Source organism: Squalius cephalus, assembly GCF_949319135.1.
Source record: "Squalius cephalus genome assembly, chromosome: 23".
Lineage (NCBI taxonomy): Eukaryota > Metazoa > Chordata > Actinopteri > Cypriniformes > Leuciscidae > Squalius > Squalius cephalus.
In genome coordinates, this window is record NC_137144.1 from 13,835,709 (window position 1) to 14,124,066 (window position 288,358).

The 288,358-nt window shown below is 38.6% G+C and overlaps 11 protein-coding genes across 17 annotated transcripts in view; 5 read left to right on the forward strand and 6 right to left on the reverse strand.

Moving 5' to 3' along the window:
- Positions 1-7,558: 7,558 nt before the first annotated feature.
- Positions 7,559-39,210, reverse strand: LOC307150994 (cysteine repeat modular protein 1). Of its 2 annotated transcripts, XM_079858710.1 has the most exons (16): positions 38,891-39,210; positions 34,669-34,872; positions 34,219-34,287; positions 29,704-29,746; positions 26,337-26,482; positions 24,445-24,639; positions 21,147-21,233; positions 20,776-20,971; positions 17,522-17,745; positions 17,018-17,260; positions 14,450-14,695; positions 13,334-13,532; positions 12,809-13,014; positions 12,140-12,240; positions 10,993-11,164; positions 7,559-9,567 (listed from the first exon to the last, which is right to left on the reverse strand). In XM_079858710.1, exons 1-16 carry the CDS (start codon positions 39,096-39,098, stop codon positions 9,179-9,181), a joined length of 2,928 nt encoding a protein of 975 aa, XP_079714836.1. In that variant the 5' UTR covers positions 39,099-39,210; the 3' UTR covers positions 7,559-9,178. The 2 variants fall into 2 exon arrangements, with proteins under 2 accessions (XP_079714836.1, XP_079714837.1); XM_079858711.1 differs by lacking the exon at positions 21,147-21,233 and having other exon boundaries at positions 38,891-39,175.
- Positions 39,211-42,130: 2,920 nt separating this feature from the next.
- Positions 42,131-119,527, forward strand: otud7a (OTU deubiquitinase 7A). 2 transcript variants are annotated; one of them, XM_079859475.1, is made up of 13 exons: positions 42,131-42,248; positions 75,303-75,424; positions 79,887-80,017; positions 94,828-95,010; positions 95,515-95,733; positions 100,151-100,252; positions 100,423-100,550; positions 103,222-103,334; positions 105,744-105,871; positions 107,195-107,344; positions 115,936-116,050; positions 116,800-116,884; positions 117,201-119,527. In XM_079859475.1, the coding sequence occupies exons 3-13, from the start codon at positions 79,933-79,935 to the stop codon at positions 118,716-118,718; spliced, it is 2,826 nt and encodes a 941-aa protein (XP_079715601.1). In that variant the 5' UTR covers positions 42,131-42,248; positions 75,303-75,424; positions 79,887-79,932; the 3' UTR covers positions 118,719-119,527. The 2 variants fall into 2 exon arrangements, with proteins under 2 accessions (XP_079715601.1, XP_079715602.1); XM_079859476.1 differs by lacking the exon at positions 42,131-42,248 and adding an exon at positions 72,605-72,696.
- A 21,337-nt stretch (positions 119,528-140,864) lies between these two features.
- Positions 140,865-162,882, reverse strand: klf13 (Kruppel like factor 13). Its single transcript, XM_079860071.1, has 2 exons — positions 162,115-162,882; positions 140,865-144,499 (listed from the first exon to the last, which is right to left on the reverse strand). Exons 1-2 carry the CDS (start codon positions 162,563-162,565, stop codon positions 144,174-144,176), a joined length of 777 nt encoding a protein of 258 aa, XP_079716197.1. The 5' UTR covers positions 162,566-162,882; the 3' UTR covers positions 140,865-144,173.
- Positions 162,883-175,518: 12,636 nt separating this feature from the next.
- Positions 175,519-213,301, forward strand: trpm1b (transient receptor potential cation channel, subfamily M, member 1b). Of its 3 annotated transcripts, XM_079859726.1 has the most exons (28): positions 190,858-191,073; positions 192,417-192,641; positions 199,340-199,416; positions 199,844-200,045; positions 200,348-200,561; positions 200,917-201,041; positions 201,186-201,357; positions 201,936-202,110; positions 202,391-202,514; positions 204,092-204,164; positions 204,253-204,353; positions 204,451-204,618; positions 205,426-205,560; positions 205,756-205,806; positions 205,970-206,110; positions 206,195-206,224; positions 206,318-206,610; positions 206,828-207,056; positions 207,661-207,789; positions 208,618-208,749; positions 208,954-209,082; positions 209,207-209,458; positions 209,544-209,718; positions 210,107-210,127; positions 210,277-210,421; positions 210,610-210,812; positions 210,920-211,052; positions 211,156-213,301. In XM_079859726.1, the coding sequence occupies exons 2-28, from the start codon at positions 192,564-192,566 to the stop codon at positions 212,633-212,635; spliced, it is 5,187 nt and encodes a 1,728-aa protein (XP_079715852.1). In that variant the 5' UTR covers positions 190,858-191,073; positions 192,417-192,563; the 3' UTR covers positions 212,636-213,301. The 3 variants fall into 3 exon arrangements, with proteins under 3 accessions (XP_079715854.1, XP_079715852.1, XP_079715853.1); XM_079859727.1 differs by lacking the exons at positions 190,858-191,073; positions 210,107-210,127 and having other exon boundaries at positions 192,311-192,641; positions 209,544-209,736; XM_079859728.1 differs by lacking the exons at positions 190,858-191,073; positions 204,092-204,164; positions 204,253-204,353; ... (15 more) ...; positions 210,920-211,052; positions 211,156-213,301 and adding an exon at positions 175,519-175,643 and having other exon boundaries at positions 202,391-202,796.
- On the reverse strand, positions 213,220-224,982 carry LOC307151621 (ras-related protein Rab-8B). The gene is made up of 7 exons (XM_079859730.1): positions 224,778-224,982; positions 221,363-221,423; positions 219,808-219,868; positions 216,337-216,414; positions 216,006-216,095; positions 215,668-215,784; positions 213,220-215,090 (listed from the first exon to the last, which is right to left on the reverse strand). The coding sequence occupies exons 1-7, from the start codon at positions 224,899-224,901 to the stop codon at positions 214,998-215,000; spliced, it is 624 nt and encodes a 207-aa protein (XP_079715856.1). The 5' UTR covers positions 224,902-224,982; the 3' UTR covers positions 213,220-214,997.
- A 1,204-nt stretch (positions 224,983-226,186) lies between these two features.
- rps27l (ribosomal protein S27 like) lies at positions 226,187-227,859 on the forward strand. The gene is made up of 4 exons (XM_079859731.1): positions 226,187-226,292; positions 227,185-227,293; positions 227,383-227,493; positions 227,649-227,859. Exons 1-4 carry the CDS (start codon positions 226,287-226,289, stop codon positions 227,675-227,677), a joined length of 255 nt encoding a protein of 84 aa, XP_079715857.1. The 5' UTR covers positions 226,187-226,286; the 3' UTR covers positions 227,678-227,859.
- A 594-nt stretch (positions 227,860-228,453) lies between these two features.
- On the reverse strand, positions 228,454-235,418 carry dnaja (DnaJ heat shock protein family (Hsp40) member A). The gene is made up of 8 exons (XM_079859729.1): positions 235,322-235,418; positions 234,844-235,003; positions 232,067-232,241; positions 231,817-231,921; positions 231,477-231,704; positions 231,161-231,391; positions 230,881-230,981; positions 228,454-229,198 (listed from the first exon to the last, which is right to left on the reverse strand). Exons 2-8 carry the CDS (start codon positions 234,973-234,975, stop codon positions 228,983-228,985), a joined length of 1,188 nt encoding a protein of 395 aa, XP_079715855.1. The 5' UTR covers positions 234,976-235,003; positions 235,322-235,418; the 3' UTR covers positions 228,454-228,982.
- Positions 235,419-255,939: 20,521 nt separating this feature from the next.
- On the forward strand, positions 255,940-265,021 carry acsbg1 (acyl-CoA synthetase bubblegum family member 1). 2 transcript variants are annotated; one of them, XM_079859267.1, is made up of 15 exons: positions 255,940-256,122; positions 257,663-257,767; positions 258,507-258,571; positions 258,669-258,940; positions 259,077-259,165; positions 261,507-261,627; positions 261,712-261,792; positions 261,877-262,026; positions 262,117-262,293; positions 262,894-263,072; positions 263,171-263,404; positions 263,499-263,716; positions 263,831-263,970; positions 264,053-264,299; positions 264,441-265,021. In XM_079859267.1, exons 2-15 carry the CDS (start codon positions 257,706-257,708, stop codon positions 264,515-264,517), a joined length of 2,112 nt encoding a protein of 703 aa, XP_079715393.1. In that variant the 5' UTR covers positions 255,940-256,122; positions 257,663-257,705; the 3' UTR covers positions 264,518-265,021. The 2 variants fall into 2 exon arrangements, with proteins under 2 accessions (XP_079715393.1, XP_079715394.1); XM_079859268.1 differs by having other exon boundaries at positions 256,046-256,122; positions 257,672-257,767.
- Positions 265,022-265,401: 380 nt separating this feature from the next.
- Positions 265,402-279,968, reverse strand: idh3a (isocitrate dehydrogenase (NAD(+)) 3 catalytic subunit alpha). 2 transcript variants are annotated; one of them, XM_079859269.1, is made up of 12 exons: positions 279,345-279,413; positions 279,169-279,228; positions 275,657-275,719; positions 274,340-274,423; positions 272,845-272,959; positions 272,575-272,762; positions 269,289-269,422; positions 269,026-269,128; positions 266,254-266,318; positions 266,077-266,161; positions 265,832-265,984; positions 265,402-265,731 (listed from the first exon to the last, which is right to left on the reverse strand). In XM_079859269.1, the coding sequence occupies exons 1-12, from the start codon at positions 279,396-279,398 to the stop codon at positions 265,648-265,650; spliced, it is 1,188 nt and encodes a 395-aa protein (XP_079715395.1). In that variant the 5' UTR covers positions 279,399-279,413; the 3' UTR covers positions 265,402-265,647. The 2 variants fall into 2 exon arrangements, with proteins under 2 accessions (XP_079715395.1, XP_079715396.1); XM_079859270.1 differs by lacking the exons at positions 279,169-279,228; positions 279,345-279,413 and adding an exon at positions 279,839-279,968.
- The window catches only part of cib2 (calcium and integrin binding family member 2), a 37,985-nt gene continuing 28,755 nt past the window's right edge, over positions 279,129-288,358 (forward strand). Inside the window, exon 1 of the mRNA XM_079859273.1 lies at positions 279,129-279,236. The gene's annotated coding sequence lies outside the window, so the exon portion shown is untranslated. The remainder of the gene's footprint in view (positions 279,237-288,358) is intronic.
- The window catches only part of lrrc61 (leucine rich repeat containing 61), a 7,845-nt gene continuing 871 nt past the window's right edge, over positions 281,385-288,358 (reverse strand). The window contains exons 2-9 of the mRNA XM_079859271.1: positions 287,968-288,063; positions 287,740-287,886; positions 286,999-287,059; positions 286,830-286,915; positions 286,684-286,749; positions 286,519-286,587; positions 284,452-284,577; positions 281,385-284,330 (exon numbers count right to left, since the gene is read on the reverse strand). Of these exons, the coding sequence (XP_079715397.1) occupies positions 284,224-284,330; positions 284,452-284,577; positions 286,519-286,587; positions 286,684-286,749; positions 286,830-286,915; positions 286,999-287,059; positions 287,740-287,886; positions 287,968-288,063 (758 nt within the window). The 3' untranslated portion in view covers positions 281,385-284,223. The remainder of the gene's footprint in view (positions 284,331-284,451; positions 284,578-286,518; positions 286,588-286,683; positions 286,750-286,829; positions 286,916-286,998; positions 287,060-287,739; positions 287,887-287,967; positions 288,064-288,358) is intronic.

Sequence of the window (288,358 nt, forward strand, 5' to 3'; positions counted from 1 at the left end):
GGCAGGTGAATGCAAATGGTCTTAGGCTGCTAACACTCTGCGCAGAGCATGACCTCACTATTACCAACACATTGTTTCAGCAGAAAACCAAATATAAAACATCTTGGATGCATCCACGATCTAAGCACTGGCATCTGATTGACTATGTCATAGCAAGACGTGCTGACATTAGTGATGTTCTGTTGACCCGGGCCATGAGAGGTGCAGAGTGTTGGACGGATCACCGCTTGATTATTACCAAGCTCCATTTCAAAGTGCGCCCCCCACAGCGTCTCAGGAAATCCACCAAAAAGCAACTGAATTGTGCTATGCTAAAGTCAGCTTCACCAAGGAATAGGCTCCGCCGTTCAATGGGTATGAGGTCATCAGAGTGCGAGTCCATTCTGTGTTCTGATTACACCATAGATCAGAAATGGGCATCCATTGCCTTAATGTTACATGAAACGGCAGTCGATTCTATAGGCTATAAAACCAGAAAACATCAGGACTGGTTTGATGAGAACTCTGATGCCATCATGTCCATGCTGGAAACTAAGCGCAGAGCATACAGGGCTTTCATCAGCTGCCCTGCATCCACCATCCTTCGGCAGCAATGGCAAACAGCACGCAAGGAGGTACAGACAACTTTACGTACTCTACAGAATTCATGGTGGTTGAACAAGGCTCAAGAAATTCAATCATATGCTGATAGAAACGATATGTATAACTTCTACAACTCTTTAAAAGTAATATATGGACCTAGGAATTGTTCTATTACACCTTTAAAAGCAGCAGATGGACTAACAATCTTAAAAGACAGGAAACAGATCTTGGCACGGTGGGCTGAATATTTTGAAGTTCTCCTTAACCATCAGTCACCAATTGATCATTCCATCTTGGAGGAGCTACCAAATCGACCACCTATCCAAGCCCTTGATCATCTTCCAACATTTCTAGAGGTGCTAGCAGCGATCAACTCCCTCAAAGATAATAAGTCCCCTGGCAATGATGGCATCCCATCGGAGCTCCTTAAACAGGGTGGCTACCTGTGTACCAGGATGATTCATCAATACATCCTGCAGGTCTGGGAACAGGAGTGTGTCCCTCAACAATGGAGAGATGCAAACATTGTCACTTTATATAAAAACAAGGGTGAAAAATCTATTTGTAGCAACAGTCGAGGTATATCGCTGCTAGCGGTCGCAGGTAAGGTCCTGGCAAAAATCATGCTACGTAGGCTGGTGGAAAACCTAACCGAACATTTGTTGCCAGAGTCACAGTGTGGCTTCAGAAAGAATCGGAGTACTGTGGACATGATTTTCACAGTGAGACAGCTCCAAGAAAAATGCCGTGAACAACATCAGGACCTCTTCATGGCATTTGTCGATCTCTCCAAAGCATTCGACACTGTGAATCGAGAGCTGCTCTGGGACATCTTAACAAAATTTGGTTGTCCAAAAAAGTTTTGTAACATCCTGTCACAGTTCCATGAAGGGATGGTAGCTCGTGTGACCACAGGTGGTCAGGAGTCAGAACCTTTTGGAGTACGCACTGGGGTAAGACAAGGATGTGTGCTGGCACCGGTACTTTTTAATATCTACCTCCTTTGTGTCACAAAGCTTCTGTGTGATAAGCTTGAAAGCAGTATTGGGATCACCGTTGACTTCAGGTTGGATGGAAATCTCTTTAATATTCGAAGGTTCCAGGCCGCCACTAAGATCTCAGTAATGCGGGTCCTTGAGTTGCAGTATGCTGACGACTGCGTGTTCGTGGCACATACCCCTGAAGACCTGCAAATTATCCTTGATGCTGCTGTGAAGACCTATAGCAGATTGGGCTTGTCAGTTAATACCACCAAAACTGAAGTGATATGCCAATGGAGGCTTAGCCCTCCACCTACCATGCCTGTTTTTACCATAGAACAACAACCACTTACAATAGTGCCATCCTTTAAGTATCTAGGCAGCATTGTATCAGAGGACTGCAATCTCGATTACGAAATAAATAATCGGATAAGGCAAGCTTCTGCAGCCTTTGGCAAACTTCGACGCAAGGTCTTTCAAAATAAGCACCTTCAATTGGGCACTAAAGTTACCATCTATAAAGCTGTGTGCATCACCACTCTTCTTTACAGCTGTGAAGCCTGGGTCATATACAGCCATCACCTAAGGTTGCTGGAGCGTTTCCATATAAGATGTTTGCAGCGAATCTTGGGGATCACATGCTATGACCATGTACCACATTCTGAAGTGCTTGCTAGAACAAACTGCAAGAGTATGGAGGCAACAGTCACTGAACATCAACTACGCTGGCTTGGGCATGTTATTAGGATGCCTCAAGATCGTCTGCCACGACAAATACTTTATGGTCAGCTGCACCATGGCCGCCGTTCTGCAGGGGGTCAGAAAAAGCGGTACAAAGACCAACTAAAAACATCACTAGGAAAGTGTCAAATTAATCCATCATGCCTTGAAGAATTCGCAGCAAATCGAACCACCTGGAAACAGCTCTGCCACACAGGAATAGTACAGCTGGAATCGGAGAGGAATATAAGGAAACAACAAAAAAGACTACGGAGACATGCAACCATGTCTGCCTCTACAAACTCAGACTTCACATGCCCAATATGTAATAAAATTTGTGGATCAAGGATTGGACTCTACAGTCATAAAAGAGTACACCGCAAATGAAGTGGAATGTCATCATCGGATACGATGGACTACCAAGAGAGAGATATATACATTATTTATTTATTATCTAAAAGGCTTTTAGTCTTACTAAACTCTCTTCTAATTAACAGGTGTGGCTAGTCCGGTAATTCCAGTGAAGACATCCTTATGTCATGACATATAATGACATTATAAAGAATTGTTTGTTTTTGTTTTTCTTTTGTTGACTGTTTTTTAGTCCTACCAGTTTTAGTCCTAACAGTGCTTGTCAACAAATTGAATCTGTGTGTTTTTACATGACATTTTGGAAATATTAACTACTTTACTGGGTTTAGTTCTACTAATTTTGATAAATGTAAAGAGAATGTCCAATATGCCAATTATAATTACACTCACATTTTTTCATGTTTTCTAATCAGATCTGGACAGTTATCAGAGTTCTATGTAATCCATAATATGTATCTTGCTCTACCACCCCTTACTGTAATTTAACAGTTGGTTTAGGAATAATTAATTTGTTCGTAATACCCAGTGACGTCATATTAACTGTAATACAATGTTTGTACATAGAGCAAATTTGACAGAGTGTTTGGCATGTGGGGTGTGAACAATTTCTTAGCATTAACGTCTGTTCAGATTCACGTCAAACATTTTATGACCTTTCATAAAATTCATAATTGATACAGTTTTGTAGCTTGACAGATGACAGTAGTTGTTTGGAATACAATGTTGTTTTTACACTAAATAAATACACTAAAACACACACAAAAAAAAAAATCTTTCCAAAATTGCCAAAAATGAAGCTGTAATGAGCAGGAGAAAGCAGGCAAAGGTGAGGATTGTTTTTAATAAAGTAACACATTGAACCGATCAAGTAAGGAACAAAACCACAAGGATACCAGAACCAGAAGTAACCATTACATGTACAACAACTGACAAAGTAACAAGTGAACCACAGGGGCTATACAGTGCCCTCCACTAATATTGGCACCCTTGGTAAATATGAGCAAAGGTGGCTGAGAAAATAACAAAAACAATTGAAAGTGGGGGAAAACTCAGATTATGAAATAAATGTTTTTCTCCAATGCATGTTGGCCACAATTATTGGCACCTCTAGAAATTATTTTGAGTAAAATATCTCTTATTCATATTCACGTTTTTTAGCACACCAGGGGGACTGTCCAGCTTTGTCCAGCTATGACTTCCTGTTTCACAGGAGTATAAATTTGAGGAAACACAATGGCCAAGTTCCCTTAATCGTTCATCACAATGAGTAAAATATAGTTCTGATGTGCAACAAAAGATTATTGAGCTTCTCAAAATAGAGAGTGGCTGTAAGAAAATAGCTAAAGCATTAGAAATTCCCATTTCCACCATCAGGGCAATAATTAAGAAGTTTCAATCAACTGAAAGTGTCACGGTTTGTAGTTAAGGAGATGAGGTGAGGGCTCAAACGCAGAAGAAATAAAGGCTTTTATTAAGCAAAAAATAAAACAAAATACAAACAAAACTACCCCGAGGGGGGGAACTTCACTTCACTTCACTTCGGTAAACATACAACGTACATATGACAACGAACCAGCACAGCTCACGCTCACACCACACGACAAGACAGAGCACACGAGAACGAGCGAAAGATCATCCTGTGCGCTCACAACAGGACAAACAAAACGGAGCATGAATGAACAGAACCGAAACCAAACTGTAGATAGATGTGCCGGGATCCAAACACCATGCCCCGCACATGTAACAAGGCGTACAGACGAGAGTGCACGGCTCGAGGACGCTCGAAGACACGCGCCAACACAAAGCAATGACAAATCAGGAGTGTCAGAGCTCTGTCACAGAACCAAGAAATACACTAGACAGAAGTGAAAGAACCCTGACAGAAAGATGTTACAAATCTGCCTGTAAAAAGGAGAACATGTGTATGTATATCATCATAATGCAAAGTGAGGAGGATAGTTTGAGTGGAAAGACTCTCTAAGCATCACAGCTGGAGATTTGCAGAGATTAGTTGAGTCTTGGGGTCAGAAAGCCTAAAAACAATAAAAAAAACAGTACCTTCATCACCACAAGTTGTTTGGCAGGGCTACATTTACATTTAATCATTTAGCAGACACTTTTATCCAAAGCAACTTACAAATGAGGAGAACAATAGAAGCAATCAAATCAAAACTAACAATAGGGCAGCAATATGCAAGTGCTGTGACCAGTCCCAGTTAGTCACAGTACACGTAACAAGGTTTTTATTTTATTTTTTATAAATAGATAGTAAGTGTTAGTAATAATGGGTCAAGTGGGTAACACTTTAGAATACTGTTCCTTCATTAATGAATAATTACACAGGAACAAACGAGTAACTAATTATTAACATTTTAGTAATATTAACTAACAAGAAACTCTGATTAACAAATTAGTAAGTAATAGCACTCAGATGAATGTAGTAGTTCACTATTAGCTAATCAAGAACTACTATTTTTTTCATACCTCCCAGAGAACTACTATCTACAGGTTCATAATTAACATGAATAATGCATAATTTATAATAAAAGGTAATGGTAACCCACTAGTAATGACTCAAGTATTACTACATCATTCTAAAGGAACTACTAATTATTTGGATCAGTATTCTAAAGTGAAAAACATGATAACAACCTAATATTGACTGAAGTCATTGTAAGCTTTTGAGATTTTTGTAAGATTTTGAATATTCCTTCCAATGGATTTGGTAACACTTTAGTCATTACTAGTGTGTTCCCATGATCTTAACTTTAGAATACTGATCCAAATAATTAGTAGTTCCTTTAGAAAGATGTAGTAACACTTGATTCATTACTATCCAAAACCTTACAAAAGCCTTAAAAGCTTACAATGACTTCAGTCAATATTAGGTTGTTATCATGTTTTTCACTTTAGAATACTGATCCAAATTATTAGTAGTTCCTTTAGAAGGATGTAGTAACACTTGATTCATTTCTAATGGGCTACCATTACCTTATATTAAACATTGTGCATTATAAATATTTATTAACCTGTATATAGTAGTTCTTATAGTCTTCAGTGAGGTATGAAAAATAGTAGTTATTGATTAGCTAATAGTGAACTACCACATCCGACTGAGTGCTATTACTTACTAATTCGTTAATCAGAGTTTCTTGTTAGTTAATAGTAGTTACTAGAGTGTTACTAATGCATTACTCATTTGTTCCTGTGTAGTTATTCATTAATGAAGGAACAGTATTCTAAAGTGTTACCAAAGTGTTGTTGGAAAAGATGCGTCTTCAGCAGTTTCTTGAAAATGGCAAAAGACTCAGCAGCTCAGTATGGCAGGTCATCCCACCAGGTAGGAACAGTCAAGGTAAAGTCCGGTGAAAGTGATTTGTGCCTGTTTGGGATGGCACTACAAGGCGCCATTCACTTGCAGAACGCAAGCTTCTGGAGGGCACATAGGTCTGAAATAGTGAGTTTAGGCATAGGGGTGCAGAGCCAGTGGTTGTTCTGTAGGCAAACATCAGTGCCTTGAATTTAATGCGAGCAGCGATTGGCAACCATTGCAAGTTTTTTAGGAAAGGTGCGCTCTCTTCGGCTCATTAAAGACCACTCTAGCTGCAGCATCCTGGATCATTTGTAGAGGTTTTACAGGGCATGCTGGAAGGCCTGCCAAGAGAGCATTACAGTCCAGTCTGGATAGAACAAGAGCTTGGACATGGAGTTGTGTAGCATACTCTGATAGGAAGGGCCTAATCCTCCTAATGTTGTATATGGCAAATCTGCAGGACCGGGCAGTTCTAGCATTGTGGTCTGTGAAGTTCAACTGATCATCAATCTCAACTCCAAGGTTCCTGGCTGTCTTGGATGGAGTTATGGTTGACGAACCTAGCTGAATGGAGAAGTTGTGATGGAGTGCTGGGTTGGCTAGGACCACAAGCAGCTCTGTCAGCTCTGTCTGCAGTGATAGGAAAAAACATGTTTCAGAATGACAGATCCTAGTGATGACATGTAGATGGAGAAGAGAAGTGGTCCAAGCACTGAGCCCTGAGGCACCCCAGAAAACTCAAGAAAAAAATCACTTCGCTCAGCCAAACAACAACAAAAAAAAAAAAAAATGTAGTTAGTATTCAGTTGTCAGACACTACTGGAACTTAAAATGGGACCTGGTTCTATTGTCAGATGAAACAAAAATTGCTTTTTGGCAGCACACCCACCAGACTGCTTTGATGCAAACAGGGTTAAAACGTCCATTAAATTTGTATGTTTTCTTCCATTGTCGCCTGCCTGATGTGGTCTGGCAGATGTGGCCACTAAAATGTTAAAGTAGCCTATAGAAAAGAGCTGTGTAAAATTTTAGCTACAAGTCATAAAGTTTTGTAACAACCCAAGGATGAGCACTTTATGACAATTTAAATATATCAGATCTGAACAGTTATCAGAGTTCTATGTAAGAACTCTATGTTCTATGTCTTGTGTATTTATCTTGCTCTGACACTCCTTACTGTGTAATTTAACAGTTGGTTTAGGATTAATTCATTTCCTCACAATACCCACTGCCATCATATAAACTGATACAATGTTTGTACATCAGAGCAAATTAACAGTGTTTGGCATGTGGGGTGTGAACAATTTCTTGGCATTAACGTCTGTTCAGATTCACATCAAACATGTTAAGACTTTTCAAGATACAGTTTTGTAGCGTAGATACAGTTTTGTGTTTGGAATACAATGTTGTTTTCCACTAACAGGTTTTTTTCCCCAGCAGGTAGTTAAGTTAACACACAGATTTGAAGTCGAGTGAGCTGAAAAAAAAATCCAATGTGACATACACTGCTTGGTGACCGCATTACCTCTATTGCCACCACCAAAGCATACCAGAACTCCAAGGGTTTAATTTGTTCATTTGACAAAAGAAAAAAGGTTGTGATTTTTTTTTTTTTTTTTTTTTTACAGTGTATGCAAAGACTTACTGTTCAGCAAAACAGCCAATAAAGAGACAGAAATAATCTTTTTCTGAAATGGATTGAATATTCTTTACTAAGAAAATATAGGATCTCTAAATAAACTGTCACCTTCTAATCACCCCCCCAAAAAAATGTTTGGTACCACTTTTTAGTAACCATCATTAATAACATTAACAAACATTACATTACAGACAGAGTTATATTACAATAACATAACAGTCTACATAACAGCTGGCATCAATATTCTGAAATTCCAGATAAATATATACAGTATATAAGAATAAACATATCAAGAAAGAACATAAAGATGCTATCATGTATCGATTTAGCATTAATTACAGAGTTGTCTGTTGTTACCATCTTCCAGTCCAGTGGGTTTTTAGTGGTCGACCGATACATCAGCCAATATTTGGCGATTTTTAATGATCGCATCACCCAATATTTTTTTCTGTTTGGCTGATAGGTTGGAAGCAGGGCTTTTTTTTTTTTTTTTTGACAGCCAAGACTTTAATTTTATTAGTTTGCTGTCTGTTTAACAGTCCTGTCTAATAAATTATAAACAGAGCTGTTAAACCCAGAAAGTAAACAGTATAAACAAAAAAGTGTTTGCTATTATTAGGCTAATAATTGAAAGACAAACACTATACTTTCTCGTACTGTCAGCATACAGCAATACGCCTTTATATAATTTAAATTGAAGTCTTTGAATCTAAGGCTACGTTTACACGGAAACGATCTGAAGAGAAAACGCAAAAGTGATCACTTTTTATTCTGCGTTTAGACGAGCGTTATGTGGGGGAAATCTGCGTGCATATGGTGACGCAAAAGTGTGTGAAATTCAATGTAGTGTGCACTCCAGGCGGCTAGGTGGCAATGTGAAGCACTGATCGGTGCCTTCACTGTCTAGCAGACTTTTGCGTTTTTACCGTTTAGACGAGAACGCGACGGTGGAGCGTTTTTAAGATTTCCACTCTGGAGGGTGGTTTCACTTTTTTGCGTTTTTAAGCCCCAAAAACGCCGTCGCCGTCTAAACGAAAGGCACATCTGATAAAATATTTTTACGTTTTCACCCGCGAGCGTTCTCGTGTAAACAGGGCCTAAAAAAACATTTTAATTTCATAAACCTTGCAAACTTTGGCAAATCCAGCTGTGAAATCTTGTGGTGTAAATCTATAGCCATTATAAAAACGTGTGAACTCTTATTATTTATATTTTTAACAATTTCTTTATTTGTGAAATATACTATAATGGGATTGCAAAAGCGAGAAATTGCGATCTAAAGTATATATCGGTTTATTTCGCAATTCAAAATATTTCATGCTCATTTTCTAATTATTTATTTCTAATTTAGTAAACATTATGTAAAATACATATAAATTTAATTTGAACCATTAGCATGTGTTCTTACTATCTTTAAATTGAATAATGTGATATATATCGCCCATTGGCCAACCAGCGAAAATATCAGCATTGGCATCAGAGATTTAAAAAAAACAATATCGGTCGACCACTAGTTTTGACCACAGAAGTGTGCGTGTAAAGAATTAGTAGAATTTATTTAGTGACCATATTTTAGGTTCTGTTGAGATGTGTATTCTCAGTAGCGTCCTCCTCATCCTGCTCCTCCTCCGTGTCTGGCTCGTGGATGAAACCGTAGCGACGATAGACAGATCCATCTCGGCTGGTGTAGACCACATCTGCCTCGTCTCCGCTGTCCTCTGGTTCTGGTACTCCATGGGGCATGGGCCGGGAACTGGCCTCCCCGCTCAGCCGTTCATAGCTCTGTCTCCAGCATAACCTTTTTTTGGCCCTTGCCTGTACCAGAGCAAACACAACTAGAGCTAGCACTACAGCTAGCAGCAGAGCAGCAGGTAAGGCTGCAGATGCGTGCTGTACCGCTTGGGACCTTAGAATAACTTCATCCTGAGTTTTACTCGGAACAGGTGCCTCAAGACACAATGCTGTAAAAAAAAAAAAAAAAAAGAATAGCATTAAAGGGACTTTTTCACTGTAAAACCTGTAAAATTAATATTATACACACACATATGTTGATGAGCAAAAACATTATGACCAGTCACCTACTATTGATCATCTTCAATCAAGGCATTTATCTTCAAGGTAAGCAAACAACCAGTTCTTATTATCAATGTGTTGGATGCAGGAGAAAATGAGCAGGAATAAAGATCTGAGTGACTTTGACAAGGGCCAAATTGTTATGGAAAGGCGACTGAGTCAGAGTATCTCTGAAACTGCAAGGCTTGTGGGTTGATCTCGGTCAGCAGTGGTGAGAATTTACCAGCAGGAGGGACAAACCACAAACCGGCGACAGGATGTTGGCCACCCAAGGCTCATTGATGCATGAGGGCAACAAAGGCTATCCCGTCTGGTCCAAGCCAAGTCTACTTGTCTGCACAGGTCACACAAAATATAAATGATGGTTAGGGGAGGAATGTGTCACTCACAACACAAAGTTCATCGCCGCGTATGGGGCTGCGTAGCCGCAGACCAATCAGAGTGCCTGTGATGACCCCTGTCCACTGTCAATAGCAACCACAATGGGCATGCAAAAGTCGGAACTGAACCTTGAAGCAGTGGAAGAAGGTCGTCTGGTCCGATGAGTCCGGTTTTCTTTTACATCATGTGGATGGCTATTTACATGTGTGCCATTTACCTGGGGAAGTGAAGGCACCAGGATGCACTGTGGGACGACAAAAAGCCGGTGGAGGAAGTGTAATGCTCTGGAAAATGTTCTGCTGGGAATCCCTAGGTCCAGCCATTCATGTGGACATAAATTTGTCACGTGCCACCTACTTAAACATGGTTGCAGACCAGGTACACCCCTTCATGAAAATGATGTTCCCTGATAGCAGTGACCTCTCCCAGCAGAATAATGCACCCTGTCACACTGCACACATTGTTAGGAAAGGTTTGAGGAACATGATGAAGTTCAAGGCGTTGCCCTGGCCTCCAAATTCCCAAGATCTCAATCCAATTGAGCAACCGTGGAATCTACTGTCTCAACCTCGCAACCTACAGGACTTGAAGGATCTAATGTCTTGGTGTCAGATACCACAGGACACCTTCAGAATGTTTTGGCTCATCGATGTGTGTGTGTGTGTGTGTGTGTATATTGTGACTGTTAATAGTTACATTTTTTTCAATTAAACAACCACAACAATTTGACAGCTATAGCAGGAAGGAGTATTTTCAGTGAATTATGGCATATGTTTTTCATCTGTTCCTCTGTTGTATGGCTTGCAAGTCATATAGAAAATGGTACTGCAAGTAAAACAGGAAATATATGACTCCCATTGTAAAAATGCATGGCATTGTGTGTCTTTGTGAATAACCCATTAAAAGGATTAAAGTAAAAACTTGAGCAATACCTGAGCCTGTATCGCAGAGACAGCACGTCCTGTCCTTCTGCCCCGACTGGCAGCAGGGCAAACACTGACTGTCAGTGGCATGTAGGGCAAAACCCGAATGACAGGTGAGACAGCTACTGGACCCGGCACTGGAACAATGCCTACAGGACTCATCACAGGGTTCACAAACTCCCTAATGCCATTGAAAGAGATACATGTGGAATGAAATCTTTTGTTCTGTTTGACAGTTGCAGTGTATTGTTGGCTTATTAAAAAAAAACTTACAATGAAAGCAAAAGGGCTTCACAGAAATGTGAAGCATATCATTTTCTAAAAAACATTCATTGTTCTGTTAAAATTTGTATTATTTGATCTGTAAAGCCATTTAAAAAATTACACCTTTTTTGTTTCAGGGTTTATGATGGTGTATGCTGACAAAATTGGACATAACCTTATACATACCTTCACACTTAATTTGTGTTCACGCCTTGTGCCTACACTATTATGGACAGACCTTACTGTAACCTAGATTTTGCTTAAAGAACCAGTTTTGATTATTTGTAAAGACATGGGAATAAAAGATCATTATCTTTTATTATACATTTGATGTATTTTAGGACACATTGTTAATGAGAAACTCAATAAGTGCTTATTACAAATAAGACATAATGACTATTCTGGGAATTTTGTAGTGCCTTTAGATCAAAAGTTTCTTAAGAAACATACTTTCCAGTCACACCTTTTTTTTTAGATGGTTTCATCTTGGTAATGACGGTAAATAAATCTAAAGAGTAACTTCTGTTATAAAGAGTTTTATAGTTCAACATTTACTTTATAGTCTTTAGACTTGTCTAAACTTTTTTAAATTGTGTAAACTTAACACTGCATACTATGCTTCCATGTTTTAGTCACAGATATTGTTGTCTTGTACAATGAACATGACACTATTTTGCAGGCAAGAAGCTGTTATCTTTTAAAATGGCTATAGATTATATTTCCTTCCTAATCAATGACAGATGAACATTTGCTAGCTACAACAGCCACGTGATGATGGCTCACATTTGGATTACAAATTTTTCAAGAATTAGTAATGATAGTTTTCATCTTTTCACATAAATAGCAGTAAATGATGAGGTACTACTATAAAAACTCTGACATAAGCACTTACACCCTGTGAGTAATATCGACTCTCCTCGCAGCGAGGGTAACACACGCCATCCTGAAGGACGCTGCCCCAGTCACACGTCACACATCCCTGAGGAGTGCTATCTGCAAACAACACAGAAACACGCAGATGAGAAAGGGCGAGGCGTATGCGGTTTCCTTCAAAGAGATGCTAATCTGAAGTTATTTTTGAGGTCAGAATTTCACTTCCTTTAAGGGAAAGTAGGCAGGTAGAAATTCATTTTCATTGTAACCAACATTGTGCCATAAGTTCTGTTGATTGAGCTTAAATTGTGAACCCAAAATATTCCTTTTCGAGTGGGAGGTCATTAGTAAGTATGAGTACCTTATAACTACTAGATTTCAAATCTCTTACTATTCAGGGAATCCTGTTCCGGCCTAACTTTCTTAAAGATGGACAGGAATGCTAATAGATTTTTCCAGGAATTATTTACTTCCTTGGTGGGTAAGTCAACAGGTTATATTTCATAGCGTGCACATTTCTATAGCATGCATTTTATCACATTAAAATCAATCAGCAAACTGAATATCTGTTTGCATTGACATTTTGAGATCAAACAAGGGCCACCATATATTGATAAGAATGAAGATTGTAGTAGATACTGGCATTACAGAATCTCATAAAATGTAAGAACAATGATAACAGAAGCACCTGTGCAGGACTTGCAGCTGGTGTGGCACTGTCTGCAGCTGTGCCCGCTCTCAAAAAAGCGCTGTGGACACTGATCCACACACTGTCTGGTGCCCTGCAGGTCCAGCAAAGGAGGTGTGCACACCCTGCAGGCGTCCGGCCCTGGGCCCGTGCACTGCTCACAGGAACGGTCACACTTCTCACAGCGCTCCTCTGAGCTGTAGTACCTGAGGACGGGACATCAAGACATGCATCTCTTGTTATTATATGCAGACAATGAAGAGAAGGCAGGAAGTTACTGCGGAATAAGATCAAAACAGGCCAGAAACACGGCTCTGGTAGCTGTACAAACCTTGCCGATAACAATTTGACCCTTGTCAAAGTCATTCTTTACCTAAAGTCAGTCTTTAACTACTTTAAGTTATGAAAAGTTTTAGGAGCAATCAGTTTAATCTAACTCTGGTACTCATACTAGTTGCTTTCTTAGCTCGTAATTAGCAGTGGATGGATAGCATTTTGTTGTGTGTGTGTGTAAGATGATCTCACCCTGTGGGACAGTGGCTAACACAGAGATGAGAGAGGAGATGAAGGTAGCCTGGTGCACAGCTCAGACAGTCTCTGGGAGACGCCCCGGTGCAGGTGGCACACACATGATCACAGGGCATACAGAAACCCAGATCCACCCCGTCGGCCTCCTCATGGGCACTGTAAGTTCCCACAGGACACGTGCTCACGCACGAACCATCTGGAACACAAACACAGTCTATTTAAACCAGTAACTTTAAGTAGAACTTGTACATTAAAACACCACTTTGCTGTTTCTACTGCACTTTAGATCCAAGAGAGGGATTTAATTCAGTATTACTAATTATAAAGATAAGAAAAAAATATATATTTTTCAAGTGCCCCTATTATGCTATTTTAAAGGTTCCTAATTTTGTTTTGGTCTCCTACAAAAAGGTTTACATGCATCCAAGGTCAAAAAACACATTAATTTCCTCATACATTGCAGCATCACCTAAATTTCTCAATGAGTCTGAAACTATTTGTTTGAAGATTCAGCCTCTCTGAACTCCTCCTTTGCACGAGCCTACTCCGCTCTGATTGGTCAGATGGCCCAGTCTGTTGTGATTGGTCTATAGCTTGATGAAAATGAAACGCTCATTACCATATCTTAATTTCAGCTCCGGAGGCTTCCTCAATCCTCAGCAATTGTACACAGTGTAAGGACAGTAACAATGGCTTCGATTTTAACATATTTCGAACGCAAACATTGGAAGAACTAGTTGATCAACCCAAACATCCGACACAATTTTTATTGACAGAATTTTAGGTAATAGTAGGCCCACATCTGATTAGCAGAACTATTTAAGCTATTTCAACATGAGTTAGCTGGTTAGCAAAGACCTACCTACAGCTGTGCTGGGTGTACACCAAATTAAACACAAACTATGTATTTTGAACCCTCTGTTGAAAATGTATACATTAATAATTCATCATAATTACAGGTTGTGATTCAGATGAGTAATTGGGTCCAAATAAAGTGGGTACTGCCCCATCTTTAAAAGATAAAATTTTGCTAAAGCATAATAGGGGCAGTTTAATAGTAGACCTAAACTTAAGAAATAGAAATGTGTTGACACAAGTTCAAGTCATACGTACTGTGGAGGTAGTTGGGCAGGGCACAGGTCTGGCAGTCAGTGGGTCCCGGCCCCTCGCAGGACTGGCAGAGTCGATGACATGCTTGGCAAGTGAACTGGTTATTTTGGAGGAACGTTCTGGGTGGGCAGTCTGAATCCCCGGTAACCCCACACATCATGGTGTTGGGATCAAGAACGAGACCCTTTTCGCACTGCATACACTGGGTGGGCTCAGGACCCACACAGCGTGCACAGGTCTGGTGACATTCTACGGAGACAAATATGGGACATATAAGAACATTTTTATATTTGTTTGCATATCAGCCACATTTATCTACATATATTCAATTATTGTGATTATAAAATATAACCAGTAATTCATATAACCAGTTTATAACCACTTGTGTAGTTGGTTGATGTTCAATCTCATCCGTTTCTTTTTTGACAACTAATTAGTGCAAAAAAAAAAAAAAATTCAAGATGCATATGAGCTGAACATAGTATTCCATGTTAGAAAAAACACAATGTGAACAGTATGTGCGTTCTATGCTGACGACAAAACTTACATCACGTACGCTGAATTATAGAATTTTGACTGTGAAACAACAGGCCAGGGGCAGTGTTGCCATCTTGTGAAAAAAAATAAAATAATTCAAGGCGCATGTGCAAGGTGAGCGAGTGTACATAACAAAAAATGGGCTGCGCATGCTATGCTGATAATGAAATTTACCTCACGCACACTGTACACATACCTTACCATAAACATTAAGCTCTAAGTATACTTTGGACGTACTTTTAAATTAGAGTTGCCAATATTTCTTAAGTCCTTCACACGTTCATCAACGCGAGCATTAATTTTCCTTGCGTCTCTGGTAGTTTCTTGTTATTTTGTCTCATTTACATTTCACGATGTGTGCAAGCTAAATATACAGAAATGTAAAAAAAAAAAAAGTTTAACCATCTTGGAGTGAAAGTTTATCATTTAGAAGTGTTTTGTCTTGCCAATTTTCATATGCAAACAATTTTAAACGCGGAAGAATCTGAGGCGAAAACCTGGACTCGCGCGCTGTTACCTGTGCACACACAGCTGCACACACACCCGAAGTGCGCGCACGCAGATAGAGAGAGAGAGAGAGAGAGAGAGAGAGAGAGAGAGAGACGCGTTTCAGACAGCGCTCGAACACCAAATCGATTCCTCTTTCGCGTTTACTTGCGCTTGAATGGAACACCCAGGGTGTCAAAACACCCGTCTCAACAATAATTCTCTTTATTTTATGTCATAAGTGAATATTTGAGAAAGAAATCGGATATGTATCGGTATATTCGGTCCTTGCATTTGGTCTTAGGCCTTGTCCACACGAAGCCGGTGCGTTCCCTATCCGATCATTTTTTTTCCTCATTCTAAAAAAAAATTCCGTAAACACGGCGTCGTCTCAAGAAATATCTGCGTACACACGAAACCACTGAAACCGACTGAAAACGGTGTAGTATATATGCCAGACCAGTATGGGGCGCTGTAATTCTGCCACAGAGATACACTATACACGGAGAAGAAGACTTTGAGCATGCGCATAACCTTGCGCGCTGTATTCGAACCAAGAAGAAGAAGACGAAGATTATCGCTTGTTGCTCACCACAGTTGCATAGAAGCAATAGATTCTGCTGTAATAAAGCTAGTAGGCTTAGTAGCTTCTGCAGCACGAACACAATCATGTAAGTCCGCCATTATTGTTGTTGCTGTTACGCGTGACACAGACGGCACGTGATGTGATGACATCATCGTTTCACAAAATATACGGATTGGCTGTACACACGAAACCGCAAGGGTGTCGTTTTCAGATTTATCCACTTTGGGACCCGGTTTCAAAAAATAGCGGTTTCAGTCTCCCAAAACGCCGGATCCGTGTGGACGAAAAGCCAATACGATAAAAAATGTATACGTATACAGCGAAACGCGTCTCCGTGTGGACGGGCCCTTAAAGTGACAGCAGCCTAAAGCAAAGCAGGAATATGTTTTTGTCTGTGTCATTAATGTAAAAAAATAAATAAAAATACAGCTCTAACAAAGATGAACTAAATATAATATTTAATATTACTAATACTAATATTTAAATTGTACAGTGAACAAATAGTGTTATTTTACATATAGGCAGCTTGTAGGATACCTCAGATACCTTGTGGAATCAAATGCCGTGACCCCTCGTGGAAGAAGAAAGCCGTTGTGTTTACAACTGTGACAATGAGCGCTTACCAGGATCAACTAAACGCTGGATTTTCAAAAGTATGTGAAGTTCGCGCCGCGGCTCCATTGTTGCATCTAGCACAATGTTTCTTGAATGAACAATTTATTAGATGCAGGCCGGTGTGTTATTGTAGGGACATCGACATTATATTGTCACGCCCCTAAACATGACGCGGAACAAAAAGAACTGTGATTGGTTGCGTTACATGTCAGTCAAACGTCCTCTTGGGCGGTCCTTGGCTTAGAAAAGCTGCGATAGAGACCCTCTGCCATCAGTCTGAAGGTCTGGCTACGCGAGACTATGTGCACCCCTGCTCATAATACATCACATTACAGATAATACTTCACCCTGGCATTCTTTATCAGAGGTCTGGTAATAAGTGCCCGTTGGGCACACCTCCAAACACGTGCCCTCGTAGAGTTTTGGGGTGAGGGAAGAGCAGGTCTCGCAGTCGTCAGATAGAGGACCAGAGCAGGTGGTACAGGTGGGATGGCAGCTCACACAGACCCCCTTATCCAAATCTTCAAAGTAACCCTTCGGACAGACTGCCTTACATGCCCCGTTTAAGAGCAAATAGAGAAAACTGCACCCTGAAATTAAAGTTAGACAATATATTTGAATTTCAAATACATTTTAATCTAATTTCCACTGAAAGTAATCAAGGAGTGTTAACTGATCTGCAAATGTGAAAATGGATAGATAGCAAACAAGATAATATAACATGGAAAATTAATGTAATATCATTCTACAGAAGTGACACTGACAGGTTTTCAGGGCTCATTTTGGCTGTAACTGTTTCTACTCTTGTTAGTGACGTTTTGCACAGGATCTCAGCGGTAACAATCACTCACTAGTGCAGGTGTAAAAATTGGTGCACACGTCACAGTGAGGAGCACAGCGTCTGCATGTGCCGTCTTCTGCCACGTAGCTCATGGGGGCGCAGTTTTGCTTGCACTGCCCGTTTGCCAGATGAAGGCCTTCTCGACACGAAAGGCACTGCGTGCTTGTGCCATCGCAGGTCAGACAGAGTTCATCACAGGGTTCACATGTCCCCAGCTCAGTCTCAAAATAACCTCTGCAAGAAAAACAACAGATACAAGTTTTTTCAATGCATTGATCAATGTATGCTACTGAGCGACGGTTAGGATTAAAAGGTCATTTGGCTTTCAGTTTAGCTTATTTTCTTAGTGCTACATTTCATTACACTTTATTTTAAGGTGTCCTTGTTTCACTGTAATTATACAGTGAGGAAAATAAGTATTTGAACACCCTGCTATTTTGCAAGTTCTCCCACTTAGAAATCATGGAGGGGTCTGAAATTGTCATCGTAGGTGCATGTCCACTGTGAGAGACATAATCTAAAAAAAAAAAATCCACGAATCACAATAGATGATTTTTTAACTATTTATTTGTATGATACAGCTGCAAATAAGTATTTGAACACCTGAGAAAATCAATGTTAATATTTGGTACAGTAGCCTTTGTTTGCAATTACAGAGGTCAAACGTTTCCTGTAGTTTTTCACCAGGTTTGCACACACTGCAGGAGGGATTTTGGCCCACTCCTCCACACAGATCTTCTCTAGATCAGTCAGGTTTCTGGGCTGTCACTGAGAAACACGGAGTTTGAGCTCCCTCCAAAGATTCTCTATTGGGTTTAGGTCTGGAGACTGGCTAGGCCACGCCAGAACCTTGATATGCTTCTTACAGAGCCACTCCTGGGTTATCCTGGCTGTGTGCTTCGGGTCATTGTCATGTTGGAAGACCCAGCCTCGACCCATCTTCAATGCTCTAACTGAGGGAAGGAGGTTGTTCCCCAAAATCTCGCAATACATGGCCCCGGTCATCCTCTCCTTAATACAGTGCAGTCGCCCTGTCCCATGTGCAGAAAAACACCCCCAAAGCATGATGCTACCACCCCCATGCTTCACAGTAGGGATGGTGTTCTTGGGATGGTACTCATCATTCTTCTTCCTCCAAACACGTTTAGTGGAATTATGACCAAAAAGTTATATTTTGGTCTCATCTGACCACATGACTTTCTCCCATGACACCTCTGGATCATCCAAATGGTCATTGGCAAACTTAAGACGGGCCTTGACATGTGCTGGTTTAAGCAGGGGAACCTTCCGTGCCATGCATGATTTCAAACCATGACGTCTTAGTGTATTACCAACAGTAACCTTGGAAACGGTGGTCCCAGCTCTTTTCAGGTCATTGACCAGCTCCTCCCGTGTAGTTCTGGGCTGATTTCTCACCTTTCTTAGGATCATTGAGACCCCACGAGGTGAGATCTTGCATGGAGCCCCAGTCCGAGGGAGATTGACAGTCATGTTTAGCTTCTTCCATTTTCTAATAATTGCTCCAACAGTGGTCCAACAGTTTTCACCAAGCTGCTTGGCAATTTCCCCGTAGCCCTTTCCAGCCTTGTGGAGGTGTACAATTTTGTCTCTAGTGTCTTTGGACAGCTCTTTGGTCTTGGCCATGTTAGTAGTTGGATTCTTACTGATTGTATGGGGTGGACAGGTGTCTTTATGCAGCTAACGACCTCAAACAGGTGCATCTAATTTAGGATAATAAATGGAGTGGAGGTGGACATTTTAAAGGCAGACTAACAGGTCTTTGAGGGTCAGAATTCTAGCTGATAGACAGGTGTTCAAATACTTATTTGCAGCTGTATCATACAAATAAATAGTTAAAAAATCATATATTGTGATTTCTGGATTTTTTTTTTTTAGATTATGTCTCTCACAGTGGACATGCACCTACGATGACAATTTCAGACCCCTCCATGATTTCCAAGTGGGAGAACTTGCAAAATAGCAGGGTGTTCAAATACTTATTTTCCTCACTGTATATTTAAGTACTGAGTAATAGTAATTAACTACATGTACTTGCTATAGGGTTAGGATTAGGTTTCAGTTTTGGGTCAGATGCATGTAATTATGCATAATCTATAGTTATTACTATAGTAACTAACTACATGTAACGTGTAACAAGGACACTGTAAAATAAAGTGTTGCCCTATATCTTCAAATGATCCAGTCAGCTAAATTTCAACTTTAAGTGTCACAGGAAAAAATATAATATATGCTGTATGTTTTAGAATGTATTTCTAACTGTTTTTCATCTAAGTGATTAGACAGACAGACAGATAGACAGATAGACAGATAGATAGATAGATAGATAGATAGATAGATAGATAGATAGATAGATAGATAGATAGATAGATTTCACATATTTCTCAATATTGCATATAGTGTGGTTTTGCATGCTAAATATTTCAACAATATTGAAGAAGTAAAAATCCTTCAATAGAGTCAAATCACAGTAATATTTAGAGTGTGTAAAAATATGGATATTTATAAAAAAAAAATAAAAAAAAGTTTACATTGACATTTCTAGCTATGTGAGGATTTATTAATGTACATTAATGATGTTATATAAAGCATTTTATATATATTGTTGGGTTCGGTAAGTCTTTTATGCTCACCAAGGCTGCATTTGATCAGCAATACAGTAAAACAGAAATATTGTAAAATATTATTACAATTTAAAATAACTTATTTCTATTTTAATATATATACAGTACATTTACATGTATGATTTGATGTTCAAGAAAAATTTCTTATTATTATCAATGTTGAAAACAGTTAATATATTTTTGGAAACCATGATACAATTATTATTATTATTATTTATGTTTTTAGGATTCTTTGATGAACAAAGTGCAAAGGAACAGCATTTAGTTGAAGTGGAAATCTTTTGTAACTTTATAAATGTCTTTACCATCACTTTTAATTAATTTAAAGCATTAATTATATCGCCTTGCTGTATAAAAGTATTGATTTCTTTAATAAAATAAAAAATAAAAAACTCGGTTACACTTTGTTTTAAGGTATCATTGTTAGAGTGTAATTATATATTTAAGTACTGAGTAATATTAAGCAACTACATGTATAGGGTTAGGGTAGGATTAGGTTGACCTTTAGTTGCATGTAATAATGCATAATTTACTGTTATTACTACTACATGTATACATATGTAACAAAGACACTGTAAAATAAACTGTTAGAATTCCAGAAGTTACAGCCATTGTGACTCACTCTGGGCACTCAGACCAGCAGCTGCCCTGGAACAGATAGAGCTGGTAAGAGTCCGTCTTACAGCTCACACACTCGTCTCTGCTCTCACAGGCCTCACAGTTAGCAGAACACCTCTCACACAACAAACTGGAGCTGTTTCCAAAGAAACCCAGAGGACAGCGGTCTACACACACGGACTCCTGCTCCAACATGTATCCTAGCAAAAAAGACGGCTATTAGAGTGGTTGAAAAAAGCAAACATGCATCTTATCATCAATAAGATGTATCAATATCTTATTTACTCAGCAAGTTCTTATGAAGCAGGAACCCATTAAGAGGAAATGTTTACATTTATCAGGTGGGAGGGAAAGGAAAGCTAACCTATACGTTACCGGTAGCACAGGTGATGCAATTCTGAGCCTTGGGGCCATAACATGTCAGACAGGATCCATCACAGAAACGACAAGTGCGACTTTCCCCTTTGGAGAAGGAAAAAAATACACGGTTATATATAGTTTTCCTTGATTTACCACAGGGATTTTCAAACTTTTTGATGCCAAATAGGATGATTTGATTAAAATCATCATATTTATATGGGTAACGTATAGGTTAGTTTTGCAATTCCTCCCATTAGTGGAGCGGCTAAGTGATATAATCGTTCAGTTTATGATACAAGCGTGAAAATTGGCATGAGCAGTCTCCATGGGTCACTTGACAAGAAAATTGTCCGAGCCACTTGAAATTTCAAGATTTTAAATTTTTCAAGATGGCCGACACCTTAGTGGAGCAGTTAAGTGATATAGTGGTTTATTTGGTGATACAAGCATGAAAATTTGCATGAGCAGTCTCTGATGGTCACTAGACAATAAGCCACCCACAGCTACTTGAAATTTCAAGATGGCGGCCATTTTTCAAGATGGCCACCACCTTAGTGGAGCAATTAGGTTCATGGCAATTTTCATGCTTGTATCACCAACTAAATTATTTCTTAAGCCTAATTGCTCCACTAAGGTGGTGGCCATCTTGAAAAATGGCCGCCATCTTGAAATTTCAAGTAGCTGTAGGTGGCTTATTGTCAAGTGACCCACAGAGACTGCTCATGCCATTTTCATGCTTGTATCACCAAATAAACCACTATATCACTTAACTGCTCCACTAAGGTGTCGGCCATCTTGAAAAATTGCCGCCATCTTGAAATTTCAAGTGGCTCGGACAATTTTCTTGTCAAGTGACCCATGGAGACTGCTCATGCCAATTTTCAAGCTTGTATCATAAACTGAACGATTCTGCCAAACATAAGCACTTAGCCGCTCCACTACATCTGATAAACATAAACATTTCCTTTTAATGGGTTCCTGCTTCATAAGAACTTGCTGAAAAAATAAGTTAGCAGAACACCTCTCACACAACAAACTGAAGCTGTTATAAAGAGTTATAAAGCGCTATGCTGAGTTCTACTCTCCAGGATGCCCGTCTCTATGATCCAGTTTGTGATTGAACTACTGCCATTCTTTGCATTTTTTCCCTATTGGATTTTGTGAGAGACTCTGTTTAGGAAACAGACAGGTTGTTGGCAAGACTAGGTCAGTAAATTTGACCAGGTCAGCCTCCCTGGTGGCATATGGGGTTGACTTTATGTTTCCCTCAGAAAGTGACTAGACGGGACTCCTTTCGGACCCCCTAGCCATATTGCCTTAAAGGAACCCCTTCCATGGAGGCTGTTGGTTCCAAGCCTTTGAGCGGCCTTGGTAGACCTTCCGTTGTTCGGAGGCCACTTTGAGGCTTATAGCTTGGGCAGTGACCGTAGGGAATAATGTCACTGACAGCCTGTATGTAACCCAAAGGGGGAGTGTGTTCTTGGCATTTCAGGATGAAACTGCCAGTTCTGATGTTTTTGTCACGAGCCATAATTGGCATGCACTCCCCTCAGCATGGTGAGATTGTACATCGTTCCCCAATAGCGCCATTGACAGGGAACGTCTAGGTTAGAGAACCTAGAACAGGGAACAAGACACTGCGTCGCTCGCCATGCCTCGGGGATGCCTGCTGAACAGTCCCTTCAGACGAAAGCGGATGACATGTTCTCTAGGCACCCCTTTTATACTTCCGGGTCGCACTAGTAGTAACGTCATAGGCTGTTGCCGGTCAGTATCGATTGCCGTGATTGGATAGCTTTTCAGACACCGGCTCACGTGGAGGGCCTTCCCCAATAGCGTCATCAACGCAGTGTCTCGTTCCCTGTTCTCAGGGAACAGAGGTTACAGTCGTAACCTAGACGTTTTCCTTGATTTACAACAGGGATTTTCAAACTTTTTGGTGACAAATATGATAATTTGATTAAAAACTTGAAAATTGTTACAACTTGAAAACCTGAAACAAGTTAAGTTACTTAAATTACTAAAACTAAAATAGAAATAAAAATATAGAAATGTTAAAAATGATAAAAGCAAACTTAAACTAAAATGAATTAAAAATTAAATATAAAAATAAAAGCTCATTCAAAATATACTATAATACTATAATAATTACACTATAATAATAGAAATACTGTAATAGAATATAAATAATAATAAAATAACATTGATGAGGATCTTCTTAATGTAAAGGCAGCTGTATATTTTCATATTTACAGCATTTTGTCAGACTAAGGTGTTGTCATGAACTGCATGGAAGCAAAGATGGTAGTCGGATCTAAATGCAGCAATAGAATTTAAATTAACAAAGTCTTGGTAAAACTCAGAACTGGAACAGAGAAAACTCACGGAAGATACATACATTCATACATTCAATAACTGACCCCGAAAAAAAGAACACACAGGGTTTAAATACACAGCGGGATGAGGGAACAAGACACAGCTGGGGCAAATGAGCACAATAATCAGGACCATACAAACTGACAAGACCACACACCTGAAACAAGGGAACTAATAATTAACATGACTAGCAGACTAGGACTAACTTAATACAATAAACAGGAACAAGAAACTGAATGTAAAAACCAAAAACAGAGAAAACAAACCAGAAACATGACAAAATAACACACCGTTACAGGTGTATATATGAAAAGCATTTTTCATATAGACCTTTATTCTGTGTTATAAAAAATATAAAGTGTGTCAAAATTAAATAATTGGGTTACAATTTATTTTAAATGTTTAAAATATATATATATATATATATATATATATATATATATATATATATATATATATACACACACACACACACATGTACTTACTATAGGGTTAGGGTTTGGTTTAGGGTTAATTGCATGTGATTATGCATAATTTATAGTTATTACTATATTAACTAACTACATGTAATGTGTATACTGTAAAATAAAGTGTTACCAATAATTGGATATTTATTGTCATTGAATGAAAGCCAAAACAAATTATTAACCCCGTTTTATACTGTAAAAAAATATTAAGGATTTGAATATTTCCAAACTTGAAACATCACAGCATATATTGTTATATAACATCAATTTGATTACAAATTTTAAATTCATATATTAAGTTAAGGTGCAGAACAGTGAGAATCCCTGCTAAATTACAGGACAGCGTTTTAAGTGTAGTACTACCAACAGAGGGCAGTATTACACCAACTGTAACAGGCATGAGCAAATATAAAACTCAGGGCAGACTTATTCTTTTTATTGTTCTTATATTAAATGTCAGAAGTTCTCACCATCAACATATTGGCCTTCGAGGCAGCTGATCACCGGGCACTTCCCGTAAACTGGGCGGCTCCAGCCACTGCATCTGTCACAGTCTCTCACTCCTGGGCCGTGGCAGGTCAGACAGGAGCTGTGACAGGGCTGACAGCGCCACCCTCTGGTGTCTTTAAATGTGTCTGCTGGACAGTCCTTCACACAGGTGCCATCTGAAGGGTTGAATGCAAAAAGATGTAAATGTATGTCCACAGACTGTTTATCCTCTTATTTTCATAGAATGATTTTCATAATATAGTTATACAGGTATGAACAATACGTACTGCATTCAGTTTCTTCACAAAGTGTGACATACATTACCATTCAAAAGTCTGGGGTCAGTACACTGTAAAAAGTGATCAGTTGACTTAACTTAAAAAAAAGTGAGGAAACCGTTGCCTTGAAATTAAGTAATTAATGTGTAATTGAAAAAATTAAGTTATATAGAATTATCAAGCTCACATAACTTAATTTTTTCAATTCCGCATTAATTACTTAATAATTTCAAAGCAACGGGTTTCCTCACTTTTTTTAAGCTAAGTCAACTGATCAATTTTACAGTGAAATAAATTAATACTTTTATTCAGCAAGGATACATTAAATTGATCAAAGTGACAGTAAATAATGTACTGTGTAATGTAAATATTAAGATTTCTATTTCAAATAAATGCTGTTTCATTGAGCTGTCTGATAATCATCAAAGAATCCTGAAAAAATTCCATGAAATGAACAAAAAATTAAATAAAGCATAACAACTGTTTTCAACATTGATAATAATAAGAAATGTTTAAATATTAGAATGATTTCTGAAGGATCATGTGACATGTTTCACAATATTACTGTATTTTTTAACAAATAAATACAGCCTTGGTGAGCTTAAGAGACTTCTTTCAAAAACATAAAATCTTACTGACCCCAAACTTTTGAATGGTAGAGGTTCACAGGTAATAAATACAGTCAGTTGTGTTATTTCATAGAATATAATTGTAGTAATAATTAAGAATAAGCAATGTTTGTGAATTTTGGACTGAGTGATTTGCATGAATGAACCACTCACATTTTGCATTAACCATATTTGCATCCCATTTCTATTTCCTATTCAAATAAGTGAGCAAGACTGAGTGAGTGCTGCAATAAAGAGCACATGCAAGGCTATATAAAGCATTCTCAACCTTTTTTCTTGTTGGACCATATTTACATAATTATTAAATAAAATATAAAGGGGTTTCAGTCATAATAACTTTCGGGATAGTTTATGAAACATTATATTAAATGTAAATGGAAGGTACATAGGTTTCGTCTTGGTGGGCTGCTGGAAGTTACACTGAAACAGCCATTTAGAACGTGAATAGTTTCATGGTTGAATTATTCATGCATGAATGTAAATAATATAAGCAATTTTTTTATCTTTTTTGCAAATCTGTTTGATGTAAGTGTTGCATATATTTATTATTCATTTAAATATTATTAAATATATTTCCATTTCTATAAATATATTTTCATTTCTGCTAAACACAAAAGAAGATATTTTGAAGAATGTTGGTAACCAGACAGTTGACGTAACCTTTGACTTACACTGTATTTTTTTCCTACAATGGAAGTCAATGGGGTCCATCAACTGTCTGGTTAACAACATTCTTCAAAATATCTTCTTTTGGAACAAAGAAACTCATACAGGTTTGGAACAATAAGAGGGTGAGTAAATGATGATTTTGGGGTGAACTATTCATTTAATGTAGTTTAAATTTAAATGAATGATTTCATCTATAAACATTATACAATAATGTTTGCTTGATAGGCTAGACTTAACCAGCTATGGCTATCAGACAGGAAAATGAGAGCGAACGTTCAGAGGAAGTAGAGTACGCACTGTTCAGGAAGTATCCGCTCTGGCAAGTGAGACACAGGGCATCGCTCCAGCAGTCCACACACGGATCTATGCAGCTGATACACAGTCCTCTACCCCGGTCCTCATACGTCCTCTGGGGACAGTGCTGACGACACTGGTGTCTGTATCTGTATGGATAGAGAACAAACAACAAAGGCGTGTCACATTTTGACTGCATTGTTTCAAAAGTGAGCAGGCCTTCAACATAATATTTGAGGGCTGTTTAGTAGAATAAGCATGAGCTTTTTTCAGGTCAGGTAATGCCAAAAACACAGCAATTCACACAGCCTTGCACAATTTTGCAAGTCAGTTCTGAGTGTGGTTGTGGAGAATGCAGCATCTTTTGGTGTAATAACATTGTGTTTACTTCTTTCCATTAGCAGTAATATATTTATGTTAAAATATTATATATATATATAACAACTAGAATTTTTTTTTTAATGACAAAAACTAAAAAGTGAAAAAGAATACAGAAATAAAAATGAATTCAAAATATGAATAAAAACTATACTAGTAGTATCTCAATTATACAAAAAAAAACACTGGTTTGTGCTGAAAATATGCTAATAGTTGGTGTATCCCATCAGGATTTTTATCGAAAAAATAAACCATGAAAATCAAAAAATTTACTGTTTTTACCCTATACATTCAAGGAAGTGCGTCAAAAAAGTCAAATGACTGAATAATCTGCTCAGAGAAAAAACAAAAAACATGCAGCCATTTTGTTTGCGCGCACTAAACCACAGGTGATTTATTGCATTTAATAAAAGTGCCACAGTAGTGTCAATTTGTTAATTTTCTGTTTTGCACCGATTTCTCTAGAATTCTCTAGCAATTTCGGTCTCTTTAAAAACATGCTTTCATCCTCGTTTCATTTGTTTTTCGCAACTTTGGAAAGAAAGCTAATGATTTCATTTAAATTCAGCACAGTGGTAAATTAGTGAATTTAACTGCTGGTTAAATTGTATGGTGTGTAGTTTTCTGCACTCAAATAATGTGCGCAAAAGTGTTGAAAAACTCTTTATATCGCCTCAGTATCGGACAAAATCAATACACTTCTATCACTTGGACCTGTTTGAAAACTTGCTTTCAAAGACTTTGGAACAGCTTCAGAGCAGCAACTGTCTTTCTAGACTTACTTTTGAATCAAAGACACTCTGATTCACAAGCTCCACCTTCAGGGTAAGGGAAATAATGAACTTGAGACTTTGGGGCTGTTTGTTTCAGTGCTTTGACAGAGGGAGTCTGGGTGAAGAGTAACCAGAGAACACTAACCACACCAGAGAAATGAACACCATCCCAAAACCACAACGCACCTGCCCTCGGCAGCATTGCTGGAATTATTAAGCCATCAATCCTTCAAATCAACCTTTCGGCAATAGACCTCTGATAAATGAAAGCATCAGAATGAAAGATCGTCCGAGTGGCTTTTAATTCAAAGTCTTTTGTCATAATAATTCTATCATGATTCTTCCCTGTTGTATAGACCATTTGGGAAGAACAGTATCTTCAAATCGACCAATCAATCTTCTGATTATTGTGTGCACATCAGTGTCTATGCTAAAAATGTGACATTGAAGAATAGAGTAATGATGCTGAAAATCCAGCTATGCATCACAGGGATAAATTATATTGCAAAATGTATTGAAATAGAAAATGTTTTATCGTAATAATATTTCACAATATTACTGTTCAGGTAAATGCAGCCTTGGTGAGAAGAAGAGACTCATTAACATCTTACCAACCCCAAACTTTTGAACAGTATATAGTAAATATTCCCCAAATCCTTTTCCCAATAATTCCAATATCACTTTTCCTATACATCTAGTAAAGCACAACAATCCTGAAAATAAAAGCAATTAATACAGTACAAGTCAAAGGTTTGCATGTTAATTAGCTTATACAAAACTAACATTCATTTTTTTTAAACTTAAAAAAAAAAAATTATTATTCTAAAATGTGGAAAATAGTGATAATAAAGAATAACTGTCTTTTAATGTCTGACTGGTATTGTATGAATTGAAACTATAAAAAGAGTCCGAATTAATCTTGACGTAAAGATAAATTAAATGAAACTACACAAACCATGTGTTTGCAATATGTTAAAGCCCCCTTGTAGTCAATAAATGTATCCCTTAAAACTCATCTTTGATCACCAAAATGACATATTTAAAAACAAATTCCTGTGGAAAAAAATCTTCATGCCTTAAAATAGCTTGAATGTGACACGCTTGCTTCATTTAGTATATGTGGTTCTGAAAATGCTAATTAGCCCCGCCTCCACTCACTCACACCAGCTCAGAATACCTGATCCACTAGGTCAACTTGACAGTAGTAAACGCTGCACAATCGTATCACTCTTTACAACGTCGGACACAATAATTAATTATGATTAGCCTTTTGCTTGACTACGTTATCAAAGAGCTAATAATGTGTTGCTAATGAAAACAGAAAAATATACCAGGATAACCTGGCTTCTCATGAGACTCCTGAGACTCTTGAGAGTCTGAAATGCTAAAGCCCGACTGCACGTTGACGTGATTGGTTACAAGGTAGTTTGTGACGTAAGAAACACCAGAGATTTCAAACTGCGTTTTTAAGACCGACTTTTTTCACTGCAGTTTTTAGGAGAAAATAACTCAGCAATGGAGTTAACTTATGAATTTGCACATGGTTTGTCTTAAAGCATATTAAAACTCCCCTATAGACATATAAACAACATTAAAACCTTGATTTTCCCCACAGGGGTTCTTTAAACACATATCTTACTCTAGTTAAGCAGTTGATAAGCATGGCTGATCAAGTGCTCTGTCTGAGACACAGGTGCCTCACATTGGAACTCAACACTTAAGCAAGATGTTTGAGTGGGACGGCGGACAACAGCAGCCATGGCAACAACGCAAGCACAATGAAAGCATGAGGAATGTTCAGCGGGATTAACATTGCTCTTTTCCTCTCTGAGAGGACATTCATTAGTCAGGACTCTCGTACAAGACACTCCAACTCTCTGAGCAAAGAAAGTCCTTCAGCTTCAACCGAGCGGGGGAAAGATGGGCTCAAGAGAGGAGAGAGAGTGAAGGACAGATTGAGTGAGTTGAGGGAAAAACTCATAAGAGGTGCCTCTATGTCGAGCAGCCTGGATCTCAGGTAACCGCGTGAGACTTAACTGAAAGCGAAATCTGATGCGCACAATAGTTGGAGGCCATAACACAGGGAGAAACACACAATCAAACTTCTGTTCTCTTCAAAGTATCTCCGCAATATGCTCCAGAAGACTTCAACATAGCTTAAATTGCAAAGCAGCAGAAATAAACGGACAAATATTTCTAAATATACAATAGTAACTTACAGGAAGTAGCCGTCTGTGCAGCTGTTGCAAACCTCCGGCTCATCTGTTGTGGACACAAAACAGGCAATGATTACACAGCGCTGAAATTTGCAAAAAAAAAAAAGCCTAGTATTACCTGATTTGATGATGCTGACTTAAAAAATATCAATACAACTTTTGGTAACACTTTACGTATAGCCTTTGTGTATAATGCATTATAAAGGTATTCATAATGTACGTTATAATGCATTATCATAAATTATCATAAATAATTGTAAGCAAATGCATTATGTAAAATGATGCAAAATGTAAGATGTAAAATTGTGTTTGAATTATGTTTTGCACCTATCTCTAGTTCTGTTGATTAATCACCTAGTGTATTTAAGCCCATAGTTCTCTTTTACATGGTTGTGCTATTCTGTTTTCTGTTGATCCCCTGCGTCTTACCTTTTTTAGATTAATGATTCAGTTATTAAATATTATAGTAATTATTACTGATGTTTTTGTTTTTCTCCTTTGTCACTGTGTGCTCACTGCAACCCGTTGTTGACAGAAAAGGGTCCCTTGAGGACCACACAACGGACTTTTTAGATCCGGCGTGCCTCACCTACTATCCGGATTGCTAGTTCGGCATTTTTTTCTACACTAGCCTCAGCGAGTGGTCCAAGGCACGCATGCCTGTGGATGGTCCTTAGGGGAGTTTCGCCGCCTATGTAGAGTGGGTGCTGGTGAGTTGTGGATCTTTATTCACTGTCTGTGCTACAGAAGAAGAAATCACTAGCCCCACTCCGGACCCAGTGCCCAGCCAGCCACCAACCAAGCCCATCAAGGACAGGATGCCAGAGACTGGTTGTTTGACATGTGTTTTAATGAATTATACTTTCTAAAGGTGTAATAATGAATAGATAAGTATTATAATCTATTATAACTATGGTTACAGACCTTGCGATGCATTATAAGGTGCAGACACAGAGCCCGAGCCTGAGCCCGCCTCGATGCCAGCACCAGAGCCGATTACTGACCAGGTGCGTGAGCTGGCAAAATCATCTGTTCCTGTTGGTGTCCTCTTGGAGTTTGAGGGAATGGACTAGAGCCCCACCTATACTCCTGTGAGCTGTGCAGGGTCTCTGTAACTTTGTTTAATGGATTGGAAAATGTGAATCCACAAAGTCTCCAGTTGCCGCTGGTCCCGCCCAGCTCCAAGTCTTCTGTGTCTCCGCTGGTTCCGCACAGCTCCAAGTCTCCTGCATCTCCGCTGATCCCGCACAGCTCCAAGTCTCCTGCGCCTCCGCTGGTTCCGCACAGCTCCAAGTCTCCTGCGCCTCCGCTGATCCCGCACAGCTCCAAGTCTCCTGCATCTCCGCTGGATCCGCACAGCTCCAAGTCTCCTGCATCTCCACTGATCCCGTACAGCTCCAAGTCTCCTGCACCTCCACTGGTCCCGCACAGCTCCAAGTCTCCTGCTTCTCCGCTGATCCCGCACAGCTCCAAGTCTCCTGCATCTCCGCTGATCCTGCACAGCTCCAAGTCTCCTGATTCTCCGCTGGTTCCGCACAGCTCCAAGTCTCCTGCGCCTCCACTGGTCCCGCACAGCTCCAAGTCTCCTGCATCTCCGCTGATCCCGCACAGCTCCAAGTCTCCTGATTCTCCACTGGTTCCGCACAGCTCCAAGTCTCCTGCGCCTCCACTGGTCCCGCACAGCTCCAAGTCTCCTGCATCTCCGCTGATCCCGCACAGCTCCAAGTCTCCTGCATCTCCGCTGATCCCGCACAGCTCCAAGTCTCCTGCTTCTCCGCTGATCCCGCACAGCTCCAAGTCTCCTGCATCTCCACTGATCCCGTACAGCTCCAAGTCTCCTGCGCCTCCACTGGTCTCACACAGCTCCAAGTCTCCTGCTTCTCCGCTGATCCCGCACAGCTCCAAGTCTCCTGCATCTCCGCTGATCCCGCACAGCTCCAAGTCTTCTGCTTCTCCGCTGATCCCGTACAGCTCCAAGTAGAGACCTGCACGGGACACAATTTTCAGTCCCGCTCCCGCCCGCTCCCGCAGTGTTCAGTCCCGCTCCCGCCCGCTCCCGCAAAGATTTGTCATTTTTAGTCCCGCTCCCGCCCGCATCTGTGATATTATGTCCCGCTCCCGCCCGCAAATGCCCGCAAGACGGCAGGCAGGATGTATGTTCACTTTCTGTCTCACGAAAGGTCTTGGAAAAAAAATGCGATTTGTGTCCGTTGTATGTTAACACCTTTTGGAATTTATCGCAGCAGGCAAAAGGTAGTTGATTCCCCTCTCCATCATGCACAACCGAAAAAGACTGCCAAATGTCTGATTTGAGGTTTGGTGATATTTTTTTTGTAGTAGGCCTAAATGTGCCTTTCTTTAGAGAAGTGCTTACATCTGAAGCGCTTAGGCCTATATCTGAAGCACTAGAAGTGCTCTTTACCTCGTCCATGCTGTCTATTTTGAACTTGAAGCTTTCGAATTCGAACACGGAGCAGCGGGAAGGAATTGTCTCTAAACAAGTGTGCGCGAGATTAGGCCCCGCCCTACCCCAAACGACAACATCCAAGTTTAGGCTGCTTAAAACGTTTTTATTGCTGCCAAACAGAATTTCCCTCACTACTACAAATTATGTATGCTACTTTAATCATTTATATATTTTACTTTACACTCATATATTTAATTTGCGGGAGTGCAGCGTATCATCCCCCCCGCCCGCACCCGCAAGTGCACCTTCATCATCCCGCCCGCTCCCGCAATGACCTTTCAAAATTTGTCCCGCGTCGCTCTGTTTTGCGTCGGGTCCCGCGGGTGCAGAACTCTACCTCCAAGTCTCCTGCTTCTCCGCTGGTTCCGCACAGCTCCAAGTCTCCTGCGCCTCCACTGGTCCCGCACAGCTCCAAGTCTCCTGCATCTCCGCTGATCCCGCACAGCTCCAAGTCTCCTGCTTCTCTGTGGTCCCGCACAGCTCCAAGTCTCCTGCTTCTCCGCTGATCCCGCACAGCTCCAAGTCTCCTGCTTCTCTGTGGTCCCGCACAGCTCCAAGTCTCCTGCTTCTCCCCTGGTTCCGCACAGCTCCAAGTCTCCTGCGCCGTTGGTCAATACAACTTTTTGAATCGGTCCCACCAAACCTCCCTCTCCTGCCTCCTCTGCCTATGCCAACCACTACCTCAGCCCCACCTCCGCTGGCTCCCTTTAGTCCCTCGGCTCATCCTCTGTCTTTTGATCTCCAGCTCCACCTTAGCAAATGGATCCCCTGGCTCTGCCTCAGGCTGCTGAGCGCATCACTCCACCTCGGCCCATCGACCAGTCAGCTCCACCTTGGCTCCACTAGGGGTCCCTTGTCATCACTGTGCCTACGCTACGGTCTTCCGGACTTTCGGCTGCGCCTCTTCCCTCCACCCCTTCGGCTCTTTCTGGCTTCTCCTTCCCTTCAGCTCGGCCTTGGTCCTCAGTCCCACTGGCTCTGCCTCAGTCTTCCAGCACCCTGGCTCCACTTCGGCCACTTGTCATCACAGATCCACCTTGGCCTCCATGACCTACGGTGTTGCCCGTTCTCTGTATCTCCTCTGCTCCGCCTGGGTCTCCAACTCTCCTCGTGGTCAGATCTCTGACTCTACCCTGGCTCCTCCCACCTTTGGTTTCAGCATGGGCCTGTGTCATGGCTGTCCTCAGGGTCGTCAGCTCTCCATCGCCTCCTCCATAAGGGTTTCCTCTGTCAGCCCATCCTTGATCACATCCCTCTCTAGCTCCACATCCTCCTCCATAGCTCCCACCGTCTCTCCACGACTGGACTCCATAATCATTGCATAAATTATTAAAGACTGTTTTTGTTTATCTCCTTCATCATTGTGCACTCATTGCAACCCGCTGCAGACAAAAACATCTGGGGCTGCATTTCCGAAAAGCATTGTAAGCTTGAGTAGATCATAGAACTATTGCCTCCAATGGTCTCAACGATCAACTTACCTCACGATGCTTTTGTGAAACACAGTCTAGATCATGTTTGCGTTTTCTTCTGTCACATGCCATAATTCTAACCTTGAAATCAGGATTAGGCATAAAATAATATCATACATGTGAAAATCAGCTGAGAATTGAACAAAGAGTTGAAAACTTGCTCAGAGTAAGACAGGAATCGTGTCTTTGTGGCAGTTTTTCTGGTGATTAAGGGATAATACAAGACTTCTTCACCTTAAAAATGATTGTCAAAAGCAAAAATGCTACAGAATGCAAATCATATTGTGTGAAAGTGTGACATTCTAGAGCAAAACAGACTCTAGAAGACTCTCACACTTTTTTCAGAGCTAGCACCCCAAAAATAGTAAGAAACAATTTGGATTGGATTTCAGCAAATATAATGCAGGTTATTCTGCTAAGCACAAAACTAGTACAGAGAAACAACAGGAAAACAATTGGCTGAAAGAAATGCATATTAATGAATAATTAATCATAATGTTACAGAAATTACATAATACTGCACTATTAATGAAACATAAAATACTATACACATAGCCATTAAAAGTATATGTTACTTACCCGTGGAACATGTTTTACAGCCGATACCGCAGTCTATACATTCTCGCGTATCCGGGTCCTGAACCTGACCTGTTCAAGCAAATGTCTGTGAGTATCAGACTTTTTGTATGTTACATGATTATTTAGAAGTTATTTAATAGCTAGATCTTGTCTTCGAATTTGATTCCAACTCCAGTTTGTTTTCATTTGTTTGATTCGTTTAAACTGATGTTTAAGGCATGACACCACAGGTGAACAGGGTACACGTTTTAACAGTTAATTAATCACAGTGACAGGACATTATTGTTTTGTATGACACAATCTCTGAATTATGTTTAAATATGCAAATCAATTAAAATCAAGTTAGCAAAATCACTTCAAATTGAATTTAGCAAATTCGTTAAGTGACATCTGGAACTGCTACATGTTGTATTAGAATTCACCTTTAGTTTTATTACAGGATAAACTCACCAACTCCACACAGGACTGTCAGACAGATGCCACTTTGAAGCTTGTATCCTTCTCTGCACTTGGCACACACGTTGGCATCAGCACAGATCTCACAATTAGGCATACATGGAAGGCAAGTGTACTGGTCTCGGTCCGGATAAAACTCTCGTGGGCAGTGTAGTCTGCAGTGACCCTGATACAGGAAGCGTTCCTTCCCCTCCTCATCTGCAATAACCCACAAAATCCATTTAACATGACACGGTGACTCATGAACTTATTTAAATAATGATCCAGTTACTGTAATCAGAGGATAGAATAAGATTTGATTTTGGATATAAGAAGCTCAGCTAGTATATATATCAAACCAAGAGTATTATAATGCCAGGAGCTTTTGTAAGACATTTGTTTGTCCTTGGTATGTCCTACCAGTCAAATGGTTCACTAGCTTCCTCTTAATAAATTACTGCATGTTGTTTAATATTATCACATTGGTTAGAGGTCATTCCAACACTAGCAACTAGCAATCTTGGGTGATTGCCATGAAAGCATGAGTAACCATGTGTGATATTTTTAAGATTCAGACTTTTTTTTGTATTTTGACATTATTACCATGACTATTAGGTGCATTTGAACTCCCAATTGTCATTACTATGAGATTTTTTGCAATTCTGTAGTTTCAACAGTAAAAGATAATATTGCAGTAAAACACATCATTATATACTTTCCACAAAAAAATATAAAGCAGTTATTTTCAATAATGATAATAAGAAATGTTTCTTGTGCAGCAAATCAGCATTTGATTTCTGAAGGATCATGTGACACTGAAGACTGGAGTAATGATGCTGAAAATTCAGCTTTACCATCACAGGAATAAATACAAATTTGAAATACACTAAAATAGAGAACAGTTATTTAAAATTGTAATAATATTTTACAACGTTATTGTTTTTGACTGTATTTTTGATCAAATAACTGCAGCCTTGGTGAGTAGAGGAGACTTCTTTCAAAAATATTATAAGGTCTTACCTAACCCAAACTTTTGAAAATATATTTTGAAATAATCATGATTTTATATATATATATATATATATATACAGTAAATACACTCACCTAAAGGATTATTAGGAACACCTGTTCAATTTCTCATTAATGCAATTATCTAATCAACCAATCACATGGCAGTTGCTTCAATGCATTTAGGGGTGTGGTCCTGGTCAAGACAATCTCATGAACTCCAAACTGAATGTCAGAATGGGAAAGAAAGGTGATTTAAGCAATTTTGAGCATGGCATGGTTGTTGGTGCCAGACGGGCCGGTCTGAGTATTTCACAATCTGCTCAGTTACTGGGATTTTTTTACGCACAACCATTTCTAGGGTTTACAAAGAATGGTGTGAAAAGGGAAAAACATCCAGTATGCGGCAGTCCTGTGGGCGAAAATGCCTTGTTGATGCTAGAGGTCAGAGGAGAATGGGCCGACTGATTCAAGCTGATAGAAGAGCAACTTTGACTGAAATAACCACTCGTTACAACCGAGGTATGCAGCAAAGCATTTGTGAAGCCACAACACGCACAACCTTGAGGCGGATGGGCTACAACAGCAGAAGACCCCACCGGGTACCACTCATCTCCACTACAAATAGGAAAAAGAGGCTACAATTTGCACGAGCTCACCAAAATTGGACAGTTGAAGACTTGAAAAATGTTGCCTGGTCTGATGAGTCTCGATTTCTGTTGATACATTCAGATGGTAGAGTCAGAATGTGGCGTAAACAGAATGAGAACATGGATCCATCATGCCTTGTTACCACTGTGCAGGCTGGTGGTGGTGGTATAATGGTGTGGGGGATGTTTTCTTGGCACGCTTTAGGCCCCTTAGTGCCAATTGGGCATCGTTTAAATGCCACGGCCTACCTGAGCATTGTTTCTGACCATGTCCATCCCTTTATGACCACCATGTACCCATCCTCTAATGGCTACTTCCAGCAGGATAATGCACCATGTCACAAAGCTCGAATCATTTCAAATTGGTTTCTTGAACATGACAATGAGTTCACTGTACTAAAATGGCCCCCACAGTCACCAGATCTCAACCCAATAGAGCATCTTTGGGATGTGGTGGAACGGGAGCTTCGTGCCCTGGATGTGCATCCCACAAATCTCCATCAACTGCAAGATGCTATCCTATCAATATGGGCCAACATTTCTAAAGAATGCTTTCAGCACCTTGTTGAATCAATGCCACGTAGAATTAAGGCAGTTCTGAAGGCAAAAGGGGGTCAAACACAGTATTAGTATGGTGTTCCTAATAATCCTTTAGGTGAGTGTATATACTGTATATATCAAATTCTGGCAATGAGATTTGGGGGAAAACATTTAATGCAAATCTTTGCTGTCCTACAACAGATTGCACTTTTTTTATGCACTGATTTGAAAATGATTTTGAAGTGAAGTATTACATGTTCTTGGCAGGTTTTGTGAAATAAATGCACTAAAAGATTAGAAGCCACCCTATATGCTTATTCTTTCTGCAAACAAATTGCTACTGTATGAAACTCAAATATCAACATCTGCTTGTGTCCATCATGAACTCTTCTTTAAATAGAAACAGTAGTAACTATCTGGCTGACAGATTTTGCCAAGACCAGGACACATAAACAAGGGCTATGGAGAGTGAATTGGCACTTTTGGCAATGTTGTTGTCACACAATGATGGATGCAAGGCCTCCCCCCTCAACCGGCCCGGGCTGCAGGGAGCGAGATTAAGAGTTACAGCACTCTTCTTTGAGATGCTTGAAAAGGAGAGATGGCAACCATGAACGCCTACTAACAGAATTCAAAAGAGTGGCTTGGTTTGCTAAAGACAAGAGTTTGCGTATTCATTCTGTACTATTAAAGGAATGGTTCAACCAAACATTTAAATTCTGCCATTATTTACTCACACTCATGTCGTTCCAAATCTGAATTATATGCCTCACAATGTACTGTATTTGATTTGAAAGCTATAGTGCATGGTACGATTATTGAACAATGATTTAAATTTCGAACTGTTCCTCCACTGAAAAAGAAGTGCCATGACAAAAACATAGAGATAGGTGTTTTCCAATTCGCACCTAATTCTGCACTTTTCTATGCCATTTTGTAGTATAAACAATGTGAGTTAGTGTGTTAACACTGAAAATTGCAAACGACAACGGTCCAATCAATTCCCGATGGGCAAAATCAAGTCCGGCCCTACATTTTTTTTTGTTTTTGTTTGAGAAGCCTTTTCACTCGGACATATGTCACAATGGGGAAGAAAAGACTATATATTTATAACAAATTAACCATTTAAAATGTAGATGGTAGAGTACATAGTGCATAGTATAAGTGCATGTACAGTACATCACATGGGACACAAACAGAAAAATTTTTACACTTTAGTAAAGGCCTACTTCTATACCAAAAGGCTGGCTTTAAGGCACAGTGAATCTGAAATTGCTGGGACCTGAGGCTAAAGAAAACGCCAGGAGCTACTGTCAGAAGTATCAGACAACTTGAGGAATTTTTTACTATGTCCAAACATTAACAGAAACATTATCAGCTTTCCCGATAGTGAAAAGGAAGTGGTCTCAGTTTTTCCCACTCCCATGTTTGGCAGTTAAAAGAATACTGTCAAACTTAGGTTGATAAGGCCTACTGTTTAAAAGCATAGTCGATTAATTTGTGTTTAAAATTACCTTCATTTCAACTCTTCCTGTAATTAAAAGTGGGCACGACACTTTCATGTTTGAGGTCACTAAAACAAACTCTCTTTTGAGGTAAAGCACTCTTTGTCACTTTGATAAATAGGGAGAGCGGCTTCATTGTTTTTCCGCAGCAGCTGTGCAGGGAGGACTGGGAGGTTTGCCTTCCCAATTGTCTCTTGGAAAACCCTTTTGTGAACCTGCACAATGCTGCCACAGATTCGTACCACAATGGCCAAAACAACCCAAAAATGATTTTGAGTTCAATTTTAACTAGCACACTACCGATTTACAAACAGCATCACATAAGTTTTTCCAGGTTATAACTTGCTTTTAATTATATAATAAGCTAATGTAACCACAAAGTAACGAGACATCGCTGTGATAGAAAAAAAAATAAATAAATAAAGTTGCGCATGCGCGATGTCAGCAGGGATATGCACGGTCCAAATGGAGGCACCTGTTTTATTCAATACTTCAGTGTTAAACTAAAGAATATTTTAGTGAACTATCACTTACCTAAACCACAAGCGATGCACTCGTATAGCTCATGGCCCTCACACTCCGTGCAGGTGGGGTGACAGAGAACGCACTGATTTTTTAGTAAGAACTGTCCGCTGGGACAGGACCGCATCGGGGATTTGGCTTGAATAAAAGCGAGACAACATAATGATAAAGTAAACAGTGTCAGACCGGCGTTCATCGTTCGCGATGTTCTGCAGCGCATCTATTCGCCATACACACACTCACACACTCAGTGAAGTGGGTCAGTCCTGCACTGCCAAATGACAACGAGCGTCTAAATAACAAAACTTGCTCAACAAGTTGCTTTCAAGGGGATTGGTCTACGGGCCTTTGGGGTCCACCCATTCCTCTAGTCCTTTTCGCATTTGATATAGGCTATAAAGGACAAAAACAATATTATGCACAAACGGAAAACACTGAATTAGTCAGTGCTTCAACCTCCAACATTTTGTTAAAGCATAATTTATCTAACTGAGAATATTTAACAGTAGGCTAATACACAGTTCATAAGCTACCCCATTATATACACTGTAAAAAAATCCAACTTACGTTTTGTATGACAAATTCAGTTTTTAAAGTTTATTCAACTATTTAACATGAAAAAAGTTGAGAAAAGTTGAGATAACTCAAACATGTAAGTTGAGAAAACTCAAAAATGTCCTGCAGCTGGTTGCCTTAAACTTTTAAGTTTTCTCAACTTTTTTTTTTTTTTTACAGTGTAGCCTACAGTACTTGAATGTATCACAATAATATAGTATTCTTAATATTTAAACAATAATGTATTAATAGTAATAATTATAATATTGTTGTAGCCTATAATACCGTAATCTATACATTTAATTTAATTTTATGTGGTAGCCCACAATAAAAAAAGGTAAAAAAGGTAACACTTTACAATAAGGTCTCATTTTTGTTTTAACACTGTAAGAACGTTGCTGCCTTACATTTTTAAGTACAATCAACTTGGATGTTTGAGTCATTTCAACTTAAACTGACCTAAATAGTTGAATCTTGTATAACATAAAAAAGTTTCAAATAGCTTATTTTGATAAGTTAAAGCAATGTAAAAACATTGCAAACAAATGTATTTTTTATAGTGAATACATTTTGAAATGAACATTAACTAAGATTAAGAAATGCTTCACTGTAAGTTCATGTAGTTAACAAATGAAACCTTATTAGAAAGTTTTACCATAAAAACTTTAAACTATAAAGATAAACTAATTCATCTGAGATTATTTAACAGTAATCAGTATAGAGTATTTCATAATGTACAGTGGTAGTCATTTTATTAATATGACTAAATTATATACAGTAAATGGTGGCAGCCTATACTGTACATTTTACCATATGGTAAAACATTATATTTTAAAAGGCACTGCATTTTATTTTACGTTAAAATGTGTGTTTGTAGATGTAAATAAATAAGTATCATTTATTTAAATAAATAATGGACCAACAAATTATTTAACAAGGCAATATTCAATATTTTGGGTCACTTTCCAGTTGAAGGAAGTCTGCAAGTTTCAGGGCTTATTGGGTTTTTAGCACAAACTATATGATCTCACTTTATTTTCTTCTTTTACACACATGAGATGTGATTTTTCCTTGACTTCATATTCCAGATTTATGAAATGCACATGCTGCATGATATTGTTATCTAATGCCTTTCTCTTATTTCTGTCCCAGAGGACTTCAGCTCTTGTGAAGCTGTCTTGGCTTCATTGGTAAACAGATTGTGTGCGCTAACTAGCCTAAGGTATAAAACAATATATTCTCTGTGGATCATTTTGATATCTTGCCATAGTTTGACATATAACATTCCTAAATGTCGACACTATTTTAGTTTAAATGGGTTTATAAATAAAAATGTTATAGACAGCTGCAATATTTCATATTTCTTGTCTTATATCCATTATAAGGGCTTTCAAAGAAGAGAAACATTATGTTTTAGAGGACCCTGATTCATAACCTGTAAATCCTAGAGTATGTACTGACCTCTGAGCAAATCTATGAAGACAAATGACCAGTAGAGGGCGTCAGAGTGTACAGTATTGGGGATTTATCAGTTCAAAATACAGGGCCTCCTTTGCTTTAGCAGAAAGCCTTAGTGGATTTGTAAATATTTTCTGTTCTTTACTTGCTAAACCATGGCAATATACTTAACAAAATAATTCATATATTTAGAGAAACAAAGAGGGTTTTTTTCTAGGGATATTATTATTATTGTTATTAATATTATTATTAGGCTTATAAAATATAATACTCACATGACAGAAGACAGATTGTGGCAAAATACCAAAATGCTTCAATTTAATTCAATGCCGTGGCATTATAATCAATGGCCATATTATTGTCCTTACATATCAGCTTATTTAATTACAATCAAAGTTTGGTTATTTCTACTTAAATTGTATTAAACTGACTTAAAAAATGTGTTGAATCTTGTATAACTTATAAAAAAAGTTGGAAATGGCTTAACTTATTTTGATGAGTTAAAGCAATGTAAAAACGTATGTTGTCATAACTTATTGATCATATTATTGTTTACAGTGCTATATTTTGCGTTTAAAAAAAACCATCAAATTGGTACATAACTAACAAATATTGCAATGTAAATGAATAGCCAATCAACGCCAAGTACCACCCTCTTTCTGTTGATTGACATTTGAGAAAGGTTTTCCATTAAAATGAAATCCAATTTTGAGGAATAAATAATTCAGAGAAATGTAATTTAAAAATGTCCAAAAAATGTTTTTAAAACGACAATGGAAACAATATTTTTATTATTTGTTTTATTTTTCTATTCTACTTTTCTGTTTTATAAAAGAAAAAAAAAATGAAAGATTGTTTCAAGCCATTACTAGTTGTGCAAAATGTTCTTTGAATATAAATACGTTGGCTAATAATTCACAAAAATACAACAAAATCTATCAACATTATAATATTTTAATATAAATAATAGTACATGTTCTAATAGTCTTTTGCTTTTATACCAAACAGTATTGTTATTCAATATATATATATATATATATATATAAAAGTAGGCTTCCACAAACTGAACCAGCAGTCCTGCAGGCAGCTGTTTTCCAGAGGTGGGCGGGGTCTGCAGCTCATTTCTTACGTCAATCAATAGGCATGAAAGGGGACGTGGGCGGAGTCTGTTGCTTCTTTACGTCATTCAAGTGGGGGTAAGAGATGAGGTGGGCGTGTCTTCGCTGGCACTGCTGCATCAGTGAATGACATGAGGATGTGAAAGAATACAGCGGGTTGGGCATATGATTTTAAAGCCATTCTCGAGCGGACCTATATATGGACGATGAGGAATACACTAAGGACTGACTGAGGAACGGTAAGACGCGTCTTAAATAATAGCCTACTGGCATAAGGAGCATCTGTGTGTGCAATAAGAGGCTGTATGGATCCTTGCGCAGGTGCACCTGTCTTCTGTACGTGGCCGGACCGCTATAAGACGCATCTTGCGGGTATACAGTGTTTTTATTTATTTATTTTCTCAATCGAGGCCGGTTTCAACAAAGGAACTTGTGTGGCATAATAAATAGCCGATTATTTGCTGGATGTGAGGTAAGGGCGTCTTTCCAGCGCATCATCATCAAATGCATATGATTGGGGATTGAATTTTCTTTGTCTGTACACACATTATATGACTATATATCAGTATGGGTTGGGACTGTTGCGTAACAGGCTGACTGGGAAAAAAAGCCGTTTGTGGATTACAAAATAATAATCAAATATATCCTATTAGGTATTTGATGTAAGAGGAGGATGATAGGTGGATGCATTCATGTTCATTGCCTCTGTATGCACAAATCCCTGGCAGAAATCAGCATGTCTGTGTGTGTGTCAAGAAGGCTCTTTGGTGATTCGACCTATAGATGCTTTTAATTTACTGTCTACTTTAGGTGCTATGGGCTGAAGGTACCTGTAAACAACCTACTAGCTATCCAATGGTGCGTTTAGGCCCTGAGCCGGGCTGTTGAGCTCAGTATTTATTTTTTTCTTTTATTTGAGCTTAAAGGTGCACTCAGTCATTTTTTTCTCAAGCAAAGTTTTAGAAATGCACAACAGTTTTGGAAAACATCTATAAAATGCTGAGATGAATTTTAGGCTACACTAGACTGGTGGTTCTCAACCAAGTGGTTGCATTAAATTTCTAGGGAGCTTCAAGATTACTTATTTATAATTATTAAAAATAAATTAATATACATAAAGTGTAATGTACAGGTAGTTGGGCTTTTTTGCTGGTCACAAAGTGGCTAGTTACTAAAAAAATAAATACTTTGAAAAAATATTATATTGTTTACAGTATTGTATTATCTTGTAGAGACCATCTGCGCAGGACTGCTTCCCGAAATTGTACTCCTTAAATTGTAACTTTAATGGAGCACATTTGTCATCATTCCAGAAGTAAATATGCTGTCTATATTGTTGAATTGTTCAAAATATTGTTTAATCATATAAGTTTGAGAATCACTGCTCTAGGCAGATCAGTTTCCAAAAAATAAACTATTGCAGTTAGTAAACAAAAATCATACATCCAGGCCAGTAGGTGTCAGTATAGAGTCCAACACTACGTGTGCTTTTATAACAAAAAATTACTGACTGCACATTTAAGCCGCATTTGATTTATGAAATATTGTTGCATTGCCTTAGTTAAAAAAATATTGGGAATTTCGTAGCTGGCCAAAAGAGTATGTTTGTAAAATCAGATACCATATCTTAGGCTACATTTACTCTGTTACTTTGTTTGTGCAGCGCAGAGCAGTTCTCTAACACTGTATGACATGACCGACAACTAGTTGTCCAGACCAGTTGCGTTCACACAGAGTCCTTAAAATAACTGAACTGTGTGTGAACATAGCGTATTAAGGAGTCAAATAGTGGACTGACAACCGTATTCTGCTGCTGTCTGAACATGGCCTTTCCTGATGTTGACTCCTGAATGATTCTAACATATATAACAGTGTTAACATTGTGTGCTTGTGGTTTTTTTAATAATGGAAGTCATTCGGGAAGTTATTGGAGGCCTGAATTCAAGCTTGGCCTCTAACGCTCTTGTCAGTTTGTTTTAGCATCAAACAGCACTCACAAGAACGCATTGAATACCTTGAAAAATATTTTCTTTTCTTATTAACAGCTTTCTGTAACAGAAGACTTTGTTTCATCCACTGAAGTTAGACATTTCTGGCAATGTGCAGACATGCTTTATAATGGTATGTGTCAAGCGACCCTTTGTTTTGTCTTTGAGTTTTTCGTAATGGCGATTTAAAAAAAATATACAGTATATTTATGTGCATTTTAGTATATATATACACACACACTCACCGGCCACTTTGTTAGGTACACCTTGCTATTACCGGGTTGAACCCCCTTTTGCCTACAGAACTGCCTTAATTCCTCGATTAAAAGATTCAACAAGGTGCTGGAAACATTCCTCAGAGGTTTTGGTCCAAATTGACATGAAATCATGACGCAGTTGCTGCAGATTTGTCGGCTGCACATCCATGATGCGAATCTCCTGTTTCTCCACATCCCAAAGCTGTGGAGGCCATTTGAGTTTAGTGAACTCATTGTCAATGTCAAACCAGTTTGAGAGGATTTGAGCTTTGAGACATGGTGTGTTATCCTGCTGGAAGTATCCATCAGAAGATGATACACTGTGATTATAAAGAGATGGACATGGTCAGCAACAATACTCAGGTAGGCTCTGGTGTTTAAACGATGCTCAATTGGTACTAAAGCGCACAAAGTGTGCCAAGAAAATATCCAACACACCATTACACCACCAGCAGCCTGAACCGTTGATACAAGTTAGGATGGATCCATGCTTTCATGTTGTTCATGCCAAATTCTGACCCTCCATCTGAATGTACCAGCAGAAATCGAGACTCATCAGACCAGGCACGTTTTTCCTATCTTCTACTGTGCTCTATTTTGGTGAGCTCGTGTGAACTGAAGCCTCGGTTTCCTGTCCTCATCTGACAGGAGTGTCACCTGTGTGTGTTCTGCTGCTGTAGCTCTTCTGCTTCAAGGTTCGACGTGTTGTGAGTTCAGAGATGCTCTTCTGCAGACCTCGGTTATAACCAGTGGTTATTTGAGTCACTGTTGTCTTTCTATCAGCTGAACCAGTCTGATAGAGATTGGCTGATTAGATATTTGCATTAACGAGCAGTGTTCCTGATAAAGTGGCCGGTGAGTGTATATATAATATTTTTTAAACCACCTGAATTATCCAGCGATATTAATCTCTGATATTGTAATATAACTAGGCCCTTGCAAACTGGATTACAATCTGAGTTGACAGCCATTAATCCTACTAGGGACGGAAGGTTAAACTCAAAGCATTACAAAATAGCAAAAAGATAAAGAGATATTTTCTTGATCCCATAGGGAAATTTTGAAAAGGCCAAACAGGTGAATCGGTGAAAACAAGCTCCGACAGGAGTAACACACTGATCTGACAAAACTCGACGAAGTGTCTGTTGCCATCTGTCTGTGTCTGTGCAGACCTTCACCCAAGTAGGTGGCACGCAAGAATACGTATGACCTTGACCTGATTGTTTCAGATGCTGCCATACAATCCAGCATGCCCCTATTGACCCAGTCTGCAAGACTCCAGCAAACATTGATGATTTGGAGACAGATGGAACGATAAGGGCAAGGCACCAAAGTGGACACCCCGGGCCGATGCAGCCACTGAGGGCCTGTGTGCAACGCGACACCAGGGGACAATGTTTGGCAACTGATCAGTTACTACATGTAATTCTGTCCATGTCGCAAACACTTTACTAGCAGAGCTGAGGTCGCTGAGATCGGTCCGGTGTTCGGCTCCACAGTCTGACATAAAATTCATTCATTTGTTACAAGAGATCACAGACTTGGGACGTGGCCAGAGAGAACAAACAATGCTAATTAAATTAATAAAAATAATAATAATAAAAAAAAATCTCTAATTTGAAAATATTTATTGATCTGTTGGAATGCCACTTGATGTACCATATTTATTCTCGGGTTTGAAGCTAAACCAGTTAATTTTATCCACTGTTTTGCACTCTATGGCTAAAATATTGTTAGCAAGATTGTGAAATACTTGATATTCCAATTCTTAAATGTGCAAGTAAATGATTTTGTGTTTTAAATACTCTAATAATGATTATGTTAGTTGATTGGTAAGTTATACCGAGCAAGGGCACCAATGTAGGCCTATACTCCATTTAATAGTGTATGCGAACACAGGCACTCAACACACGCGCACAAGAAAGTTTCCCACTTGTCCAGTGTCTCCAAAAGTTATGAGCGATATAATGTCTTTGATATCTTTTAAACTAGAGTTGTGTGTAACTCTTAAAGGACAAGTTCGGTATTTTACACTTAAAGCCCTGTTTACAGATCGTTTCTGATGAAATAGAATGGTTGAGATAAAAATGTGGACACATGCTGCTGTCCCGAGAATTTTAGGTTTATTTCGCTTCTCCCCCCCACCTACAGAATGGCAGCCTATGGGCACTGGAACAATCCTTCCTAAAACGCATTAAACTTTCGATTACAAAGAGATGAAACTCACCGAGTGGTCAGGGGTGTTCACTGATATGCTCACACAAAAATCGCTGCAAAAGATGCTTTCCAACAGGTTTTATCGTAGTTTTTGTCCAACTCCATTGACTTGAATTGGATGGGCTGTGTGCGGTACGGTATTACTCCGCCGCTTCTTCTTCTGCTTCTTCTGTGTATTCAATTAAATGCCAGTGGTTTGCTTGCAATTGGCAAAGGTGCATTATCGCCACCAACTGGGCTGGAGTGTTTATTATTCAAGCTCTCAACGGAAGAATCTACGGGTGTGAGACGTTTGGAAAAATAGGTCCACAGTTTTACAACGAATGGTAAAACACCTGTTGGAAAGCATCTTTTGCAGCGATTTTTGTGTGAGCATATCAGTGGACACCCCTGACCACTCGGTGAGTTTCATGTCTTTGTAAACGAAAGTTTCATGCGTTTTATGAAGGATTGTTCCAGTGCCCATAGGCTGCCATTCTGTAGGTGGGGGGGAAAGCGAAATAAACCTAAAATTCTCGGGACAGCAGCATGTGACCAAATTTTAATCTTAACCGTTCTATTTCATCAGAAACGATCTGTAAACAGGGCTTTAAGTGTAAAATACCGAACTTGTCCTTTAACCCCTTCATACAAGTTCTCATCAACACATGTATTTGCTTCTCCAGTAGTTTGTTGTTGTTCCGTCTCATCGGTTTCATTTTCGACTGTGAAACAACAGCCTGGGCGAGTGTTGCTAGCTTGTGGACAAACTAAATGTAAGGCGCATGTGCAAGGAAGTTGAACTGGTTAGAAAGATTGAATTGCATGCTTATAATAGAGTGGTGCAGGGATGATGTATTTTTGTATGCCAAAATTTGGAAACGAGTTAGCATTTTAGCACTTCCGGTTCCGTCGTCTTGTAGTCAATGGGGTTTTTTTAAAAATGATTTTTGGTTAAATGCTTGAAATAAGGTCTGTGGTAAACACAAGCTCAAGTTATTTTTATGTTTTATTCTACAATACAAAATACCCTCTTGTGATTTAAAAAAAAAAAAGTTTTTACTTGTAAAAGGAGGTTGCTAGCAAGAGGCTAAATGGGACTACAGAGCTTGTCGGGACATTGAACGTCATCTCATCTACTCACTAGTCCACTTTCACAGCCTCGTTGTGTTTGTTATCGTGCTCTTGCAAACTAATATAACTCGAACTTTCAGGGAAAATGTTTTTAAAAAAAGACTGAAATAGTTGTTGGAAGCTTAATGATGGTGAGGTTGAAGTCATGTGACCGTGGTGTAGTTCATTTATAACCTACGTTTAGCTTTTGACTTCTGCTGATTGTATTTTAAACTTCAAAATTGATAAAAGCTGTGTTCATTTGTGAAGATTATAATGATGAGCTAGAACAAAACACGCAAGAAGAACCACAAGCTTTTGTTAGTCACAGACCTTAATTTCTGCAAAAATCCAAAAGCCAAAACAAATCCTATTTTAAGCGCCAAATAGCACCATAAAAGTTAGTCCGTACATATTTGTCTGCTATATTCCAGGTCTTCTTAAACCAAATGATTTTTTTTATTTCAATTCTGGTCCATTGGAATTTTCCATCATTGTTCTCTGTCTATTCGTATGCAAACTTGGCACATCAAGAGAAATTTAACTACCAATTGCCATAAACACATTGTATGCACTTTATTGTCAGTCCCTGTAGGAAAGTATATGCCAAGAACAAATGCAAATGTTACCAAGAGTGAGGGAAAATTGAGTATACCACCTTTTCCCTAAGACGTAACTCTATAAAGCATAACATCCTCCACATTTTTAGACTAGGCTATATTTAGTGTGTCAACATGAAAGTGGTTTAAATATAGGAAAAAACTGTTGTATTTTGCATTTAACTTTTGGAAACGTGTAATGTATTGTCCTTTTTGATTGTTTGGCTTGGTAAAAGTTGTCAAGACCATTTCAGTGTTGCTCAAATGGGCTTACAAAGGAAGCTCATCCCATCAAAGGCAGAAGCTGCTTGTTTTTCCACAGCATTCCATCTGCCTCCCACCTCATTCTCCAGAAGTTTTAGTCCTTGAGATGAGATGAAATGAGTCAAGTGGCCCACAGCAATCAGTGCTCAATCACTGCACGGGGCTTTTGAAGTGCTCCCCGCTCCCTCCTCGGCTCCACAGGTGGGGAAGCAATGTTAAGTGGTCTGTCCACAAGAAGGGAGAGGTCATCCAGAGGGCAAAAGGGATTGTCGGGAGGAGCGGTCCAGAGAGAGAAAGTAGGGAATGAAGGGATTGAAAAGACAGCGGGAGAAAATCAGGAAGGGTTGCACAGGTCAGAGAGTGGGACGGGGTCATTCTGTGATGACTTTTAATTTCCTGAAATCTCTCTCGTTCACGATCTCTGTCTCTAATCTCGGTGTTAACGTTCTTACTGATTGTCGGGCCATGCATACAGACACTCAGATAGATCAAGTAAAAGCTTGTCAGTATAGTTTCATGGCCAAATCAGGCCACAAAGGAAGATAGATAGATAGATAGATAGATAGATAGATAGATAGATAGATAGATAGATAGATAGATAGATAGATAGATAGATAGATAGATAGATAGATAGATTTGCATTACACAGAGGAAGGAAAGTCATGCGGGTTTGAGCGAAGGTGAGTAAATGATGACAGAACTACCATTTTGAGTGAACTATCCCTTTAAATAATCTGCATAACATCAAGTAAGTCAAATTTTAAAGCCAGCATTAAGTTATTGTGACATATGAAACTGCTTCTCAAACAAGAACAAATGTAGGGCGGGACGTGATATACTTCATGGGGAATTAACTGGATGGTTGTGGCCAGGAAACGAACTGCATTATTCCCTTCTGTTAAAGTGATGTGATGGTGGATGTTCTCTGTGCACAGACCTGATTAATGGATAATGTCGATTTTCATTATCGATTTTTATCGATTAAATGTTGTAGACCAAGTTTAATATAACTCTTACACTTAGTTTGAACTTATAGCTTTACCTGAAGACGTTCAATATAACTTTGACATGGTTTTTTAGAGTTGTAGTATGTGTAGGTGTCGACCTTTGTGATAATGTTCTTATCTTGAATTAAAAGTGACGACTGACCAGATGTGTGCTGATGAGGTTAAGATTGTGTGAAGCAGAGTGCAGAGGTTTATAGAGGAGAATATGGCAGCTTGTTGTGGGATGTGACCGTGTCTGAGGAATTGTAATGAATTTGCCGCTTCTGAAACAGTTCATTCTTTCGTTAAAGTTTATGCTGACCTGAGATTAGGGATGTACTGAATTTTGGCAGATAAAATAAACTGGTTATTTTTATATTATGGCCAAGAACTGATAAATAGCATAAACTAAAATCTATACTATTTGTTCTAAATAAATGATAAATATATATAAATACTGTATTTATTAAAATATATATATATATATATAATTTTAAAAAATAGTAAATATTTTAAATACTACAAGTGAATTTAGGCATTACAACATTATAATTTTCAGTATGTGCAGTTTAAATAATGAATATTAACTTAAAGATTACATTTAAAAGTGATATTAAATGAGTGTTTTTATAGATTAACTTAAATTTTAGAAACTTCCCCAGTTAAAATTTTTGATTTTGTTAATATTTTTTCTGAAGAAAGACAAACATAAATAGTGATGAAAGCCAAATTGTAAATGCCACAGACAAATATATTAAAGAGTAATTCATTATTATGATTATTTTTAATACCCCTCTACAAAATAGTGTATTACACAGTTAATATTAATAAAAGATCTGGGCTGTCTTTTTCTTTTGTGTATTTCTTTTACAGTATGTGCAGTATGAAATATGGATATTCATTTTTGAGATTTGCTAAATATAACATTTAACAACATTATTAGTGTTTTTAAAAATTAACTTTAAGGCAGTGTTAAATGATAGCAAAGGTAATCTAAGTGTAAAAATAGGAGAAATGAGCAGTACAATTAAATATCCAATATTGAACCAAATACAGATAAAAAAAAAAATAAACAAATGATGTAATCATACCACAGTTCAAATTTTGACAACTCATAGCTTTTCTAGAAATAGTTCACCCAACAATTTAAGGTCACAATTCGCTTAATTAAGTTCTTGAGTGTTTTGTAACCAAACGTCATGACGTCACGGAACTGAAACAAGTCACTTGCTGTATTACCTAGTAGAGATGTCCTCAAGAAAGATCAGCTTGTCCTCATGAGCCGAAGTGCGTGTCAAACTTCAGATGTGACTGACAGTCTGTGGAGAAACTCAAAGTGTGGTGAGGAATCAAGCTGACAGCTCAGAGACTGGGCCAGGAACAGAGGCCATGGGACAGAGGACCTGACAGGTTAAATATGCCCCTCAATCCGACAGATGTTGGGTCAGGTCAGGACTCGCTGGTGTGAGGCTGAAGAACATATTAGAGATGGACAGGGTGAGAAGTTCTTATGATGGAGGTATGAGGACAGGGTTACTGAAGGTCACAGTTCTGAGGCCAGCCGTGTGTTCTGACCTTTGAAGGTAGAGGTTATGAATTTTAATTTGTTTGTTGATCTAGATGCTTCTTGATGGATCTACAGAAATCACACTCATATAAGGGTCTGATTGGATTTATAATTAAACCAATCAAACCTTCATTGGTGCATCGTTAAAAATAAGTTGGCTGTAATGTATAGTTTGTTTTGGGTTCACGTTTCATGTTACAGTCATGTTTCCTGTATTGTCATGTGATTACCTTGCCCTCATGTGATCCTGCCATGTTCTTCCCTAGTCTCTTGTGTCAAGTTGTCATCGGCTAATTGTCTTGATTATGTTCACAGGTGTGTCTTGTTTAGTCACTAGTCCTTGTGTATTTAAGCCTCATGTTTGCCATGTGTCTTGCGCTAGTATTGTTTGTGTAACCACTGTTTGGTGAGTTTTCTGTTAATGTTTAAGTGTATAGTTCATGTCAAGCCAAGTCTTTGTTGATTTTTGAGTTTGTTCATGTTTGTATTTAATAAATCCTGCACTTGGGTTCTTCAAACTTGCCATCAGTGGAATCATTACATAGGCAAGCACTGATGATATTCACATTGTTTAATGCACAAGCTGATTGGTTCATGTCACATCTGGAGCCAATGAGCTTGTTTCTCAGCATTTGAATGGCTGGTTAGCATTCACCATAGCGGTTTCCAGCGCGTTTCTGAAACCTTCCATCATCCCCAGCTCCACCTGTATAGATCTGCTATAGGTAATTTTATATATGCTATTTGTGCAGCAGCAGTATGTCTTACATGCTCACAGCATCGTATTGGCAGAAGAATGTTCCTGTACTTGTTCTGCAGCAGCAATCTACTACAACAGCAATAATCAACAGCAGCGTAGCAGATCTATTCCACCAAGACCAAATACATTAACATTCTTCCAAGAGTTGTCATGATAGAAATAGACATAAATCCCGTAGCAGATCTAGGGAGGTGGAGGGTTTCAGAGGAACTCTGATAGCGTGCTGCTGGACTAGCCTACAGAAACAAATGAACCAGACTATTTAAATATTGAGTAAGCAATCTCATTGGCTGCAGTATCATCAGAGGCCAATCAGCTTGTGCCATGTGGTAATGATGTGATTGCTTACAGAGCCTGTGCCCTCTAGAGTCTCATGACTAGATATTTCATTATAATTGTATTTTGAAAGGGTTTTTGACAGAAGCTCCTTAAATAACATTTGAAATTTTTTTTTTTCATTTTATTAAAATGTTCAATTAAATGTAAATATTGTTGGTTAATTTGCAAGTGTGCCATTCCATGTATAATTTACCAAATTTATGAAATGCCCCTGGCTAATTTTTTTTAATTTGTTACTATTTTTTTTTTTTCGAAGAAAGACACAATTTTAAATGCCATGGGTGAATATTTACTGATTTTCCTTGTCAGTTTTTCCCTTCTATAAAATAGTGGATTACTCGGTAAATATCAATCCATGGCATTTAATATTTTGGCATTTATCATTTATGTATTTCTTTCACCAGGAAAAAATAAAAGGATCAAAAAAAAAGTTTTCTTAATGTTTTTATTACCATATTTAAGTACATTCTGTAAAATTGTATGGGTGTTTCCCCTGATTTTCCCTCAGAATGAGCTCAGAAAATCTGAAAACAATTGTATTCTGTGTGGGCCTGGAAATTTAATTAGCTGACGTTTTGATTTTTAACAGGTTACGCACATTAGACCCATGTGTGACTCAAACACTGGTGCATTTACAGGAATCTACAAGATGTTTGAGTAGGATGTGGAAACGAGATTGGCATTGATTCCATTGTTGTTCAAGAACAGCTGCAGGAATAAAAATCTGAATGGGACTTTTAGTATACACTTGTAATATTGAACCTACTTGATGTCACAAGTGGACCCAGTGTTTTACAGGATGTTGCAGTAATACTGTTGATAGCACATGTCATCTTATCACCATGAACTTAAGTATTTCATTCCCTCCCAATGTATTCAGAAGTAAATAGTTCAGAAGTTGCCTAAGAGGTTCAATAGTGGTATGTCTTTATGCTGTTTTGTCTCCTATACATTTTCACACACAGTTAGCATGCTAGTGTTGTGCTTTAGCTCTTAGACAGCACAGTAAAATCCACATTGAGAAGCTGTTTTCAATTTTGTTGACTTTGCTGTTACAGCTAAACATATTTAAGCCCATGTGTCAACATTTAGTCAACATGCACTGTATCTTGAGCATCTTGTGGCATGAACACTACGTTTTTACAGAAAGTATTTCTCTTTTCTTTTCAATATTAAGTAATGGCCCCATTAAAATGGACATGTTAGTGTTAACAATGCTAACGTTATCAATTGTTTATCTTCTAATTGAAGAGGTGTTTGGACATTTTGAGGCTGCTTTTTTGCTTCCTGTTTTTATTTGACACCAGTTCATCTGTTTTGTGAACAATAGCTCTAATTTGTGGAGGGTGGTGTTGGATTAGCTCAAATAAGGAAGCTAAAATGTGCCCTTTCTGCCTTTTCTTCACTGTTGCTGCACGTTATTCCAAATGCAGAAATCTTTCATTGAAATCTCTTCCATCCTTTAAATTACTTTCCTTTTGAGGGGTCGTTTACGTGACAGATTTTTTAACTAAAAAGGAAAACTTTTAATCCATTTTGGCCGTACATTTACACGACAACGGCATGTCGGGGGCCTGAAAATGCAAAGACCTTTGGGAATAGGTTTCAAAGTGCAAGTTTTTGAAAACTATAACGTTATTGTCAAGTTTTCAAGATTCAAGATTGAAAATGGTGGTGTCATGCGCATGCATATTACGTGTTCAGTCTATAGATGCGTAGTCTTTCTTTACAAAGTGACATCGCCACCTACTGGCCTGGCATTAATAAGACAGCGTTTTTAGTCGTTCTCGCGGGTCTTTGTGAACGGGGATCGTTTTGACATCATTGTCGTCTGTACAAGAAAAACGAAAAGGAAAAACGTTTCAGTTTTTTGTACATTGTTGTCATGTAAACATGCCCTGAGTTAAGGTCACCTTATTTTACCTCTTTCCAAAGGGGCTTTTGCACTGAAGGAACGTTTTCATAGTTCCTGTAACTATTGGCGGAACTACCCCTTTTTGCCGCGTTTGCATTGGCCGCTATGTGCACTCAGTGTACACTTGTTTCTGTACTATTACCCAACAGTCCATGGCAAATAGTGGACTGCAAATGCTGATGCTCCAAAACTTGAAGCTCCATATATATATACGGGGGGTGTACAGCTGGGTGAACAAGTAAACTTCATGTTCTTTCTATATAGACGTAAGTAGGCCATTCTACTACATTTGGAGAATTTCTGCATACTTCAACTAGGCAGAAGTAGGACATGAATTAAAACAATCCAAAGAGACCGAAAGCATCTCTCAGTAGCGTAAGAGAACGGAAAGAGAAGAATGAAGGAGGGGTGAAGGATACGGATGTTTGGGCTCTTCTCTAAAGGAAGAGAGGGGGCAATGTCAATCGTATCTGGAAGAAAGCCATTTCGAGACATAAGTGAGACAGTGAAAATTCAATTAAGAGGGACGCTGGGTGTTTTGGCACAAACAAACGCACCCTCGCTGGACAAACGCAGGCACATGATGAAGGGCTGGTGGCCAGCGGTGACATTCGTACTGTGGCGTTTACTCTCTCATGGGGGATGGGTGCAAGAAAATGACAGGCCAGACACAAACTGACATGCAGCAGGCAAAACAAGCTCAACAGACACGTCACCTCCACCCAATGTCCCTCTGAGCCATTGTTTCCCATCAGCACTGTCTCAGGAGGCAACAACGAGCTGTTGTGTACCAACACTACTACATAATTTCAAAGTCAAGTATTCAAGCAATCGAGAACCAACAAAGTTGAGAAATGATCAACCCTCACCCACACTGTCTGTAAATGCGGTGTAATGTCATCAGTCAGATATGCTTGATCGACCTTTAAGGATGTTTTAGTTTTTGCTGTTTTACAGTGTTAGTTTGTCATGTTTGACAAAATCTAACAAGCTAGCATTGTTTATGTATACTGTGCGTCCCTCAAACGTGGACAAGCACGTTATTAAGATAGTAGGTCCCTATAAAATAAATTTTATTTTCCGTTTTGATTGTTCTGGATTCTGTTTAATGGTTAAATTAGATATTAGAAATCAAAAAGCATGTCTGTTTGATTGAAATTATGAAACGTAATTTAACAACAACAAAAAAGGACCCTATGAAATCCGTTTTATTTTTCCCAAATTCTGTTCTATTTTTCCCAAATTCCATTAAACATTTTCTAGATTCCATTTTAATGGCTTAATTAAATTGGTAATAATCAAAAAGCATGTCTAACCAATTCAGTTTATATACATTTAACAATTTAATAGTTTATTACAATTTTTACAGTAATAGGGCCGTAATGATTTTGTCAGTTTTTCATGAATTATGATACAAATGTATTATCAAAAATGGTGGAAATAAAATGAAGGTCTCAAACATTAACAATTTAAATATCTTCTAAAATGCAATCAAAAGCAATTTTAACATGCGACACAATAAAGGTTTACTTTTAAAACTAAAACATGGAGGGAAAATTCTAATTCTACTTTACAATAGTAAAAATATATCGGTCACAATTTTTATTTAGGTTTAACCAAACTTTTATTTTGACAGGTTGTCATGAAGATCTTTAAGTTTTTATGTGTATAATATATGATATGACGAGTTTTTCTCAAATGAAATGGCGAAATGCTGGTGAAGTGGTTCTCAGAACAGCTTTGCAGATGAAGTTCATGTGTTCATGTCCTCATATAGTGAGACGGCATCATTTGTGCTTCAGTATGTGTGTAGTAGACGAAACTGTGGTGCTCATTCACACAGAGACATACAGAACATGCAAACCTCATATTTAAATAGTCTTTTGTATTGTAATATTCTAAGACACTTGTCCATATCATGATTTGATTTATTGTACAGCCCTGCTTTTGATTCATCACAGCAAAATGTCTTTACAGGTTTAGCTAAAATCTCATTTGCACTTTGAGACATTTTCCGCTCCAGACAACCTGCCACCTCAGTGTCGACATTCAGCTGTGAAAAATTGCACCTTGCTCCATATGTCACTCTATAACAAATTACATTTCATTTAGGGAAATCTTTGGAATTGTCTTCATGTAAATCACCTGATGGACCCCTCTAGATTTGGGTCAACTGATGTTGCATTAGCTGAGCTCTTGTTCAGATGGCTGAAAAGTAGGGCAGAAACAAGAGAGAGACACAATGAGAGAAAAGGAGAGGCCCGGTTCTGGCTCAGCTGGCCCAACCTACCGCTGCGTTCAAAGCCATGTTGGTTCTGTCTGTTCCCATGCCAATCCGTAGAGAGTCCAGGCCTAAACACAGAGCCTTTACTAGAAAAGGATTGGACCAGAGCCATGCATACAGAGAATGCTAAAGCTAGCAAGCTAAGTCTGTTTTCTGCCTTTACTTCTATGTGGACAGTTGTTTTTTTTGTTTTTTTTTTATGTGGGAAAAAGTCACCATTTACAGGCATTAGCTGGCGATTTTATTTTGGACTAAATCAGAAAAGATCATGTGTTTCTCCCATTATTCAGAAACAAACCACCAACTCAGTTCAGTTACTGATTTTTGACAAATGTAGTAATTGGTCATTAAATTCCATACAAATCAACACCTCTGAGTTTACAAGAAGAAATTGGCCCTTTTAATTTTAGGAAAATATTTTTGGACATTTTTTATTGTTGTAGGGCAACTGCTGTGCACGAAAAAAAGGTGCATAATAAAAGTCTCCAGCCTATTTCTAACCAATTAGCCTTTTACCAAAAAACTTGTGTGTGTATTGATGTCTTCCTATATAAAATAACTGTCACATTTCTATACATAATTTTGTGTATATTGCAAATTCTGCACATCCAAGATATCCACAAATCTACACTCACCTAAAGGATTATTAGGAACACCTGTTCAATTTCTCATTAATGCAATTATCTAATCAACCAATCACATGGCAGTTGCTTCAATGCATTTAGGGGTGTGGTCCTGGTCAAGACAATCTCCTGAACTCCAAACTGAATGTCAGAATGGGAAAGAAAGGTGATTTAAGCAATTTTGAGCGTGGCATGGTTGTTGGTGCCAGACGGGCCGGTCTGAGTATTTCACAATCTGCTCAGTTACTGGGATTTTCACGCACAACCATTTCTAGGGTTTACAAAGAATGGTATGAAAAGGGAAAAACATCCAGTATGTGGCAGTCCTGTGGGCGAAAATGCCTTGTTGATGCTATAGGTCAGAGGAGAATGGGCCGACTGATTCAAGCTGATAGAAGAGCAACTTTGACTGAAATAACCACTCGTTACAACCGAGGTATGCAGCAAAGCATTTGTGAAGCCACATCACGCACAACCTTGAGGCGGATGGGCTACAACAGCAGAAGACCCCACCGGGTACCACTCATCTCCACTACAAATAGGAAAAAGAGGCTACAATTTGCACGAGCTCACCATAATTGGACAGTTGAAGACTGGAAAAATGTTGCCTGGTCTAATGAGACTCGATTTCTGTTTAGGCCCCTTAGTGCCAATTGGGCATCGTTTAAATGCCACGGCCTACCTGAGCATTGTTTCTGACCATGTCCATCCCTTTATGACCACCATGTACCCATCCTCTGATGGCTACTTCCAGCAGGATAATGCACCATGTCACAAAGCTCGAATCATTTCAAATTGGTTTCTTGAACATGACAATGAGTTCACTGTACTAAAATGGCGCCCACAGTCACCAGATCTCAACCCAATAGAGCATCTTTGGGATGTGGTGGAACGGGAGCTTCGTGCCCTGGATGTGCATCCCACAAATCTCCATCAACTGCAAGATGCTATCCTATCAATATGGGCCAACATTTCTAAAGAATGCTTTCAGCACCTTGTTGAATCAATGCCACGTAGAATTAAGGCAGTTCTGAAGGCGAAAGGGGGTCAAACACAGTATTAGTATGGTGTTCCTAATAATCCTTTAGGTGAGTGTATGTAAAATGGAGAGACTAATGAGACCACTGAAATTAGCCAGTTTACGGCTTACTAATTCTACAAGTAATTTAATATTATTAAGAAACAACGCTGAACGGTTGTTTGTCTGATAGGACTGCTTGTAACTGCCTTTATGCAACAATTTTGATATTTTTAATCAACTTTTGAGATTATTGATATCATACTGATTTAGAGTGAGAAAATCCAATTAACATCTTGCCAAACAGTTGCTTGTAGCCGGTGACTTCCATAGTTTTTTTTTTTTTTTTTTTTTCATACTATGGAAATCAATGGCTTTCCAACATTCTTCAAAATATCTTCTTTTGTGTTCAACAGAAGAAAGAAACTCATACAGGTTTGGAACAACATGAAGGCGAGTAAATGATGAAATAATTTTCATTTTTGGGTGAACTATCCCTTTAAAGGGATTTGTAAAAACAAAAACAAAACAAAAATCATGGCTCCTCAGTGATAAAACTCATGCATTCAAATGATGATTTATTCGCATTGGAGGAGTTTTGTTTGTGATCTTACAAACCCGGAAATGTGCTTCTCACATTGTCAGTCACGTTCAACATTTATTTAAATGTCCTATTTACTAATAGGGAAACGTATGCTTTATGTTTTAAATGTTTTTTCTTATCTCTCAAAATGATGGTGAATGTTGACATTTTAAAAATGTGGAAATGAGCAAAAATAATCTAACACAACCTCTTATTTACAAGGAAAACATTTGACCCAGTTACTTGTTTGACTAGTAAAATGATTTGTCGTGCAAGCCATATATGTATATAACACGTTATAATTTTAATTTTTTTTTTTTTTTTTTAGGTTTTTATAGGTTTTATGAACTTCACCAATATGTATTTATCAGTGTGATGAATATCAGGTGAAAAATACATGCACTTTTGCACTTTCAGTGCCAATCTCTCTCCGTCAGGTTTGTTTAGACGCCTGTTGCTGGCTGTGAGAACTGGATTTTTGAGTTTTCCGTCAGCTGTTGGAACAAACACTTGCACGGTCTGACTGGCGGCTGCAGATGCAGATCCAGATCACGAGTCGAGGCGTCAGGGACGAAGTTAGAAAGGGAAGGAGGGGGTGCTGAAAAGCGCTTTCCTCACGACACTTAACCCTCGTTGTTTCCATGCGAAAAGACTTGACCTGAACAAGCAGAAGTTAGCCCTCTTAGTCCTCATGCAAGAGATGAGGCTGAACCACCGTGGCCGACCTCATTGATCTTTGGGAATATCTGTGCAGAAATGAAGTTAATGTGTCGGACGAACTAGCATTAATAAACCCGTCTAAAATTAATGAAGCCATTTCCTCAAATGCCATAGATGTGAAAAGGAATCAAATATGCAGATAGATGTTTTCTCAGCTAAGAACTAATCACTCATTTCAAAGTGGTTCTTAGTCATTCTCACACAATGCTCAGTCATGATGCTTGGTTCTCATTTAATTAAATATATAATTAAAATTTGTCATCATTCTCACTGTTCCGAATCTTTCTTTTGTTGAACACAAAAGGTGAATTTCTGAGGAATATCCTGAACGCTCTATTTAGTTTCATTGAAGTAAATGAGGATTAGGGCTGTCAAGCTTCAAAATGATAAAAGCACCATAAAAGTAGTCCATATGACTACTTTACGCACTATATGCAAGTCTTTTGACGTGATATGATACACTGTAAAAAAAAAAAAAGTTGCTGCCTTAAATGTTTTAAGTACAATCAACTTGGATGTTTATGTCATTTCAACTTAAATTACAATAAACTGACTTTAAAAAATATTGTATAACATAAAAAAGTTGAAAATTGCTTAATTTATTTTGATGAGGTAAAGCAATGTAAAAACATGTTGTCATAACATATTGATCATATCATTTTTACAGTGAACTTTGTGTGAGCAAATGCTGTTATTAAAGCGCCACTTCCCATTGTATTGGAAAAGAGCAACCTAGCACATAACTTAAAATATCTCCTTTTGTGTTCCACAGAAAAAGAAAGCCATAAGGTTTTTAATCGAAATAAATGATGAACTATCCATTTAAAAATTCCCAATATAAAAATAATGAACACAGTTGTTTGGTTGTACCTTGTACGACTGGAGTTATTACCGAACGCATTGACATGCTCTTGATAATGACTTGAGTCTTCAGCAGATCCGGTACATATGCTCTTTCCCGTACTTCCGTCCGGCTTTTAACACACACACACACACACACACACACACACACACACACACACACACACACACACACACACACACACACACACACACACACACACACAAGCTAACCATTGTGGCTGGAGGAGGAGAGATTGGAAGTGAGTGATTGATTCAGAGGCTGAATAGCCTTTTCTATCCTGCATTGAAATTCAGTCATTGAATCTGCTGGTTTCGAGCAGGTTCCAACAGCAGAAGCACTTCCCGTGACTTAGTGTCCACTGTAACAATATCCCTTCACAAACTCCATGGTGTGGATAACATTTTGGAACACGTTTATAATAATAAGGCATGTGTTTATGGTTGATATCAGTTTCATTTCTTTAACAATATCTTTTCACAGTAAATAAGGAACTATACTGGAATTATTCAAAACAGAGGACCTTAAAAATGTTCCATTATGGTTTTTAAATAAGTGCATCTTGTAATAAAGCAGCTGTAAGAGATTTTTACTCATATACTGTAATATGAAATATATTCACTGAAAATCTTGACAGTCTAGTTTATTGGAGAAGTTGTCCGAATTGTAAATTTATTATTATTATTATTTTAGTCAAATCTTTTCAATGAATCAGTTGATTCAGTTTACAAAACCTGTCTAAAAAAATGCATTCATAAATCTGACTGATCCGGCTCTAAAGTCAATCACTGAATACATTTAAAAAAAAAAATATAATATAATATAATATAATATAATATAATATAATATAATATAATATAATTATTATCCCACAATGCAGTATATTTAGCTTGACCTTCCTTTCCAGTCTGATGAATGAACCTGAAACAAACATTTGTGGCCAGACTACAAAAAAAAAAAAAAAAAAAATCAGTTTTACACAACATTTTATTAAAACACAAAATAAAAATGCATTTCTGAATGCCACTTACAACATACAATCTAGTGAGGCCACTTTAGCATCTGTTCATATTGCATAGTTTCAGGTTTTTAACTGTGAAATTATCTTTTAGATATTTTATATTTATGGTATCCATGAAACCGATGCCATTATGATGATATCTATGATTATTCTTATCCCATTCATACATTTTTATTTACAGCTGAACCATCAGAACTCTCTAAGTGATCTAAGTGCATTTACGGCTGTGATTAATTGTTTTTAAAATCTATTTTATCGTGAGCTAAGACTTTCGTTGACCTTTCAGCCATTTAGACTCACAGTTTATTGCAGCTTTGTCTTTGTCAGGAAATTCAAAAGAGGTTTTCAGTTCACAGCTGAGCACATTATCATAAAATGTCTGGTTTGGCAAATGTACCGTAGACTCAATGTACTGAATAAGCCTCTTACCTCATCAGTCATGTGTAGACCAGACATCATGATATTAGGCTGGAACAAGATGTCACATCTAAATTTCCATCTCTCTGTGTCTATTTACCACAGACGTGAAGCACAACTTATCCAGAACTTGATTTCAAGTCCACACAAAGATAAATGCGTGTTTCGTCGTCCATTAAAAACCAGATACCTCGTTTTACAAGCATGTCTTTTGGCTGAATTTTTACTATGTGGGTCTCTACATGCTTGAATTTACTGATAATTGCATTAATAAATGTCTCTGTGTTGAGGTCTTTTCTTTTGAAACAGTAAGGTTGGATGTAACACATCGAGGAGCACTTTTAAACCAAAACAAAACGAAAGACCCAGCCTGTAGGTTTTAGGGGGCGGGGCATTCTCATTCTGGAGAGCATTTGATTGGACAACAGTCTGTGCAGTGCAGGATGAGTCATCAATATTTTTTATCCATTTTCCCAGGGAAGAGAAATTAATAAGCAGAAATCTTAAATCTGTAAATCTTGTTAGAGTTAATTTTGTCAATTTTTTGGAGTACACCAAAATATGGAATTTACTGACACAGACTATAAAGGCCACAAAACTGTAACTTAGATATCAAGGGATCTTTAAATCGTTTTTTAATAGATCTTTGTATTGACAAAAGCATATGGGTTCTCTGTATTGAGGCCATAAAAAGAACCCCTTTTTTGTCATGGCACATGAAGTGTTTAACCACATGACAGATGTGTAAACTGAAGTGCGAATGAGTCTGGTATCTGTGAAGATCTGTATCGGTGAAGAATCTGTTCCTGAGAATGCAAAGGCACGCAAAACACGATCACAGAGACAATTTATTCATAACTGTCTTTAATGTTGCGTGGCTTGTCGTTTCCTCCCACATTTTTTTGCTGCAGTGACACACAGGTTTTGTTTTAATTTTATTTGAAAAAATGGCATGTTTAATGCTTGTCTTGTTGGTGAATATTTGATGAAAAGGAGACTGACCCTCATTCACTACACTTAGTTATTTCTATTCGATCAAAATAAGAACTCAAAACGTGCTAAGATTATTATTATTAAGATCATGTAAAGATATTATTGTAACATTGTCATAATGTGATATAAATGTATCATTAAATATATCATTTTAATAATAAGTATATAATTATAAATAATAAAATACTTTGCCAGAGTATATAAAAATATAAATGTATCAAATATATAGCTACAAATATAATAGATCATATTATTATTTAATTTATTTTCTGGCGATTTTTTTTATGATCATTTTTGATAAAATATATAGCAAGAATCAACTGTAAATATAAATATCATTATATATATAATTAAATAAAAACATATCTATATTTATATTATATATTAGAATTATCATTATGTAATGATATATGATATTTTAATTTGTTTTATTGTTATTCTGGAAATTTTGCATTATATTTGTATTATTTATTATTTAATTCATAATAAAATGATTTAAGATTTTTTTTTTAAAGTGTTACAAAAAAATAAAGAGGATTTTTTTTTTTACATCTAAATCCTACAGTCCACAGTGGTTTCATAAATACCATGGTTTTTGTTTATATTTATGCTTGGAAAAAGTTGATGTCATGATGCCATGCTTAGTGGTGTTTTGTTTTGAATTTGTTTTCCGAAACCAAGAGTAGCGGTAGCTAATGAAAATATTATGTCATCATCACCCTTCTTAGATTGCACATTAGAGTCTAACTTGAAAAGCTGGCATTAAACTGAGCCCAGCAGAGGGGTGTGGAGACTCCATCTGGTGTTCCTGGCATCCAGTGGGCACAGTGTTGCCCTGCCCAGCCTCACTGATCTCCAGAAACACAGAACACATGCTTCTGCGAGTACTTAAAGTCACCATGAAGTTGACCCTTTTTTAAAAATTTTCTGGGATATTGCAGTAATTATTGTAAATGATTAATCAGTGCACATGTTTTTTAAATGCATGTGCCTTCTTAATCTTTAATCAAATTAACCCTCTTGCAGCATCATCTCTTCTCTAAAAAATGTGTTTACTGGCCCGAGGGCTGGACAACCTGTCAATCACATGAGACTGAACAATAGCAAACCACAACCATTCCCTATGAACATAATCAAAATCACCCCAATTTTTTGTAGTTCAACAATTTCATTCGGATATATGTCACAATAGGGAAGAAAAAGCTATCGTAACTTCCATTTCATGGCAACTTTAATGACGAGTTGTTGTATTGGGGGCCTTGAGGGGACTGTTTATATGATGAACAGATTGAATTTAGGCTATTATTCACATATTAACATTGATCAGCGAACATAAACGGAAGCTCAACTGAATTTACTTGACCTCATTGGTTCTTGCTGAAGCTCAAACATGCTGTGTAACACAAGAATGAACCTCATTGGTTCTTGCGGAATATCAAACGTGCTGCGTAACACGAGAATGAACCTCATTGGTTCTTGCGGAAGCTCAAACATGCTGTGTAACACGAGAATGAACCTCACTGGTTCTTGCTGAAGCTCAAACGTGCTACGTAACACAAGAATGAACCTCATTGGTTCTTGCAGAAGCTCAAACGTGCTGCGTAACATGAGAATGAACCTCATTGGTTCTTGCTGAAGCTCAAACGTGCTGCGTAACACAAGAATGAACCTCATTGGTTCTTGCTGAAGCTCAAACGAGCTGCGTAACACAAGAATGAACCTCATTGGTTCTTGCTGAAGCTCAAACGAGCTGCGTAACACGAGAATGAACCTCATTGGTTCTCGCAGAAGCTCAAACGAGCTGCGTAACACGAGAATGAACCTCATTGGTTCTCGCAGAAGCTCAAACGTGCTGCGTAACACGAGAATGAACCTCATTGGTTCTTGCTGAAGCTCAAACGAGCTGCGTAACACGAGAATGAACCTCATTGGTTCTCGCAGAAGCTCAAACGAGCTGCGTAACACGAGAATGAACCTCATTGGTTCTTGCTGAAGCTCAAACGTGCTGCGTAACACAAGAATGAACCTCATTGGTTCTCGCTGAAGCTCAAATGTGCTGCGTAACATGAGAATGAACCTCATTGGTTCTTGCTGAAGCTCAAATGTGCTGCGTAACACAAGAATGAACCTCATTGGTTCTTGCTGAAGCTCAAACGTGCTGCGTAACATGAGAATGAACCTCATTGGTTCTTGCTGAAGCTCAAACGTGCTGCGTAACATGAGAATGAACCTCATTGGTTCTTGCTGAAGCTCAAACGAGCTGCGTAACACGAGAATGAACCTCATTGGTTCTCGCAGAAGCTCAAACGAGCTGCGTAACACGAGAATGAACCTCATTGGTTCTTGCTGAAGCTCAAACGTGCTGCGTAACATGAGAATGAACCTCATTGGTTCTTGCTGAAGCTCAAACGTGCTGCGTAACACAAGAATGAACCTCATTGGTTCTTGCTGAAGCTCAAACGAGCTGCGTAACACGAGAATGAACCTCATTGGTTCTCGCAGAAGCTCAAACGTGCTGCGTAACATGAGAATGAACCTCATTGGTTCTTGCTGAAGCTCAAACGTGCTGCGTAACACAAGAATGAACCTCATTGGTTCTTGCACTTCAAGCAAGCATGCCTGAGCTTCCATTTACCTTAACTGATGAGATGATGAATGTTTGTATGTGAATAAATCATACAATTTGAATGTTATGTATTGATTCTGAACATGTAGGAAGTGAAGAAACAGCTTACAGTTTCTATGAACAAAAAAACAACAACATCTGTAATATAGTGGAGAATACTGAGAATTTACGGTAGTGTTTGTTTTGGGCTTGTTGACTCATCGAGATGCCTCGAGCAGCTGGGTTGTTGGCCGATTTTAGTCAGCAAAACACAAAACCCCATACCTCCCTTGTGCAGGTGCAGGTTACGTGGGTGAGGCGAACCCATGAGGCCGTGCGGCCCATAGAGACAAACCATTCACGTCTGAGACAAGAGACTTAGAGGTTTAACAACATATCAAGTACTTGTGTTTTAGACCTGCTTTGTTTGCAAATCAGATTTACATTGAAAATTAGACTTGTACTTTAGTGTTGAGCTCAACCTCAAACATGTTGATAATAGTGAGGAACACAGCAGATGATTTATGAGCCTGGGTTTCAGTGGATTTTATGCTCACCCAGGCTGAATTTATTTAATCAAAATACAGTAATATTATGATATATTATTACAATTTAAAATAACTGTATTCTACTTTAATATATTTTAAAAAGTAATTTATTTCTGTGATGGCAAAGCTGAATTTTTAGCATCATTACTCCAGTCTTCAGTGTCACATGATCCTTCAGAAATCATTCTCATATGCTGATTTGGTGCTCAAGAAACATTTCTTATAACAGTGTTGAATATAGTTCTGGTGCTTAATATTTTATAAACAACATCAATCGGAAATAGAAACTTTGGTTACACTTTAGATTAGGTTCCAATTCTCACTATTAACTAACTATTACGACTTTTGCCTCAATAAACTTCTGATTACTGCATATTAATAATTAGTATGGTAGTTGTTAAGTTTAGGTATTGGGTAGGCTAAAGGGATGTACTGTAGAATATGGTCTTGAAGAATAAGGCATTAATATGTGCTTTATTAGTTCTAATAAACAGCCAATATACTGGTAATATGCATGCTAATAAGCAACTAGTTAATAGTAAGATTTGGACCCTAAACTAAAGTGTTACTGAAACTTTTTTGTAATATTATACATGTTTACTGGGACACTTCTGTATGATATTCAACAGCATTTTTTTTTTTTTTTTTTTTTTTTGTATTACCCTGATACTTTTTATTTCACGTTCCCGAAAATGTCAAAATGTATATTAATACAGAAATTAAATTTGCTCATCATAGAGGTATTCAAGTCACTGTATGTATGAATTGCATTTTTTTTTTTTTTTTTACATATTTTTGAATAAATTACCAGATATAGACAAAGAACCTTGTTTGTTCAAGTAGTTGCGATTTTGAATGTTATTGCGAAGTGTTTTGGTAAAATCTCACATTGTGACTTGCCTTTTTCCCTTTTTGTTTCCTCGAGTCCTTGTTAGCATGCCTTCACTTGAACAGAGGAGTGTTTCTCTCTAACTAGGTCTGAGAGACCGAATCTTCTCCGGCTTGTTGCTAAATATAAAGGAGGCGCCGTTTCACAGGAGGGTGCTGGTTCTTCTTTTAAATCCCTGTACACTTTAGTGTATTCTGATTTGTCTCACAGCAGCAATGAACATGGATAAATTAGGTGCTTGAAATTAGCCGTCAGCTGGGATCTGTAACCTACAGTAACAGCTAGCGATGACAACAGGCTTCTGAACGTTAGCATGCTAACAATCTGAGCAACAGATTGCATACTATCCACTCTATATTATGGCAATTTGGATTTATAATTTTTATATTTAGGACTGATTATTGGTTATTAGATAGTTTAATAAAAGACCATCTGTTTTGCATAGTTAGCATAGTTATCCTGTGTGTTTTTGCTGACTCACATCCTCATCCTCTGGAGAAATGCTTCTGGATACAAATCAGGCCATGTCCTTTTTTACGTGTCTCCGTGAGGATGTTTTGGTATGTTATGAGTCCATACTTTCATCATCGGTCATCATCCACAGACATAGTATTGTTCGTTAACTGCTGTCCTCCGACACATTGATTATTAGGCCACACCTTTTGCTGTATGAATATTTATAAGTAGGCACCAGATGGGAAATCAGTGTTAATGTTAAGAGGTGATGTTTGACGGAAATAGTGCAGTGCGAGCACCTTAGTCTCAGTGAAATTCTCACTTGTCAGCAGCGCAAACAAACGCTACACTGCCACAAGCAACGTGCAGCCAGAACCTCACAGCCTATAAGCATGTCTACAGGGATTCAAGCTGAGAATTGGAATTTAGCCTCAATTAACGACTAGCAATTAACAACAGTTTAATTGTAACAGAACTAGATTCTTACATTTTCTGTAGAAAATGAGAGTTGGTTGTCGCTTTAACCACTGCATTGTAAAAAAAAATAACTACATGATTTGTTATCACAACTTTTTTCTTTTGTCAAATCAACTTAGATAATTAACGTGGTGTAGATAACATATTTTGTGTTTCTGTTGAATAAATCAGTGTCTCGCATTGTATTAACTCAAATTTTTTATTTCAACGAACTAAAATCTTTAATGCAACCAGGTAACTTAGTTTTTTAAGTTAAACCAACAATCATTTTTACAGTGTGGTTATGTAGAAACTTATTTTGCTATTGTTGGGATGTTTTGAATGTTTTTTAGGTGGTTACATACTGACCTAAAGTGTTCACCACGAAAGTCGATATGATATTTGATTCACTTAATGTTTGTTTCTAGTTTTCACTCGAGTATTGAGCATTAAATTATCACTCATTTGATCTTTGGACTAGTTTCTCAGTATTGTCAAACAGTAAACAGGCTACTGTGTGGTTTTACTGTGGTCTATTTTTCTCTTCTCTCTACTCTCGCCTGATGCTTTGTCTTGTGGTGACACAAGCTTCAGCACAGAAGCAAGTTCTTCTGGTCGTGAGAAGCTTCTGCACGACATGCAGTAGACCTACAACAGACCCCCAACATTATGCAAAAACACACTGTATCAGAGACTGAGCCAAATGAGCCAGTGCTGGAGCCATAATTACACTCATCTATTTGTTCTATCTTCATAATCGTCTTATGCTGTAACTGCACAAGTGATTTATGAGGAAAATGTTTGTGTTTAATGTGTGTTCAGTAGTGTACAAGGCACATGGGAACATCGGGGAACAAGTTGTTTTCTCACATGATACATTAGAGTTGTGGTTATATTATTATCTATATAACAATTTAAAATAGTATATTATATTATTAATAAACAGATGACATTAAGTTTGAGATTTGAAATATTATATTATATACTTATTTTAAATTTCATTTTATTATATCATTACATAATACGTATGTAAATACATATTAATTTATAGTATGTTCAATTTTACATTACATTATACATCATTATATTATTATATAGATTATTATCTATATATTTTTTTACAAATATTATTATATTATATTAAAGTAATGTATAATGTTATAATGTTTTAAAACAAATTTTTTAATTTTATTTTATGTCTGTTTTTTAATACAATGAAAATTAATTATTATTTTAAAAGATGATGATTATTATTATTGTATCTACTGTATGTATGACAGGCTGTTGTTGACATCATATTAAAAATGTGTGAAAATTATTACATAATTATTATTTCTGCTTATATACACTCACCTAAAGGATTATTAGGAACACCTGTTCAATTTCTCATTAATGCAATTATCTAATCAACCAATCACATGGCAGTTGCTTCAATGCATTTAGGGGTGTGGTCCTGGTCAAGACAATCTCCTGAACTCCAAACTGAATGTCAGAATGGGAAAGAAAGGTGATTTAAGCAATTTTGAGCGTGGCATGGTTGTTGGTGCCAGACGGGCCGGTCTGAGTATTTCACAATCTGCTCAGTTACTGGGATTTTCACGCACAACCATTTCTAGGGTTTACAAAGAATGGTGTGAAAAGGGAAAAACATCCAGTATGCGGCAGTCCTGTGGGTGAAAATGCCTTGTTGATGCTAGAGGTCAGAGGAGAATGGGCCGACTGATTCAAGCTGATAGAAGAGCAACTTTGACTGAAATAACCACTCGTTACAACCGAGGTATGCAGCAAAGCATTTGTGAAGCCACATCACGCACAACCTTGAGGCGGATGGGCTACAACAGCAGAAGACCCCACCGGGTACCACTCATCTCCACTACAAATAGGAAAAAGAGGCTACAATTTGCACGAGCTCACCAAAATTGGACAGTTGAAGACTGGAAAAATGTTGCCTGGTCTGATGAGTCTCGATTTCTGTTGAGACATTCAGATGGTAGAGTCAGAATTTGGCGTAAACAGAATGAGAACATGGATCCATCATGCCTTGTTACCACTGTGCAGGCTGGTGGTGGTGGTGTAATGGTGTGGGGGATGTTTTCTTGGCACACTTTAGGCCCCTTAGTGCCAATTGGGCATCGTTTAAATGCCACGGCCTACCTGAGCATTGTTTCTGACCATGTCCATCCCTTTATGACCACCATGTACCCATCCTCTGATGGCTACTTCCATCAGGATAATGCACCATGTCACAAAGCTCGAATCATTTCAAATTGGTTTCTTGAACATGACAATGAGTTCACTGTACTAAACAGATCTCAACCCAATAGAGCATCTTTGGGATGTGGTGGAACAGGAGCTTCGTGCCCTGGATGTGCATCCCACAAATCTCCATCAACTGCAAGATGCTATCCTATCAATATGGGCCAACATTTCTAAAGAATGCTTTCAGCACCTTGTTGAATCAATGCCACGTAGAATTAAGGCACTTCTGAAGGCGAAAGGGGGTCAAACACAGTATTAGTATGGTGTTCCTAATAATCCTTTAGGTGAGTGTATATAGTAGTATTGATGATGCAGATGGTAATACCATGTTACTTTGTTACTAAATGATTACCATATTCCACCTATCATTTTTACGTTACTCCAAGTTATTCAAATTATAGCATTTCCATAGTACATATCCCAAAAACATAATTGCCACAGTGTAGTAGGAAATGACAGATGCTACGAGAACAGAATGAAGATTTGTTGCTTTGAATTGAAAAAGGAAAATAATAATAATAAATTGATTATGATTCTATCGAGACCTCTAAAAACAAAAAAAGATGGATGAATCAAAATGAATTCCTACAATCAACGTTACCCCACAAATGCTGTCAATAGAGCTTAATCTGCAATTTAATGACTCGATTAATATGAAAAACAACTTTGACTGAATTAGAAAGCGAGTCATGAGAAGGTTTGAATGGCTCCTTGTATGCAGTCAGTGTGCGAGTCATAGAGAAGGCAGCACACACTTTTGTAAACTCTGAGTCTGGCCTTGTTAAAGCACACATGGATGAATGAGCACTGCATGACATGTCCTGAGTCTTATTTTCATCGCTGGGCTTGCATCCCAGAATTCTTTGGGGTTGCTAGACCTGCAGCTGTGTCTCTTTGGCTTTGCAGGTCTATGAGGTAATCGGCTGCATGTTGAAGGCTCAGAGTCAGGGAACGCAGCCAGGCGTGTGTGTGTGTGTGTGTGTGTGTGTGTAATGCGTATGTACCTGAAGAGCACCTGTGGAAGCGGTAGTAAGGAACGCTTGAATAATGCAACACACACAGATGTTGTGTGAATGCTGTGTCTCTATTGGCAGGTGTGATCGATGTTGCTCATTATGTCCAGGAGTGTCAGCAGAGCTCTTTAACATGTCTTTACCAAAGCTTCATAGATCAGCGATGGATTCATTTGAGTATGTGCATTCATCAAGTTTTACAGACATGACAGGAGTGTCGGTTCCATGTCTCTAGACAAAATAAAATATGTTGGGCATATATTGTTAGGGTGTTAGCCACACACGCACAACAACAGTGGTTAAACTCAAGACACAGTAGATCGCTGGAGGTAATTAGTAGAAATCACAAACCACATCAAGTACAAAATGAGAACTGACAAAGAACAACTGAAACACTAGCCTGGTAATACCAAACTCTGCTACTTCGCTTTGCTTCGTAGACAGTCTGGAAAAGCGTTTAAAATCATTGGTTACCCGTAAGCCAATCACATAACGTTTGGTTATGGCGTGTGTTATGCGCATGCTCAGCCGCATCTAACTTCCACTGTAAACACATGTATGATGCGAAAACAAAACCATCGAGCGAAATACCGGAGTGAACATGGCTGTGAACGACTTTTGCAGATTATGTGAAGTAAATCTACGCATCCACGGTACAATCAGTGTCTATGTCGTCACGGCTCTCAGCCCGCCCTCTGTTCGTTGATTGGCCGGCTGTTTTCAGGCCGGAGGAAAACGGAAAGCTATCACGCTATCGCAGACTGAGTACAGAAGCAAAATGAAATTGAGCGGAAGTACGAAGTCTGACGTAGTCAGGCTACTGAAACACAGGGGTATAAAAAAAACAGTGCTGAACAAAGGCAACTAAACCAGATACAGATGAAACTAATGGGTGGATATAGAAACAAACCAGGGAATAATAGTAACCAAGGAACCTAAACAGAACAGGGAAAGAGGAACTAAAGGAAACAGGACAGAAAATTAAAAATAAAATTCAACATGAACTGAACAGAACCCACAAATAAATATATGAACTAATAATATAATATAATATCATGTTCATTTCTGTGATTATGTTATTTTGTTATATAATATATTAAATTACATTATACTATATCATTACATATATTTGTACATATTAAGTTATAGTATGTTACATTTTACATTACGTTATACATAATTATATTATTATATGGATTATAATCTATGTAACAATATATATATATATTAAATATTATATTATATTATTAATAAACAGATGATTCATTGACATTAAGTTTGAGATTTGAACTTAGATTATATTATATTATTATCTAGTCAAATTTAATTTCATAGTGCTTAATAATAATTTAATATTAATAAGAAATATTCCATTTATAAATAATAATACAATAATATGATAATTAAATATTAATTAACACAAAATAATAATTTATGAACATATAACATTATATTTTATAATGATTAGGATACATATTGTATTGAGTTTTTATGCTTTTATTTAATTTAATTTTTAACTATAATTATATTACGTTTGTACATAACATTGCTACAGTATACCATTGCAATACTGTATATTATGTTGCATTTGTACAAAAATATATTTAATATATGTCTATATACATTTAAGTTCACCTTAAAAAATTGCGCTCGCACACACATGCACACACCTACTCAATGTACATATTATGTAGAAATTGTGAGTAATTGCTTCCCATAATTCTCACACTTGCTTTGCATATCAGTTGGGTGCGATGGCACATTTTTCCACCGCTGCCAGACGTCTGACACTCTGAAAATAAACCTCGCAGCCTCTGAGCGCAATTCTGAAGGTTACTGTGTTAAATTTAGCCGTGGAAACATTGATGATCAGCGGGAGAACAAGGAAATGTGATGAATGAGAAATGTTGTTGATGGTGACAACGGCTTCTCTGTCGACGGTGAACTGTGGCAGAGGTGAGCCCCGTGTGGAAAGTGTTTTATATCGGAGATGGAGGTGAGAGCGAGGGTCTTTCTCGCGCTCACACTTTTACTGTGATTGTTTTCTAGCTTGTTAACGTGGACTCATAAATACTAGAAGGCTTCCTTCAGGTCCTTGTGCTCCCAGGTCGATGCGGCATGATGATGTGTCAACAAACTGGTTCATGTTTTCTGTGAATGCACGTGTGGGTGGAAGTTATATTTGTTTGATGGTTTTTTTTCGGTTTTTCTAATTACCTCCATTTATATACTTTTAAAAGCTTTCTTCGGAAACCGTGGATGTCCATTAGAGGTGGTATATCTGTACTTTATTCCTCATTTCTTACTAAAATTCAGCAGTAGCTACAAGTTTGGCTTATTAAATTTGGTGTCAATGAATGGATAAACCTGTGAAGAATTCATGTTCTCCAGTGTTAGATATCTTTATTTTTATAAGTTGTATATACAGTAGTCAACATTTGAAGTGGATCAAAAAAGTTAATCAAAGTTGTCCTTAAACAAGAAAGGGTATTGGTTAAAAATTCATGTATAACTTTGATGAAAGGTTTTGATCCACTTCAAATGTTGACTAAAAATAGTTTTGTCAGTTTTTAGGAGTAGATTCGGTAACACTTTATTTTACAGTGTCCTTGTTACATATGTTACATGTACTTACCGTAGTAATAACAGTAAATTATGCATATTTACATGCAATTAACCCTCAACCAAATCCTAACCCTGACTGTTACTAACCCTATAGTAAGTACATGTACTTTCTTAATATGACTTAATACTTAATTATATAATTACACTGTAACAATGACACCTTAAAATAAAGTGTAACCGTACATTCATATATAGAGGGCCTTAAATGGGGTAGAATTTCCTATTAGTCGTCTTTCCTCTCTTCTTCTCTCAACCTCTTTTCCTCCCCTGACCTTTGACCCTTTGTCTAATGTAGATGTCCATCTCTTCCCCAGTCTAATGCTGTAAAACCAGACTCAGCCATTCTATAAATGTCTTGTCAGAGCTGTGAGCCGTTCTTCGGTGCGCTGGATGAAATGACAGGGAGGAGAGGGAAATGTACAGCATGCATAGCTGTGAATTATGTCTTGTGATTCTTGCTTGTCGAGGTTACAGCAGCTCAAAGGACTCTTGCTGTAGAAACTGCTGCCGTCTGAGACTTTTGGGCCTGCTGAGGCATCAAATATGTATTGTGTATGCATAATGTTTCTGTGCCTGTAGAATGACCTCATCGCTGATAGTACACACAAACACACACACATCGCTTATAAAAAAATGCCATAGTTTCCACAAAATTACGTTAGTTGCTACAGTTACTACTGAAAAACGATCATAAATTATTATGGCATCTCTTTTCTACGGTTTTATTTCTTATTTTATATGACACTGGCTAATAATTTGCACAATTATTAACCAACCTACGTAACCTAATTAAAAAATGAGTTTATCTCAAAATGATCAAATCAAATCAAATAAAACGTAAGTAAAGATATTCTTTACTCTTTTCAATGCAAGTCTTGATTTTGAAGATTTTTACTGACAAACATAATGTAAATGACTGTAAATGACGGTGGTGTAAATTTAAATTGATTATATTATGTTATATTTTAAATAAACACGTTTCATTGATATTAAGTCCAAGATTTGTGTCCTCTCACAAGAAATAGTCTTATAAGCAACCACTACTCAATTTTCGGTATATTGAAATCCTAGAACTGGTCCTGTGGTTTGTTCAAAAACGTTAATGTGAGCAAATTTATCTAACACACACACACACACACACACACACACACACACACACACACACACACACACACACACACACACACACACACACACACACACACATTCTCTCACTACACTTGCTCCGTCATCTCAGAAATACCTTAATAAATTCTCTGTGATTCATGTCTGTTATTAGATGGTTGACAGGCTTTGTCAAATGTCATGAAGGAGAATGATGTTCCTCTCTCATGGGACACGAGGACTAGTTCATGTAAAGCATTACATCACTGTGATCAGTGAATACTCACTTGGTTCTCACATTCCTCATCTCTACTACTTCAATTCTGATCTAATCAAATGGTCCATCTATCAAACATGGATCTCATTTTATACATGCTTTCCTCCCTGAACGTTATGAACATTTTCCCCACAGTATCACTTTCAACACTTGAGCACCAAACTTTGGAACACATATTTGAACATGTATAATATTTATTAAATAATATATATATACATATTCCAACACTGAAACAGGGGGTAAACAAAAAAACTATGCTTTTAAATAAATGAAGGCAAAGTTTTTGACACAATTTGAACATTCAACAGCGTTCACTCTCTGTTTAGTGATGTTAGTGACTGTAAAAATGTTACTTTTCATTAGCCATGACCACTGCTGTGTTTGAACAAAAACAGCAATATAAAATTGCAGGGTTTTTTAAGAGGGTCAGTGGGATATTGGGTCACACTTGCATAATGTGCCTAAAGTCAGACAACATTACTGTGGTTTATAGGGCACAAGAGTTTATGTGAGATTTTGTGCGCTAATCGTTTTCTCTCTCGCTCTCTTTTTCTAGGCCTGCGTTTGAGCCCGAGTCTTCCTCACCTGCCAGCCATGGACTAGACAAGAGGAGTGTGTGACCTCAGACATAACCATGGTGGTGAGATGGCTGCTCAACTCCCATTGAGAACACAGAACGTAAGAACGCCTTTATTCATGTGCTCGTCTTTTATTTAGATGGTTTCAGAGGAACATCACGAGGCCCACGCGGAATCTGTTTCCGTGGAAGCTCGAGAAAAGCTCAGCGAATTTACATAGGATTTTAATACCGGTCATTGCATAATTTCATTGACATTTTTCTGCACTGTATGTGTTGATTTACCTGTAAAAAACAAGTCTTTAGTTGTGTAAATGTTAAAAACTCGATTTGTTTGATTGTAAAAAAAAAATTGCATCACAATAAGTGTATTGTGATTGTCACTAACACTAACACTAACATTCAAAACTGAATTTTATTAGATTTAGTGACATGTTACAATGTTACATGGTACAATTTCTGGTATGCTACGCTTTTTTATTATTTCAATTCAATTCAATTATTGTGATTTGATTTAATATTGACTCATTTGGATAAATATTATGTAGGCTACACAAGATAGGCATTAATTTGTCTAAAAAAAACAAAAAAACAACTCACCTAATGCTGTAAACATACAGAGAGCCCTATCAGCTGGTAGTAGGCTATTATTTAAGGTTAAAAATAATTAAATATAATGCATTTTTTTATTATAATAACAACTTTATTTAATGATATAAGTAAAAATATATATAATATGTAATATAGAACACATAGCAAAATACTCTCTATAGCTATTCTTTTTCTTGCCAACTATGTGCTATACTCTATGTTATGGTCATTAAATGGCTTTCCTGAGGTAAATGTGACATAATTGTTCTCCAGCTATGATATTGACCTCTTCACGCTGATGAAAAACACTGATTGATCGATATTATATTTGAGGAATATACATTTCGGAAGTTGTACTGTATCTTTCAACAGTGTTCGTGTTTTTTTTTTTTACTATTAGCGTGAACCGATCATCTCTACTAGCTAATAGAGATGATCGGTTCACGTGCGCTAGGGATCTGTCACGTAACATTTACAAGCGCCAAAACGGTATTTATTGTTTGAATTTCGTGAGAGTTGCAGCTCTGACTCGCAGCACTTCAACACGTGTTTTTTTGTTTTTGTTTTTTTTTCGCTTGGCAAGCCGAGCTGACGTGACACGGGGGCGTGACAGCATCGACGATTCCATTTTTTGATTCGATAATCGAGATTGAGCATTAATTTCGATCGATTTCGATTTATAATCGAAATCGTGACACCCTTAGTTATAGTATGACGAACTCTAATATTTCAACTGCTAGAAACTGCTCTTTGTACAATCTTGTACAAAAACGTTTTGTAATTTTTACTAATAATTATTTTAAATAAATGTTTGTTAATCATATACAACTGGAACTCATTGTTTCAAATGGAATTCATTGGTCAAAATATACAAAGAAAACGTTTTTTATTTTAATAAATTATGCTTCAATACAATTATATTATATTATATTATATTATATTATATTATATTATATTATATTATATTATATTATATTATAATGGTGGATGTCGATGCCAACACTGTTCATTTTTTTTATTTGGCTGATTCTTACAGCAACTGTCATTTCATGCTGTAGAGATCTCAGAAATGAAAGTTAGCATGTTCACTGAAGATCTAGAGGGCTATTTCTGTTATCAGAACCCAGATGGGCACAAACCATTTTTAAAATGCGCTTTGAAACGGTTTGAATTTATTATTATTTTTTAAATAAATTGGCTGTGGCCACTTGATAGGATAAACTCACATAAATCACACTCAATCCAGATCGTAAACACATGCTAGCAAGGACAAAGACACAGTTTTTTTGGGCTGTGGCTTTTGACATATTCATGTTTGAGTTTTATGGGATGAAGATCATTGTGATGGTATTTGCCTTACGGAACGGGTCATTCGGTGGGCAGTGGTTCCGTAATTGAAATTCATGTGAGGTGTTTTATAAACGGTTATACCCAAATACATTCCAGTGGTTTAAATATGGAACCGCTGGATATTTTGAGCTAATGGTTTGAGTGCTGTACTGAACTGGTTTTGCTTACGGTTAGGCCCAACGCAGCCTCACACGTACCTCACAAAGCAAAGAGCAGGATGTAAGTGGGTCAGCTAAACTGCTGCTAAAGTGCTGGGCTTTCTGATGAATAATGCAAGGCATATGACAAGAGAAAAGTTTCCTTATCTTGACATGATGGAGACATATATGTTTTTGGTGTTTAAACACAAAATATTTTATTAAAATTGTATTTTATTTTAAATCCATAAAAAATACAATCATATTTCAAAAGCAAATTTTTTTACAACTGAATATTGAGTTAATATATATTTTTATGTATATATGTTATATTTATATTATGTTATATATTTGTATATTTGAAATGTATTTTTTATTTTCACACATGTATTAACCACACAAGTTGAGTAAAGGTCATCAGGCTTTCTGCGATTATGTCATTCTGCCATCTGTTGGAACCTGACAAGATCTGGCAGCACAGATGTGACCTATCAAAAAGCACAAAAAGAAACCAGCCGCCGGTATTGTTAATGTGCTCTGTCTCTTAGAGGGTGAATGATCTAATCTTGCGTTTAATTCTGCAGGGTTAGTCAGGCTTCTCTAATGGCTGTAGCAGAATGTTATTACAGGTATTGTAGTCTCACTCAAAGTGCAGTGGATTTGAATCGTTTGGAAATTCGCTCTCGGCTGTTCAGTTTAGATTAGTGGCTGAAAACATGCTTCATGCCAGTGTGCAAAAATTAGGTACAAATTAGACTGGAAGTGTTTCTGTGGGACCTAGCTATTCTGTGATAGCTAGCTATTAGCATGCTAAATACAGCACTGCTGCTAATAATTTAACTAGTGGGAAGTTAAGCCTTTTCTCCACTATGGGCAGCTCCACATTCCTCTAATTTTTGTGTCATGCATGGTGCGGAAGCTGCTGGCCATCGGTCCGGTCATCTTACACACGGCACACGCGCGCGGATAAACAGTCCTCTGTTATTGCAGCTAACCTGTAGGTGTTGCCCCCTCCCGCCAGCATAGTTGGTTTGGACTGATCTCACCAGCATCAAACAATGGCGCATTTCATAAGCCACTGACAAAAATGGCCTTGAGCAGAATGTCACAGCCAATGTAGCCCAGCATAAAAATTCCACACGGCATAATGTCATCACAGTGTTGAAACATCACACCAGTCTGTCCAGTGGTATGACTCACTCACATGGCCATGTGACACTGCAAACACACCAAAACACACACACAACTGGTTATTGACTCACCACAACTTAGGGCCAGATTTACTAAACAGGGCAAATTAGTGTAAGAGCGCTATTCCATAAAAGCGCCGATGGGAGTGGAAAGTTCTGCGACTAACGACAAATTAAAGATCACAGACGCAGCCGGATCATTTCCATAATGACCAACGCAATCTACCAAAGCAGTGCAAATTAGCGTCTGGTTTAAGACATGCTTTTTTGGGGGCGGTAAATAATGGCGCAAATACCAGTAAATTGAAAAGCGCAAACCTTAGTAAATCACCATGCATGATTCATTTAAATATTCTCCTCCTATAAATTTTGCGTCTTAAAGGGAAACTCTTACAAATGCATATGCAATAAGGTCAGCCGCAAAAAAGAACTGTCCACGCCTTTTCAGCACTTATTTTACACTGTGTGTCTTTAGTAAATCCTTACAGTAGTTTTTTAATGCCAAAAGAGGGTTTGCGCTGGCGCAAGCTTTTAGTAAATCTGGCCCATTATGTCTTAAGGCCTGTTCACTCCAAGAATGACTATAGATAACTATCCATGTCTATAAGAACTATTTGTGTCCTCACCGATGCATGATATTAATCTGTTTATTATAAGCACGTGCTGCAGTTTTGCTGTCTGTCGCTTTAAATGCTCGAGCACTTTAAAGTCGGGTGGATTCTGATTGGCTGTCAATGTTTTTATCAGTTTTCAGCTGGAAAAAAATAATTTTGAAAGTGATTCCAAAGATATCGTTCCTCTGTGTCGTTATCGTTATAGTTTGGACTCTGCTATTATTTTACATTTAGAAGGATATTTTAAACTATATCATTATCATTATTGATATTAAAGTAACATTCTTTAGCAACACTGTGACCTTAGTAAAGCACAATATATCTCACTCTTCCTTTTGTCTAATTAAGCCACATTATGCCCAACAGCTGCGTCCCACATTGTCTTTGGGAGTCTGGGAGTTTGTTAGTATTCCTAGCAGTACAGTGGGTTAATCATACCCAGGTGTCTCTCCATCAGCTGTTGTGAGATCAGTTTTTAGACACTCTTCATAGTCGTATCACTCATTCCTCAGGCCCTATTCATCTCTGATTAATCTGAATGTGATCAACGGTGCAAATACTAGCTTGATGTACTGGCAATACTTCATTTTGTGCTCGGCCCATGTTGTTTTGTTGATGTTTTGTCTTTAATATGATGTTTTACATTGATGTATATGATTTTTGTATGTTATTTCTGTGTAGATGAGAGTGTGAAGCTGCAGGGCAGGCAGCACAGCCACATGATCCCATGACTCTGGACATGGATGCGGTCCTGTCAGACTTTGTTCGGTCCACAGGGGCAGAACCGGGTCTGGCACGAGACCTGCTAGAAGGTAAGAGACCTGATCTGTACCTTTTTTTCTTTTTTTTGGAATGATGCTTAAGTATTGGATGATAATTTTGCTCAGATGTCTTATTTTTAATATTTTATTGGTTATTAGTTGTAGATACCTAATGTTACATTTAATTGTAAAGTTACCCCATTTAAGGGCCCTAAAAATATTTAGGGTTAGGGTTACTTAACGTATGAACAACCAATCCAAATATGTTTGGTCTTAATTTTAAACCTTAAATCTATTGTTCCTTGTTCCTTCAAGCCCTTTGAGTTGTAACATACTTTCTAAAGCATGCTGTGGGTTTGGTGGGGGGTAATTGAGAATGAATGGGGGAAAGTCTTGTGAGAATTGTCAGTGCCTCCATCGTGGCATGACTGGCCATTCACGCAATGAATCCCTCCCATGGTTTTTATGTGGGTTCTGCATCCACAAATCAGTTTGAACAAATATTGGTGTTAATGGGGAGAGTAATTAAAAAGTGAAGAACTCACCAACTTTATGCCTTTACACTTTACAACTGCTTTATGCCACCTTAAATTACTTAAATGTAACCATGGTTCCTTGAGAAGGGAATGAGATACTGCGTCTGATGTTGACACTATGGGGATGCCTCAACTATTCAAATCCTGATTGGCGCAATGCCACTCATGACACATGATGGCATACCACGGAAGCTATAAAGGAAACCCTGACTAGTCTCAGCCTCAGATGTCACACCCACGGACCGTTGACTGAACGTCTGATGCATATGGCACACATAACTGGATTTTCGAAGTCATCATCTGGTAGGTTGAGTTCTACAGAATGTCCGGGAGACGTTTGTGTCACTGTCTCTGTGACAATATATTTAATGGTCTGCCTGGAAACGAATGGCGTGACGCCAAACCCCCTCCTGGAAGAAGAACACCATCGTGTTTAAAACTGTGACAATGAGCGCTTAGCAGGATCAACTAAATGTTGGATTTTCAAAAGAATGTAAAGTTCGTAGCTCCATTGTTGCAATAAACTTGCACAATGTTCTTGAATTAATAATATATAGATGCACACCGTTTGTTATTGTAGGGACATCGACTTTACATTTTACATGATGCGGGACAAAATTAACTGTGATTGGTTGCATTACACGTCACTCAAATGTCCTCTTGGGCGGTCCTTGTCCAATGAAAGCTGCGATAGAGTCCAGACCTTCGGCTACGCGAGACTAGCTTCTGACTGGCTAAAGAAAGCTGCTCATGGGCATGCAGGAAGAATGGCAAGGTGACGCAGTGTCTCTTTCCCTTCTCAGGGAACCATGGTTACAGTTGTAACCTGAGACGTTCCTTTTGAGGGAACTCCATGCTGTGTCTGAACATTGATGCTATGGGGAACGAAATACCCAATTGCGCTATACTGACAAATGTCTGTCTTAGTGTGAAGCTCTCTGGGCACAACTTAGGACAAGAGCATTTGAGACCCCGGTGTAGTCCAGGCCCAGGCTGTAAAAATGTATAAATGTGTGTGGGGAAGACCAGCCCTGAGCCTCAGCCCCTGCCTCGACAGGATGTCTGCTCCCTGATTCAGGAACCCAGGGATATAGACTGCTCTAAGCAAGAGCAGCTTGCCCTGAGCCCACAGGAGGTCTGATGTGCCAGTTTGCAAAGAGGTTTCAATCTCAGACCCGCCTGATGATTTATGTACGAGACTACAGATGTGTCGTCTGTACAGACAAGAACATGATAGCCTCTGAGATCTGGGTAGAAGTTCCTCAGAGCTAGACATAAAGCCATTATCTCCAGTCAGTTTATTTGCAATGAGAGATGATGCCATCTCCACAGACCTCGAGTTGAGCGGCCGTCTAGGATCGCCCCCCAGCCTATGAGGGAAGCGTCTGTCGTTAGCATTTTGCAATGACACGAAACCCCCAGCACAGGTCACAAGGACAGAAACCAATGTTTCTTCCACATCGCCAGGGAATGAAGGAATCTACGCTTAACCTTGATCACATGAAATGGGTTACCCCTCGGGGAAACCCCTTGGTTTTGAGCCACCACTGCAGTGGTATCATTTACCGAAGGCGAAAAGGAATCACATTGGACACAGCTGCCATGAGTCCCAACAGCTTTTGAAACTGTTTCACAGGTATGGCCTGACCTAGCCTGATTCTCTTGGGGCTGGAGATGCAAGAGGAGAATGGCTTATTCCAGGACACCTCTGTCTGGAGGCCCGGAAAGAATGGTAGGCCCAGACGTGGAGGTTGTGTTTTACAGGGCAGGAAGCGCTCATCTAGCTTGCTTTTACAACACGCCTCTTGCTTCTCGACTGGCCAATCAGTGTTCAATTTGGCCACGGCACAAGCAACAACTTCCACCAGTTCCTCATAAGCAGAGGATAGAGGTGGCAAATACTCCAAATCCCCTGCCTCGATGCTAGCGATATCCACCTCCTCAGAGCTGGATAACGCTAACATCGGGTTCTTACTCAGAGCGGAAGAGTGGGCTTCAGGATTCTGAGTGAAAGCGTTGGAACCTGCAGGTGAGAGCTAAGAAAGAGAGAGCTGGGCCCGTCTCAAACTCCTCTGCGAGCTCCATCTGCGACCCCCATGATCCCAAACTACAAGGGGTGCAAACCTGGCCACTCTCATCAAAGAGGGCCTGGCGGGAGCGTCCTCAGAGGAAGATGCTCACAGTGAGCTCAGTGCATCTCTGTGTCTGTGACCATCATGATACCTGCAGTGTTTACCGAGCTTTGATGACTGATGATCTAAAAATATGTTGACTAATTAAAAAGAACAGCTAAACATCTGTTCACAAATAAAACAGAGGTAATCTGAAATTTTTAACTGCGTTTTTTTAAAGTTACTTTTTTAGAATAAATAAAAACTTGTTTTAATAAATAGAACATTTATTACATTGCTCATGTAAAAATACAAAAACTGTATTTTGTGATAATGTAAGTAATAATGTTTATTTATTTAACCTGAAAATATGTCACCAGTAAGTTTAACTGGAACATTATATTGGATTAGAAAAGATAAAAAGCAGTGAGGACTTTGCCTCATCATTTCAGAAAATCACTATGTGCCACTAAAATATATAGCCTATGTTGCTGAGAATGTAATTTTCAGTGTGTGAACGGTGCTTTTGATTTACAGTCCTCATGCTGAGTTTGCTTTTATTTCTTTAATGGCTATATTAACTGCAAGAAACGTGTAATAGTATGTCAGCTACATTATGTGCAATGATTTCTTGCAGCTCAACACTTTTTTAAAGAAAGTATGCATCTTTTAAGATTTGTACCTCATCTAATATCTGAAATAAGGCATCATGTCATAGATTATATATGTATGTATGTATGTTATATGTATGTATGTATGTATGTATGTGTGTGTGTGTGTGTGTGTGTGTGTGTGTGTGTGTATACGTTTGGGGTTGGTCATGATTTTTGCCCCAAGTGTGCTTGTGTGGAGTTTATAGTTCAGTCAAGCGCAAAATGCACCGTCAAATCTACAGTGGCACTGTGCTTGAGATTTCATTCAAGCTAAGTTATTTTATCTAGTGTAATATGTTGATGTGCAACTTCTCTTTTCATGATGTCTATTGTAATAACCTTTGTCTAGGCCAGCGCTCAGGACCTGTGTTTCAACTGCCTGGTCCCTTTAGGCTTGTTGGTGACGCTTTCAACTCATTACAGACTCACTTTAAGGTCCCAAGGCTTCTGCTTTTCTGCTGTGATAAGGGTTTTGTGGTGGTCCACTTTCTGCTCTGATTGGCAGCAAGGAGGGCCTGCCACGATGGGCGGCGGGGCAGATTTAGGGCCCGGTGTGATGGCTTTACGACCAGGCTCCCCCAGGAGACCTTTGTGCCCATTGAGTGGAACTCATTGAGGAGAGGAGGGCCGCAGACACTGGCACACAAGTGCTGTCTGTCCTGAAGAGACGGGCCAGAGAGAGAGAGAGAGAGAGAGAGAGAGACATAGAGAGAGACATATCCACAAACCAAAAGGCAAGGCCAAGGAGAGAGAAATATTCCGTCTTTAGAAAAGATCAGGGCGGAGAATAGAGCCAGCAAAAGAAAAGAAGTGTAGCCTTTTGAGAAACGGTGTTCAAAGAAAAACAAGAGAACATGAAGGTGGACAAGTATGAACTATATGGCTATGTTCCAGTCCTACAGCATCAGAGACAGAATTACATGTTAGAAAGTCATTGTAAATGTCTTATGATGGCAGACTTGACTTAGGATGCTGCTTTAGAAGGTAGCACCCTATGTAGACGGCACAGTGAGGCAGCTCATTGGATTTTGCAAAGCCAAAAGAAAAGGGGATACAACAACAAGAAAGTAGAAAAATAAGAGAACAGACTCCAGTAGGCCTATGACTTTCAGTTTTTTTAAGGCTCTCAGATTATAATGGCTGAATAAGTCTACACACATGTATGTACGTAAAAACACCTGCTTTCAGCTAGGCCCTCACTCAGCATCAGCTATAGGTTATAATGGCTGAATAAGTGTACATGTACGTAAACACACACCTGCTTCAGCGAGGGCCTCACTCAGCATCAGCTACAGTTGGCTGTTCAGCTGCAAGTGTTGTCCTCACCTGCCTGGCCAAAGCCACCTCAATCTGAGGCCCACACCTTAGACCATCACACATCATCACGTAATGTTATACCTGTCTGTTTGGAGCCTGACACAGATAGAGCTGGACTGTTTTTAACTGGAGTAAGGAGAAACCAACCCGATCTCACTGCAATTCGTACGTATTTTACGAGGTGGCTAATTCGTACGAATTCATACGACCTCACTCGTACAAATTTGTACGTTTTTTGCTAAATTGTACATATTTTAGGAGTTTAGGAATTAATAACCTACCCATAAATGGGGTTTAGACAAATCGTACAAATTCGTACGAGTGAGGTCGTACGAATTCGTATGAATTAGCCGCCTCGTACTCACTCGTACGAATTCGTACTATTATTTGATATTATTTATAAATTATAAAAACACTAGTTCAGATTCATTTAAGCAGTATTATTTATTTATATCTCAAATGTTATATACTGTACTATACTATTATTTATTTATGTAACACATTTTATGCATTACACTCATTAATTATTATAGTTTATTATGTACTGTAATTTATAATATAATGTATATTATTTGTATTATTTGTAAATTATTTATTTACTTATTATTATAACATTTTCAGATTTTAGCAATTAAGCATTATTTATTTAATTTATTTAATTCTATTTTCTATCCCCAACCTTAAACCTACAAATCACAGAAAACATTCTGCATTTTCAAAAAACATCACTTATTATAATTTACAAGCTGTTTTCCTCATGAGGACCCCCCAAAAAAAGTCCCCACAAGCATTATGGATAATGCCATCTTTGTGGGGTAACGTACATACATCCCCATGACGTAGGGTATACCTGAACCACACACACACACACACACACGATGCAACCACTACTTCATTTCCGTAGATTAAGCAGGTTGCTGAGTGTTTTGTCTGATCCAGCATTTATTCTCTATAAATCATGTCATAGAGTGAATGCACTGAACCAGCTATTTTAGATGTTGCATAAGCAATCCTACTATCTAATGTGCATTTAAGGCCCTCTCTGAGAACTGTGTTGATAGATAGCTGTTGAATGCTTATAGCAAGCATGTTCCTCAGAAAATAGATCTAGGATCAGCACCTTCCTGCCCCAATCTATCATAGCAATTGCAAAAAACCCACAAGACTGTTCTCAGATCAGTACTAACTGCTCTACTGTGAGGCACTTCTGTAAAAACAGTGAGGCTGAGGCTTGTTATTCAGAATTAGCAATTTGTTAATGCTCTTTTAATGGCCCCACCGCTGACATTTCACTGAAACCGAAAACAATCCTGCCTCTAACAAGCCGTAGTTGTGAATGAAAAGGTTATGAAGTGCCTTCAGTCCTCCCCCTAGATCCCAAATAAATGGCTCCGCTGCAGTCAAGCAAAACATGCTTTGTATCCGAAAAAGCTTGGGGAAAACACCTCTTTCCACATGTTTATGGCTTATTAGGTCTAAAAACAAAATGGTGATTTTCTCCCAATGTGCTGTTATGTAATCCGTATCATGCAAAGCTTATAAATGCGAGACGGTTCCCAGAAAGTGAACAGCAGGAAGTCCTCATCATCCTGCACATGCGCTTGAACAGATCAAATGTCGAGAACCTTTCACCTCCATCTCCTTCATACGTGCAGGAAGAAGTGGATCTATTGAACAGGAGCATGTCCGCCATCACGCACACTCCAAGTGTTCACAAAGCACTGCACGGACCGTGATAATTATGTAACTTGCACTCAACAACCTCTGCATATGTCTGCAATGCCCTGTTTGTGCCGCCATGTTGCTATTATTACTAGTAGGCGTTTTTGCCGCTGGACGTTTTATTTGTGGCCTGTGGAATTGTTCATAGCTTCTGAAAGTCTGATCACAGATTATTTGGAAACACCCACAACACGCCACTAATGGTTTCTGTTGCTCATGCCACTTGATGCCAGCGGTTTGTTCACTTCAAGTCACTGTGAGTGTGAACAGCCCTTTATTGGTCCATACTAGAGATCCAGGCACTCTGTTTAAAGCTGACTGGAGTGCATCCTAGCAAACACAGAACGTTCTCTTAAGTCTAGTCCCAGGCTAAAATGCATGTTTGAGCTGTTTTAACTGAAAGCAACTTGCACTGACAGATCTTAAAATACTGTTTTGTTTTGTCTCAAGATGCACACCAGTAATGTTTTTTCTAAGACACGTTTATAAAAGCTGCTTAAATGCCCTAATTGAACTAAGGCCTAATCCTGGCTTAATCTAAGCCTTGTCTGTGAAACAGGGCCAACGTGTGCAAAAAAAATACAGGAATCATAAATCCATGGGTTTGATTCCATTTCCTTTCCTGCCGCCTCCGATCTTGTCTTCCTCAAAAAAGACAGGTTTTGGTTTTACAGACGACTTTTTGAACGTCTGCTTGTTGAACTTCATCTTGTTGTGCAATCCATCTGGATAAAGTACTATGTTCCTGTTATCAGGATTATTGTGCTGGTATGCTTCTGAGTAAACTGAATTTTTTTTTCGATAGAAATGAAAACTAGGTTAAAAGAGGGTCACCGTGATTTTGCCAAGTAGGACACGCAATGGTTCCCTCACTGTCTGTGTGACATAATTTTCGTCATCAGGAGGAAGGTGCCCATGCGTGAGTAACTTGAGCGCTTGAAAACAAAGTCCACTAGATAGTGTGCACGGTCCAAACGCGTCTAAAATCAAAATGAAATGATAGGTGAATAACACTGATGTAGAAGCACCTTACCCTGGTTGTAAGCCTTAACTCAACATAAACTGTAAACTTGTCCCTCAAATCTAATTGGTTGATTGAAATGTTGTTGCAGGATCAGGAACATACTTAGTGAATTTCACGTACTTGGTGAAATCACGTTCACCGTTAAACGAGACAAGAATGCAGTCGTACAATGTCTGTTTCAGTTCAACCAATTAAGACGGACACTGCATTTCCATTAATATCCTCGGGACAAATCCAGTTGCAACATATTGGACCTCATTCATGAAACACAAGCAGAAGTTTCTGTAAAAACAATAAATTCATTGCAAGAATTTACATAAGAATGGTTTTACACACAGTTTAAACAGAAAAATACCTTGCGAACTAACTATCAGGAGTAATAGCATACAAGCAGGGATGTTAGCTAGGCTATTTTTTTCAGTAGCATGACTAGCCTAGCCTAGCTGTTTTCAAAATAACGTTTACAGTAATAAACTTTTTTTTGCTAGTAATTTGCCTTTTTATGCTAAAAAGAAGTGTATTTTCTGTGCCCAAGTGAGCTGAGGAAATAATCAAACTGGAAAAACAGCTGGGCTTGTCATGCCACTGAAAAATTTATAGCTAGCATAACTGCTTTTATGCTAGTTACTCCTGATCAGCAGTTTGTATGTCAGGTGTTTTTTCTTTTTCAGATCTCTTAAGACAAACTCTAGAGATTCACTCTCATAAAAATGTCTCTCTTTCCCAAGTAGCATTGGGAAGTCTGATCTTTTTGATGTGCTGTCACCCTTTCTGACATGCTTTTTGATTTTTTAACCAAAAACATACAGCTGTTTTTTCAAGTAAATTCTTAAGATATATAAAATATCTGTATACGGTATACAATATCTGATATTTATATAATTGAATACACATTGCCCCCTATGTGAAAAAGAAGTGCACATAATTGTATTGAGTGTGCACTTGTAGTGCACTTCTAATCCTAAAAGTACTTGTAGATATTATAATATTAATTAAATGAAAGACCACTTAAAGGGAGTACACTCATGGCTGTTTATGAAATAGGCCTATTTTTTCACAAGGGAAGCTAACATACCTAGCTACTTTTTGTTAGCAACTTGTAGTGTTGTCTAGCTACATACCAAATATGAGCTTAACTACTGTAAAAGTGCACTTAGTAATACATTGGTCTTGGATTTCGCACTGACACCTGCTGGCGTGGATGGTTGGCAGTATTGCTGTGCGTTTGCTAATGGTGCACACCAATCCATGTACTTATGCACTATTCTATGCTGTTTTGTAGTATAAATAGTGAGAGTAGTGTGTTCACATACACTATCTCAAAAGAAAAGTTGCACTTTAAAATACCTGGAAGATGCACTTAAAGGTGCTCTAAGCAATGTCACGCGTTTTTTAGGCCAAAACATTTTTGTCACATCCAGCTAACATCTCCTCACCATCCGCTAGCTGCCTGTCCCCCGAACACACTGTCAAAAAAATGCGGTCTCTGTAGACAGCCCAGGCTCCACAAATGGCAAGAAAAACAAACTGGCCCAGGCTTGGCCACGAAACATAACAAACAGTGTTCCAGCCAATAACCGACAAGAATGATTTGGGGGTGGGGGTTGGGGGGTTAGTGCTCGTGCACATGAAGGGGGGTGTGGGGAGTGGAGGAGAGAGAAGCATGAAGAGTTGAAGTTAGCTAGAGAGATGTTCTAGACAACGACTAACATTAAAATTGTATATTCTTGCGAATTTTGATATGGCCGACACACGACCAAAGAGACGACGTTCCGATGAACAAATAAAGAATAGGGAAAAGGAGAAGGAACGCAAAGTCCCGAATTTACATTGGAAAAGTGTTCAAAAGGTGGCGAGAATTCCGCCGGCAGAAGGGCTTCTTCCGACATTCAGGTGGCTCTGTTTTTGCTGGACAGGTGGGTAAATCCAGTTTGTTTTTTCTAAATGGTTCATGACTGTTTCAGGAAACACGGAAGGGAGGGGGAGGGGACAGGATGTGGGGAGGGAGGGTCGAGCTAGCCTCCGTTATGTTTGACAATACTTCGAACGTCAACAAGAAGTGACGTCACCCAATATCGCTTAGAGCACCTTTAATTAACCGGAAAAAAACTAAGTATGGAATGTTGGACACTTCATGCACTCGACTGTCGCAGCTTTAAATACATCAGACTCCAAAGGCAAAATAACCTTATCCAATTCACACATTGTACATACTAGCGCATAAGTACATAGTTTGGAATGTCATTTGTCGCAATGTCGCAACTTAAGTGTTTTTAGCATGTCCCGAGCATGCTGGGAAATTCCGGCGGGTGTTGCTTCTCTAATACTGTTATAAAGCTAATATATTCACAACAGAAATCGTACTCTTTCACCTTGACAAGACAAATAGTTGGAGCTCTTTGATAACTAAATTTCTACCAAACCTCACAAAACAGCTCTCAGATCAGATCAAAGATCTGCCACAAGGCTCAAATGATCCTTGGCTGTGTGTGTTTAGGTCGGATTGACTGATTGATTGTGGCAGTGGAATGATTTGTCCCTGGTTGTTAGCGCCACTCATCATTAACACGTCATCCCACCTGGCTGTCGTTGCCCTCCAACGGCTCCCTGCGGAACCACCGTCACAGAAGCTGTTGTGGAAAGCTGAGTGGGAAGGGCCTCGGCGTTTCATCTCAGGCACAGGCCCTTTGTGTGGTTGTTCTGGGAAAAATGACTCAGTCGACACTGGCAGACATTTTGGTATGAGAGTCACTATTGAGATAGAGATTACATTTCATGATGGCAATTCAACAAGACCCATTAGAAATATTTAAATTGAAAATTCTTTAGTTGTGTCACCAATGAATCTACATTTGTGGTTTGTGAGGGGTGTATTGTATCACCCTCTAAAGGACTGATAAGGTATCACAACTGCTTGTTTTATTTCTGCAGTATGTACTGTATACAGAGCATAGTATGCAAATATTTCTATATTTCTGTAGTACGCTACTGTTTGAAACATTTGTTGTTAAATAATGGGTTTTACATACTATACTAGTTGAATACAGTGTATAGTATGCAGTATGTAGTCCGCTTAAAGATTTTCATAGTGATCGTCGCTGTGAGATATTCGGTGTGTCGTCCCTTCACATCACATGGGTGACTGACCATTCGCACGTGTCACTGTATTAACAAAGTCTCCCCAACGTAGATAAAGCGGAGTAGCAGATTAATGGGAAAAGAAAAGGTTAATTACTGAAGGAACATCTTGCAGAAGGACTGCGAATGTCCTCATTCATTAGCGAAGACACAGACGAGCACCAAATTAGAGTTGTTCAGTTGTCCAGTTCCATTCTTTACCTGCTCATTTTGTCTTGTTTGAACAAGGAAATTAGCACTGAAAGTTGGTTGTACTGCTTTAACTTTGAATTACAGCCAGGCCCTTGCAGAATATATAATGTAATATAATATAGTGCTATAATTAGTGCTGTCTAATCGTGATAAATCACATCTAACATAAAAGTTTGTAAATATATATATAGACACATATATTATATATTTACAAACTTTTACTTTAGATGAGACAAATAATCAATTTGACAGCACCAAATATAATATACTATAATATATAATATAATAACAATAACTAAATATAACATGAATATTATATTTTTATTATATTCATATTTACTAAAGCAGTACAGTAAACAGTGCAAAATATTATTAGAAATAAATAGTATTATCTGAAATATATATATATGAAAATATAAATTAATTTTATTTATATTTTTTTTATATGTGTATATATATTTAATTAAGTAAATAAGTAAATGTAAATAAAAGTAAATTGTTAAAAGATACACACACACACACACACATATATATATATATATAAACTCAATACTCAAGTCTCAAGCTCACATATAAGGATAAGTTCAATATCATTATTGAATATTATTGAACAGAATTGAACAGGATGTTTTCCTTTAAAACCCTGCAAACCTTTTGCTGTCAAAGCTCCCAAGGGTACTTGTTTAATTAAATTGTGTGCTTGACCATGTTTGGAACCGGAAAACTTTCAGCTCTAGAATTTAAAAGCACTGATTATTGACATATTTTATATATTTATGTGGTCTGATTGTACCCGCAATAAGTGATAATGTCTACAAAATCAAATTGTACACCTAAAGGACAGACAGAGGAGTGATAGTCAACAGGAAGCTTCCATCCACCGCCTTCAGCACATTGATTGAGACACATAATGCTTAGTAAACCGCAAAACGCATGTATCAGAGGTGCTGAGTGGTCATTCGATTAAACCTTAAAATGTCTTTTAAAATTTCAGGCTGGTCAGAGGATGTACAAATCCATAAACTACAATGAGATTTGTATTGATTGATGTGGGTTCTGGTGCTACTAAGATTACAGTGAGAATGTAATAACCCTGTTCAGACTGCCAGATAGAAATCTAGCCAGTTAGCAGGAAAATGTATGCTAGGCTTCAAATTATAAAAGATTTGAGTTTTAGTAAGATTTTATTTATTTATTATATTATACTTGTTTTTTAATATTATTTATTATATAAAATACATCGTAAATTATACATATTTCATGTAATTAAATTAGTGCTGTCAAATCGATTAATCACGATTAATCGCATCTAACATAAAAGTTTTTAAATGTACAGTATATACAGTACTGTGCAAAAGTCTTAGGCATGTTAATATCCCCACCCCAAAAATGTCTCCAAAAATGGTTTTAAGTCAGTTATTTATATCTTTTGCTGTAGTGTGTCAGTAGGAAATATCAGTTTACATTTCCAAACATTCTTTTTGCCATTAATTGTAATAATCCAGTGAGATTTGTGTATGCACAAGGAGTCTGACAATAGCCGGTATGATCTGATCTCACCATCATCGAGTCCGTCTGTGATTACATGAAGAAACAGAAAAAACTGAGACAGACTAAATCTAGAAGAACTGCGGGAACGTCTCCGAGACGCTTGAAGAAACCTTCCTGCAAAGCTACAGTACTGTGAAAAGTACTGGCACTTGTGTTAAAATGCTGTAAAGTGAGAATGCTTTCAAAAATAAAATCATAAATTGAATTTATTTATGATTTAACTTCTAATAACAAATCCAAATCAATATTTGGTTTAACGACCCTTTGCGTTTAAAACAGCTTTTGTCCAGGTACACTTGCGCATAGTTTTTCAGGAAGCTTTGCAGGAAGGTTTCTTCAAGCATCTTGGAGACGTTCCCACAGTTCTTCTGGATTTAGTCTGTCTCAGTTTTTTCTGTTTCTTCATGTAATCACAGACGGACTCGATGATGGTGATCATACCGGCTGTTGTCAGACTCCTTGTGCATACAGAAATCTCACTGGATTATTACAATTAATGGCAAAAAGAATGTTTGGAAATGTAAACTGAAATTTCCTACTGACACACTACAGCAAAAGATATAAATAACTGACTTAAAACCATTTTTGGGGTGGGGATATTAACATGCCTAAGACTTTTGCACAGTACTGTATATATATATACTATATATATATATATGATTAATCGATTTGACAGCACTAAATTCAATCCATACAAATTGGGGTCACTGGTCATTAACTTTGATGTATTTAAATATATTTTTAATATTTACATGAAAAATTACATTTAAGCAACTTTAGCATTATAAATGTGCAGTTAAAAATATATAGACATTTAAATATATTGGACCTGTACAGTGGGTATATAAAAGATTGTGTAGTATATTATATAGTATAAATTATATAAAAAGTTTACATTTTTCATTATCTAGGAATATAGGTTTTGCTATCCTTGCAGGGACATTTGGTTTCCACAAATCCTGAAACACACACACACACACAGGCTCTCGACGGTTAGAAGGACCTGTTTCTTTGGTCCCTGCAAGGCCTTTGGGTTACGGAGATAAGACAGTAGCTGGAGGACATGGAGGCAGCTGTGTTTGTGCGTAGGAGTCTTGAGGTGACTGTCATTTCACATTAGAGGTTTTGGCTTCTGTGTCTTTCCTGTGATCTTACTCCAGTTTTCCTTGGTATGAACTTTCTCTATTTCTGAACACAAAACGAACTGAACAAAAACACATCTTTATTGTCATTTCATCAAGTTGTCTTTACTCAGAGCATGCTGGAGAAAAAACACAAGCGTTTTGTCTCCCTTTATTATCAGGCTTGATGTGAAGCTGAGCATCATTGTTTAGGGTTTGTGGCACTCGTGTTGGCAGATGATGTAATTGGGATTAAACTGAAAAGCCTTATGGGAGTTGGCAGGAGTACACAAACAATGGCTTGGGGAAATGAAAGAGGAAGACCAGGCAACGTTCATTAACAATGACCTCCCATTTAGTGGGCATGAAAACATTGTTCTTGATTTTCGATCCAGGCAAGACAAGTCTTGTAATATATTTGCATATTTATATTGTTGACAGCATTGCTTTACTTATATGTATGTATATATATATATATATATATATATATATATGTGTGTGTGTGTGTGTGTGTGTGTGTGTGTGTGTGTGTAATACTTAAATGTATTATAAGCATTATAGTTTTATAGTACCTTACATTATTATAATGTTCTGATGTCTGATTCCACTTCCTTTTTCCTTGTAAATTGGTGTAGATTAAAAATCATATTTTTTATCAGTGTTAACAAAGGACTAATTTTGGGATATTTGGTGCACAGCATGGTTTGGAGTGTGTGTGTACTATTATCTCATCAGTTTTATTGCAGATTAATGTGGCGCTAACAAACTACGGCCCTCAAGGGGGCGATATTCTTAATTTGTCTGAATTAATAAACAGGGTGTGCTGTTGTTGAGTTAGCTAACTATGGCTGCGTCTTGATTGAGGTGCTTTTTTTTTAATAAGTATCTACTTAGTGGCCTCTAAAAAATGTACGTTCTATATAGTATGAATGTAATCTGGATGTACTACATTCGGCATGTTTTCATTATCATGTATCCTACCAGTGTGTCAGTTGCGTTGCTTCACTGTCATTCACAAATCCTCTCCAGTGGCCTCATGGGATAGTAAAGTGTATATGCACACTTCAGAATCTCACCGGAAGTAGTAGGTCATCCAGGTACTTTTTGCCTACTCTTTTATACTGTGAATTCTTTCGGACATACTTCTTGTCACATGTTTTTTCACGGTCTTTGGTGTTTTATGCCCCCAACGTCGCCTTCCAGGCAGCGAGGGGATGGGTAGGTTTAAGGTTGAGGGTAGGGTTAGCTGCCTCTAAGGAGCCATTGGGGGCATAAAACACCATCAAGCTTTTTTCACCTACTATATAGTAGGGAAGTATGTGATTTAGGATGCAGCCTTTAACTTTTTCTGCAAGATTATTTTCTTTGCTGCTCTGCCATGACAGTTTTCAGTTTGACCTGCAAGAGAAAATGAAAAGTAAGACCTTTTACGCTTAAGTATTACTATATGCCCACCATGTAGTCATGAATTCTGTTGTTTGTCTGTGGTGGATCAGGTAAAAACTGGGACCTGAGCGCCGCTCTCAATGACTATGAGCAGCTCCGGCAGGTCCACACGGCCAACCTGCCCCACGTCTTCAATGAGGGCCGTTTCTACAAGCAGCCGGAACGTAGCGGCACCCCGCAGCACATCAGCAAGCCTGAGCAATGCCCTCAAAAACAAGAAGACAACACTCAGGGTTAGCAGAGCTCTCTATCAGATCCTCCTGTTTTTACTTATTGGTGTGTTTTCTCCGTATTTTCTCTTGTACCAGTTTAATGTCGTCATGAAATGAAAAGTCACCTCATCTATTTTCTAAATACGTTATTTATCTGATTGTGAACAATTCATCTATGCATGTGTAGCGCCCCCTACCTGTCTTTCTTGTAAGTAGGACAGCGCTCCAGATTCCTTAACAATATGCCTACAGATGTTGAAGTTAGGCCCATCTGGTGTCACTAAATGACAATTTCCTGTAGAATATTATAATAAAAATCTATACTCACATATGCTTAAACTGTCTGGTATAAACTCTTGGGAAAGAATAAAACTCTTTGAAAGTACCAAAATGTAAATTTTTATAAAATAAATAAAGTCAGATTAGTTCATATAAACAAATTAATACTATGTGATTCATTCACAGGAACATTTATTAAGCAAGTGAATCTTTATTTCTAATCTCTTGCCCCTCTCTCTCTTCTAGAGAAGCGTCTGTCTCGGGGCATTTCCCATGCCAGCTCTGCCATCATGTCTCTGGCGCGGCTGCAGGTTTCAGGGGATTGTGGCAGGGAGCAGTTCCCCCTAGAGATGCCCATCTACACATTCCAGCTGCCCGACCTGAGCGTGTACAGCGAGGACTTCCGCAGCTTCATCGAGCGCGACCTCATCGAGCAATCCACCATGGTGGCCCTGGAGCAAGCCGGTGAGCCACAAACACTGCGCTCAGATCAGTGACGGAGCGAATACAAAGCCTAGCCTTTCATTACAGTGATGATAAACACAGGTTTATGATCAGTACTAATGTCAGCTTGGATTGCACAAGATTAACTAGATTGTTAGAGTGAACGCAACACAGCAGCAACAGAATTAAACTAATCCCTGATCTTGGATCAACTGCAAAGCCAAGCGGACCAATGAACAAAAACATGCACTTACCAAATAACATAGCTCATGCCAACACCAAAATTTAAGATTTAAACAGATAGTTCACCCAAAAATTCATCACTTTTTCTTCAGTGAAACATAAAAGGAGAAATTCTAAAGATTGTACTTACAAGGATGGGTCAATGACATGTCTCTTATTTAAATGTATTAATTTATCTATTTTAACTTTGTCTATTAGGCATGTAGTACAATCAACATGCACAAAAAATAATAATAATCATAAAACAGGAAATTATATCATAGAAGACCCCATACGGACCCCAAAGTCAATAAGTCTCTTAAAATATAGGATAGTTTTATGAAAAGGAAAGGTTAGTTCAGTTCAGTAATTATTTTTTATTATAATTATAATTGGGGATATTTTGGGGATATTTTGGGAATATTTAATTTAATTTTATCAATCAATAAATTTCACTAGAAACAAACCTTGTTGTATTATTTTAATTTAATACTGTGAAGCTGCTTTGATACAATCTGTATTGTGAAAAGCGCTATACAAATATACTTGACTTGACTTGACTTGACTTATAATTTAAATGTAATATTAAATTAAATATTTTAAAAAATTACTTTGGAATAGATAGGCTAACTTTTTTTTTTTTTTTTTTTAATGATTAAGATGCACTTATGAAAAATATGTTTCATTTCCCTAAATAATTACACCACTTTGCATTTTTAGAGTCATTATACTGAATCCTTTCTTGAAAATGGTACAAAACCATTATGAAACCAACAAAGTTTCTAAGAAATTGGCACATGTGTTTTAAACTAGATTTAAACTACAACCCCAAATCCAGAAATGTTGTGACATTTTGTAAAATGCAATAAAATCAAGAATTATTTAATTTTTATTTAACTGACAAAAGTACAAAGAAAAGATTTAAAAAATGTTCACTGCCTATCTTAATTGTATTTTGTAAATATAAACAAACTTTTGATTTTGATGGCTGCAACACACTCCAAAAAAGTTGGGACAGATGCAAAATAAAAGTGAAAAGCTTATAGAATATCCAAGTTAAACTCTTTTTACACAGTCCACAATAAGTAGCAATAGGTGAGGGTATTGTGATTGAGTGTAAAAGTGTTCAAGCATCTCAGTCTTTGCAAGCAAAGATGGGTCATGGCTCATGGGTCCCAACTTTTCTAGATTTGGGGTTGTATATAGTTAATTAGCTAAAGATCAAATATTACAAGGATGCAATTCCAGTCTGAGCAAGCAAAATAATACTATAGCAATATGTTAACTGTTTGGAAATGGCCTCGGGACTTTGGAAATGCTTTTGGACTGTGGGAGGAAGACCCTGTCCCAAGGGAGGGCAGAAGGGCTGAGGGTAGAGGCACTGACGTTCCCTCGCGGTGAGCTTTACCAGCTTCAGAGAAAAGAGTGGGTGATAGGTCAATGCCCAGTGCAAACCGCCTCAGGGCCGAGAGCTTGCAGAGGACTATTTACTCTGCTACTGCTTGCCATGAAAAAAAAAAAAAAAAATTCTTGGTGAGCTATATGTAAAAAGTAATAAATACCTTTTCAGCTGTATAATGTTAGCGTACCTAAAGACGCCACCCACACTGCTGAGAGTGACTGTTAGATGTGTACATTTGTACTGCACACTTTCCTCTCAATGACTAAATAAACACAGAGCAAAAACACAGCGGTGAGAAAGCAGCAGTTAAGAAAGCATCTGATCATAGTGAAGAGGATATGTTTGCACAAGCTCTGCAATTCGGCACTCCAATAAAGTCACGTTGAGTTTATTTAGAGACCACTTGATTACAATAGTATGCTTTAAAGCAGGGATGGGCAACTTCGGTCCTGGAGGGCCACTGTCCTACAGAGTTTAGCTTCAACCCTAATCAAACACACCTGAACAAGCTAATCAAGGTCCTCAGGATTACTAGAAAGTTACAGGCAGGTGATTTTTTCAGGGTTGGAGCTAAATGTCAGGTTGGGGGTGAAGGAAGAAGCGAGGACTCAGGTGCAGAATTGATGGGCTTTATTTTAAAAATAAAATAAAACAGGAACAAACAAAAACTACCCCGAAGGGGAAAACAAGACAGACTTGACTTTGACTCGGCTTGACTTGACTTGACGGCAGGGAAACACACAGTGTAGATACGACAACGAACCAGCACAGGACTGCAAACACAAGGAGAATAAATAGAGAGAGCAAACAAAGCAGGTAACGAGGGAGGACAGGTGGGGAAAATGAATCAATAATCAGGTAACAAGGTGGGCGGGGTTAGACAATTGACAGGAGAGCACATGGCACAAGGAAACACATGACAAGCCATGTGCTCACAACAAACAGGACTAGAACACAAAACGAGACATGAACACGCAGCTAGTGAAAACTCATAAGCCACGTGTTCACACAAAACATAACATGAAAGCACACAGCCAGTGAAAAACTAGCTGTGTGCTACACAGCACAAGACAAGAAAAAACACATGCAGACAGAAGAGCGCGCGGCTCGAGCGAACTCGAAACCGCGCGCGCTCACGTGACAAGACAGAGCGCACGAGAACGAGCGAAAGCTCATTCCGTGCGCTCACAAAAGAAAACAAACACGCGGAGCATTGATGTCCGAATCCCGACACAGAACCGAAATCTAACTAGACAGACATGTCGGGATCCAAACACCATGCCCCGCACATATAACAAGGCACATAGACAAGTGAGTGCACGGCCCGAGCGCGCTCGGAACCGCACACTCACACAGAGACGAGACAAAACAGGGAGTGTCAGAGCTCTGTCACAAAACCAAGAAATTAACTAGACCGAAGTGACAGAACCCTGACACTAAACTCTGTAGGACAGTTGGACCGAAGTTGCCCATCCCTGCTTTAAAGCAAGCAGCTATATATTGTATTGTATTATATAACATTATATAACATGTCTCTTTCAATTAGAATTCCAACCTAAATTTCTACTATAAAGCGCACTCTAGTGTGTTCATGTTTTTACTCATGTCTGACCTTGATGGACAAAATAATGCTTCGCAAAAAATAAAGCACAAGGAAGCACAAAAAAATGAACATACAGTACACAAGAGTAAATACAAGCAATAGTTGGTTGTTAGTCGCACACACTAAAAAACAATGTTACTCACATGGAGCAGAAACAACCCAATCTCAGCGTCCGTTTTCAGGCCTTCCCGCTGAGGTCTCTCCAGTGCTGGAAAGTTTTTCTAAATTTAACCCAGGTCCTAAAGCTCTTGCCTGATCACGACCCTTCTTTTTCCAGTGATATTCCTCTGAGCTTTTCTCTTTTGTAATGTCTCTCAGCAATCTCTCTTTCTACAGTCTTCAAATCTCCCAAATCTCTTGCTCAGCTCACTTTCATCTCCCATTATGAGTAGACACGCCCCCTACTGCTGATTGGCTACAAGTTTGTTGTGGCTCTCGGTCCAATCCACTTTCAACAGTTTCTTGCAAAAATCGCTTACTGCACATTTAAAGGTAGGATAGGCAATTTCCGGAGCGGCTACCAATAGCAAATTAGCTTTGAAAGCAAGAGATCCCTTCAGAGCGTCTCCAAAGCCATGCCTCCTTTAAAGCACATGAACGCACACAGCAAAGTCTGCAAAGCGATACGAGATGAGAGACAGCGTTAAACTACCACATGTTTCAAAGCACATAACATTTCAAATAATAATGAACATAAACAACTTAAAGATCTCTATCCTGTATCATCTGACTGCTGCAGATTCATTTCAGCATTGATAGTGTTGATATAGAAACGCAGTCGAGTCACAAACCGCTCTGAGTATAATGTCATGGGTTTCCATATCTTCAGATGACAGTAGTTATGGGGTGAATGCAACTTAAGCTTGTTGTTTTGGTTCAGGAGGAACTATAAAAGGTGTAAAAAGGTGGCTAACAAAAATTCGGACCGAATGCAATGATTGGACAAACTTTTATGGTCCTACGTCTTCCACAGATAATATATACACATATAAATACATTTAGACCTCTTAACCTAGTGATTGCTATCAGGGTGTGAAGAGACTTTCAACTAGCATAACAAAAAAGTTTTTTTGAACAAATTGCCTACCCTGCCTTTAACTAAAGAAAATTGCCAGTAGGCCTATGACAAGTAACTTTATAAAGTTTAAGACTTGAATGGTGTTTATTAATCCATGTTTAAGTAATTTCAGTGTGTTTAAACCGTTCCGTAGGTCGTTTGAACTGGTGGTCCACCATGTGCTCCAGCTGTAAGAAGCTATTACCGTTAGCAACAACAGGAGACGGCAACTGCCTTCTGCATGCAGCTTCTTTAGGTGAGACTTTCACAATTCACTTTCATACTCACATGTCACATGTATTACATGAACACATGTAACATCTGGAAAGAAGAGAAGTGTTCAGTCTCAGATTTTATGTGATGTTCCTTTAATTAGAAATACAAGATACATATGGAGTTGTATGTCTGACTTTCCATGTGTTCCAGGAATGTGGGGCTTCCATGACCGGGATCTGGTGCTGCGGAAGAGTCTGTATGCCATGATGAAGAGCGGAGCAGAGAGAGAAGCTCTGAAGAGGAGGTGGAGGTGGCAGCAGACTCAACAGAACAAAGAGGTTGGCAACTATCCAGCTAACAAGAATATGTTCTAAGAAGTTTTGAAAATGTTACTTTGACTTTTCTTTGAACGTTCAAAAAGTCCATTGTTTCTTGGTTATGCGAACGTTCGGGCGAACATTACATTTTATAATTTTGGAAACATTATGAGAACATTACTTTTGAATGTTCTCTGAACATTCTGAAACAAGTAGTAATATACATTTTTAAAAAGTTATATAAATATATATTTTTTAAAAAGTTCAAAAGACGAACTATGTATAAATAATGTTTTTGTGCTAACGTTTTGAGAACATTATTAAAGACCAGATAACTTCTTATGAACATTTAAGTTACTGGAAGAAAGTTTGTTCATAAATCTCTCTCCAAAAGTTATGAGCAATTAAAAATATCTCTTAAATCCCTCACACAAGGGCTCAGCTATGCAGTACTTTGTTGTTGGTCTGTCTCATTCATTTATTTTTTTTATTTTTTTAACAACGGGCGCCAGTGTTGCCACCTTGTGGACAAAATAATTGTTGCAAAAAAAATGATAATCAAGGTGTATGTGCGAGAAAACGCTGGCTGCGCACATGTTATGCCAATGTAGCCTAATATATGTGTGAAAACTGAGGTGTACTTTGGGAAATTTTGCTTTTTTTTAGATAGTAGGCTATAGCTGAGAGAGGACAGGAAGCGAAGTGGCAGAGAGAGGGGGGCGGGGTTAAGAAAGGACCACAAACCGAGACTTGAACTTGGGTCACCCGAAGCGCAACATCGCTACATGTCGGAGTATTGCCTTTCCCTGTCAACATTTTTTAATTAATATAATAAGCATCACCATTATAATTTTATTTCTGTTCTAAATGACTTCTTCTGTTATAGATATCGACAGTTATAAGAGAACAAAATCAAGTCTTTCCTTGACCCAAATTTCTTGCGCCTACCCATTTTGCACCTAGCCAATTACAAGTTTTTGCTATTTTAACATCTGTTAAACAAGGCCTCAGACACACAAATAATACTTTTAACATTCAAAACATATGCTAACCACAAAGGATTTAAAAAAACCTTTTGTGTAGATAAACTGCCACTTCCCTATACTGTACCAAATAGCAGCACTGCATGTTATGCTATTACTGTGTTCGTGATGGTTTTTGTCGACGTTTACATTCCTTTTAGTTCTCGATTTGTTTCCTTAGCTGCCTACTTAGATAATACAAACTCAATAAATGCACTTCTTGCAAGTACTTTGGTAAGAAGCTGCCTGCCAAGTGAGTAGCGTAAACATTAGCCTGCAGTTCATAATGGCTTTCCCCATAAACACCCCTGCTGATTAGCTTGTGCGTTTCCTCCACAGCTTTTAGCGTAAGAGCTTATTGCTGTAACAGCATACCGGAGGACAGACAATCAGCAGTGTGATCGATAGCAGATCCTTGAATTTTTTATTAGCGGTACTGTTTTCATTGTTCTGAAGGCCCAGAGCTCTTGAATCAGCTTTTGCTGAATGAGGATCACTGATTAAAGTCGTATGAAATGAGTGGGTGTGGATGGAGTGGAAATGTTTGTGCGCATATGGGAGTGTGAGAGGTGGATGAGTGTGAACGAGTGGGTGTGTTTCCTTTAGAACTTGTGCATATTGATGCCACTGAGATAACACAGGGTAGAAAACTGAAGAATTAAAAGTGCATGTGCAGAGGAATTATTTTAAATTTTTTGAATACGTTCAGAGGTGTTTTCTTATGTTTACACAACCTTCTGCTTTTCTATTCAGTGACAATTTTTTTTCTTGCTGTAACTCAAGCGTGTAAGTGTCAGTGTATACAATAATTATGTGTACTGACAAATAAAGGGACGTTTAGCAAATAATTGAGACTATAGACAGCTCTCAAACTGATTTTCAGCCCAATTTATTGAATTGCCATCACTGTCAGAGTGATAATGTATAGCAAATGCAATCGATTTAATCACGCATGAATTGTAGAGCAGCCATTTAGGGACTGGTGTCCCTAATAGGACGTACTTAGAATAAGAAATTATGTTTGAAATCATCTAAAAATCCCATTTTTTTACAGTTGTTGTGACAAAAGTGATTGTTTGAAAATTTTCGGCTTTCTGTGTTTTCACTGTTATACGGAAGGGGGCGCTATTACGCACCTTCTGAAAGAGTACCAAATCTCCTGAGCAAAACACAGGCGAAAAAGATGCAGAAACATGCAATGTAAGCAGATGCATATGCAAAAAAAAAAAAAAGGAAAATAGGAAAGATGTCAGTCAATAAACGGGAAAACAAAGTAAATTGCATTACTTATTTGAAAAAGTAAATTAAAAGTAATGCGTTATAAAAAAAAATATAAATATATAATAAATTATATAAAATATTATATAAATATTATATAAAAAATAAAAGAAATATAATAAAGTAAAATAAAACAATGCAGCCAAAGAATATCTAGAAAATGTATTAAATTATAAACAGATTTAATAGATTAAATTATAAAATTCAATATATCAATTTTTTTGTTGAATGTTTCTTTTTTAATAAGTATAAAGTATTAATTTATGGTATAAGGACAGGTGGTTTTGACAGGTGTGATGGATATAAATGGAGCATCTCCAGTAATATCAAGAGGAAATGTTGCAAGTGATATTGTGGGACGTTGTATATGAGAAATCTCTTTCTCTCTGTAGTCGGGGCTGGTGTACACTGAGGAGGAATGGGAGAGAGAGTGGAACGAATTGCTGAAGCTGGCCTCCAGTGAGCCACGCACACACTTCAGCAAGAACGGCAACTCCAGTGGAGGGTAATGCTCACCCACACACCCTCACACATTTACATATTATGTTGTTATGTCACTTTCAGTTGTCTTTCCATTCCCACCTGCTGTATAGATATTCCGTTTCACTACAAACATGTAGTCTTATGCCAATAACCATTTACAACAATACAACATCAAATGCTTCGGAATAAAAAAATCATATCAGCCTCCAACACACATTTACCCATCATAATATACACATACACACATTACATTTTGTAAGACATGAGTATGTCAGAGATAATGTGCAATGATTTCCACTCAAACTGTGGGCGAGCTATGGGCTGTCCCAGCATGCCCATCTTCAGATCCCATAGATCACTCACACTGCACTCAGACTGCTATTAGAGGCCACTAGAGATTAACTCCACCCAGCAGCTACACTTAACACATGACTTTTAGACACTATGTCATTTTTAAAACACAAAGAACCCATCAAGAACCTTCTTTAGCAATTTGAGGGACTGTTATAATGCATGGAGAATAATGCAGTGCATGGTATTGAGCTTATTATGTGATTGAAAAACCACTTTATGCTCATTTAAAGGTGTGCCACTGCCACCTGGTGGCACTAATTGGAGTGTTACATTGTATTTGGCTTCATTCAGAATTGCATATTGCTAATACTCTTTCTGCAATATGTATACTGTGCACAATATGTACAATATTTTGTGCACAATATTTTCTGAAAGGCTATACCCTACTGAATTTGCCAAATTGTACACTGTGTGGAACATTGTATCCCACAATAATTTGTGCTTGAAATGAATTTCCATTTCCAATGGGACACATGAATCAGAAGTAATGTCAGCCTTAAAGGGAAAGTTCACCCATATTTGAAATGTCTTTCATCAATTACTAACCCTCATGTCATTCCAAACCCGTAAGACTTTCGTTCATCTTCGGAACACAAATGAAGATCTTTTTGATGAAATCTAAGAGCTTTCTGTCCCTCCGTTGACAGTTACGCAACTACTACATAGGCTAATTCTCTAGGCTAATTCTTCTCAAAAATGTAGTTCTGTGTCTCTGTGGTGTTTTCAAAACATTTTTCTGTTGTTTGAGAATTCTGACCAGCCCAGCATAGCAACAGTGGCTCAACCAATCGCATGCATTTGGGGTGGAGCTATCTATTTGTTCGACCAATGGCAGAAAATGCGAGTGTTAGGGTAACCTGTTTGAAAACAGTCAATATTTGTGTTGTTCCATTTGGTGACGCTAGTGCTGCAGAATAAAAACCAGAACAGTTGATCTCAGGTCACAGATCAGCGAGGTGGAAACTCTTCGCTGGAAGTCAACAGGTTTCTCCTCAGTAGTGTCAACTGAAGCGCTGCGGTTGAATTCAAGTTTCGACCGCAAATTCAAGAATCTTGCTTCAGAAGGAAACGTACCCCTTACCTTTAATCTGCCTTCTGAAGTCACCCTGACTGGAAAGTGAAAGCATCAACCGCCAGGTCTCTGGTCATGCTTCTGTCTTCTGGCTTGGAAAATGCAGCTTCCTGTTTTTCTCACAGAGATCAGGGTTATGTGTGCTCTCACAATAGTGAGCTAAATTTGAACGGCATCCTTTTTACTTGTATACAAGGACTAAAAGATTGAAACATCAGTCACTTTATTCAGCTATAAACAACGACATAAACAGCTATATACAATGTTTTGTAAGTCTGGTAGAGTATTTTAAAAGTCTAATACAGTTTCTATACAATACTATACAACACTTAAGGGAAGTGTTTATAAGTGGCATGAAGGTTATTAATTGGAATGGTTTGCCTATTAAAAAGCTTTTAATGAGTTTTGGCAGCATTTCCACAATGGAAAGAGGAAAGTTTTACATCAATACTGTAGATGATCCATTTAAATTTGAATCCTTATTAATTCTGAAATGTTTTAGTGAGATTTTATGAACAATTAAGTACGAGATGTTATAGTATATACTGTGAATATAGTCACATGGTCATTTTCTGTGCTATTTAGCTGCTACACGTACTTTGCATACATTTTTTTTAAATTAGTCGAGATTATTCAGTATATACTGTACAGTATGCAGTAACAGTGTGCAAGAAGTCCATTCTGAGCGCAGCCATATTTCTAAGTGCTTTACAATGCATTTAGAAAATATGATGATCCAAAATTCTTCTTCAGATTCTTATGTAGGCATTAAGTATCTGCTGTCTGAGTCTAAAGCTAAAGCTCACTCAAATTTGTTGTAGATCATTAGACGTGACATTGTGGTGAATTGGAAGCTGCACACATTGTTAACAAAATGCTGCTTTAATTAGAAAGTATTGTCTGTATTTCCTTACTTTCACCATTATACAACCGCTCTTATGTCATGCGAATTATATTGTACATCAAATATTCTACTATATGTGTCTGTGTGTGCTTCTCCTAAAGTGTGGACAACTCAGAAGACCCGGTTTACGAGAGTTTAGAGGAGTTCCATGTGTTTGTATTGGCCCATGTTCTGAGAAGACCTATCGTGGTGATAGCTGACACCATGCTCAGAGACTCCGGAGGGGAAGGTAAGATTCACAACCACAGTCACTTTTCCAGCCAGAATATGTGCATTTATTTATTCAGACCACTAGAGGGCTTTATCATTTTCTTTTTAACCCTGTTTAAATAGAAAACAACTTTATTTCCAATTAAAGCTGTTATCAAGAGTTATTAAATACCTCACCTTTATGTGACTGTAATTACATGCTTGAATGCTTTTAAGGGATTAGTATGAACCAAACCATGACTTTCTTATGGAAGCTTGTTTCCGCCACTGAATAAAACATAAAAAGGGTAATTGCGACTTTTTATCTCACAATTCAGAATTTTTTTATATAAACTCGCAATTCTCACTTTTTTTTCTCAGAATTGTGATATAACTCACAATTGCGAGTTATTAAGTCAGAATTGTGTAATATAAAGTTGCAACTGCAAGTTATAAAGTCAGAATTGTGAGATAGAAACGTGCAATTCTTTTCCCCTCAGAATTGGACTTTATAACTCTTAATTGTGAGTTTATATCTCGCAATTCTGACGTAACCTGCAATTGCGAGTTTATATCTCGCAATTGGGAAAAAAAAGTCAGAATTTTGAGGTAAAAAGTATCTTTTAAATTGTTTTATTTCATGGTGAAAACAAGCTACCATACTTTCTTTTGTGAAGAAAAAAAAAACACCTTTAAAACTTCAAAAAGGAAACAAAACCTTGATATTTACATATGACTTGAGCACTAGCACCAGTCTTTATATGAAAAATTTGTTAGAAATTTTTTACAATTATTTCATTTTTCACTGAAAATATTGTCTTCTGCCCTAGTTTTCCATGTTACATTAATGAGAGTAGTTTCATGAACAAACTATTCTTTTGAATCAAACGTTTTCAGTTCAACAACTATGTAAAGTTCATTCATTATGAGACAACTTAAATTCAGTGATAAAGCAGCTCTACAGAAAACAGTAGTGTCATTATTCAGCTCAATTCAGTTCAAGTTTTGTTCTCATCCGATAGTGTAGTGCAGTTGGATCAAGAATATTGCAGAACATTAATTGTCCACAATTAAGCAAGCCAAAGGCAACAATGGCAAGGAACCCAAACTCCATCAGGTTCCATTCATTTACAAATTCGGACTAATTCGTTCAACTCGCTGTTTCAATGATCCAAAGATGATCCAATGGAGCAGAAGATTCGCCTTTATTTTATTTTTGTATGACCTTATTCCTTTAAGATTCAGTTCCACCAGTGTCAACGAAACATTTTAGTATGAATTTAGTCTTTAAATTAAAAGTAGATGAATTGAAGTTTCATATAGACAAATGAACTATACCATTTTTGTTGTGCTTACCTTGCAGCTTTTGCCCCCATTCCCTTTGGAGGGTTGTACCTGCCGCTGGAGGTTCCTCCCAACCGTTGTCACTGTTCCCCGCTGGTACTGGCCTACGATCAGGCCCACTTCTCCGCCCTGGTGTCCATGGAGCAGAGAGACCAGCAGAGAGAGCAAGGTAGACACCAAAACCATCAACCGATCTCAGCAGATTGAATTAAACAATGACACAATGAGATGATACAGCAGTGGTTAAGTAGGTATGTCTAATTGATATTAACCCTTAAATGCATGAATGTTTCGCCAATCATTATTACATATTCGGCTCTTTAGCGACCCGGATCTATATCTAACACGGATGGATCTCTACCTGTCGCGATTATATCGATTATATTGGAAGGATTCAGTTTAAGCAGATGTTTTATTCAATCATCACTGTCCTCATCAGAGCTCATTTCCCTGTACATTCAGCATCTGCCTCATCTTCTCGAACTCAAACATATTCACAAAACTATTATTTTCAACATCTTCAAAATCAATATTTTGATCGCTGACAGCTTCTTCACCAGATCCACCATCAAGTGACAGTGACACTAATATTAGTCTGCGTTCAGTACTTGGCTCTGCAGTAAATCACTGAGCCATTTCAAGTTTTGCTGATGATACTTCCTATTCTTTTGTTGTCTCTCTGCCGCAAAAATAACTGTCCATGCCTATTTTTTCACTGCGTCTTTAGTAAATCCTGACAGTAGTTTTTTAACGCCAAAAGAGGGTTTGCGCTGGCTCAAGTTAGTAAATCTGGCCCAAAATGTTAAAAATCTCAGTGCACATTTTGTATACTGCAGACTGTAGAAATGGTATGAAAAACCTGTTAGTATGCAATACTAAATGTGTGTGAACTTGAAGTCAGTGAGGTTTAATTATTTGATTTGCTGATTCATTCATCCAATTCAAGCTAGTAGTTTTAGCAAAGAACCGACTCGAATCCATCTCATGCTGAATGAATAATGCAGACCTGAAATCTAATTACCTTTGATCAATTATTAAACGCACATTTCGTAGACTCCAGTCGATCAGAGACTGAAACAGAAAAAAAAAAAGGAACTATATTGTTTAATACTGTTTCAGACTCTCTCAAGGAGTCTGGCTGCCAGTTAAGTACTTAATTCGCTGTCTGTCTGAAATAGAGCCTCCATTCTAGACCATTATGGTTTATCTTGTAATCTGTATAGTATAGTGTAATGTGCAATACAAAGTGCCCCCTCAGAAGTATAGTCTGTACACTGCAGTGTTTCCAGTGTGAGGTAAAAAACAACACACAACAGGCTGATGTTGTCTAGGGCTGAATGGGAATGCAGGCAGGGATCCACTCATGCTTCTCTCTCTCTCTCTCTCTCTCTCTTTCTCTCTGTCTCTCTCTCTCTCTCTCTCTCTCTCTCTCTCTCTCTCCCCCTCAAACCCCCATTTCACGGACACACTGAGGCTGTCAATACAGTAAAAGCTGTTCTCCTCTCACACACACACACACACACACACACACAATCCTTTAAATCAGAATATGAATTTTTGTGAAAATTTTACTTTTTTAATGGAGGGAGTAGTCACATGTTGAATGCCTTATAGAAAAAATGCCAATTTAACCTCTGTAGTCCCATTTAGCCACTTGTTAGCAACCGCTAAAAGCTTTAAAACATGACAAGAGGGTATTACTGGTGTATTGTATGTTGTAGAATAAAACATGAAAATATCTTGAGCTTGTGCTTACCACAGACCTTATTTCAAGCATTTAACCCTTTCAAAAAGCCCATTCAGGACAATGGAACCAGAAGAGCTAAAATGCTAACTCATTTCTGGGTTTTGGCCTACAAAAATACCTGCAAATTTCAATTGCTTTTCAGTAAACCCTGATTAGAAAAAAGTAAAAGTTTGACAACTAGCCCCCAAATGTAAGTTTGCCAAGTTAACTCTGATTTGTTTCATTAAAGAACATATTAGATGAAGTTTTGTGCCATAAAAATGGATAGAGACAGCATTGTCTGTAGTTTATGTAAATAACATGTCTGGGTGATGTTTTTTTTTTTTTATAAGACAACGGCTTGGTTGAGTGTTTATCCCACTAGATGGCGCTCTCTCCTTCCGTTAACCGCAAGAAACCTCCTTGCACGTACCCGATGACCCCAAAAGCATGTGGTCGGTTTGAAGCAGCGGGTTGTTGACAGATTAGAGGTCTTCGCTGTAGTCCCATTTCTCCAGGATATGAATGACTGACTCCTCTGAAAATAAAATAAAAACACCTTGCTCACTCCCGTCTGGAATACAGGAAATTGGTGGGTTGCCAATCTTTTTCTTTTTTAAACGTGTCATACTGGATATCATTTAACATTCATTCATATATTATATTTTATATTATATTACAGTTATAACTTTTAAACTAAACACAATTGATTAAATAACTCACCAAGTAGTTTCCTCTTGCACAATTGATGAACACAATTGATTAAATAACTCACTAAGTAGTTTCCTCTTGCTTTATGAGACACCTGAGCTACTTTATCTGATAAAGTTTTGAAAGGGTTAGAAACTTTCCTCAAGAATGACCTAATAGCAAATTAATGTATAAATGAAATCCAGATGGGAAAGTCATTTGCAGTTGTATGTGGTGGAATTAAATTATCTCAACAAGTATGGAAAATCACACAGAAGTCCCATCCACACAAATTGACAACATACACTATTTTCGTTTCTTTCCTTTAATGGAAAAAAAAGGCATTGAAGAAAAATCATGAGATTGCAATTTTTTTTTTTTTAACTATCAACAACCCTAAAATTGAACTCTAATTTATGTTTTTAATGATCTAAAAAAAAATTCAAAGTAACCCTAGTTGATAATTACTGCTTGTGCTGTGCAGAGAGGTGAAGAAGCGTTTGCCTCGGTTTCTTCTGAGCCAAATTAGGTCAAATGATGCAGCGTGTCTGGAGACAGTTAGTACCATGAGGCTCCACATACACATTTACCAGTCCTTTACACAAATGTACACACACAACAGGGCATCTCCCTCTGACTCATTTCCCCTGATTCTATTCTTACCCGATCCCTCTCCCTCTTTCGCTCTCTGTCCCTAAAGAACCACTTGGTCTATGCCGTTTAGGGCAGATCAGTCCAGGCCAACCCCTCATGTGGTTTAGGCCCTAATCTGCTCCTCCCAAACCCCTACCTCCCTTCTTCCACTTCCCGACCGAGAGTCTGTCTCTGTGTGGCTGTCTTGGTGGGTGATACCCCCCTCCCCCCTCCCCCCTCCCGGATCTTCCGCTCGGGTCTGCCAGGGAGTGCCCGTCTGCCCAGTGTGTGTACAGGTGCCAGCGGTTTCCCGAGAACACTGAGACTCTTTTGTGTATATGTGTGTGTGTGTATGTAAAAGAGAGAGAGAGTGAGAGAAGAGAGAGAGTCAGAGTTGTGTGTCAAAGACTCTGTGACATTTTTCACGAGTTTTGTGGCTTTTGGTGTTTGCTATCTTTGAAAATCTATAATGTTAGTCTGAAAGTTTATAAAACAATTTGCATTTGGCATTAAAAAATTACACTCTTTCTCTTGCAGAAAAGCAGAGCATAAATTTGGATGTCTCATTCTGCACTCGTGGGCGGGTCAATTTTTTGTCCAATCAAATTCTTTAGAATGAAAATGCTTCACCCAAAAATGAAAATTCTGTCATTAATTACTCACCCTCATGTCGTTCAAATTAAGACCTTTTTGATATTTTTTTCTGTCCCTCCATTGACCAGCTACGCAACCAGCACTTTGACGCTTCAAAAAGTTCATAAAGAGATCATAAAACGAATCCATATGAATTCAGTGGTTTAGTCCAAATTTTCTGAAGAGACTCGATCGCTTTATATGATGAACAGATTCAATTTAGGCTTTTATTCATATAAACAGAAGCTCAACCAAACCTCATTGGTTCTTGATGAAGCTCAAACGTGCTGCATAACACGAGAATGAACCTCATTGGTTCTTGATGAAGCTCAAACGTGCTGCATAACACGAGAATGAACCTCATTGGTTCTTGCTAAAGCTCAAACGTGCTGCGTAACATGAGAATGAACCTCATTGTTCTCGCACATCAAGCAAACATGCTTGAGCTTCCGTTTACCACAACTGATGTGAGTTGATGAATGTTTAAATGTGAATAAAAGCATAAATTCAATCTGTTCATCATATAAAGCGATCGTATCTCTTCAGAAAATTACTAAACCGCTCTATTCATATGGATTAGTTTTACGATCTCTTTAGCTGTCTTGGAGCTGTCAATGGAGGGACAGAAAGGTCTCCGATTTCTTCAAAAAGATCTTCATTTGTGTTCTGAAGATGAACGAAAGTCTTACGTTTTGGAACGACATGAGGGTGAGTAATTATTGACCGAATTTTCATTTTTGGGTGAACTATCCCTTTAATACCACATTCCTCTGACTAGCAATACAGAGTAGCATAGTTAACAGCTGTGATGTAAATTAAAGCTGTTTGTAAAAAAAGAAAAGGGACAAGCCTGTCAGTATGTGTATAGCTCAAACTTCCTGTTTTAAAATGCGTCACCAAAAAGAAGAAAATTGTGTCAAGTCAATTCATGGGGTTTTTACATTAGTAGTCTACTTTTGGCTCTCTTTGCTGTCGTCATTCTTCCTAAAAATAAAAACAAATCCTCAGACTCTTATTCACCCATGCACACACACGCACACACATTTGTTATTTTATCATGGTGAGGACTTCCCATTGACTACGTTAAGCTAATTGTAGTAGCTATACCTCAACATGTGTGTCCTTTAATTTTGTAAATAAGATGTTATTTAGTAATTTTATTAAGATGTTTTCATGAAATCATCATTTGCACTATACAGATAGCAGAACCTTTACCTATTCCTTATGGTTAGACATAAGCTACAAAATAATAGTCAAGGTGAACAAAATGTGGTCCTATACGTTTCATCCAATTTTCTCTTTTTACTCGTGTGATCATTCTTTAACCACAGGGCAGTTGCTCTCACTGATTTTAGTCATTGATTTAAAGTCAATTAATTTAAGCTGTTTTTGTGTTTTAAGGCCCTTTAGAATCTTTTTTTTTTTTTTGTGTGTAATAGAGGCACTTTTCCTGCGGGTTGCAGACATACTAAATGGCTTCCCTGTAACGTGCCATGCTAGTACTGCTTTAATGCACCTTCATTTTTCTGTGGTTACACTTTATATGACACCAGTCAACCAATAGGAAACTTGTGTTGCTATTTTGAGTCATGCCTCTCCAGTTTTATGAAGACCTCTATTTTCTTTGGCATCTGGCGGGCAGCTTTTAAAGTTTCATCTTGTAAGAATGAAAAACCTTCTTGTGCCATGACCAGCTCACACCATGCTTGGGTTAAAAACATCCAAACTGCAGATTCCATCAACAGTAATTATCAGGAGTCTTTCGGATATTTCTGTAAACAGTTTGCGTGGTTTATGTGGCCCTGGAAAATATGTTAGGCAATCAGATTCCCTCTCAGAATCTCCCTCTGAGATTCATGTCGAAGCTTTGTTTAGCTGCATGATTATTGTTTACAATGGCTGTAAAATACACAGCTGCGAACGAAACTCCTGAATTCACACCTCATCAAGCACAAGCACGGTTTGCGTGACTAAAGAGGACTAATTGTTTTCCTTAGTGGGCGCAACTGCAGTGATTGATATCACCCACCAGAGGGGGGAGAGTCAAGAAAACCTCAACGATCCTAGGAAATAATGCCTTGGGATCATTCTCAAAAGGATTATATCACACATGCCGCACATGACAGATATTCCCGCTCATTGCCTGTCTAACTTTCCTCAGGCGGTGCCATGTCGTGCAGCCAGACCCACTCGGCATACATCAACCTCCACATCCTGCCAACAGAATAAACTCTGCATGTAATGCACTTGTAATGTAGCATGTCAGACTCCATGAGCAATGTTGTCTGTCAACAACTTCTGTTTGTATTATCACGGCAGCGCTCAGCAAAAGACCTTATTTACAGTCTCGTCATCTTCTGGTTACTTGTCTATTATCACTCGCACTGATGTCTCCTGTTTATTCAGTCAATGTATTTGGGTTATAATAATAGTACCGAATACAAACAAATATTCCAGGAATCAACGGCCCTTGTTCCTTGAGAGCGGCCCTCGACGTCACAGTTTTCGAACGTATGCGTTTGAAGTGGGTCAGTCAAGGACAGGTCTGCATGACTGCCAGAAGGGATACAAAATACATTATGCTCCAGTCCCTCAGGGTAGAACTGGCAGTGGTGGTGTTTGGACCTGGAATAAGCCCAACTGGTAACAACAGTGAAGCGTGTGAGTGTGTATGCTAGGCCAGAGAAAGGAGGACAGCTGCAGTGTAGGAGTGGGGACACAACCCCACATAGCTCCAGCGTTCACCGTCTGACCCTACTCTGGTGGGAAACTGTATCTATGTGTGTGCAACGGGGAACACAATGGGGTACTTGTTGGCCCATGTGTATGAATTGTATGTTATTCCGAACAGTGTGTGCTCTACTTTGGGAATTCCACCTACATTTCTTTCAGTTTGGACTTTGGATGCTCTTTCTTGTCCTGGTGTGACTCCCCAAGAATTTGACCCACAAAATGCTGGAAGAAACATCATAGCCTCACATGCGCCAGCAGTTTGTGTTTCAATAATATTGAACAGAACGTGATGGTTGGGGTAAATGATTTTGGCAGCTTTGATGTTTTCTTGGATCAGAATGTTTTGTTGATCTTGGAACTACATTCCTATCAAAGAAACATAGTTGTATATGAGCTTTGAGATTGTGTAGCAATGATGTATGTTTCTGTTAGTCAGTGTTATTCTGACATTATTTTCAAAGTTTTTTGTTTAATTGACAAATTTCTGTTGTATAACTACACTACTCATAATCCCAAGAGATCCGACTTTAATCCACCAATCAGAGAAGTTCATGTTACTATGAAAACTAGAACCACGTCATAACAGCTCAACAGTGACCTTCCACTCCCATGAAATAGTGTGAATGGCAGTCTCTCTATACTCTGAAGCAACATATTTCTATCAGAATAATTTTGCAATAAACTTTTTTACTTTTTACTTTATAATCAACAAGTACAAATCAGTAGTTTAATAGTAGGCATGTTTGGACATTCAAGACAAAATTTCTTGCTGAAGTGAAAAAGTTGGGAATTCTTAGAGGGTGGACTGAGATTTTGGATTATATGAATGTTCAGTAGACCAGCTGGACATTTTTGGCGCTTGTTGTTGCCAGGATTGTGAACTAAAAGACGTGAGTGGGAGGCAAAGTCGTGTGCTGATTGAAAATTTAACAAGGAGGAAGGGAGGAAGAAAATTTAACAGGGAGGACTTCTCTACACACTATAATTTGTGCTACAGTTTCTCTACAGTTTCATAATTTGGCTAAAAATTTGACATATTGTGATTTGAACTGCTCTAAGATAAACTGGGTTTTTTTTGTTTTTGTTTTTTTTAATAATTGGGTTTAAATGTTCCTCAGTCCATGTCTTGTGAAATACTGGTGTATTTTTCTCCTTTTGTGATCTTGTGTCATATTATTAGATTTGTATAATAACTTGTTAGAAATTGTTAGAAATTTGTATTATGAACTTAAGCGCAAATCTTGAGTGTAAATTTTGTGGTAAAATAATCCTATATGGACTTATCATGAACTGATTTTTTTGGTACTTTTTTTCTGCCTTACTACACAAAATGTATCTCTCCTTGACCTTTTCTTTCACACACACACGTTCATTCAGTACTGTGACTCGATGTCTCTCACTCCTACTCTGCATAGTGTCATTTAAATGAGTCACTGAAGAGCATTATGTTCACTGTGAGTTCTACCCAGCAGTCACCTGGCAAATGGCAGGCCGTTCATGAGGAGAGGAGACAGTTTGTTCTATCAGTGAGAGCATGTTTGTGAGAGGATGGTCACAACCAGAAGGGGCTGGAATGTCCTCTGTTTAAACATGCTGTATTTTCGAACAGTCACGAGAACTGAATCTCTCTCTTTATCTATTTTGCTTCAACCCATTCTTTCTTTTCAATTCCATGCCTGTGGTCTGAAAAGACTAGTCAGGTACAGTGATGAATAGAGTGACGTGAAAGGGGGGAAAATGGAAGTAGTTAGAACGGATGGAAGGCTGTGTTATTTTCTTTTTAGGAAACAGTGCCGCACCCAGGCCTGTTCACGTATGTCTCACGTACCCCTTGATTAATGTTGAAATGTTTTTCCTGTCAAATGGGTGTTGGAAGCATTGAAATATGATTTTTGTTTCTCTTACAAGTTTTGTTTTTGTTTTTTCATACCTAGTAGTGAAGGAGTAATGGATGATTCTTTGTGAGGAGCAGCCCAATGAGTCAGTTTTTAGGAATAATTCCCCTGAAAATAAAAAATCTTACATTATTTATTCACTTTTTGTGAAAGTGAAAGAGCATTATGCACTGATAATCTCCACCTGTTAAATTAAATATTGTGCCTACGATACAGGTTGGACGTCAGTTTAATCAAACATAATGACAAAACCTTAAGTTTTGGGTGAACTATCCCGTTAAGAGAAGCTAAGCAGTGTAGTCATTAATCTGAGCAAGAACACTCTTTCCCTAGTCGTAATATCTACCTATTTGCCTTAAAAATTGAAACTAGTTTGTTTTGAAACTTGTTGCAACCTGGTTTGCATCCCATCTAAATCTTTCATGTTTTCTATATGTCCCTCCCTTTCAGCCGTCATCCCACTGACTGACTCTGAGCACAAGCTGCTAGCGCTGCACTTCGCGGTGGACCCTGGGAGGGACTGGGAGTGGGGGAGAGATGACAATGACAATGCTAAGCTGGCAAAGTAAGAACCCACTTTTTCTCTCTCTCATCCTCCATCCACCACTACAGCAAGTTTAGCTAAATTAAGTTAATAACTTGTGAGCATGCTCTAGCTTGAATGAGAGGTAATTGAGACAAAGGTCAGGTAGGGCCAAATTATGGCATCTATCTATATGTTATCTTTAACATATGAGGGATTTAGAAGGGTTAAATCTGTCCAGAATGGCACCAGGCCACATTATTCTCACAGAGGTCGATCTGAACTTGAATGACTTATCTTAAAGCCTCATTCAACAATTAAAGCCTGTGCATGTTCCAAACTTTTATCAGTTGCATATTCTTGCATTTTGTCTTATGGTTGAAAAGATTTATGCAGGATCTTTCCAGTGACTTTCCAGAGGTCAGCCAATTAAAGCATATAAATAAATTGCAGCAGCACCACCCCAGCTATGATTTACAGAAGGAAGAACTGAGACACAAAACACACATCTGCGATAAAGCAACTGTAATGAGTTGGCCCCCACTCCATTGGCTCCATAATGGACTGATGAATACAAACTAATTGCTGTCATTCTCTGGAAACAAGATTTATGCACTGATTGAGTTCCTAGTTGCATGCCTCAAATGGTTTGTAATTTCTACCATTCCTTCACTGGCACGTAAGAGATGACAAGAAATTGCAGCAGGCCTCATTCGAGCTGATAAAAACCATTTGTGCTACAAATCAGGTTTTTAGAAAAGATGTTTGACTATGTTCTCCTCTCACTCTAGTCTTATTCTATCACTGGAAGCTAAACTAAACCTTCTGCACAACTACATGAATGTAACATGGATTCGAATTCCTTCTGAAACAAGGGTAAGTGATCATCCATTTATTAGTTGACAAAAATTCTCCTGGAGGCAGGGCCATGCACATATATTTTGAGGGGCATTTCAGGCCACCCCCTGAAGTTCCAACCCTGCTCCAACACACTTGACTGTTTTTTTCACATATTCCTAAAGACCTTGGTTAGGTGGTTCAGGTCTGTTTGGTTAGGGTTGGCACTAAAATCTGCAGGATGGTAGCCCTCCAGGAGAAGTTTTTTTCCCCCATGTTTTGTAATATTTGACAACATTACTTTGCTAAAGGTATCCTCAGTTTTGAGTCCTTATGACCGATCTGTGTATTACAGGCTCCCTTGGCTCAGCCCGAGTCGCCAACTGCCTCTGCAGGTGAGGATGTACAGTCTCTGGCAGAATCCATGGACTCGGACCGGGAGTCTGTTTGCAGTAACTCCAACCTCAATAATGGAAAGTCAATGAAGGAGAAAGACAAGGACAAGCAGCGAAAGGACAAAGACAAAACACGGGCAGACTCAGTGGCCAACAAACTGGGCAGCTTCAGCAAAACTCTGGGTATCAAACTTAAGAAGAATATGGGTGGACTTGGAGGACTTGTCCATGGCAAGATCAGCAAGTCCACCTCAACAAATGGTAGAACGGTAGAGAACGGAGAGCAGAAATCTAAGAAAAAGGACTCAAAAACACGAAAAGGGAGCAAAGAGGAGTCAGGCCAGTCAGCCAGCACATCCTCCTCAGAGAAGACAACCAGTCCCTCACCTACAGACCGCGCTTCTGGTAGCTCACCTGTTGAGAGACCGCCAGGATCAGGCAAAATCTCGGGTGATCGGACACTGGACAACTGGAAGTACAGCACAGATGTCAAACTCAGCCTGAACATCCTTCGAGCAGCCATGCAGGGTGAGCGCAAATTCATCTTTGCTGGGTTGCTGCTCACCAGCCATCGACACCAATTTCATGAAGAGATGATCAGCTTCTACCTAAGCAGCGCCCAAGAACGCTTCAGTGCTGAGCAGGAACAGAAGAGAAAGGCTGAGGCTGAGAAGAAGCCTCAGACCAATGGGGTGGCGCTAAAGAAGCCTGAGCAGGAGAGTGTTTTCCAAAGGGAGCGTTCAGATAGCTCTCCACCTGAGAGTTGCTCACCGGTGTTGCACCCTAGCCATAATCTTTCCCAGGCTGTGAAGGTCCAAGAAAGGGGAAGCCCAAAGCTTGCTGCTTCTCCCATCCCGATACCCATCCCAGTCTCCATCCCAGGATCCTCCATGTCCCCTGTCCCTTTCTCCTCCCCTAGTAACGGTGCTAAGAGACCTGGACCAGTCCCTGTTTCAGCTCACTATAGCCATACACCACCTATCCAGAGGCACAGTGTCATCCACCTGAGGGATGTCAATGTGCAATCATCCAGCTATCAAGATGAGTCCTACAAGCCAATGATAGGCACTCTCAAAACTTGTGCCACCTACCCCCAGCAAAACCGCTCACTGTCCTCTCAGAGCTACAGCCCAGCCCGCATGTCTGGCATCCGTACTGTCAATGCCGTAGACACCCTACCATACAACATGCCTGGGGAACATAAATCCCACACTTATACCAACGGCTTCAACACTGGCGACATCCGGGACTGTCTGGAGTTCGCAGATGAGGACCCGATGCCCCATGCCTGGCTGGGGCAAGACAAAACCAAAGGGCAGAGTGGTGTTTGCCCAATGTACTGTTTTCAGCAGAAACGCTGCAGGAGGGAGAACTGCACCTTCTATGGCCGACCCGAGACAGAGAACTTTTGCTCCTACTGTTATAGAGAGGAGCTGAAACGCAGGGAACGAGAGTTGAAGGTGCACCGACCTGGATAGCCCTGCAAACATGCACACATATATAGCCACCCCCCAATGTGTGTGAAAAGAACAGCAACACCACCACCTTTTTTGCACTTTGCAAGTGATACAAAGAACTGGCATAACATTTTCCTACTATATTTAAGATCGGCCTCCTTGTATTCTTGTTACTTTACTCTCAATAGCGAACAGACATTGCTTTACAATGACAGGAAGTGCAACCAGAATCAGTTTACAGCTTTGGCCAGAGATTGTGTTATTGTTTGTTCTATGTCCAATTGAATTCAGTCTTTTACTTGTTCTAGAGTAAAAGCTCTTGTCTGTGCATTTTGCTCAATCTGTGTTGTAAAACTCCTTGTACATGCAGAAAGAGATGTAAAAGCATATGTCAGTCTCTAATGGAGTTTCCCAAATCATAGAAAGGAAAACTCAGTTTAGAGGTCATTATAATGCAATACTTCACAGCATAGCTCTTTGGAATCTTAATACTGAATAACATTGATTTTGCTGTGCATTGCAAATAATTACAAGGGAGGGAGGTCCACTGTTCAGCACTCTGATTTTTTTGAAAGCAATAAGTTTGTTAACAACCGCCACCCCTCCCCCCTTTTATCTATGCATTCATGACGTCAGCCATATTCTACTTTTCACCATATGATTCTAAGGGATATCGATATGATTGTAAAAGGTCTGCTGTACAAGGATTATTATGGTGGAAAATATTCAATATGTGTGCTCTCAAATTGATCTTGTGACTTTCCATCATGCACTATATTGTAATATAAAGCCTTTTCATAGGAGGGTTTGCATTCCATCATGATGATATCAAATGAAACCTCACTATTGTGTGCTACTTGACATCCGATACAGTAAGCATTTGACTTCCACTCACTGCTGTCTGTATTTGCAATATATAACAGTCATGCTAGCGAATGCTAAGTTACAAGAACCACCTTACCTGAGGATATAAGTATGAAATGCAAACCCTAACAGTATATACTTCAGCAGTGGACTGAAGGTGGAAAGCTTATGAAACTGTGTATGTGTAAACTGTTTAATACCTGTTGGCACAGCTTGGCTACAAGCAACTGGCAACTGCTCATCAACATTCTGTAGCTAACTCATGCTAACACTGCCATGCTTGCCTCTCATGTGCCAAAAAGGTCCCTCACCTCCATTTAATTTGTCCTCAGGTATATTAGTCTTAACCACACAATTTTGATGATCATATACATAGAAGTAACTAAATCTATAAATGTAAAATTGGTTATTTAAAGGTTCAAATCTACCTCTGAAAAGCATTTTAGATTTTTGACTCGTATATTACACAGCAGCGTAAAATCATGTTCTGACAAGGCAGTGTGGAATATATATATATATATATATATAACTTCAATTTTCATGTCTACAATGGAAATGAAAAATGTGGTGACACAACAAATTCATAGCCAATCAGAACATGTTTTATGTTTAATAGACCAATTAGATTGCACTTTGGGTGGAGCTGCCCAGTTAAACCAAGCTATGGACAACATTTTCATATGTTGCTTGGTGCAGTAATATTTAGTTTGGACATAAGCTCATATTATTTTACTCTTTGTCAATTTGTAGGATACGTTGTTTAACCAAATCTCTACATGTAAAAACTGGACATTTAATGGTACAAGCCTACCTTTTTCTTTTCTTTAAAAAAAAAAAAATCATTTCAGATTTTGCTCACGGCAGTGCAAAAACAGTCACATACAACAACATGCTAAGCTACTGACTGACTAACTGGCTAACAAACATACAAATGTACCACAGCTCACAGTGCTAGTTCTCATTGTGTGCTAGAAAATCAGGATGTTACAGGTAGCTGCACCAATCAAGTTAACTAGCATGACTAGCGTGTTAGCCACTTTGTGTGCCTCTGCTAAGCAAAGGCCCCACCAAGTGCTTTTCTACTCAATGGACAAGATTATCATAAGAGCAGCGCTTGTTGTGTTTTGTTGTGTGGCAGTGTCCAGGTAACCAACTCCGTGTCTCTGTGAGTGTTTTGTCTTTCCTGGCCAAGGATGTCCACTGCTTTGTTCTCTTCCCACATTTCTACACCTCCACAATTATGTGTCTTTTGCCTCCCATCCTCCTGCTTTTCCTCTCCCTCCTTTATATTGGACAAGCTCATGGACTCTCACTGTCTTAGAATTGTAAAATATGATTTTGTATTCATTTGAGAGTTTTACACTACTTTAAATTATTAATTTGCACATTAGGTACTGATGTAAATAGCAGGAGAAAAAGAGACAAAATAAGATTAGTTGTTAACTATGGTGTCCGTGTGGTTCTTTTAATAGTTCTTGTGGAAGAAAGGTGTGTGCTTGAGTGCTAGCAGACTTGCGTGCCTGCGTGTGTGTTTTTCCTCAACGTTCTGTAATTTGAGCAGCGCCCTAGGCTGTTGTTTCAGGCTACAGCATACAACACCCATATTAGACTGTCTGCCTTCTCATAGGATTGAGCCTTGAAACTGGAATAAAATCCAGTATAAAAACTGCAGGTCTTGTGGTGGTCAGCTTCCATATCCCTGCAGTATTTGCTGTCAGTCGTGGAACATGGCATTAGCATGAAACACAGCACCAAACAGCTGCCCCTCAGGTCACCTGTCTAACATCTGCCAGAAAAGCCTCGCCCTGACAGTGAACTCTCTATGTTGTACGTTCATTTAAGATGAACATTTTTCGCATACTGTACATAGAAGGATTTTAATGGCCTGGGATTTAAAGCACAAATCAGGTCACTCTAAAGAACGGGAGGTAAATAGCTTAATAATTTGGGTCACCCCTAAAATTTGAATCATGCATATTTTAAGCCCCTTTACCTTTGAGACTCTGAGATATTATGAATTGCGAAATACACCTGTGGCTTATCTGTTATTGACAAATGTCATCTGCATCATGCGTGAGTGATTTTACAACTGTCTGAAATAAGATACTCTCAAGTTTTTGCAAAAGTATCACAGACACACCCACACGTTTTACTGAGAGCTGATCCAATGGCACATGGAAGGGAAGATATAATTCTGCTGATGTAGAAGCTAGGTCACTCTGCCAAGAACTGAACTGTTCCAGCTGTCATAAAGATGTAAAAATGACTTTGCATTCAGCAAACCTGTTCACTGTAGTTTTATCAGTGGATTTCAAATTTAAAAAGAGGTACTTAGTATCAAGTAGTCGAGGTTTTTCATTTTGTTTATATACTTTTATGATGATAAAATAAACAATACAAATTTAAATTTAGTAATAATGGAAATCTCATTTATGTTTTATTTAAGCATTGTGGTCTTTGTGTGGGTGGACTGTCAGGGTTTTTTACCTTATAATCGTACAGAAGCACTGCACACAACTGTACAACTATACATTATCTCTGACATTCACATAAAAGTCAACCTTCGCCTGGAGTTTTATTGACAGGAAATGGCCGAATCCGCCATTTTGTTTGACAAAGCAGTCAGGAGAGTTAAGCCCTATTCGGGCGGGACTAGACTGTCCATTTTAATATCAGTGTCAGGTAAAATACTTATCTAGATTTCTCTGCTCACGTATGTAGGTTTACTATAAACAGCCAAAACAGAATATAACTCATACATTGTTTAGAAAACTAGTCCTATCCGAATAGGGCTTTAGTAGATTAACGTCGGTGGGCTTGAACTTGAAAAACGGTGTGTTCCGCGGTTGAAACAACATTCCTTCTGATGTTTATTTGATGCTATAAATGAACTATTATCTAAATTCATATCAAAAGTAACCTTCTCTGTCCTGTCTGTCGGCGCGTTGTCCACTCTGATGTGTTTTTCACTGCGTGAGAACATGATGTGTGGCGTGAGAGCTTGAGATGGCTTGTCGGTAACTAAAGAGGGTGGGTCTTTGCAAAGTCAATTGTCGCATCAAACCTTAATGATGTTTTATTAACAAAGTTAAGGAGGAGCACATTCAGATTATCTCCCCAATCAGTGCGAGAGCAGGCATATATATATATATATATATATATATATATATACAGTATAGAGCCGACTTACCTCGTGAATTTGTGAAATGGCAGTCGACGTTTTGATTAGAATACACCACATCTGGACTGCCGGTCTCATACAGTTTAGCCTCAAAATATAAAATGTTTCAATGCACCCGGAAAAAAATTCCATTTACGCAGATCGGAACTTTATGCAGCTTCCGTACTACTCCATTGTATATGTATTACTTCTGGTCTGTCAGTCGTCGGAGAAAAGAAAAGGCAGCTTAACTAGAGCTTTTGGTCTTTCTTTGCCTGTTTCGACAATTGCGACAATTCATGGGATTGCTGCCGGAACTCGCCAGGTCATCTATCACTGCTTCTGTGGATATCAAATAAAATGACGCATAACGTGTGTTCCTACCTCCCGATTGTTGGAACTTGCACTGTAAAAAATGCTGAAATCGTGATTCAAGTTAATTAAATTTAAGTATTTGAGTTCATATTAAAACCTCTGACTTGGTGGCGTGCACAGACCGCGATACGACTGAAAAGGCACTTTACTATTAGCGATTAAAGGGGCAGGGGCTCAAGGTCCCCCTGTGCACACCACTGCTCTGACTTTTGATCAGAAACTTGGCACATTCAAGCAGTGTGAGATGTTATCTCTTCTGAACCTCTCAAAGAGGCATGTGAGTTTACTTAGATCTTTTTCTTAGAAAACTCTGAGACCTTTCCTGAATGCGAAAACCAAAATACTACTGACATACAGTACGTGTAGCGCCCTGACCTCTCGAGGGGTAAGCAGAAGGGGAAAGATGTTTTTCTTTTCAAGCAGGCCACATGATCTCGGCTCTCCCATGACCTAGTTTGCGTTTGTGCGCAGCTCTCTTCAAAACATCACCCAGCCTGTGATTTTTTTTTCTCTCAGAAGTCTCTTGTCAATAATCCAACTTTCTCTTCAACGGCTTAGTTTTTCAAAACAAATGTGAAAAATTTCTGAAGAAAAACAGGAGAGACAGTATAAGGTCATGCAGTTCTTTGCTAAAATGTTGTTTGTGATCCATGTCTTTCCTGCATTGGTGGAGAGGAAGACGGTGAATGTGCTCAACTTGGGCATGGCATGCCGTCATGTGTTTATTGGACTGAATGTTAAGAGGTCTTGTGACACGGCAGCCAATGCTTTATTGTGCCTTACAGTACTTGCAGCACGAGGCAGCGATAGTGTACCATTGTACGCGGCCCCCGGCGGAAACACTTTACAATCGTGACTCTCCTGACTGTTGATACCACAAATAGATTTCATACTGTTAAAGCAATAAGCCATTCTTTAACATGGGTAAAGAGGGGTTCTTAGGCATTATGTGAAGCGGAGTACTTACTGTAAAACAAGCTTGCCTGTGGTCATTTTATGGTGACATGCAGCCTTGAATGGCTTATTGTTTTTAAAAATAGTAATAAATCATAAAAACAACAACAGCAATAAAATAAGTGTTCATTATTTTCAATAAATAAAAAAATGTGGATAAATATTATAATTAAGAAATGTATAAAATGGTACATTATGCAACGCAGTATAGGTCTAACAGATGTTCGGTCTTTTATTCTTATCATTTAAATTAATAATTATAATTATTTGTTAAATAAATGTTCAATAAATAATTAAAATGATTCATTTAAATAATCAGAATGAAAAACAAAATGTCTGTTATGTATGTGCTGTGTTGGATAATGTCAAATTGAAAAACAAGAAAAGGAGTGCGGATAATTCAGTCATTTTGAAAAATATTCAGCATAAACAATTAATTTAGTTCAATTGTGTCAAATAATATAGTTTGCCTATAGTGTCCTAAACAGGCTCTGTTCTAAATTACAGTGCGCAAAAGCTAAAGTATCTCTACCATGTAAATCGTCCTCATGTTTTTAAACCAAAAAAAAAGTTGTTTTTTTCTGTAGACTGTTTGTTTACAGCAAGGTTTAGCAGGTTAGCATGGCTATTTTAGCCCCGTTAATGCACTAAAAGCTAAAACATCTCCTCCATGTAATTCTGTGTCCATCCATTTTCCCAAGTATTTTCTTGTGTGTGTGTTTTTTTCTCTCTCCTTTCTGTGGGTTGTTTACAGCAAGTGGTAAAGTTTAGAAGGTTAGCATAGCTACTGTACATTAGCCTGGTGGGCATGCTAAAAAGCTAAAGGATCTTCCATATAAATCTATTTTTGTACTGACTTTTCCCCCATGTGTATTCTTTTTCTGTAGTCTGTTTATCCACCTTATTTTAACGTTATTTCCCTATAGCCAGGCTTGACATTAACACCTGCCAAATGCGGGTGGATTTCAACAGTGGTGTGTAACACAGTCACTCCTACTTGCCACTTTGGCAGCTTGAATTATATAATATATACATTTTACAATAGTAGTCTTTTAAAAAGGCATCTGAAATAATAAACTAAGTGCAATGTAGTATTGTCAAAAATTCGGTACGTATCAATATATATCGAATATCTGAAACGCTTCCAATACTCGATTTACACAGAATAGATACGTGATACCAGCTGCGCGTTCTCGCTCTCTTATCTCTCCGACAGCAAGTTGACACACAAACCATCCTCACCTCACTCACTCGTTTAATTTGCTCCGGATGAATATTGTTACTGTTACAGGGCTTGAATTTCAGCGTGGGATTGCGGTGCAGATTTTGTGCTCACACCCTTAAGTGTGTGTTATGTTATGTTTTAAGTGAACGGTTGAGAAAGAAAACGCATGTGTAACAGTATATTGGATCCGTACGTCAGATCTTAAAGCTACACTGTGTAACTTTTTTAGTTGATTCTTAGCAAAAAACACTTAGTTCTTTCAAAAATATATGTGCTCATTAATATATATTTACTTCTTTCAAGTAATAAAGTATTCTCTTAAGTTTATAATCTGCCATTGAAAGTACATACGGGTGAGGGGTTCGAATGCCGGTCGCCATGTTGCCCCTCCATCTTGAAACTACATTAGCCAAAGAGGGACATGCCTGTAAATTCAAGCTTCGCCTTTTGCGTTTTTCACTCAGTGACACCGTGACGAATGCGAGGGGGAGATTACTCGCGAGCTCGCGAGTGCCGGCAGATTTGAAAGATAGTGTGGTGTGTGTGTGTGTGCGTGCGCGTGCGTGCGTACTCACATTTGAAAGAGAGAATTAAAACGTCAACGCGACAGACAAATCAGCAAGACCATAGTCAATATTGGAGTAACTTTTCCCAGATGGAAAGAGCTCATGAGGAGAAAAGATTTTAAAACGGACGCCGAGGTTGCCTGCTTTCTTCTCGACAGGTAATTCAGCCTGTTGTAATTCATTTGTGTAAATTCGAAGTTTTATAGTTGCTTGTCTAACCATAGCATGGTTGTGCATAACGCCAGAACGACCTCTAGTATAACTTCATCCTCGCGTCAATGGTGAAAAAGTTTTGTTTACCTTGTAATATAAATCTGTGCTGCGACGGATCACAGGTGATGAATAGTTTTAAAGGCGCAATTTTTTAAGCTATATAAAAAAAAGGACACTGTAAATTTTTGTTATTTTTAATTGCTTTTACTTTGTACACATTGTAACGTTAGCCTAATCTGATTATGCTGGGATAGCCGATTCCAAGGGTGACGTTTACGTCCTGACATCTGTCCTGTAGTTTTATTCATTTTAGACGTATTGTTTATTATTGTCATGGACAAAGTGATAACTGGAAGCCATGTTAATCTTGGAATAATACGGCCACCGTAGGAGTTTAAACGCCCTCGGAATTGAGAGGAACAGAAACTAATTTTCACTGGGTAGTCATATACAATTTCACCGCTAGATGGGGGTAAAAATCACACAGTGTAGCTTTAAAATGACACCAGCCTAATATACCTGCTGCCAAATTATGAGATAATATTAAAAATATCTATATGGCCGTTTTTCCCCATGTTATCGATGTCAAAATTGTGACCAGTGAAAATTCTGAGTGGCTAGTAACTTTAGAAAACCACTAGCCACAGTGCCTGGTTAGCAAAAAAGTTAATGTCTAGCCATGTAGCAGTAAATCAATCTGAAGTCTTGCACATTCACAAAAAATAGCTTAATTCCGCATTGCAAAATAAGGTGGATAACAAGGGGGCAAGGCTAGCAGGTTAGTCTGTCGTATTCCTCATTTGTAAGTCGCATTGAATAAAAGCTTATGCTAAATTAATAAATGTAAATGTACATGTGTGCTAAAAGCTCATCTCTTCCATGAAATATATGCTTTTGTCCTAGCCATGTCCCCAACCATTTTATTTTCCTATAGGCTGTTTACAGCAAAGGGTCAAGGTTTAGCAGGTTAGCATGGCTATATTAGCCCGATTAGCGCACTAAAATCTAAAGTATCTCTTCCATCAAAAACATGTTCTAAAGCATTTTCTTGTCATTTTTCTGTAGACTATTTACAGCAAGGAGTCAAAGTTTAGCAGGTTTGCATGGCCTCATTAGCCTGTAAGCTGATGCCATAACTATGCTTCTTATTAATTTCTTTCTCTGTTGATGGCCTTTTTTGCACACTAATTGTCTATGTGTAGCCAATCAAAAAAAAAAGATCAAGATGTTAGAAAGATTGGAGGAGAACATAAAGGTCTTTGTGCAGGTGAATCAGCCCAGCCTGTGTAGGCGGTGTATGAGCAGAGAAAGGAAACAACCAAAATACTCACTGGTGGGAGTGTCTTTTCACTGGTTATTCTGAAAGAGACAGTGAGACAGAGAAAGACTTTTCTTCATGTGTGTGTGTCCACAAGATTTATGGTTGCAATTGAAACCATCAACAGCTTTTGCTCTTTTGGCAGAGACCGGAGAAGCCCTGAGATGGAGACACACCCTGTGATCTGTGTTGCCACTTGTATGGAAACAATTTTCCAACAAAAACCCTGATCAGAAATGCTAATTATCATTTTTATGTTGGTAACAGCGGTGTCTGTTTTGGCTCTGACATGATGAGACCAGAGGAAATTAAGCTTCTAATAAATATGTATGCTTATTTTTTGCCAAGATCGACAAGTTTTTAAATTAAAACAAGAGGACTGACTGTAACAGCATGGATCATCTCTGTTTTAGCAATGCTTTTACCTCTACATCTTGAAAAAAGCTGCAGTTTTTCACTGATTAGGTATATGTATGGTTTTTTTTTAATGGACACAAATATTCAGATTGGTCTAGACCATTTTAAATGGACAGAAGATGAAGAAATTACCTTGATTCTGGCCAAAAAGTACAATTTTAGCTACATATGGTAGTTTTTCTTGTTTGATTTGTGCAGTCGTAGAAGAACAGTGTGCGCCAGGCTTTAGCCGCCCTGCTAGGCAATGATTTATAAGGCAATGAAAAATAATTTACAGCACCTTAAATGAAAAACCTTCACATGTAAGTCTGCTTTGATGCAGAAGTCTGAAGTGTTAATTGGTTTCAGAACTGTGTCCACCTACTGTACAAGCCAGACGGTTCATATACACAAGCCTTTTTAGCTTGTAGATGCTAAATGAGGTGTGTCTGTGATCTATGTGTCCCCAGAGACAGATGTTCCCTCTCACTGTGAGAGAGAAAGAGAATGTGATAACATTTTAACCATACTAATAAATAAATAATGAATAAATAATAAAATTCATAATATCTAGTAAAATGGAATGCATGAGTGTTATTTGTTTTACTGTTTTTGCATTTATTAATATATCCAGGCCACATCTGGTACATGCGGATTCCACAGGGTGGAATGGGGTATTGTCATTAAATGTTTTGTTTAGGTTTTAGTTTTGTTATGTGCTGTTGTCATTTCTATTAATTTATTTAGCTTTAATTTATTTTATTTAAGTTTTACTTATTTAACTTAGTAAAGGCAACATTTCTAGTTTCAAAGTTTATTCAAGTTTTTTTTTTAAGTTTAAGTTTTTCATCTGATAAATATATTACATTTTTTTTAGCTTATAATTTCAATTATCAAAAAACATTTTAATAGTTTTAATTCCCTTTCAGTCGCTCACGTTCAACGTCGACGTGACAACGTAATTGGGATCACATCAGGGAGCCCTATCATCTTCGAGTGTCTACAGAACGAGCCAATGACTGTTGGCCTGTGTGAATCACGTCATGCGCCCCGCCCCACAGCGCGGGTATAAACAGGAAGCGGGCGACCGCACACATTGTCTTTCACTTCGGAGCCGAGAGGTTATTTGACTTCATGAGTGCTGCAAGAAGAGACTACAGTTGGAAATTCATCTTCAACTCTGTTCCAGCGTTGGCGTGACGGTGCGATCAGCCGTGGTCGCGAGCATTACAGCTCACAACTGCAGTTTTCACAGCACTACACTGTGTGTGTGAGTCGGTTCGGTGGGCGTTTCCTGAGTTATACTCATTACAGCCGTGGCTACCCCTGGGTGCCTCAGCGCGGAAAGAGTTTTATTTTCTCTTTTTTGTTTTCAACTAAAAGAGCAACACAAACGTGACCCTGCGTCCTTTTCAGGATGTCATTCCGCTTGTGCGTTTCTGGATGCGGTCGTTCTCTGGCGCAAGCAGACGGCCACAATAAAAAAAAAAAAGTTTGTGTTCCCACAGCGAGAATATGACTATGGCTGCGTTGAGATCGAGACTTACTTACCTCAAGGGAGGTGCAGTCCCCTCGCCTATGCCCCGATCTAGCGTCTATTCTGCCCCGCAGAATAGGCCTACTTCGGCGCTTAGCCAGGGTGATCTAAGGATTACCGTGAGGGCTTCACCGCTGAGGCAATCTCGGTGGGCCCCTCACGTCTCACAAACCCGGCCGCCACTGGAGCTTCCAAAAGAACGTGCTGGTCCTTCTCATGAACAACCAGCCGTGTCTTTTGGGGCTCCTCTTGACGACCAGATGTCAATCGCAGCATCAGAGGGGGAGGTTCACTCCTCTGGAAATGAAGATTCGCCTGCGTTGCCCCCTTCCGGGAGTGTAGCGATGCCTGAGTTCAATCCAGAGTGGGCAGCTATGCTTTCCCAGGCCGTCGGGAAGGTCGGGCTTAAGTGGAACCCTCCATCACATCCCAAACCTTCTCGGCTGTACGATTGGTTTCTCGGGGCGGGTTGTGCTGGTTCTCAGCAAGAAGGGTTAGTTCTCAGTTAGTTGGGGGTCTGAGAGTCTTGCGTAGGGTGCTGGATGTGGCAGCAACCATAGCGTTTTCCAAGGGATCCCAATTACTTCGTCACGTCGATGTTACGTTGAATGTGAGCGACTGAAAGGTAATATCTCGGTTACTAATGTAACCCTCATTCCCTGAAGGAGGGAACGGGAGACGTAACGTCCCGTCGCCACCATTGCTGACCATCGTTGTATGGCCGTCACTATCTCGGCTCCTCAGCAAAAAACAATGTGTGCGTGCGCACACTTCCTGTTTATACCCACGCTGCGGGGCGGGACGCATGACGCGATTAATGCACGCCACCGGTCATTGGCTTGTTCTCTAGACACTCGAAGATGATAGGGCTCCCTAAAGTGATCCCAATTACGTCGTCACGTTGACGGTACGTCTCCCCTTCTCTCCTTCAGGGAACAAGGGTTACATTAGTAACCAAGACGTTTTATATAATAATAACTACACAGTAATGCGCATTGGAAACTACTGACAGTTTTTATTTCTTCTCTTTTTTTCTTCTACTCTTCCACTTTTTTTTTTTGCTTGGTCCTTTGAAGCTATAGCAAGCTGTTAAAAAATCAGTGTTTCTGTTTCGAGTAACAGTCCACCGTAAAAATATATATTTTTTGTCATCATTTACTTTCTTCTGTGGAACACAAAAGGAGAAATCCTGAAGAATGTGCTGGTCATTCTTTTTCCATGCAATGCAAGAGCGTTCTTCTAAAAGGATGTAAATCAACATAAAAGCATCATAAAATTCTCAGACAGTGTACCAGATGTGGGCCAGATCTGGGCCGACACTGTTGCTGTCTGGGTTAATTCATATGACTAATGTGACTAATATTACTTAATCTTTAGGTGTTCTGTTTAAGTAAAGAGTTCTGAAAGAGCCTCAAAATATTGCTTCCAAATTCCTGCACAACTGTAGCCTATATTCTGCTTTGTTTCAGTGTTTTGTCTCTGAAATATTCAGAACTGCATCTGAATGGCGTGTAAAAAAGTCTATTGGTTGTTGTCAGCAGAACAGAATATGGGGTCATATTATGAAGGATTCCAGCTTAATAGGCTAAAGGATCCAGAGTAAGCCAATAGACAGTGCAACTTTATGCCTGAAATTCATAAGTCTTGCAAGATTACATCTTTTTAGCCTACATTGAAAGGAGAGAAAAGCTAGACAGGAAGTGTGTAAGCGAGAGGGTGATCGGGATCAGCAGTATAATTTCCTGGACGGGCGTACAGTAAGCGCCAGTGCCACCCGGTGCCATCCCTTTGCCATGTTGGAGTACGTGAGGGACAGAAGAGCATCACACCACGACGGCACCCACAGAGACGCCCACTCACAGTCTGAGCTCATGAAGCTCGAATCCTGATCATAAAGTACACGATTTCACCCACTCTTTTATCTCACTGCCTTTCTCTCTCTCTCTCTCTCACACCCACACACACCTTCTTTTCTTTTATCTTTGCAGTTTATCTGTTTTAAACTCACACTCGCACTGATGCTCTAAAGCCACCGTGCCACAAAACTGAATGAAATGCTTGTCAAATGATTGCCGACCTCACATCAATTGACCACAAGCTGCCGTTTAGCATCCCAGCTGGCGAAAACCAAAAGCAGATAGACAGAGAAATAAAAGGAAAAGATTCAGCTATCTTCTCTCCTTCTCCTTACCCCTCCACCCACCAGCAGTCATTGTATACACACACACACATACACACTCACACACAGTCAGCAGAGGAACAGTTCGTTCTCTGGGCTCACATGGTCTGTCTGTCTCTCTCTCACTGCAGTTTGATTATTCACTGAGGGTGAGAGAACTAAATGATGCGTATTCCTGTCTCTCTGTCTGTCTGGACATTCAAGGTAGAAGTGGTGCAAAACTTCCACCCGGATCTATTGATTAATAAAAAATAAAAAATATATATTAAAGAGGACCTTTTATGCCCTTTTTTCAATGCCATGTCTTAATTTTGTTTTTGGAGTCTTCAAGGTTTTCATGCTTGAATGTTCAAAAAATGTATTTTTCACATTATTGCAGCACCTCTCTTCCCAGTCTGTCAGTAACGCTCTGTTTAGTACCTGTCTCTATGAAGCCCCTTCTTCCGAAAAGCACAATGTGCTCTGATTGGTCAGCTGGATCATGGCGTGATTGGTTGACCGCTTTGAGCGTGTTTACCACGCCCCTTACCATAACCGTGAGTTTCAACACACTATTAACTCATCTCAACCAGGCCTCATCCCTTTTGTTCTGTGTATGCCTTGAGCGGGAATTATTTAAACGAGGGATATTGTGAAGTGTTCATTCTCAGAAGAAAACTCAAGACAACAATCGAAGCGTTTCAGGGAGTTCAGAAACAGTGTGCACTGATATTGAAAATAGCTCCCTTTTATGTGACTTTGTGCTTCATAACTTTGCAGACTTTTTTTTTCATGCTCAAACAGCAACATTAATCAATATCAACATTAGCAACATTAATACTGAAGCTTTTATAAAATAACGCAGTTCTACTGCATAGCCATGCAGTGCTGAGGCTTACTCGCACGCTATTGGCTGGTCAGTGGGAACTGCACGAACCAATGGGAGAGCGGCGTAACAGCGCAAACCAATCGAATTGCCGTGGATTCAGATTTATCTCCTTCAGCGACGATCTTCGGACCTCGCTGATCTTCTCTCGAAGCCTACACCTTCTCGCCGAGTCAAGCAGAGCCTGCATGCCGGCCTGATCCAGCAGCGAGCCAGCGGCCTGACTGATTAGCGCTCAATCGCCAGCGATCCCTTGCACTATCCGGTGAAACACTGCCGTATCCTTATTTCTTCTCTGCTTATCGTAAAAGAGCAGTGGCGTTGTTTCAAATGCCGCGCCACACATGTGGCAAATGCAGAGCCCGAGTGTGTTGTCTGCCTGGGTAAGGCCCACGCTGACGCCGTTTCCTACATAAACCGCCAAGGCGGACTCAGGTCAAGACGGCAATACAAACTGGCCAGAGACCTCATCCTATGGGCGAGTGGCAACCTGCGTTCTCTGAGAGCAACGCATGTGTCAGGCAGACTGAACCAGGGAGCAGACATGCTGTCCAGGGGCCAGGTGTCCCCCGGAGAATGGACTCTCCACCCTCAAACGGTTCAATTGATATGGAGTGTTTTCGGGAGGGCAGAGGTCGACCTCTTCGCCTCTGAAGACAACTGTCAATTCCCAATATTTTTCTCGAAGAGCAGAGATGCACTGGCCCACGATTGGCCCAGCCGTCTACTTATGCTTTTCCTCTGGTCTTGCTCCTTCCCCAGGTCTTAAAGAGGATCAGGGAAGGCAGACATGTAGTCCTACTAGTGGCCCCTCTTTGGCGGACCCAGCCTTGGTTCCCCAAGATGATTCAGCTGCTCGTAGCAGCCTCGTGGCCAATTCCCCTGAGGAAAGACCTCCTTTCCCAGGCGAAAAGGACGATCTGGCACCCCCGTTCCAAACTATGGGCGCTAAATGTGTGGCCCCTCGAAGGGAGCTCGGGGACATTCCAGTGAGTGTCATGAGAACTATCAGCGAGGCTAGAGCTCCATCTACCTGGCGCCTCTATGCTCTTAAGTGGTCTGTGTTCTCTAGCTGGTGCGCAGCCAGAAACCAGGACCCAGTCTCGTGTGAGGTATCGCAGATACTCTCATTTCTTCAAGAGATGTTGGATGCAGGCCATTCTCCATCCACACTTAAAGTCTATGTGGCAGCCATCGCAGCCTTTCACGTACCGACAGCTGGCCAGTCAGTGGGCAGGGACGACATGATTTTCCGTTTCCTGAAGTAGAGCCAGGAGGCTTAACCCCACACGCCCCCCTACGGTGCCCTCCTGGGACCTGTCAATGGTCCTTCGAGCACTGAAGGGGCCCCTGTTTAAACCATTGCAAACGGTTGAACTAAAGCCACTCTCACTGAAAACTGCGCTGCTGCTAGCTTTAGCATCAGTCAAGCGAGTTGGTGACCTGCAAGCGCTCTCTGTGAGTGCTTCCTGTCTGGAGTTTGGCCCGGGTGACTCTAAAGTCATACTCAAACCAAGACACCGCTATGTGCCCAAAGTGCTTTCAACCCCGTTCAAAGTTTAAAATATTAAACTAGCTTAAGATTGACACCATTGCAGAGTTATGCCTGGCTCACACTACAGGAGTTTTAGGCCGATTTATGCCCGATGTACCCCTCCCGAGAATCGTAGAAAAAAATCTTGTCGATGACCTCGATCGGTTCCGATGTTCGGCGCAGATTATCTGGTAATGTGAGGCGTTCACAGATCGAATCTTGCACCTCCCGATCTGCTCTCACACAAATCGGGCTCGCCCCGATCATATCAAACATGTTTGATATTTAAGATTTTAAATCGGGATGAGCAAGACTGTGATTACGTCAGTGCTGTCAAAATAGCCAAGAAACAAGTAGGGCGGTCGTGCTGAAGAAATTTCCCTTGAGGTAATTTTGAGTGACTCAACTCGATATGCGTTTTTATCTCCATTTATTTATTGCTAAATAAATAAGTGTTACGCTGTGGTCAGCAGGCACAAAGACGAGTACATGTTCAGTAATGAAACCGAAACTAAAAAGCGTGTTAAAACGAAGTGGATTAAAATGAAGATACAATGTCAAAATAAGAGTCGGGTCCACATAATATAAACACAACATAAACCTGACAATGAGCTTGTTAGACCATTGTTATATAACAGTTAATTCCTTGAATCTCACTTTACGAGAGGCTTTCTGCTGATATTTCACCAGTTAGCATTAAAAGTCTGCGCATTCTAGACAGGCTGTCACTCAGTCATTCAACTGTTCATTCAACGGAAATGTAAAAATGCGGATGCATTCACAGATAGATTATAAAATATTTCATTTAAACTTTGAGCATGAGCTTTATGCATATCCCATGTGTTTCCATGCTTTTCCACTTCAGATCTGCTGCGTGAGATCACGTGAGGCGCTTCCTCTGGCACGATAATCTTAATAACATTTTGTAGTGTGTGGTGTACCGCGATTTTCAAATCTTGTAGTGTGAGCATGTTTAAGATTTGAGGGAAGAAAATCTGCAAAGATTCTCCTTAAGTGTGTGCTGCAGCCAGATTTCAAAATCGGTTAGGATTTTAAAACTCCTGTAGTGTGAGCCAGGCATTAGGGTTAGGGTTGCATACTATGCAGCCCCTCGCAAATTCCCTTTCTTGCTTTCTTGCGAGTGCACTACTGGCGGAACCTTTGAAATGTGTTTACATGGAATCTTTAATCTAAGATCTTCATAAAGACATCACTGTCTGTTTCACTGCTTTTTGCTTCATAGAAAATTGAACTGAGTCAATATAAAACTCAATTTCTTTCTTTCTTTCTTACAGGAAAATTTACATTTGTGAACATGGAATTCTGCCATTAAAAGAAAAACATAAATGGAAGTTTGCGAGCGTAGTTAAACGCAGTCCTGCTCTCGCGTCCTCACAACACACATGCGTCGTGGTGCTCTCGTGAACGCGCGCACACACACACATACACTACCGTTCAAAAGTTTTAGATCAAAAACTGTTTTAATACACAGAAGAAGGAGAGTGTGAAACTATTGTGTCTCTGATATAGAAAGAGGGATAAAGTAGGAGAAATCACTCATGGACAGACAGAGCGACAGAGGTGAGCAGATGTAAAAACACACGTGCCTTCTCTCAGCATATTTTTAGCATTTTCATTCTTCTTAAGAAGCTTGGAAATTAGAATAACCAGAAAAGGAATGGCCACTCAGTGTGGGTGGTTGTGAATTTTGAAACTGTTGCTTCATTACATAACTGAGTGGGACAAAATGTGTGCCACTCACTCTCTAGTTTTGAATCAGCCCATATTTGATATTGCAATGGTCCAGATTTTCAGTTGTGAGAAATATATGACTTTACACACATGGCGTATGATGCAGCGCACATATTCCAGGCACATTGCTCCTTGGATGTCTCACCACCATCTTGACCCTCTATATATTCAACACCGGCCTTGTTCAGCGTTGCAAATGACAAGACAGAAAACACAAAAGCCACCTGTTTTGTAGTCTCTGTTGACAAGTCCCTGCATCAGTTACAGTAAATATTTGCATGAGTGCACAAATGTCAAAAACAAGCTGTACTTCCTGCAGACGAACGTATCTGAGCGCATCGTTTTACACAACAGGCGTCTCTCTGTTCTTGGTTCTTATTGGCATCCTGCTGAGCAACAAGTGCAGCCATTGGCTGTGCACTAAAGGGTTCTGTGAATATGTGATGCAAAGTCTGCCTAGAATTGTGGTCTTCATGCCAGAGCTTTTGAAATTCAGAGCCAAGGACTGCAGTGCGCTCAGAGCTGCCAAATACTGTGTATGTCAAGGGTATCTTTAAGGAGTACAGCCTGTATTGAAGTTAGGCCTACTGAGCATACAAATAAGCAAGTCATTATAGTTTGATGGATTTTTCTATACTTAATTCGGATAACTTTGATAAATCTGTTTGACAACTTTTACTTAAAAAACGAATTTTATATATGATAGTGTAAAATCAGTTGGTCATTATTGCGATGTAAACCCCTTATATCATCCTGTCCGGGTTTATATGCGATAATAACAGGCTGACTGTAAAATATCCAGTTTATTATATGGGTAATAAAATAAATAAATGCACATAAACATGAAAGATACATTTATTTAAAATTATAAAATCATTTACATTTTATTTTTAAATGTATTTAAAAATATGACATTTTATAGATTTTATATATTTAAATATGAGCTGAAAATAATCTATAAAATTATATATATATATATATATATATATATATATATATATATATATATATATATATATATATATATATATAATTTATTCAAATTAATGTAATGCTTGCATTAAATTAAAGATTTTTGTATTACTATTTTTTTTTTAATATGTAAATATTATATTTATTTTAACATTTTAAATAGCTGTGCACACCTATGCTTAAACATTAAAATTAAATATATATTGTACAAAATAAAAAAATACAATTGGTAAACAAAAAAATGAGACAATCCTAGTGATGCTTCTTATTTATGAATTTATTCTCAAATGTAAACTTCACTATTTCATGCATACAAGTTAAGACAGACAACATACATTATTTGACAAATTCTTGTTAATTCTCATATTTGCATAGGACATAGTCACAATATTGTCTAACATGTAAAAAAAAAAAAAAGGTCATAAAAAGATACAGCAGAGCAACCATAGACCAGCAACAATAATATAATCTGAATAATTCAAGGAACTGTACAACTGTAATACTTCACTGTAGTGATTTGGTTGATTGCAAATCAAAATAAAATCAAAAATAGTTTCATTATGCGGCAGTTGTCTTGAATGAGGTTATGGAGAACAGAACTGGCCATTGCTAAAGAAGAGCTATTGTACAAAGTACAGAGGTGCTGGGACATAGAAACCCAGCGCAATGTAGTCACTGGAGCAGGCATCACACGGTGTCGTTAAAAGAGATTGTTAAAATACAGACGAATACGTACAATAGGAAGGCAAGTCGAGTTCACGCGGCGAACGTCTACAGGACAGCATGAGGCCGCTAGTGCCTCATTACGATTCAATATACAACATTTATTGAAATCTCTACAATAGGAGAGTGTTAGCACACAATGTGCTTATCTGGTATGTATGAAGAGGGAGGAATTAGAAATAATTTCGTTCCCATATCCGGAACATCGAACACATGATTTCACAGGTGTCGGAGAGAAAAGTCATATGGAAGCGAGGATGCGTTCAGTCTTTCAGATGGCTCTTTCACAGTGTCTTATTTTCAGACTGGGGTTTAATCATATGGGAAATGTTGGCGTATTACTTTGAAATGAGTTTCGCTGTTCGTTAGGGGGTCGTCTGCGCCTTTCTCCCAAAATTAGGGGAGTTAGGTCACCACACCTGGGGATCAGAGACAAATGGGCTCCCTTCACTTTTTACAGGCGTGAGGTTGTGCGAACCCAACCACACGATTTGGCAGACGACCAGAATAACAGAAATGACCACAGCCCTCAAAAGCAGTTAGTGTCTCCTGTGCGGAGCAAGAGACGAAACATAAACAACAGTCGAAACTAAGCCACGGCTAAGACTTCAATCCACATCCACCATTAGAGGTTACCATTACACAGACCAAAACTTTTTAGGCCATGACATCTTAAATATCCATTTCTGAAGTTACGCTCACTGTCTAGTGATTCCCGAAGCGTTAACCTGGATACACAATCACTGAATAGCATTTAAACATCCATAGGTTCTTTGGAGAAACATCTAACTGCAAAAACACAGTGTAACTTTCACCAGTACGGGATCTTTGACTGCACGGTGGGACTATAAAGACAATGCTGTACAGTTGTTTTGTATGTGGATTTATTCCCAGATATGAATTCCTTGGGACTATATTAAATAAAAAAAAGCCTTTCCAATGGCTTAGAATGTGTGAATAGTGGTTAACCAAGTCAAATATAGCTGATTTTGCATATCCATGTTGAAAACAGCCTAGTTTGATTGATCCCACTAAAAATGAGTTTAGGGTGCATTAATCTTTTGTTTAAAATCTTTCAGTAAAACAAATATTCTTCTGAAACTTTCCAACTAACGCGGCATGAACATTCATTATTTCGATCCTGAAGCCTTTGGTAACATCTTTAAAATAAGAATTCAATAAGAGACTTCCAATGCACCCAATGCCAGAAGTGAGGGCGAAATTACATGTCGTGGCACTACAGCATCCTTGGCAATCGCATCCTACAGCTCTTTAAACTAAAACGTCATCCTCCTTCACCACTGAGAACATCAGTTATTCAAACTGACCTTATTTTGCATGGGAAGACAATATTGGAACTGATTGCTGCACACTTGTATGGAAGCCATCTTGTCTGTTCTCTATTCTGAGAGGGTCAAGGGTTCTGTTTATTGTATCAGAACATGGCTGTTTCTTTAGGTAAAGAGAGTATGTAGCAGTTTACAGACAAATAAATGTCAGAAGGACAGCAAAGAGGAAAAAAAGTTAAGTACCAAATTGAACTATAGTAACAAAAGTCATGTAATACATATATCACAGTCAAAAAGAGTAATTGCAAAATAAATACATAAAGAAATTAAGCTTTGATGCATTGGTTGGATATAAGCAGCATATTTATAGCAAATGCAATTGCAATCCTTTGGAATGGTAGAGCTTTCACGTAGGATGGTGGACAGGTTAATATCTGAGTTTTCACTTTTACTAATATGTGCATTTGTTCTGTACAACATTGACATATTAAGAAAAACAACTAAAGGAAACAAAAACTACATCGAGAACACAGCAAAGGGGGAAAATTAGAAATACTTGCGAATCTAAAAACATCATTCACCCGGCTACATACACATAAAAACATACATCACTCATAGAAAACTGTACAAGGTCATTTTTATCTTGACTATCACTGTATATGATCAAAAAAAAAAATCACCCTTCTAATGCCTTTGGCACGTTTTATTGAACTAACATGCAGTTTGTTGAATGTAGGATTCAAATGCAATCAAAATCATTTTTTGGATTTTGTGAACAAATAGCCTTATACAAAACTAATCGTTTCTGGATGAGTCGGGAGTGTGGGTTTATGCAATCCACTGGTAGAATGAGTTTCACGAAAGATGATTCGCTTTCAATATGATGCTCTGTGGCTCATAAGACCCTGATAATTCATAAAAGTATTGTTTTAAATTGACAATTCTTTCAGATATGAATTCCCCTACCCCACCCCATCAAAAAAAAAAAAAAAAAAATAATAATCATTTTCATAACCTTCTTGATTTCTTTAGAGGTATGAGTTTGAAAAGATACATGACAGAAAAAAATTAACACATAGGTGGAATTCTAATGTTAAATAACAAAGAAAACAATAAAACACGAATGTGACTATCTACTCACAATGCTGTGGTCTCTATGGTAATGCGATATCGAACTTGATTGTGCGAATCGCACTCAGTCTCACGCAATGCTTTTGAGAAGTCAGGATATTTCCTTTTTTTTTTCCAACTAAAACCACCTTTTACCCTCCATGTTTCTGAACTTGGTGGTTGTACACCTATATCCTGCTCCTGACAAAGAGCTTTCAGTGTCAGTCAAGTGTCCAATTTTACTAGCATCGTTGCAGCAGACCGAAAAGAAAGCCTTATGAAACACTAACAAACTTCGCAAGAAATATCAGTAATAATAATAATAACAGCTAAGATCTGAACACAAAGAAAATAATCAGAAAAATTACACCACAATGCAGAAATATAACAAGTAAAGAGAAATGAGTACATCCATGGGTTGTAAGCCGAGAAACGTAGCAGGTACAGTTTGACTTGTCATGACCTAGACATGTTTCCACCTGTGTTCAATGGTCTTGCTTCGCATTCAAGTAGTATCGGTACAGTGAAAAATACAGAAACATAAGTACACGTGTTCGGTTTTACATGTAATTCACACTAACCCGGGCTGAGTGAATTTCCATTGAGAAAATACATTTTTTCAGTAAATATTATAAGGAAAAAAATATATATTTAGTCGTGTATACTCTATCTAACCAGTACCCAAATGCGAGAGACTTCTGTTGCCTGCAGGTTTCGGGTTTTCAAGGTTCACTGAACGATACCCAACATGTTTTACCGGGTTTGAGAAGTACTAATGAAGAGGAGGTTGGTTCAGACCGGCCTTATTCCGCCCTTGTATTCCCTGAAATACCCTCTCCTAACCAGCAGTTGGGGGAATTTGCAGATACAATCAAGAGCGGTTGAACAGATACTAATATAAAATGTCTACAAATGAGTAAAGATTCTTGCACACAGTGAACATATGTGTCCAGCTTGCTTTGGAGGTAAAGCTGACATTAAATTCTGGAGGAGAAATACGCTAAAGTTGGCAACGTCGCAATGGCGATGGTTAACGTCGCATCTGAAATGACTGTCGGGGCGAGGGGAGTGTGCAACCACAGCTAGACGGCTTTACGGGTGGGTTTATTGCAGAAATAATGCTGCCGTGGCACTGTTTATTTTGATTAGGGCTGTTTTCTTTAGCTGAAAGCCGTGATTATGTGGATTTTTTTTTTTTTTTTTGAGGGCTATGAGAGAGGCCCTGGGAGGGGGATGGGGGACTGTTAGGAAGGATAAAGGGGGGACAAGGCCTGGCATTCACAGGCCTCCCCACCTGCTCCTCAAACCCCGGAGCGCTCGTCCAGCTGGGTGGCTCTGATGCTGGTCTCCCTGCACTGGGCATGGAGGGTGTGCAAGGAAAACGTGCAAGATCATATGAGACAAGACAAGATGGCTGGTTTTGACTAATGAGCTTATGAATATAAAGAGAAAAAATGTTACAGAAAAGTTGCTAAACGAATAATAAAGTGTCACTTTAGGAACATTGCGTGTGTGGGAAAGTGAGACCGTGAATGAGGCGGCACCACAACAGTTTTGATAGCGGTGCCTCCGTTCCTGGAGGGTCTTGTATGCCTTTCGCCTGAGCGAGTAAGGCCCGGTCGACAGTTTCTCATGGTGTCCCTTCATCCTCGGAGGCTGAAGCGACAAAGGACGGCAAATTCATTGTTCACTTGATATGTATGAATATGTACAAATCGAGTAGTAATGCCTAAAGCCCCGTTTTTAATGAGTTAAGTTTGAAAGCAGCTGTTCATTGAGGTAATGAGTGGTCACACTGATGTATCAGTGCTCCGTAACAGTAAAAAAAAAGGATGTGCGATTGTTTCCCTGTGCTTGTGAAAAAGTACAGTCATTTAAGGAAAGTATGACTGATCTCGTCTGAGAAGTCGACAGTGCCGAACTGGAGGAAAAAAACACTGATAACATCTCATTTGAAAATTCCCAACATGCTCAACTCTGATAGCATATCATGCCCATTGTCTGTGAGACATTATGATTTGGGCCTCAACTTCCTCTATTACAACCCCCCCACCCCCCTGCCGGCTGCTTGGATGCTATCCAATCAGACGAAGCCATTTTCCCTCTTTAAGCTCCTGCAATGCATTGTGGGATGCTGTTGGCGGGTGAGAGGGGAGTAGTGCAGAAGGGAGGGAGGTTTCTCTGTGAGAGAGAGAGGGAGCTGACTGGGTGTTTCTTCTGCTGGAGTGCTCAGCTCCTGATAAAGCTTCAGTCTTTATCTGTCTCGCTATGGGTCAACCCCCTCTTTCCTGCCTCCTGCAGATAGCACTCTTTGTTCTCATGGAGGCCTGTTGCTCTCCTCACCATAAAGTGAGTAGGCCCTGATCATACACACTCTGACAATCTAATTCACATTGAGCTGTATTATCTGTGTCCTAACTAGTGATCGACTGATATATCCGGTTAATCTGCTGATAACTGGCCATTCTGCCGATAACAGTGTCTGACAGATGAATATATATATAAATATATATTGGCCAGGCCGATTAATCAGCCAATATTTGTTAACTTTGATATTATCGGTATCGGATGATAACCTAAGTAGATTTTAGAAATCATTGGCACCAATGGACTCTACGATCTACTTAGGCTCACAATATTTTTGGAAAATGCAACCAAGGCCAATTATTCAGTCAACATTTCTCCATTTTGTGATTACCAGCATCATCCAATAACCACGTCAGACAGACCAATATATATCAACCAGACTGATTAATAAGCCGATTTTTGGCATTTGACATATCAATTACATGGTTTTGATTTTCATATGGTTTGCTGGATAGCTCTGCCCACAGTGCAATATCATTGGCCAAAATTCCAGATTCACATAGCTGTATATTAATCTTCAAATATGGCAGCAATATTGTCATTTCACAAATTTTTGCATGCCACCTGGTTGTGAACCTGATATCTTTCTTTTAAACTTTTGCTTTGGCCCTCCATCCATCTCTCTCATACGCCCACTCCTTCTCATCAGCTAGAGTGAGCGAGACAGAGTGCGTAAAGCTCCACTGTAATGCTCTCGTCTCCCTGGCTAGTGTGCTATGAATAGCCCTGTGTAGGATGATGCAGTTTCCTAAGTGGAAGGCCTCTGCAGATGGACTTCTGCTGCCAGGACTTCTGCTGTTACCTGAGAGGATGCCAACATCCCTCCCTCCCTTCCTTCTTCCTCTGGGTGGAATAAAAAAAACTCTGTTCTCTCGTTCACACCTTGGTCTTTGGTGGATTCTGCTCATGTGCTTTTTGTCTTTATTTGTATCTGAAGTAGGCGTACATCCAGACGAGTCCCTTTGAATGTGTCGTACTGTAGTGAAAAACCCTGAAGTTGATGAATGTGCTGTTTTTATTGAGGAAACAGCTGCTTTGAAACTTCAGCCTCCAAAATTTCAAGGGGAGTTTAGTTTAGTCCACTGAGAAAAGTGGTGCTGTCTGTTCTCTTCATTGGGTGGCTCAAGCATGTAAAAGTGGATTGATCACGACATTCATGCTATATTGAGAGGATTCCCTTTGAAACATGGACCCAGGCCAGCACAGCTCTTTGTGAGTACAGGGTTATCGGGAGATAGAGATGTTGAAAATAAAGTCATTTCCAGTCTCAAGACAGAATTACCCCCTGACCCTTCGTATCTAGCGAGTGGTTCTGCTACTCTCTTTAAAAGACTAATTTACAAACATCAAAGAGTATGAATGACTGTTAAAACCCAGAATTTGCTTCCCCTGATGTGAAAACCAACCAACCAACCAACTCAACAAACAAAAAAAAAAGAGTGCAAAAGTTCCTTTTGTCCAAGTGTAAGGCTGTTTCTTAACGTATGTTTATCTTCATCATGTTCATTCTTTCAAGCTAACGAGGCCATCCCTGAGCAGGGCGCAAAATTCAACCTCTGTTGAATTTCGGAGTAAAGTGATGCTTGTATTGTGCAGTCAATGTGAGTATTAAAGGAGAAAAAAACTGTTCTGAATCCTGAGGTGTGTGTGTGCCCCTCTCCCTCACCCGTTTTAAATAAAAAAGAAACATCTTTACCTGTCAAACCTTTCAACTTTTTAGTTCACTTGAACAGAGCGGTTGTATATGAAAGAATCAGCAAAAAAAAAAAAAAAAAAACATAATAGAAAGAGGCTGTGGCCAGAAGCTATAAAAATACAGACATATGGTACATCATGTAAATATTGCCATGTGGAAAAGGCATTTTCTTTTTTGTGTTTTTTTCTCTTTTAGGGGTTGCACAAGAAAATTGCACTACAAGAAGCAGTTATGTACAGTACAGTACACCACAGCAAGCGGCGGGGTTTAGCATGGGCGCTTATTACACCGGTTATTTTTTGGGGGAAAGAAAAACAATGGATAGAGAAGAAAAAAATCAGCCTGGAGACCCAGGCGCTGTGGGCAGAAAGTGCGGCCAGGTTAAGGCGAGTTGGCTGGGCTGAGGGCGGGGCTAAGGGTGGGGCTTGAGGCATCAGATCGACTGTAATCGCTGAGGGAGCCGGGACGCGTGTTGCTAGAAATGGTGGCGTTGCCACCACCATGCTGCCTCTTCAGCATGGCCGGCTGGAAGTCGGAGTGACGGCGTGCATGTTTCATCAGGTGGTCGCTCCGCATGAATCGCTTGTCGCAGAGGGGGCAGCCGAACTTCTTCTCGCCTGTATGGGTGCGATAGTGCCGTGCCAGCTCATCAGAGCGAGCAAACTTCTTACTGCAGTCGGGCCAGGTGCAAGGAAAGGGGCGCTCTCCTGTGACAAACACAAAAAGAAAGCAGAGCACACAGCTGTTAGAGTTATTACATACATTCATGGTAAGTCAGACATATGTGATACTTTCAAAACAGAAGAATCAGTAAAGATATACAAGCATCTACAAATAAGAAGTTGCAGCTGTGCTTCAGAAATTTGATTGTTGAGACTTCGCTTTGAATCCGTTTTTGAAAAAGTAAAAAACAAGGTGTTAAGGAGGCCACATCATAAACACCACCAAGCGTCGCTAACAGTGATAAATAGGGCCAACGGTGCCAACTGATGTGAACCCATTTCTTTTTTTTTTCAGTCCTTATGTGGACAATGAACTCTTTCAGTAAAGAAAGTCCTACTGCGGCCTTTTTATTCTACATAGCCCCTGTTAAGCCCGTGCCGACATGCCTCATTGGTATAATATGCTCTTTTACACTGATGTTGAAGCAGTTTTGTGGTTTCTCTTGGTATGCTAACGTGTAGCATTCACTGAAGAAAAGGCAAACCTAGAACAGAGCACAAAAGCCATACAGGTCCCATACAACCCAAGTTCACACACTAGAACAGCTAAACCACCACAGAATCGAGATCAGTTCACACTAAAAACAACGGTGAATGACCCAGACCATTCAGGTCCAGGTCATGCAGGGGTTTACCTTCCATGGATGGCTTTTAAATCCCAAAATGAACAGTCTTTAACCAGATGTGAAAGACCTGATGTGGCAGAACTATTTAGAAGCGGCTCGTGTGAGTGTGCTAATCCTCTCCTATAGAAGCAAAAGTCTGCAAAAAAAAATTTTTTTTCTTTTACAATCGCTAAGCTGAGTGAAAAGCCCACACATTAAACCAGGAATGCACTGCATTAAAAATGAACCATATGTTCCAGTCCAGTAAGCATTGCATCATGCTAATTGGAGAATCATGAGTATACTAGAGGGACATGTATCATTTTGACTGCTCCAAAGAGGCATATAGGATTTACTGACTCATTATTGAGATAACTGATGGACACACAAACACATACTCACTGGTTTATGTGGAACTGGCACACATCTCGAAACGGCCTAGCAAAGTATTTTTTCTTCCCCCCATTACCGCCACATGTTGCAAAGCCAGACAGTGAGTTTAATTAGGCAGGTTAACAGTCTCTACTCTGGTACCCTGCCCCAACTTGTACTCAAACATGAAACTAGCAATGAGCCAAAAGCATGGGAAATTATACCCTACCCCTTCCCCTTCCCCTTCAGGCAATAAAAGTGGGCTTTGACACAAATCTACCCAAAGCCAGATGGGACCATATATCTCGGTGCGGTATCCTCAGAGTTTCATGTAAGGCGAGTAGATGTGGTACCAACGCCCTATTTCTTTGTGCACAAAAGGGCCCACATGTCAGATACAGCATGCATTTTAGTTCCATTTCATTTGTTGTCTTCCCCCATGAATGTGCAAACTGCTTTACTTATTTTACCAGCTTTTCAACAGCCGTTTCACTCCCTGAGCAGTGCCACCACAAAGGTCTGGAAACCACCGTTGAAAAACATATGGGTTCTGTATCTGCACTTTGCATAATTTTTGAAAAGCAAAGAACAGGAAAAATATCCAGACATCTCAGTCATTACTTGGTTAAATTAGACGGAGTACACAGTGATCCAGACAGCTTGTTGCTGCTGCCTTTGTTTTGTGGTTTCCCCTTAAGGCCCCAATGAAAAACAACTTCAAACGAAACATATACGTGATACCAAATTTATGTGTGGGACGACAGCTTTGCTGGGGTCCCTTCCCCCTACTATAAAACACTGAGAAAGTGAGAGAAACAGCAGGCAGAGTGAGACTAGACTGTCTTATCTATGATCTATCACTCACTTTCAGACAGATTTGCTCCCACCATTTGCTCATACCCTTTCAACATTGTCAACAAATAAAACCTTCACACACACACACGAGAATAAAATCTGTGTGAAGCTTTATGTCCATAACAATGTCTGTGCAGGTTCACTTGTATCGGCCATATATTATATCCTCCCACACACCCATGCGACAAAATGCACAAAAATACAGTTACGCACACACAAACACTCACTCCCACTCTAAGTAAAGCAAATAACTTCTCAGCACTCTCATTGCTTCAAAAACACATCATCTGATACTCATTTGCCACACACATATTCAAGCCCATCCAAACATACCATGAGTATACAAAACCACAATTTAAATCCTCTAACCTTCAAATGTGCCACACCGACGAGAACTAATTTGAGCCTTTTTTAAACATCCTGGATCTAGTCATGATTGTGGCATATAAACATAAATACACAAGATCTAACATTAGCGTAGTAGGAATGGGACAGAGAGTTGGGCGGTTTAAGATTCTTCCTTCAGTGACGACAGGAGCCAACCTGTAATTTACGGTCTAATTAATTCAAGAAAGTGTCTGTGAGAACTCAAGGTTGTAAAGTGTGTGTTATGAGTCAGGGAAAAAAATGGAGGAGCTTCACAGAGTTGCAATATGAAATTGAATATTTTACAGGTTAAAACAGAGATGAGCAGGACTAGGCCATGTAATGGTGTGAATGGTGACATCAATAGAATGCACAGGTGTTAGTAAGTCTAATCCTCATGCGAGCAAAGCAGTTGAATAGGGCAGGTTTAAAAAAAATCTCAAATTCTAATCTTTGCTGTCAGTATTTTAAAATTATTTATATCCTATTATAGTATTTATGAATATTTTAAAATTCGTTTTTGTCATTTTATCAGTTTGTTTTGTTATTTATATAGCTTTATATAGCTATTCTTTTTTATTTCAGTTTTAGTTTAATAATTTTGGTACTTCAACTTGAACATATCTATTTCAGTTCAAAAGTTTTTTAAGTTTAAGCTTTTCATCTATTTTAATCTTAATTTTCTGCTTGCATGGTGCGACCATAACTTTCAACTGGGACACATTTCCGGGAATATTATTATCACCAATGAGGACACTCTTGACGTGGCTCAGAAGTAGGCTTATGTAAAAAGATCGCACTGTCCAGCGTGGGGCAGTTTCATAACAGATGGAAGTTGCTGCGGCACTATCCAGCACATCAAGAACCATGCAAAAGGGACAATGAGGACGCTTCTGCTTTTTGTCCCTCTGGGAAAACAATAGTGAGTCCGCAACCCATGGTGAAACTGTGTCATGCTGTTCATGCAAATGTCCATGCCAAAATTGATGTAAACTTTACTTTATTGACCCCTTGCCCGTGGTCTTTTTTTTTTTAACTGCAGCATTGCAACGTGTCAATTAATAATAATAATGGTTTGTATGCCATAGGCACTGGCATGTCATCATACTGATGGGCTATAGCCTCTCTGGTGTGGTGCAACTAGCTCTGCATGTGTTTTCGCAACTGGGGAAGGTAATTAGGAGAGATTAAGATTTGACCTCCATGTTAACGAACACAGTGACCCAGTTACCCTTTGCAGCAGTTACGTCACACCTGCTAGTACGGACATCCCATAGCGAAGGTAACTGAGCAACAGTGTTTCCCTTCAGAGGCGATACCATTATGTCACAGACAGCAGCCTTACATAAATGTTCCCTTTCAGGGCCACTGGGTCAGTAAATAAACTCATACTTATGTCTTCTCTCATGTACAAAAACACATCGCAAATGCTCGATTGCACAGAGGCCCGAATAAAGAACAACTTCAGACTCCCTTGAATCTGTAGGAAACAGGAGAAAAGGGGCTTTTGAGGTGAACAGTCTGTGGCACAGACATCTGATCAGGCCACTATCTGAGCAACACAAGTGCAGACTGAATGTCGATCCAGGAGACTTGGTGTCGCTCACCTGTTCCAACAAGAGCTACCAGCATCTCTGTGTGGGTGAGATAAAATTCCTCAGGTTTATTCAACCGTGAGGCCACTTACGCAGGCAGAGACGTAGGTAGGAATGGAGACAGCCAGACACTATGTGAGAAAGGCAGGCAGACATTAAGACAGGCAGGGAGGACCTCCAGTGGGAGGTCTTACAAATCCTTTATAACCATGAGCTCAAAGTGCACTCTAGGCTTGCTCTAGGGCAGCACACACTTGATGCCCTAGAACGTGCTCTGAAAAGATGTATTCCAGAGATCAAACTCTGCAAGTCCCACGTCAGCTGCTGTCATTCGGAAAACTGAGAAAATGTTTATACTAAGGTAATTAGACAAAGATTTTACATTAATCCCAAGAATTGCCAATTCTTTATTGCCAAGAATTTTACAGACAGTACACATGTGCCTTCAGTTACCTTTAGCCAGAGGCAAAGCAAAAACAATACAACGAATACAGATGTAAACTTGAACAAGACAGGATGCTTTCAATATCATATGTATTAGATCCCAATGTTGCAGATGGTTATCCCAATTAGATCAAAAGTTCTGTATCAGGGGCCCAGTCCTAGCCTCTGGTGGTCCTCTGGATTCATTATCTGTGGAAAACCATAAGAAGCTCCAAAATGGCACCACAAATGTAGTAGCAGCACTTACACAGCAGGTTGTAATTTGTTCCTGGTGGGTCATACAGGAATCTGCCAGCTCAAGCCCTCAATGTTAATGATAAGACTGCTTTGGGACACTGACAATCTAGACAGGCCTCTTTGCAATCCCATAGCTTCCTAAACTGTCTGCAAGTAAGTTCTCAGCTTGTCTCAGCACAGCAAACTGGGGAATTTTTGCCAACTACCCAGCTTCCCCTTTCTGCTAAGGCTAAGATGTTTGCCAAGATGACCTCATTACTACCCCATAGGAACAGGGAATTTTGGAAGTGGATGTAATCCCATCAGAAACCAAGTTGGGAGAGAGCATGGGTCACGCCCTCCATCACACAGAGGTTGCCAAGAAGTGAGTTCACAGAGACCGCAACACACCATGGAGACCAAAAACCACAAAGTTGGGCACAAAGATAGTTTTTACTTACACTATAATTGTGGGTAATTTAGCAAATTATCGTCATATCTGCATTAGACACAACTTCATATTAATCTCGTGAAGGTCTAGTGAGAAGATTGCTGACTGAGCGAAAATTTAAGTGTTGGAATGAAACAAAAAACAGAAGTACAACACACATATGTATGTGCTAATGGAGGGAGGGGGCGCAGGGTTGACTAACCACATTGAGACTTGGTGAGTCACATCAGGCTCTCAGTACTCTGTTCGTGCCAGTGTCTTTGAGAAACTGAGGATTAATGCTAATGGATGTGGGTGTAACAAAGACATTATGGCTAGGTCAGGTGCAACGATTAGGACTGGAACAGACTTGTCCAGAGACATTGTGACAAAGGCAACTATGTTTAATTTATCACCTCTATTGTCTTTGATGAAAAAACGCCAAAAACCACTTGCTTTTCAATTGCACATTCTCCTCCCAGGATTTTAATGCTGTTGAGAAACAATAGTGCTGGCCTTGTGTCTGGCAAGAGAGCCTTCACCATCAGGCATTTCAATCAAGCCTAGTAGACATAACTCACTCCTCCCAGTCTCTACAGCACATGTGCACACACGGTCTATGACACATTGTATGAGAAAGCAGCCACAACTGCTGCAGATTTACGTCCCCTCCTCTCTCTTTTCCCACCTTGTGAGGAGCACATCTCACAGCATTGCCCTACTCATGATTACAGCCTTGGAATAGACCTTTCTGCGGGTCCTGGCCTAACTGGGCCACTAGGATTGTTTTGCAACACAGCTTAATTATTTTAACTCCATTTAATGAGGGACATTAAGACAGCTGTAGCCATAAGCCTACAAATGGTAACAGGCAAGAGCAGGTGGGTGGGGTCACCCATTGCTCTGACACTCATGTATAGACACAAAGCCTGCTAAATGTCAGGACACTGAGCTAAAATTATATTTTTATATCTACAGCTAATAACAGAAATTGCTTATGAAGGCTGATCTTGAACAAGCGTCCTCTTTTCAAATCCCAATTTTTATGGACAAACGTTCCTGTCCAGCTGGATCATTTATTTTGTCAACCATGAAATCGTCCAAACATTAATCAAAGCTGTTTGAGGTTCTGTTAACATCCTTGAATGATGCAAAACTTAAAAGGGATAGTTCCATCCAAAATGAAAATTCAGTTCTCACCTTCATGTTTATGGAATATCCCCATAAAACATGAAAACCCAACGCGCGTGTGTGTGTGTGTGTGTGTGTGTGTGTGTGTGTGTGTGTGTGTGTGTGTGTGTGTGTGTGTGTGTCTGTATGTCTGTATGACTGTATGAGTGAGTGAAGAACAACGCAGTGCTTACATCAAACGTGTTTACGTGAATAGCCACCAACGTGGGCATTTTGACATATTTCTGTGCGTATTTGACCATTAAGGCGCGCAACCGAAGACAAAGGCTACTATGCTTGAGCTCACACAGAAAACAACCTGTCAGTAGCGGATTCAGTTCTCTTTCACGGCTTATTGCGCTTTTAATATTTCTTTTTAATATCAAGCACATCCCGCCCTTTACTTTCTCATTCATCCATGTGTCTTTTTTAATATCTTCAAACAGTCCCACCCACTGAAAGCTGCACAGATTATCATACGGACATAAATACGACACCCAGTGAAATATTTTGAAATGTCTCTTGGCACAGCAGAGCACCATTTTCAATAAAAGGATGCGTTTTAGTCCAGTCACTTTTTTATGTACTTTTAAATTTTCACTACTGTTCTAAAAATCTATTTCTTTTCACCATTACCTCAAATAAGTTACGTAGCTGCTTGAATCGGAGTGCAGGAGCTCTAGGTTACCACAGAAATGTAAGTGGTTTGCCGCTGATTGCTGTCGCGACACTCACGAACAGCACTGAACACAAACTTTGGCCGGTACAACTTGAAATATATTATTATTATAAACTTTTCATTAACTTCGGTAGGCAGTAGTGTACAACCAAAGGAATTGTAATTAGCTGATTTTTCGGGAAAGAGACCTGGGGTCTCATTTATAAAACTGTGCGTAGGAACCTTACTAAAAGTGTACGTGCGCCCGAAAGCCAAAAATGGCGTACGCAAAAAAATATTCAGATTTATAAAACCGTTTGTACGCCAGAACCTGCGCAGAATTCACTTTATAAATCCCAGTCAGCGGAAGATTGTGTGCACATGTGTCTCCTCCCCGAATTAACCATATATGGAGCTTACAACGCCTAGTTTTACTATGCAGATCATCATTTGCATATGATTATTCATCCACGTGATAACGTTTAACGGTACAAGACACATTCCATTAATAAAAATCAAGTAGTTGCCTATTCCTTGCCTTGTTTTTGAATACATAAATCAAATAGTGTAAAATACATTTCAGAGAAAGTTTTTCTCAATCTTTTCCACTGGCCGAATTGTATTTTTAATTGATTTATATTTTTAATGGAAACAGATAGGCCTTGGGCATTATTTGCACGAAACTATTTTCTCAGACAATCTGGTATTATCATGATAAGCAATTATCTCTGTGGTTAAAACATTAAAACACAGCATGCCAGAGGAAAAATGTTCAAAAACATCGCATCCACAACAAATATTTCTATTGACTGAATTTGAATATAAAAATGTTGTAACTTCTCAGTAATGATTTCATGTTTAAGTGCTTAACTCCATTAATTTGAATGGCATATTTAATCTAAATGTTTATATCAGAAGTAAAACATAGTTTAAATCATTATTTTATTTATTTAAACTGTTATTTGCGTCAGTTTCACTAAACGGCCCAACGCGCTCGCTGGCGCGGACATTTAAGAAGGGATGGATATTTGCTTCAAGTGACAGGCTTGGTGAGTGAAATTATATTTGTATTATATATTTGTATTATCTTTCTGTATATGTTTAATTTTCTTTAGATTTTCTGTCTAAAAGTGACCAAAAAGACACTTAACTCCAGCTCACCATCGGTGTCGCCAATTCCCTTTGTCTCCAGAATGTGCGTACGCACGGCTCAAAGTTTGCTTAAAGGTGCGCACATTCTCCCGTCAAGTTTGTTTTTTATAGATCACAACCTTTGCGTGGGAACTGGCGTACGTACGTTTCCAGCCCCGTTTTGTGCGTACGCACGCTTTATAAATGAGACCCCTGATCTTTAGTGATGCGTCTAATTTTGAATCGATCATTTGTTGGTAAAGGGTGAGAGACCTGGCTAGCCACATGATTTTTGTCAAAGAGCCAGGTGTGGCTTGCGAGCCATAGGTTCCCGACCACTGCTTTAGACTATTATTTATTTATTTGTTTTCTGCAAAAGAAAACAAAAGTTATTCATTTTTTGAACAAAATGTAACAAGGTTAAGTAAATAGAGTAAATGTTCATTTTTGGGTGAACTACACCTTGAGCATATTTAGTTCCTGAAGATTTACCTTGAGTAGACACCACTGACAGTGAGATCTTCTCTATGCAAAACCACCAAGCCAACCCTTCCCCCATGAGTGTCCACTGAATGATCCTTTTCATCCCACAGCCACGCCTGGCAGAGCACACAGGCCCGGGTCCTCCACATACAGATTTATTAGACAGTAAAGGGGTCAAACATCTAACTGGAAAGAGCTAATGTCAATATAAAAGCCTAGGAGGCAACCAAGGTTCTGGCACAGAGCAGAGAACAACATCTCTCCTTTTCTTTTTTGGCTCCCCTCAATTTTCATTTCAAAAACCCAAATGCATGCATTGCTTCTGCAACTGCAGAGAATCATCAAATCAGATTGCCAGCAGATGAAGCTGACCTACATCAATGGAGGGCTTTGACAACGGATTCCACCCTGTACCCACCCCCACACTTCTGCCTTTCCGTACAGTACATCCCCACCCACAAATTGCAGGGTTAGCGCCCCACGTTGAGTTTGCGTGAGACTCCAAGTCAGCGGCTCGTGCTTTAGCAAGCTGAAAATACAGCTCCACTCTAGCTCCAGATCCCCTTCTTCCTGCACAGAGAAATCGACACCCATACATAGTAAATGTATGAAAGAAAAATAGCTCAAACTATACAACGCTTCAGCAGTTCTTTCACCTTACACCCTCATGGGTGGGTGGAGAGGACACAGGGCATTGGGGGATGGTTGAGTAGGAACAGACTGGCTTTTATATGACGCTGCCAAAGCTAACTTAAATAACCATAAGTTCAGCAGAGTACGTAAGGTACTTATAGGAAGCTGAGGCCTAATACCAACTCTATGGTGAAATATGGCTGAGTTGGTCTAATGTATGGTGAATTCTGAGTTGTTTTTTGGTTTTTATAGTTGCTAAAGACTGTATGCTTTTCTTCATATGAAAGAAAAATAAGAGAGCTGTATTCCCGTCAGTGAGGGCTGCTTCAGGAGAGATGGATGACTGCAAAAGGGCGGATAAGCGCATGATGAAACACCCAGGGGGCTTTAGCACTTCAGCCAATCATATTTGAGTGAGAGAGAGAGATGCACCAAAGCATGGTTTCTACCATTCACACAGGAGACTGACTGTAAAAATCTGACACAAAGAGACTTTATCTTCACAGAAATGAGAAATGCTAAGTGGACAGAACCGGTGTGTGTAGTTAACTGGGTCAGTAGCTATGTTTCCATCCAAAGTTGCGAATTTAACTTATGTGCAAAATGGGAATATTGCATAAAACATACGCGAATAAAGCAGCATTTCCATTCAGAGAGTCGAAGAGAACAACTGATGCTAAATATCACTAAGAAAAGTAGGAGAAGCCATTGTAATAATTTTCATATATAATAAATTACGTCTCAGAGCGCACAGACGAAACGCAATAAACGCATTTCGGAGGAAGATGCCTGCTGTTTAGGAATGTAGTAGTCTAACTGTGTAAAGATCTAGTTATGCCATCCAATCGTGCAGTCACATGATTTTTTGATGCGCATCAAGGACTTTATTCTGTAAATGTGTTTCCATCGTTGTTTATGCCCATGGTTTCTTATCGGCTAAAAAATTACCAGATTCAACATTTTTTTAATTTATGTGCATCTTGGCGTTTCCATTCAGCAGTTTTTATGCAATATCCCAAAATATGCATAAAAATAGGTGGATGGAAACAGCTAATGTCATGAAGAGTATCCATGATAAATAAAAGCAAAAATCTTTCAAATAAAATAAAAATTTAGTAAAGCACATCTGCCAAGTTCTTAGAAATGTACTTTTGACATTCATGTTTGTTTAATATGGATTTAAAAAAACTATCCATTTTATCCATATAAAATGCTAATATTATGCTCTAAAAAATGCCATGTGGTGAAACATTTGGTAACACTTTATTTTAATGTAACCTTGTTACACGTTACATGTATTTACTATAATAATAACTATAAATCAGGCATAATTACATGCAACTAACCCTAAACCAAACCATAATCCTACCCTAACCCTATAATAAGTACATTTAATCACTATTATTCAGTACTTCAATGTATAATTACACTGTAACAGGGACACATTAAAATAAAGTGTAACATTTTTTAAACAAATATAAAAGTTTTGGGGAGTAGCAACATAAGACATTTTACAACAGAGGTCTTCAATCCTGCTCCTGGAGGGCCACTGTCCTGCAAAGTTTAGTTCTAACCCTAATCAAACACACCTGAATCATCTTATCAATCTCTTCAGAATCGCTTGAATATTCAAAGGCAGGTGTGCTGAAGCAGGTTGGAACTAAACTCTGCAGGACAGTGGCCCTCCAGGAGCAGGATTGAAGACCTCTGTTTTACAACCTTAACTAAACTTCTGATATTTTTAAAGGCTAATTGACCTAGTATCACTAATTTCTTTTAACTTCTCTTTGTTCTAATCTTCTCTCAAACATAAACACAAGTACACACATAAAACTCATGTGACCCCTGCTTAACATCATTCCCAATTAACAAGCATTGCGTGTATCCTGAATGACAAGTGGGTCAGCCAAGCCCATGCACTCTTGGGCATCTAACATATATTCTGGTTACAAGTTTTCAGGCCAGGGGTGTGGAACGGAAAATAGTTTTAGTCAGAGAGAGCAGATTCCTTGTTGTGAAGCAATCACCCTCACACTGCGCCCAGACCCACCCCAGCCATGGCACTGCGCCCAGCACAGGGCAAAAGTGCCCAGGTCCAGCCCATCCTCTAAACCCTCCACCTGAACCACGGGCAGGATGACTGCACAGGATGTCATGTCTGTAAATAACCCAGTGCAGAGGAAAGAAAAATGGCTGACGAGTCAGTTTAATTTTGCACGTATTTGCTATTTACGTGGGAGGATGGTGTGCTTTAATGTGCACTTTAACCAATGGTCCGATCTATTGTTCGAGTGAAAACATTTGACTACGTACACTGTTTTTATCCATACGCTGAATTTTGTAGCAAAACAATGTCATCTATACATTGTGCACACTACTGTATCTCCTGGGACTCTTGAAAACAATATAAAGGATCACGTAACGAACATAATGGTTCACCGGCCGAACAAAAAATCTAACCAACTGTGAAATATGTGAATGGGCTTTGTTTATGTGTATGTTAAAGAGGGGTGCTACTGGTGATTGAAGCTAATGCGTACTAGCCACACACAGAGGCAGCATGACCTTTCCTAATGACCCTATAATCACGTAATTCATAACAGTCAAGGCAAGTGGTGGACAACAGAACTACATCATGCCGAGTTGTGATTCCAAATTAAACATGTTTTAATTTGAACAATCTTGTTCAAATTAGTTAAGGATAAGTGTGAGGTTATCAGTTTGTAAAAAGCCAATCCTGTCTTTGGTGGCACAATGTACTTGTTAGCATCCTTCTCCCAACAAAGCTGCTTTAGCCAATCTTGCTCATCAATTTGTGACCAATTCTGTCCTCTTATTCTCTTTCAGTCTGAAGAGGAACCCCGCCTCCTCATATTCACAGGAGATCAGACAAAGCTGTCTGGTAACCTTAGACCCTCAACCTGCTGAGTTCCCCTTCTCTTCCCCAAACCACTCAGCAGAATGAGCAATTTGTGTACCGCGTTTGCACTCATCTTCTATGTCTCACCACTCTGCTCACTCAAACTTACCATCTCAATGCTACGGAGGATTACAAAAAAACCTCTGAGGCCTTGGAGGTGATCTCATTTAATCTCCCTCGCACAGCACATCATGCAACAGTGTGATCTGAGGCGTGCTATCAATATTCAAGACTCTCTCAAGTACTTAGTGGCTTGATGTGGTAACATGCCCCTCCACTTCCTTGGAGATATTCCCATGAGTACAAGGACTAGTGATTCAGGTCCTGAGTATCCCAATCAGAATAATGAGTCTAGGATCTGGGCTCAGATGACATTATAGAGTTGTACCGGGAGAAGATTAAATTATGGGGTGAGGGAGATTAACCAAGAACACAGGGGCCACATGTACCCATTCTGATCACGAGGGTCTGTCATGGGTTTGCCACTGAAAGCAATTTGTGAACCTAATGAACTTTTTCATTTAACCTTGACTTTCAGAAAGCATCAGAAGAGAATGCTAACAAACACAATTATGGTGAATACCTTTGGACAGGATTATATTGGAAAGTGACTTAATTGAATGCAAGCCAAAGGAATATTTCGGGTACAATTTCTGTAAAGTTCAATTGACCGCATCTGTGACATAAAGGTTTTCAAATTTTTCAAGTGAATTATGCATATTCAGGGACATTAAAATACTCACTGTTTTAATAGTACAGCCACAAGAAAAACAAAACACATGGAAACCTGCAAAAAAAATCTGCTTTTAAATTCTCTAAAAATTGGCCCCATTGTAAGTACCTCAACGTTTTAGTTTTTTTTTTTTTTTTTTTTTGACTAGTTGAAATTATATTTTGAAGTAATCAGTATTATTGAACCCAACAAATTTCATATTTCAACATATTTAATGCTGAAAGGAAAATAATGTTGTTGTTTTTTTGCATTGCATTGCATTAAATCTTTAAATGTGTAGAAACCGAACACTGTAGAGGTAAAATACTAATCCAACGGTTTCACTTTGAAAGTCAGGTGTCACTGTCGCATGCAGAATACTTTCAGAGGAACTACATTTACGAGAAAAGTCACATGCACTGAAAGGACACCATGTCTTTTTTTGCATACTGAACCGCCAGAATACGTCACAGTCATGGCCTTGGCTTTCTTCTCAAGCCATGTCACTTCCTCTTACTGAAGCGAAACTTGCAGGTTTCGTGAAAATCTCTTTTTTTTTTTTTGCTCCCGGATGGCCCCACACCCATTTCATCTGCATATGCCTACCACAAGTTCCTTTTCTCATCACAAGTCAACTGCAGTCTAATAAAGTAATGATAATGTTATAAATTATCATCTGCAAGCACATTGTGCACCATTACAGTTAACAACTCATCGAATGCAAACCAAGCATCTCTCTGAATCTGTCCATCTGTGTTTATTAGGATGATTAATGAGCCCTTCCTTATTCAGCCACATGCTGGTTGGAATCTTTTCCTTTCTTTCTACCCTCTCCAACTTTTCCTGTGTGTCCTCCTTTCTTGCCTTGAGACTCTGCACACCCATAAAACATCTGTCAAATATTACGCTTGATGCTCTCCTAGGCCAAGATCTAATCTTAACTTGACTATAACATTTTAGATAAAAGTTCATAATGCACCCAGACAACAGAAGCAGGGCTAGTACAGACTAAACTGAAACCATCCTCTCAAAAGGTCACAAGAAGGTTATTTTACCAGACTTATCTAAGTAAGGGACACTCTGTAACCACAGGTTACCACAGAATTACTGAGGGCAAGAACTTACAATACATAGTCTTTCTTTAAAAAGAAAACAAAGCTACAAATAGATCCTGAACCTAAAATTGTTGGCTTGGCAAACGTATGTGGTTTGAGACAGTTAGCGAGATGGAAAGGGTCTTTTCAGTCTGCAAACAAGTGCTTTACAAAGTTATGTGAGCTAGTAACAAATTCCTGGGAAGAAAAAAAGACTCCTGACGCTGACATAGTTATCTCTATTAATGCAATAGTGTCTTCAAAAGTACAAAGTCAAAGGTTCCTTCCATTTAAGAACATTACAGTTTAAAAAACTGCATTTGCGGCATTGCATTTCAAAGCATTAAGTTGAGCCCTTTGCAATATTTCAATGTTGTATAATCATGAGAGTACATCTGCTCCAGCTCTATCATAAAACGCCTTCTTTTTCCAGCAAGCTTGCACTTGTGATGGTTGGGCCCTCCCCCCTTTACCCAAGATTTACTCATTCAACCGTATAGCACAAGAACACTGCCAAGGTCCTGCAAACAAATGAAATATTTACACTTTATTACGAAGTTGCCATGACAGAAACATGCAACAAAGAAACATATCAAGACCTGTTGCACTAGTCAGAAATTACTAATCGTTTTTATGAAAGCAGTTTGACTAGAGTGACTGCATCTCTGCGCATGAAAGAAAGCCTCTATCCTACCACTGTACTATATGACTCCATCGACCACACTATGCTCTGAATAGAAAACTGGATGCAACCCTGTGCCCAATCCTTCTGGATTAAAACAAATGATCCAAAGCAGGGTTCAAACCAGAACCAGCAGGGAATTCAGGGCGTTTGCTGCAGTCAAATGAGGACTTCAGTACTTTTGGCTCCCCCAAGTTTGTTTTTATAACTCTGTGTTCCCCCTTCAGTTCAAAAAGCAGCGTGTTGCTGGGAGAAAGATCCATTCTCTCTTTGCTCCATTGGTAGAGACTGATGGAAAATCTGCTGAGTACTTAAGAAAGGCTTCCATAACAGAGCAGGTTGGCTGAGCCTGAACTCAAATGACCCACATTCTCTGATTACCAAAACAAATGAGATGGAACACTCATTGTTTAACCGAATCATGGTCCGATCGCAGCCCGGTGACTACAGTGAAACCCAATCTAAAGTCTGGAACTTAGAGAATAACCCAACTGAAAGACAGGAAGTGAGGGAGGTCTTAAATGCACACCATAAACAAAAATCACCACAAATTATGAATTGTGCTGTTTATCTGCTCTAGATGACTTACTCTGTCAACACAAAACTAGACACATATAACCAACACCATACACTGGACCACAACTGGAGCTAGAGTTTTACAGAACAATATGCCTGAATGCAGGGTGGTATGTGGTGTGTTTCGACATAAACATGTCATTATATATACTGTAAAAGGCCAAACCTATTATCAAGCAAAGTAAAACTAAAAGAAACAGCAACAGTGTAGATGACACGCCCTCAAGTACTTCAAAGCTAAGTTACAGTATTATATACAAGGCGTGTGCTGAAAATCTGGTCAATCCACACTATATAATTATTTTAATGTATCTAATCGTTTAAACTATAAACATTCTTTTAATGTTAAGGTAAGGTTTTGGGGGTAGTCTTGCCAGCCTCACAAGATATGATTTTTGTGGTGGCAGCAAATCCTGATAAGCATGCAAGACAAGATGTGCAACAAGATTTTCAACACATTTATTGTTGCTAGCACATCCTGGTTGTTGTTTTTTATATCTGATGAGACGTTCTGCCTTTGTTGAAGTTTCAAAGATGACAGTTTAAAGTCATTGTAAGCAGATATGTCAGATTTTCAGAACACCAGAACCACATGAGATGAGTCATTATGGTTGATTAGTTAGGTTCTGGATTAGTAAGAATGACTAGTTTACTCACATTTGTGTTATACATTGTTTTACTTTTTATAGCCTATGTTTAACTGTAGTGCTTTAATTAGAATGCTAACAATGTGCTGTGATTTACTTGTTCAGTTTGCACAATAGCTTTACTTCAAAAAATGTGTATGGACTACCTTAAGATCGATTAATTAATGAGCAGAACTGCATGTTTTCAGTCAGTGGATTGCCCAAATCAACTAGTTTGAAAATAAGTAGGCTACACTGTAAAAAAAATTGATTGTAAAAAATTTAAGGCAGCAACTTTTTTTCTAGTGATGTCTCCTCCCCCAATATTCAGATAAGTGATCAACCAACAATTACAATTACACATTCTTAAACTTCTACATCTGGTAAATCAGGCAAAGAATATGATAAAGAATGGTTTCACGGACAAGGCTTAAGCTAGTCACAGACTTAAATGAATGTTTGAGTTGTCAGTGCTAGTTGATTTCAGTTAAGACATCTCTCAAAACATGTTACTGCCATTGTTTTGTGTCAAGATGCAAATCAGTCATGTTTTTTTTTTTTAAGGCACATTTATAAAAGCTACTTAAATGTCCTAATTGAGCTAAAGTCTAATCTTGGCTTAATCTAAACCCTGTCTGTGAAACCAGGCCTGAGTGTATCAAAATTGAACCATCACACATTGACACCACATAGTTGACAGAAACAGTTGCTGCGTCTGAACATTCATCATTTTAAGTAACTAGGTTGTGTTTCGGGAAACCCAGACACAATTTTCACACTTATTTATCTCTGATCAGAGGCCATAATGCCTTAGGTGTCAAGAACGTTTATTTAGCACAGGGTATTACAGGAAGTCTATCTATTGTCTGACATGAAGACAGCAACACATGAAATGATAATGCGGCTTTGCACGCCACGACGCGTGAAAACGTGGTACCGAACGTGTAATTACTCTCCTAAATGTATTTTACATCCTAACGGTCAATTATAAAGGCTTGAGGTGTGCGCGCCGGGGGCGGGCACTCTGTCTGCGCGAGTCAGCGCGAATCCGCGCTCGGCTGGTCGAGTCTGTTGCTGGCCAGATCAGCTGGCAGTCTGTCTGACGGGGGTGTGGCACATCACAACAAAGAGCTTAACAGTCAAACAAGCAACCGCAGAAGTCTCACCAACCCCCATCTTTTATTCAGTTTTCATTTTAACCCCCTTGAATATATCTAACGGACTAACGCAAAGAACAAAACCGAAGTATACGCGAATCTGCTGTTTTTGAACCGTTGCTGTCTGCACCGCGAGCTAGTGCACTTTTCGCAAACCAACCACCACCATCGACTCCTGAAACTATAGAATACAAGACTTTTATGAGTGATTACATCATGGGGTTCCTGGCTTCTTTGCTGCAGTGTTACATTTAATTGCGTGCAGATTTTGTTTATGCCAAGGTATTCATATAGTAGCCTACAATAGGCTACGTCTGTATGCACGAGCGCATATGTTGTAAATGGTTTGTTATGCAATAATGTCTTGTTGAATGTTTCTTTTATAGTATTCTTTAATCGTATTTCTTTAATATTATAAAATATAATATTTCTTTAATTTAATATACTATTATTTTATTGTTTTCTGTGCTGTCACCGTTCTTGTTGTGTGTATTATTGCTTTGGGAATATTGTTCGCAGAATAATCATGCCAATAAAGTGCTTTTTGAAACTCCAAACTGGTGGGCTTGTGTGCGCGTGTGTGTGTGTGTTGAGGTGGCTCATATAGGCGAGGCTCTGATGGAGAAGAACTGTTGCTGTTTACCATATTCCTCATGGTGGGCGTGACAATATTTACGAGGCTACATCGAATAATATACTATTCCCTTCAAACAACAAGTTAGAGTAAATGCACGTTTTATAAAAGATACCATAGTATTCAGTGCGACAACAGTTGTCCCGTCAAGTAAAACTGAGCTTGTGCGGAACATAATGTGCCGCGATGTTTACATTGGATCTGCGAAACGGCAATACACTTGGCAGGAATGGAAACTGACCTGTATGTGTCCTTAGGTGGGCTTTGAGATGGGACGATTTGCCATAAACTTTTTCACAACCTGAATAGTGGCATTTGTGCTTTTTCTGTGGGGGTTCTTGTTCAATTCGCCCCCTGAATCGTTTGTTTCTTTGTTTAAGAGCAGGGTCGCCGGTGATGGTGGTAGGTGTGGCAGAGTTCCCATCATCTCTGGTCGGGGTTGCTGTTGGTGGCGTGCTCTCCTCTTTTACTTTTGCCTGCTCGGCAAAATTGGTGGGGGTCTGTTGATTAAAATCCGCCAGAATTCTCGCTACCACAAAAAGAGATGAGTTGTCTTTCAAAGGCTCCTTGGTTTCTTCTCCATTCCTCTGTGCAGACGCAGTTTCGGGCTTGATCTCTCTATTCCCTTTTGGACCGTGGACAATTGCTTGGCTGGACATTGACACAAGGCACTCTGCTGCGAAGTGATCCATTTCGTTTTAAGAGTAGAAATTCTTTATGACATTCAAACCCAATGACAGCAGACCACTGAACTCAGTAGATCCCTTTTGTGTGGTGCTGAATAGGCAGCTCTCATAAGCAAACTCACTTTGCACTATCTTACCGGCTTTTCAGCAACACTGACATCCTGCATGTAAATCATGCGAGATCAAGCCGTGAGCGCGCGACACCGACTGCTTTCTTCCTTTAGAGAGAAGTTTCCGTTGATGAGAGCTCTGAAAACTTGTCTTGATTGAGTATCAAAACTCCCATCGTGGCTGTAGTCCTCACAACGTTAAAGTGACAGTATGCCGTGCGCCGATTAGTGCTGATTGTATCCATGCTGGGGGCGTGTCGCCGGTAGCGTTTGGCAACGTCATCCGAGCCACGCGCACTCATTGGATGGCGACGTGTCCCGGAGTTCGCTACCTTACTTGCCCCCACCAAACTTTTACAAAGTATAAAAAGGAACTCCACTCAGGAAGGAGATTATTTTAAAGCATTATATTTTTATCCATAGCCTAATTTAAATGGCAAAGTAATTGGTGGTTATCATATAGTGAAAAATGGTCTAGACAGAATATGTGAATGGAGCAAAGCAATAAAGATTTCCCCTCACCCTCTCAAAGCATTCTGATCAAGATTAGTAATGTAAAAAAAAAAGCAGGATTAGGGCCAACACTATATCAAATGATCTACTGAATGACGAAACAGTACTGCTATAATAGCTATAATATGCTACCCCTCCCTCTCCCTCCCTCTCCCCCTCCAACTGAATCCCAGACTGGAAAATATATTCATATTCCTGCATTACACAAGCAGACTGTGGGGGTGAAAATGGAGATCAGTGTTTCAAAAGTTACTTAATCTTTTATTTCATATGAAAGCATGCAGGAGAGGAGAAAATAAAGGGCTGAAGCCCTACACTTCAGCTCTAACGATGCACTGTTCTCCTGTGGGAAAGCAATGTACTCTCTTTCAGTCCTATTCACAGTACTTCTCTGGAAAGTTCTAAGTGTTCATTGAGAGCAAGGCTACATGGCATTCAGAGAGCCATCTGGTTGTATTACTTTACATATTCTTTCACCACCACAAGAACTGGCTGTTCTTGCATTTCATGCAGTGTTTCTGAAGCAAATCACAGGATAACGACAAGACGGCAGTTCAAATTTCACAAGATGGCTGCCTCAGGTCTCAAATGGAAGAAAATGACCCCTAAAAAGATAAATGATATAAAAATATGTATTCATAATTGTAATTAATTCTATTTTGTGTTATTATTTTATATTAAATTGCTATATTTTACAGAATTAATTTAGCTCTTTATATAATATTCTGTAAATGATATTCTGCACCTAAATGAGCATTGCATATTAGAATGCATTTAAATTAACATGTCTGTGATTCAATAATAAGTGTAAGATTCTCCAAGAACACACCACAGGATGAATAAGTGCACCTCACCATACAATTTGACTTTTACCATTTAGCTAAATGCATTTTTGATGCCAGTGAGAAAATTTAAATGAAACTCAATGTTCCACACGTTGAATATTTGTGTTCTTCTCTCAACAATCAATAAAACGTTTCAGGAGTGTTGAATCACATCCTCAATTTCACCATGCGAGTGAGATGACTCAGCCATTCTTCTATACTATCAAAAAATATTGTATTCCCCTGGGGCTCTGCATCATTAGGCTACTGATGATTGTTACACTTGTCCTCTCTGGCTTTTGAGATGTAATCCCATTGGACTTACAAACAGTTTGTGAGGACAGCCTGACCGTACGAACAGGTGGAACTGCCCATTCAAGGCCATGCTGTCCTAGAACACAAGGCCCATATAGCCACATGGGCTGATTAGACTTTTTAGATTAGTTTCCTTGTATGACACATGGAAAATTTAATATAACCTTTTTATTGTTTATATAGAACTTGACTTAATGAGGCTCTTTCTGCCTTTGTCAATATAGGAAAAAAGAAAAAGTGGTTAGGACAGAGAGACATATGACATACAGACAGATAGACAAACAGGCAGATAGATAGATAGATAGATAGATAGATAGATAGATAGATAGATAGATAGATAGATAGATAGATAGATAGATAGATAGATAGATAGATAGATAGATAGATAGATAGATAGATAGATAGATAGATAGATAGATTTAAACTCCCTCAAAGCCCTGTCAGCTTTACCTAAGCAAGTTGATACGTTTTACGCAGTCATTATAGGTGGAAACTGATACTTTCCAGTCATGACTCATGTGGGTTGTGCATGTGATTCCTTTCCCTCACTAAACAAGCAAAGAAGGACTATAATGTGGCAGCTCTTACAGTGTCTATCATAATCACCACTTGACTGCACGCTTCCTAACAACGTGTCATCGTGATCTGAGAGTCTGATTGGCAAACACACCTCAAAGGACTGAAGGTCACATAATACAGTTCAGTTTGTCTCCTTTCTGTGGAAGCCATAAATTAGAAATGACCTGCACTCTCATCACGGCCTGACTCTGATAACCATGGGCTTGATTGCTGCAGAGGATTTTGTGTGGCTGTTTCTTTTTCTCTTTTCGCTCTTTCTCTCGGTCATGTTTTTGTGTGTTTTTTACATTGACCTTACTGTAGCATTTAAATGTCAATTCAGCAGCTCTGGCACATGTGAAACTCAGAGGCTGTTTACTACTTGTGGTTAAGCTTTGTACTTTTGATCTAGAGTTGGGAAACATATAATTTCCCATCATGCATGTAACAACTCTTCCTGTTCGTCTTTAGACAGTGTCTTTATATGTTGATCTTGGACCAGCTTTGTCTCAGACCAATTCTGATTTTAACCATCAAAAGACAAACCACAGATCTGGTCTCAGATCAGCACCCAAAGACAACTTCAACAACACCCCTCTGTAGACTTCAGCAGCACACGACATATAACAAATGTGCTTATACCTACAAAACAAACCCGATCATGAGAATAACAACCTGCATGAACTTCCCGGATAACATCAACAGTGCTCTTGCATAATATACTGACTGGTCAATCATTTCACATGGTGAAATTTCCTCCCTTGTCCTTGGCATGATTTCTGACCTCAATGACTACTGTGGATCATGCTGTTCTGCACTGTCCCAAACACTCCAGAACAAACATCCAACAAAAAGGTACAAGAGCTGAGCTTCAACCAGATGCTGCGCTATTGTTTTGTCTGTTCAAGGAGACTAAAGCACAATATAAAACATTACGCTGTAAAAACGGACAGCTTGTCCAAAATATTAAGCCGTTTCTAGATAAACTGAGAACAATGAGATGTATCATAGATGTTAAAGGGATAGTTGACCTAAAATTAAAAATTCATAAGTGTCTCTGATTTATGTGTGCATAAGTTAAGGATTTAATGCTTCTGAGAGACAAACACAAGTCCAAACTGCAGTTTATTCAATCAGTGTCCAAAACTTGGCTTTGGTCCAGCTGGATATTTAGGTTACACATGCCACAAAGTTATTTTGTCTATCTCAGCAATAAAGTAGCGAATTGTCATTTACAATTCAAGTTGTAACAATTAAGTCACTTTAAAGCTACACTGTGTAATTTTTTAAGTTGATTCTTAGCAAAAAACACTTTGTTCTTTCAAAATGATATGTGCTCATTAATGTGTAATTACTTCTACCAACTAATCAAGTATTCTCGTAAGTGTAGAATCTGCCATTTAGAATACATACGAGCGAGTCGCTCGAATGGCGGCAGCCATGTTGCGCCTCCATCTTGAAAATACATTAGCCAAAGAGGGACATACCTGGAAATTCAAGCTTCACCTTTCGCGTTTTGACACTCAGTGGCACCGTGACGAATGCGAGGGGGAGATTACTCGCGACTGCCGGCAGATTTGAAATAATACGGCCACCGTATGAGTTAAAACGCCCTCGGAATGGGAGGGGCTAGAAAGTAATATTCAGTTGGTAGTAATAAACAATTTCACCGCTAGATGAGAGAAAATCCTACACAGTGTAGCTTTAATGACTCCATGAAATCAAAATTGCCTTATTCCTTGTGCTGTACTCACATAAATGTGTATTTGAAATACATTGTCTGTGTCATCTGGGAAAACATACCAAAAATCAGACTTATCCTGCACCACACAGATTTTTGGCCAATCAAATGCTCTCTAGAATTAGAAAGTCTGGCCCCTAAATGAGTAGCAAGTAGAACATTTCTTGAGTTGGTACTAATTTTGAATAAGTGATTACTAAAAAAGTACGTTCTATGTATATGAATGTGTGTGAATGTGAATCGGATATACTAGATTCATCATGTTGTCATTATCACGTGACCTACTAGTTGCGTCACTTCACTGCCATTCATTAATCCGCTCCCGTGGCCTCATGTGTCCATATGCACACTTCAGAATCTCACCGGAAGATGTAGGTCACCCAGGTACTTTTTGCCTACTTTTTTTTTTTTAAGTACTGTGAATTCAGAAACACTTTTTTTGTGACCTACTGTTTTTCACCTACTATACTGTAGGGAAGTATGCGATTTCAGATGCAGCATTTTCTTTTTCTTTTTTTCAACACTTGAATGTCGTGTTTTTGTCAAAATCATCGTCCAAATCAGATTCAGAACAATGATCAATACATATATTGCAGTCCTATACCTCTTCCTGGGTTCGACATTTCATTTGGTAATGTTAAGGGCCGTACACACCGGGACGAATATCGGCGCGCGTTATTCGCCAGCATTTTTCAAAGCGTTTTTGTGTTCACACCCAAGCGATTTTGCTGACGATGAGCCGAGTGAACATGCAAATTCATTCCCTGACATTAGATGGCGCTTAATGTAAAACAGAAATACCCCGGTGGCCGGTACACAAGGTGCAATACCACTCCATAATAACAGTTCTCTTTTATCAAGATTTTTGTAGTCGCTGTCGCGTTTGTCATATAGTTCTTTATGTTCCAACACCAACGAGACCAGCAGCTCTACATTCATCTTGCCTTGCATCTTCCTCGTCTTATTTCTTCCCGGCAGTGTAGATGCTTGGCGTATATCTTCTTCGCCGTTACATATGTGTGCTCGGCAAGACCGTTTTGTGTTTGAGCGCCCCCAAGTTGTGTTTTACTGTAACTTCAGAAGCTCCAGACACGTGAGCAAAAGCGCCAATCTCATTGGTCGGATAGTTTTTGACGCGGCGCGTCAAACCAAAAAAACTAACCCAAGGCGTTTTTTAAAAATTGACTCTTTTACGCGTGGCGTTTTTTGCGTCGGTGTGCTCACTCACATTGGTGCTCTTTGTTTAGTCACGAGGCGTTAAACGTCGGCGAATATCGCGCGCGAAATTCGTCCCGGTGTGAACAGGCCTTTAAGGGCCCTACACACCGGGACGAATATCGGCGCGCGTTATTCGCCAGCGTTTATCAACGCGTTTTTTGTGTTCACACCCAAGCGATTTTCGCTGACGATGAGCCGAGTGAACATGCAAATTCATTCCCTGACATTAGATGGCGCTTAATGTAAAACAGAAATACCTATTTTTGTAGTCGCTGTTGCGTTTGTCATATAGTTCTTTATGTTCCGACACCAACGAGACCAGCAGCTCTACATTCATCTTGCCTTGCATCTTCCTCGTCTTATTTCTTCCCTGCAGTGTAGGCGCTACTTGGCGTATATCTTCTTCGCCGTTACGTATGTGTGCTCGGCAAAACCGTTTTGTGTTTGAGCGCCCCCAAGTTGTGTTTTACTGTAACTTCAGAAGCTCCAGACACGTGAGCAAAAGCAGCAATCTCATTGGTCGGATAGTTTTTAACGTGGCGCGTCAAACCAAAAAAACGAACCAGAGGCGTTCTTTTTAAAAATGACGCTTTTACGCGTGGCTGTACTATTTCATATAACATATAACAGTGAACAGCACGGATTGGGGTGGTGGGTGGTGGTCGTCAATGGTGGGGAAAGAGTTAATAGCTTTGAAAGGGTATTCAACCCCCATTGCAAATCAGGTTTATGGGCAAAATGTACAGACTTTCAGCTGTTTGAAATGAACAAATCAAACAAAAAATGAAATAGCTCAAAACAACAAATGTTTCAAGTGGTTTCCCCAAATTCAAATGAAAATGCAACTTTTAATGACTTCTGCAGTCTCAAAATTACTCAACCCCTTCATGGCAAGCATCTTCAGTACTTAGTAGAACACCCTTTTGATGTTATGACCTGCTGCAAACAAGATGTATAACCAGACACCAGCTTCTGGCAGCATTTCTGAGGAATCTTAGCCCATTCTTCTTGAGCAATGGCCTCCAGTTCAGAAATATTCTTTGGTTTGCGTGCTGCAACCGCCTTCTTCAAATTCCACAGAGACTTTCTATGAGGTTCAAGTCAGGTGACTATGATGGCCACTGTAGAATCTTCCAGGACTTCTTCTGCAACCAAGCCTTGGTGGAATTTGAGGTATGCTTGGGATCATTGTCCTGTTGGAAGGTCCAACGACGCCCAAGCTTTCTCACTGAAGGTATGACGTTTTCTCCTAGGATTTCCTGATACTTCAATAAATCCATCTTGCCTTCCACACGCTGCAGGTCTCCAGTGCCAGAGGATGCAAAGCAGCCCCAGAGCATCACTGAGCCCCACTAATGCTTAACGTTTTCACATGTAAGTTTAAAATATTCTGGCTGACCCCCCAGCGTGAGTTTATCAAGGCGACCATTATTTACAACGTGTCACTTTATTGTTTCCATGGTGACGCATCATTGCTTGTCACGGACACACCGCTACCACAACAGCGCTGAATGAATGATGATCTACATAGTTCTGGCATGAAATTCTGAATGGTGCAGGCTGATAGGTCTTTAATTTATCAGTTGCAATCATGTAGTTATCTACATAGCACAAGCTGATTGGTTGCTGTTTAATCAGTGGCCAATGAGCTTCCTGCTCAAACTTTCAAATACTTGGCATTGTTTGCTGTTTCAGTCTGCAGTACTCTTTCAGAACGCACCTTGAATCAACATCTAAGTAAAAATGGTCTTTTTATTACACATCTCTGCGCATATTGTTTGGTCCGGTTATGGAGCAATCTTTACAAGTTTTAAACTAGTTTCATGTTAGAAATGTTTTAAACTAGAGTCATGTCAACAGTGCACTGCATACTGCATGTGTATATGCAGCAATGGTCTGTTGTATATCATTGCTGCTTTACATGCTGTTGGATATGAAAACAGTTAAAGTGAAACATTATACTTCAAATGGCGTTCACCATATATTCAACGGTTGATTAAAATGCTTGTTGTGTTTGAGTCACGCTAAAAGAAGAATCAATACAGTTAAACTAGTTTCATGTTTATAGTCTGGCGAGTATTTACTAAGCATAAACTGAGTGTTATGTAGTTGTATGCAACAGAGAAAAGAAAAAAAGTTCATTAGCTATGCTTAACATATTTACACCACGACAGAGTACGCTTCTGTCATTCATTATCGCTTCTGATGGCTTTTCATTTATCAAATAAGAGTATAGGGTTATGTAATTATTATCAAATGGTTTAATTGATGATTATTGCTCAGGTGGTTGCTGGGTTCCTATATCTATCAGCTTGCAACATTATATATTGCTGCTTAAGAAGACACATAGAGAACACATAGCATGCATTTCTAGTGCTAAGCCGGTCAGCAAGGTAGCCAAGTACACCTTTCCATGTACTCCGTCTTGTCGATGTTGAGCCGTAGGCCATAGCATGAAATATCTGATATTCCGATTGTCAAATATGTGCAAGTGGATGTGTTTTGTTGTTGAAACACCTTTATAACTATCACATTAGTTGAGCTATGCCCGATGGGTGGCACCATGTTAGTTTGTGCCACAGTTCTGCACAAAAACCGGATCTGATTTTTTAGTTGAATTTGGGAAAACCACTTGAAACATTGTTGAGCTATTTCAATTAATATGGTTTGACTTGTTCATTGCAAACAGCTGGAAGTCTGTACATTTTGCCAATAAACCAAATTTGCAATGGAGGTTGAATCATTTTGATTACAACTTTATTTTTTTAAAGAAAGTCATTAATATGGCTCCAACTTCCTGTTCCAACAGGAAATACATTGGCATAAGAATTAAATCTGCTGTGTTTTCAATGCTAACATTTTGATTGTTCAAATTCAATAACCAATGTAGTTATGTTCATTAGCAAAAGTCAGTGACAGGCTAAGTGAAGCGTAGACTGATTTTATTTGGCTACTGTAGATGCCAGTGAGGAGCAGCTCTATTCATGAGGCATCAGTCAGTGGGCTGGTGGGACATGTCTGATGGAGGAAACCCTCATATATGTCTCTCTTGCCCTCTCTCCATTCAACCGCACAGTTTGACCCCAGGCTCTGCATTAGCATGCCTTGATGATGGCATGTGTAGAGGGCCTTTTCCTACCCCTATTCAAACTCAGCAGTGATATGTAATCTACATGCACACTATGTGCACTATGCTCGTGTAACCTACATCACACAATGACATGGCCTTAGGGCACATGTATTGTACTCAAGGTAGAACTTTGAACAGTGTTGTTCCTGTTCTTTAGCAAAAGACCTTTGGCTTTCATTAAACTACTTTTTCCATAATGGAGTTCCACAGTGACCACCCACTTTTTTAGCAGCCTTTGTTACAGAATTTTCCCCATTCATTTTCTTCATAGTGATTTGAAGTCGAGTAAAAGGTGCAAGGTGTAATTATTCTTTGAGGTAATTAACTTTTAACCATTACATGCCGAAATGTTTCGCTAATCATTATTACATATTCGGGTCTTTAGCGACCCGGATCTATATCTAACACTGATGGATCTCTACAGAAGATCTCTCTCTATCGCTGACAGCTTCTTCACCAGATCCGCCATCAAGTGACAGTGACACTAATATTAGATTGCGTTCTGTACTTGCTCTGCAGTAAATCGCTGAGCCATTTCAAGTTTTGCTGATGATACTTCCTATTCTTTTGTTTTCTACCTGTGGTAATTATGAGTGAAACATCACGTCATCATTGTGTAACAGATATTGCTACCTTGTGGAATAACGGTGAATTGCACTTATTCAGTCATCAATGATTCAATTATTGTTGTGCAGAAAAAATATATACTCACACAATTTGTAGAAAAAATGAATGGGAAAACAGGCATTTTATATATATAAAAAATTGTTTATTATTTATAATGAATAGATTGAGGAATACTAAGAAGGTTGATGTCTAACTTTAAAAAATGAATGAGGAGGAGGGTAGCGAATGATAGACAAGACAATTTATTTAAAAAGAAAAAAATGCATTGATTTGTGGCTTGTGACACTTATTTGTGATACAAACCAAATTGACACTTATGGTCCAGTAAATCTTCAAAGGTTTTGTAATTCTAATGGTTAAAATCTATTGAATGAATGGGCTTTTTTCTTACTTCCGGTACCCTACTGTTGCACTCTATTGGGGCACAATCAATAATCACATACAACATCCATCCCACCCCAACTTTGTCATTCAGGATAAACTATGGAAATTGACAGAGCATCAATATTCCAACATCCACACCTCACAGCAGATGTCAATAGGGTGAACATATGAAGAGCCAAACAGGCCATGCCCTCTAGCAGCTAATAAGAGAACAGATTAACAAAGCTCTCATGAGAACAAATCCTTCTGAAACACAAAGAGGTCACAGGCTGGATTTGAAGTCAACTGCCAAACTGAAAAACACCAAGATCATTGTTAAAACCATTAAATGGTATTTTGAACACATACGATTTAGATCAGTATTTATTTAATAATGTCCTCATTCAATATTGTTTCAAAAACAAAACAGAAATTTGGATTGTTTTTATTGATATTTTTTTTCTCGGGGGATTTGTGCTTGAAGGAAATGTTCTCAGGGCAGTCAAACCGACCACAATAAAAACAAGGCTAAACACAAACATAAAATGACCACTGACTCTTTATGGAAACTTTAACTCTATAGGTCTGCATAGTAAACATCTATATTTTTAATTATATTACTCGAAGCCAGTGTAGTGGGTGTGCATTTCTGCTTTCAAACTTGATTTTTGTCAGGAAATCTTATGAAACCAAAATGAGAATTGCAGCTGGCAGCGCATGAATGTAATTTTCCAGTGCCTGTGATTTTTGTGGCTTGTTCTTTTGGTGCTCAACAATGACTCCAAAGGACTGTGATATACAGTCTATAGGTATCCATGTGAAATGTGGATGTAATTATAGCTAACACAAGACATACCCACATACAAGAATGCATTTTTTCAATAAAAAAACAAATCCAGTACATTGGCTTAAATAACACCATTTATCTGCTGACCTCACCCTTGTTGAGTAATGTATGGATTTTATGGCATATTTTTATTGCGTGCAGGAGGTATATGTATTATTGCATGTTCTCACATGCTGAGGTTGTAATGTATTTGTTATTATCGCCTTGAATGGAATTCATTAGTCACATCTGACACATGCTCTTTGCATTCAAAATTGGACTTTGGAAACATAAACAATTGAGCACTGTACACAGAAACACTGTTATTGAGTTGCACAACATAGTGTGGATAAATCACAGGCAATAATGTGAATTATCTTAAACAAAATCTCTGAGAGTTAGGGAATAAGCAGAGATGATTGTAACACTTTTTTGGTTTGTTTATTTACTCAGAAAATGTATAGCCTAAAGCTTTTAAATTTTGCCTAAAATATACTGGCAATTCAAATTAGGTTACACTTTATTTCGATAGTCTACAGCAACTACATGTTAACTAACTCTCATTAGAGTATTATACTGTAGTAGACTGTCAGAAGACTGTTAGGTTATGGTTAGGTGTTAGGGTTCGGGTTAGTAGAATAAGTTGACTTGTAGTTACCAAGTTACTAGTCAGTAGAATATATGTTGGGGAACCATCAAAATAAAGAGTTAGCAGATATTAAGCATACAGTCTACTAATACTCTAATGACAGTAGGCTGACATGTAGTTCCAAAGTTACTTATAGTTAGCATGTCTAAAGTGGACTATCGAAATAAAGTGTTACCTAAAATTATAACTAAAATGGGTCAGATACAATAAGACACGATGCATTGGAAGTAGCGAACACCTTTGAAATGGATTATAGAAATTAAAAAATGTAGGGTGGGGACTTTGTTCAATCCACTGGTTGTTGATTGGATGGAGTCAGATGAACGCAAGCTTATATAGTCAATTGTAAGAAAGGGGCGGGGTTTATGCGGATGGAATGATTGGGTCCAGCATACGCCACCAGAGAGAAGTCTACAATTTCAAGAAGTCTACAAATATTTTGATGAAAAATTACAATGTAAATATAAAACATATATGGATGAGTCATTCACAATGAGATCAATAAAATGCATTTCTGTCATGACAACTCTCTAAGTGTTTGGCATGGTAATGGATATGACAATGTTGATATGTTTGGTCTTGACTAATGGCGGAATTGATCTGCTAAACTGCTGCTACTGCTGTTGGTTTTTGCTGCTGCAGAGCAAACACGAGACTTGCTACTGCCGACAAGCTGCTGTGAGCAAGTAAGATATGCTGCTGCGGCTGTACAAAATAGCGTACATTAATTACCTGTAGCAGATCTATACAGGTGGAGCTGGGGAAGGTGGAGGGTTAAAGGAGAACTCCGGTCAATTTTAACATTGAGCTAATTTTTTTGTACATTTGGAGTGCTGTCAGTACAGAGAACAACGACAAAAATCGGTGTTGCCTACACAGTGTTATCCTCTTTTTAAAATTTGCACCCTGTTGACTTCAATGGGGCAAGTTTTAAACCTGCTTTTAGCCTCTTAACATCCTTGATGTGTCATTACAAGTGCACAGCCAATGTGAGTGATTCCTTCAGAGTGAACACAGTGAATCTGACTGCAGTAGATGTGAAAGATATGAATAAAAATTATGTTTATTCAGCCAGCGCTCATACCTGTATTTACATCCTGTTTTCGGTCAAAAGTCCATAGTAATCGATTGTCGAGTTCACGCGCGTGATCATAGGTACTAAACCTATGCGCGTGAACTCGACAATCGATTACTATGGACTTTCGACCGAAAACAGGATGTAAATACAGGTATGAGCGCTGGCTGAATTATTATCATTTTTATTCATATCTTTCACATCTACTGCAGTCAGATTCACCGTAAAAGCAAACTGCAACAGCAAATGCTGGCCAAGTATTTGAAGGTTGAGCTGCGAGCTCATTGGCTACGGATACAGTAGGAACTAATAAGCTGTGCCCTATAGAGAATGATGTGATTGCAAGCAGATTGAGTTGAGGGCCGCTCTCAAAAATATATACTTTTTTTTTCCTTCACAAAAAGAGACATGCTTTATGCTGTAGTGTATAGGCGAATGGGGTTGCAGCAATTCACTGATTTTGTGACCTGAACCAACCGATTCATTGAAAAAAAACTGACTCAAAAAACGATAGGTCTACATTTATGAATAAGTCATCTCATCACTCTTACAAACACCAATCATATGGACAACTTTTATGATAGTTTTATGGTGTTTTGGGATAATTTGGAGCAGAACTGCTTCAGTACCCCTTTAATTTTCAATTTATTAAGAATAACATACATCAGAAGGGGGGGGAAAGGTCATGTTTGGCACAAGAGTAAATGATTTTCATTTTGTGTTGAATTATCACTTTAATTTCAGAGGCATTTTAAAAATGATTTATAGCTACTATTAAAATAGATTTTTAATGCACCATCTATGAATACTTCAGTTCATGTATCATAATGGTAGCTTCAATAAGATGTATCCTACCCCTCAGACCGAAAACAAAACCCTCCCCCGTTGAGTGCACATTCTTTGTATGGTTGTTTTCATCGGAGTGCAGCGAGTCAACGGGTTCAAAAGTGGGCGAGGCTCAGAGGCTGCGTAGCCTTCAACTCGTTTTCCCCAAACCCAGTGTGCTCTCTGACACGACAGAGCGTGTGTTATTCCAGCGATAAAACTTAAATATCTTTTTTCTCGCAGCCTTACCAAAAGTGCAGCGCTCAAGAAATACTGTTCACTGTTTGTCCTCAAGTGACCCGCTGCAGAAGTGAGTACATCCCGTTCCAGTGATATTAATAGCTCCCTTGCGTCACCAAATTGTGCTAGACTGCTCTGCTAGACACGCGATGCTAGGCAGCTTCGCATTCACACTCCAAACAAACATCGTTATAAAACAGATATCTATCATGCACCAGATGACTGTCTAGGTCGGATGTGGGAACGTGTGCACAAACATCATACGTGGTGTATTGATTACACCGGAGGGCTCAACAGGAAGTGGTTATGCTAATTTTCTAATTTCAAGAGTATTAGCCTACTTAACAGTAATCTCTCAAGATCACATGCATTTGGAAATGCAATTTTAAATTAAAGTTGCTTAAACTTAAGTTAGTTTAGTCATGAAACCTGTCAGGCAGAGAACTGAAACTGTAACATAGTTCTTGAAATCAGAATGATTGCAGGCTATATAGGCTACAATAGTAAACCGTCAATTGTATTGACTAAATATGTTGCACTCTTAGAATTGGCACAAAACGTAATAGCAGTGTAGAGTCATCTTCATTGATCATATTTGACTTTTTGATACATAACACACTGGATACGTTACAGGCATAATGTTAGGCTATGTTAGTTTGGTTGGGTAATGTTAAGTGTACTTTCTAATGGCGACTGTAGCCTAAAGCTCCATCACAGTACTGTAACATTTTTCATTCAGCACTTCTAAAGGCATTGCTATATATTAGAGTTTTTATTTTTTTAAAGTATCAGTATTTTTCATGCTCATTTCATATAGTTTTTACATTTAGATTACCTATGCTGTTATCTAACACTCACTTAAAGTAAGATAACACTGTTAAACGTAATCTTTATCAAATCACACATTTTTCATACTGTACATTATAATGTTGCAAGCATGCATTGACTTGTAGCATGTAAAATTATTTTATTTTAGTGTTTTAGTTTAAATGTATTTAGACAAAATAGTGTGACATTTTAATAACGGCCATTTGGTTTATCATATCGGCCAGAGTTATAATATTACTTTCCAAATTCACACAGGTAAGTATTCCATTCTTCCATTCTTTCTTCATGCGTCTCCTCTGGTGAAAGCCAACATTTAAATCCACACTTGATGCTTTGAAATCCCCATGTAAAAACGTATGATTTTGTAAGCCTATTTTGTCATTGCTCTTGATCTTTGTAAACATACTGTATTTGCATGATTCACATCCACACCTGTTGTTTTCAGGAAACTATTTAACCATCATGCCACACGCAGTTTGCAATGACTTAGTAACATGCCCTGCAGTTGCAGTGATGCATAATGTGTACAGTATCTGGTTACATTATTAGAGCAACCGCTGATATCTTAATATAACAATGTGATTAAAAGCAAAGTAAAACGGACGCGATCGGCTTTGACCAGCTTCTGCTGGAGTTTAACGCTCGGGTGCAGTGGGATCTTGGCCCGGCCCCATGAAAGGGGATAGCAGACAGAGAGGAGGAGGGAGAAAGAGACAGACAGAGGAGGGAGGTGGATCTTTCAATTGCTGGGTTCAGTGCTGTAGCCTGTGGGGAGATGAGGGTGTTGATGCATAGAGACAAACCTGACCGAGCTCCCCTGTGTGTACTGCATACAGACAAACCTATCCAGTCACAAACAACTCACCTAGATATTTTTTTATTTGACTTATTTGACTTTATTTGATCTGTGTTACCTGATGGTGTTTACTTTGTGCGTGTATGATCCTGTGCTCCATCTAGCTGTTGTCACCAGCTTTTTACCGTACATTTAACTGGATATTATTTTACAGTTTAATTCTGTTTAAAGAAGACCTATTATGCTTTTCAACTTTCTATAGTGTGTAAGGTTGTTAAATATGTGAAAACAAGTACTAGTTGACCACAAAATCAAGAATTTGTAAAAGGGCATAATAGGTCGCAATCTGTTTCAGGCAGTACAATGATAAAGCATGACAACAGTCATTATGTTTTTACTTTTATTTAGATTTATAAATCACAAAAAACTTTTAGTATTTATTTTACGGCTACTGTTTTATCTTTGAGATAATTGAAAATTAGCTAACTATGGAAGCTTGTTTCCGCCAAAGAAAAAAACATTTTAAAAGATAATTGCGACTTTTTTCTCACAATTGCGAGTTTACATTTCGCAATTCTGACAATTTATCAGAATTGTGTGAAATAAAGTCGCAATTGCGTGTTATAAAGTCCAATTCTAAGGAAAAAAGACATCAGTTTACATCTCACAATTCTGACTTTATAACACGCAATTGCGCCTTTATATCATGCAATTCTGACTTTGTATCTCCCAATTGCATGTTATAAAGTCAGTATTGCGAGATATAAACATGCAATTGAATTGCACATTTATTTCTCGCATTTGCGAGTTTATATCTCACAAATCTGACTTTATAACACCCAATTGTGACTTTGTCACACAATTCTGACTTTATAACACACAATTGTGACTTTATGTGATACAATTCTGACTTTTAATCCCACAATTGCGACTTTATATCACGCAATTGTGAGGAAAAAGTCAGAATTGTGAGAGAAATAACTTTTTTTATTTTTTATTCTGTGGCGGAAACAAGCTTCCATAGCTAACTGTGCTATAGCACAGTATACTGTATACAGTATACTGGCATGTGTAAAATAAGTGGAGGAGATCCTCCAGATCATCACAACCTCCTGTCTACCTAAAGACACATCCCATCTTGGTCCACTTCTAGCAAACCAGCAATTACAGGACCCGTGCATGAGACCAACATCCCGGGTCTCGGTTCAGTCAGTTCAGTCAGAGCCTCACCCAGACAGCAGGCACCATGCAAATTACAGCACAACCCCAAACACACCCACTTACAATTACCAGTGAGACAGCAGCCCCTACGGAAGGAGCACGTCCCTCTGAAGCAGACCCAGACAGATAGTAGAACAGGACTGACAACTCAATGATCAACCATTTGAGTCATGAAAAGCAGAGGCCCTGCCTATAGGCCTCACATTTTATTACCCATGAGGGTGATTTGTACTGCCATTAGATACTCAGGATCGTAGCTGTGCAATGTTTTGTCATGTCTAAACACAAACCTACTCAGGCTGAATGTGTTGGATGAACAAGCAAACCGTTGTATGGTTATAATGATGTTTGAAACTATTGAGCTCTGAAACTGCTGCTATCTCATATAGATGTGCAGTGCTAGTTGTGTCACTTGTTTACTCAATACTGCTTAGATTGCTTTTTGTTTTCACATGGAAACTGAACACTTTCAGTTCCTGTCCTTACACATGAGTGTTAGGAGATTGTGCTGCACAAGAAGTCTGTGGAAATATGATGAAATTACATTGGTACTTAATGTTTAGAACCTGCAGTCGTGATTCTGGAGAGTTGCGGGTGGCTGCCAGGGTGTTGTTAAGGTGTTCTGTTAAGGTGTTTTTTAGCATGTTGCTAGGGTTCTGGGGTTTTGTCCTGGCCCTAATTAAAAGAGCCCACTCAGAGTTTCTAGATATGTCACTGTGTGAAGAAACATTAAATGCCTATAGACTGAACACGAATTCCGCATACGCATGATGTCACCGTTTTCACAAATTCAAGTTTTTGTTGTTTACATGGAGGCAATAACGGTATCGTTTTCAAAAACTTGGGATTTGAAACCCGATTACAAAAGCTTGCATTTGTAGGCCGCCAAAACACCATTGTCATGTAGGCTAACTGAATGGCCAAAATGCATAAAAAGTGTAAACGTTGAACTAAAATAACTCAAAATAAGTTAAAACTTAATAAAAACTATATAGGCATCAAAAATAATAATGATAATGACAAAAACTCGTAACACACAACAAAATTACTAAAACGGACTAAAATCAAAATGAAAAAAGAAATCTAATTAAAAATGTAACAATTTATACTAAAATATTTAAATTATACTAAAATAACACTGGTATTTGCCAGATTTTTTTATTTGGTGCATCCCTATAGTTAGGTGTTCATTCAGATCACTAACCCCAAGTATTATGCATAACATATTTTAACTATATACAATTTAGAGTAAAAGAGTAATACATAGTAATGAGAATAACAAAATGTTATTAGGAAATTCTTGTTCCCTTTATGCCGCTTAGCAACTAAATACTGTGTAAATACTGGGCAAATGTTGTCCCTGGGAATTCCTCTTTCTAAAATATGCTGCTGCTAGTTCTAGGTTCTTCTTAAGAGCACAATGTTCAGGACATTATGAATGTGGGTCACATATTTGTAAACAGGGAGAGCTTTTGGTCGTCCAAATGGACACAACAAAATCTCATGGTGTTATTTTGTGTGAATATACAGTGTATATATATATATATATATATATATATATATATATATATATATATATATATATATATATTAGATAATATGAATGTAAGCTTTAGGGTTCATTTAAAGGCTAAAGCGTTCAAGTATATTGGGTCCCCTTACAGATACCACATGGCACACACTAATCTCATTTAGCCTTTGCCCACAGTCAACTTGAGCAGGTATATTCTGTCCACTCTGCTGAAGCATAGCCAATTACGACATTTCCTTCCCATTTGCTGTGACCCCCCTCCCCACACACACCATCTGTTCTTCAGATAATACATCCACAGATAAGGTCCCATAAATACAAGGCAAGACAGCTATCATCAGCAAGATTAAACCGATGCTAATAGGCTGACTCCAATCCATGGCTTCGATGAAATGTTATTTTTGAAATGCAGAATCAAGTCTAAGCATTAACGATGGACATGTTTTATGAATGCCCCTAGTTGCACTGTGTTTTTCACTACAGAGTTACATTGGCCTTTGATCCACCTCTTTATTTGATGAGTACGTTTTATCTGACTGGATATCGATACAAATTTCCTGTTTCGGTTGGATTCTGAGTCACAATGTTTCGATTCTAATAGGCCATGATTTGATTTCAAGTTCATTTGAGTATATTTCATTTGTAATGTCGAGTTTGCTTACATATGAAAGAAATCCTCTCTCTGCTGACTCTGTAAAATATAGACAGCAGTGTTTTTTAGACTAAATCAAACCAGTAACTCTTCTTTTTGAACTATTCATTTAAAGAATAGCCTCAAAAAAGTAATTTGGTTTTGAATTAGCCTAAATTATAATCATGAATCACTAAAAAGAATGAGTTCATAAGAGTCTTTTTTTTTTTTTTTGATGAATTGGACCACACACGCTGTTTGGTTTCGATACACTTAAAATAATTGATTCATAAGAGTCAGTTGTTCATGAATTGGACAGTCCACATATGTTTTTGATTCTCTATAGAGGTGCACTAGTCATGCTGTATGTTTATGATTCACCAAAGTGAACCTGTTCATATAGGCCTATGTTTCATGCAGCCCATGAGGACCTCCCAAATGAAAGTTTCTTATCATTATTTTGCTGTACACTTTCTTTTTTTCCCATACCATTCAAAATCAGCTGTAAATATGAAATATTAATTTTTACCTATAGCCCGTTCATCTGTAAATACTAGTGTCAAACCCAAGCAAGTACAATATTGCCAACAATGAAATGGGATGACGGTTCAGTCCTCATCAGACCAAAGATCTTCTATGCACGTTCATTTGATTATTTTGTTCATGTCCCTCATTTCTTATCGTTTCATCTCAACTGTTGCTTGACGAGTCGGTGCTGGTGCTCGAACGATAAACAACAATTGTCTTCACTGTCTTCTCCACCCAAAATGTTCTGTTGAGAACTAGATAATAACCCTCCTGCATCACTCTTGACAGCAGGCATATTTGTTTTGTGTCTCGGGCTTTCCAGCGGACCCACAATTACGTGCGCTTTTATGCATTCACAATCTGTTCACATCAACCTTTAAAGTTCAATTGCAGGTCACATCTTTGTTGAAAACTGTGGGACATCACAAGCGCCGAAATATAAAATGGCGAGTAAACAAGAGTGTGTGGGTGAAATAAAGCACAAGACTACATTTCAGATTTGTTCTGTTAACATGCAGTGTAATCTGCCGAGTGGCGCTGAGGCTCGCCACAAATCACCCTGAATTCCAGCTGAGCTATGTGGTTTACATACTCAACACACTGACCCACATTCGTCTCCTCCATTTAGCAAATAGGATCCTTGGCACAACTAGAAACATCTTAATTGATGATTTGTGTATGCCATATACAATGTTTCAAGGTATCATACTTCAATTGGATTACAGTTCTGTAATATTTATGGGACTTTGAGATGTCTTGTTGAGAATGATTAAGCTTCTGTAACCCAACGACAAAGCCTAATTTGGCTAGTGCTGAGTAGCTGACAACATCCTTTGGCTTAGGTGGAACAAATATTGACCATCCATGCTTGTTATACACAATAATCCCAGTCTACACTCTTAAACCAGCAGCTAGCAGCTATCACCCTGTAGCCCAAGACTGGCTGCGCACTGAAGCTAAGCAGGGTTGAGCCTGGTCACTATCTGGATGGGAGACCTCCTGGGAAAAGTAGATTGCTGCTGGAAGAGGTGTTAGTGAGGTGCTCAGTGCTCACCCTCTGGTCTGAGTGGGTCCTAACGCCCCATTAAAGTGGGGATACTATACTGTCAAAAAGCGCCATCCTTCTGATGAGACGTTAAACCGAGGCCCTGACTCTCTGTGGTCATTAAAATCCTTAGAAAAAGGAGTGTTATTGGCCTCTGTCCATCATCATGGCCTCCTAATCATCCCCATATATACCGATTGGCTTTATCACTCCGTCTCCTCTCCAACAATAAGCTGGTGCACATCATCCATGTGGATGCTGCACATTGGTGGTGGTTGCGGAGATTCCCCCCTTCCATATGTAAAGCGCTTTAGGTCACACTTTATATTAGGTGTCCTTAACTACTATGTACGGGCATCAAATATTAAGTACAATGTACTTATTGTGGTCATATTGTATTGCAAAACACATTTATTGAGGTGGGATATGGGTATGGTTAGAGACAGGTTTGGTGGTATGGGTCGGTTTAAGGGTTATGGTGTAAGAGAAGGGTCAACAGTGTAATTATAGATATAGTTTAAAAAATACCTGCATGTAATTACAAGTACAATGTATGTAAATAAATATAAATGTAACACATTATTATTATTATTAAAAATGAAAGGTCAAAAAGGTTCAAAATAAAGGTCCATGAAGAACCTTTAACGTCCATGGAACCTTTCACACAAATGGTTCTTTGTAGTGGAAGAAAGTTCTTTTGATTATTATGTTTTTCATACTATTTAAAAAAATTGGTTCCTTTAAGAGCTGTTCACTGAAAGGTTCTTTGCGGAACCAAAAAGGTTTCTTCTATGGCATCACTGTGAAACCTCCTTTTGGAACCTTTATTTTTTAGAGTGATAGTCAGTCTTTGTCTTGTGAGTCAGTCAAGCATTATCGAGACTGAGACAGATCTTTGGTGATCTTGTTCATTTACATTATGGCTGTATGATGGAGAGTTTGTTACTGTAAAATGCATGTGTGATGGGCCGTGGTTTGAGATGGGGTTTGCCTCACTGTAATTTAGGTTAGTTATAGGATACTATATGCTGGTTAATGTAAACATGTGCAATGTAGACATGTGTAGTAATGCCATATGCCTGTTTCGTGAGTAGCAGACAGCAGACATGTCTATTTTTGTCTCTTGTTGTCTTGCAGTCTTGGAAATTACCCAAACAGCAGATTTGTTGTTCCTCACAACAGTTCGCTGGTGACACAAACATCACACTAGTAGTTCGCTCTGGTGCGAATGCAACAAGGTATAGTTCAACCAGAAATGGAAATTCTGTCATCATTTACTCACTTCCAAATCTGAATGACTTTCTAGAATCTGCCTAGAACACAAGAAGTGGATTTTGGAAGAATATTGTGGTCAGTCATTTTCTATAAGTGAATGAGGACTGGGGCTTTCAAGCATTAGTTTTCGTAGGTCATACAATATTGCTGTGTGTGGAACAGACTGACATTTCATGAGCCTCCATGAGAGAAGTACCGATGTCTGATTCATAAACAGACTGTTGTTAGTCAGAATATGTCAGTAAATCAGTTGATTTATTTAACAAGCAGTCTGAATGAGTCAATCACAAATCGGACTGACCTGGTTCTCGAGTTCAACTCACTGACTCAGTTCATTTGCTGCAGTCACCAGCTCACTGGAAAGGTAGTTTATTAGTGAATAACTTTGTAAATTCTGGTTTGTTCATCATGCAAATATAGCATATGACTTCAAAAGACTTTGATTATAGTGCACATGTTTTATAAACTACTTTTGCACCACTTTTCAGTTCTTGTTGAGTGTTAAATCTTCAGTCCTTATTTATTATAATTACTGGAAAAGAGCAACCAGTGCAATCTTGTTTGACAGAAGAAAGTAAGTCATACAGATATAGAACAAAAGAATACAAATTTGATGACCGAAGTTTCCCCCCTATTTTTGCATAAAAATGTCCCTTTAGCAGAACATTTGAGAGATCTTGAAATGGTAGTTTTCTCCTCCTATTTTGTAAAGGCACATCAACTCCAATTGAACCTTGGAAGTTGACTTAGTTTTCATAAGAGGCCACTGCTGAAAGAAAACAGAGGGGCTTAACCTAAGCCTTCACTCTGAGGAGAGAAGCCACTTTTTTCCGCTAGACAGATTTTTAAGTTAAATCGGACACAGTGCTGACAGGTGACAGGTCAAAGTGACTTGATAGCCAATCTGACATTAGTTTTGTTTACTTAAATAACTAACAGGGTTGCACAAGTTGCTTTCAGTTACGAGTTTAAGGGCACCCACAACTCACTGGCCTTCAAAATCCATCACAACTCATCAATTCCAAGCTAGTGAGCAAGAGGAAGCCCCTTCAGAGGGATTTCCCCTCACTCACCCGAGTGTCCTGTTTGGGGGCATGACCTTTTGTCCAACTTTGTTCTCCGAGAGAAAGGGATTGGAACATACAATTACACGGCTCACTGTTCCCCATCACCGTTTCTAGTACTCGAAGAGGGGGATTCATGGAATGCGGTATCCCTCAGGGAGAGTTTCTAAGTAGTGTTTACCCTATAAACGTGAGCCCTGTGTTGAAGAGAGAAGAGAAACTGGTCCTGAAGAGAAACACTGAGGTTGTTCCACCCATGAGGCCTCATGATTTCAGGGGCAGATTCGCTCTTTCCCAAGACCCAGAGACAGACGTTGCACTGGATTGCTCCTTCTCCACCAGCCCCCATCCAATCTGGGGCATGACACGTAGACGGCTACACCTTAGAAGCAGCACAAAACGGACACCACCTATTCCTATGTTTCCCATCAATGCAGAACACCTGCTCTATTTGGATGGTTCAGCCCCCTCGGCAAGGTTTGGGAATAGAGAACTGTCGTTAAAATACTTACATAACATCTAAAGAATATGATTTTTTTTTTTCCTCCTTCTCATGACTCAGGAGTAAGATTAACTCATTAATGGGCATTGCTTATGCCTGAGTTACTATTTTGATTGCTCATACTTAAGGTTACGGATTTTAACAAATTGTGGCACATAGCCTGTACTGCTACGAACATGAATTATACTTCAAATCATGCGAATTGTTGTGATTAGACTTGTTTTTTTGTTTATTTTTACCTGGTAAGCAATAAAGGATTGCTTGGAGGTGGTTGTTTTCTTCAGAAAATATAAATATCTAGCATCTGAGAAGTTGAATCAAAAGTAAATGATTTACATGGCAAGATTTCATAAGTTTTATAAAGCTCTTTATTGCCAAATGTATATTTATGAATAATTTAAATGATAGTAATGTGCTGTCTTTGCCATGAGTGTATAAGCAATGGCGTCAACATAAATCATATTGAACATCTTTAGTTTCATTGGAAGGGACATTGTGCTTTGAATATTCATTGACACAGAGTGTATCAGAAGAAAGTCTTTTAATAAAAGCAGGAAAACCTCAGAATCAGCATGGAAACTGCACCACTCGAATGTTTACCTAAAACATCCAGTGTAATTACAGTAGGTCTCTCATGAGAGTGATATGACACCTCTCCCTGTCTGTCTCTCGTGTTCCTTCCCTCCCACCCGTCCCAACCCCCACAATTCCACACAGGAAACAAGCTGTAAACCTCATTACTCTTGTTGTTTTTTACTGCTTTGTTAGGGCTTGCTGAGTAGCAGTCAGTCAAGACGAAAACGTTTTTGAACATCTGACACTTAAAAATGGACCTCACACTAATATTACAAACATAATTATGTGGAAAGACTGGTTTAATTTGGGTAAAATGGGTAATTATGACTCCTAGCAATAACAAAGGTTGCATATGTACTACAGAAAGAGAGATCTAAAAGTGTGAAACGCCTTTTCTTCTAAGGAAAATATAGTACAGGCATCTTGGTGTCTGTGGCCAACTTATAAACCAGTATCTGATTCATGTTAAAGGTATCTTAAAAGCATGGGACTTATATCTTTCCTCACAGCTGAAGATAGTCACTAGTGAATGGTTTAGGCTGTAAACCAGACAAGCACCTTCCATTGAGATGAATGGAAATGCTAACAGGTAACTCTCCAGGTATTATAAACCTTCCTGATTTCACATGTTCTGCTGGGCATGAATTGGTACAATATTAAATGAGCCAATTATTAATTAAATAGCATGACTCTTTTTGTATTTTCTTTTTAGCTCACAGTAAGGCTGTCTGTAAGGTTTTATCATTAAAGTTAATAAGTTAACATTAAAAATAAACTTCCCTATGGAGAAAATGACTGGAGGTTTTACTTCTGGAACTCGACTGTTTCACTCTATTCGTATAAAGTGTACACACGTTTTTTTTGTTTTTTTTTTGTATGTTTTGGTATGCTGAAACTTAAAGGTAAAATAATTTACATAGTTTTAGAAATGCAAATAATCTTTAAAAATTCTTTATAACTGTACATTTATTTGTAGCAAAATGTTTATACATATGTTTAAGCCCATAACTCCATCCCTACCCTAAACCTGAGCACTTCTTGATAATATAAAAATCTCAATAGGGTAGATAAATGTACAGCAATAATAATTTAAGTGATGTTTAAATGTTCACAAGATTTTCTTACATTTTAAAGCCTTGGGTAAATTTCAGAGTATTATAATGTCAAATTATGTAAATACGTTCAGGCATAAAACTCTAATCGAGCACTGATTGGTTCTTCCAACTGTTCTTCAGTACTTCCTAATTGGTTCTAATTGGTTCTTCAGTACTTCCTAACCCACGTAACCATATACAGTGGGGAGAACAAGTATTTGATACACTGCCGATTTTGCAGGTTTTCCCACTTACAAAGCATGTAGAAGTCTGTAATTTTTATCATAGGTACTCTAAAACTGTGAATGACGGAATCTAAAACAAAAATCTAGAAAATCACAATTTATGATTTTTAAGCAATTAATTTGCGTTTTATTGCATGAAATAAGTATTTGATACATCAGAAAAGCAGAACTTAATATTTGGTACAGAAACCTTTGTTTGCAATTACAGAGATCATACGTTTCCTGTATTTCTTGACCAGGTTTGCACACACTGCAGCAGGGATTTTGGCCCACTCCTCCACATAGACCTTCTCCAGATCCTTCAGGTTTCAGGGCTGTCGCTGGGCAATATGGACTTTCAGCTCCCTCCAAAGATTTTCTATTGGGTTCAGGTCTGGAGACTGGCTAGGCCACTCCAGGACCTTGATATGCTTCTTACAGAGCCACTCCTTAGTTGCTCTGGCTGTGTGTTTCGGGTCGTTGTCATGCTGGAAGACCCAGCCATCTTCAATGCTCTTACTGAGGGAAGGAGGTTGTTGGCCAAGATCTCGCGATACATGGCCCCATCCATCCTCCCCTCAATACGGTGCAGTTGTCCTGTCCCCTTTGCAGAAAAGCATCCCCAAAGAATGATGTTTCCACCTCCATGCTTCACGGTTGGGATGGTGTTCTTGGGGCCTTCAGACGGGCCTGGACATGCACTGGCTTGAGCAGGGGGACCTTGCGTCCATGACGGTGTAGTGTGTTACTAATGGTTTTCTTTGAGACTGTGGTCCCAGCTCTCTTCAGGTCATTGACCAGGTCCTGCCGTGTAGTTCTGGGCTGATCCCTCACCTTCCTCATGATCATTGATGCCCCACGAGGTAAGATCTTACATGGTGCCCTAGACCGAGGGAGATTGACCTTCATCTTGAACTTCTTCCATTTTCTAATAATTGCGCCAACAGTTGTTGCCTTCTCACCAAGCTGCTTGCCTATTGTCCTGTAGCCCATCCCAGCCTTGTGCAGGTCTACAATTTTATCCCTGATGTCCTTACACAGCTCTCTGGTCTTGGCCATTGTGGAGAGGTTGGAGTCTGTTTGATTGAGTGTGTGGACAGGTGTATTTTATACAGGTAACGAGTTCAAACAGGTGCAGTTAATACAGGTAATGAGTGGAGAACAGGAGGGCTTCTTAAAGAAAGACTAACAGGTCTGTGAGAGCCGGAATTCTTACTGGTTGGTAGGTGATCAAATACTTATGTCATGCAATAAAATGCTAATTAATTATTTAAAAACCATACAATGTGATTTTCTGGATTTTTGTTTTAGATTATGTCTCTCACAGTTGAAGTGTACCCATGATAAAAATTACAGACCTCTACATGCTTTGTAAGTAGGAAAATATCAAATACTTGTTCTCCCCACTGTATCTTGTACCCTAGCCTGTAATCTCCATGCTGTGCGATTATGAAAACTTCTGTCCATCCCTCCTCCTCCCCAGCACCACCTGTAGAGATCTACTATGAAGGTTTTACCATTTTCTTGCAGCAGCTTCTTGCTTGTACGCCAAAATCAAGCCTATGTATATTCCATGCCCCATGCCAATAAATGCTAGTTGAAATAATCCACTCCGAGAGTTGTCATGACTGAAATGCATTTAATAAATGTGAAAAATGGCATGGAGTATATTTAATGTAATTAAATCTAAGCAGCCTTTTAATTCCAGGTCTCAAGAAAGCCAACTAGAGGCCACTGGCCTCCATTTCAACAAATGTGAGTGATGTTTACCTGAAGGTGAGGATGATTAGGAGAGGCGCGTGCCTGTGATGGTCTCACACTCAAAGTATGCAGTGATGTGGTAATCAACGGGTGCGTCCCTCACTGCATGCGATACTGGGCCTTTGTTATGACTGCCAGTAAAAAAGACCAATTGTGCACTTAAGTTCACAGTTTTTTTTTGTTTGTTTTTTGAGTATGAGGAAATGAAAAGAAAAACAAACAAAGTGAAATGAACAAGATTAGTGATTCTAAAGTTCATAACAGTCTCTCCAGTGTCTGTTTTGACATATCCAGTACGTTCTGCTGTACTTCATACAAGATTGACTAGTTGAGCTAGAGCCACAGGTTCAAATCCTCCTGTCTCAAAGCCCTGCTGGGAGAAATTCACATGCCGTGGCATGCCCTGATATGAGCTCTGTGTAAAGGTTTCCTTTCTCTCTGATGCTTGTCCAGCCTGTGTTTCCTTTTATCGGGATGACATGAATTTTGAAAGACCCAAACGTCCACCTTTTGTACCTTCTCTGAGATGATTCTCTCAGAGCATGAGAGTCTGTGGTGTACGTGATCCACCATTCGTGTCCATCAAGTTACCACTTTCCCGACCCCCACCTCTCATTAAAACACACGTTCAGAGGGTAAGGAGCGGAAACGTATACTTTATGCCTGCTGGGGCTGTTGTCTGTGGCCATAGTAACCAGGTGGGGCTGTCAGCTTCCAGGTAGGACAGACACCTGCTGCATTATTCATCTCTGTAATGCGTAGCTGCCTGTAATCTGACTACGCAGGAACAAATATCTCTTTACGCTGGTAATATATTGTCTGTAAGGTTACTTTTCCACATTTACTTTGAACCCACTTCTTTTATTCTGTGACTTTGCTTTGTTTTTGACATAAAGGAGGTTGAAAAATGGCCTTGTTATACATTTCTAAGAAGTGTTTTCCATAGATTGCCACATATGGAACTAATTTTGGGGGGTTTAACCTACCAGCCAGCTGTTTACTATGTTTTCATTCTTTTTGGAAACATGTCAGGGTGAAAACATTTGGAAATTAACAAGTAGAAAACAAAACAATGATTTCATGACAGCTGTTGATCTACAACACAATGAACTTTGTGTCTGTATGTGTTTGTTTAGTCGGCTTGATGGTTCGGGTGACTGGTTGGATTCATTTTTCTGATGTGGACCAAGCGGTGATTCAGATTTTCTGAAAGGTTATTGGACCTAAATGTGAGCTTTAGGGTGAATCTGATGGGTCCATATACAGACTTTGTACATGGCCCACTGCAGTTTGCCTTGACACTGACTCATGGACATGACCACCGGCAAGGTGCTTGTGATAACTGGTTCTGCAAAGATACCTGACATAATTGCCTGAAAACATATGAGTCATTTTCAAACTGTTGACAAGGAGTACAACAGGAGGAGACGTTCAAACATAAAGCAAATTAGTATCTTCAGTAGCCTGGACTGTTGACCTAAAACTTATGCAAATCAGCCAGACAAAGAGATCAGGAAGTGCAAGTTCATGCCAGCAAGTGAAATATGTGAGAAACAATGCTGTGTGAGCGCAATCTAGTGGTAAGAAATATATCACAACCCCAATGTAATGGGTACAAAGACACCTGATAGACAGTGATAATAACCTAAATATTATATATATACAAAATCAAAAGTATTTTACATATTTAATATTTACAAATTATTTTATTGTACTTAACAGTGCCTGTCTGTGTCTGGTAGGCTGTTTCTAAAATAAGGCAATCTTGTACATTAGCTTTATATAAAACAACTCATTCTGGATGTGAAATTGGACTTGGATGTGTCCCTACCAGCACAGATGAAATGTTCATGTTCTTAATCCTGCATTGTCAGTTAAGGTCTCTGGTCAATGTTAGTGTATGGAAATCCAGATTAAGATGATGGATTGGGTGTCAGCACATTCCTGAGAGGGGAGATCATGTGATTTCTCTTCACATATTAAATAAAATAAATAAAAGCATTCTAATATTTCTTTTTTCAGGACAGGTCAAAGGTGTAGGGTAAATACATTTACTGTTTCAAATTACAACCCTGTGGTTTCAGGGGGCAACATGCATTTTTACATTTTTCATGCTAAAAAGCCATATAGTTTGGTTTCAGCAACTACACTCTGTACATGGGAAGCCTCAGTGATTTTTGGAGAGCTCTGGTGAGCACAACAGGCTCAGGAGTTGTAGGGAATTAGAATGTGCGCCTGAGCCATCTGCGCCCATAAAGCTCATTTGTGTCTGCTTACGAGGAGAAATTATGCATTATCTGTTCTTAAAGCAATGGAAACACTTTGAGTATTGTTTCATGGAGGGAAGGCACTTCTGTTTGAGGAGAAACTTCATTGTTTAGACCACAATATAATCTGATGTGAAGTTCACAGAATTCAGCACAGGTAAGAGCTACAATGACTGCTATAGACTCAGCTCATCTTTAGGCACTTCAGATTTTATTGTTGTGAGTTTATTGTAGGCCTATGTCCAAGATTCAATTAGCAAATGTACTCATCTGTGGCATTTAATCAAAAGTGTTGGAGGAATTAGTAGATGTTTTCATTTTAGCCTGTAAACATATCAGTGTTTGTCCTGGCTTGTTTTAAATCCCCTCGTGCATGAAGCCATTTTTTGGATTGATTTTTATATTAATTATGATATTTGTCATTTTAGTAAGCACAAAGCCTCACAAATACAAAATCAAGCTATCAACAAATCACTACTCTTATGTAATTTTAGAAACTTGTTTATTGCTAACGAGCTGACAGGTTCCAAATTTTACCTCTACATAATGCTGTGTTTTTATGCATAGATGAGGCATCTTATAAACTCATATTATACATATATACACTCATAAATATTCTAATATGCATAATATTCTATATGCATTCTGATATTTATTTGTTCTGGGCAGTCAAGATTGGTCAAAGGAAACAAGGAGCATTTTATAGTGAAACGAGGTAGGGTAATCGAAATAATGTTTATAATACAATATAAAGTGTGTGTAACATGGACACTTTAATAAAAAGTGACCCTGAACACACATGGAATAACAACAATAAGCACAAGGGGGCAGTATTCTATTTTACTTTTTCAAATGTTCACACTGCATTTACAGAAAGGTTCCTCTCAATGTAATTTATTTGAAAGGTTTGGAAGGTGCACATCTGTTTCAGGTTTCATTTGTTTGATTCTTTTATTTCTGTGTGCATGTATTTAGAAAATGAAAAATGAAATTCATTTAATACTTATTTATTTTAAATAATCCCTTGGTTGTAGAGTGCTAGACTCTTGTTTTGGACTATTAAGATGGTTCGCTTAACTTTAACACAAAAAATACCAGGACATTTGTAATAAGATCATCATGATCTAAGCAGGTAAATATTGTTATACGGTTTACAATCCTTTCCGTCCTCACAGACTTTCTCTTCACTTTACAACTATACCACAGTCATTCTGACATATCACAGGTAGTGTACCTGTTATCTTCCTGCAACTCAAGTCTTCAGTCCAGGAGACGTATCCTCACAAAGTTCTTCATAACCTTTTTGGGCCACAGTGTCCCAAAGTAGATTTACCTTCAATAACCATTTATTAAATCTCTCCCCCATTAAAGTCACAAGCTCCCAAGAGCTGGCTGCATTAATCCTGATTACAGGCTGTCAAGCGGAGGAAACGGGGTCTATGTGTCAAGCGTGTCATCGAGAGATGTTTTATCCTCATCTGCATCTTTCTGTCTTGTCAGTTAAGGGCGGGAGAACCCAAAGAGTGAACATCAGGAGATGAGCTTTTGCACTGCTAGTGCTGGGACCGCTTTAGAGACAGAGCAAAAGAGGGTCTTAGAGGGTCCGACGCGGTCATGAGTCTTTGAGGTGCAGCGTGAACCGGACACATGGAGAGGGGCGGCAGGAGAGCCAGTGGATCCATCACACGGGCCTCCATCAAACGCACACCATCAGGGTCACAGAAGGTGAGAGTGTCCACTGGTTTTAGTGATGTTTAGGGCTGTTTCCAATAATATGATTCAATGATCTAGAGGTGATTGAAAAGAGTGAAAGTATGTTTTTCTTTAAGAGTGAAGTCAGGAGCTACCATAAAAATAAATTTTCAAGTAAAAAAACTAAAACTAAACACTAAAACTTAAAAATGATTTAGCAAGTATTTAGACATAAACTTGAAGGGTTTAGTCTTCGTCCAATCAGTTTGTAAGAATGGGGCAGAGTGTAGAAGACAGTCCAATCAGCTTGGGCTACATATTGTTTACAATTCTTTTCATGACATTCCTTTTTAACTTAGATGTAGAATCATTCTGCTTGTTATTATTTCTGTGCATATGCTTCCTAACTTGTTTTTGAATTGTTAGTGAGGCTTGGTAAACTATTATCATATTATATTCATACTCAATTTGTACAGTTGAAGCAGTTTAGATCAAAGCCTTGGTGAATCAGTACTGGTGTTCCACAGGGGTCTGTTTTGGGTCCTCTTTTATTTATTATTTATCTTCTGCCCCTTGGTAATATTTTAGGAAATTTGGTATTCAATTCCACTACTATACCAATAATACCCAACTTTACCTGTTCTCCAAACCTACCTCTACTTTTCCTCCATCTATCATCGCAGATTGTATAGCTGAGATTAAAGAGAGGTTTACATCAAATCCCGGTAAACTTAACAGCAGTAAAACTGAAATTCTTCTTGTTGGTTCAAAAACCAATCTGACCAAATCAAAATTTTCTCCTTTGAATATTGATAATTTGCTTCTAAACAGGTTAAAAGTTTGGGTGTCATCTTTGACAGTACTTTTTCATTCGAAGCACATATACAGTAAACGGTGTCATTCACTTTGCATATTTCCACATACGTAATATTAATTGACTTAATCCGGCTCTCTCACTAAAGAGCACTGCGATTCTTGTTCATGCTTTAGTTACTTCCCGTAGTGATAACTGTAACACTCTCTCTTTTTTATGGCATGCCTTCAAAAGCTTCTCTACAAACTCCAGCTAGTACAGAATTCAGCTGCTCGTATTATTTGCAGAACTCCTCTAACTGAACACATTACTCCCATATTACAACACTTGCATTGGCTCCCGGTTAAATATTGTATTGATTTTAAAATCCTTCTTCTTACTTACAAGGAACTCAGTAATCTTGCCCCTTTATACTTATCTGACCTTCTTCATATCTACACTCCTAGTCGCACTTTAAGATCATCTTCTGCACTCACTCTTGTTCTCCCTCAAACGCGCACAGCTTCTAAGGTTCCGAGCCTTTAGTCATGGAGCTTATTTATGGAACTTGTTGCCACAGGATGTGTGAAACAGTGAAAGTCTTCTTGTTTTTAAATCTTGCCTTAAGACCCATCTTTTTAGGCAGGCTTTTATGTGATTGCTTTGATGCTTTTGTCCAGTCTCGCTGTAATAATGATTATTTGTTGTTTAATGTTGATTGTTTTATTGTGTTTGTGAGGTGTCTTTGAGTGTCATGTAAGGCACCTATAAATAAAATGTATAATATAATATAATATGCAAAGGGGTAATGTGAAAAATTAATTTGTAAATTGAAAAAACTGATTTCCCTCTTTAAAACTTGCAGATTATCTCTACAGTTGCACCACTAACCACGGCTGCTCCCATGAAGCTAAAAAGCAAATTCAACTTGTTGCTATGTTGCGAAACGTGAAGTTAGAGATACATTATATAAAACAGATTTGCATCTTTTAAATCTCTTACTAATCCAAATCCTAATCTTAACGATCGCATGAGAAACCAAAAGGGCGGCTCTAAGCCCGAACAAGCAACGCAACTTTCTCCAGCAGCACCAGAATGAGCGGCACCTCTGTGGTTTGATGCTCCTCTGCTGCCTCTAATCCCCCATAATGCCCAGTATGAGCACCAGCAGCTAGGCAAGATTAAGCACTTTAACTCCCTACTTTCAAATGTCCAATTTCATGTGATTAACAATGAAGTTATAGCCTTCAGAAGGAATTGAATATATCTTTACAGCAGTAGACTCTTGTGCCAATGCCAAGAGGCACATTTCATGTAAAACATGTAGGAGTTGTCAAAGTAAAATCTACTCAGTATCTTCTAGTAGAGGGTAAATGAGTCAGAATACATCAATCAAATTCCTGTGAATGCTTATGAATGTGTGATTAGTGAATAAATGTAATACTGCTATTATTGTTTAGCAGTACAGTGAAAAACAAATTTCACAAAGAAAAGTAACTAAAATAATTGGGAAAAGATGACAGCACCTGCAAATAGACTCATGCAGAAAGTTTTTAAGGGGTTGTGTCCAGTCCAAGGATATGGTTATTTAAACACCTCCTTTGACATTTGCATGCATCCTCCATAAATTCACAATTTCTCTTTTCGGTCTCTGTCCCTTCCCCCATCGCAGACAGAGAAAAACACTCTCACACAAACATAGTTGTCTAAAAAATGTGTCTTATGACTAAGAAATCTCAAGGCTAATCAGTGACATGTTGGTCTCATGTGATGATGGCTAACTGGATTTTCAAGCCCACAGAGACAATGAGTCTTTTTAGAGACAGAGTAAGAGGGGAAAAGTACTGTTTTAAAAAGGTTAAGCATGTTAAACTTGCCCAGAACTCTACAGACCATTGTCTTCGAACTTGGTATAACCTCAATAATACTGCATTGGCAACCATCAGAACAAATTACGGCAAACAAAAAACATATAGCTTTTCAGTTTAAGATCTTAAAATGACATAAACAGTTCTTTACAATCAAGATCTCAATCTCCATTTATTTATAAAGCACAATAAAACAACAGTAGTTGACCATTGAGTATACATTGAACGTAGTCCACTTCACTTATTCAACTAATGCTTCATTACTTAAAAAATGTAAGGCAACGAGTTACCTTGGTTTTTTTAAGTAGATTCTACTTATCCGGGTTTACAGTGTACAGCGTACAACAGTATGATAGTAAAATGCAACATAAACACATAAATGAAACTTAGACTAGCCCCATTTAACTCTTTTAAACCTTCTCAAAGAGAGGTTTTGCGTTTTTCTTACTCTCCTTGAGATTTAAGAAATTTAGGGACCTCCATGCTTTAATACCTGACAAAAAAGAGATTAAAGCACTCAAACCATGGTTGTCATTTTGCTTAAAAGGCACATCGATTTGCATAGAGAAAACAAAATAGGGGATAGGATAGATCCTTGGGGAACCTCACAGGTCAAGACTGATTTAGAGGATGAACACCCATCCACAAAGACCGAGAAAGTTCTACTGTAGTTTTCAAATAGGATTTAGGGCACAAAATTAAATACTCACACAGTGTTCAAAGATATTTGTCTTTCTCTTGCTAGATGTTCACAAATATACAGTATAGATAGATAGATAGATAGATAGATAGATAGATAGATAGATAGATAGATAGATAGATAGATAGATAGATAGATAGATAGATAGATAGATAGATAGATAGTGTGTTTTTTTTTTTACAAAGTTGTGAGTTGAACTGTGAGCACAAATCAAATCCCACACTGCTCATTAGTTCTAAGGAATGGGTCCCCGGACCGTTGCCCTCTCATGTGATCATCAGTGTCTGGTTTTGAAGAAACTCAAACAATGCATGAAGTGTGTTAACAGGCTATGTGTCAAATTTTAGAAAGTATGCATTTATTTACCATGTCTTTGTGGGTTTTGCCTTTACAATGTGAAAATGCAATCTTGACCACAAACTGTGGGAAAGTTTTGCATAAACTTTTAATCTGATTTCCCCTTTTCAGCTCTCACAAATCGCAGCTGCAATCCTATTTATGAACAAATGCCTTTTTAGTTGAGCAACAATGTGCGAGATGTCTGACTATGTGGAAAGACTCAATGGTGTTGATTGTTGCCAGGTTTGCTATAGGCCTTGTTAATTTGAGCAAGAAAATCTGGTTTTTCCTTCCAGAGAGCTTTTGTCCGTTTTCCGAGGAAAACTCTAACAAAGCTGATGAGTGCTCAGCAGATTTGAGTTTTAATTGCTGTGGATAATGAGTTTAAACAAGCCGAAATAAGTGCGTCATACTGGCTGAACTACTGCAGTGGCAAGAGCCCTTTGTCTTCAAGAGCTTTAATTACCAGTAGTCCATGTGGGTTTTGAGGACAGTATCAGACTGCTGAAAGAGTGAGATGGTTGAGGAAATAACCCATTGAAAAGCACTTTAAACCAATGATCTCAGCACATCTATTTGACCCATGAAGGGCTAAATGGACATCTTCATTTTGGGTGTAATCTCCCCATGTTTGCAATGGTTGACCAAGCAACCCTGCTGAATAATATAATATGTAACCAGCCCAGTGTCGTTAAATAATCTCCCTGCATGGCCAAATTGGTCAGACTAGTCTGTTTTGAGGGCATTTTAAGCTGGCCATGCTAGTAGACCAGCTAAACACCAACTTAACCAGGTTGGGAGACCAGCCAAAACCACCTTAAAATGATTTACTGATATTCTTTTATCAACTACTGATAGCTTCATAAAACCAAACCACTAGTTTATTTCACAATGTATTATTAATATTTTCACAAGTGGATCTTCTTAAATCAACAGATGAAACATCTTCTACTGAGTAGTGTTCCTCACTATGGTTGGTGGTTAAAGACTTCTCTCTTTTTTTTTGTATAAAAGATTCTTCCCTAAAAGAATAAAGTCAGTAGAGTCATCAATGCTTAGGCGTGATTGTTAGTCCGTCAGAACCATTTTCCCTCCACAATATGGTTGGTGAAAATAGAGATTAACAACAATTAGTGTTGGATGACCTTGCCCCCAACTGGAGTCCTGTCATGTTTTAACTAGGCCTCTTTTCAAAAGAATGCCCAATTCTCTCAATTATGCAAATTGGGCTTGAAATCAAAGTGGTCAAAGGAGGGTGACACTTTCAAATGAAAGGCTTGGTGAGTTCCCATTCCTGTTCATTTCTAGATACAAACCTGACTCTCATCAACTTGTGAAGAGTGTTTGAGGTAGAAAAGCCGTCGCAAAAGGTTTTCTGAGCTTATGGAGTGCGTTTCATGGGGGTTGTGAAGCTATCAAAGTAGATTTGTTGTGCTTTGCTCCAGCGAGGGATGAAAATACCCTGTGGGCAAGGAGAGAGGGGTCATGGGACTCCCAAAAGGATTACCTTGAACTGGAGTCATGGGACGTGCCCCGAACAAAGAGCCTGCTCACATGCTCATCATATGAACAGCCCCTCATAAAGTGATGAAGTTTCATGTCCTGTGGGATTCATTGAGCGCTGGCGCTCTGGGAAAGAGCACCCCTCGCCAGCAGAGCTCCAGGAGGGACACGGATGCAGAAAGTTTCTCGTTGGCACTTTCTTAACGTCGACTAGAGGCTCCACAGGTAGGACCCCTGCTAGCTAACGCTAGTTGAACAGAAGGAACCCATGGATCCATGGTCTACTGATGCTACTGTGAGGATGGGATAGGAATGATCAGGACTGGGTTTAGAAGATCGTAGTATTGAAATATAAAACTTGAGAATAATTTACCAATATTTTCTTGTGTTTTCTCCCTGCAACAGCAATGAGCAATTTCCAAAAAAAACATCTTTGTTAACAATGTTTACATATATATTAGATTTCATTGCTTTACATTTTTAATTGTGCAATGGAAAGTCATGGTTTGGTGGGTTTCTAACATGTTCTGTCTTTCTTATCTTGACTACTGCCTTGTGACTGATTTTTCGGAGGAGATTTGCCTCAAAAGTTTTCGTCTTAATTAGGGCTGAACCAACAACAAAAGCCCAGACAGATATTGCTTTGAACCAAAGGTTCATTTCTTCCAGAGCAAGAGGACAATCACAAAGCTGGCACGAAAAAATCTGACATGGTCTTTTGCAAAAGCTAAAAATGTTGGTGGGTTTCCATGGCACTGAACAGAAAAAAAAGAGATGAATATCTCTGGTCTGGAACAGGGTTTGAACTCTAATTTGCTATGCACTAATAATTACAAGCAAAACAGGCCACAGGCTAGACTCTCTGGATGGTCTTTCATTCAACTGATCTACACATCCTGACCACAAGCAACAGTTGATTTGCAGTGTTATAACTATGGGAACTGTAAATGACCAGCATTATCTGTGTATTAGTATATTACTAAAAGCACATTGATCTGTGATAATGGTGAACAAATGCATTTCACAAGAAGTGCCCATAGTTATTCATTTTTATGCATTTGCCATGTACATATTTTCTCTTCGATATTTTCTGTATATCTACAGCTTGCGCGTACTGTAGCACTCATACTTTAGTAAGGATTATCATTGCAAAGAGGATTTACTCCATTCACTCTAGGCAAACTCAAGGGACTAAAAGCAGTTCTTGCTGTAACTGATGTTGAAATATGAGGTCTGATGGTAAAAATTTATGGTACATTAAATACTGTATATGTGTAATGTTGAAGGTTTGTGCTTGTATAATTGTTTTTAGAACCAAACTACTATTTATTTTATTTTAATTTCATAATAACTTTAAAACCTAAATACGAAGACTCTTCCACTTTATTTACTGCCTTCTCTGCTTCTGAGGGTCAGAAAGGTGTTTTATTTTATTATTTTATTTTTATAATCTGAATTGTGAAACATTAAATTATATTTTCAGATAATTTTACACCATATTTATTACTTTTTCTTCTCTGTTTCCTAGTGCCAGAAAGCTTGGATTGAGAGAACCTTTTACAAAAGAGAATGTATCAATATATTTCCAGCCAAGGATCCAACCCGGTGAGCTAAAGAACACGCAACCAAGTACATATAATGACACCATTGTGCAAGACAAATTACCTCTATGACTCATTTTGTTTAGAGCCTTTTTAGTCTCTTATGTAATGAGGGGTGATTGTGTGACATCATAAGCCCTTTTACAGATCACTGTGTGGGCATGTTTCAGGGCTGAATATGAAGGGATCGGTGTAGTTTAGTCCACCACACTTCCTGTAGGTGGAGGGATGCCAGGATGTGCGCTGATGCGTGTACCAACACCAACCACGGTTTAGACACAGCCCTGATAGGTGGTTTATATGTGTAGAAAGAATAGACAGTACCCTCCAAACAAATTATTTCAATGATGAAATGTCAGCTAATTGAGCCACATCTTGTTGCATGCAATAAAACAAACTTCCAACATTACTTCTGCTGTGATTTTCCTCAGGTGCGCCTGTGGTTATCTAGTGACTCAACACACGGGCATTGCAGCAGGCGCCGCCACCAACAAGCCATCAGAAGAGAACCATCTTGTGCAAGTGGACCCTCCTCAAGAAAAATGGTCGGTGGTCAGACATACCCACACCACCCCTACTGACGCTTACGGCACCATTGAATTTCAAGGAGGAGGATTTGTCAACAAAGCCATGGTATCTATTCTGAACATTATTGGGTGAATTCACTTAGTTGCGCTACTTTTGCACCTGGTATTTCAATGGAAAACATATTCGTTAACTACCTGTAAGTGCATGCCAATAAACAAACTAACTCTCAATAAATTCCCCCTTGAGAGTTGAATTTTACATCCGACAAAGTCTAAATAACCAAGCAAACCGCTTTTGTGGTTACATAATTGCAGGAAAAGATTCATGAACCTGCTAACATAGTTAGAAAATAAACAAGAACGACAGTTAAATTTGCCTTTAATCTTAAAATGCAATCTTTCCTACAGTATATTCGGGTGTCGCATGATACTAAGCCGGACAGCTTGCTGCATCTCATGGTGAAGGAATGGCAGCTGGAGTTGCCCACGCTGCTCATATCAGTTCACGGTGGTCTCCAGAACTTTGACCTGCAGCCCAAACTAAAGCAAGTCTTTGGGAAAGGCCTGATCAAGGCTGCCGTGACTACCGGAGCATGGATCTTCACTGGTGGAGTAAGCACCGGTGGGTATTTATGGTCTACAACAGGGATAAGCAAATCCAGTCCTAAAGGGCCACTGTCTTGCAGAGGTTAGCTCCATCCCCAGTCAAACATACCTGAAAAATCTAACCAAAATCTTCAGGATTACTAGAAAATAAAAGTAGGTGCGCTTAATTAGGGATAGAGACAAACTCTGCATGACAGGATCAGAGGTGCCCACTCCTGGTCTACAAGTACAAATTCAATCCACACAGTTGAAATCATCCAACATTTGGATCCATCTTCAATCTGGTTCTCTTAGGAATGTGTGATTTGTTTGATATCAGATGTGCTTAAGAGTGTTTCCTTAATCTGTTTTATGTTACTCTCACAATGTAGGAGTAATCCGGCACGTTGGAGATGCTTTGAAGGACCACTCTTCTAAATCCAGATGGAAGGTCTGCGCTATAGGCATCGCTCCATGGGGAATCCTGGAGAGCAAAGAGGATTTAATTGGAAAAGATGTAAGCAAGGCATATAATACAAATCATGATGGTGCTCATATACTTGTACCTTAAACTAATATTCTGAGGTGTTATGCTACGTCAACTAATAGTAGAAGCTTCATACTTGTCTACTGACATCCGCAATGTTTTGTTCCTCTTCAGGTGAACAAACCGTACCAGGCCATCTCCAACCCTCTGAGCAAACTTGCCGTTCTCAACAATAGCCACTCGCACTTCATACTATCCGATAATGGCACATGTGGGAAATATGGGGCGGAGGTCAAACTACGCAGGCAGTTGGAGAAACACATTTCACTCCAGAAGATTAACACGCGTAAGTGCAGTAACATCAGAGAATCTTATCTGCTTTAGGCCTAATGTACCTCTGATCTCCTAAGAGGGTGCATTTGAAAGCTCGCTAAGGGTTTGAATGACACAAGATATATCCTGATTATTAGTGATGGGGTCGGAGACCAATGGAGATATGCTCCATGCCATTACAGGTTTGATCAAAGCTTTGCTGTCTGTGACCTGTGGGTTTCCCTTTGTCATCCTATGCCTGGAGCTTGTGATAAGGCAGGGACAGCAAAGGGAGGCTCAGCTGTCACCACTCACATCGTCATCGGCTGATCTAGGATCAGACCCGGGAGCAGCAAATTAAAATGATTGTACTCCCCACATTTCTGACTTTTAAATACCACTCCTTTTGTTAATCACAAAAGGGCTTTTTGATTTTTTTATGTGCATGCATTTGGAGTAATTGAAAATAAGATTTAAAAAACAACACCCAAAAGGCTCAAACATTCAGGCTAATGTTTTGTAATAGTATTATATTGATATGTGCACAATCCCTGTACTAAGAAAATCAAAACGTTTAGGTAAGTGAATTGCTTTTTTGTGTATGTGTGTTAGGATTGGGCCAGGGTGTACCGGTGGTGTGTCTGATTGTGGAGGGGGGTCCCAATGTCATCTCCATTGCCCTGGAAAGCCTGCGTGAGGAACCGCCTGTGCCTGTAGTGGTTTGTGATGGCAGTGGTCGAGCCTCTGATATTATTTCCTTCGCCCACAAATACTCAGAGATTGAAGGGTGAGTGTTAATAATCATTAATAAACAGATCTCTGGAATACGTTACATGATTCTGATTTTTCAGTCGCAAAATCCCATAATTTTTTTTTTATTTATTGATGCATAGATGTAACCTTTTGCTTCACCCTGAAAGGGTCCCGGTTGGCCTTTAGGGGTTTATGTTCCAACAATGACCAGCTACCTGAACATAATCCCTTAAATTTCTAGTACAGACCCATCATTAATAGGAACACTGATAATCAGTTGCCCAATCTGTTCATTATCAAAACTGTATTTTCAGACTGGTAAACGAGGACGCAAAAGAGCAACTGCTGGTCACCATCCAGAAAACCTTTAACTACAACAAAATGCAGTCGGGGCAGATTCTGTTAATGGTCATTGAATGCATGAAGAAGAGGGAGTTGGTAAGTATTTACAATGGCTTAAGATCATGTAACAAATGTAGACCAACATTCATTAAAACAAAACCATTCATTTTCTTTCTTGATGAAATAAAAACTTTAACCAGTCTAAGATGCTCTTAGGTTGTCTCTCAGTCTGGTCAGGTTTTCTGGTTTTAGATTGGCTTTTCAGCTTGTTCTAGAGAGACCAGTTTGGCCAGGCTGGGAGACCAGCTTGATCAGACTAAATATTGAGTGAATATGTTTTGTGCAAACTTTCATCAATAAACATTCCCATTCATTATTCATTTTGTCATGTGTTTTTATTCATGTGTCTGTCTCATGCATTCATCTACATCTGCTCCCTAGTTGTATTAATCAGGTACATCACATCACATCTTTACTTTTACATGTAAAGTATTTAGCAGACACTCTTATCAGAAGCGACTAATGATTTTGCTTCACATATGAGACCGTTGTGATTAACAGATGACAAGCATGCAATTTACAACATTATCTGGTAGAAAAGAAGTGCTTTCTGAGTCCATTAGTTAGAATGGACTTCACAATCACCAGATATTTACCCAGTGACCCAGTGCTCGGCTAATGGTAATATTTGTGCCGCTGCAGCTTTAACTGAGGGTAAGTGATATGTTAAGTATTTAGTAATACTGCTTCAGGACAGGAGATAATCTGTAGCTCTATACATCTGGACTAGGATCAGTGAAGTGCCACCTGTTCTTGCTTACCAGCTACGCTCATTCACCCTGTTCCTGAATATGAGCAGATGGGGGAGGGAGGGAGGGAGGGTGGATCCATTTCTCTCTAATCCACACTGTACATCTCCTGCTTATTATAGTGATATCACATCACGTTGTCTGGCATTAGATAGGCTAATGGCTTCCACAACAGTGTTTTACATAAAATGGGATGCTAATGTGTGTTAAGAGCTCAAGTCCATGTACATACATAAAACCTTTGGTGTATATGGATATTAGGGACATAAATGTACTTAAAAATTTCAAGCACACTATTAAAAGTGACTATTGATAGCTTAGCTGATGCTAGTATGAAAACAAGCATGCTAATGTTTCCCCAAGCAATTTGTGTAAAAAATGGTTTGCTTAAACAGAGATTTTTAACATGAAATTGACATACATTCATTCTCAAAATATTAAGTGTTTAGGTTTAGGTGTTGCAACCCAATGTAGCCATGAGATCTAACTGCAGACTCAACCATAAGTTTCTTATTAGCAATGAATGCTAACACTCAGGAGTGTCTTGAAATTAGGCCACTCATCCACGTCAGCGTGATTACATTGAATATTACCGTGCATGTGACTGCAGCTCCGAGGTAATTTAATTTGATACCAGACATCTTAAACAAGGAGAGCAGTATTACTTAATTTGAGAGCTATGAAGTTATGCAGAGTTAATACTTAATTCTGATCAAATTAAGCCAAACATTCATCCATGAAAACAGATCTTCCATTAATTTTCATCACCCTCATTCTGAATGAGCTCACATCCTTGCCCAAAATAAAGGTATTAAAAAGTGTCAAGTGTTAGTTTTGCTGCCCCATTTAACTTGTTATGTGTAGATAACAGTCTTTCGAATGGGCGCTGAGGGACAAGATGACATTGAAATGGCTATCCTCACTGCATTACTGAAAGGTATTGTGAGAATGCTGACCTTCTAAAATTTCACCACAGTTTTGGTCCATGGTTAAAAATGAGCTCAAATGTGTTCATTGTAATTCAGGAACAAACGCATCAGCTCCAGATCAACTAAGCTTGGCTTTGGCTTGGAATAGAGTTGACATAGCACGCAACCAAATCTTTGTGTATGGGCACAACCTACCAGTGAGTGAAATATGTGACTTTTCAAAATATACCCAAGAAATGAGACAATAATGATTTCCCAGAGACTTTTCTTAAGTTGTAAAATGTGTTTTCATAGCCGGCGAGTGCCCTTGCTAGCATCTCCACCAGCACAGCACCAAAAGAAAAGCAGAAAGGAGCAACTCAGAAGAAAGGAAAGGCCAGAGGAAAAAAGGGCAAAGGAGGCAAAGCCAAACCAGAACAACCAGAGGAAACTGACCCCAGAAAGTTAGAACTACTCAACTGGGTAAGACAGTGTGGTCCCTCTGCACCATAATTTCCACCATTATTAAAGTATTTTGTATATAATATAATATAATATAATATAACCCATTTTTATATGAAGTCTTGCTGGTTTTCCTCATGAACATTAAGTACACAAAACTTGAAATGAAAGATTTGTCAGACTGATTCAATCCAGAAACTCCAGAGTTATTGAGTCTGTTGGCTGCGTCCGAAATCGCATACTCTCTTGAGTGGGTACTTATTTTGAATTTGAGTGATTACTTCAGGGCTGCTAAAAAAGTACAGTATGTTCTATATTATTATATGCACACCAGAATCTCGCTGGAAGTATAAGGTCATCCAGGTATTTTTTTGCCTACTCTTTTATTACTGTGAATTTGGAAATACTGCTTTTGTCACATACTGTTTTTCGTCTACTATATTAGGTAAGTATGCGATTTCGGACGCAGCTTAGGTTACCAGTTAATTAAAAGAACCAGATTATAATCAGAGTCATTTGATTGTGAATCAGACTTCACTGTTTGTTCTGTAGGTTTTTGATTCACTAAACAGAAGTGGCTCATAAGAGTAATTTGTTCATGAATCGAATGCAGCTTGCTTAACAGACATTTTTTCTTGCCATTATTTTGTCGTACACTATCTGCAGTAATCACTGGCCCTTAAGTGAGACATTTGGAACAGGGTTTATACTCCACCATTACCAAACTAGATAATCTCGCATATACGACATACTTAGCTTTAAGTTTAGTGCTTCAGAGTGTTTAGCTTTTCCTCACTGTAAATTCTTGCTCACTGTCGCCCTCTTCAGGTGAACTCCCTCGAGCAGGCCATGATGGATGCTTTGGTTCTGGACAGAGTGGATTTCGTCAAGCTCCTGATAGAAAACGGTGTAAACATTCACCATTTTCTAACCATCCCTCGATTAGAGGAGTTATACAACACTGTAAGCACCGTAACCATTATCATTTAGGAGCTTATCACAAAAGAAGCACAATAGAGGATGAGAGCAATTCAATAATCCACTGGAGGAAAAAATGCAAGCCCTGCTGTCATATTTTTTAATATTGCTCATTTTATTACTCAATCATACGCAATCTTGAGTGTGTGTGTTTTGTTTTTGTTTGTTTGTTTTTATCAGAAACTTGGTCCTGCCAACACTCTACATATTGTAGTAAGAGATGTTAAAAAGGTAAAGCTATCTGACTTTAATTCTATATTCTCATTAATTCAACTCGACTGCTTATGTTTTCTGAAGAAAATGTAAAAATATAATATTTTGTGCATGTGTTTTCAGTAAACTTAATATGACGAACATCTCAGGAGAAATAACATTTGTTCTTTTGATTTCAAAGGGGAATCTCCCACCGGATTACCAAATCACATTGATTGACATTGGACTAGTGGTGGAGTACCTGATGGGTGGAGCCTATCGATGTAACTACACAAGGAAAAACTTCAGAGCTCTTTACAACAATCTTTATGGACTGAAGAGGGTGAGACGTTGAGGTTAATAAAACTAGTTAATGTTTCAATCATGTACAAATAGTCTAAATAATTTAATGTCCATTTATTTGTAGCCTAAAGCCTTGAAGCTACTTGGAATGGAGGTACACGTCAAATATTTGACCTTCTTTTAATTATATTCTCTGACAGATCACACAAAATCTTTATTAATATAAATATCCTGCTCACCTCATTAGGATGATGAGCCAAGGTCAAAAGGCAAGAAGAAGCAAAAGAAGAAGAAAGAAGAGGAAGAGGACATTGACGTGGATGACCCAGAGGTCTGTCGCTTCCATTACCCATTTCATGAGCTGATGGTCTGGGCAGTGCTGATGAAACGGCAGAAGATGTCTCTGTTTCTGTGGCAGAGGGGCGAGGAGGCTATGGCTAAAGCTTTGGTGGCCTGTAAGCTCCTCAAAGCTATGGCTCACGAGTCGTCTCAGAGTGAGATGGTGGATGACATATCTCAAGACCTCGATAACAACTCCAAGTGAGTTAATGCAAAGTCCCTTTCAAGTAAGGTTCACTACTATGTAGACAATAGGCATGCAAGTGCAACTGCTAAATGTATGCTAAGTTAAATGCTAAGTGTTATTTTTCCTAAATTGTTTTACAGTGTTACAGTAAATCAAAACAATTGTATTTGTTACTTAAATACTGCAAAATTGTATTTCTACACTGTAAAATTATTCTTCTGACAATTTTAGGGAGTTTGGAACCTTGGCCTATGAGTTGCTGGATCAGTCCTACAAACATGATGAACAGCTAGCCATGAAACTGTTGACTTACGAGTTAAAGAACTGGAGTAACTCCACCTGTCTGAAGCTGGCAGTGGCTGCCAAGCACAGAGACTTCATAGCCCACACCTGCTGCCAGATGCTCCTCACTGACATGTGGATGGGCAGCCTGAGGATGGGTAAAAACCCAGGACTGAAGGTGAGGCATTTCAAGATAATGTGCAGAGTTCTTCATTTGGAAATGTACATATTCATAATAATTTATTTTACTTGTAAATACAAAGCTCTGTCTTGAAACTCTAGATGGCGCAGGCTAAACTCAATCTGCTTGCAATCACATCATTCTCTATAGGGCACAGCTGATTGGTTCCTGCTTTATCAGTAGCCAATGAGCTCTCTGCTCAGCTTTCAAATACTGAAAAATACATGAATGCTGAAATACATAATACAGCTCATAGTGAACAAACATGTGTATTCTATTATATAAAAAAAAAGACTGTTTCAGTCACTCAGTATTTATTTTAATCGTGCTAAAATGGTGTAAGATTTAAGAATTGATAATATAGCCTATCCATTTTATTGTGAATGCATTGAGTGCGCTTACAGAGAACGTCTTCGGTCTGTTTAGGACACGGAGAATTCACAGAAAAATAAAAGTAAACAAAATGTAAAATAAACATATGCACACCAAAGAATGAAACAAAATAGTTATAAGTTTGATATAATATAAAATATACATTTATAATTGGTAGTAAGCTATTTCTTGTTTGTAATATGCATTTTGCTTCTGTCAACTCTTCCAGGTGATCTTCAACCTCTTTTTCCCGCCTTTTATCCTGCTGTTGGATTTCCGTCTGGGTGATGAAATGTCTCATCAAGTCACTGTGGATAATGAGGACAAGAACACCAAAGATCATGATAAGTCCAGCCGGGTAAACTGCACCACTCCTTCTGTTCAAACAAACCCCTCCTCTATTAGATCAGTGTAGTGTACATAAATGAAAGCACTTGGCCTGACATAATACGAGCCTAACCCATCAGTAAAACACACAGGTATTACGTGACACATCCACACATGATGTAGATAGAAAGCGGAAGGAAAAAAATCAATTAGTTATAGAAAGCATTTGTGACCCTGGATCACAAAACCAGTCGCATGTCGCACAGGTGTATTTGTGGCAATAGCCATTAATACATTGTATGGGTCAAAATTATCGATTTATCTTTTATGCCAAAAATCATTAGGATATTAAGTAAAGATCACGTTCCATGAAGATATTTTGGAAATTTCCTACTTTTGTGAGTGAATGCAGCACAATTACAAACATAAATGGACAACTTTAAAGGAGATTTTCTCAATGTTTCGATTTTTAGACACTCAGATTCCAGATTTTCAAATAGTTGTATCTCAGCCAAATATTGTCCTATCCTGACAAACCATACATCTATGGAAAGCTTATTTATTCAGCTGATGTATAAATCTCAATTTCAAAAAATTTACCCATGTGACTGGTTTTGTGGTCCAGGGTCACATATAGTGTGCAGATACGTTTACAATCTATTACAAACCGAGTAATTACGGTTAATCTGGTGGGAGCAGTCAGGGAACTCTAGATGAGAGGTTAATGCTGCATCAAACGGCTTCTTAATCTTAAGTTTGGTCTGGTTAAAACAAATCCAGGATGATTTAGTTTTTGGATTTTAGCAACTGCTGTTTCTATGAATCCTAAATGTTGTGAAAATTCCTCATGTTTATCTAGGATGCCAACGCAGATGCAGCCTCTAAGAAAGGAGATGAGGAGGAAGGCGATAAGAAAATGAGGCAGATTCCAATTGGGAGAAAAATCTTTGAGTTCTACAATGCCCCTTTCACCAAATTTTGGTTCAATACTGTGAGTAGAATATTCATTTATCCATTTTCCAAACCGCTTGTCCTAAGGTCGCAAGGATGCCTATACCCAGAACAGATTGGGTAGTATATATTTTTAAATATATTATTTTATGTTGTAAAATAAAATAAATAGTGTATATTTTTGTTATATTATTAATAAAGTAATTTTTTTTTCTAAAATGCAAAATTGCCTTGCATTGGGCAGATTTCCTACCTTGGCTATCTCATGCTGTACAATTACATAGTACTGGTGAAGATGGAGCGTTGGCCATGTTTACAAGAGTGGATCGTCATTTCATACATCATCACTTTGGGGCTAGAGAAAGTCAGACAGGTAAAGATGTAACTATCTCTCCTTAAATCACCAGCTCTAGAAATCGATGCAATCAAGTTAAATCAACTAAGACCCAGTTGTAAAGAGTCAGTTTGTAGCCTATTTCTGGTACTCTCTCTTCCAGATCTTGATGTCTGAACCAGGCAAGCTCAAGCAAAAGATAAACGTGTGGTTGGAGGAGTACTGGAACATCACAGATATGGTGGCCATCGCCACTTTCTTGTTCGGTGTATTACTTAGGCTACAGAATGAACCCTACATGGGCTACGGTCGTGTGATCTACTGCGTGGACATTATCTTCTGGTATATCCGCGTGCTGGACATATTCGGGGTCAACAAGTACCTAGGACCCTATGTCATGATGATAGGGAAAATGGTAACGTAATTCATTGTACTAAAGTTATTATACTTTTAGACCTTGTACACTTGATTATCAACTATATGGACTTTTTGACTTGCAGATGATTGACATGCTGTATTTTGTGGTGATCATGTTGGTGGTCCTGATGAGTTTCGGTGTGGCACGACAGGCCATCCTCCACCCAGATGAGGAGCCCACATGGCGCTTGGCCCGCAACATCTTCTACATGCCTTATTGGATGATTTATGGAGAGGTGTTTGCAGATTCGATAGACCGTAAGACTAGAATTTATAGTAAGATTTTGTTTCCTGCCTCCAGGGTAGATAGATAACAGTCTGATCCACCATTCTAACACCTCACTAATATCTTCATTACCTCTGTGATCCTGTTGTTTGTTGTAGTTTCCCCTATAACTTCATGCTTAGTGGCTTTCAAACTTATGAATGTTTAGTTATTTCAAACTTGGAGACAGAAAAATGTGTTAGTCAAATTGTTGTTATTTCAGTTTTTCAGGCTGTACACACTGCTGCAGTTTTCTAGTTGATTATCCTGCCTGTCTCTTGATTGATATTGTGTTTGATTAATTCTTGTTGCATACATTGGTTTTCAATTGCACTAACTCACTTGTTCGTCTCTATTTTGCCCTTCTGGAATGGCCTGAAGTTTACGCAATGGAAATAAATCGTAAGCACAACGATGAACATTTGACACAATGACAAACACTGTTTTCAAAAATAACACTACTAATGGTATAATGGCATTGGAATTGTTGTGAATGCAAAACAAATTAATCACTGGTACTATAATGTAACAAGAAAGCTTTTTCTAAACAGCCCCCTGTGGAGATAATTTATATGATGAGGATGGGAAAAAGCTTCCACCATGCATCCCTGGAGCATGGCTGACTCCAGCCATCATGGCCTGTTATTTGTTAGTGGCCAACATCCTGCTTGTGAACTTGCTCATTGCTGTCTTCAAGTAAGAATGCTACCATTACAATGTTTTGATGACTTATTTGCATGTAAAAACAAACAGTGTAAGATCGGCTGCAACATAAAGAATAAGTTGTGGCTATTTGTCTTTACCAAAATGTCTTCATTGGTGTATCTATAGTAACATTTCAATGATTTTGATTTGCTAGTTGTATGTGTTTCCTCCCAATAAAGCAACACGTTCTTTGAGGTTAAGTCCATCTCCAACCAGGTGTGGAAATTTCAGAGATATCAGCTCATCATGACCTTCCATGACAGGCCTGTGCTACCTCCACCACTCATTATATTTAGCCACCTCTACATCCTATTCCGCAAACTCTGCTGTCGCTGTAACAAGAAAAAGGAGGGAGAACTGGATGAGAAGGATAAAGGATTAAGTGAGTTTCAGCAAATAATTAGACCAAATTATAAAGAATCAAGATGCAGGTGGTCAAACTGAACATGAGATGAATTTTTGTTTGTATTCTCTGTTTTCATCATAAAGAGCTTATTCTTACCCCGGAAGAGCTGAAGATGCTGTATGAGTTTGAGGAGCAATGTGTGGAGGAATATTTCAGGGAGAGAGAAGACGAGCAACTGTCTTCAAATGATGAGCGTATCAGGGTTACAAATGAAAGGTAAATGAAATACACTAATACAGGTAAACATCTTAAATACCCTTTTGCAAACTTCTTTTTTATGTGATAATCACATTAACATACTCTTCTTGTTCCTGCACAGGGTAGAGAACATGTCCATGCGCCTTGAGGAGGTGAATGAGAGGGAGAACACAATGAAGGCCTCCCTTCAGACAGTGGACCTTCGTTTGGCCCAGCTGGAAGACATTAATGGGCGAATGGTGAATGCCTTGGAACGACTGGTGGGAATCGACCACGCTGAATTGACCCGGACACGCTCAACGGCCTCCTCTATTTGTGACCCCTCTAATCTTCAACGTCACAGTAGCATCAACAGTGCTGATGGGTACAGCCTCTACCGTTATTACCTGGGTGTTGATGAACGTCCACCTGAGGAAAAAGAGGCAGATCAGAGTAAAACAATAAGCACTACAAACCTCAACACAAAGGAATATGGCCAGAATCTAGAGGTAGATGTTCCAGGGGCAAGAAGACGTCTTGGCTCATGTGTGGACATCCGAATCTTCCCTTGTGAGAAGGGTGTTGAGGTTGATGGGACAAAGCCAGAATCACCAAAATCTTCAGTTCCTGACAACCAGACTTCTTCGGATAGTGCCACACAGAAAGAAGTCTTGATGACTGAGAGAAAGAAACTTCAGGCGACTACCTCCTACCCTCTAGAAAAGGTGAAAGCTTTCAGATACTATCCCACAGAAATACAAAGCACATCCCCGCCCACTGTGCGAAAGTATAGGAGCACAATCTCATTTGATCAAGCAAGTGAAAGGGAAGCAAATCAAGAAGGGGAAGGAATGGATGTGTCTCCAGCTACAAGACGTTGGAGTGCTGGTTATGAGTATAAGGTACACCCTAGTCTTTTTGGTCAGATGCCAAAGGTATCAATGGTAAGACCCTTGGTAGACCAGATTGACAAGTTTAGCAACAGTTTCAAGGTAGATCAACATTCTGACCAGCCTGAACAACAGAGGCTGATAGTTTCTACTATAGACAGTAAAGAGGAGATGGGAATGCATGAAGGAGAGAAGACCCTGGACAGTTCGGATGGACCAATGAATCACGAAAGAGTTCAGCTGATAATAGAAGATGGGATGACAAAGGGTGGAGAGCTACTCCCAACAGGGGCGACTGGTATAGAGCCATTGCTGGATGTAGATCAGGTAAACCAGGAAGAAAGAAGTGACGAAGTGGACAAACACCTGAAAGATACTCAACAGAAGATGGAAAAGGATCCAGATGATCCTGAAGGAAGTCTGGGAGAGGAAAAAAGTTCAGAGAAGCAAGATGGAGAGCAAACAGAGGAGAAAACTACAGGTGCCGTTTCCAGTGATTCTGAAGTCCAAGTTGATGGTAGCCACCTGCCTCTGCCAGAGGAAACAATGTTCCTCCCTGGAAGATCCAAAAGCTGGTCCACAAAACCTTGCAAGTCCTTAGGAAACAGTTTGAAAAGAGCCCATGAATCAAGCAGTGAAAGAGACCTCACTGGAGCTTGTGGAGACTCTCCTGATGATCCAGGGAAACCAGCACAGAAGACAACAGATGATGTACCTTCAAACGAGCCGTAGCCATACACAAAGAGGACACTCTTGAAGGAGTCCAATAAGAAGATACATTCCTCAGATAAGAACGATGCACACATTCAATTCCTTTTATGCACCTGTAACACTAGATACTTACATTAGAATTATGTACTCAGGTGTCATAATCAAGTTAAATGAGTAGCAAATCTCTGAAACCATATCATCAACTGTTCATTAATTGTGTGCTTGCACTAAAAGTATTTTCATCATTATATATATTTAAGGTAAAAAAAACCCCATTATATTACAGTATGTAACCTTGCTCACTGTTCTGGTCTTCATTATGCCATTTATGTGTTATGGTTTAGAAGTTTTGGATTGGTAAACAGTATGCAGTATTAGCAACAGTATCCAGTATAATGACAATTAGTGTAAGGCTATGCAAACTGAACTAATCAAGAGACAAAATTAGTCTACCTCAATGCAAAATGTTTGAAGTTAGCAGGTTGCATGCAAGGTGCATTCTGTTTATTGTTGTGATAAGACTGTCTAATAGCGCCATCTACTGTTCTGTATGATATATTGCTGACAAAAATATGATGAAAGTACAGTCTTGGAAAAAATAAGCTGAAAAGTATAAAGATATGTTTATACAGTATTTACTTTGGTTATATGTAGAATAAAAATCTAGAATTAATAAAACCACACTTCAAATTCTTGTTCACATTTTCTTTGTTAAGGTTTTAACATGTTTAAACAAGTATATTAGCTTTTCAGGTAACTAGTTGCGTTATATGTCTCTTTAAAAAGATTGGTCATACAGTCACAAATATGAAAGAAAATACATGCATAACAATGGTCCCATCTGAATATCAGTGGTCATGATATATGCTACATTTGTCAAAGTAAAATGAAAATCATCAAAACATTCTTTCAAAATACTACGGCAGTATCTGTCTAACTCAGATTAATGGACACAGATCCAAGGCTTTAAGGTCCCTAATATCAGCACTAGTAGTCGGAAGTAATTCCCAAATAGGGACATTTTATTGCTGTAATCTGTACTACTTCTTCTGACACAGCCTTTAGTGCAGTTTCAATAGGAGACCAAAATGTCTCACATTTGAAACATAAGTGCTGATTTAACCAGTTGAATTCACCCTGGATCCTTTGACTAAAACAACTTACACACATTGACAGTCAAGCATGAAAATCACATAATACCACTTTTTGGCAACTTTATGTTTCTTTTAAGAGCCTATGGTGAAAAAAAAAAGTAAACCGTAACTAAAAGTTGTTTGTACAGTACTAATATATCATGCACTGGATATTTTCAATCAAAAAATGAAAAAGAGCTAAAAATGTGAGAAATATCAAATTGAAATACAAAAAAGCTCAGTTTCCGTTAATGAATTTACATAAACATGCATCAGTGAATTTCTTTTTTATCATGTTACAAAACATTATACTGTAGCATTAACACAAGGACCCTAGCATTCATTTTAAATGCTAATTAAATAGTTAATGATCATCCTCATATTCAAAGAAATGTCACATAATTTTCACAAATCAGTGCTGGACTGAACTTGAACATAAACCCTATGCTTATAACCCTAAAGCTAAGGATCTACAACACAGGCACAATTTTTCTTATTCCCTTAATACTGATGGTTCTCAGGTTTGACTGGCTGTGTCAGACACTCACTTCCAATGGGTGATTGTGATTTTGCCAAGTAAGACGTGTTTCCCTTTGATACCCTATTCCTTTACCCATCATGCTCTGCAGCCATCATGTTCTATCTTTGCAACCTTCCAGCGGGTGGATTGATGTCCGTCTGTGCTATACATGGACATGTGCCTGTGAGAAGAGCTCATTGAAAACACATGTAAAGTGCTTTTAACCCACTAGTGTTCCAAAAATTGCTTACCTATTACATTTTTTTGAACCAGTGCAAGAACAGTGTATATGCAGTATAAAAGACACTCAGGAACATATTACAACAAAACAGACTCGCTCACTACTTCATAAATATTGTACGCGATACATTTAAGCCTTCAGCAGCAAAAGTTTTAAGCCAGCCAGTGCTGTGTCTATATAGAATATTTTACAAAAACATATCAAAGCCAAACATTCATATTTGATCCATTATCTTTTGACACAATCATCACGATTATCACCACACAACAAAGGAGACGTTTCCTATTGTGACTCTAGCACAGAGTGAACCATGTAAATCTCTCAAAACGGCATTATTCCTCTGTTCCATCTTGAATTTAAGGGCTTGGAAACACGAACCTTCTTGAGCCTGATGGTCCAGCTCTTTTGCAGGGGCTCATGTGATATGTTATACCAGCTGAGCTGCCGCAGAGACACAGCAAGTGAACGTATCCACGCGCTGCAAATGAGTTACAGCAGAGCACACTTAAAGATGCTGTGCTTTTTGGTGCGCTTCTCTGAAATCTTCACCGGCCCCCCACCATCTGCTTGACCACCATCATTCTAGTCAATAGAAAGACAGACACATTTTAATTTTGCTTTGTAAAACCTATAAAAAAAGAAAATAAGTTAATAATATCAGGGTTGTAAAACAAGTAATCCTGAGACTTTTTGTACTTAATTGCTGAACTGACATCAAACTAGATGTAGTAATAAAATAATGGGCCTGTTTTTTTACCCCATGATGTGATATGATTCATTGTAACAGTTATACATGTTTTAAATGATTTAAAGTCCCTCTGTAGTCAATAATTTTATCCCTTAAAACTCATCTTTGATCACCAAAATTACATATTTAAGCGTTTTTTCCTTAAGAAAGATTAATGAATGCTTTAAAAATATATTGTCAGTTCATGTTAGCTAATGCATTAACTAATGTTAACAACTGAGACCTTATTGTAAAGTGTTACCGTTTTTTAACCCACAGTAGTGATTGTTTTAAAATGATTCATAGTAACAATGATTGATGTTTACAATTATTTGAAATCTTTTTTTTTAATAACTATAAGACAATTAATCATATATGATATCCAGTATAATGCATTTGTGTTTTGTTTTGGAAGATTTAGAAAAAACACACCATTTTTCTGTTGAGTCGAGCCATAATGTCTCTGCCAAGGGTGAAAAAGGCCTCTTCGACATTTACACTGGTTTTTGCACTTGTTTCCAAAAACTTAATCCCGTAATCAATAGCAAGCTGGGGGAAAAAAAAAGGCAAAAATTACAACAGTTATTAACAAATATCCAGTATCACACAAACAAGCTCATTCCAAATAATACACCTATAAATACTGTAGGTAGTATTACAATAATGTTACAATAAATACAATATATATTTTTTATTAATTTTAAATGATTTTTTTATACATATATTTGTGTGAAATATTGTAAAAGCGTATAAGATGTGAGATATCTCACTTTCTCTCCTCTCTCTTTGGACACCTGTCTCCTGTCGTTCATGTCACATTTGTTTCCGAGTATCATCTTCTCTACGTCAGATGATGCATGCTGAAATGAGTGATTGAGAAGTTCAGCAGTCAAAAGAAATGTAATTCTCCAACAAACCTATCAAATACTTGAAAATTTATATTTGATATGAATTTACAGAGTGGGTAACAAGCCTATTATACAATGGCCTCCAATTAATTAGACAAGCAGTGTACTGATCAATAAAAAATAAGGACCGGATCTGTTTTATAATGTAAATAATTTTTTACTTTATCAATTGAACATATGTAATGTCAGTAACCTCCTCAATGTTGCGGATCCAGTTTTTAATGTTCTCAAATGACTTTTCGCTGGTGATGTCATATACCAACATAATGCCCTGAAAAGAAAGCCAGCAGAAATATGAAACATCCATCTTCAGCAAACAAAACTTAGACATATATATATATATATATGTGTACACTGCAAATATATTCTTGTTTAGTATTTTTGTCTTGTTTTCCAGTACAATTATCTAATCATTCAAATCAAGATGCATTTAATTAAATAGCTAAATTAATTTAGATATTAAGGTTGAGTTCACACTTGGCAGGTTTGGTTTGATTAAAGTAAACTCTGGTGCGATTGCTCTAGTGCGGTCATTTGAAGAACTCTTAACTTGTAAAAATACAGTATCTATTAGTTAAGATGTAATACATCTATTAGTTTAGATGTTCGTAAGTTCTGTCACAAAATATACGTAAGAAAAGCCCTTTTTTGTACAGTACCTTTCATGAATTTGGTTGCCTATAAGCTATTAAAGGGTAACTCTCGCCATAATTGAACCTAGGCTCTTTTTGTTAATCTACCCGAGTCAAACTTTCATAATAAATATTAAATTAGAATTAGAATGGAAACGCCACTTTTAAGATTGACTGTATTTTCGTTTTAGATCAAAATGCCTTTTGAATGGGAGTGCATGGGGCACTTCTATGAAAGCACCAAAATCGCTATTTTTAAAACACTAAGGAGGCTTGATACAACATAAAACTGTGCTCGAAGTATCACCAGGGGCTCTACACATGAACTTGAGCATTGACCACATTGTTTGTGTACACAAAGTTTACTAAAAAGAAAGGTTTTGTACGACTTACTTTATCAGTTAGTGTTTCCGGTGGCTGGAGTTTTGTCAGTCAAAAGTAGTCGATCTCCGAATGCAACGTAATTAACTGACTCCATATGAGGAAATGTCATGAACTTGTAATTTCGATGAAAGCATGATAACTTAGATAAAAAATTATCCGTTAATTCATATGGAAACAAGCTTTAGGAGCTTTCCATCTTTACTCTCCTCATGTTACGTTGCATTCGGAGATCGACTACTTTTGACTGGGAACAGAAATAGACTCTGTGTCAATGAAAGCGCGGCTTACATCACAGCACACGCTCTCCATCCAGCGCCTAGCGGCGTCATTCAAAGTTGGCAACGTCACTCCTCTCAAAATGTTTCAGAGGATTCTGGGCCACATGGCATCGGCTTCAGCAGTACTTCAGCTGGGTCTGCTACAAATGCGCCTCCTCCAGCACTGGCTAAAGCCCAGAGTCCCGTCTCGTGCGTGGACATCGGGTCATTTTCGTCTCAGGGTAACTCAGGGCTGTATCGAAGCCCTGAAACCTTGGAAGTCAGCCGACTGGTACCAGTCAGGCGTCGACATGGGGATGGTCTCAAAGCTAAAAGCAGTCTTGACAGATGCTTCCAACCTCGGTTGGGGCGCCCTCTACTAGGCGGCTTTACGCCTTGAAATGGTCAGTGTTCTCTAGCTGGTGCTCAGCACGGAACATAGAACCACAATGCTGTGGAGTATCGGAGGTACTCTCCTTCCTCCAAGAGCTCTTGGACGCGGGTAGATCCCCTCCACGCTCAAAGTATATGTGTCGGCCATAGCGGCTTTTCTAACGCCAGCGTCTGGTCAATCACTGGGGAGAAACGACCTAGTCATCCTAGAGGCCATGAAAGGTGACCCATTTGAACCAATGCAGACCATAGATTTGAAATATCTCTCACTCAAAACCGTCTTCCTGATGGCTCTCGCCTCAGTCAAGCGTGTAGGTGACCTGCACGCGCTCTCCGTGAGCGCTACCTGTCTTGAGTTTGGGCCTAATGATTGTAAAGTCATCCTCAAACCAAGACACGGTTATGTTCCTAAGATACTTGCCACTCCGTTCAGAGCGCAAGTTATTTCTCTGTCAGCTCTCCCTATATCTGATGACGAGAGGGACGCAAATGTTCTCTGCCCTTTTAGGGCTCTTAGGATTTATGTGGAGCGTTTTGCTGTTTTCAGACAATCAGAACAGCTCTTTGTATCCTTTGGTGGCCGCACTAAAGGTTTGGCTGCCACTAAACAGAGCCTTTCACGTTGGATAGTCGACGCTATTTCATTGGCTTACGCATCCAAGGGCCTCTGTTGCCCCCTGGGCGTCAGAGCTCACTCTACTAGAGGCATGGCCTCGTCCAAGGCTTGGTCCAGTGGGATTTCACTTCAGGATATCTGTATGGCGGCAGGCTGGTCCTCTCCGTCTACATTTATCAGGTTTTACAACCTAGAAGTTCCCGCTTTACAGGCTAGACTGTTAACGGTTTAACCATGCTGCTGCAGTTACTTGCCTGACTTAGATCTGGCATGACTGTAGTATAATGTCTCAAGCATTATTCATTCAAGTTAGTTTCTCGTCTTATGAGCCCCGGGCACTTGCCCTGGGACACTGACTGACAAAGTTTTTTCTTGAGCATGCACAGCGTTTTACACGGGGTTCCCGTAGCGTAAGCTAAGGCTTACGCAACACGAGAGTACTCTCGAAAGGGAACGTCTCTGTTACTAACGTAACCTCGGTTCCCTGAGATGAGGGAACGAGTGTTGCGTAACCTTGCCGTGCTTGTGCTATGTTATGGTATCGCATCAGTTGATGAAACCAAGGCAACTATGGACGGCGCGGGTTATATAGCCATAGCCAAGCCCATTTTGGCGGCCCGTGGCGCGCGAAGTGCCCTCATTGGTTCGTGCACCACAGCTACCTCTCCATAGGTTGCAGCAGTTGCCGCAGAGCAGCCAATAAGCGTGCTAAGTCGTCTCGCTTAGGTCTGTTTGCTGCAGCAACTGCGTTTTAAATTATGAAAATTATAGGATAATTTTGGCTACAATCTTCTCGAGAAAAGGGGCTTTCCCACAGCGTAAGCTAAGGCTACGCAACACTTGTTCCCTCATCTCAGGGAACCGAGGTTACGTTAGTAACCGAGACGATTTCCAGTAATGAAATTTGAATTGGATTTCAAACCACATTTGAATGTAGCTTGAAACGGATTTGTACAAATTTCATGTGACTTTTTTGCCATTCACACTTGGTAAATCTGCTCGGATTTCAATCAGATATGCACAAAAATCGGATTTGGACTGACAGTCGGAACAAGGCTTTAATCCGGACCAAAAGAACCAAGAGAAACGAACTACAAGTGTGAACACACCCTTGTCTTGTATACAAAAAACTAGATCAAAATTTAGTTTATACTTAATTATACTTAAAATATTTGATAAAATATAGAATTTAAAATTATACTTAATTTTTATTTTATTTACTTTTTTTCAGAAAACAGTAATTTTGCTTCTCATGTAAATGTATCTTGGTTTAAGAATTTTAGATATTTGTACTGGAAATCAAGACGAAAGTACTGAGTAAGATTTTTTTTTTGCAGTAATGTCAAATAATATCAGTAATGTCACTCCCAGTAGTGTCTTACCATAGCGCCTCTGTAATACGCCGTGGTGATCGTCCTAAATCTTTCCTGCCCTGCAGTGTCCCTGTAAAACAACCAGACAGTCACACGCAAATACGCATCCTCACCTCGTTCCTTCCGTCTTTTGTCACCTCGCTCAACCTCAACACTTCACATTGGTTTGCGGTGAATCCCACCCTGTTCTTTCCTATATTTTTATATAAACATCCTGTAGAATGTGCAGATAGAGGGCACGGATGTCCATGACACTATTGTCTGCACGTCTCATCCTTCATTAGTCTGCTTGACAGGGTGTGTGAGCATTATGACTGTTACCAGGAAGAATAGCCACAGTGTGTGATGTCATTTCCTTCTTACTTATCAAGTACACTCAAGGACCATTATAATATCAGCACTTAAGGATCCCAAAAACCTTCGTATAGTGCCTAGATATTAACTAGCATATTGCTAGCACATGAACTGGTTTCTTTAACTGTTTTATCTTTTGTTTTGACATATTTCCAGTTTAAAATGTATGAGTGTTAGTGAAACCAAAAATAACAAACCATGATTAGCTACTTGCTATTGGTAATCATAGGCAAGTTAGTTGTAATAAAAAGAAAGTACACTTCATTGTATTGAATGTGCACTTTGTAGTGTTCTTCAAATCTTAAAAGTGTTTTTAAAAGACAGTACTTGCAGATAATATAATATTAATTAAATAAAAGGCCACTTAAGTGTACTTAACACACTTATTTGATGTACACTTTTCGAAAAGTGCACTTTGTAATAATGTCACATTCAAAGTTTTACTTTAAAGTACATTTTAAATCATTTAGATGTGTTGCCTAACATGCTAAAGCACACATATATTTTAAATGTACTAAATTGCAACTACATAATTACAAATGTATAATTACAAATATATTTCAATACAAGTTTCAAAAGAAATTACATTAAAGTTTATTTTAGTACATTCAGAAGTACACTTTAACCATATTTCAAAGGCAACGTGTAATTATGAAATTACATATAAAATGTACTTAAGTGGGCCAAATAAGCAGTCTTAAGTTTTACTAATTGCATTTAATAAAAACTATATAATACAATTCATTTAATTGCAAATTACATTTAGTTAAGTGTCTGAAAACATATTCAGTTCGCACTTAAGTATATTATTTTTAAATATATATTTTTTGTAATAAGTACTCCTTTTAAAAGTATGCTAAAGTGTACTTCTATTTTCACAAGTGCATTGTCATTCTAGAGAGCATTTTATTGGACAAAAAATGTGAATATTTGTGTGCAAGATGAATAAAATGTTGGTATGTGCTTTTTTAGCATAATAGCTTCAAAATTAACTGGTATAATGTTTAAAAGCAACAAAACTCCAATTAGGCTAAGTGTAGAATCTGTTCCCTATATTCAAAAGTCTGTTTAGGGTGTGAGTATCTCTTTAAAACAAACCAAGAGTTTACACAGCTTTAAATATCTCTAAAGACGAAGTGTAAATGATGACATAACAGGATATATAAAACACAACTTGGCACTGCATATTAATGACAAACAAATGGCTCACCATATCTGCAGCTTGATTTTCTTGCCGTTCAGCTCGATAGTTCTGATTTTGAAATCAATTCCTGGCAACAGAGAAAAAGAGAAACATCGTCAGATCTTCAGTGACTGGCACCACATGGAATCAATGGTACAATCAATGTTACACTGCAGTGGTGAAGATATAATGAGCTATTTCCAGTTCCTGGGGTTAAACTGCTCCTCTTGCCTTTTTTTTTTTTTTGTCCTGCTGGTTAGTGGAAAATTGCTTGTTGCTTGTATCAGGCAACAAGTTGTGTTTTTTAAAAAACATTTTAGGTTGTTCTCTGAATCTCTGTATATCTGACATCTTAAACCTACTGACGCTGTAGAAAGATGGTTTCCATTCAAGAAATAAACAAGATTTCTAAGCTTATTTATGAAACAAATTCAATAGCAATTCAAAAAGATGCCTTACACTCTTTTTTTTTTTTTTTTTTGCCTTACACTCAATATAACTAGTCAAACGGGAGGCTTTGTGATGTGGTTTTCCTGTGGAAAAATGTCTAATGCTACAACAATATAGTAGTTCAACTTCAAGATCTGGGCTGGTAACTAAGAGGTTTATACTAAAGAACAGTTCTTGTTTTACACATAAAACAATCTTTATCTTATGTCATTTTGGCATACAAATACATTTATCTTGTTAGATATGTATACTGGAAAACAAGACCATAATACTGACTAAAGGCCAATTCACCTTAAAAACCATTACTATGAAGCTAGCTATAACAATTCGCGTCGACACCAACACGCACAATAACGTTCTGTTTATTATAAGAACACGCTACAGTTTTGTCATCTGACGCTTCAAATGCTCGAGCTCTCTCGGGATGGATTCTGATTGGCTGTCAATGTTTTTATCGTTCATCAGCTGGAAAAGAATCGTGAAAGTGATTCCAACGATATTGTGGTCGTTATTGTTGTGGTGTGGACTCTGCTATTCTTTTAAATATATATATTTTTTAACTATATCGTTATCATTATCATTATAGTTATCGTCCTTGGTGTGAACGGTACTTAAAGAAACACGGGATACGGGATATTCACCGTATCCCCCAGAGTTAGATAAGTCCACCCTTTTCATCTCCGTGTGTGCCGTGACTCTGTCTGACGCACCCACCGCTAGCCTAGCTTAGCACAAAGACTGGAGGTAAACGGCTCTAGCTAGCATACTGCTCCCAATAAGTGACAAAATAACGCCAACATTTTCCTATTTACATGCTGTGATTTGCTTCGCCTTCTGAGAATATAGTTCCCAGTATGTATACGGTTAGAAGATGGCTGGTATCTCATGTGACTTTGTTATTTGTACACGCTGTGACTATACAAATCACAACATGTAAATAGGAAAATGTTGGCGTTATTTTGTCACTTATTGGGAGCAGTATGCAGTTGGGAGTCGTTTACCTCCAGTCTTTGTGCTAAGCTAGGCTAGCGGTGGGTGCGTCAGACAGAGTCACGGCACACACGGAGATGAAAAGGATATGTTTGGACTAATCTAACTCTGGGGATACGGTGAATAAGCTAAAGTCCCAAAAAGTTGGCGTATTCCTTTAAGAATTTTTTTTTTCTTTTTTTTTTTTTTGATGTTTAGAGACCAGAATATCATATTTGGAGACTTGGGTGTTGTCTGAGAACACCCAAACACCACTCAAACATTTTGTAGTTCATTGGCATTTCAGTCAATGTATATTATGTATATGTATATAGTTTGTATATTACATTTACATTCAGTAATTTACCAGATGCTAAACTACAGTTAAAATAAGGGCCATGACAAGCAATTTATCAAGCAATTAAGCAATATCACAACCCTGAGAGAAACACACACACACACACAGTCACAGGAAGTGGAGGTGGACAGCTCAGAGAAGTGTGGGGAAGTATGCAGAGTGGCCACAACTGGGGTCATGGACGTCCTGGCACAAGAAAGCAGATGCCAGTCAAATGCTCCACTGCATTGGCGGAAGAATGCTGAGATGGGCTGAGTGAATATCACGAGAACATGATGGGGATTCAAACAGTACAGCTCTCTGTTCACGGTCAAGTCTACTATGACCCCGCACAAAGGAACCATACTTTCCCCAGCACTCCGTCCTGACGTTGTCATCAAAATATTGTTTATGCAGAGTGGCCGTGATGATTTCTAACATCTAAAAAAAAAAAAAAAGCTACTTTTTTTCAGGGAAATTGCTGATTTGCAGATAAATGGGATGTAAATACAAATGAAGTCTGAAAGAAAGTCGAGGCTCTGAGACCCCATTGCAAGACAGCATTGCAAACAAAGGCAGAGGGGGGCGGTGACGTTTTAATCAGATGGAAAAACTGACAAAGGAAATGACTAAACTCTCTGTGCAGGCAGACGAAAGACAACTGTGCAGCTTTCACACACACAATGCAAAAAGTATCCTTTAAGCAAGATAAATGTGCATGAGAAGTTCAATTGTATAAGAAATTAACACCTGTTATCAATTTCTTTTTTTTTATCGTATATGTAACAAAATGATATGAGGTTTATGCTGACAGGGAAAAACAATTATAGAAAATCTATTTGAGAAAAGCTGATAAGGTTATTTAAGCATTTGCAATTCATCCTGTACGCATTTGAACATTATTTTAGGTTTTCTGCGTCAAGAGGAAGCATGTTCCTTGTTTGTCATCATATGGAAAACAGCATATGGTTTTAAACCTGAACAGTGAACACTACAGCAAAACATCTAACAGCAACTTACTAAGTAGCGTGAACTCAATAATACAGTTAATGTTTCTCTTGTGTAGACTCCTGTATGAACTTGTAAGGCCATTAGTGAGCAGGGTTTGACAGGTTAAAAGTAGATACAGCTGTGGTCAGCAAAATATGACTCTCACACCTTCACCGACAGCATTGTTTTCAGAGTATCTCTGTGGATCTGTATCAGATATAGATAGACTCTATCCATCTACCTATTTATTCATCTATCTATCTATGATTATTTACCTACATATTTTATTAGTTAATACTAGTTTTTAATATTAATACTGATTTGTATAGAAATAAAACCACATAATACATGTAAATTATATAAAATTTTAAAATAAAAACAATTTATACTACACACACACACATATATATATATATATATATATATATTAAACAAAACATTATGAGAAATATATATTTTAATTTGTATACATGAGCTATGAAATCAAAGGCCTATGCATGTCTAAATAAATCTAGATGTTTTAAACAGAATCATTTAATTAACTGAAAAAACCACATGTGCTTTTCAAACCTACTTTATCAATGCAAATTAAACTAGAAACTTAATTATTACAGTTTTACTGTATCTGAACACTATATCCCTGCATATAACGGGACACCGTCCAATACCTTCTACCCAGATCACCGGTGAACTGACCGATTGTGGAGATGAAGGTGGTGTTAAACGCGTCCTCGCTGAATCTGAACAGCAGACATGTCTTTCCCACTCCACTGTCTCCAATTAGCAAGAGTTTGAAAAGGTAATCGTAAGTCTTCGCCATTTACCAAGCCAGTATTTCCTTAATGAATGACAGTGCACAGTTTCCCTTGTTCATGGCATTGACACAAAAATCATAGGGTCTCGAGCGAGGGCGGGGCCTCGTTGTGTGACGTCAGCGCGACGGCACGTACGCGATTGGTCAATGTAGTTTCTAGGAGGACAGTTTTTTCCTTTTAGGAGGCCAGTGACACGGTACTCTAGGAGCCCATAGACATAATTATGTCTACGTAGGAGCCCCCTAGATACATCACGGGTGGTTATAGAGAAAGCACTGCATATATGACAAAAAATAATTAATCTATTGTGTGGCTTAACACATTTTTGTAAGAAGGATTTTTTTGTCTTTAGAAAGTCTTTGGACATCAAGGTTCACTTTTCAGAAGAAAAAAATCAACATCTGTCATTTGGTATTCAATAGACCTATGATATCTATCTATCTATCTATCTATCTATCTATCTATCTATCTATCTATCTATCTATCTATCTATCTATCTATCTATCTATCTATCTATCTATCTATCTATCCTTAAAGGATGTTCCTGGTCGTATTGTTAGGGTTAGAAAAACCCTGGTCTAGAAAAGAATTGTATACAGTGGTAAAAAAACAAAAACAAAAAAAAAGTATAATCCTGCCATTTAACAGCCACTAGGGGGCATAGTCACTCGACCAGATTACTGTAAACAGATTGTACATAACAGATAGATTAAATAGTAGATGTACGTCTAGTCAACGTTCGTTATTACGCTTCAATCAAAGAAGAATAAAGAAGAACAACAAGTAAACTAAATCAATGAAATGTGTTTTGTAGTGGAGGAAGCTGCTAAGAATAAAGAAATGAACTGCATCTTAGGAGCTCTGAGAAATGTCAGGGTTGCCAGTACGGGAAATATCAACCCAAAGGGTCTATTTGTTTTGTTTTGTTTTATTGCAATAGGAAATTATACAGCTTTATCATTTTTTGATAGATAGATAGATAGATAGATAGATAGATAGATAGATAGATAGATAGATAGATAGATAGATAGATAGATAGATAGATAGATAGAATCTGATACAGATCCACAGACTCTGGAAATTGATAGATGGACTGACGGACGGATAGATAGACAGACAGACAGATAGATAGACAGACAGTTAAGGTACGAAAAGACGCATACGAAAATTTCGGTTCAGACTCAATGTTCAAGAACCTTTAGACAGACAGATAGTTTTACAGGGGTCACATGTACAAAGGAGTGTTTTATTGTTGAGCATGCCTGGGCATGTCTGATCAGATTTACTTTATGAAGCTGCGCGTGGCAACCCTGCAGTTACCCGAGCGAGGAGGAAAGCAGCAGACACACATACACATCCACACGAATGCGAAAATCAGCAGCTCCCGACAATGCCTGTAAGTGGACTCAGCTAGACAACGAATCTTGCATTTGACAGTTGTTAATATAGATTATATCGTCTGCCGTTTTAATATTAACCCAGCTGTTTATTTTAACCGTGCGATAGACATGGGGAAAGTTTTTGACCTCACATGGCGCTGGTTCAGTTAGGCCTAATGTTTCACTTTACACGAGGAACATTTCAACTGTTACATTGCACCGAGCAAAACGATAGATTGAATCAGATTGATGTTTCATTTTTTTTTTAAAAGTAAGCCATTATAGTTTTCAGACTGACAAAGAGGGAAATTATCTATATGGCTGTTGAACAATGTTGTTTTTGTGTGCTGAAGAATAGATTGCAGATTTTCTAATTAAAAGATTAAAGTAACTGTCATATTGTTGAAGGTAATGTATAGTAACATTGTGTGTGTGTGTGTGTGTGTGTGTGTTTGTGTTTGTTTATGTATACGTGTGTGTGTGTGTGTGTGTGTGCCTTTTTTTTATAGTGTCCAAAATTAGCATTGACTACATCATAATCAGTTATTAATATTTTGTTGGTTCTCTGTTGTTTTTTTGCATGTTTATAATTTCTCTATATTATAGCTTGGCCAAAAATCATGACAACTCAATTTGGCATGTTTCACAGCTTATCACAAATAAAACAATTGACTCTAAGCACAACTACGCAATATGCTTACACAACCTTTAATACATTTTTAATATTAATAATGTTTAAATAAAAGGTGAAAATGTCAAAGTCCAAGGCCGGACATTACTTTTGGCCACTACTGTGTTTGTGTGTATAATATATATATATATATATATATATATATATATATATATATATATATATATATATATATATATATATATATATATTTTCTTAATATATTCTTATTGTAACAGCTGGCCAAAGATCTACTCAACCCGTCCTTTGATTTTGAACGAAGGCAGCATAAGAAGAAAAGGCTTGTGCAGAGTCCCAACTCGTACTTCATGGATGTAAAATGTCCAGGTTTGAGATCTATAGAAGAAACTTTGTTTGCCTTATGTGTAATATTTCACTTGTAGAAAATGTCATCTTTTCTGCTTATTTCCATGTAGGTTGTTATAAGATCACAACTGTGTTTAGTCATGCGCAGACGGTTGTGTTGTGTGTTGGGTGTTCAACCGTTCTCTGCCAGCCAACAGGAGGAAAAGCTAGGCTGACTGAGGGTGTGTATTTATTTACTGTATGATTGTAATATGTCCAGGGTTACTGTTGATTTTGTATTTTTGCATCAGAAGTTACTGAATATAATGTTATCTGATGATACAGCATCTCATATTGAAATATGATATGAAGCTACATGTTTTCTTTTTCCAAATAGGTTGCTCTTTCAGAAGAAAGCAACACTGAGAAGGATGAAAAAGGAATGATGCTTTGAATACAAAGAAATTGTGCAACTTCTTAATGCCTTACTTTTTCATTGATTACAATGATTGAACTTTAAATGTGATTATGAATGGTGCATGGCAGGTTCTTTCTACCATGTTTATCAGTTCAGTGGTTCTGAATAAAGATTCTTCTGCATGATACAACTGCATCCTGCAATTTAATTCTGTGTGATGTTTTACGTTTAATTTCTCATCTTGTGCAATAATCAGCTTGTTCATGTTATGTCGTTTTTACCCTCAAAGCTTTCAAAGTTGTTGAGGATATTGTTATCCTCGCCGTTAATTAAAGTTTGGGGTTAGAAGATTTTAAAAATGTTTTTATGTTATGAATTCTTATGTTTGTTTATTTGACCAAAATATAGTAAAAACTTAAATTGTCAAAAGATCCTTCAGAAATCATTCTAATATGATGGTGCTCCAGAAACATTTGTTGAAAACAGTTTTTTGTGGAAACTGATACATTTCTCAGGATTATTTGATGAATAGAAAGTTCATGCTAAATAAATGTATGCATTTCTTTAAAGACACAAATCTTACTGATCCTAAACTTTTGATTGGTACATGTGTGGGTCTTGTACACCAAAAAAATCAGCTAGAACACCAAAAAACTAAATGTTTCACCTTAGATTCTTAGGTATCTTCATCTAGAACTTTTTGCTTAAAGAAATTAAAAATATACCATTCCTAAATCGCTTCCATTCAGTTGCGATTATATATATACTCAAGTAAACAAAGGAGGAAATGTAATGAAATGTTTTATTTGTGAAAAATAGAACAACACATTCAAGGGAAGAAACTTGACAAGTAAAACATACAGAGTCACATTCTTAGAAAATGTACAAATACCGATTCTTTTTTAACTGGCAAAAAAGTGCACTAGCTCGACCAAAGCACATCTAACAGATAAACATAAAAGTGAACATACTCACACAGGATGAATAATTTACATGCAAAAATGAAGTTACTATTAAATCCCACATGGATGATATTTTATATATTATTTATTTTTTATTTTTATTCAAAATAATTCCTTTGTTAATACTTACTTGTGGTGGATGTTACAAAACATTCCTGGTTCCTCCTCATCAGACTCTCAAGAATTAAGAATTCCAATGGTGAAAAGAAAATTATCAATTTTGTAAGGCTTTGGTAGGGGGAAATCCTTGCTGTACGCATTGAAGAACTAAATTTAATCACCCTAATATTCAGTGTAGACTTGCAGTCATATTTCACGAAGTATTGCACAAATGTTCCTGATCTATGACATTTATTGAGTTTGGCATTGGACGCCACTCTGCCTGGGGCCTTCATCTTCATCATAGGCTTCACTGCTGTAGTTTTTCTTTTGTCTTTCATAATCTACTTCACAGAGGTCAACCTCTTCCATATCATCTGACATCATGACGTAATCTCTGTCGGGAAGCAACCTCTCCAGGTCAGGCAGCATGTGCTCAGGTAGCCAGTGTTTATCTGGGAATTCAATCTGAGGGAACAGAAATGATTCTGTGAGATGTGACCATCCCAACACAAGATAAAGATAACAATTGTTTGAAAGAAAGAAAAAAAAAAAAAAAAAAAAAAAAAAAAAATATATATATATATATATATATATATAGTTTTGTTAATTCTGACCCATGTTTTAGTTCAATCAAACTCATTCCCATTTTAGGGGCCGTTTACACAACGCTGTTTTCAACTAAAAATGGAAACCTTTTTATGCGTTTTGGCCGTTCATTTACACAACAGCGTTTTTGGGGCCCTAAAAAAGCAATTTCTTTTAAACTACAGAAATGTAAATTTGTGAAAACGGTGACCTTATACGCAGACATATTACGTGCTCGATGCTTTCACCATCTTGACTGTTTGTATTCATATCTCTGTACTCATACATAATATATTTTTTGTCATTTTCACGGATCCATGTGAACGGGGAGCGTTTTGAAAACGTTGTCGGCTGTACGCAAAACTTTTCAAAAACGCGAAGGAAAATCTTTTCAGTTTTTAGTACATCATTGCCATGTGGACGTACCCTCAGTTAAGTCGAAACGAGGTAACGTAACATAGCCACGATTTACTAAAATAATGAAAACATTTAATAAGCTATGGGAATGAATTCTTAAAGGGTTTAGTTAACCCAAAAATGAAAATTTTGTCATCAATTACTAACCCTCATGTCTTTCCAAACCCTTAAAGGTGCCATATGTAACTTTATCACTCTACTAAAGCATAAAAAATACCATAATATGTTTGCATATATTGAGGAAACACGCTAAGTTCACATACTTGTTTCTCTGAAAAACACTTCTACAGCCAGTTATTTTACTTTATTTTTCCAGGCTGGAATATTTGTTATTGGTTTGGTCTGTGATAGCTTACTGCACATTGCCAATTTGCATTGTCCATTGCGCTCGTTCCTGTTGCGTGAGCTCAAACTGGCAACCCGTGTGAGTGCCGTCCAGTCTAAGGAGCAGGTGGCGGGAGAAATGACGATCTTCGAACGAGGTTCAGTCTTGTGTTACGCAGTGCGTTTGAGCTTCCTCAAGAACCAGTGAGGTTTGTTCTTGCGCGTCAAGCAAGTACAATTGAGCTTCTGTTTATGTCCGCTGATCAATGTTTATTTGTGAATAAAAGCCAAAATCCAATCTGTTCATGATATAAAACGATTGAGTCTCTTCAGAAAATTTGGACTAAACCTCTTGATTCATGTGGATTAGTTTTACAATCTGTGTATAAACCTTTTGAACCGACAAAGTGGTAGTTGATTGGACTGTCAATGGAGGGACAATTCATTTAAAAAATCTTTATTTGTGTTTCAAAGATGAGCACAGGTCTTGCATGTTTTGAACGACATGAGGCAAAGTAATTAATGGAAAAAAATTATAATTTTCTGCAAACTAACTCTTCAATTTGTGACCACGATTTAACTAAAATGAGGGAACAAATTAGTAAATCATGACCACGATTTACTAAAATGAGAGAATTAAATCTTAATCGGTGACCACATATATATTTTTGTCCGCATGTCATGTGTAGGGCTCTTTACTTTCACAGACGTTTTTCTCCATATTTTTATTTATTTTTATTTAATTTATTTTTTACAAAATATCAGAGAACAATTTTTTTATATTTAAAACAAAAAACTTATAACACAGGGCACCGACTTACCTCAAACATTATGATGAGAAGACCTTTCTCACAAGGGTCTCTGTACAGAGGCATGCCCTCGTTATGAATACATTTTAGTTCATTAGGTTTTATTACTTGACCTAAAACAAAAAAGACAATAAAAATTCAAACTGAATCAAAATTAAACTAATTAATTAAAAATGTATGTACTAAATGTTAATTTAAATATTTCCACAAATGAATAGTATGTGGTAATATAATTAAAAAAAAAATTTTTAAATCTAACTTTATGCACAATTAAATGGTACATAGTAAATACCTGGAGATGAATTGATGAGCAGCGATCTGTTATCTAATGTGCGGATTGTTTTTTTAAACCCACAGAGTGCCTCCACCAGCTTGATCTTCATCTTCATGGTAAGGTTGTCATCTTGCCTTTGGAAGACAGGGTGTTCTTTCAAATCCAGTACGATTAAAACATCACCAGGCTCCAGTCCAGGCTCTTGATCTCCTTCTCCATGGAATGTGATTTTCTGGCCATCCTTCATACCTGTGACAAAGACCATAACTCGTATACTTCTGGAACGCCTGCTCCAAATAATTGAAACAGAAGGTTTCGAAGAAAAGTTACATACCTCTGTCAATGTGAACTTCAAGAATCTTCTTCTTGCGCTCTACTTTGTGTCCATTGCAGTTTTTGCAGCGGTCTTTGGAGCTGAACTTCTCTCCTTGTCCTTGGCAATCTGAGCACATGCTCTGAATCTGCTGGATCATTCCGGGTCCAATCTGTTGCACCTGGACCTGAACCCCTCTTCCTTTGCAAGTTGAGCATTTTTCAATTGTGCCTTTTTTGCCACCATAACCTGCAACCATTCACATCTTTAATTGATAAATCAACATTGGGTCTTTAAGAATAATATTAATATAACAAGTTTCCCAATAAAGGTGCACGAATTAAATAATAACCCTTCTTACCGTCACATTTCTCACAGATCACATTCTTCTGAAGACCAAGTTTCCTTGTTGAGCCATTGTACAATTCCTCCAGTGTGACCCCAAGTTGGTGAACCACATTTTTACCTGAATAAATGAAAATAACAACATACAAGTTATGAATGGATATTACTAAACTTAAACTTTGAAGTGCATAAAATGTGTGCAAGACCCTCCCAAACCTTTTTGTTTAGACTTTCAATGGGGGGACATAAGTGCACATATGTCTCACCTCTCCTTTCTCTCTGCATTCTGCCTCCACCACCAAAGAACATGTTGAAAATGTCCATGGGAGATTCTCCTCCTGCCATGCCTCCCTCCTTGATGGCTTGTTCACCACCTTGGTCATACAAATCCCGCTTTTTGGGATCTGACAGGACATCATAGGCTTGTGATATGAGTTTGAACTGGAGAATAGAAAAGATCCTAATATTACTAATTTTAATGCATGAACAAATACATCCCAGGAAAAACACTTCACATCCTTGATCAGTGTCCATGCTGCATTTAGCAGATCAAATGAGTGTAAAACTCTAAATGCCTTAGTGCCTGTCTTAGTCTTTTTTTCTTTATCTTTCTGTACTAAAATAACTTTTTTTGGTAACACTTTCGTTTGGGGTCCAATTCTCACCTTTAACTAGTTGCTTATTAGCATGCATAATACTAGAAATTTGGCTGTTTATTAGTACATATTAATTCCTTATTCTGCATGACCATATTCTACATCCCTTAAAGGGTTAGTTCACAGAAAAAAATAAAATTCTGTCATTAATTACTCACCCTCGTGTCGTTCCCAAACCCGTAAGACCTTCGTTCATCTTCGGAACACAAATTAAGATATTTTTTATGAAATCTGAGAGCTCTCTGACCCCGTCCATAGACAGCAATTTAATTACCACCTTCAAGGCCCAGAAAGACATCTTTAAAATAGTCCATGTGACTCCAGTGATTCACCCTTAATGTTATGAAGCGACGAGAATACTTTTTGTGCGCAAAAAAAAAATTATAACATATACACAACTTCATAACATTAAAGGCCCATGCATACCGGGACGATTATCGTGCGCGCTTATCACCGACATTTAACACTTGTGACTAAACATAGGGCGGCAATGTGAGTATGCACACCGACACGCAAAACACCAGGCGTAAAAGTTTGGCGCGTTAACTGGCCGACCAATGAGATTGGCGGTTTTGTTCAGGTGCCTGGAGCTGCTGAAGTTACAGTACTTGGTGGCGCTCAAGCACAAAATGGTCTTGCCGAGCACACATTGATAGAAGAAGACGACGACGAAGAGGAAGTAGACGAAGAAGAAGATGCAACGAGGCAAGATGAATGTAGAGATGCTGGTCTCTTTGGTGTCTGAACACAAAGAACTTTATGACAGTGACTACAAAAAGTGTGTGAATGGTTTTGGCAAGCACGTAAATGCTGGCTCTCTTCTTCTGTGTGACAAACGAGTGTCAGAAGCGTAAAGTTGCACAGCGCCACCTTGTGTACCGGGGTATTTCTGCTTTTCAATAAGCGCCGTCTACTGTTAGGGAATGAATTTGCACGTTAATTCGGTGCATCACCAGTGAAAATCGCTTGGGTATGAACACAAATACGTGTCGAAAAACGCCTCGAAAGACGCTGGCGATAAGCGCACGCAATAATCGTCCCCTTGTGTACGAGGCTTAAGGTTGAACCACTGGAGTCACATGGACTATTTTAACTATGTCTTTACTACCTTTCTGGGCCTTGAAAGTGGTAGTTAAATTGCTGTCTGTAGAGGGGTCAGAGAGCATACCAAAAATATCTTAATTTGTGTTCCGAAAATGAACATAGGTCTTACAGGCTTGGAACAGCATAAGGGTGAGTAAAACCCTATATGTCGAACGTCGCATGACCAAACCGGAACACTGGTCTCATCGCATCCGCTTGTCAGAAAAAGTGTTAACACCAGTATGAACTGATACCAATATCTATGGGTAGTCAGCTAACCTACCTAGTAGTTCCCTTTGTTATTGGCTTTTTTTCTGTTCAAATATCTAAATGTTAGTGTGAAAAACTTTTAGATATCAATCTGCATTTGGACATTGGTTATACTCATCTTTGCTCACTCCTTTTAAGTTATCTTGAGTAAAACAGCTCATTTTTTCACGAAGCACATACAAAAGACCTGAACCAGAAGCGATACGATCTGTTTTACAGAATACGGAAGATAAGTTGCACATAACCCATATTAATGACAGAATTTAATTTTTGGGTGAACTAACCCTTTAATCCTATACCCAATTCCTACCCAATATCTAAACTTAACAACAACCATACTAACTATTAATAAGCAGTAATTAGATGTTTGAGGCAAAAGTTGTAGTTAATAGTTAGTTAATAGGGAGAATTGGGCCTTAATCTAAAGTGGGATCCTTTTTGTTTTTACAGCTTTCTTCTTTCCCTAGGCCATTTTCTCCCTGCATTTTTTACTTTTCTTTTTTCACATCATTTTTCTACATTCAACATTTTTGTGGCAATTTTTATGTTTGTTTTCTTTTTTAGGCTCTTTTCTTTGGCTTTTAAACTTTTATTTAGCCTATTTATTTGTTTGGCCTATTTCATTCCTCCAATATTTTTATTTGTGTTTATTTGTTTTTGAAAATTGGCAGTTTGGTCTAACGTTATTCCCTTCAAAATTACAACAAAATAAATATATAAATAAAATAAAACAACATCATAAAATGAAATGAAATAAAGCACCTATAAATCCACTCGTGATTTATCGCCCATCTGTTCAGGGACGGTTTTTTTTTTTGTTTTTTTTTTTTTTCTTTATTCAAAACAAAAACAAAAATACAAAGCATTCACTATTTGCATCAATAAATGTGGATAGATCCCACAGCAATGCTTCGCCGGCTCACATGAGTGTTCGGGACACTTCCAGAAAGTTCCTCTCGTTTCTGTCGCTGTCATTTACAAGGCAACGTGAAACACTACACTGTATCTGCATTTGGCTCAGCACCTCCACTTACTTTCTCTCCTTCATTCGGGTTCTTATCCGGGTGATATTTCAACGCCAGTTTCCGATATGCCTTTTTGATCTCGTCCAGCGAGGCTTTGGGACTCACGCCGAGCAGGTCGTAGTAACCGGTTTCTCGAACCATCTTTGATATAGGAATCAACTACAGTAGCCTATAGAAAATAATATCAACAGTCCTGCTCACTTCAAGAGTATGCAAGCTATGCGTATGACATTGAATTAAGCTTTAAATTATGTTTAATCATGCCACGAGACATATGTTTGTTAAATTAAAAAACATCAACATTAGAGCAGGTTTGATGAGTGTTCACCTAGGCTATGTAACTGTTGGTTCTTGAGAGAAAGCTAACGTGTAACACACCATTCCTCAAAACTGTCCCATAAATTCGCGAGTAAGTCTAGAGAACACTTCAGCTAAAGCCTCGCGCTTGTAGCATACTTGTGAATGTTATAAGTTTTATAATACTCACACAAATAAAGGAAGAGGAAAAGCCGGTTCGCTGTGTCGCCGGGTTGGTCTCTCTATCTGTGACTGTTGTTCTTCTGTGTGAACGCAGCGCGCGCTGTAGCTCTTATATAAACGGTGGCGCTCCAGAACCTTCTCGAGCTCGCGCGCCGGAACCTTCGATGCGAAGAATATATAGATCATGGGATGGGTTGAAAGAAGGGCAGGCCGATTCCTAATCCCATGCGATTTGAGTCGAGACTAATGTGTATGATTTTTATGCTGCCAAGAATAAATCTATGCTTTCAAGTATAAATGCTATCAAAAATGTTATGTATAATGAATTTGCATTATGTTTTAGAGCAGGTTTTCAAACTGGGCTCCGGGATCCCCAGGGGGCACAAGGAAGTGTTATTAGGGGGTCCGTGGAAATGTTTACAGAAAAACTGTGTAAACAAAATGTAAAAAAATAAATACATAATAATCATTTTAAAATAAATAAATAAAAATAGTATATGAAAAAATAGATTAAAATACAAATGTGGTACTATACATAAATAAAAAACACAAAATATTAGATTAAAATAAACAAATAGGATAAACAATACACCATGCAGTAGGCTATATAGTGGGTAGAAGAAGAAGAAGGAAAAAAACTTCGGTCCCTGTGCCCCTCTGGTCGACACTCGACAATCGAGCCGGCCCCTCACGCACACACTACATTCTTGCATTGCAAACTTTACATTGTAGCCTGTTCATTATCAAAATAAAATAAATTTTGGAGGTCTGTTCTGGCAAACACCCAGCAGAGGTCGCTATTTAACAATCTAAAATTTTCTGCCAGCTAATAAATGAATATGATGTAGCCGTATCTTGTAATAGAATATATGAATAGCCTATGTTATATATTCCTAATTATCGATGTCTGCACATTCACAACAATATGAGTAACAATATATTATTTATTTAGCTACTGTATTTTTATGGATTTAAAATTATTTAAAAACAAGTTTTAGTAGATTCAGTTGATTTGTTTGTGTTGGCTTTGTGTTTAATTTCGAAGTTTAGCCTATGTATTAAACACACACAGTCAGAACTTTCTATTGACTTATATTGTTTATATATATATATATAGCCTGTTGATAAATAACCATCACAACCTCATCCGTGTCGTCCCGGGCACTATTATTCTGTAAAACCATTCTTTTGTTTTTTGTGGCTCATTAACGATTATGTGATTTTTTTTAGCATGGATAGTTTTTTAGCATGACTTTGTGTAAGATGTAAATATTTTTTTTAATAAAAGATCATAAAGTCCTGTATATCTCATCGATTTATTTCCAGTTGAAAACTTTATTTCGATATCACTTAAGCCTTTATATATAATGCATTATCAAAGTATTAATAACTAGATGCAAAAGTTCGTCGAGACAAACTTTAAGTTGGCTTGAGAAAGTTTGGACCAGAACGCTTTTTGCTAGGCGGTTGCTAGGGTCTTTTGGGTGGTTGCTATGCTGTTTCTAGGCGGTTGCTAGGGTATTCTGGGTGGTTGCTAGGCGGTTGCTAGGGTGTTTTGGGTGGTTGCTAGGCGGTTGCTAGGGTGTTCTGGGTGGTTGCTATGGTGTTGCTAGGTGGTTGCTAGGGTGTTTTGGGTGGTTGCTAGGCGGTTGCTAGGGTGTTCTGGGTGGTTGCTATGGTGTTGCTAGGCGGTTGCTAGGGTGTTTTGGGCGGTTGCTAGGCGGTTGCTAGGGTGTTCTGGGTGGTTGCTATGGTGTTGCTAGGCGGTTGCTAGGGTGTTCTGGGTGGTTGCTATGGTGTTGCTAGGCGGTTGCTAGGGTGTTCTGGGTGGTTGCTAGGCGGTTGCTAGGGTGTTCTGGGTGGTTGCTATGGTGTTGATAGGCGGTTGCTAAGGTATTTTGGGTGGTTGCTAGGATGTTGCTAGGCGGTTGCTAGGGTGTTCTGGGTGGTTGCTATGGTGTTGCTAGGCGGTTGCTAGGGTATTCTGGGTGGTTGCTAGGCGGTTGCTAGGGTGTTCTGGGTGGTTGCTATGGTGTTGCTAGGGTATTCTGGGTGGTTGCTAGGCGGTTGCTAGGCGGTTGCTAGGGTGTTCTGGGTGGTTGCTATGGTATTTTGGGTGGTTGCTAGGGTGTTCTGGATGGTTGCTAGGGTGTTCTGGGTGGTTGCTAGGCGGTTGCTAGGGTGTTTTAGTGGTTGCTATGGTGTTGCTAGGCGGTTGCTAGGGTGTTCTGGGTGGTTGCTAGGGTGTTGCTAGGCGGTTGCTAGGGTATTCTGGGTGGTTGCTAGGCGGTTGCTAGGGTGTTCTGGGTGGTTGCTATGCTGTTGCTAGATGGTTGCTAGGGTATTCTGGGTGGTTGCTATGGTGTTGCTAGGGTGTTTTGGGTGGTTGCTAGGCGGTTGTTAGGGTGTTCTGGGTGGTTGCTATGGTGTTGCTAGGCGGTTGCTAAGGTATTCTGGGTGGTTGCTAGGCAGTTGCTAGGGTGTTCTGAGTGGTTGCTATGCTGTTGCTAAGGTGTTCTGGGTGGTTGCTAGGCGGTTGCTAGGGTGTTCTGGGTGGTTGCTATGGTGTTTCTAGGCGGTTGCTAGGGTATTCTGGGTGGTTGCTAGGCGGTTGCTAGGGTGTTCTGGGTGGTTGCTATGGTGTTGCTAGGCGGTTGCTAGGGTGTTCTGGGTGGTTGCTATGATGTTGCTAGGCGGTTGCTAAGGTATTCTGGGCGGTTGCTAGGCAGTTGCTAGGGTGTTCTGGGCGGTTGCTATGGTGTTGCTAGGTGGTTGGTAGTTGTCACAGATGGTTACTATGGAGTTTTTATAGAGTCCTTAGCATGATCTTGGTATGATTTAGCACTTAACTAATTGATATTAGCATGTAGCTATTCACTGCTAGCATGTGTAGCATGTTGGAAGTGCTGTTTGCTAGCATGAGTCAAAAGAGCCAAACCTCATCTCTATACGATGTTCTGATACTGAGATATAGGTCTTGCAAAACGGTTGCTAGGGTACTCAAGTTTGGTTGCTATGGAGTTGCTTGGGAGCTTGAAGCTTTAAACTTAAGAAGTTTAAAGTGGTTTGAAGTTTAAAGTAGTTTACGAGTTTTGAGTTTACAAGTTTAAATGAGTTTAGAGTTTAAGTTTAAATGAGTTTAGTGTGTGTGTGTGTGTGTGTGTGTGTGTGTGTTCACACACACACACACACACACACACACTTAGAGCTTATGAGTTTAGAGTTTATAAGTGTATAAATTGATGAGTTTATAAGTGTTAGAGTTTTTGAATTTAGAGTTTATAAGTTTTAAATGAGTTTAGAGTTTATAAGTTTTAATGAGTTTAGAGTTTATAAGTTTAAATGAGTTTAAGAGTTCAGAGTTTATTAATTTATGAGTTAAAGAGTTAATAAGTCTATGAATTCATGAGTTTATAAGTTAATTAGTTTATAAGTGTATGAGTTTAGAGTTTATTAGTTTAAATTAGTCTCATTGGCTAATATAGTATATAGAACGGCAGTTTGGTTTAGTCTTCAAGGTGTTTAGATTTGAATTTTCGTCGGTTGGTGAGTTTGAATGTAAATTTGAATTTTTTAGAACTCCCCAATGTAAGTCAATGGGAGTTTTTCCGAGTTTTGATCGGCATTTTCAGGAAAACCGTAAGTCCGATCAGTCTGAAAAGATATAGCAACTAACTTCAGATCAGTTTGAGTGTCTGAGCCGAGTTTGGAGTATGTAGTGTTAAAGCTCTAGGACGAGTTTGAGTCAACAGTTTTTAACAGAAGAATAATAATAATAATAATAAGTTTAAATAGGATTTCAGTAAGTTGGCTCTCTCAAGCCAACTTAATTAATTATGCCTTGTGATACACCCTATACTGCATTGTGTTCACATTAATAATTGTAGAAGTGATTGTAAAACGTCTTTGGAAAGAATAATGAAAAACTGCATGACAAACAGCCATTTTCACATGTAATAAGGAATCTGTAAATATTATAATGCATTTTAACTTTTGTTACAATTATTTATGAAAAGATATGATTAAATTATAATGTATACCTTTATAGTGCATAAAGGCTTTATGTAAAGTGTAACCAAAATGTATTTTTAGATGGTAGCCAAACAATATAATATCATGAGAGAGAGATGTATAGTGTACAACCTCTCACTTTTGATTGATTGATTGACTGATTGATTGTACCCATAAAAAAATTCCAATCACCCCCACCCTTTCCTCCCTCTTTCGGACTGGATACTTGTACCGAACACCTGTTCCAGCCATCTGTTTATCACCCCCACTATCCCCCATCCTGAGGTAGGTTACAGTATCTCACAAAAATGAGTACACCCCTCACATTTCAGCAAACATTTTAGTATATCTTCTCAAGAGACAATACTATAGAAATGAAACTTGGATATATTTTAGAGTAGTCTTTGTGCTGCTTGTATAGCATATACACTGCTCAAAAAAATAAAGGGAACACTTTTTAATCAGAGAATAGCATCAAGTCAGTTAAACTCCTGGGGTATTGATCTGGTCAGTTAAGTAACAGAGGGGGTTGGTAATCAGTTTCAGCTGCTTTAGTGTTAATGACATTAACAGCAGGTGCACTAGATGGGCAACAGTGAGACAACCCCCAAAACAGGAATGGTTTTACAGGTGGAGGCCACTGACATTTTTTCCCTACTCATCTTTTCGGACTGTTTTTCACCAGTTTTGCATTTGGCTAGGGTCAGTGTCACTACTGGTAGCATGAGGCGATACCTGGACCCTACAGAGTTTGCGCAGGCAGTCCAGCTCCTTCAGGATGGCTCATCAATACGTGCCATTGCCAGAAGGTTTGCTGTGTCTCCCAGCACAGTCTCAAGAGCATGGAGGAGATTCCAGGAAGACAGACAGCTACTCTAGGAGAGCTGGACAGGGCCGTAGAAGGTCCTTAACCCATCAGCAGGACCGGTATCTGCTCCTTTGTGCGAGGAGGAACATGATGAGCACTGCCAGAGCCCTACAAAATGACCTCCAGCAGGCCACTGGTGTGAATGTCTCTGACCAAACAATCAGAAACAGACTTCATGAGGGTGGTCTGAGGGCCCGACGTCCTCTAGTGGGCCCTGTGCTCACTGCCCAGCACCAGGGAGCTCGATTGGCATTTCCCATTGAACACCAGAATTGGCAGGTCCGCCACTGGTGCCCTGTGGTTTTCACAAATGAGAGCAGGTTCACCCTGAGCACGTGAAAGACAGGAAAGGGTCTGGAGAAGCCGTGGAGAATGTTATGCTGCCTTTAACATCGTTCAGCATGACCGGTTTGGTGGTGGGTCAGTGATGGTCTGGAGAGGCATATCCATGGAGGGACGCACAGACCTCTGCAGGCTAGACAATGGCACCCTGACTGCCATTAGGTATCGGGATGAAATCCTTGGATCCATTGTCAGACCCTATGCTGGTGCAGTGGATCCTGGGTTCCTCCTGGTGCACAACAATGCCCGGCCTCATGTGGCGAGAGCATGCAGGCAGTTCCTGGAGGATGAAGGAATGATACCATTGAAGGGCCACCACACTCACCTGACCTACGTCCAATATAAAAAGACATTAAAACAATGTATATTATTAAAATACAACGGGTTGGTATACATACATTTTAAAATGTAAAATGTAACAATGTTTAAAAAAAACTTTAAAACATTAATGAAAAATGATAAAATGCATTTTCTAAAAACAAAAGTGTTCAAACATTCGCTAGTATTAATATTTTTACATTTAAAGAAAGTTGTAGCCTACTTTCACAATCACATAGTGTTTAAAGACATTAAAAACCATGTATACCGTTCAAATAAGAAGAGTTTGGAATACATTAATTTAAGATGTTACAGGAGAAATTAGAAAGCTTTTTCTTCACATACAACATCAAATAACGTAAAAATTCAGTAATTAAAACGTTTATAGAAAAGTAAAACAAGATAATTTCTTTCACAAGCGTTTGTAAAGAAAGCAGAACAAGTTTAAATTGCATTTTCTAAAACATATCAAACAACATGTTTTAAAAAAAACATCAAGCAAATAATCCTAAGTTTTATAGTAGCCTATTACAATCATCTGTTAAAGTTTTAGGGAAAACAAATCTCTTAGCACCGTGAAACAAGCCCGCACGCTTCTAAGTCAAAAGTTAGAATGAGACTGGAATAATGCTCAACACTTTCCACAGTCTCCACCCACCTAACACGGCCCCATAAAAGCCAAGAGGCATAACAATTCTTTTTACCCCTCCCAACTAACCCCCACCCTTCCCTGCCACCTTCGGACTGGACACCTGTTTCAGCCATCTGTTTATCACCCCCACTACCCCTCATCCTGAGGTATTTACGACTGTATAGGAAATGCGAGTGTGTTTTTGAAGTGTAAATGTTCGAAAACGGCGAAAAAACATTCAAAAACAATGTATTTTAAACTTTTAAACAGTGAAGCATTGTATAGGGATGAGACAAGTAAGATCAGTGTGTGTTTTTTTAATTATTATTAAAGAAAGTTTTTTTTTTCACTTACATTTGAAGAAAGTTGTACTTTCATTTTTAAAAAGACATTAAAACAATGTATATCATTAAAATACCATGGGTTGGTATACATACATTTGTAAAATGATAAAAAAAGTTAAAAAGTCAATGAAAAAAGGTTCAAATGCATTTTCTAAAAAGTTTTCAAACAAGCACAAAGTCTCTTGACCAGAAAAAGGTTAAATTGCATTTTCAAAAAGTTACCAAAATTTGTTAGTGTTAAAATTACATCAGATAAATAGCCCTGTTTTCTAACATACATTTAAAGAAAGTTGTACTTTCACGATCAGTGTTTAAAAACATTACAAACCATGTAGGCCTACCGTTAAAATAAAAAGCGTTTGGAATACACTCAATTTAAGATGTTAAATGAGAAGTTAGAGAGCTTTTTCTTCACATAGGGTGAAGTCAGGTAAAGTGGGACACTTTTTGGTAAATTGCATTTTAAACAACCTAAATCAGTTAGAATGCATTAAAATTGTATGTGTTTTGTTTAAATAGATTGTAATGAAGGCCACTATGGTGAAATTTCCCCAATTCATGTATTTATTAACAAACTGTTCATCTTTAAACACCATCTGACACCCTCTTCAGCAAACTGGAAGCAATCAGGTTGAGTGGGACACTTTGTTAGGGAAAGTGGGACACTATTTTATGGTTAAAATTAATATGAGAAATACAACCCCAATTCCAATGAAGTTGGGACATTGTGTAAAACGTAAATAAAACCAGAATACATAAATGTGTTGCGCATTATGAAGCGCAAAATACAACAACGGAGACCTTCAAATTAATTAATACTTGGAAGGATTTTTTAAAATGCATTTCTGGAACTAATGCAAAAATTGTAACATTGTAAACTTCACTCTACATTCAGTGAATGGAACTGTCATTTAGCCTACATCTTTTTACCACCTTTTAACAACTTCAGTGAACACATCCGAGAAAGATGAAGTCATCTGGAGGTGAGGGTGGCGCAGTTGTGAGTGTGGAGGCATGGGGGGCTGAATTCAGGGTATTTCAGGATAATAAGGTTGATAATTCTGTCACTTATGATGTAACAATAAAACTTTTGCTTTTACATACATTTATACTGTCCATGTATTAGAGATTAATAACAATGAGCATCTAACTGTTTAAAATATTTGTGAAAATTAGATTCACAGCACTGTCCCACTCAACCTGAAATGCACTGTCCCACTCAACCTAACACTGTCAGGTTGAGTGGGACAGTGCTGTGAATCTAATTTTCACAAATATTTTAAACAGTTAGATGCTCATTGTTATTAATCTCTAATACACAGACAGTATAAATGTATGTAAAAGCAAAAGTTTTATTGTTACATCATAAGTGACAGAATTATCAACCTTATTATTCTAAATAGATTTACACTTGCCGGGTGGTTTACCATGAGGTCCCAGGAGTCAAGCAATTTGAAAAATAACAACTGGACCACATCTGTGATGTCACACCAATCACAACCTTTATTTCATATCCAATAGACATTCAGCTACAACACAGTAGCCTAACAATTGTTGTGATTGGCTTACAAAATTAACCCTTTACAGCACCCAAAAGCTAAAGTGTCCCACTCAACCTGATGTCCCACTCTACCTGAATTCACCCTACAACTTTTAAAAACGTAAAAAATCAGTCATTTACAGAAAAGTAAAACAAGTTAAGAGAATTTCTTTCACAAGCGTTTGTAAAGAAAGCAGAAAAAGTTTCAATTGCCTTTTCTAAAACATATCAAACAACATGTTAAAAAAACATCAAGCAAATCAGTTGTATAGTATTGCAATCATCTGTTAATCGCTTACGCTGCTCCGTGAAAAAGTTTTAGGGAAAACGCAGCACCGTGAAACAAGTCCGCACGCTTCTAATTCAAAAGTTAGAATGAGACTGGAATGATGCTCAACACTTTCCACAGTCTCCACCCACCTAACACGGCCCCATAAAAGCCAAGGCATAAAAATTAATTTACCCCGCACTCCCAACTAAACCCCAACCTTCCCTGCCACCTTGGACACCTGTTCCGGCCATCTGTTTATCACCCCCACTACCCCCCATCCTGAGGTATTTACGACTGTATAGGAAATGCGAGTGTGTTTTGAAGTGTAAATGTTCGAAAACAGTGGAAAAACATTCAAAAACAATGTATTTTAAACTTTTAAACAGTGAAGCATTGTATAGGGATGACAGAGACACGTAAGAATGTTGTTTTTTTTTTTATTATTATTATTATTAAAGAAAGTTATTTTTTCACTTACAATTGAAGAAAGTTGTACTTTCATTTTTAAAAAGACTTTAAAACAATGTATATCATTAAAATAGGCTACCATGTGGTATAGCCTATATTTGTAAAATGTTAAAACGTTAAAAAGTCAATGAAAAAGGGTTAAATCGCATTTTCTAAAAAGTTTTCAAAATGTGTTAGTGTTAAAATTACAAATAGCCCTGTTTTCTAACATACATTTAAAGAAAGTTATACTTTCACAATCACAGTGTTTAAAGATAAAAAAAGTATAGCGTTAAAATAAAGAGTTTGGAATACATTCAATTTAAGATGTTAAATGAGAAGTTAGAGAGCTTTTTCTTCACATACAACATTTAAAAACGTAAAAATTCAGTCATTTACAGAAAAGTAAAACAAGTTAAGAAAATTTCTTTCACAAGCGTTTGTAAAGAAAGCAGAAAAAGTTTAAATTGCATTTTCTAAAACATATCAAACAACATGTTAAAAAAAGCCATCAAGCAAATAAGTTTTATAATACAATCATCTGTTAAATTTTTAGGGAAAACAAATCGCTTACACAGCACCGTGAAACAAGTCCGCACGCTTAAGTCAAAAGTTAGAATGAGACTGGAATGATGCGCAACACCTCCCAGTCTTTTTTACTTAGATCTTTTTAGGGCTGTACCAGAATATTCGAGTATTCGAATATTCGTTCGGTGGGTTGGTATTCGATTTTCAAATTTGACATTCGAATATTCGTTTTAATTTTTTTTAAAACGGATATGAATCCGAACTTCAAATCCCGCGCTATAGGCAGATGTAATGGAGTGCACGTCACTAGCAACAGATAAGCTGCATTTTACTGATCGTCAGCTAAAATTTCTAAATCAAAGACCGCAATAAGAGAGCGGCAACAGCCCTGGTAAGATCATTTCGGTTCTTTACTTTTAATGAAGTTGATTGTGTGTTAAAGCATCTGCGACCCACTTTCACTTTGATTTGCGATAGTTTGCACGTTGGGTTGATGAATAGATGCTGATCTGCGGTGATGCGTGCTATAAGCGTCGTCATATCTGGCTATAACATGATATAGCCTAAAACACGCTCTCACACGGTTATTTTTTTTAGCATTTTTGGGCGAAATACAATACTCTTATTTTAGAGCGCAGAACAGCGGAGTTTGTATGGGCAGAAGTGCATGCCTGAGCTTGTAGGCTATAAGCTGCGTTGCTTTGACATTGTGGAAATAGAATAGAAACAATATATTAGCCTACCCTTTACTGTGTCAGTAATTACTGTGCTGCTGATTTCTGATTTGAGAGTTATTTGTTACTCAGAAAAATATTAGGCTGTGTTTTGTATCACTAGTGCAGTGTCCGTTCTCGGAGCCCTGCGCGTGAGGCGCGCGCGCGCTTCCCGCTCGCGCTGTTCTGTATTAAAAGTTTATTAATTCTGAACGTGTCACATCTCGCGTGTCTATATTGCACCAAATGTGACACTGCACTCGTGAAGTCGATTGGATGAACGGTTCTAAATGCAAGATAAATAATCTAAATGCAAACAGACAGATGCATAGAGATTCCTGCCTTTATTAGAGAGAAGAATATGTTCAGCCCCCTCCCTCCGAAGCTTCGAATATTCGATGTTAATTCCTATCGAAGCTTCGAAGCTCAAAAAATGGTATTCGGACCAGCCCTAGATCTTTTAAAAGGGTAAAGTCTGTTTCTAAACCAGTTCAAGCGTGAGCATTTAACAGCAGTTAAAAATACATCAAACGAATACAAAGTTTTTTCAGACATTTGCAGAGTTTTTCCTTCACATACAACTTAAAATTATGCCGACCGTTAAAATACAAAGGATTATTCATGCCTTTTGAGACGTTAACAAAAGAAATGTAAAAACAAGAGTTTTTCATTCACATACATCATTAAAAAACGTTAAAAACAAAAAAGTATATTTTCTTAAAACAAGTTAGAGAATGTCTTTCACGTACGGCTTTTAAAGATGTCAGAAAAAGGATAAAAGTCCGGTTATAAAACTTTTCAAGCCTGACCATTAAAACACATCAAACAGAGGTTAAAAATAGGCGAATATACAAAGTTTTTCCTTCACATACAACTTCAATAACTTTTTTAAATGATGCAGACCTTTAAAATACAAAGGTTAAATGAAATGGTGGTAAATAATTAAACACAATAACGTTAGACGCGCCGTCACTCGTCGTCAACATACATAGGGGTTTATTTGTATAAAAGTATGCTACACAAATAGCCTAAACATCCAACTCGGTTCACAAAGAGAAATAAAAATAAAAGGAGGAGAACAAAAGTCGGTAGAGCGTTTATCTCTTCTCCTGCTCACCTTTCGCATCTCGGACACCCCCCTCTACGCACATGCGCAGTTGTCATTCTACCTCAAATTGCCGTAAACGCTCCAAGTGCCCGTTACAATGTGTATGCATTAAAATATGTCCAACGATTTAACAAGAAGAAGTTTAATCAGTTCCTTTTGAGATGTCATCACTCCAAAACGACAAACGTTTGAATGATGATAGACCCGGACGGGGTGTGTTGGAAAGGTACACACACATCAATGTGTAGATTTAAATCATGGTAAGACTTAAACAAAACAACGTTTTAAAAAATGTACTTTTAGTTCATTTGATTTAATTTAGTTATTCATTCACTATTAAATCTTTCAACCCTGATATTTTCAAGCTGTCCTCTAGCACAGCCACCCCCAACACACACACACACACACACACACACACACACACACACACACACACACACACACACACACACGCACACACATAAGGTTGAACGTCTAAACTTTTACGACATCATAGAGAGAGCATAACTTTGTGCCATGCTGTGTAGGCCAAGATAACGAGAAAGGATAGGTATATCTTGTGGACTGAATGACATCGTGAACTTGGTGATACTGTAAACCTTTGATGAAAACTATTTCAAAAAACATTAATACAACTCTTGCTTTACAAAACTGTTATTATACTAAAACAAGACAAAAAATAGGATATTTAATTTACCCCTATTTTTTCCCAGTCTCTGCATGAAGCCACGACGGAAGAAGCGACGGGGCCAAAGGATGCCAGAACGAGCCAACTTGAGCGAGCCCATGCCGGCCCAATCCCTGTGTGCCTCACTCTCCTCGTGAGACCCCCTCACCGGTGCAATCAGACAGATCTTTGCCCCTCTTCTCAAGCGGCAGGACTCGTTTCATTCAGCGCATCGGAGGAAGAGGGCGATGACAGCCTGTCCCTGGCTGCATCTGAGGGAGAAGATTGGCCGGGCTCTACAGTTGACCCTGCCCCTCAATCCCAAGCCAGCGGAGATGGAGCTAGAGTAAGCGTGGACGCTGAATTTATTTGCGTCCTCACTTAAGGCTGTCAAAAACCTCGAAATTGAGTGGGCCCCGCCTCAGGAGCCCACCAGAAGCCGTCCACACTTACAAGAAAGTGTGTGTGTGTGTGTGTGTGTGTGTGTGTGAACTTCTGTGTCATAATGTTATTTGTTATAAAACATTATTTTACGTTTAGATAGAATCCGAGTTTTAAACAGTCCAACAAGTGTGTCTGTCTCTTGGTGGGTGGGTGCATGTCTCTGTCTCCATTACCTCTGGTGAGGGTGTGTTAGGTGGGCGGAGTCTGGGTGTGCCAGCTGTGCATTCATTGCATGTGTCATTTTAAGTTTTGACTGGGGTGCGTGTGGACCTCTCTCTCTCTCTCTCTCTCTCTCTCTCTCTCTGAGCTGCGCGTGGGAATTTGGTTCACCCCCTCTCGCCTCTTCACCAGCTGGTGTGGGAGTGTTATGGGCGGATCCTGCGTCTAGCCACTTACGTCAGCCAAAATCTGCCATTCTTGATTTTGGGACAGAATGGTATGCACGTTTAACGCTACTGCTGCGCGAGGACTTTGTAACTTTAAACTCTTTAAAACTCTAAACCTTTGGAGATGGATAAGAGTTTTGTTCTTCTTTAACAACGGAAATGTAAAACGTAAGGCTATTTTTGATACTGTGATTTTTAACATGTTTTAATGCTAGATTGTGTTTGAACATTTTTTTTAGAAAGATGCGATTTAACCTTTTTTTCATTGACTTTTTTCATTGACTTTTTCTATTTAGCCTACAGCCTGTAAATGTACCACATATTGATTCTAATGTAATTTTATTCTCCAAATAAAACTGAAGAAAATTATATAGGACATGGATAACTTAAGTGTTAAAGTGGAAGTGGATAACGAATGACGGGCGTGGATTTCAGTGCACAGTGAGCACGCCTTTAACTCTCCAACTCAGTTCCGTCTGAGCACCATCTTCTACGCGCTCCGGCGTGTTTGGCAGTGGATGCGCATCGGAAGAGCTTTCTGAAGATATCTGACATACGATATTATGAGAGCTCTCATCATCACTGCGTCCATGCCTTTACACGTGGTTTCTTCAGTTTCTTTTGAGAAAAATACCATTCAAATGCCATCTGTGCTAGGCTCCCAAACTTATACTTTTTTTTGTAGCCGACACCTTGAAGTGGCGGAACTTAATTCTGCCCCTGCCCCAGCGGAGGTGCATGCCGTGAAGTGTTATGGCCGCGCAAACTAACTCCTGAACGGATCCGCAAAACAGGTCCGGAACGGAGGCCACTTGCACAACGCCAACGGATCACGAACAGATAATGATTGCAGATCCAGACCAGATACGGGATGAAAGTCCACTTGAGGGGACCCCATCCCCAGAACGAGATTTCAACGAGGGGGACCCGCGATTCGGAACGTAAGTCCGCTGACTGTCCTAGACTGGGTAAACCCAGCCCGATCTGCCGGAGATTTGATTTTGCCCTGCAGCTCAGGCTGGAAACCTGGCTACGTTTTTCTATCCTGCTTCCGTTAAAAATCTACGGGGACCAATCACGAACTGGCTTATCCACCTGGCGCGCTATTGGTGGGTTTAGACCTACGTCACCCGGATCGTTGGTCTGATTGGTTGAAGAACTATCCAATTGCGTAAAGAGTCACTTGAACTATGCCCGTTGATCACGCCTCTTGTGCAATAGAAAATATAGAGCAGACTGCCCAAACTAATGTTCAGTCTTAAAAAATTGAGCTTGGTCTGGTGATATCCAGACTACCACTGTAGCACTGCCCCAGAGGAGGTCCGTGCACGTCATGCAGTGTGTAGCCGAAATCTTGCAGCCGAAATGTAAGCCGAAAATCGTAAGCCGGACTCAAGTCTATAACTGTAGCACAAATGGAATTGAATGCCATTTTATTCTCCAAAAACCTGAAGAGAACTATATCTACGGCATGGACAGAGTTACTTTCAACTTGAGTGTTAAAGTGGATATAACGAATGACGGGCGTGGACTTCAGTGGAGAGTGAGCACTGCCTTTAACTCTCCAACTCAGTTCCGTCTGAGCACCATCTTCTACGCGCTCCGGCGTGTTTGGCAGTGGATCATACTCACAACCCCATACAGAGGTGGAGATAACAACTGATTGGAACAAAGATGTGGCAGCAGAGATTTTTCCTTCCATTCATCTACGATCCACACTCAGTGAGTCTGACGATGGGACTATTCACGGCGAAATCTGCAAAAGTGGATCGACAGCAGCCTGTCACTTTGACCAAGACGAGAAACCCACGACTGATCTGATCTCATCTCCTGAACTTTCACAACCTCGTCCGAGTCGTCCCGGGCACTATTATTCTGTAAACCATTCATTTGTGTTTTGTGGCTCATCAACGATTATGTGATTGAGTTTTTAGCATGACTTTGTCAAAGATGTAGGATATCCTCCTTAATAAAAGATCATAAAGTCCTGTATCTCATCGATTTATTTCCAGTTGAAAACTTCGGTTCGGTATCACTTAAATCCTTTATATATAATGCATTATAATGTAGGCTAATTATGGCGTGTAATAGGCTACACCTTATACTGCATTGTTTTCTCATGAATAATTGTAGCAGTTAATTGTATATGCCTTTGGAAAGAATAATAATTATATATGCTATATACACGCTAAAAGCAATAAAACAAACATAAGAACAAGTCTACATGTTTTAGTGAATGAGTGAACGAGTGAGCGGTTTCGGACACAGCTTGAGTGTGTGGGCCCACTGGATTTATTGTCACAGATGTTCTACTGATTTGCAATTTCATTGATCTTGGTGTCAATTGAATTGAGGATTCATTGGAATTGTTTAATTTCGTATTGCATATTGTTTAACTGTTTTCCCCCTAACTTTATACATATTTAATCACATAGCCTACTGAATACTTTATTTCCCCTTTATTTCAGTAAATTGTATATAATTTCTCCCATTCACATTTCGGTGTGTTATTTGGATTTAATACTGTGAGTAAAAAAGTCTACGTTTTTAGTGGGATAATTCTTGGAATTAAAGTTAAAATTACAAAGTGGAGGCACCGCCAAAGTAAGTGTTTACAAAGTTTTGTTTAAACAATTAGTTATAAAAGAAACCAACACATGCGTTATTTGTTTTATTATTCTTTATTTTAGAACCAGACCCAGGGCCCCCATTTTATACTAAAGTGGGTTTGCTACATACAGTACAATACTTAGCACAGGGACAAGGGGTTACAAATGCCTTTGGGAAACGCACCCCTGGTTGGTCCTTTTTGTTGCAGCGGCACTGGTCCTTCTCTTACTTTTTGCGTTCGACTTCAAAGCCCATTTAAAAGCCGTTTGAACTTAATATAGGCCTACAATTTGGATAATACACTTTATTAAAATAATTATATTTTATTGCAGAACGTTATTTAAAAAAATCATTCAGGACATAAAGAACTAAAGAATTTTAACAGACCATTCTGTATTATTAGTCCATGGGCCAGACCAGATATTGGTACCATCTGGGTGGGCAAAACCTTACCTATACTAAATTGTTTATGGGGTTAATTAGTTAATTATAATATGATAACCTTTCCACAGGCCCAGCTTTTTATTAGAATTAGTCATTTTCCTACTTTTATGTATTAGAATTATTTTTGAAAAATACACAAACATCCAATACCGTAATAACAGTGAACTAATATTAATCCCAAGCAAACTAAAATATTTTGTAAATATGAATAGGTATTGGAATAAATCATCTTGTTAATTGTATCCTCATTGGTAAATGGTAAATGGACTGCATTTATATAGCACTTTACATATTGCCTCACATTCACCCATTCATTCAGTCATTCATACACCGACGGTGGTGTCAGCCATGCAAGGCGCCATCCAGCTCGTCGGCAGCAGCATTGCCTTCGTTGTCATTTGGAACCCAAGCGTGACAATTGGAAAGTCATAAAATGTACGGACGATTTGTTCTTAATTTTTGTATAATATATTTGAATAAGTTTTGTTATCAGGTTGAAAGTTCATGTGGAATGTATTAGGTTTCAGCTTTGTAACACAAGAAAAGAAGAAACGTTGAATTTCAGGTAGATATTAACACATATGCCCAGAACCCCCATTTTATTCCAAAATTGGTGTTTATCTTGGTTACAACCTTCATTGCTATTATATTGCCGTTATCTAACCACAAATTAAATACACAGCTCTGATGTCAATCTAAAAGATTAACTACCGGACAGCTTGCGGTCATTCGGCAAACAGTCGCGAACATTGGATCCATGTTACATTGTGTATATTTTAGCTTTGTGCACAAACTTGCACACCGACAGGCCTTCACTAACACTCGCATATTTTGTGATGCTACGTTAAGTTGTTTCTTCCAGTGGACGCAGTTCAGCGACACACTCAGGTGTAATGGAGGGCAGAAAGTACAACAGAGCCGTCCGGCTGCACAAGATAGTCTACGAGGCACTTATGCGGCTTGCCTGGAGAGGCTTCCTACTATGGCTAGAGGTCAAACACCCGACACAGCTCCCTCAGCTGGAGGAAGCCCTGGAGAGCATTGCCAGCTTCAGCAATGATATCAGGCAGGAGGCATTCACCAAGCTTCTTGATAATACAGCATGCGCCCGCACCATGCAACTGTTCCAAGTCTACCTGGAATCTCTGCGAAACCAGCATGATCTTTCATCCTTCTGGATGTCCTACATTGACATAACAGAGATTCAACTGGATGCTGCATCTTGCATGCATTCGAGAAATGATTCCCTGGTGCTTCGCTTATGACAAGCTCAACTACACCCGCTTCCTGCCCTACTACTATGCCACGATGAAGCAACTGCCTGTTGACCACCCAGATGCCCATGAGCACTTCTCAAGAGGAGGCTTCTCTGTCCAGATTGGCTGCAGAAACACCTTCGGGTGTATACCAGTCGACCAGACCATTGAGGAGGCCGTCAACAAGGACACGCAGACAGCAGGAGGAACAAAGGGCTTCAGCCTCAAGGCTGGAGCTGTCTCGAAGTACTACCTGACAGCAGAGTACCGCAGCGCATACCTAAGAAAGCTGAGAGAAATGGTCGGTCGGGTGATTCTCAGCTGAATCATCCAGACCTACAGCCGCCCAGGATCAGAAGAGATGAGGCAGATGTCCAGTCCATCGTTGATCTCCTGGAAAATTGCTGGCAGAACCTGTTCAGTCCAGAACAAGAAGAGTTTGTCAGTCTGTCAACTGCAACTGTAGCCCCACCTGATGTGGCAAATGACCTACTCAAGGCCAAGAAGATTGGAGAAGAGGCTTACCAAAATTTCAAGACAGAACGTCTGGAAACAAGACTGACACTTTTCTACGACACGATGACCAAGAAAAAGCTGAAAACATTCTCAGAGATCAAGAAGAAGCAACGCAGCCAGGAGCAAGCCAAGCAAATAGTCTTGAAGGCCGACAGAAACCTCTTTGGTCACATGGTCACATGTTGTCTTTGATGTGTACTAGGACATGTCAATCAAAGATGCTGAGAGGGCTAAGAGAGGCACAGACACGGGAATTCAGTTCAAGAACATTGTGTCAGGCCGCAAGATCCAGCAGTTTAGGAGACTGCTCTCCAGCGCTACCAACAAGACAAGCCTGATCGCCTACTTGGTTGAAGAATGGAAAGAGCTCAAACACAGCGAGAGGGTCCAAGACAAGACTCTGTACCTCACATCTGGCGAAGACAGCTTCAAGCTGGATAAAGAGCACTGGGAAGAGGCAACAGAGCTGAAATCATCACAGGAGGAAGCGGATACGCGCATGCTTTTGCATGCTCTTCACGCAGCAGAGTCAGGCTACAAAGCGGTGATCATCACAGCTGACAACACAGATGTTCTGGTTCTGGGTGTGGCCTTCAGCGGAGATATCCCATGCCCACTGTTCCAGAAGAGGAACCCAGAACAGAATGAGGTACATTGACATATCCAACCCACGACTGATACCCTGCTCGGCATGCATGCCTTCACTGGCTGCGACACTGTCAGTGCATTTGCGGGACATGGCAAAGTGGGTGCCCAGAAACACATGAAATCACAGGAAGTTTGCCGAGAAGCCTTCCTGGAGCTCGGTCGGTCATGGGCTGTGTCTGATGAGCTGTTCAAGAAGCTGCAGGCAACCACCTGTAAGATGTATGTGCCATCAGCACTGCAGAGGTGAACGCTCTTCGCTACCAACTATTCTGTGTCAGGCGTGGAGAGGTTGAATCCAGCCAGCTGCCTACATGTGAAGATTGCCTCCTCATGCACGCCATCCGAGCCAACTACCAGGCTGCTATCTGGAGGCGGTCTCTGCAAACCATGCCGGCTGTGCCGAGTCCCAAGGAGCATGGGTAGAACACAGATGAAGATGGGCAGCTGACAATCCAGTGGATGCGAGGCGCCCCAGCACCTGATGCCGTCCTGCAGCTACTATCCTGCAAGTGCACCAGGTCGTGCAAGCTACCTGATTGCACGTGCCTCGCCAACAGCCTGAGGATCACCAACCTCTGCAAGCTGCAAACCTGTACTAATCAACCTTGTGAGGAGGAACCAAACGTGCCGCACAAGCCCTGAAAAGTGAAGCCAAAACATCTCGATCGCCCCCCGGTGACTGGTCCTAGTATAGGTCATAAACCCCGCCTCCCCGTGTTATTCAACAGGACTTGAGACTAACTAAACAATTTAATTACACTTCAAATATCTTTTTTCCGAAGGTGGTTTCTGTCATTTACTGAAGTTTTTATCACGCTGATGTAAATTCAAGTGTTTGTTTTTAAAATAAGTTTGTTTTTAGTTAGTTAATTGATGCTATAAAAACGGTGGTGTGACATCATGATTGACAGCTGTGATTGACAGGTTCTCTGAGCGAAGTAGTCACTGAAGCACCAACAGACTTTTTTTCGGGATCTTCTGAGGACTGAGGAGATTGGAGCTTTAAATGTAATATCTAAATTTCTATAATTAATTATTTCACACCGAGAGTGAGGAAAGAAGAGCTCTGTATCACATGTAGCAGACAGGAATATCCCAGGCTTTAAGTGTTAACGAAGTTTTCAACAACAAAAAGAATCACCGCTGAGAAATACAGGACTTTATGATCTCTCAATCTCACTATACGAAAATTAGTTTCTTGCTTTGTGTTCGTGTTGCCTCGTTAGAGATATTAAACGCGCACATACACAGGTAAAGGTAGAATCAAATTGATTATTGCATACATCACACAGAGCACAGTCGCCACAGCCTTTCAAACATTCAAATCTATCCTGTGATCAAAACTCAAACATAAAACATCACTAAGTGAAAGGACAAAACATGTCCTAGCCTACATAAAGTTCCCTGCTATAGTGAAAAAATAATAATTTGAAAATGTATTTGAAATAGATTTTTTTTTTTGTGCTAAGTATTCTACAAATACATTTACATATTTAAGCTTAATTAAAATACCCTGCAATTGTACTTTTGGTATATTAAACTGGGAAACCATCCCACAGGTGGGATGTTTACCATTATATATTTAAAACAATAATATCTTAGTAAAAACCTAAAGTAATATTGACAAACTATATATCATTTAAAAGCTTACAATCTGTAGCTTTCATATTTAAGTTAGATGTTTAAGTTAGAACTCAACAATAGTAACATGCTCACAGGCTGGGTTGTCATTTAAAAGCAGGAGTAATGAGACAACTAGTGGTGAAACATGACATCTGGTGCAGTGAAAGCTTATGACAAGACCTTCCTAAAGTAGCCTACATAACACAACAATTAGCCTAATAATACTTAGATCTTTAGATCTTCCATTCTATTAATCTTAGATAATGTTATTCTACGTTTACTAATAGATAATAATAAATTTAAAAAAGCATTAGGCAATGCATTATGAACAGTATGCTGCCTACCTATTTGTAAATGAACATTATAAGTGTTGGTTAAATGACTATACTTCTCTGAAGATTGCATTCATTAGCCTACAGTACATCTAAATAAATAATTAGCCTTATTTTTGAAACTATACTTTTAAACTCTGGAGGGCAGACATTATTTTAAACAAATTAAAAATAATGTCTATAATTATTTTTCTCTAGTGTTAATAAAGCATGTATGCCTGATGCTTGTGAAATAACAAGGGCATGATTAAAATGAATTGATGTTTTCATTTGTTTTGTTTTCAGATGTGAAACCAGCGACTATATTTGACCACCAGATGGCCACAATAGAAGTCGACTCTTTTACCTTACAAGCGAGTGGAAAGCTCTTTGGAACCTAAAAAAAGCCAATTAATAAGCTGTAATAAATAAACAAATAACTGTATCTATGAATGAATGTACGTATGCATGCATGCATGCCAGTGATGGTCGGTTAGCAAACTATTCACTCTTTTGATTCGCTTTTGGATGAATAGGTCAAATGGGTTTGTGATTCAGTATGAATCACTGGGATCGATCACTCACCCTCTGAATCATTTGTAGCGGTTTCCCTCACTACTAAAGGATACCTCAGAACGAGAACAAACCAGAGAGCTTGATAAAGTGGATGTTTACCTATAATCTATTAAAACCTACAAAAGCGTCCTATCCTTTACCAGCGGTGAAGAGGGCTTAGATCATCACCAAGTGTTGCAGTGCAGCTTGTGAACCACTTATAACAGGTAAAGACACTTTCATTTCAATGTTAGCCTACTATTTACTTTTTCTGCTTATGGTTACGAATATTATCATATAGCATGAATTTTGCATATCCCAACACGGTTAGACAAAAATAGCTTTTTTAGTAGGCTAAACTTCATACAAAATTCAATGTGGTTTGACAAGCTGTGGACTTTTGGTCGGTTAACATGACCTCAATAGGTGTCATTAAGATTGTACCTAATCAATAACATAACGCTCATTTTTTTGGGATATATTAGCCTACTATACTTTTCAGAATATATATTAACAATGCAAGTAAACAGATAATTGGATACAAAGTAAAAATAAATGTTTATCTGGATCAATGATCCTGATATCACAGTGTTAAATAAGCACTGGCGATGTTCATTTAACACTGGGGGTTTTGCTTAAGAATCCTCATTTAAAAGTATGAAATCAAAGCAAAGAAAAACTAAGTAGTTTGGCTTAATGTTATTATTATTTCTTGTTATTCCTTAGAATATAATAATAATATTTTTTTGAATAATTATTTATTTAATAAAATGTTAACAACTTCTTCACTGCTTACTAATATTTTAAAAATACAACATGCATAAAACAAACATAAAATGGGAAATTCAGGTTTAAAAATGTCATGTGGTGTGACTTATTTAAAATACCATTACTTTGAAGAATATAATTTAAAACTCGAAAAAAAAATATTAAGATGTGTACACATTAGAACATGTATTAAAGGGGTAAATAATGAAGGAAATATCATTACTCTTTCCTTGATGGTAACACATGACATTTTATAGACATTTTATAGAAATGTTTCTTGAAAATTGTTTTTCAAAATCACATTAACATGAATACAAAGAGTACATTTCTAAGAACTTGACATATATTTAAAACTAGATTTTTGATTGATTTATCCTTTTCTTATCATGGACACTCTTATCTGTCCTTGGCCCATACATTTAAACTTGTATGCTTTGTTGCACTAAACAGAAAGGATTTGAAAATAAAGTATTTGGTGTTTGGAACACAACAAATCACAAAACAGATGCAGTATAAGCTATATATAGTAAGGTCCAATGATAGAAAATATTTGTGTTAGGCTATTAGAAATTCACAGAAGAGGAAAAATATGACTCTTTCTCTCTTTACCTAAAGGTGATGAAACTAAAATAAAAATTGAAATACAAAAATGCAATCAATATCACATTTGTAACACTAAATTAATTTTGATTAAGATACCTTAGAATAACATATATAAGTTATATATATACTTATATAACTTAATATATACTCAGTTGAGTGGGCTGTTTCATTAAAATTCAATGGACTGTAAGACATTTGCATATAAAAGCCCCCACAACCCATTAATATGCATTAAGTGTTTTCACCTAAAGAAATTTCACACTGAACAGACTTTTGCCAACTTTCCAAGAACTTCAAAACATTTCCTAGAAACTCAACATACTAGCTGAAGTTTTTCACATGGAGAATTGTGACACTGCCTCATGGAGCTATTCATTCTGTCCTCATTATGCCAAGAACGGAGAGATTTTGAGTAGTTCATCCCAGTCCTGTAGTCAGCATGAGCACCAGCACTCAAACACACCAGCAAACTGATCCCGCCAATAACCAGCTTGGAAACAGGTATGTGAATGAATGTATTAAGATCTGTTGAATTACCTTGCACTGCGATGGCGTCATCCTGTTGAATTTCCATCTTATGGATTGATATTTGATTCATTTTACGTGAATCAAAATTAATCAAATACCAATGCATTTTCGTTCTTCTTGTTTTTTAAAGAAGCAAAATTAGAATTTTCCTTTAACAATGAGACACTTTTAGTTTCTTTAGAATTTGTGTGAAGTTATCTTTAGCTACAGTTGCCATAGGTAAGAATAACATGCAAAATGTCTAATTTAAAAAGAGTTTGGCACTACTTGGAAAAATCTCTTGGTGTTTGTGCTTTTCACTAAATACTCTAAATCAAAAAGCGCAGCGGAAATGAAATCAGCTCAGCTGCCAGTTCTAGCACTCGTTTATAAAGAGCATCAAGCCGCTCATTTTGCAGGGATGCCAGTTTTAAAGCAACCTAATGTGCCCTCTTACTTGTGGCTGTTACGTCAAGAACTGACCTGAAAAAGAAACCAGTAGTTTCTATGACTGATGGGAACTAGTTTCTCACACATTTTGTGAGTTCCCGTCTGCCAACAAAGCTGCAGGGGCTTTAGGACTTAGTAACCAAAACCCATCATTGTGGGGGCTTACAATGCTGTTGAGCAGTTGCGCCATGTGATTCATGGGTACGGCAGCAAGAGCCGGGTCTGTCCGCAGGGAGAGCCAGAGTCCACTGCTATCTAACAGGTTCAGCACTCTGCATTTCAGCTCAGACTGTTCACCTTCAGGGCCCATGACAGACCTTTTGGAGCAGGATGTTGGCGAAGGTTTGTGTAAGTAGATTAACTCTTATTTTGTTTATCATAGTCCGTTCAATCACATCATCAGATTTTTAGTCATTGAACTGTGATTATCTCCTATTCAATGCAGCAGAGAAAAGGAGCGTTGAGAAGGTTCTGGCAGGTGCGGAATTGGCCCCAGCCCAATCCCTGTGGACTACAGAAGCCAGTGGATCAGTTCAGCTGAGAATAGATGAACTTTGCCCAGAACAGCCCATCACTGTACATCAGATGTTTACCAACTCAGTTCAGAAGTATGGGAAGCTGACTGCTTTGGCAACCAAAAGAGGAAACGAATGGGAAAAAGTGACCTTTTCGGAATATTATCACCTCAGTCGAATGGCCGCCAAAAGCTTTCTAAAGGTGATCTTGGAAAGTTTTTTAAACACTGATTTCATGTTTATGTTACAAAGTTTATTAGCACAGCTCATTCTCATAAGTCATATGCATGGAATTTACGGATTAGATATAATACAGTGATATTTGACAATTCTCCTAGCTTGGTCTGGAGCGGTTCCACAGTGTAGCCATCCTGGGATTTAACTCTGCAGAGTGGTTTATCGCTGCTGTTGGAACTGTGTTTGCAGGGTGAGAAATACCTGTAGGTTGTTTACATTATGCCTAAAATTTCATACGTGTAAGTTTTGGTGTTGCTTGTACTGCCAAACACTTGTACTGTAAGTATGTTTATATGTGCATAATCAAGGTACAGCTGGTTTTTGCGTAGTCAGACTACAGTGTTAATGTCTCTGTCCAAGTATACATGACACTATGCTTAAATCAAATATTTAAATAATTAAATACACACTGTGCATCACCTTTTGTCTTTTGTGTCATGGGCACAATTCAAAGGCCAACTGTTTCACGATTATACAGTTGTATACAGGTCAAGCTACAATTTCATTATCTAGGTCTGTTAGTCCAAATTCACAAAAATCAGCTAACTAAAGCATTTACATGGCATTTTAAAAAGTAATGATTTTGAAATTATTTAGTTTTTGGCTGCATCCGAAAGCTAAAAAATGCTGCCTTAGGAGGATGCATTCCAAGGTAGGAAGGCATCAAGGCACGTCCGAATCCAATGTTAGCTTCACTTCCTGTCTCTTGAGCAACAAGGCAGCATATATGTATCCTACACTGCCTATGATATCCCACCATCCTGTGCATTCCATTCTATGACAGTTAAGGGGATAGTCCACCCCAAAATTTAAATAATGTCATTAATTACTCACCCTCATGTCGTTTAAAACCCGTAAGACTTTCATTCATCTTCAGAACACAAATAAAGATATTTTAAATGCAATCTGAGAGATTTCTGTCCCTCCATTGACAGTCTACGCAACTACCACTTTGGACAGTTCAAAAAGTTCATAAAGAGATCATAAAACTAATTCATATGAATTGAGTGGTTTAGTCCAAATTTTCCGAAGAGGCACGATTGCTTTAAATACATCAACGCACACATCAGTTATGGCAAACAGAAGCTCAAGCACGCTTGCTTCCGTGCGAGAACCAATGTGGTTCATTCTCGTGTTTGAGCTTCCACAAGAACCAATGAGGTTTGTTCTTGTGCGTCAAGCATGCAAGGCTAAACTCAATCTGTTCATCATATAAAGCGATCATATCTCTTCAGAAAATTTGTACTAAACAGCTCAATTCATATAGCCTAGAAATCTAGACGCACCCTAGCGGCAGCAAAATGTATTTTGCAGCCAGGGCAGTCTAGCAACTCTCCATTGACTTTCAAGCTGCAAAAACCTAAATTGGGTCAGGCCAATCACGTCGTGTATAGAGTAGGCGGGGCGGGCTTAACATAATGACGACAGAGTTACGACGGTTACCTGCCACTTGAAAACAAAGAATGGCAGCTGCTGCTGGCGAACAGTCTTTCGAATCGGCTTTGTCCGCGACTCTGGAGGACTTGGAGTTAAGTTCTTCTTTGAGAAAAGAGCAAAGAATGGCACTTAAGTCATTCTTAAAAAAAGGAAGATGTGTTCGTCGTTTTGCCGGCCAGATATGGCAAAAGTTGAATCTATCAACTAGCTCTGCTGTTAGGAAAACGCTCTGGTTGGTTGAAGCGCTGTCCTATTGCGTGCAGAGGGGATTTGAAAGACAGCCGTTTATCCCGCCCCTCGGATTGAGCCGTGTCTATGGTGAGTTTCCAGACCCAACATCTTGATGTAGGTCTGGCTTGCCAGGCTACAATTCATATGGATTATTTTTACGATCTCATTATGAACTTTATCATCAAACATTTAGCATAAAAATATCTTCATTTGTGTTCCGAAGATGAACGAAAGTCTTACGGGTTTGGAACAACACGAGTAAATGATGAAAGAATTTTCATTTTTGGGTGAACTAACCCTTTAATAAAAAAAATAAAGATGGAGTCTGAAAGTTGCGTTTGGTGGTTAGATGTGTAAATACGTTTTTTGACCAATCTTTTTCATTTTTGATGTCATTTCTAGCGAGAAATCAGTATTGTAGTAATTAAATATTCACTTAGCCTTTACCAAAGCTCTCTCTATTTTGCTGTGGATCATTAAAGCGTTATGTTGCCACTGAAGTCGGTCCGAAATCAGTTACGTGAGGTACCTTTGTGCGCAAACACTGCCTGCAAAGTCATTGCCTGATAGGGCAGCGAGGAAACAAGTCAGCTGCTTTAGCTTTCGGATTCAGCCTTAGTCTGACTGATATCTAAAAGTGCATGTAAATTAACTTCCTGTGAAACATGGAACAAGATAACCCAGGATTATTAAAAATGACCCTGGGTTGTCTTATCAATATAAAGCATGAAAAGCCCATTTACACATTGGCCAAGCTCTTACAGGGGCCTATAAATATCAAATGCAAACTGAAGCGAACTAAATAAATAGCAATATTAGGGCTAGAATCCCTACCCTCACATCTATTTTTTTGTTTATGCTAGGGGCATAATGACAGGGATCTATACCACAAACTCACCTGATGCCTGCCTCTTTGTCGCTAATGACTCAAGAGCCAATGTCATTGTTGTGGAAAATCAAAAGCAGCTGGATAAGATTTTACAGGTAAAATTTGATGTACTTTTATTTTCTCAACCTTGACCTTCTGATAATCAATGAACAAACTGATTAATACGTTTTTAATGTTAGGTAAGGGATAAGCTGCCACACTTAAAAGCCATAGTACAGTATTCTGGATCTTTGAAGGAGAAGATGCCCAATCTCTATTCGGTGAGTGTTGGATAAACAGAGACCTGTCTGAGTTGACTTTTTTTTTTAACCAAAGACTTACGGTGACTGCTTGTCTTTGGACAGTGGGAAGAGTTCATGGGACTAGGACTGGAAATCTCTGATCAAGAACTAGATGAAGTCATCAGTAACCAGAAAGCCAATCAGTGCTGCGTACTTATTTACACATCTGGAACAACCGGATCACCGAAAGGAGTGATGTTAAGCCATGACAACGTAAGCAGCTATGAAAAAAATAACATTCACAATATAGTGGCAATGTTGTGTTGTAGATTACTGACAATTTTGAATTCTGTACTCCAATAGATCACATGGACAGCCCATCATGCAAGCAAGGCTGGAGATATTCAGCCAGCTGAAACCAGGCAAGAGTATCTGGTCAGCTACCTTCCTCTCAGCCATATTGCTGCCCAAATCTACGATCTCTGGACAGGGATCCAGTGGGGGGAGCAGGTTTTCTTTGCTCAGCCAGATGCTCTGAAGGTAATTGCTCAAAATCAGGACTCTTGATTAGCTTTAGATTAGGGTGTCTGGTACTGCTCCTGGTGGGCCACTTTCCTGCAGAGTTTAGATCCAGCACACCTACCCTGAAGTTTCTATTAATTCTGCACACTCTACTGGAAGGTGGAACTTTTGCTTTAGATCCTGTAACTGGTGTTATCATCAAATATCAGTGTTGTAATTTAGACTAGCTCATCCGAGTCCAGGCCAAGACCTGAGTAGGTTGAGTCCAGGGGCCGCAAAACTGCTTAAACTAGTCTTGAAAGTTAGTCATCTAATTTTTTTCTTCAAGACTGGTAAAAAGGTAGATCGGTCTAATTTGAATTAGAAAAGTAAGACTGATTACCTCTTGACTAATTTCTAGTTGGCCAAATGAGTTCTTAAGACAGTCTTAACATAGTGGCTAAGTTTATGCAACTGGCCCCAGGTCAAGACAGACACCTGAAGAGGGTCGAGTCCAAGTGAAGGCCGAGTCCGTCATGAAAATATGGTCTTGGACTTGAGACTGGACTACTGCCACACTGTCAAATAAAGGATTGAAGTCTATTCTACATTGTTCACTTGTTTTATCTTCCCTTTTAGGGGAGTTTGGTAGACACCCTTCGAGAGGTAAACCCCACGGCCCACATGGGCGTTCCTCGTGTTTGGGAGAAAATTATGGAAAAGATCAAAGAAGGCATATCACAGTGTGGATACATGAAAAGGAAACTGGTGACATGGGCCATGTCTGTTAGTCTGGAGGCTAATCAAAGGCTTACCAAGTACATAAATAATTTTAAAGTACTGTATATCATTGCCTGTATGTTACATTCATGTTATGTGGACCTTTATGTTTTTATGATCATTGTCTTCAAATCAGGGATGAGGAGAAGTCATTCCTCTTCACTCTCGCTGACAGCTTGGTCTTACAAAAGCTTCGTGCCGAGCTGGGGTTCTCCAGTTGTGTGAAATTCTTTTCGGGAGCTGCGCCTATTGGAAGAGAAACCCTTCAATTCTTCCTCGGCCTCAACATTCGACTGTATGAAGCTTACGGGATGAGTGAAAGCTCAGGACCCCACTTCATGTCTGGACCGAATGTGTTCCGCTTCTCAAGGCAAGCCCTCTTTCCTCAATTTACAGGTTGAATAATTTTAACTTGAAGGTCAATAATCAAGTTCACTGTGTAACGTTTCCTTGAACTCTTCTAGCTGTGGTAAGGTGGTTCCAGGCTGCAGATACAAACTAGTAAACATAGATGCTGACGGAATTGGAGAAGTGTGTTTTTGGGGCCGGAATGTCTTCATGGGCTTCCTCAACCTAGAGCATAAAACAAAGGAGGCTTTGGATGAAGATGGATGGCTCCAGTCTGGAGACTTGGGAAAGGTAGATGAAGATGGCTTTCTTTACATTACCGGAAGAATAAAAGGTAAAGGATGCTATTTTTAACCCTACACATTTTTTTTACTAGCTTTAATGGTACTGTATAATTGGATTTAGGTTAGCTTTAAAGGGCATTTCCATTTAATCTCTTTCCTTTCAGAGCTCATTATCACTGCCGGAGGAGAAAACGTTCCCCCACTTCCCATAGAGGATGCAGTGAAACAGGAGTTGCCAATCATCAGCAATGCTATGCTAATCGGAGACAAAAGGAAATTTCTGTCCATACTGCTAACGCTAAAGGTAAACTATGCTTTAAGAAAAGTTCTGGCTTCAAGAACTCTTAAATCATTTAGGTTATTCTGTTCTTCCTTTCCTTGGATAGTGCACAATCAATCCAGAGACCACAGAGCCTACAGACATTCTTAGCTTGGAGGCTGTGGAATACTGTCAGCGACTTGGTAGCCGAGCGACAAAAGTGTCGGACATCATTGGAGGAAAAGACAAGCTAGTGTACCAGTACATCGAAGAGGGTATAGCAAAGGTCAATTCAAAAGCAACCTCAAACGCACAACGCATACAAAAGTGGACCATATTAGAGAAAGATTTCTCAATTGTTGGAGGAGAACTAGGTGAGTGCCGAAATACCTCCCTATAGATGTCCATTGCTTCTTTCTATAAACTGGGTGGAGGAATGTATCTGGATCTTAACTTGTATTGAACCTGCGCAACTGTTCATTCCAAAAGATAATAGAATACACATTTCTTTTCAGGCCCTACAATGAAACTACGTCGCCCAGTGGTGTTGCAGAAGTATCACAGTGAAATACAGAGTTTTTACAGAGAATAGAAGACCTCCAGACTGGCTGTATCTCTATCAAGATACTGTTGCTTTTTGCCAAGACATATTGCAGAAACATGTTTTTTTTTTTAATTTACATAATTTACATAACATAATTCGTGAGCTTAGAATTATAAGGTTCTATCTCCGTTTAGGGTAGTTCTGAGATATTGAGCATCAAAGTTTTTACATCCCAGCTGGCAATGGAGAGATGGGGCCTTTTTATTTTATTAATAACTACTAACAAAATATTTTTTTACAAAAATAACACCACACAGGCATTAATAAACACCTAATGGATCAGATTATGTCAAAAACTCAATTTCGACCAAAAGTGGAGATAGAACCTTATAATTCTAAGCTCACGAATTTACTCCTATTCTTTTAATTATTATTTTTAAACATACTGTTAATTGTCTTACAGTGTTAGTTTATTGTTATATGATGTTTAATATTCCTGTATGTTTTGATCAGATCTTAAAAATAAAATTTGCTTGCTTTGTGGATATACAGTATATGGCAATGCTCTCATCTTTATGCAGTGTTATAATGATCGTATAAAAGTGCTCTGTAAAAATAAAGACATAGGCTGATTTGCCCATAAAAAATAGACGTACAGTATATATTCCGACCAGTCATGTCTTGATGGTACAGTCATTTCACAATTGACACAGCAAAGGTCAACAGCTGTTTGAACTATATTAATTGTTAACCATAATGTAAAGTTCATTGCTGATGTAAAAGCTCAAGCATAAAAATGAAACATCTATTCACTCTTTTTTTAACGGATTTAACACACTTTAAAGACAAAAAAAGTATGTATTTCAGCCCCTTATACTTAGACAAGATTATTCCTGTCATGTGACAAAGGCAATATTAAACCAGAGAAAATGTCCAGTCAATAAATACGGTTTATCTTAGATTATGTAGTTCCTTTTTGACAGATTAAAACAGCTCACAAATACAGTCACCGTAGAACAAGAATTTAAGACAGTGCTTTGCGGTTCTGGAGAAACAAAAATGCAGACACTTAGTAGAATTGTGCGCAGATATCAGAATGATACGAAGATTAATTTCATGTTTTTTTTGACTGTCAGTTCTTTAGGCGTGAGATCCAAACATAGACATTTAGAAAAGCCTCATTCCATGTCCTTCACTCTTCGGCAGATGTCATCGGTGAACTCTGAGCACTTAGAGTTTCCGCCAAGGTCTTTGGTCAGAAGCTGGAATATATAAAAACAGGTCACAGATGTAAGTATCAAGATCTGTCTTGATGGTGGAAATTCATATTCATGCCCAAAGATCACTAATAATTGATCCTACCTTTTTGTCCCGTATGGTGTCGTAGCAGGAGGTCTCAATCTTTTTAGCGTAACCGTGCAGTCCCATGTGACGCAGCATCATGACGGCACTCAGCAAAAGGGCGGTAGGGTTTGCCAGATCTTTGCCTGCGATATCAGGGGCAGTTCCGTGTACCTAACACACACAAACAAAACAATAATTATTATAAATGGAATGATACTAATTGATCACTCCATTGTAAAGCTATTGCAGCATCCAACACATACCGATTCAAATATGGCAACACCATTGGCTCCGATGTTCCCGCTGGGAGTGACTCCAAGGCCTCCAATCAATCCAGCACACAGATCACTGAAAGACAAATCAAAGGCTGGTGAGAGTTGCAGTCTAAAGATAATCATATCACGTTTAATATTATTATATGATGCTTTATGCCGACTCACCTCAAGATGTCGCCATATAGATTAGGCATTACCAGCACATCAAACTGAGAGGGATCTTGCACCATCTAGTGAACAATCACAATGCAAAGATCTTAATGATTTGATGAAAATAAAGTGACTACTGGGCAGTGTTGTGTGCAATGTATAACCAAGTAATTAATGACTGTAATTTAATTACTTTTCCCTTCTGTAATATAATTAGTTACTTCTGATGTAATAGCATTAAATACTTTATAAACTATAGAACAATTCTATATAAAACAATAGTGTATTTAGCACTAAAATTTAACATCTAATGTTAAAATGTATGTTTTTAAGGTAACCTTCTCCCTTTTAATACTTTGGTCAAGTCAAGAATAATTTATGTAATTTTATATTTATTTAAAAGAATTAAAAAGAGCAGTTTCATGTCTATCCTTGTACTGTTCATCTGGTTGATTTGGGATTTAGAAAGTAATGAGTAATAAGCAATGCAATACTTTTTTAGAGAGAGTAATTAGTACAGTAATCTAATTACACTGTCGAAGATGTAATTAGTAGCTAGTAATTATTAAATTTTTTAGAGTAACTGATCCAACACTGCTTCTGGGTCAATACACTGAGTGCTTAAAGGTGCAGCATGTAAGATTGACAGCGAGAGAACGACAGGGACGAGCCAATTGACAATGGACAGCAATGAGCCTTACACTGTTTTATGAGTTGATTTATGATATCGCATTTTAATATGCTACCGTTCATAGAGATTTTTAGATGGGTGCTGAGACTTTTTAGGTCGGGTAGAATCTGCGATCTCTGACCCAGTTTGTTCGCTGGCTTCCATGGCTGTAATATGCTTCCGCCAACTGGCAAACTGTGGTGGTGAAATACTATTGGGTAAATTGGCAACGTGCGGAATGGCAAAGACCAAAACAAAAACAGACATTCCGACACGGAACGCACATTTCAAATTAGAATAACTGGCTGTAGCAGTTTTTTTTTTCTCTCAGAAAAACGAGTATGTGAACTCAGCATGTTTCCTAAAGAACTGCAAACATATGGTATTTTTATGCTTTAGTACAGTCAAAAACTTACAGCACCTTAAACATTCCCATTTTAATATTAGATGAAAAACTTAAACTTGAAAAACTTAAATTGAATGAAATTAGAAATGTTGCCTTAGCAACTTGCCATACAGGGATGCAAACAGCGCACTTTTTGGCGCCTCCCGCTTTTTTCACGTCAGTTTGGGTGACAAATTCATCTGAAGCCTATTTCATAGCTTAATGTGAGGGACAGAAGTCTATTTACATCATTAAAGTTTACGAAAACTCGTTTTCCCTCCTCTGCGGCTGTCAATCATTCTCCATTCAGTATTCAAACAGCGCGCGCGCCTCGTCCGGTTACAGCAGCATACAAGCACGGTAAACCTCTCTCCAATATGATATTCACATTATAATGCTTGATCTGTAGAGAAAAGGCTGTGGATTTGCATAAAATGACTTTATTTTGTTGGAGTTTGTTGCTGTTTTTAAACGACTCGCTACCGTGTGCCTGTTAGATCACACATCACAAGGACTAAATCGGCATCAAAAGCACAATAACTGGAATTTAAAACTGTGAAGAAACAAATGATCAATAAACTGTTGGACAGATAGACACTAGGATTTGTGCGCTCGACATTTCTTCGCTTTGTGCCGTGAACTTTTAAATGCGCACTTGTGCAGCGCTGCACACTGTGACTCCATGTTGCTTTGAGCACATCATTCTGCGCCCGCGATGCGCATACGCGCTTTGTGCGCTCTGTTTTGAAGCGTTTCATATTTTCATAGTTTTGCGCACTGAAAGATTATTAAAAGCCTATATTTTTGTATACCTAGCCTGCACAATACATTTAAAATAAGCATAATTTAATTGTATGTTATTTCTGTGTAGTGTAGTGTAGTGTAGGCTATATAAATATACACACTTCTGAATTCTTGACATTCATATATACATATAAAATTGTGAAATGTATGATTGCCTGATTGAATTTTATAAGTTCTAATAAGTTCTATAGAATTCTAATAGTAATTTGTTTTTATTAACATGTTTAGATTTGATCAAATTACTGTGCAGATTTTTTCAAGAATTACTTTTTGCTGCTGATTTATACACTCACTAAGTTTAATAAAAATACATAATAATACATTTATGTAATATTTAAAGGTGTTAACTGTAATCTTACACTGCAAAATGATCACTTACAAAGGATTAAATTCATCAACATTATGTAAGTATCTGGATATTTACCGCGGGGCGAAGGCTTCGATAACCTCTCTCTTTTTTGACCATACATGTGTTTGCATCCCTGGTCATATGTTAACTATGAATAATGTAAAATGCAAGAAGTGATCAGGTCTAAACAGGCCCAAAGTTTTGTCAATGTTTTTTTGTTTCGGTCATCGCTGTTGTAATGTATTGGGAACCCAGAATGTGTATCCATCGACAGAATATACATTAGCAGAACTTTGTCTGTCTGTTTTATGCATTGTTATTTTCAATAAACCATATTATAGATGCGTCGTCAGATTTAAGATGAACTGCGGTGCAAGTGCGTGCCGAACGGTATGGTTCGATTTTATTTTACTGAGAACCATTACACTAAATAATGGTAAATAAATAAATAAACAAATAAAATAAAAAATTAATAATAATAATAATAATATATATATTAAAAGAAGCACATCAAAAGCATTTCACAGTTGCAAGATGAGTAGAAGAGGCCTAATGAAAGAAGTTGTCTTGTATACATACATTGAGACAGACTGTATCCAGATACATCTCTGTGAATTTCACATCCTTGAAATTCTCAGCAACCTCTCTGCACTTCCGCAGAAACAGACCGTCAGACATTCGCCTAGAAGACATCACTGAATTCAGCATCTCTATATATTAAAATTATTTGACATCCAATAAGACATTTGTTACCAGTAAAAAAAACTTCTGTTATATAATAATTTGTCATAGCTACAAATTTACTGTGTGATTTGTGACATTTCTAGTCCGGTGAAACTCACATGATGTTGGCTTTGTGAACAGCCGTGACGCTGGCTCTCTGGTTATTTCTGGCGTACTCAAACGCATACTCTGCGATGCGTCTGCTGGCATCCTCTGTGATCAGTTTAATACTCTGCACAACTCCATCCACAATCTGATTCAGGTGAAAATAGAGCACATTTAATATTGTGGTAACCACAACTGATTTTGTTCAAACCACTTTATCTTGACAAAACCCAGTTTAGGTTTCAAAAAACAGTCAGGTTAGTTCATAAAAAGGGGCAAGATATGATGACTGCTAAAACTATTGGTGTACTGCTATACAAAGATTTAAAGCTAGGGTAGGTAATCCTGTTCAGAAAAAAAAACATTCCAAATTTGTTTAAACTGTCTTTATATACCAATACATAATTAAAATGTAAGTACTCTGAAAAAGAAAGTATAAAAATCGAGTGTCTGTAGACCTCTCACGACTGTTGTAAACACAGGTCATTATTTCCATTCACTCCACCCCCTCCCTTCTGGGCTCCTTCCAAAGCCACGCCCCCAAAACACATGAACGCGCGACGCCAAACGCTCAGGCTCAGCTGAAGACGCATTTATTATTTACCTGAGACGAGCGGAGAGGAAGGAGCGCAGTGCATGCAGTGACATCATGTCAGAATCACATGTAATAAAATACCTAACTTTATCCCTATGAATATAAACAAATATGATGGCTTTTAGTACTCACTATCAAGCTAGCATATCGATACTGGTAAAGTTTAAAATATATTTTGTTTGATTCGGTAACGAGCTATATTTAGGCTATAGGTAACGAGCTATATTTATAAGGCAAAGCTAGGTTGCATTGATACACGTTTTTCCATTACCATCAGTTAAACTGTGATGAAGGTGAATTTCGTGTAAGAGTCATAACATATATGGTGTTTTACATGTAAGAGTTTCCATGATGAAAACATTGTTGACTCTGATGAGGACTAACGTTACACTCCGGTGACAAGTACCGCATCGTCGGTTCGAGGACAGGTCCACTCCGGGGTCGGGGACAAAGCAGAGGAGGTCGTTCAAGAGTGCGGGCAGGGTCCGAGGAAGTAGTTTAGCAAAGTAGCAAAGCTGGCATTGGTACTTTTTGCTGCATTTTCTCAGCCATTGTGCCGCAAACTCCTGCTTACTCGGTGTAGTGAGCTGAATATTTCCGGGAACGGTGACATGTGATGATGAGTGCACGCAGGGCTGTGCACGCAGTGGTGCTCGGGCACGAGACATGAAGGCATCTGATTGGTTCTTTACATTCGCACCGAATGGCAGTGATTGGTCAGAGTTTTTACTGTCCTGCAGCTGCTACAGAGGTCAGATTTTTTCCATTCCTTTTTCTGAACACATAATGTATTGACTACTATCAGAATGGAAGGACCATTTCACCCAGTATAAAAAAAAATGTTTCTGAACAGGATTACCTACCCTACCTTTAAGTTTTGCACAACAAGTTTCATTCAATAGACTTGATCTATAAGGCAACTCAAGGTTTTATGTACACAACCAAATCATATACATTGCCATTCAAAGGTTTAGGGGTTTTGAGAAAATTCAAGAAATGTTATTTTTAAATACGTGACGCTTGGGATCATTCAGTGATATTTTTGCGTCTTCTTTTAAAAAGCTTGATGCCTCTCGCTATTCACTGCCATTATATGGACGAGTGCCAGCGGGACATTATTATAATTTTTTTTTAATTCTCCTTTTGTGGCCCATAAAAGAAAGAAGGGCATATGGCATTAGAACAATACCAGGGTGAGTAACCAATGACTTAAGATGACTTAATTTTCATTTTAGGGTGAACTTTCCCTTTAATATTTTGGTGTAAACCATGATACATTTATTTAATGACCAGAAAGTTCAATTATTAAAGTATTTACCGTCACTTTTGATCAATTTAATTTGAATTCATCCTTACAAAATAAATCTATTTATTTCATCCAAAAGAAAAATTGTACTGACCCCAAACTCTTGAATGGTAGTGTACATGTTTAAACTTTGAATGATGTGAACAGACAAAGGGAAGATCAAATGAATGGAATGTGACGACCTGAAGGTCATTTCACGTAACGCTTTGACACACTATGGAGTGGGACCAGAGACAACAGATTTATAACAACCATGTGGCACCTACCTAAAGAATAAACGGCACTGAAATATGAGCTTTGCCCACTGAATTCCCGCTAGCACTGCGCGAAAAACTGGTTAAGATAGCATTAGATGACAATAGCATGACCTTTGACATTTGTGAAGGGTGCCAATCATGACCTCAAAGGTCAAATGTCATCCTATTGTTGTATACTAGGCCTAAAGAACTAAAGGGGTATAAATGTATATATAGTTGCAGGAAAAAGTACATGAACCCCATATCCTGATGTCAACCTGACTGAAATGCTTTGGCATGACCTTAAGACAGCGATTCACACCAAATATCAGGAATACTGCTAAACTGAATCAGTTTAGTAATGATGAATGGTCCAAAATAAAAAATGCACTGCGTTCAAATATGCCTAATTCCATACTTTATAGTAGGCAAAAAAAAACAACTAAAAGTTCAACTAAAAAGTATGTGAGCCAACTAGTATGCCCGAATTCAAAGTATTCACAAAACAGTAGGCGAAAAATAGACAGAACGAATGTCTCCATTCCACTACTCTGCTTTTTCATTGTTTTTCCAAGTAAACATTCACTAGATGGACGTGTTTGACCACTGTGCTCACATCTTTTGCGCAAAAAAAAAAAAAAAAACATCTCTAGACCTTTGCGGGTTTTTTTTCATTCGACTGATCTGAGTCTCAAAAAACCTGTTATGTGTGAACCAGTCCTAACTACGTCTAGATCCTGAAGTGTGCATTCAATGGACACTTTACTATCCCATGAGGCCACAGGAGAGGATTTGTGGATGGCAGTGAAGCGATGCAATTGACACCGTAGGTCACATGACAGTGACTACATGACGGATGTGGTACATCTGAATTTCTTTTATACTATATAGAACGTACTTTAACGGTCACAAAGCAAGTACCTACTATATAGTATGCAAATTCGGACACAGATAATGTCTATTGGAGTGACTTAATTGGAAATCAGATTTGGATCTGACCTTTTAAATAATACATAAATCCACGTAAAATATCCAAGTATTCACATACTTTTTCCTGCAACTGCAGATCTCTGTAGCAGAAATCAAAAGAATAAGAACAACTAGCTCTGGTTTGATTGAGTTAGATTAAATAGTTTGAAATACAGATGGGCGCACATACATACCACGTGTTCAATCCCACTGTACTCTCCTTCTGTGTTTTCTCTGATGGTGACCAGATCCACATCGGTGTAAGGCGTCTTATAGCCCTCGATGGACACACAAGGACGCACATTGGCATACAGGTCGAAGGTCTTCCTTAGCAGCAGGTTCATGGACGGGTGTCCGGCAGCAATTGGCGTTTTCAGGGGGCCTGAAATATAATCGAAATTGACAGTGTGAGTTTCGTTAACACTGTAATGGTTCGACTGATGTGAGAGAGTCGACAAGTTTACCTTTTAACCCAATTTTGTTTTTGTCCATCGACTCTTTAGCCTCAGAAGGGATCATCCATTTGCCTCCAGGACCTTGGATGGCGGTGACGTTTCTCTCTTCCCACTGAATAGGGGCCTGATTGAGAAAAAAGGTGACAATGTAGCTTTAAAGTTGGCATGAAACTAAGATTGCGAAAGTATTTTCTTCCCTATTGTGACATATCCGAGTGAAAAGGCTTCTCGAAAAAGAGAATTAGATTTTGTCCATCAGGAATTGATTGGATGGTTCTGGTTTGCTATTGGTCGATCTCATGTGAGTGACAGGTTGTCCTGCCCTCAGACACACTCTGTCAGTTTAAATCTAGACTAAAAGCACATCTCTTTAACCTGGCATACATATTATCAATTTCTATGATTCAAATTAGTTAAATGATTGTTAGTCTGCATAAACTAGGTCAGCCGGAACCGGGAATACTTCCTATAACACCCGATGTACTTAAGAAGAATGGCATCTATGCCAATATTACTCTCTCTGTTTATCCCGAGGTTACCGTAGTCAGCCGGATCCGGGCCGTATCCGGGCCGTATCCAGATCAGATTATGGACCTGCGCCTAGACTCGACCACAACGCAGCCCTGAAGTGTCAGCAGAGATTGTGTCAACTAGACTCTCCCCTGTGAAGGCCTCATCGATACGGCAGCCAGTGGCACAGATCCTCAACAAACCCGTCTCCATATCGGCATTATGAATCTGATCTTCAACCAGATGGAACTGGATAAATATTCTGAATGTTCCGATCCAATCTGACTTCTGACCTGTAATGCTGCCTGAATCATAATCATACACTGTTCGTTCGTTGGCCAGAGGAGAACTGGCCCCTCGACTGAGCCTTGGTTTCTCCCAAGGTTTTTTCTTCATTCTGTCACCTGATGGAGTTTTGGGTTCATTGCCACTGTCGCCTCTGGCTTGCTTAGTTGGGGACACTTAACATTCAACAATATTATTGATCTGCCTGCATTGACACCATTGTATGAGAACTGAACTGAGCTGGACGATGACACTATTTTATTCAAGAGCTGCTTTACAGCCAAAACAAACTTTGTTGCATTATTTCCCTGTTATCACTGTACAGTCTGTATTGTAAAAAGCGCTATATAAATAAAGGTGACTTGACTTGACTAGATGTCACAAGAGGGAGGGGAAGTTATTTTTGTTAAAGATTACAAGGGCACACAAATTAAAAAGATAATGATGTGCATGGATAAATCATTTAAAATAAATCCTACAATATTCCATTAAAAACAAAACAAGAATTTTCCATTTTGAATTCAAGGTGACTTTAAATACAACTGCACTATTCAAGTTGTGGGCAAATATTTACACAAATGTGCTGAATTCTCTTCTAAGACTGAAAGCAGTGCACAAAAGGGGTTAAGAGTATAATAGTCGCCCAATGCACTTGTTGCAACTTGCAGCCTAAGCTGAATTCCCGAAGAGTAAAACAACAGATCCGTACCTTTGCTGCTTCAAATATCTTCATTACTGCAGTGGAGATCTCCGGACCGATTCCATCTCCAGGAATTAACGTTACAGTTTGAATCTGTCAAAATAAAGCACAAAAATAAATAAATAAAATAATCGGAAATTGGAAAATTATTCACAAGTATCACAATCTGGCATTATTTTTCTGAGGCTTCTACATATATTTGAGGATTTCACTACAAAAGTGCTAAAGTTCATCAAGTTTGCTTGATAACTAATGTCTCCAGAACAACTTTTAATAACTCAAATTATTTTGCAGCATATGTTTTGAATACGGTTGCTAGTGCCAAAAAGCCAACGCCTTTTGTGTGTAACTTGCACAACTACATATTTTCTGCAGGCTGCAAAATTAATATTTGATGATTCATGCTTACCCCAAAGCTGAGCATTAAGCTTTTCCAAGTACTTGCCTTTTGGATATGTAAATGACCATTTACCATCCCTTTTATTATATTGATGATTATTTAGAACATTTTACTATTTCTACACTTAAGGTCACTATATAATTGACTCTAAATTTCTGATATCAAATTCCATTTTCCTAATAGCTTTAACATATTAAAACTTATTTAAAAAAACTGGTTTGGGGCAAATGATGTACTTAAATTACATTAAGTTTTGAAATTCTGTTAAAGAAAAGTGAACATGTACATTATACCAACCAAACTGGGCCACAAACTACATTCATATGCATCATTCCCAGCTAAGAAAAAGATGTTCTAAGAATGTTTTGCTAACGTTCCAATTAAGTTATATAAAAGTTATTTCTGAATATAAAAACGTCCAGTTTTTAGAAAATGTCTTTTTTTTTCTTGGTTCTGTGAACGTTAGAGAAACATTTCAGTATCATTCTTCAAACATTATTGAAATGTTACTTTTAAATGTTCTCCTAACATTCTGAAATACGTAGTAGTAAACCGTTTCAGAAAAAAACTCCATGGACGATGTTATGAATGACGTTTGCCTGAGAACATTATAAAAGACTAGATAACTTTGACAGAATATTCTATTAGCGTTACTTGAAGAACATTTGATTTCCATAATATTTTTTTCTCTCCATAATATGAAAGTCAATGATGCCCCACAACTGTTTGATTACCCATATTCTTCAAAATATCTTTCTTTATGTTCAGCAGAATCAAAAATTCATACAGGTATGGAACAACTTGAGGGTGAGTAAAAGATGCTAGAATTTTCATTTTTGGGATTACCATGGTACATATAGTTGAGTTAATTTGTAACTGTGTCATCACAAATTATGGTACAGCAGTGAGAGTTAAATTCAACTTACCCCTCTAGAGAAGGTTCTGGGCTGTGGGGTCTGAGTCTTTATGGCTCCTATTACACGGGACACCTGCAGAGGCGATTTCAAAGGTACAAACAGATCAATAACACTGGAAGATCAATCAAGCTGACCCAACCCAATACACAAAGCCCAAACATTCTACTGGCCATGCGATTTTAAAAAGCGCTGCGTTTAATGCGACTGCCACTATGGCTGATGTTCACTGCCGAACACAGTAGCTTAAGCAGTTAATTAGACTGAGCCAGACTTAATCTAATCCCATTAACTCTGCATGCAAACTTTAAGTGTTTTGTTGAACAGAAAATGCAGCAAGTCCAATTAAGGCGACAAGCATGTAGAAGGTGAATTACACCAGGGACCATCCTGAAGCCAAAAGATTAAACCAATGCAAATCTTTGCCAATTATCTACGTGATTAGGTGTTAGTTATTACTCATCCCTGGTGTAAAATGAGGGGTGTAGTTTCACAAATCTGCATGGTCAACATTTCAAGTATGAACATTCAGTTTAAATCAGCCTAAAACATTAACGCTACTGATCACTGATGATCATCAAACACAAATGACAAGTATTTTTTTTAAAGCAAACCCCTCAAAAAAAGACAGCATATCTGATGGGGACATTACTAGGAATTAGGGGCCAAGCCCCGAAGGGGCTATGGCACCTATTGTATCTGTTAGTTTTCTTATTATTATTATTATTATTATTCTTCTTCCTCCTCTTGAAGTCTATGGCAGCCCTATGAACCATACATAGGAAAATGATGAAATTTGGCACACTTGTAGTGATGGTAATGAAAAGTAATTGTAGCAATTTTTGAGTCTCTAGGTCCAACTCTATAGCGCCACCAGCAGTTCAAAAATTCAACATTGAAATGGTTATAACTTTTGAACCCTTTGATCTAGAAAAATGAAACTTAGTACACCTGATTCATCTCATCATGCTGATTAGAACCAATATCTTACATTAAGACTCCGCCCATTACAGTAGTGGCCATTTTGAAAAGTACAGTATGCAGTTTTTTTGCTACTCCTCCTTCAAAATTGGTCTAATTTTGTCCAAACATGTACTCAAATGATCTTCGGACTGAGCCGCATAAAAGTACTGTCCCCGATTTTTTTTATTCTTCTCTGATCAAAAGTTATGACGTCGCAAACTTAACGAGGTCGACCCAAAATTGGTTCAGAAGCTATAGCTCGGCCAAACTTTGATCAATCGAAACGAAAATTGGTACACTTCATCGGAAGCATGATCTGAGGTTCCATGCCAAAGTTGGGAACAGCGCCACCTACGGGTCATGAGATATGGAAAATGCATATTTTGGCCAATAACTTATGAACAGTTTGTCAGAAAATTATAAACTTGGTGTCTATCGATTCCTTGGGTCATGACAAATCCGTAGATATCGATTTTGCCATGATGGGATGTACCACGTGTCCGCCATTTTGAATGATGTCATAATTTGCAATATCTTTTAAACTATTTGAAATTTCTTCACCAAATTTGGTATGGATCATCATTAGCATGGCCCGAAGGTACCTGAGAAATTTGATCACAGCGCCACCTAGTGTTCCAGAGATATCATTGTTTTTTGAAAAAACGCTTATAACTTTTGCTAACATTGCTTGAAATTTGATTTCGTTATGTCAATATATTCCTTGGCTTATGCCGATTTCAACGATATCTCATATGTTATTTATCAACAATGTGACTGGCCGCCATATTGGAGTGAATGTAAAACAGTTTTTTCGCTACTCCTCCTTCAAAATTGGTCTAATTTTGTCCAAACATGTACTCAAATGATCTTCGGACTGAGCCGCATAAAAGTACTGTCCCCGATTTTTTTGCTATACTGGAAAAAAAAAGTTATGATGTCGCAAACTTAATGAGGTCAACCCATAATTGGTTCAGAGGCTGTAACTTGTGAACAGTTTGTCACAAAATCATAAAATTGGTGTCTATCGATTCCTTGCGTCATGTCGAATCTGAGGATATCTATTTTGCCAGCATTGGATGTACCACATCATAAGCTATATTAGCATTAAGTTAGCTTAGCATGCTAATCTCGTTAACATGATTTTGTGTGCTCATTCACACACTGAAGCCTCTCCTCTGCAGCTTTGTAAAACATGTCCTCTGGGTGGCGCAAGTGGTTCAACCATGCGTCATGAATCCCGAACCATTGTGGTCGTGGGTTCGAGACCAGTGTGGGGCGACTTTGAAATTGTGTATAAAATAATAATTTAAATTCCTTCCGGCTCTGCACTGCTGTTGGTGCTTAAATGCTAGCTGTGCTGCTGTAATTGATGTGCTTACTGTGCTTGATGTACATTAAATTTCTGATGTTTTGCTCTTCTGGCTCCGCATTGCGCTACAGCGGCTGTTGCTTGCTCTGCCTTGCAGGGCTTGGCCCCGTATTGCTGCTTGCAGCTATATTTGTTGTTGTTTTTTTTGTTTTTTTGAGAAAGCAGTGTACTGTGAGAGAGCGATGCCATAAAACGGTGAACCAAAAGGTATTTGGACATTTCCCGCAAAAAAATATCAAAATGATTTTTAATTCAGAAAGGCACTCAAAAATGAATGAATGTCATTTAATTTGGAGGGACAGAAATCTCTCAGATTTTATTAAAAATATCTTCATTTGTGTTTCGAAGATGAGGAAAACATGAGGGTGAGTAATTGAATTTTGACCTATAATTGGAGTTTTTGGTTGAACTACCCCCCTTACAAAATACAAATATTGCTCATAATAAAACAATATATAGAGATTCAAAATTAAGACAATAGTAGGCTAAGTTATTGCTACCCTAGGTGCCTTCTTACCAGGCTTCTTTCCCTTGTAAGAAAAGTAGTTAGTTTTGAGAAACGTTAGTAAGTATTCTTTTTTTTCTTTAAGATGCCAGAATGTGTTTCATATTTTGCAATAACACTCATACATTTTAAATATGTGGCTTAAGTTTGAACACATTTAGAGCCATCTGTGGAAATAATGATTCATTATATGATGATTTATAGAGCTAATGTCTCCCACCATATGCACAGCTATTTTATATTTCATCCTTTATTAGTAATATGAATCTAAACTACATTAGAAGCCATAATTGTATGCTAAACACCAGTCTTTCTGAAGGACACTAACGGTTCTTCCGCATGCTTGTCATGTCCTTATCATCACTTACATCCATGATTGTATGTTCTAGATTCTAGAAGAACTATAACATTAAGTTAATAAGGGAAACTCATAAATTAAGTCGTGACATTCAGCTCTTGTTACTGCATTCATGAAGCCAACATGTCGAGGTGACCTTCATCCACCAGCTGGTGGTTGGTTAGTTAGTTGGCGTTAATGGATCTCCTCCTCAGCTAAGCTCATTTATAAACTATCTCACCGTGACTATTTTAATGTCCACGTCGGATTTGCCATCTTTAATGACTATAATAACCCACTGCAAGCTAACGGGTTAAAGCTAACTGACTGAACTGAGATGCGCGTCTTACTTCCGGAGTCCCGCTCGCGTCACTTATCCGCACGCCGAATCTCTCGAGAAGTTTTAGGAGCTGAAAAGGCAAGAATGTCGTTTTAAATTACCACAACCTGACCTTGCTGCCTTACTAACTGAGATTATTTACTCTTTGGGCTATTAAACACAATAATGTGTGGATGGGGGGATGACTGCAGTGGTGTTGAACATCTGTGGCGTTTGACTCGGGCGTGATTCAAAACGCATGGTCTTATTCTCTTAACTTCTCTTACACTCATCACTCATATGTGTTAAACGACTAGTATATGAGTTGACTGGGAGCTGTTAAATGTGTTAAACATGTAAGTGCATGCAGTGGCGTAGGTTTGATTTTGAAATTGGTAGGGACGGGGACATCAATATAAATATATTTTAAGTTTTGATCGAAATTATTGCTAAGGATATATCAGTGTCACTGGATATTGGTAGGGACACGTCCCTAGCGTCCCTACTAAATTCTACGCCCCTGAGTGCATGTGTGAAGGGCATGCAGTACAGGGCCGCTGTGGCATCTCTAATGCAACGCAACGTTGTTTTTTTTCAGCGTACGGTAAGTATATACTTGCATGCATAGTACACAGTCATATCAGGCATAACAGCACACGGATTGCTATAATCTGAGGTTTGGCACATAATAGAGTCCTTACCGTTGACCTCCATGCGTTTCCAGCCATCCTGTGCTAATCGTGATCTTGCGACTACTACTAACTCAATGCAGCTATCCGGTGTCTCATCCTCCGCTGTGAGTATCTCGGGTTGCCAGATTTTACCTAGACTAGTGTGCTTTACCTTGCGGCAGGGTTTTTCAATCTTTTAGATGCCACGGACCGCAAAATATGACATCATCCTGGTGCGAGAGCCTTAATTTGTAGCAATATATTTTCATGCATAAATAGGCTACCAAATTATTTGTATTTTATTTATTTTATATTATTTTATTAAGTTAGGCTATATTATTATGTTTTTCTACTCATCATGCATTGTTTTTTTTTAGTTTTTTTTAATGAATTTCATTTTTTCATTTGTGAGTTTAATCATATTTTTATTATTTATTTATTTGTATTTTTTTTTATACAAAAATTACACTTTGTTTCTCTAAACACATTTATATTTGTGGATCTCTACCTTAATTGCGGCCTCTTGGTTTGAAAACCCCAGTTTATATATATATATATATATATATATATATATATATATATATATATATATAGACCAAAAATACTTGCAATAAAAAAAGTAGCATCACAAAATCTTTCATATTTTTAGAGTAAGCTATACTTTATGAATTTTGATATTATTTCACAAATGTTCCCAACAATTACAGGGGAGAAATGCGAAATTTTGGGAAATGGGGATTTAGATAATTACCTGGCAACCATATGTTCAGGCCCGCTGATCTGCATGTAGCTGTAAAGATGAGAACTCTCAGCATGAACGTACATGCTTTTGTTGCACTCCCCCTACTGCACTGGATGTCACTGTACATTTTTTCCCCCTTTTTCTTTTTTTTGCAACGTAACTTTTCTCCCCTCATGATCAAAACGATTTTTTTTAGTGAGTGAGTAACCTTTAGGATAGAAAAGAATTCATAAGGTAGGCAACTTTTACGTCTAGTGCCTGTATGTATTGACTAGACCGATGCATGTATAGACCACAAGATGGAGATGTTTTCTTGAATGTGTTCACAACGACATTTTATACCTTATTTGTGCAAAATAAAAGGTATAGTTCAATCAAAAATGAAAGTTCTGGGATCATTCAGGTCATTCTGCCGTTTGTATCCCATGGAAGACAGAACGACTTTGTTTGGAACAACATGTGTGGGTGAGTAAATTATGATAGAATGTTTGTTTTTGAGTAAACATTCACTTTAACCATTTAACCATTTAAATACTCGGACTAAAATGCACGTTTAAGCTGTCTAAACTGAAAGCATCGTTTTATTTCAAGATGCACAACAGGTTTTTGTTTTGTTTTTTTGTGTTTTTTTTAAGGCACATTTATAAAAGCTACTTAATGTCCTATTTTAATGATTTCCTACTCCTGGCTTAATCAAAGACTGTAGATAATTTTTCATATTTCAAAAATAAACTTATACTTTGGCTTACTCTAAGCCCTGTCTGTGAAATCAGTCTTTTTACTAGTCAGCTTATTTACATTACTTGTAAGATGAATAAACATAGACACAGGGATATCTGGCATGAAAGTACCATACTTTATCCAACAAAATGTAAATGCAAAGATGCAAAGCTGATCATATGTCAAACAATTTAGATGTATTTTAAAACAAAAAGCTGCTTGAGCAAAGAAAAAGAAATACCATATGAAAACAAGCAATGTACAAAACATTTTCCACATTAGGCATAGAATAAAAAGGCAAAAAGCATTCTCTAAAAATTGTAAACAAGAAGAGCAACATGGGAAAGCATCAGAAGTGGTTAATAAACAATACTAATGGTACACAATAAGTGCATTACCATTAGGAATATACAAATAGCAGCATTTTAAGCATAATTTAAAGCATAATGTTAAATACAGCATTGTTTTAGGAGTGCAAAGAGGAATTGTCTTGATTCTGAACATCCTGAGACAGTGATCAAATTGGATTAGGGGTAACTACAGCAGTATCAGTCTCTCTAAACCAGTGGATCTCAACCTTTTGACTTCAAGACCCCCTATTGTCCCCAACGATACTTGAAGGCCCTCATCACTCACAATGTAATTAAATATAGTGCTTTAGAGCTTAACATAACTAGAAAGATGTACATTGATGAGCCAATACATTATGACCAGTCACAAGTGAAGCAAATATCATTGATCATCTCTTAACAAGGCCACAAATCAAGTTCTAGCTAGATTAGATGGTAAGCAAACAAGGCGGAAGTACCCGTTTTTTGGCGTGTTCACACCGCAGGAACTAGGAGCAATTTTAGTTCTAGGAACTCCTTTTGGAGGAACTAATTTAGCTCCTACTTCAGAGTAGGGTCTAAACCAGCACTATAGGAACTACCAGTGACATTAGTGTATGCTGATTGGCCAAACGCACGCAGAACACCAGCACCCGCCATTTTTTAAAAAGCTGTGTAAACACACAGATTATAGCCTATATATTTTCTCCAGAAACTAACTCTACGAACATGGAAAACAGTGATAGATGGACCTCTTAAACTTTACGCTAAGGAGAAAAATCCAATGCAACTTTGAGGAGACCAAGCGAAGCATGATTATGTATTTCTGCTCAGCTAGTAACACTGGACATAAACCACACAGCATACGCTAATGCCTTTTCATATACTGTCTACTTTCTGTATAACAGTTCTATCTAATATCGTATTAGACAGGACTGTTAGACAGATCTTAAACTAATGAACACGGAGAATGCGAGCACTGTGTGCTCAGGCTGTGGGTGGCGTTCTCAGCGCTGTCAAAATAAAGGTCAGCCGCACTGTCAAAATAAGTCACAACAACACGCGTGGCTTACGTCACTTCAGAGTTCCTACTGGCGGTGCTAATGCAACCAGGAAAATGTTCCTAAGGGAACCATTAGTTCTCGGGGAAACCACCCTGGTGGCTAGTTCCTAGAGCTAAGTTCCTAGAACTACCCGGTGCGAAAGCGAAAGTGGCTCTCGTGGTACTTTGATGTCATACACCGATCGGTCTGTGCAGGAATAATGACCAGAGTGACTTTGACAAGGGCCAAATTGTTATGGCAAGGTGACTGGGTCAGATTATCTCTGAAACGGCAAGGCTTGTGGGTTGATCCCAGTCAGCAGTGGAGAGAATTTACCAACAGTGATCTGAGGAGGGACAAACCACAAACCGGTGACAGGGTGTTGGTCACCCAAGGCTAATTGATGCACAAGGACAACGAAGGCTATCCCGTCTGGTCTGAGCCAACAGAAGGTCTACTGTGGCACAAGTCACACAAAATGTTAATGATGGTTATGGGAGGAATGTGTCACAACACACAATGCATCTCATCCTGCTGCGTATGGGGCTGCATAGCCACAGACCAATCAGAGTGCCTGTGATGACCTCATCCACCGTCAAAAGCACCTACAATGGGCACGCGAGCGTCGTAACTGGACCTTGAAGCAATGGAAGAAGGCTGCCTGGTCCAATGAGTCCTGTTTTCTTTTACATCACGTGGACAGCCATGTACATGTGTGCCGTTTACTTGGGGAAGTGAAGGCACCAGGATGCACAATAAGTGGGACGGCAATAAGTCAGTGGAGGAAATGTGATGCTCTGGGCAATGTTCTGCTGGGAATCCCTAGGTCCAGCCATTCATGTGGACATAAATTTGACACATGCCACCTACTTAAACATTGTTGCAGACCAGGTACACCCCTTCAGCCTCTTCCAGCAGGATGATGCACCCTGTCACACTGCACACATTGTTTGGAATGGTTTGAGGAACATGATGAAGAGTTCAAGGTGTTGCCCTGGCCTCCAAATTCCCCTGATGTCAATCCAATTCAGCATCTGTGGAATCTGCTGAACCAACAATTTCCAAAATCCAAAATCCACGGCGTCTCCACCTCGCAACCTACATGACTTGAAGGATCTTGATCCTGGTCTTGGTGCCAGATACCACAGGACACCTTCAGGGGTCTTGTGAAATCCATACCTCGTGGGTCGGTGCTGTTTTGGCAGCAGGTGGAGGACCAACAACATATTAGACAGATGGTCATGTTTTGGCTCATCTGTGTATCTTCGATATAAAAATAACCAAATACAAAGACATATCTTTTGTTGTTGTTTTAGCTTATTTTCAAGTCATCTGAGCCCCCCTTAGAAGTTCTTTGCAGCACCCTGGTTGAGAACCACTGCTTTAAATGGTGGTAAATCAGAAAGAACTCAAGTGTAGTTACAAAAAACTAAACCCTCACACTGCAGGCAACACGGAGCATTTTGGATTTCTGGCACCGGTGATGCATCAAGCTTATGGACATTTAAAAATACATAGAAAAAGCTGTGGAAAACAGATGCATTCTTATGGAAACATAATTAGATGGAGAAATTCCCAGATTCAAACGGCATACTGCTTTGGTTGGTTCTTGAGGCTGAAGGTCCGTTCGTTTTGTGAGATCACATGTGCTGCTCGACTATTCAGGAGCCTGCATTCATGAAGAACATCTGTTGAGATGGTTACCGAAAGCATATTAAATCAATGCTTTGGAAGTGTGACTGCTGATGGTGTGTTTAAAGAATGTTTTAGAAAATTATTATGATTAATGTACATGAGTTTAGCCCATACCACTGAACTGTTTATAAGCTTCATCAACAATGGCATTATTTGATCTCTTTATCTCCCAAAAACCATCATCCACCCAAGGTTTGGTCTCTGGCATCTCAGGCAGTTGGCCATTTTTATACATGCCTGCTACAAATAAAAGAGAAAATAATAATTATAGAACATTTAGATATGTAGGCAGAGTCTCATAAATGCAGAGAAAAATCATTATTTTTAAAAGTAATGAAGTAAAATTTTATTCAGTAATATATTAAGAAAAAGAAAAATGCTTGGGGTCTGTAAGAACAGAAATAAACTCTTTTAAATGAAACAAAAGATTCTCCTCCAGGGGAAGGAGTGGTGCGATCACCACCTCCAGTTTCAGAGAAGATTCCTCCATCTCTGGGTTGTCCATCTCAAGGCCGCTTTGATGGACATTGGGGGGTTTAGCAGCGGGACAGGCTGCGTCGCCTTCCTGCTGTGGGCTCAACGTTGCAACCGGGATATTGTTTTTGGCAGTGCCGGAGCAGGAGGACCCCTCGATGACAAGCAGACTGGGGTCCAGTCCTCGGCGGCCAGGTGGTGGTGGTATCACACCAGGGCAAGATGTGTCTGATGGCCTCTGTCTGCTTTTGGACTGCCGGACAATGTCCTCTACAGTCTCGCCGAAGAAGCCATCTTGCGGGGGGCGCTGAGAAAGCGCACTTTATCGGCATCCCACATCTCTGCAAGGTTCAGCCAGAGATGGCATTCCTGGACCACCAAGGTGGACATTGTCTGGCCGAGGACCCGCGCCGTGACGGTCGCTGTGCACATTTCCTGCATCAGCCCCAGTTCAGAACTACCCTCATGCACTTATTTGAGTGCTTTGGCCTGATGTACTTGCAGGATGGCCATTGCATGCAGGGTGGAGGTGGCCTGTCCAGCGGCACTGTGAGCCTTAGCATCCAGGGGTGACGTCAGCTTACAGGCCTTGGACGGGAGCCGCAGACGGTTCCTCCAGTTGGCGGCACTTTACGGGCACAAGTGCATCGGAATTGCAGGCTCCACCTGTGGAATCTCCACGTACCCCGCACTCTCACCATCGAGGGTAGTGAGAGTGGAGGAGGCCATGAAAGTATGATCATGATGTCCCAGAGTGTTAACCACTGTGGCCCTGTGCAGTGCAGAGGAACCGGGCTGGGTAACAGCAGATCGCAGTGTTGCCATGGTCATAGTCTCACAATGACGGCATGAACCATCCAAGAGCGCCATCCCAGCATGCTTGCGCCCTAGACATGAGACAGCGATCATGGCCATTAGTCGAGGCCAGGAAATTACCGCATCCAGGAATACACGGACGGAAAGCCATCTTTAAAAAGACGCTTGCTCGCTCTTTTAGGGACATCTGCTCGTTTACAACAAAGCACCCAGGGGGGAATCGCTGCACTTAACTGTGCACTCAGTAACTGGCGAAAGACAGCTGAATGTGCCATCGATTCTTCCAGCAATCTACTCTTTATAATGCTCTTTTAGCTATGGCGACTGGAAGAGTGATCGCTGTTTGCAACCACTTAGCTACGAAGCAAAAATCGAATGTATGGATGCATCTTATATACCCGTATGTACAGGGGAGTGGCTAGGCATGCAAATTCCACTCGCCAATTTCATTTCGTCCATTTTTCTAAAACTCAGAGGTGATCTGGGGCTCCCAAGTGAGACCCCATTTATCAGTCGACATAACGTCAAATGTGACTGACAGAAAGGGAACAGCATTTGAAATGGAAATCTTTTGTAATATTCTAAATGTCTTTACTGTCTCTTTAGTTAAATTTAATGCATCCTTGCTAAATATAAGTTTTAATTTATTTGGGGGAAAAAATCGTACTTACCCCAAACTTTTGAATGGTATATTTTTAGGGCTGTCAAATTAACTTGCACTAATTAATCAAATATGTTTGACCCCAAAAAATGTTATATCGTTTCAATTTTTCTGTTGTGTTAACTAAGCATATTATCATATTATACACAAAACTGCACAGTACAAAATGAAACACAAGTGCATCACAAGTGACAGTTTTTCTATTAAAATCTTTAAATTCCAACAAGTACCTTTAATGGTATCATCAATGTCTTTGCATAGTTGATATAAGTCACTTCCACGTCCCACCACCCTTTCACCTTAAATAACACATTAAAAGAGAACATGATAACTTGCTAGACTGAGTACAACATTTTCTGAAAAGAGTGTTTAGCTAAATAAAATGAAAAACTCACCATCCAACACTTTCAAGTTTGAGAATATTTCTAGAATAATAGCCCGGTATGATGAACTCTTGCAGACTGTAGCAAAATAAATAAGAATGAAGAAATGTTTTGAGTGCTAACAAGATTTATTAAATTAAAGCCAGAAACCTGCTTACCTGGATTGGTGTAATTATAGGTGTTGTCCTTCAGTCTGATGCTCTCCAGCTTTCTTAAAGACTTGAGTGCATGAACATTATCAACACTGTAGGTGCAAATCAATTTGTATCATATAGAAAGGTGGATAGGAGAGCAGATAAATATGAGTAGCTAAAAAAGATGGCTTACCTCGGTATCACATTACCAGCAACATTCAAACTCTGTAAACTTTCACAGCTGGAAAGGGGTTCTGAGAAGAGACATGATCAACTCTAAAAGTCAGATATAATAGCACTGATTTTTGTATACAGTGTAATCAGATTAAAGGGTCTATATAAAATACATTTCACCTATTAATCGCTTTTTTATTGCCAATGTGTGAACAGCTTGTAACGAAACATAATAAACGAGACCTTCCCAGACTTCCTAGGTTGTCGTAGGCTGACTTTTATGTAAAGAACTCTAAATGTTTTTGCCAGGAAAATCATTAGAAATGAATGCCAAGAAATCAATTGAAATGAATGATTACAATGTAAAGGATAATGCTGAAAGAGCTAAAAGAAAATGGATTAATTCAAACTAGTGTCTCACATAGCCAGATCTATTTAGTCTATAGTCTCAAATATACTTTATAATTAAACTATCACAATAGTGTATTTAATTACCTCATCTGTCGACATGATGAATTGCAGAGCTAGTGCAAACATATCCACATCGCTATGATCAGAGGCTTTCCTAACTGTCATTTTTGTTGTGTGTTTATTTTTTATTGAGAGGAAAGCGTGCTGCACATATTTACATATTCATCTAAACATCGCTCTTATTAGCATAAATTGCTGGCTGCAGTTCATTTAACAGCCACCGATTTTGCTAATAACAAGGCTTTCTGAATTCTACTGATAGCTTCTTTAAGGTTGAAATAATCATTACCTAAATTTGAGATTCTATTAGCTGACAAGTTAAGAACGAGAAGTCTTCGTAGAGGTGAAAGAGGCCCCAGATTTGTGATGTTATTTCCAGAGAGGTCCAGCCTCTCCAGGTTTACACACTCTCCTATACATCCAAGATCATAAATTCCTGCCAAAAAACAAAAGCAAGATTGTGTTTATGTGCGACTGTGAGAATGTATTCAGCAAAGACACTACAATGTTGTCTTACCTAAATTCCTCAGTTTAAGAAACAAGATGGACTCCAAATCGAACTCCCCAGTGCGGGATTTCAGGAGCACGGTGGTGATCTTTGCACATTCTGTATCTGGAATATAAGAAGAAAATGTCCGAACAGTATTAAAGCTCTTTGTGGTGGGTTCAGTATTTTCTGTGGGGAGATTATAAATATGGCTCTACATGATTCAAAAGATTCATGGTGATTACAGTTTTAATCTCCTTTTATGTGTCGCTTTTCTTTAACTCTCAAAGACTGGATTACAGCCGCAGCTCCCTCTGGGTTTAATGCAAATATTATTTTTTCATGCTGACATATACACACACAAAAGCACATAACAAAATAATTAGGCCTAAATTGAAAATGAAAACGGGAAATATGAAAA

What these genes read in the sequence shown, in the direction of transcription:
- LOC307150994 (XM_079858710.1), bottom strand. Translation starts at nt 39,098, where the DNA reads ATGCGCTGCAGAACATCGCGAACGATGAACGCCGGTCTGACACTGTTT. An exon ending in CAGCTGCAAGTCCTGCACAG is followed by an intron (nt 12,241 to 12,808) that starts GTGCTTCTGTTA and finishes TGTTGTTTGCAG; the next exon opens with ATAGCACTCCTCAGGGATGT. An exon ending in GTCGATATTACTCACAGGGT is followed by an intron (nt 11,165 to 12,139) that starts GTAAGTGCTTAT and finishes CAATGGCATTAG; the next exon opens with GGAGTTTGTGAACCCTGTGA.
- otud7a (XM_079859475.1), top strand. Translation starts at nt 79,933, where the DNA reads ATGACTCTGGACATGGATGCGGTCCTGTCAGACTTTGTTCGGTCCACA. An exon ending in ACAAGAAGACAACACTCAGG is followed by an intron (nt 95,011 to 95,514) that starts GTTAGCAGAGCT and finishes TCTCTCTTCTAG; the next exon opens with AGAAGCGTCTGTCTCGGGGC. An exon ending in GACAATGCTAAGCTGGCAAA is followed by an intron (nt 116,051 to 116,799) that starts GTAAGAACCCAC and finishes CTCTCACTCTAG; the next exon opens with TCTTATTCTATCACTGGAAG.
- klf13 (XM_079860071.1), bottom strand. Translation starts at nt 162,565, where the DNA reads ATGGATCACTTCGCAGCAGAGTGCCTTGTGTCAATGTCCAGCCAAGCA. An exon ending in CCACCTAAGGACACATACAG is followed by an intron (nt 144,500 to 162,114) that starts GTCAGTTTCCAT and finishes TGTTTGTCACAG; the next exon opens with GAGAGCGCCCCTTTCCTTGC.
- trpm1b (XM_079859726.1), top strand. Translation starts at nt 192,564, where the DNA reads ATGGAGAGGGGCGGCAGGAGAGCCAGTGGATCCATCACACGGGCCTCC. An exon ending in ACTCCAGAAGATTAACACGC is followed by an intron (nt 201,358 to 201,935) that starts GTAAGTGCAGTA and finishes TATGTGTGTTAG; the next exon opens with GATTGGGCCAGGGTGTACCG. An exon ending in GCATGAAGAAGAGGGAGTTG is followed by an intron (nt 202,515 to 204,091) that starts GTAAGTATTTAC and finishes TGTTATGTGTAG; the next exon opens with ATAACAGTCTTTCGAATGGG.
- LOC307151621 (XM_079859730.1), bottom strand. Translation starts at nt 224,901, where the DNA reads ATGGCGAAGACTTACGATTACCTTTTCAAACTCTTGCTAATTGGAGAC. An exon ending in GGATCCGCAACATTGAGGAG is followed by an intron (nt 216,096 to 216,336) that starts GTTACTGACATT and finishes CACTCATTTCAG; the next exon opens with CATGCATCATCTGACGTAGA. An exon ending in CCAAAGAGAGAGGAGAGAAA is followed by an intron (nt 215,785 to 216,005) that starts GTGAGATATCTC and finishes TTTTTCCCCCAG; the next exon opens with CTTGCTATTGATTACGGGAT.
- rps27l (XM_079859731.1), top strand. An exon ending in CATGGATGTAAAATGTCCAG is followed by an intron (nt 227,294 to 227,382) that starts GTTTGAGATCTA and finishes ATTTCCATGTAG; the next exon opens with GTTGTTATAAGATCACAACT. An exon ending in AAAAGCTAGGCTGACTGAGG is followed by an intron (nt 227,494 to 227,648) that starts GTGTGTATTTAT and finishes TTTTCCAAATAG; the next exon opens with GTTGCTCTTTCAGAAGAAAG.
- dnaja (XM_079859729.1), bottom strand. Translation starts at nt 234,975, where the DNA reads ATGGTTCGAGAAACCGGTTACTACGACCTGCTCGGCGTGAGTCCCAAA. An exon ending in AATGCAGAGAGAAAGGAGAG is followed by an intron (nt 231,922 to 232,066) that starts GTGAGACATATG and finishes TCATTTATTCAG; the next exon opens with GTAAAAATGTGGTTCACCAA. An exon ending in GCTCATCAATTCATCTCCAG is followed by an intron (nt 230,982 to 231,160) that starts GTATTTACTATG and finishes TTTTTGTTTTAG; the next exon opens with GTCAAGTAATAAAACCTAAT.
- acsbg1 (XM_079859267.1), top strand. Translation starts at nt 257,706, where the DNA reads ATGAGCACCAGCACTCAAACACACCAGCAAACTGATCCCGCCAATAAC. An exon ending in TGATGTTAAGCCATGACAAC is followed by an intron (nt 262,027 to 262,116) that starts GTAAGCAGCTAT and finishes GTACTCCAATAG; the next exon opens with ATCACATGGACAGCCCATCA. An exon ending in CCATACTGCTAACGCTAAAG is followed by an intron (nt 263,971 to 264,052) that starts GTAAACTATGCT and finishes TTCCTTGGATAG; the next exon opens with TGCACAATCAATCCAGAGAC.
- idh3a (XM_079859269.1), bottom strand. Translation starts at nt 279,398, where the DNA reads ATGCGTTTTGAATCACGCCCGAGTCAAACGCCACAGATGTTCAACACC. An exon ending in ACGCGAGCGGGACTCCGGAA is followed by an intron (nt 275,720 to 279,168) that starts GTAAGACGCGCA and finishes TCGCCTCTGCAG; the next exon opens with GTGTCCCGTGTAATAGGAGC. An exon ending in ACAGTGGGATTGAACACGTG is followed by an intron (nt 269,423 to 272,574) that starts GTATGTATGTGC and finishes CACCTGAATCAG; the next exon opens with ATTGTGGATGGAGTTGTGCA.